The sequence below is a fragment of the Erpetoichthys calabaricus genome, chromosome 4, assembly GCF_900747795.2.
Source record: "Erpetoichthys calabaricus chromosome 4, fErpCal1.3, whole genome shotgun sequence".
NCBI classification, from domain to species: Eukaryota; Metazoa; Chordata; class Cladistia; order Polypteriformes; family Polypteridae; genus Erpetoichthys; species Erpetoichthys calabaricus.
Window position 1 is genome coordinate 90949781 of NC_041397.2, and position 288358 is coordinate 91238138.

Sequence of the window (288358 nt, forward strand, 5' to 3'; positions counted from 1 at the left end):
TTTATTGTCCTAAGATATGATATGTTGCTATGATAGCATGAATACATTATAAGCCACTGCTGATTGATAGACTACTGTGGCCATTTAAGGAGTGATATAATCATGATTCATAAATATGTGACAACTTTTTCAAGTAAGGGCATTTTAGTTTTGAGGAAAGTTAGTTGAAAGAATGACATTTTCTCATTGATGTTTTGAGAATAGCTGTGCTAAATAGCAAGAGAATCACAAAATGCCTGTGGAATAGGGCAAAGTGAGAAGAACAATTTACAAGAGGGTTTAGGGAATAAGTTGGTGGCATGGGACAGCTTTTAAAGGTTTTTATTTAAAAATAGTATTTGCTGTACTGCTGGGCTTCAGGCAGTTTCTTTTCTGGCTCACATTTTCTCCATCTTTGGAAAATACTCTCTCACAAGGGATAGAGGTACTGAATGGTAACCTGAAACTGGTGGGGAAAAACTGCCTTGTGGGTCGGTATTGAATGCCAACAGGCACCTGGATAAGACGTGATAGGGATTGTTATAGTGTATGACATCACAGGTATCAATTTGAATGAAACTAGTTGGTGTTTTCATTCACTGTTCGAGTTAATCTGTGTAAGGACAATTTTCCACTTTACTTTTACTGCTTTGAATACAAAACCAAATAAATAAACGTGAAAAAATAATCTAGCAGCTGCTAAAATACTTCTTGCCTCTAGATGTTAAAGTCCTGAACTAATAACGTCAAATAACTGGCTATCTAAATTGTACAATGATTCTTCTCAGACAGTCTGCATCACAAATTACTGGAGCATCCAGCAACTCCATTCACAGCCAGAATTCTCCTACTTAAAAGTCAAGTCTTTTATGAGCAGAGATTTATGATGCAGTCACTCCATTGGTCAAGTATAGTGGTGTGGTTGCTGATGCAGTTCCTGGTGATATGGTATAAGCTCTGGGATGTGGTGGGGGTTTGTTTCACATATTGATTGTTTCTTTTTGTGGAACATTAATTTCTTATTGACTCTGTTATATAAAAAAAATGATTACAATAAAGAACAAAAATATCTGATATTTTGGTTCACATGAATTATTCCAGCTGCTTTTTTAATTTGCTGTTTTCTTATGTTGGTATGTACAGCCAAAAAGAAGGCTGTTCCATTTGGTATTTGGACAAAATAATGTTCTTGATTGGTTGATCTCTGCTCCTTTTGGTTTTCATTCATATTACAGACACTTTGATTCCAGCCTTAGCATCATGCAGTGATAGAAACACCTTGGAACCTCCGGAGTTTGTGTGTAGCAGTCTAAGTGGCCTGGGGATGTGTATATAAATTGTATATTTGTACATAGCTTACTTTAGATCCCTGTGGGACTTTTATACCTGGATTATTGGGAACAATGATCTGTGTCTAGTAGTTTTGTTGACTTAGGGAGTTGGTGGACAGGAAGTTTGTAAGCAAACCCTCCCTTATTTTCCTGCACCTCCCCTGTACCTTTGTTTCTATTGCAAAGGATAATTTATGTGTGTTTGTGTGTTGATCCCAATACATTTTCAACCCTAACGTTCTTCTGATTGGTGTCTTGCTTTTCAGTGTCTACACACCTTGGCATTTGGGAAGTTTTGTTTACTGACTCCCAGTCCAGTGCTGGTTTTGAGTGTGAAACAGGCTTTTGGAATACTTTTCATTATACAGCAGGTTTAAAAAAAATAATGCTATTTATTGACCTAACTGAACTATAACATCCTCTTTAATAAAATCCCTGTGTGCCTCCATGTGTCCATGTGTGTGTGTCTTCTGGTGAAGTGCGCATGCGCGGGGCACAGTGCGATGCTTCAAAGGCCACCTGACGCGTCACACAAGACAGAGAGGGCAGGACCTATAAAGTATCGCGCGGCTGATCCAATCGGATTTCGGTAAATGAGATAAGACCTAAAACATAACGCACGAAAAATCCAATCGGGTACTGAGACGCGGAGACCAGCTTCCCCAAAGAGGTGGGATTAGTGTTTGTTGTTCACTCTGAGGATGTCAGATTTGTGATTAACAAACTTGGCCCGGTAAAGTGTAAAGTGTTTTCCTAAACATACAAATTTTCATGATATTACAATAGGATGACTTTTAAAAGTAGATTTATTTTCGCGCAACATAAAATCTGTTGCTGGGGAGACGCCATACATACAGTAATCAGCTCCACGCCAGCACAGATTAAAATACTTGCTGGAGAGATGTATTACTGTGAGAGAAAATTAAAGGCACACAGTACAGTAATGCCACATACAAGCCAGTATTACTGTAACAGAAAATAGACGGTCCTTTGCCATTTGATATAGACTGTTCCTACTAATGTTTATGCAATACTGTTCTAGTGCCCGTTATTGTAACAGGCTTAATGTCTAATTTTTTAATAATAATTTTACAATCTCTAAATTAATATTTTATTTCTTATTTAGCAGGGCTAAGGTGTCTTAAAAATTAGACTTACTTAAAAAATTAAAGTATAAAATATAATATTTCTAAACCAAACCACAGAAGAAGGGTTCAAATTGGTGAACAAAGAAACAAGCAGGTCCAATCATTAAACATCACATTTTTGTTTGCTTCACAATAAGTTTGTTTCGGTTTACTTTCAATTCCATGCAGTATATTGTTCCGGAACTCTCTAAAGAGTAGACTGTGTTTATTTTCTTAACATATTTGTAATTTTCCAAAAGAAAAAAAAAATCTTCATTTCCAGTTAAATACTAGGTGTTTTCTTCAGTTTTCTTTCTATTTTTAACCCTGCATTTTTCTTATCATTTTTTTTCTTATCATTTTTCTTGCCTTGCTGTCACTGAGTAAACCTCAAATAGGTAATCTGTGCTTATCTCATGTTAACATATAAAATCGAGCCTGTGACACACACACAGAGCACAGTAACATTGCTGTCTGAACTGGTCCCCATGCCATCAACAAATCACATTTAGATAAGAATAAGAGTTAAACCACAAAACAGGACAAAAGGCCCCTAAATCTTGAAATGTGCTTTTTCTTTTTAAATACTTTATTCAAACATCTTACTTGTGAGGAACTGTCAGATACTTTACTTCTAGAAACTGCTTTTTTCACCTCTGTTATCCTGAAGTTACTTAAGATTTAAAAAAAAAACAAAAAAACTTAACCTAAATGGTATCAAGTGTTCTGCCCTTAAGGGTACAGTGACCACAAACTTTTGATCCAAGCAAGGGTTTAATTAGAATTCAGTTATTTTGATTTATGAAACCTGATGTTTAATTATATATTTTGCTTCTTGTATCTGTAATCATTCTGCTTTGTTGGTATTTCTCCCATCCTTTATTTTATCTTTCCTGTGAAAAATCAATAAACTAAACTTGGGAGGATAAGAACCTCTCAATCCCTCAACTTTTTAATAAAATATTTTTGAAAAGCAGCTACTTAATGGTAAAAACATATACAGGTGGCAACGATTTAGGTGAATAGCAGTCATGTCCCTTGTTGTTTGCAACTCATGGTTACTTGCCTTCAGGCTAATACAAACAAGCAATAAAGAACTTGCAATTTTTGACAGGAAAATGAATTGAGATAAGGCATGTGAGGTAGTTTCTGTGAACTAAATTCTTGGCAACAGTAAAGTAAGGTTTTTCTTAATTTCAAAAAGAAATAAATTTACATTATTATTCATTTTCGAGACATCAGACAGAAAGCTTACATTAAATAATGAATTCAAGACCGCTATTAAAAATTTGCTGGACAAAAAAAAAAAGTTCAGGATCAGTACTGCTATCCTCAGCAATAGGTTGGAAATGTGCAACAAGCATGGCCAGCACAAAGAAATGTTTCATTTTTGTGAGACATGTGCTTCAACTATTAGCATGCAATCTGTGTGGTGCCATGCTTCAAGAACTGTCATTCAAATACAGACTTTTAGTCGTGTTGTTGGTGAAAATGAAATAACAGTTTCTTTACATTTTTCATTGGATTAATTTATATATTCAGAGTTTTGACAGAGTTACTGTTGATAAGAAAACCATTGCTATCTAATACAGTTCTTCATGAGTTTTGATAGAGTTCATGATTTATCATATATGCATAGACCTATACTGCAGCATCCTGGTAATAAAGGTTCCTGCAGTTAATGTTAATAACCCAAAGCAAGTTTGGAAAGGTTTGAAAATGATCACACATTAGATTTTAATGGCATGTCAGGGCGACTGCTGAAATCCTGTTTCAAGCACTTCTATACAGTTTTTTAATTAGATTTTTTTTTATTAATTTTATTGTAATCATTCCATACAAATAGATCAATTTATACAAAAAAGAATTGAAGATAAATCAAACCCCACCCTTGAGAAGGACAGCATAGCCAAAGGAGAATTGCACAGGGATTTTTAATAGGGCAAAAATAAACAAAAGAAAGGAAAATATATATATAGGTAAATAAAAAAAAAATGGAGATTTTGTTTAGGAATGATGGTGATTAATGCTTGACGAAAAGTTTGAGGTAGAATTTGATTGTTTCTAGCTTCTGTAAGTGTTGCCAATAAGAGAGGAGCTAGCTGAGTGGAGAATTTCTTATAGAATTCTACAGGGTAGCCATCAGGGCCTGCTGCTTTCCCGCTCTGAAGTGACTTTATGGCATCTAGTAATTCTGATAGCACCAGAGGTTTATCCAGTTCCTCTATTTGTGCTATCTGTAATGTGTTCAGAAATGCATTAGATTGTGTGTTGTCTTCTTTAGATTTTTACTTTGCCCCTGAGAAGTGCTATTGTACCCCAGGTTCCAAGAAGTTTCTGGAGATGTTTCTAAGTGAAAATAGGCCAGTTGCAATCACGCACAACAATCCTATAACCAACCCTCAGAAAGAGAAAGACTTTCACAAAAATTGTTTGAAAGTTTTGTAGAGTATTTCAGTGATTTTCGATGATAAGCCTAGTGCGACATCAACTTCTATAGCTTTGCACTACTAATGTCATGTGTGGCCTAGCAACCAGGACCCATGACTTAGCATCACCTTACCCAATTAGCAAAACCTATAGAAGAAGGAAAATGACGGCATGTAATATACATATAATAGTGAATAAAAACATAAAGTAAGACTTAAAAAATTATTAGCAAAAAACAAAAGTGAAACCATTTTCAAAATATTGCACACATATTAGAAATAATTAATAGTAGACCATAGAGAATGTATTTATTGAGAAAAAAAATAATAATAATAGGTGTGCTTCATATGTCAGAGAACTATTACTGGATTTTTCTTCAGATTCAATACCATTTGGTGCAAAAACTGATAAAGAAATTGAAAATTATGAATGGGCGGCACGGTGGCGCAGTGGTAGCACTGCTGCCTCGCAGTTAGGAGACCTGGGTTCACTTACCGGGTCCCCCCTGCGTGGAGTTTGCAAGTTCTCCCCGTGTCTGTGTGTCTGTGTTTCCTCCGGGTGCTCCGGTTTCCTCCCACAGTCCAAAGACATGCAGGTTAGGTGGATTGGCGATTCAAAATTGGCCCTAGTGTGTGCTTGATGTGTGGGTGTGTTTGTGTGTGTCCTGCGGTGGGTTGGCACCCTGCCCGGGATTGCTTCCTGCCTTGTGCCCTGTATTGGCTGGGATTGGCTCCAGCAGACCTCCGTGACCCTGTGTTCAGATTCAGTGGGTTGGAAAATGGATGGATGAAAATTATGAATGTTAGCCCATTGATTTCATTATAGGTTCAGGACTTTCATTTAAATTGCTCACAGGTAGGCAAATTACATGAACGTTTTTCTTTAAAATACAGATGGCTTGTCAAGGTTGTGGTCTGTCTCCTTTACTACCTACGCTCTTTACCAGTGACTCCAGACAGATCAGTGTCTACTGTTATATTTTCAAGAATGCTGATGACACTATGATGGTATCAGGGGATGATGAAAACCTTCAATCAAGTGGACGTTTTACTCAACAATGCAATAAGAACTATCTTTCATGAATGTCATTCTAAAAAATGTTAATTGATTTTCAGAGGCAGAAACCTTAATCCTTCAATTTTATTCAGGAGTAGAGAGAAATAGTGACTTTATATAAATACGTAAGAACGCATCTAAAGAATAATCTATACTGCTCAAAAAATTAAAGGAACACTCAATTATCACAGTTAAACACCAAGTCAGTTAAACTCTTGAGACTGTGCTGGTAGATACAGCAAACCTTCTTGTGAAGGTACATATAGATGTGCCATCCTGGTGGAGCTGGACTATCTGTGCACTCTGAATTCTCTGCAGGTACCACCTCATGCTATCAGTAGTAACAAGGATGCAAAACTAGCGAAGAATCAGGCAGGAAGGATAAGGAGAGAGCAGTTGGCTGTGGCCACCATCTGCAAAACCATTCCATTTTAGGGGGTTGTCTTGATGTTGCCTCTCCAGTGCACCTGATTTCACTTTCACTTGCACCAAAGCAGGTGAAGTTGATTCACAATCGCTTAAACTTCCTAACTGGAGAGATTGATATCCCTTTAGCTTAATTGACTTGGTGTTAGACTCGGATGATTAAATGTTCCCTTAATTATTTTCAGTAGTGTATATTGGAATATTAATGCAAAAAGGTCTATTCTAAATGCAACAAGTCCATGCTTTTCTTCTGTAAAGTCTGATTATTTAAACATAGACATCATTTTCCCATCAGTTTTAGTTTCTTTGCCCGATTTAGTGGTCTGCAAATGAAAAATGTAAAATGTTCCAGCAGGATACCAAACATGCTGCCAAAGATTTTGGAGTTGAAGTGGATGACTTGCTGTGGTGCCAGAAACCCATGTGGAAGAAACCATCTCAGCATATGACCAATGCCCATTACATGCAGAATGAACCTGTAAATCAGGGAGGAGAGTCGCCTTAAAGACCCACTCAAATGCCCCAGAAATGTCTTCCTCCTCAATATAACAAGCTTTTTAATAAAGAATATTATTGGTGATCAAAGCTTTAGCAGTGTAGAGATTTTCATATGTATCATTTAGTTGTTAAGATAAAAACTGTCAGACTCTTAGAAGTAGTTTACAGAATATTTGTTTTCAAATGACATTAATATTTCAAAAAATTTTATGTATCTTTTAATCATGTCTTCTTGTGTAAATATGACTGAAAAGAAACTTGAGCCTTTTACCTAGCATTATTTCATTGCCTAACAGAATACCCAAGATATATCTTATCTGCCTACCATTTAATGCATTATTTAAAAATGCAAAAGTGACTCTTCTAAAAATAGGAAATTTGTTTGTTGTAAACATGGATCATCTATTATATAAAATGTATAAAAGCTTGAACTTTAAATATCTCCATCAATTTGCATTTGACACATTTAAACTGTACCTTCAAAATTTCTGAGAATTCACTTATTTCTAATGTAAGATGGAAACACCCTGCTGTGATAGAAAACTGTCTTCAAGTGTTGACTTTAGTACTTAAAATTGAGTAGTGTTAATTGCCTTAAAACCATGCTTCTGGAGAGATGTTTATTATTCCTCTTAAACTTATTTTCTCTGTCTAGTTATAGTTTCCTAGAATAAATCAAACTTAATATATAGCATCTAAACATTGTAGGAGATTGTCTTAGGACTACACCATTCCAATAATACCTCAGTGAAGGATCCGAAAAATGCCTAAATCAGTACTAACACAGACTGATATTACAGGTTCTTTTACCACTAATAAATGGAGACAGCCTAAAATAATAAAAAATAATAAAAAAAAATCAGGAGTGGTCTCCCCTAGACTTTCTCGTATACTCGTATATGGGAATGGATATTTGAGGAGTAAACCACGAGACAATGAATATATTTTTATATTTTGTACATTAAAGAACCATCAACAACAAATCAAATCAAATTAATAATATAATGAACAATTATTATAAAAGTAAAGTTGAATAAATCGGACTCTGCAGATGCATGAATAAAAGGTAAAGTACCACTTCCAGTTAACAGAAAAATAGCCCAAAAGTTGATAGAAATCTACAGTTTGTACCTAATACTTGTATGCAAAATATGGTTAACCTAAGTGAAAGCGTACTCAAGTTATTGTGTTTACATACACTCACACACAGACATAATTCCAAAAATGGTATTTTTGGACTCCTGGAGGTCTAAAAACATCAAGATTCATTAAAATCTTGAAATGGGATTTTTAGCCGATTGCAATACTTTCCCCATACGAGAAAGTAAAAATACCAAAAACTTGAACCTTAATCTGATCACAGAACAACCATGGGCACATTTGCAAAGAATACAATCAACATAGGTCACACATGAACACCCTGACTTAAACACTCTGCAGGCTCTTCCAAGAAATCCTTAAAAAGAAAGTGGTACCCATTCAAAACTCTAAATGTCACTCCCACCCGATCAGCAGAAGGGAGTGTACCCTTGTTTAAAAGCAAATAAATAATTAAAACCTAAGAAAATGTTGGCAAATGATATTCACTTCCAAAAAAATACTTCATCATATGACGATAGTCACTATGTCGATAAATTTAAATGTTGTTCACCCAAAAGACAACTACACCAGCTTTAAATCCCGATCAGTAAAATGCCTCTCCTAAAACAAAGAATAATACCAAGATTATATAGTCCTCCTAAAATATTAGGCCACAACCAACTGAAATGTTTTCCTCGCTCACCTGTCTCACTCAGTGCACACAGGGTCTTTAGCACAGCATGGTAATCAGCTCCAAAAAAAGAACACTGCTTCTTACACAAAATACTGCTGTTTTAAAAAAGAGCGTCATGCACCACACTAGAGCTCAATTTAGATGCATGCCCACCTGCGAGCACACTACTTTATTAAACAGCAGATTAGCAGGACTCACTCACTACTACATAGGGCTACAAACAAAAAAAAAATGTCTGTTTCCTTTTGCCACTGGATATCTAGAGAGAGCTTCAGCCTTACAATCTAAAATTTTTTATATGAATCTACTTAATGTTCCTGATCAAAAAGAAAGATTTCTTCAGTCCAAGCAAAAGTCCCCATTAAAGCAGAATGTACATTTGCCAAAATACAAATAATGACAACTGGAATCAAGATAAGAAAAGTAAATTTACCTTACACAGCTAATACATTTAAACCAAATATCTAATAGTCTTAATGGTTGTTTTTGTGCAAATATCAATAGGAGTTCTACATATAGTTTGTCAGGAAGTTAGTGATTCTGATATTAAAAAGAATTATTTCATGTCACTCCTTCCACCCTGGAAGCATTCTTTTAAAGTTGTCTTCTTTGACGTCTGTCAGTACATTGGTTTACAGCCGGTTTTGATGCTTTCAATCAGTCTTATTAATTGGATGAGAAATTTCAAATGTCTTTAATAAATACAGCGTATATTTATGTAGGTATACATACATTTTCTCTTTTGTATGAAAGCTTTTTTGGTAGAACTTTCTTTTAACAGTGACTAACTTTAATTCTTTTTAATACTTGTTTTGCACAGTTTTGTAGAGCTCTATACTGCCTAAGAACATAAGACCTTTGACAAATGTGTGGAGACCATTCAGCCCATCAGGCTCACTTATTTAGCTAAAAGCTAAGCTGTTCTAATATCTTATTCAGGGGCTTCATAAAGTTTGTCAAGGTTTCTGCTTCAACTACATCTCTCGATAGATTGTTCCAGATTCTGACAACACTTTGAGTAAAGAAGTGTTTCTTGGTTTTAATCCTAAATGCACATCCCCTTAATTTTCTCTGGTGTGCTTGAGGATGTGATTTACTGTTTAGTTCAAATAATTCTGCTGCATCTATTTTACCAGTGCTTCTAAGAATGTTGAAAATGTGGATCAGGTAGCCATGCAGTCTCCTCAAGTTTAAACAGGCTTAATTCTCTGAGCCAGTAAGAGTACAACACATTATTAAGTCCTGAGATGCACCTTGTTCATCTCCTCTGTACAGCTTCAAGAACTGCTATGTCTTTTTTGTAGTGTGGTGACCAGAATTGCACACAGTATGGCAGAAGTGGTCTCACTAAAGCATTCTATCATCTGATCATAATGTTCCTTGATTTATATTCAACAGTTTTCATAACCTAAGATTTTATTTGCCTTTTCAATAGTTTCTGCGCATTGCTTGGATGATAAAAATATTGTGTCAACATAAAGTCCTTTTCAGACATTGCTTCCTTTAGAATGGTGGCTCCCACCCTGTATTTATAATCAACATTGCTTTTGCCCACATGTGGCACTTTGCACTTTTCTACGTTAAGCTGCATTTTCTAAGTGTTCGTTCAAACAAAATTTGTCCTCGTCTTCTTGAATTGTTTTTGTTGTTTCCTCAGTGTCTGCCATTCCTTCAATTGTAGTACCAGCTGCGGAATTTGCAAGTTTTACCAACTGTACCAAAATCAAAGTAACTAATAACAATCAGGAAAAGTAACAGGCCAAGAACAGACTCCTGAGTGACTTCACTGATGACTTCACTCTATGTGGAGCATTCTGTTATTTGTACTCTTTGTCTCCTCCTGGTTAACTAACTTGTGATCCAGATTTGCTGGCTACCTCTGATGCATACAGCTTCTAGTTTCAAAATTATTCTTCGGTGTTTGACCATATCAAAGGCTTTTTAAAAGATTAAGTAAATTATGTTGAATGCTTTGCTTTTGTCAAGTATTGTAGTTGTCTGTTCAAAAACATCTAAAAGATTGGTTTGGCAACAACTCATACTGGCTGTTACAGTATTTAGTGCATTATTTTCATATAGGTATCTTTATAATTTATTTCTTACTAGCCAACCCGTGGCGTAGCTTACGCCGCATAATTATTTATTGATGGGTGAACACTTCCTGAACGACTCAGTTGTCCAAATGGGGTGGGTTTGAGGATACGACTGAGAGTGAATGAAAGGATGGAACTCTGGAGAGAGCAACATACAACTGTCCGTGACTGAACACTGGTTTTGGCAGATACAGGCATATCGTTTTGAAAGTTTGTCCCTGTGCCTTATTAATTGTCATTGCAAAGGCCAATCTAACAGGAAATTGTCTGCGTGTAAAAGTAAAAGGCAAATTTGAATCTGATGGGTTCAGGGATATCCGGGGAATAAGGACAGTTTGTGAGGTAGGAGCTGCGAAAGTTTTACACTCCAGTACATTGCGGTGAATGCTGGTAACAGTAAGTCTAGTGCCATCACGGAGACTTTTTGCTGGCATGAGGTTTCTGAGAAGCATGACGACTGAACCAATTCTAATTTTGAGTTTATGCGGAGGCATACCAGTGGGAGTAAGACTGCTAAGAAATTCTTCAGGGAATGAAACTTGATCTGCGGGATCGTCTGTGATGATGGAGTCAACTCTGATGAAAGTTACTTCATCGGTAGGGATACGTTTCAGTACTTGCTCATTAAGGTGTAGCGAGTCTTCGTTGGTGACGCTTAATATAGCTTGCGTACTGAGTTGTTCCGGAGTCACAGTTGAGAAGTCGATGTCGCCATATAGTTGTTGAACGGGATCAGAAATAAAAGGAAAACAACATGAAGGTAATGGACGCAGGAGGAGCAAGGGTGGATGCAGGTGGAGGGTTAGAGTTGGCGGGCAGGGCTCTGTCTTGCGTGCGTGCGTATCCCATGGTCGGGCGACTTGGTGGATTATATATAGAAAAGCAGCCGGAACTGACATTAAGGTGTAGCGCAGCCGGAACCGAAAATAACAATGAAAAGTCAACGTGGCTCAAAGGTGCATGTGGACTGTAGCATAGACGAAAGCGACTGAGGTGGTGTTTGGTGAGGTTTTGCGTGCTGGCACATGAGCAGGCAGTGTGCATGCCTCGAGAGCGAGGTTGGACGCGGAAGGAGGGTTAGAGTAGGCGGGCGGGGCTCTGTCGTGCGTATCCCATGACGCAAGAGAGGAGGGTTAGAGTTGGCAGGCGGGGCTCTGTCGTGCGTATCCCATGACGCAAGAGAGGAGGGTTAGAGTTAGCAGGCGGGGCTCTGTCGTGCGTATGGTCGGCTGCTTAGTGAATTGTTGGTGGGCGGGGCTCTGTGAGTTGGCGGGCATGGCTCTCTCTTGCGTCCTGCCTGCCATGGTCAGCTGCCTTAGTGAATTATGGGCGTGGCTCTGTCTTGCGTCTTGCCTGCCATGGTCGGCTGCCTTAGTGAATTATATATATAGATTATAGTTTCCATAATTTTGCATGGTACAGAGTAAGACTTACTGGTTTGTAATAAACAGGATCCATTTTGTCTCCCTTCTTGAAGACTAGAGTCACATTTGCAACTTTCTAGTCTTCTAGTAATTTTCCTAAACAATTACAAAACTGTAAAAGGAACAACTAAAACTCAAACTATGAATATACTAACCAAAAAAATAAATAAATATGTACAGATTATGCCTTTAGAAGGGACAATAAACAGCAGATGGAAATAGGCCACTATGCTTTCAATTCATATTTGTAAACATGGCACCCACTGACTCATTGATAATTCCGATAACCTTGCCTACTACACCATAGAAACATATTAACCATGTTCTACTGGATTAAGACATGAAAACACAAAGAAAATGGGAAAAACATACATAATAATATAACAGGAAATCATCAATACGCAAGATTAAAAAAAAAGAAAACTTTCTAAAATGGGGAAGTTTGTTACCATGGTGTAAATTTTTAAAAACAAATTTTACAAAAGTGGACCTCAAAACTAGTATGAAGCCTTTGATTGTGGCCAGTCCATGATAATAGTTTGGGGACAAATGAGTCCAAGGATTATTTATCATAAGCCAGAGATGGAGAACAGCCAGTGGCAACAATGTCTACCTTGGCTTTGCTGCAGAACATAAGACTCCACATCCACATTCATAGTGTGTCAATAGAATACACCACTAGTAAAAAATAATGACCCAAAACAAAGCACATTCTTTCATGATGTCTCTAAAAATACTGCAGTCCTGTGAGGGCTGTTACACTTATTGTGCTTCACCTTCCAGAGATAGCATTCTCCGGATCATCCAAAAAAGATACAGAGAACCAGAGGTCATTTAATACAGTCTCGTCTATGCCAAAAAATCTACCTTCAGGGAAAATGCAATGCAGATCAGGCTTATTTTCCTTGTCTTCATATTGCACAAACAATGCGAGATATATATATCACTAGCAAAATACCCGCGCTTCGCAGCGGAGAAGTAGTGTGTTAAAGAGGTTATGAAAAAAAAAGGAAACATTTTAAAAATAACGTAACATGATTGTCAATGTAATTGTGTTGTCATTGTTATGAGTGTTGCTGTGTTTTATATATATAAAATACACACACACACATATAAACATATATATACATATACATATACACATATATATACATATCTACATATATATATATATACATATACACATCCACATATCAACATATATATATACACATATATACACACACACACGGTTTATGGGTGATGATTGTTTTACTCTTTTTATGTTTATTTTATTTTATTGTAGAATCAACTCCTATCTGCGCACAGCAGGGCAGCCGTGGGCGGATGCGTATGGTGTATTCACTCCATGTTATCGTGCATTGCGCTGTCAGTGGTATTTTGATAAAAGAATTTGAACAACATATAAGAAGCGTATAAATTATTAAACAGTAAAACATTAAAATTTAAGAAGTAAAGTTACATTAAGTAGTACTGCAGTGCCTTCGGGTATACCTCATTTTTTGTTTGCCCATTACATGCTTAAATGTATAAATTTTTTGGTGCACCTACCCGAGAACACGCGACATATAACAGAGCGTGGGAGAAGCATGGATTTTAAACACGCGTTGAGTTCATCTGCTGGTCTCCCTCGTGGAATAACTGGTAATGTTTGACTAAAATCTACAGCGAGTAAAACGACATTACCTCCTATTTTTTTTTTTACGATCTGTGAGATCTTGCTTTTTTCGGTTCAAGGCTTCATAAGCTCTTTTATGTTGTATGGTGTACTTATCCCAAACCATCATCTTTGAATGTTGCAAGACTTTCGCCTTGTATGTAGATCGGGGTAATTACATTCATTGCATTCCTAGTTTGAATCACAATGTGATTGTATGGGTGGTTACCTGGCACTGTAGGGTTGCCACCCGTCCTTTAAAATACGGAATCGTGCCGCGTTTGAGAATGAAATTGCTTGTCCCGTTTTGAATCAATACTGGACGGGATTTATCCCGTATTTTTTTTATCATTTTTTTTTTAAAGCAGCGTCTCATGCAAATCATCCCACACGCATTTTATGAAGATGCCTCCTTTCCTAGTTTTGATTGGGTAATACTTGATGTCATCGTTAGTTTGATTGGTGTTTTTAACTGTCCAGTGAGGAGGGCGTGTCTTTTAAGTACAGTCTGCAAAGTGTTGGCACTGAGATATGGCGTCAGCGCCATAGTTGAAGCCCCTAACGTTGCGGTGAGCAAGTCGGCTAACATCCGCCATGTGCCGTCTTTCAGTTGCGAGAAGCAGATCATAGAATGGTTGAAACTGTTGCCCCTAACGTTGCGCCACGGCGTGTGGTTCGTTTATACCTCGTGTCTTCTCATTAAACTTTTATCTCGCGAATATGTTATTGCAATCCGCAGCAGGAGCGTTTCTATAAACTTAATTTAAACTTACGTTTTACACCGTGCTTTGTTGCAATCTGCAGCAGGAGCGTTTCTATAAACTTAATTTAAACTTACGTTTTACACCGTGCTTTGTTTCCCTTATGAACATGCTTGTATGCTTAACTCGCTCCGTTCTCAATTGTTTAATAAATTTTTTGCTCTTCGCTGTTTGCGGCTGTTCCTCCATTTCCCCCTACTTCGTTGTTTTATCTCGCGAATATGTTATTGCAATCCTTAACGGGAGCGTTTCAATAAACTGATTGAAAATAGTTTTGCATTTACCTTTTTAGTAAAAGGCGAGCTTTTAAGCCTGAGAAATCACCGCGTAAATGCACACGTTTAATTGGACATGTGTTAATATGTATGGTTACACAGTATTAAAAGACAGTGAACAACGTCAGTTACCTTTGTTCCCGCGTTTGATAAAAGGTGAGCTTTTAAGCCTGAGAAATCACCCCGTAAATGCACACGTTTAATTGCACATGTGTTAATATGTATGCTTACACAGTATTAAAAGACAGTCAAAAATTAACGTCATTTACCTTCGTTCCCGCGTGTGACTCATGCTGTAAATCTCTTCCTTGTTTTTAGTTCACGTGATTACGTAGGAGGCGTGATGACGCGATACGTGACTCCGCCTCCTCCATTACAGTGTATGGACAAAAAATATGTTCCAGTTATGACCATTACGCTTTGAATTTCGAAATGAAACCTGCCTAACTTTTGTAAGTAAGCTGTAAGGAATGAGCCTGCCAAATTTCAGCCTTCCACCTACACGGGAAGTTGGAGAATTAGTGATGAGTCAGTGAGGACTTTGCCTTTTATTATTATAGATGATATTCAGAGTTCTGTGCTCCATTTTGCATAGTTAATAACATTTATTGTTGTTTATTACTTTGATTTTGTTTTACTAACAATGTCAGGTGATGACAGCGTTATCATTTAGACTATCTATTTACTAAGAAAATAAATTTTTAGCCTAGAAAATTAACTTAATCAAATAAACTATACAATTTTTATGCTCCATCACATGGCCAACCCTGAACACACTGAAAGTTGTTGTGGAAAAGAGGGTGGTGGCAAAAGTAGGTGCCATCATGAAAAATCCCCTCCATTCCCTCCAGGAGGTGCTCTCTTGCAGCACCTTTAGCCATAGGCTTCTGCTCTCTGTGATTAGGCAAGCAAATGCTTACTCCCGACATCCCAAACTAAATGCTGATATTCTAAGTTAATTTCTGCAATATCCTCTTTAATAAAATCCCTTTGTGCGTCCAGGTGTCCGTGTGTGTATGTCTTCTGGTGAAGTGCGCATGCACGGAGCTTCCAGTGAAGTGCGCATGCGCGGGGCACGATGCGATGCGTGATATTACTGTCAGAGAAAGTTAGAGGCGTTTTACCGAAATACAAACCAGTATTACTGCGAGAGGAAATTAAAGGTACACAATACAGTGACTCATATTACAGCCACTTACAAGCCAGTATTACTGACAGAGGAGATTAAAGGTATATTACTGACGCGCACGCCTGTATTACCGCCAGAGAAAATTAAAGGTATATTACGGACGTACAAGCCAGCGGACGTACAAGACAGTATTACTGTCACAGAAAATTAAAGACACACAATACACTTCGGCAGCCCACGGAGAACGGTCAGCTCAGCAAGTAAACATCAACAAAAGAAAGGCTGAAAGAAAGAAAAATACGACCAACAAAAAGAATGAGGTCAAAGTCCCTTGCCATTTAATATAGACTGTTCCTACTAATGTTTATGCACTACTGTTCTAGCACCCGTTATTGTAACGGGCTTAATGACTAGTATAAATATATTCATTAATTGAATGATTGAATTACTTCCCCTGTGAGTCTGTATCTTTGTATTTATGTTTCTATTGCTGTATGCATCTAAATTTCCTTTTAGGAGTACAGTAATCCCTCGCTACTTCGCGGTTCACCTTTCACGATTCACGACTTCGCGGATTTTTAAATACAAGTGATTGCCCGCCTATCGCGGAAGTTATGTTCCAGACCCATCAGCAACAGGAGAAAATCCGCGATATAGAAAGACCATATAAATAAACATTTTTATAGTTTAAGCCTTAAAATACACATCCCACATGCTTTAAACACATGTAAACTTATAAAACACACTTTGTTAACACATATGATATGTGGATGTCGGGCTAAGGATATGAGTAACATCTCACTATTATAAAACATTTTAACTTCACGCAAGACAAGACAGTGAGACAGGAAAATTGGTGATGTACAGGCTTTTAAATTATTGACACGCAGAGCGACAAGCAGCACAAAGCCAGCACAAAGTCCACTTCTCCTTAGCGTTCATTCAGCTCCCCACCCCCTTGACAATGCGAAGTGGCAGGAGCGTACTGCGCTTCCGGGGAGGGGTGGTTTGAGCGAAGGTGCGTTCAGCTCTCACACACCCACACACACACACACACACTCCTCGGGAAGAGCGACAAGCAGGCATTTTGGCAGAAGCAGCACAAAGTCCATTTCTGCTCAGCGTGAGTTCAGCTGCCCCCCTTCACAAAGCGAGTGCAGACACATTGACGTCTGATCGCTGCGTGCAGTGTGCAGTGTTGGTCTGAGGTGTTTAAGAATGTAGAAAGTGTTTAAGAGCATAGGAAGTGTTTATAAGAGCGTGGGAAAAGTTAACAAGAGAGTGAGAAAGGTTTATAAGAGTGTGGGAAGGGTTTATAAAGCCTTAAAATATGTATAAATAATAAAATAAATATAGGTCGCTACTTCGCGGATTTTCACCTATCGCGGGGGGCTCTGGAACGTAACCCCCGCGATAGGTGAGGGATTACTGTAATAAAGTTTAACTATTCTAATTTAATCAAATCAAATGTAGATATTTATTTAACCATTTCTGACATTTTTATGAGACATTTTATGTAGGGAGATGGGGAGAAAAGCATTGGGGGGCCACAGATTGGGAGTTAGTTATCTTAATATAACACTTTTGTTTAGGTTTCTGTCCAGCAGCTGTTTTGCCTGACCAGATTGACTATCTGAATATTTTCAGTAAATTCATATGTAAAACCAGCAAGTGTTTGCCATTCTTCATTGAAGCAATCTAGAAATGTGACCTCATTGTGCTACCTTTATCAGCGCTGGTAGTTTTAGGGTGACTCCTCCAGCAGAGGGAGTTACATTCTTTGTATTATCATTTCTGATTTATGCTCTTCCTTTCCAAGAATTCTGGTTATTCCTTTTATAGATGATTTACAGCATTTGAAACGATGTATTGTTAATTTTTATTCCTTATAATTTTATATAGTTCTAGGTGTTTAACCTCTGCCACTCAAAGTCAGACTGCTGATCTAGGAAGCAAGGAGATTTTTTTTTTTTTTACTTTTTTATTTAGCTAGAGTATGTTACAAATGTCTTTTGACCTTCAATGTCCTCAAATCATACAGGAGGGAATTTCCACAAGGATTTCAAAATGATTACTACAGTTCATAGAGATTCAGTCATTTCTGTTTGTCATACTCTGTATTGATATACTGTAAATCGAGTGAGGAAGGAGTCCTTTGTCTTGACTATCATTCTGAGTTTTTCCACTGTCCTTCTATTGGGGATTTTAACTGTCAATGTTTAGAAAGCTGAAATCACTCAAGAGCTCCAACCATTTTATACTAAATTTATCGAATTGAGCTGTTTAGTTAAAATTAGCCAATCCTTAACAGATAATAGAACTACCCATACCATAATGCAAAATGTACTAATTATCATTTTAAATCCTTTACATAATGTAGAATCCCAGCATTTACACTTACATTTGCTGTTTTTCTTTATTTTAAGTAAAAAAAACAACTATAACAGATATAATTCCTATTATGATTAACTTTTTGTTAACACAATAGAGCATATTGGAGCTACACACTGCTCATATTAGAGTGCACATATCATTCATTATCACACACACCCAGAACAGAGTACAATGCTTCTTTCCTAGTGGAACCTTTAATTTTGTATTACTATTTATGCTGACAATATACTACAGGACCAAATGAGACAAATGTCATAATTTTTTTTCCCATTGTTTTACCATTTTTTTTCTTTGTTGGAATTAAGTATGTTTATGTTGACTGTTAATTTTGCGTAATCTCGGTATGACTGAATATACCTTGCAATTACTTGGCCTCTGGCATTGTATCTGAAGGTACTGGACAAGTCATAAGAGCCCCTGAAAGTCTGTACTGGCATAAGCTGTCTCAAAAAATGAATGGATAAAAGGACCGAGTCAAATATTGTTAAACAAAAAGGCTTTTCACTTCTCACATTTTTTTCCTTATTTTAATATTACTTTGTAATTTGTTGTAATATAGAACTGTAACTAAACTACAGACAAGTAAAAACTCTTGCCATCTAACACTCTACCAATAATAGTAGATCTGAATGGACTCATTAAAAGAAAATCATGTAGTAACAGAAGGGTTAAGTGAGTGTATTTATTTTTTAAAGTAATAAATTATGTACGATAATTTATTGAAGAAATCAATCATAAGCAGGAACACAATGAAATGTCTCCCTTTGCCTTTACTATGACCTATTTGAAAACATTACATTAAACTTATTTCAGTATTGCTTTTTTCATATAGCAGGTAATTGTTAAATCTAATGTACCTTGTGAAGGTTTTAAATAAGTGAACAGCACAAGTTACATAATTCTATGTATTTTTTAAGAGTTTATTTTAGCAAAGAGGTTTTATTTGTTCTTTTATTTAAAGGTAAATGTTACCATTAAAGAACACGTCTACAGTAGTAGTTAGCATTATATTAATTAAGGAAGAAACATCTCTCTTATATTATGTAAATTGAAGCTGATAGGCTACAAACAAATTAAATAATAGAAGAATAGGCATAATTCGTATAGGCTGTAGTGAGGACATTTGCCACTTTTGTCAGTGGGAGCTGATTGCAAATACCAAAAATGTCTAGAATCCAGTATCTTAATGCAAACAACATATTGTTTTGTATAATTTTATCCTCTTCAAATTTAAATCCTTGAATAAAGGCTAACGTAAAGTCTAGACATATAATTAATCAAATTGTATATAGCATATAGTACATTCATATTATAGGAAAAAACCCTTTCAGAGCACAAATCTAATTTAAGTATTTTCAGTGCACTACTGCCTTACAAAGAATGCCTTTCCTAATGGAATGATAATAATATTTTTTATCATAGTGAGAGATAATGAATGTGGAACAGTTTGATAAATTAATTTCATTATACTAATCAAATTTGCTATATTAACACCATAAAATGTTCTCTATTACTTAATTAATGATGTCAAGTCTGAAGAAATCTTCCGTCATGAAATTATCTTGGAGAGGTACAGACTGCTCTTCTTTTTTTATACTTACATGTTTTAAGGTATGTTGAGACATTATGTATAGTTTGGTCAGTTTGTGAAATATTAATTATTTTGAAAAGGGAAAAGATTTTATAATTATTTTAATCATAAGAACAGAGGACATGGAAGGAGATTTGCGTTGGGAAATATGACTTTGAAGCTAGTAATAGCAACCAAATTTAACATTAGTTTCATTTTAATATAATATGGTGACACTGTGTCTTTTTTTAACCTCTGTGCAATCATTTTTACATTTTAACATCTCAGGTTATTTTTATTTAATGGAGTATATTCATTGGTGCACTTTCTGTGGAGGTGAAACTGTCATCCAGGTTCATTACTTAAAAACTATTACAAAAATGCTGTAAACCACCAGTATATTTAATATTAATATTTAATTGCATTTCCATGACTATTTGGTAGCATTAAAAACATATAGGCTTTTTAAAAATTAATTCATGCTAGATGGAGCCTTAGAGTCATAATAAGATACTGCAGAATCCCCATCCATAGAGTATCCAGAAATACAGTGTACAATATATACAATAAAATATACACAGAAATGTACAATGTACTTTGATCATTATTTATTCTTATAGGTATTCTTATGTGACTATTATACTAGTCCAAGATTAATACAAAATAAGTAACTATGGTTCAGTGAACCATGGTTACTTAACAAATGTAGTTTGCCTTAGATTCTCACTAATGCAAAAGTTGATCATTTTGTCATAGTGTTATTTTAATTGAAAAAATGAATTGCAAAGTTAATTCTACACAGGAACTGAAGCAAAGTAATAAAACTTTCTGATTTACAATCCCAGTACAACAGATTAGATTAAATTAGATTAGAGATTAAACATCTTTATTGTCACATACACTGTAAGAGAGTATTGCAATTCTTCTGCCACAGCTGTGGTGATGTATAAATAAGTGCCATCAATAAATTAAAGTAGCAGAAGATAAATAAAAAAATAAATATAAGAGCATAAATAAATACAGTAAATAAAAGTGGAAAAAAAAGTGTGGTACGATTACACATAACCAGCCGATGGGTACATTACGCAGTGCAGATCAGGTTGCTTGGTGTTTCTTTGACTTTATGGTCTGGGGGAAGAAGTTTTCCCTGAAGTGGATGGAGCAAGTGGTGAGGCTCTGTTAGTGCTTTCCAGAAGGAAGAAGTGAAAATGGGATGAGCTGGGTAGCTGTCATTAGAGATGACAATCAGACTAATATTAGAGATTCAAATCTATGCCAGTAAGCCTGTTATATTGATCACAGTGATGTAAATTAAACTGTTTCTTACTAATGTAGCTCTACAATATATTGGCAGGGTCAGCACCAGAATACATTTAGCATGGGAGTGGTTATGTGTAATTACAATACAAAAACCGTCACTATTTTCAATTTACCTGAGAGCAAGATTATTTCAAGCAGAGATTAAATTTACATAACACAACACTACAGATTCCCAGTCTTGCTCACTAAGCCCAGAGCCAAGCAGAATTAATTAAGCATGTATAAGGTGGCACCCATAAATGCACAGGTCACATATACTGGTCACTGCAACATAAAAAGTAACAAAATCTAAAAAGTAAAAACAGGCATAAAATTACATGCAGCTAATAAGGCTACTAAAATAATACTGTTAATGCACTGTTTGGTTTAATATTCAGAGTTAGGCATGAGACAAAATTTTGTTGTATCCAATTTCGTGATACAAAGTACTGCCAATACAAAATGTGGCCTTGTATCATGTATTGTATGACTCTACCATATTCCTGAGCACAAAGTGACAAACAAAAATACCTTTTCTTGAAAGCAAAGAATTAAGAAAATCTGAATTAAAAACTACAACTAAAAGTATAACAACCCAAGCTGATGGAACTTTGACAGAACAGTTACTCTCCTTCTGTATAATTATGTGATGTTGTACGTTAAGTGGGTTGGGACCTCAGGTTAAATGCTTCACACACACACTTTTTTTAATAACTTGCATTCTTAAATGAGTACAGAGAAATACAACACTGTTTCATAGATGCATAAAAGAATCCATAGGCTTGTTTTGAAATTGATTGGGTCAACCTAAGCACAAACTTATTGTTTTGGGACAGTTCTTATGATATACTTAATCACTACTGGGAGCAGTAAGCTGTAGTTACTGCAGAGCTCATGAGCTGCAGTTGTGATAATAAATATTCAAGACATTGATGCACTTTATGTTTTATTGTTTGAATTATAATTCTTGGTAATTGTATGTTATTTTTATTGATTTTGTTTATTATTGGATAATTATGTACTGTCTCTTTAAGCTCCTTGTGCTTTGTGGGTGGCTCTCCATGGGGTGGGCCACCCTAATGTCACAGTTGCTGGGTCTACCTTCAAGCTTCATGTTCGAGCCAGAAGCAAGATTCTACATTGAAGCATTTTGTTATCTTTGGATTTGTGAGTATTGTTATTTCTTGTTGTATTTTCTAAATTTCTGATGCTCTTGCTCCATCTTAATAATTGTTTTTTAGATTTTGTATTTTAAATTGACTTTTAGGCAACTCCTTTTTGCCTCTTTTACTCATTTGAACATCTTCTTTTATTTTTCTGTTTTAAAACCCTTTCTAGAAAGATCATTTGATGCCCTTTTATTCACAAGCCGAATTTTAGGGTTGCTCTTCTACTTCTGGGGTGTTTTCATATTTTTTGGGACTTTTAAGTTTTTTTGGAAGGCTTAACTCTCTTTTGGACCTGTGAAGTCTGAGGCAGGCCAGTGGAGCTGAGATTAAGTGCCAGCAAAGGAGGCTTGGCCAGGCCAGTAAAGCCTTTATTAAAGTCTTCTGAAGGCCTCATTCATGATATTTGTTTCTCCAAATTACAGAAGAATTATACAACAGTGGATCATCCTTTGCTCCCACCAGCAATCCTCTACCACGATGGAGTGAGAAAGCAGCCAAATCCCCAGTGCTTGCTTTTCTAGTCAAATTATACTTCTCTTCCTGCTGCATCTGTACTCAATTTGAACTGCCTTTCCCAAGGTTTCTTCCATTTTTTCCCTACAAGGTTTTTTTTTTTGGGGGGAGTTTTTCCTTGTCTTCTTAGAGAGTCAAGGCTGGGGGGCTGTCAGGAGGCAGGGCCTGTTAAAGCCCATTGCGGCACTTCTTGTGTGATTTTGGGCTATACAAAAAAATTAATTGTATAATCAGAGGGTGTTTTCAACTGCAAGGCTTACTGTTACAGCAGTGACATCTCAACTTTGTGCAGAGTATGGACATTCTAATTTTTCTTAAAAGTAAGTATAAAGTTCTTCATAGATCCAGTCAGGTCCTACAGCAAATGGGTCAATAAGGCATTCAAGTGGGAATTAAAAGGGAAAACACTGTTCAAGTAAAATCTGCTAACTGAGAAAACAAAAAGTTAAATTTAAATATGATTGACTTTGCACTGCATCAGCTTTATAATATTGACTACTGTCGTATTTATAGAATACAGTGAGATTCTTACTTTCATATGCTAATTAACAAGCAACATAACTTGTTACTGAAGTGCAAATATTTTATGTTGATCTTAAATTTAAAAACATTGCATACTATGACGCATTAGCTATTAGCTAAACAAACAGTCTTGATAGTCTGAATGGTCTCCTCTTGTTTGTCTGATTTCTAATGTTTTTATGTTCTATATTTGGACAATGACTTGAATTAATTTTGCAGTGTTTTTGATTTGTCAGTGTCTAATAATAAATCATACTAAAGATACAGTACTTTTTTTTTTTACAAACATTTGGGAATATAATGGAAATATTATATCACAAAACCTGAATTGCACAATTAATTATAACTCAGAGAGAGAGAGGCATGTTTGTTGTACCACGTGAACGTCACTGACAGAATAAAACTGAGTAGCCAAAATTTACACCGGGTGTTACAGACTCAAGTCAAAAGTATGTTTTCATTATATTATAGTAATAATAATAGCAGCTCACTACTCAAAATACAGAATTCCCAGACTCAAACCTCGAACCATTCGGTTATAAGGCAGCAGTTCTTACCTCTACACCATTCAAGAATACATATCAACTTTCTGTCGACTGATATTTGAACTTGTGTTTTTTATCTCATTGACAGCAATATGTAAATTGAATGATTTATTTTTCTTTGGTTATATTTTTTAATAAAACCAGATGTGTTTATTTGATATTTGGACTAAAGTCTTCACACATTATACACTTCACTTCATTATTAGTATAACATGGAAAAAGTTTTTGTTTAAGTATGTGTTCAGTATTTCTTGTCTCACATTTCCTGTCATGCAGATCATTGTTGACACGGAACTCACATGAAATGTATGTATTCCCTATACAACTCCAGGCATCTCACACCCAGATAAACACACTTGAGTTCTGAGAATTTTGCAACTGACTTCAGCTCCGTCGTTGGGTAGCAGGCTGTTTGCTGTTTGTGCTGATTGACACATTTGCAAAACAGAAGACACTGATAAGGAGAGGTGCGAAGGAATTTAAGGTGGCCTGGGATTACAAGTTTTTTCATAGGCTTTAGGGGTTCTAGTGTTAAGCCACTGAGCATACCATTAGAAGAGTTGAATCCTACTATGCATCTCTCCAGCACTCATGAATGAAATCTCAATGAACTGCTACCCAGGAAAACTGATACATGTAACTTTTTTAAACAATTAGTCAATTCTAATTATGTAAATTTTTCATTCATTAAAAAATATGCATTGAAACATATACAGTACATGCATAAAACTATGTAAAATTACATGCATGATTTTTGGACTTGTGTCCTGTAGACCCCCCCCCCCCCCCCTATTTTAAACTGTAACAAAAATGGTATTTTAAAATTCTGCAAAAATATTGTACTTATAGAGAGACCTTACCAAGAGTAATCAATGTATTTCTTGATTTTAAAGATGCTGCAATTGAAGGGGTAGCAAATATTACAGGAAAGCTAATTTAGAAAGAAAGGGATGGTCTTCAAATTTGGGTAAATGCATTGCAATATTGTTTCACAAAGGGAAAGAGAAAATTAACTATAGATATATGATGGTTAACACTCTACTACAGGAAGCCACAATATTATTATTATTATTATTATACTCAATAATGAATTAATGAGAATGCATCTAAAGAACTGTGTAATTCTGATCATCTTGTTACAAAAAGAAATGCCAAATCCAGAAGCTATGCAAAAAAGGTTACTAAGTGATTAAACCTATTTTTTCTTGAGGACAAAATATTATATGGGAATGTAGAAAATCAAGTTTCTCAAATGAATTGATAAAGTATAGATTGAAAGTATAGAATTAGATATTCAAACAAAATATGTTTTTGACTGACTGAAAACTCTGTACCCACTATCAGAATGATCAAAAGAATTTAACCATTTCAAATTATTGTAAAGTACACCACTTTCACAGTAGTAATATTGCTATCCAAGTTAAAACTTATGTGTTACATACAATTTTGCTCACATTAATATTTACAAATAAAGATGGTAATTCATTTTTAGAAGTGCATTATATGGAAATATTTAGTAGGCTGAAACAATAATTAATGTTTGCCTTACAATTCCGGGACAGTAATTTTGAATTCTTGCCTGGATCACTATCTAGATTTTGCATGCATTAGCTATGTGTATGAGGCTTTTCCTCTGGGAGCTCCAGAAGTCCTCTGCAAGATGTACATGGGTTCTACCTTTTATACTGACTTTTGTCTACACCTGCCTTGAAAGGCAAGTGTTGACAAAATTTGGGTAAAATGCTAAACATCGAAAAAAGTTACTTAGAATGTGTTATGTATAGATATTTACTAGATGCCAGAAAAGACTGCAAGATAAACTGAGTTTTGCGCACTTGCAGCATGGCATCAAATAGTAGAATTTGAGAGGTTTGAGATATTTTGTGTGTGGTTGATGACTTGGACTCTACACTGTCAAATTAATATTTTGAGCTTTCAGAAGAAAGTAACAATATGAGTGGTGTTGAAAAACAGCTTCAACATTGTGACATTTTTTGCAAATGATGAGCCTTAGCCATTCATGCAACTGGTTGCTGAAATCCAACCCCATTCAAGCTTAAACTGGATTAGGCAAATTTGAAAGAAGTTAGGTAATGGATAAATGTTCATTTTATGAGTAGTTCACTTTTACATAGAATATGGCGAACTTTTAAACTTTATTAAATGTTTATATCAATCTCCTATGAAATTATGGTAAATACTTCTTATACATGCTCACTAACTAAATATAGTAAATGCCACAATTTTGGTTATCTTTTCTGTTTCTTTCAGTGTGCATAAATAATACAGCATGCTAAAAAAAAAGTAAAATACAGTGGAACCTCGGTTCACGAACATCTCAGTACATGTACAAATCGGTTTACGAACAAAAAGTTCGCCAAACTTTTGCCTCGGTTCACGACCACACACTTGGTATACAAACAAGCCAGTTTCCCTTTCGGTTTGTACATGTTCAGTCTCTCCCTGTGCATTTCCTGTGCAGCGAGCAAGAGAGCGAGAGAGCGCGACACACACACACACACACAGGCAGCGTGAGAGAGAGACAGACGCACACACACAGGCAGCGTAAGAGAGAGAGAGCTGGACGCATAAGGTAGGAAGGCAGTTAAAGAATGCACTGTCCTTGATTTTGTTTTCACTTCTGTTTACAGCGATTGGTTCGTAGCCTGCATTGTTGCAATGTTACTTTTCTTGGTGGTTTATTAAATTACGGATTTTTTCAAATATTCATTTTTTTTCCCTGTGCTTAAAACTCATTAAAAAAAAGTGTTTTTAGCCAGCGTTTGGTAGCGCTATAACGCAAACTATTGCAGTGTTAGTTTTCTCTGTTGTTCAAGGTTTTCTCAGTGTTATTCAATGTTTTTACATTTAGTTTACTATTACGCTGTGCATTCTATGGTTTAATTAACTATATTTGTGCTTAAAAACTTAAAAAAAATATATATTTAAATACAGTTCGTATGGTCTGGAACGGATTAATTGTATTTACATACAATCCTATGGGAGAAATTGCTTCGGTTCACGACCAAATCGGTTTACGACCAGAGTTTTGGAACGAATTATGATCGTGAACTGAGGTTCCACTGTACCTTGTTTTTCATAATTAAGTACTGATTATTTTTCAGGTTCAAAAACTTCAAATAAAAACACAAACTTCTTTAAGGATAGGAAAGATGAAATTGAACATCTTGATAAACAGTGGCATGACACAGAATTCATGCTGAAAAATGTTGAAAGACATTTTTCCATATTCACAATTCCATGTTTAAATTTAAATTTATGAAAATCAAGACACTATAGATTCCAGTTGGATTATGAAGATGAAAATAAAAACAAACACTGTCATTTAAAAGTTAAATAGTTTCAGAATGTGATTTTTTCCTTAAAGTTGTTTTAATAAAGACGTAGATGTGCAACTGAAGAAAAACTAATAATCAAAAGCATGTACTATAAACGCACCTCAGTTACTTAAAAGGCTGCTCTGAAGAAGCAACACATTTGCTTGTCTTTATTAAAATGTTGATTATTTCTGGTTGCATCCTTACATTTTATTTTGCCTGCTTTCCTGTTTAAATTAATCAATGTATTACACAGTGCATTGCAATAGTATTACTTGGAAAGTACTATTTAAACTAAACACCAATTTATTACTAAAAATTGGCAATAACACAAATTTTATGTATCATGTAAAATCAAGTCTATATAGGGAGAATTTTTCAGGTTAATATGATGTTAAATACTACTTTGTTGCTTAATTTTTTAGTTTTTAGTCTACTGTTAATGTTTAGTCTACTAGAACTAGGACAAAAAAGATATTTAGCTACTGCATAGACACTCCAATTACTTGGTAATTTGATTAGATAATTTCTGGTATAAGGATGAGTCTGAACGCCTAGTCTTAGAAGTGTTTTCATTACAACCTATAATTTTATATGAGGCCTTATTATGTACTTTGCTTGCATCAAATATAAGTAAAATTTTATTTGCATGCTCGGCAAATAAAAGGTATAACCGGGAAAATATTACAGGGCTAATTGTTACTTTTGCTTTGTCTTTTTTATTCTTGCTGTAGTTTACTTTTCTCTGCTTTTTGATTTGCCTGTATATTGGGCTTTGTTAATACATGCATGCCTGTGGGCCAGTATATTTTTTACTTTAGATTTCAAAATTTAATAATGCAGTGAATTATTACAAGCAATACAAAAAAAAAATAAAGATTCACATGCAGGCTTGTCATGTGCTTAATGACAAATGCTGTAGCCAAACATTGACGCTTATATCTCCATAGATTTTTCAAGGTTCATACTGTATATAAAACAGGAATGGAGCATACAGAGAAATTTCACAGCTAGTTTCAGGGAGAAAAAAAATTAGATTGGTTGCTAGCGAAAAGCAGCGTTATTGTCTGTAATACAAGGAACATTGTAGACATATAATATGATTATTTATTAATGCGATGATGCAAATGCATTGCAAATGCAAATAAATGCTAAAATGCAATAAAAATAAGATTATAATTTATTTAAATAAAGCTGGGGCGGCACGGTGGCACAGTGGTAGCATAGCTGCCTTGCAGAAAGGAGACCTGGGTTCACTTCCCGGGTCCTCCCTGTGTGGAGTTTGCATGTTCTCCCTGTGTCTGTGTGGGTTTCCTCCGGGTACTCTGGGAGCCTCCCACAGTCCAAACACATGCAGGTTAGGTGCCTTGCCGATTCTAAATTGTCCCTAGTGTGTGCTTGGTGTGTGTGTGTGTGTGTGTGTGTGTGTGTGTGTGTGCCCTGCTGTGGGCTGGCGCCCTGCCTGGGGTTTCTTTCCTGCCTTGCGCCCTGTGTTGGCTGACCCCCGTGACCCTGTGTTAGGATATAGTGGGTTGAATAATGGATGCATGGATCAAATAAAGCTGAAGAAATAATACTTGTTTGTTCTTGGGTGCCACTACTCATGTCTAACTGCTATGATCTATGCATGTATAAACTGTCTGGTTCATCTATAACTGACTGGTTTGGTGCTGCCTCAGTTCTGGCTAAGGCCAATCTGCAACACATCACCAAAGCCTGTGAAAGAATCATAGGCTGTAACTTGCCACACATTGAAATCCTGTATGTGTTCAGGGTAAGGAAGAATGCCATAAAGATCACTGCTAATCCGACTCACCTAAGGCATCACCTATTCCGAAGACTTCCCTCCAACAAATGTCTTTGTGTAGTGAAAGCTAAAACAACTCATCACCTAAACACTTGTAGTTTTAAATTGTGCTTTTACAGATATATGACCCAGTTGCAAGCAGTGGATTGAAAGATTTGTCAAAGTTATTTAAAAATAGATGCTAGAAATGCTTCTTTCTTTGTTGTGGAATCCTTAGTTTAAAAAAGTCACACTTACGTGAAGCAGCACAATGGTATGCACTGGGCAAACAAGAACATTGTGGCTAGGGGCAAGCATTGTCAAATATCCTGCCTATACTAAATTGAATGAAGCTTTGTTCAGTTCTCTGTTACTTATGAGCATATGATTATATTAAATGCCTTACTATCAAACGATAAAGCTCTTTTTGTGTCCAAAACAAAGATCATAGCAGCATATAAAAAAATGGTTATTTCAAAAGTCAAGTAGTCTAGTTGGAGAGTAAAACTATCATTATAGTCAAACACAATGATAAAACAAGTCGATCAATGACTTGCCAATCAGAGCAGCACCTGATTCAGACTCACAGCCTCCAGCAGTTGTCCATGTTAAAAAAAATGTAAATTCACTTGTGACCAGCTTGATCAAAACAAATACAGAGGTGGAAAAAAACAAACGGTAAAGATCAAATGCTTTACTCTTACTTCACAAAAGTGCATGCAGGTCTGGTGTTTTAATGCTTATACTAACTTTTACATACTGTATATAGTAAGCATTTCAAAATAAACATTACTGCCAAGTATTCACAAGAGTTTAGATAGTAGTCATGTGATTTGAGATAATTTTTAAGTAAAAATGAGTTTACTCCCATAAAACTGAAACACAGCAGAGCTTGCCTTTGTGGTAATTAATGTTTCCTGTTATGATATTTTAACAGTTGTGAAGTTGGAATTATATAACTCTTAAAGTAATGCACTATGTAATGTAAAGTTGTTTTCAAGTAACCTGGGGCATCTGAGACAGGATGCAAGCAGACTAATACTAATTTGACAGTGTAGAGCCTGAGACATCAACCACACACAAAATATCTCAAACCTCTCAAATTCTACTATTTGATAACATGTGCAAAACTCGGTTTATCTTGCAGCCTTTGCTGACATTTAGTAAATATCAATACATAACACATTCTCTGTAACTTTTCTTGATGTTTAGCCTTTTGCCCAAATTTTGTCAACACTTGTCAGCAGGAAACTATGTTTTATTTACTGAATGAGAACAGAAGCTGAAAATGACAAAGGAGCTGAAAATAACAAAGCTCACATGCAACTATGGAAATTAATGATCTGTCTATGCAACAGATCATTGTTTTTGCTGACCATACTTACTTATAATTTAGTAAGACTTGTTTTGCCCTGTGCCCAGATAGCATCTGGAAGCAGCCAATGATGATAAGAAACTTTGTAGGATGTAAGTGATCTAATGTTTTAACTTTTACTTGTGTATGAAAAGCGGTGTGCATCTAGTTACAGGGCCCTGTAAATAGGAGTACTCCCTCTTCGAAGAGAATTAATGGTTTATGATTCAAACTACCTCCTGTGTGTTTTCTCTTAGAGGTTTCGGGTAACCCAGGGGGTGACGATCATTACTACCACACCTTCTGTTGTACACTTGGTTATTTTAAACATTCTCTTCTGAAAAAATTAGAAGAACATAATTTTCAAGCCTTATGTGTAATATTGATGGAAACTGCAGCATGTAAATACAACTGTTGCTGATCCTACATGATATTTTTCCTGGGGAAAATGTTTCTTCTGCCCCTTGAATGAAGGTGACAACATGCACACATGGTGTTTATTGGTATGTTGAGTTCATCTAAAAGCTTACAGTGCGAAACACAACTGAACTAACTGGAAATTAAAACAAAGTAACGAATCACACTCTGATTTGGAACAAAGCAAATGGACTTGGAGTGTAAAAACACAGAGGAGATTGTAGACCAAAAGAATTATCAGTAATTGGTGCTTGAAAGTAGTGCCAAAACATGCTCAAGAACGTACCTAAACTATCCAAAGCAGTAATGTCATAGTGTATCAGAACACAACTTCATTGCAAAATGTCTATGATGTGTCACATATACAGTAATCTATGTAGGAACTGAAACTGAGTGAATTGGTGATTGAGGTTTCTATAGCATAATGATACATTCTTGAAAAATGTGTCCTAATAGTATGATTGGTTGTGTGAGTCTGCTTTCAGGACATACTGTATAATCATTACTGTGGCACTTTCAATTCACTACAGTAATTTGTTATAAAGATAAAAAGATGTGAAACCGGCCTTTGCAAATTGGTAAAGGGGAAAGTAAAGAATTGAAGTAAAGGATTGATGGCTAGAGTATATTTAGAAATGGCACTATGAACACAGATGACAGCTCTAAGGTATAAAAAGAAAAAAAAGGAAGAGTAGGGACTATTATATAAAGTGTAGATTTTCTATAACATGCACTACCCCTACTAGTCAGTGACCATGAAGGAAACCTGCAGATCTACATTGTTAAATAGTGCAATGAGGAAATTCCAGTATTAAGCCAGCTTTCTTTCAACTTTGCTCCACATCAGAATCAGAATCAGAACTCACTTTACTGGTCAGGTGCATTAATGTGTTCTAGGAATTTGTCTTAATAGCACTGGTGCAACACAGAATGCAAAAAACAAATATAAGAAGATAAAATACAAAATGATTAAAATATGATGCAACATACAAGGGCAATACAAAAAAAATAGATAGGTGGATTAAAATGTCCAGGCAGTCTAGTGTGCAGGTGTATATAAATAATGAGTAGAAGCTTAGAACTGATTAGTAAGAATAACTGCACATGGAAAAAAACTCTTTAATTAATGTGTTGCTTTAGCTTTTCACTGCACAAAGACATTTGCTGGAGGGAAGTTTTACGAGTAGGTGATGCTCTGGGTGAGTCAGATCAGCAATGATCTTTCTGGCCTGCTTCCTTACCCTGGACTAATATAGGACTTGAATAGGAGGGAAGTAACAGCCTACAATCTTTTCACAGGCTCTGATGATGTGCTGCAGATTGGCCTTAGCCTGAACAGAGGCAGCACCAAAGCAGACATTTACAGATGAAAATGGAATGGACTTGATAACAGAGTTTACAACTGGACCAATATTGCTTGAAGGAGATGGAATTTCCTCAGCTAGTGTAAAAAGAACATTCTCTCATGGGCTTTTTCTTAATAATTTCTTAATAATCATCTCTGGTAGGGCATTTTATTTGCTATTGATATTTAGAAAGGACCTGGTTAAAACTGACATGATTAAAATCACCCAATATAATGATTTATGAGTCCGGGTTGTCTTTTTCAAACTCAGTGACTATATCAGCCAGTTGCCACTGCACGTCATGAGCATCAGCTCAAAGGCAAATATAAACACTGGCCAGAATCACTGAGGAGAACCTGCATGGTAAATAAAGTGACTTACAGTTTATAATAAGCAATTTTAGGTTGGCAGAGCATGATTTAAAAAGAACGTTTAACAAGATAATACTGGCATCTGGAAAATGTAATGGAGGATAGAAGCAAAGAAATATTGTTACCAGGATATAGATCTGAACTATGTGGTTGGTTGTGTTTGCTGAAAATAAGAATGGGTTTGCTCCAGGCTTGTATTAAATATACAGGAATAAATCAGATAAAAAAAATATTAATAGCTACCCTCTACCTCTGGTTTCACTTCCTTCTCAAGCAGGTATGTGAATCAGCTGTAAAAACTAAACTGGATCTTTATAATACAGTATATGGAATTTCAATTGATTCTGAAAGAGGATACATTTAAAATTACTACAGGAAAGTTTAAAATATACTATTTAACTTTTTTTAATTTGTGAGGAATATTATCTTTGATTTCCTCAGTGTCCAGGTCATGGCAATTGTCTCCTGATCATAAGCTTCATGTCTGAAAAATCCTGTGGAAACTTTTGAGGGGAAAATCTGTTTTCTAAACTACAGGTGACTTGGGTTGCTGAAGTAGTTTGCCTATACAATAGTGAAATAGGGGATTAATAAAGTATCTATCTATCTATCTATCTATCTATCTATCTATCTATCTATCTATCTATCTATCTATCTATCTATCTATCTATCTATCTATCTATCTATCTATCTATCTATCTATCTAGAAGTTTATTTGGTGCTGTTTCCTCAAGGATTCAATGGATTTAGTATTCTTGAAAACCTGGTTACTATTACTCCCCATCCTTAGACATACAGAGTCTACACCTCTCTTTGCTGGGCAGAAGCATGTATTTCCTTTCCCTAGCATTATAATAGACTGAAGACAAGGAGATATTGATTAAGTTAGAAATAACTTTAGGCCTTTAGGCAGAGAAATCTGTCCAAAATGTTAATTTATTTATAGGTCCATGCTCTCCATTTAATACAGAAGGCAGCTGAGAAGCTGTTTTGGGGATCCAGGTTAATAAGGGTAATGAATCATTTACAGATGCAAAGACAAGTCACAGGAACAAACATGATCACTCTTGAGCTCAGAAGTGATTCTGAGGAATGGGTAGAAAAAATTCTAGGATGAAATTCTGAGGTGTTCTGAGGCCAGAGTCCATAGTCAGAAAAAGTATTTGGAACATTTGAGGTGAGCTAAATGGATTAGCCTACTTATAGACAGATTTTTGTTTTGTTCTGTATTTATTACTACAATGAGTTTTTGCTTTGATCATCCATTCAACGTGATAGCTTCATTAATAATATAATTATTTTTATTGTTTCCTCTTTTCAGTTATTGTGAAAACCTGCCAAAGGTGCCCTCTTTCTGTCATCAACTGATCTATTATATCCAACGGTACATGTGACAACAGGGTCATAAAAGGCCAGCACCTAAGTCATTAGCATTATACACAAGACAGGGATGAGCTCTCGATGAGTCACCAGTGCACAGCAAACTTCCTGACAAATTATTGTAACATCTCCATTTAACCTAAACACTACATCTTTTAGATATGTAAATAAATCCTGAGGTCCCAAGAGAAAAGCCTATGTAAACTCTACAAATAGACAATAAACAGGCCAGGATTCAGATCCACTGAAAGCAGTAACACTCACTACAACATCACCATGTTCCAACTTTCAGTCATTTTTCACCTTGTATATTTGTTGATATATATAGCAGATTGTGCAAGTGTACAAAACAAATACTTAAAAGATATGGCATAATTAATTTTGACATTATTAATTGTACTTTAAATCAAGCTGTACACAGCTCATGGAGGACTTCTTATTGAATTTTTCAGTTGAAAGTAGACTACTTTAAAGCCTTCAAAAGCAACTACTTAAAATATTTCTTTATGTGAGCTAAAATTGCTCATTGGAGTATACAGTAGATAATTCCACAACTAAATAAATGCCAGTTACACTATATAAATAAAATGTTTTATTAATACTTATTGTAACTTTCTGTCTCATTAGGGTAGATTACATATTTTTGAACATAATTAAGAAGTTCACTTTAAATATAATACTGTTGTGTAAAGCTAACCTACTCTTGCCCACACTTCTTGTGTTTTTAATGAACTACAGAATCTAATGAGCATCAGAACACAAAAAATATCATTTTTTTCTTGTGAAATACAAAAATATATGCAGCAATGTTTTACTTTTTTCTTTTTTCCTTTTCCACTCTGTAAACATGAAATGACGAAGCATGAATTGATATTAATTTAAATCCTATTCAGAGCCTTGTTTACAATAAAACATTAATTAATAAAACTGAGTTATCCTAATGGCTTTTTTACATGAGCAACACATACAGCTGATGTACAATATTACTTAATTCATATATTCATTAATGAGAATCATTATTTAAATCTTCATCTAAAACACAAAAAATGCTTACAATTGTTTAATTTCATATTTCAGTTATCATCTAGCATAAATTAAGAGCGAAGAGCATATCATTTGTTGAAAACAATAAGAATAATAAAAAACAGCTTTATATTTTCTATTTTAATGCCCATTAAAAAGGATGTGCACTAATGGAAACCCATTAAATGGCTAATGGCAAAGCGAATTGATTTTGCAGAGTCCCACTTCTAAACAAATATGTCTAAAACCTCTAAACTATAATTAAACTGTACTGCTTAAAATTATAGACTTTTATTTACATGGCAAGAGTCTGCTGGAAAATATGAATATTGTTCTGAATGTGCTTCTGTCTGAAGAATAAACAGGAAAAATAAATATTACTGGTATTGGGGCAAAAGAGAGAGCTTGATTTGAGCAGTCAGAATAATGATATAGCTTAAGGAAAATATTGCGGCCAGTAGATAAGGCAAAGACTCTGAATAATTACAGGTTTACGTTAACTTGTTCCACCACACTTCCTATTGAAATACAGCCTTTCAAAAGATCTATGCCCCTCTCTTTTAAAGTCTTAGTTACATAATTGATCTGACTTGCTTTAACAGGTATAATTTAATTTAATTTAATTATGCATTGTTGCATTGTTGTCACAAATCTTAGAAGAAAGTTAAGAATATTAAAGAAGAAGCAGCTTGGAGCAGATAACAAATCTTCATAGAGCCAAATGTGTGCTGCGTCTTACCCAGATGAATTTGTGGTTGTGAATCCCTTTGTAGTGGGAATTGGCACCATGCTACACTTTGGGCTCTTGTAGATCATGAACTAAATGTATTGATCGTGAGAGCAGAAAAACTGAGACACAAATTTATAAAAGTGAAGAAAATACGTGTTTTTTATTTACAAATGCTTCAAACATAAAGGTGCAAAAAGAAAATCCCCAAATCAAACTAATGTGGCTGTCATTAAATAAAACGTAGTTGTATTGATCATACGCACACTGCAAAAATAATAAAAATATCAAACATTAAATATTTACAAAAATATAGTCCATTCCCGTCCTCCTGTGCCAATCAAAATCAGGAAAGGAAAAGAAAAAGAAGCTATTTACACAAAGAGAAATAAATCTTCTCTCTCCTTCCCAAAAGCAATAATCAAGGAGAAATGAAAAAAAGAAACTATATACATAAACACATCTTCCTTCTTCCCCATTTTTAAATGATCAGGAAAAAGAAATCAAAAACCTTTTTACATTACAGAAAAAACACTGTTAATGTATCCTATCAATATTCAAGGGCTTTAACACTTGCTCACCACTCCCATCTTCACTCTGCTCGTTATTCTGAAGGTTAGTCAGACACCCAACCCAGTCAAAAGACGACCTCTACTGTCAACTCTCCAGTTTTTTTATGTTGAAGGGGTACTGTGGTGCCCAATCCCCACTGATGTACTCTTGTCCTCCACTCAGGGAGCATACAGTGACGTTTCACACACTACTCTTCCTCCTCCTCCTTTTGTAATACTCCGTTTTACCAAGGCATTATTCAGTGTGCGATCCCTAAGGAACTGCCTCTCTCTCTTCTTTCTCTCATGCAGTTGCACCCTCTCCGGTATGTACTACTTGCTTTTCAACTTTTTGCCTGGGACTTTGCAACGCTCATATGGCTTCTCTTTAGCTAGGCAGTACAGCACTTGTATTGCCTTTTTTCCTTTTTCAAAAGCGGAAGGGGATGACAGGCAGTGGACCTTGCCTGTCTGGCTATCTGTCTGAATCCCTTAAGACTGCATGAATCAGGCACATGTGCCACGGGCACACAAAACCAGAGCCACCAAGAAGCCACATGTCCTCTGGAGATTTGACATACCTCCTCCTCCCTCAGGGTAAGTGTGTCCATTTACTCGAGAATCATTTAAAAATACAGGTAAGGGTATAAATAGTTATACTGTGATTATCCCTTTACATCGATTATGCACATGTGTTAGATAAATACTTAAGTGACACGTGAGGCCTTACCTTACTGGACAACAAATTCACCTCTGTCTAAGACAAACTTTCTTACATACACAACACTAATAAACAACACTTGCAAATTGCAAACACATGTTATTGTTTGGCCTTATCAAAAGCACGACTGCCATAAATGTGGTTAATTGGCATATACATATAACTGCATTAGCATATAAATGTTTATATTCTGAGGGATCATTATCACTGGGGGACTTTATCAATGCAGATCTAAGGAGGTTTTCCCAAGGTATCATAGGCATATTACCTGCCCTTCCAGATGTACAAACAATAATAATAATAATATTGTAATAATAATAATAAAAATAATATATTTTATTTATATAGCACCTTTTTCATGCTCAAGGTGCTTCCTTGAGTCTCAAAAAGAACAGCAGAGTATACATAATATTGGATACAAATATTTTCTGCCTAGAACACTAAAATTGATAAATACAGGATATATGAGGCACTGAACAGAATTAATCACAATAAACCAGAGTAAAATACTCAATTCTATACTAAAAGAAAAGCCTGAACAAATAATATAATTTATACAATACAATACAATACAGTTTATTTTTGTATAGCCCAAAATCACACAGGAAGTGCCGCAATGGGCTTTAACAGGCCCTGCCTCTTGACAGCCCCCCAGCCTTGACTCTCTAAGAAGACAAGGAAAAACTCCCAAAAAAAACCTAGTAGGGAAAAATGGAAGAAACCTTGGGAAAGGCAGTTCAAAGAGAGACCCCTTTCCAGGTAGATTGGGCGTGCAGTGGGTGTCAAAAGAAGGGGGTCAATACAATACAGTACAGTACACAGAACAGAACAATTTCTTAATATAGTAAGAAAATAAAAAATATAAATTTTAGAAGTACAGAGCAGAATTTAACAGTAGATGATATATCCCATAATAAGATTTGGATTTGTATAGAGTCCTGGAGACCTCATCCTTCAAGCTGCCTCCCCCATTTGGCCATTCCACAGCTGAACAGTGCTGGGCCAGCCAATCCGATGAAAGGACCCCTCTCTCCCACGATTCCTGCAATCCTCCATCTGGGATGACTTTTCCTTAGGCAAAACAACTTGGCAGGTGGGCCATGGCACCAAGTGCCACATTTGAGTACCGAGAAGAAAAACAGAATAAGTGAGGGTTAGTATATAATTATAACTGTCATGTTACTTATGTTTAAGTGCTAATGACTAACAACAGAGATGCAGTCTGTACAGTTAATCAGCAGCTCTAGTCAGGATATGCTAAACTGAAGTAGTGAGTCTTCAGCCGGGATTTAAAAGCTGAGACCGAAGGGGCATCTCTTATAGTAGCAGGCAGACCATTCCACAGTTTAGGGGCCCTGTAACTAAAAGCTCGACCTCCCACTGTTATTTTATTAATCCTTGGAATCATAAGCAGACCGGCATCTTGAGATCTTAATGTGCGCTCTGGTTTGTAAGTCATGATAAGTTCAGACAAGTAAGCCGGACCTCGACCATTTAATGCTTTATATGTTAAAAGAAGGATTTTGAAATCTGCCCTAAACTTAACCGGGAGCCAGTGTAAGGATTTAAGAACTGGAGTTATGTGTTCGTATTTTCTTGTTCTTGTAATAATTCTCGCAGCCGCATTTTGGATTAACTGGAGGCTGTATAAAGAACAGTTTGAACATCCAGTGAACACCGCATTGCAGTAGTCAATCCTACTAGAGATAAATGCATGAATTAGTTTCTCAGAGTCCTGTTTATTTAAAAAGCGCCTTAATTTCCTAACATTTTTAAGATGGAAGAAACATGTTTTGGACAACTTTGTAATATGCGCTTTAAATGACATGCTAGAGTCAAAGATAACTCCTAGATTGCGGGCTGATTCAGTAAAATTGACTGGGATTCCCACTGAGTTAAATGATGACAAAATATTGTTGTGATCAGCATCATTCCCTCCAACAATTAACATCTCTGTTTTATCTGTATTTAAAGACAAGTAGTTCTTATTCATCCACTCCTTTAATTCACTAACACAACTAATTAAAGACAACATTGGAGAAACTTCATTTGATTTAAATGAAAGGTATAACTGGGTGTCATCTGCATACGAGTGAAAATTAACATTATGTTTCCTAATGAGAGATCCCAGTGGAAGCATGTACAGTGAAAACAGTAAAGGTCCCAGTACTGAGCCCTGCGGGACACCATATTGAACTTCTGTGTATAATGATGGAGTACTGTCAGCACATTTCTGTACAAATTGGAATCGATTTGATAAGTAAGAACTAAACCAAGCGAGCACGGTGCCTGTAAGCCCAACATCATTTTCTAGCCTGTGCAGTAAAATAGAATGGTCGATGGTGTCAAATGCTGCACTTAAGTCCAACAACATAATTACAGTGGAGTTTCCTTCATCAGAGGATATCAGAATGTCATTTACAACCCGTGTTAGTGCCGTTTCTGTACTATGACCAGTGCGAAAACCAGACTGGAATTTCTCAAATAAATTGTAATGCATAAGGTGTGTCTGAAGCTGACTGGCGACTACTTTTTCTAGTATTTTAGAGAGAAACTGTAAATTTGAAATAGGCCTATAATTATTTAGTATATGTGGGTCAAGGTCTGACTTTTTAAGTAATGGTTTAATGACTGACACTTTTAGTGTATCAGGTACTGTGCCATGCAATAATGAACTATTGATAATGTTTAGGATAGGCGCTGCAAGAACATCCATTGTTATATTTGTGATATAACAGACACATAAATTATCCTGAACATCTGGACAGAGATGTAAACACTCTGGATCACTATTACATCTAGAAAAAAACTGCTTACAGACTGCTACCACACCCTCATCTTTGAAAGTCTAACAACCTCTCAGTACTCCTGCATCTACATACAAACAGAGACTTATGCATGCAAGTCTAGTAACAGATGTGGCTAAAAATAATGGACTGAAGTCTTAATGATGTTTCTGAACTTACTACCAAACAGTCAAGATAAAAAAGGCAAATCAAAAAAAGCCAAAGATGCCAAAGTAAAGAATACTAAAGAAATCTTGGTAAATAACTGCATATTTTACTGAGAAATGTGAAGAGGAGCCAACAACAAAGATAACAATCTCAGTACTCCTGTTATTAGCCTGAGGCTTTCAGGACACTAAATTAGGGCCTCAAGTGACACCTCCATTATCCACACATCTGCAAAAGTGTGGTAGGCACGCCCCCCCCCCTTGGGCCCAACATGAAAAGGCGAGGGGAACAGTCAAAATAAAGCACATTTAAAAAACGAAAACCTACAAAATTATTAGAACTTAATAAACATATTTGAGTAGCAGAAGAAAGTAATTAAGATAAATACATTAACTTGAACTTTATTGTTAGGATATAGTTGCTGGTAATTTCTTTTGGTGTTACATCATACACATACCAACATTATATACCGTAGTAGTGTAAAATATATTATTCTGCTCCAGCAGCACCAAAATGGCGTGAACCTTTTAAAAAAGCAAAAGATTTTCAAAATTACTCAAAATAACAAGCATTAGGGAGAGGAAACCAGCAAACCTTGACTAGTTACAAAAGGACAAACCAAGAAACTTTATAAATAAGAATGTTTATTTCACAAAAATTCTGTTCTTTACAAAAGGAGTGTAAAAAAGTACAGAAGAAGTTGCTTGATATAAGCAATCCAGTGTCAAACAAGTTCCAATACAAAATCTGCAAGAATGGTCAAAAACAGAGCAGCAAAGTAAAAAAAAAATCCAATTAATCCACAAAACCAGTAATCATAAGAATTCACCAAAACCCCAAAAGAGTGCAATAAATTGTAATTGATTGCTTGTTTCCTCAGCCATTTATATTGTTGAGGGCAGGTGGCCCTACCTCTTGGGAAACCACCTACAAAATACATGGAACATAGTAGAAAATACAGAGAAACATAGAAACTAAAAGATCAACTGTACTGACAAAGAATGCAACATTATACATATAATAAAATGCATCAAAAAGAATAAAAATGAATAAAAAGTTCACAGTAATTGAACCTGTCAATCATAACATATATTACACAAAACACACATATATAAGACAAAATAGTAAGGTAGAATTGCACTACGTCCCAGTAATATATCAAGCAAGATCTTATGAAATAAATAAACACAAATAATGAAATATGAAATAAACCCAAAATAAACTCAATTTAGATTTCCTGGAGGAGTTTAAAAATCAGAAAAAGGCAGATAGATCTGAGAATGTGTATAATGATAATAACTGTAGTAGGAAAGAAACTATATCTCTGTTGAGTAATTCTTGTCTTTAGATACCAGTTAATGTTTCCTTGATGGTAATAACTGAAAGAGACAGTTTCCTGAATAAGTGTAGTCTTTGAATAATTTTGGCACATTTCCTGTCCTGTGATGTATTAAAGACCTCAATGGAGTCCATTTTCAAGGCTACAGTTTTTTTCTGCAGCTTAAAACACATTCTTTAGTTTATGTTTTGTGTAAGAAGATTGCATTTCCATACCAGACTTTTATGGAGAAAGTGAGTATATTTTCAATAAAAAATGAACCAGCACTGTTTGGGACAAATTAAACTTTTAAGGTAGATGAAGGAAAAGGATATGCTGCTGAGCTTTTTTAATAAGAACAGTTGTTTTCATTTCATTTCAGATTGTGAGTGAATGTTGTCAAAATATGTTTAAATTATTCCACAGTGGCATAATTTATAACTAGGGATGTAGGAGGTGAGGAGGGTCTTTTCAAATCCACAATCATTTCTTCTGTGTTCAAGTAGTGAGAAGTCAAGCAAAATGACACCTTTATTGGCAAACTAAAAAGATGACAATATGCAAGCTTTCAAGGCAACTCAGGCCCCTTCTTCAGGCAAGATGTAATCAAGGAATTCAAGTTAAGAGTGTTGAGTGTGCACCAACTGGCCTGCCGATCCACCTCCCTCCAATATGGCACTTCATTCCTATTTGTGATCAGACCGATCAGGGAGGTGTTACCACCAAACTTCAGTAGTTTAACAGATGGGTTGCTGGAAGTTAAAAAAATTACAAAACAATTGACAAAGTAAAAGAAAACAAACAAACAGAATAAGCATTTATATCAGGGGAAAGAATATTCTCACTTCTTTGTTGTTTTTAAAGATTTGCTCTTGCAGTTGGCTCTCCAATCTCTCTGTTTCGGGCGGGGGTTGAATTCAGGTTTATTAAGTTTGAATTGATTGTATGTAATGTTATTTTCTTTGTTGTTAAAGTATGTCTTGATTGTATGAAATATTATTTTCTTCAAATAAAATTTATAAAAAAATGTTATAAAGAAAAAGGAAAAGAAGACAACAGGAGAAATTGTTCACTAATTAAGAAAGTGGCAGGAAGGAAAACCTGCAATCATTGTAGCCCCCAGGATTGGAGTGTTTGGGGGTGACCCAGTGTTATTGTCTCTACACCTACTAGTTTACTGCTGTTTCTGCAGTATGCCTGCTTCATCATTATCCTACTTAGTATACAAAGATTTCTATAATGTTCTTGTTATGCGTGTTCGCTTGAGGGAGTTATAACTGAATCTGATGATTGACTTTCACAAATTTGCATGAGAAGCACAAGGTGGGTGTGAGTTTTTTGTTGTTTAGTTAGTGAGAAGGAGACAATCGTTGAGATCATGTTATTTTCGTGTAACAATTTGAAAAGCAAACCATTTTTATCTCTCATGAATAGTGTCAGTCTTCATTCTAATTACAAACATTAAGATTATTTCCTAGTATGTTAAGAAAGTAGATTCTAATAAGGGCCTTCATCCTCGGCTCCCACTGGCATAAGAGCATAGATGTTGCCTTCTTGCATAATTTTAAGCTTCTATCCAGAGTTGATGACAGCATCATATGGTTGCTTCTGTGTCCTTTAACTGTAAAAAAGGGTATAGTGCTAATACTAATATAGCACTCTCCCCATCTCAAAAATATGAATCTGAGGCAGCTTGAAGGCTATATTACACTGTGGTAGAGTTAAGGCATGAGAAAGTTATTTTCTGCTTTGTTTATAGTCCATCTCCTTACAAATCTATTTTCTTCCTGCATTACTAATTGTATGTTGGAAAGGCTAAACATTAATAACTTGTATGGATGCAAGTGAACCACTGTAATTTCAATTTTGAATGTGACTTCTTCATTTTAGTTGCAAGATCTATAGTATAGTAATAGTAATACATAATGTAATATAGTATACAGTAGTAATACATAATGAGTGCCTGACCTAAAACAAATTAATCAAAGTCAGCTCTGCTTTCTTTATCATCTTTATATATCAAACGTACCTTCCCTCCCTTTATTCCAACAACCAGGTTCTCTAATAAATTTCTTGGGAAAAAATATTCTCCTTGCTCCACAAGACTGCATTGCACATCAATTGTAAAAAACAACAATTCATAAAATAATGTCTTCTTTCCTGGTCATCTCTCCCTCCATCCCTTACCCTCCCCTAGGTCATGCACTGGTTCATTATTAGGTCTGTAATTTCCCGTGGAAAAATAAAAGACCCCCCCCCCCATTCAACACACTATTCTAGTCTATTATGGACAAAGGATTCTTTGCCTGGCTTCAAGCTACATGATTGGGCTTTCACTTTACACCTGTTCAGCATTAGTTATATCTCTCGGTGACCCACCCCTTGACCCCCCACTAAGATCTAGAGCATCCAATTTCAACTAACTCATTGGTTATGTCCTGAAAATTTGGAAACATACATACACACACACATACAGTGTAAATACTGTACATTCACTAATCCCTACAGTTTTATTTTATATTTTATTTCTTTCTTGAACTCTCTGCATGTTGCTTAAACAAAATACAGCAATCTGATTTTTTTCCAGTACATTTTAGAAAATGTACTTTTCTGATTTAAGAATTTTGATTCTTAAGGTCTAAAGAGCTTAGATTGCATTTTTTTATTTTGAATTTTACCATCTCTTTATATTATTAGTATTAATCTTCCTGTCTCCAGCTTTCCACCTTGAATAAAAATCCTAATTAAAACTCTCCTAGTACAGTAGCTCCACTAGAGCTGCAATGCTTCCCAACATATGAGGTATGATCAAAAAATACGGTGAATGTTTTAAAAAAGAAACGTTTATTGCAGTAAAAGATTTACAACTACTAGTCGCCCTCAAAATATTCTCTTCCACTTCCAATGCACTTTTCCCAACGTTCCTACCACTTTGTGAAGCAGTTCTGGAAGTTTTCTTTCTGGAGTGTCTTTAGTTGGGCTGTCGTGGCTGCCTGGATGTCCTCAGTGGATTGAAATTGTTTGCCTTTCGTGGTCATTTTCAATTTAGGGAACAGCCAGAAGTTGCACGGTGCCAGATCCGGTAAATAAGATGGATGCGGACACAGCGTAATGTTTTTATTCTACAGAAATTGTCAAACTAGAAGGGATGTGTGACAAGGAGCATTGTCATAATGAAGAATGAAACCGTTTCAACATTTTCCTCGGTTACTGATGTTGAAGGACGTCCTTATCTTTTCTTGTCTTCAACCGAGTCAGATCCATTACAGAATCGATCAATCCACTTGTAAACAGTCTTAATTGTCGGTGCAGTGTCACCGTAAACCAATTTTAACATCTGATGGGTTTCCTGAGCTTTTTGCAATTTGAAACAAAGTTTCATGTTAATGCGTTGCTCAATATCCATTATTAACGACAAACTTGAGAAACACATTTGAGCTCAACAGTGGCTCACAAATGACTGACAGTATCAAACAAGTTGAAACTTGTCACAAACAAGGCTCTAGGATGGACATGTCAGAACCTGCATTGAATTGTTTTGCGTTGCTCTTGAATGGTGCTCTGTATCAACATTCACCGTACTTTTTGATCACACCTTGTACCTGTACAGGCGTCCTTTTATTTGATCTGCTCCACACACCAGAACCCAATTTCTACTACCATATTTTCAACTAATACTTAATGTTACTGATCTTTCTGTGGCTATTCTGTGAATATTCAGTGGATATTATCTTCCTCAGTGTGTTTTCTGATCAGACTTCCCATGAAGAAGAACAACATTGCTTTTTGGTTGCCAAAACCAATAAATATTATATCCTCCCTAATTTTAGCTTAACCATTCACATGAACACAAGTAGACACAACATAACATGCTGCCCTAGATCTCATATCCTGAATAAACAACATGGTCTAAATTGCTAACAAATGAATTCCTTACTGCCATTAACTTCTTTCCCTTGCTCAGCTTCAGACCCACAGCCTCTTTGTGTATTGCTTTCAGTATCTCTATACTGTAACATTACCATGCTTGTTATATTTCAAATGATTGGAGGCCATAATTCTGACACCCCAGAAGTTGGACTTCCAGATAAGGCTTATTAATACTACACACAATTGAAACCCCCTGAGTACCCAAACAGGTGACCTCCATTGAAGTACTGGAAATAGCTGTGCCAGTGGTGATTTACAGTAGGTGTACATATTAAAGGGGGTGAATAATTATGCGATTCATTATTTTGTGTTATATATTTGTAATGAATTCAGTCCACTTTGCAAAGATCTGTTTTTACTTTGACATTAAAAATTGTTGTCTGTTGATTAATGTCAGAAAAGCCAAATAGAATTCATTGTAATTCAATGTTGTAAAACAATAAAATGATAAAACTTCCAAGGGGGTGAAAACTTTTTCAGGCGTTGTACATTGTAAATATCCTCTGTACAGTTGTACTCCATTGATAATCCGAAAAATATTATTTGTAGAAAACGTGCCAAACGAGGTCCTACTTCCCCAGCATTCCTTTTAATAGTGTTCTTTTTTTGTAAATCAACAACAAAACCCTAGAGGAAGGTGACATGTTTTTTCTTAAATGGCTAATAACACAGACAAGATTTATTTTAGCAGACACTCAAGAAACTTTTGCACTATGTTTTGTTCATTATAAATTATTGGCCAATTACCCCTCTAAACTGTTAGAGGAAAAAGAGTGCTAAAACTATTATTTGGGCTACTTTAATTAAAAGTGTCAATCTTTGCACATGTCCAGTCTGTGCTGATACTTTTGCCACTGCTCTATCAAGTCACTATGCGATACATTTTGGGCACTTAGCCTTAAAGAATGAAGAGCATTTACTGACTTCAAGAAAGGCCTGCAATAAAATACAGAACCAGAGAACTTAAACAAGAAAAAAAATACTGCGTGTCCCCAAGAGATGCCACAGAGTGGCAGAGTTTGTAGGAAATCAAAAACTGCTTTCAGTAAGGTAAAGTCAATTAATTGAATTTTTTCTTTGTTCGTCTCCAGTAACAGGACTACACTCATAATTGGGGAATTTGTTTTCACAGTGGTAGACAATTAGTTGTTCATGAGTGACAGGTACAGTCCTCCAGGTGCCCGAGTAGGTGTTATCTTTGTACAAATGGGCAAGCCCTTTACTAGAGGTGAACTTGATCTAGTCATTATGGTCCCTATTGGGACTGATGTTATTGTTAAGAATGACATGAAATGATCTTGAAGTGGTTAGGAATTCAAAGGATCGTGGCAGGCTGATAGTTTCGACTGTTTCAATTCTACAGATTTCACTTTCAGGAGATAAAGATAGGCACATAATTATTTGATACATTCTATGTATCATTTATGTACTGTAAATGACCTGCTTGGTGAACTATAAAGTAGTTTGTAATAAAGCTTACTTTGAAAGGCACCATATGAAATAATCATTTATATACATGACACTATACAGTATGCTGAGCCATGTGAACTGTAAATAGAGAATGTTACATTTTTAGACTGTGTGTACTATATGTGCAATTTCATGCTTTATTCTTTATACCCATTCCCAATTCCTTAGTCTTTACATTTCTTTTATTTAAATGCAGGAAATGTTTATGATGTGGTACTAAAATGCATATTATTAGCCTAAGGTCACCCTTCCTCTCTCATGTAACAAGTTTTTCAAATTTTTTTTTGTGTTACAAAAAAAGTGACAGGAATTAAACTGCACCCAAATTTTTTATTCCCTTCATAGGTTTTAAACACTTCTGTTATGAATCATTTTCTTGCTTTATTATTTTCTAAAATAACACAGTCTTGAAATCAGTCAAATAACTGTCTTAAATCCTATTATGCTGTTCTTGTAATATGGAGACCAAAACTCTTAACAAATTTTAGATGCGACATCAGACAAACAAAATTTATCTTATAAGGTTCTCTTCTAATATTATGGCATCCCAAAGTAGTTCACAACATACAGATATACTGAGCAGCATTTTATATTTATTTTTTGTGGTGTATTGAACAGTGTATATTTATATCCAAAATTGGATGTCTTCACATTTTTTAACTGTGGTTCAGTATTTCTCATTAGCCTCGACTAGATCTTCATATCATATTGGTGAAAATCTAGTACAGTAGAAAAGACAAGAGTCACTTTTGGAAGAAATCATGCCAACATTGAAATGACTCAATGCCAAGTATCCAAATTAGTATTACTATTTTTAATATAATACTCATTTAAGGCACTCCCATATATCAACATACACGTATTCTAATCCTTTGAAAAAATACCAATGATTCTTTACATTTATATAGCCTTTTTCTCAAAACTCAAAGCACTTGACATAGTGAGTGGGGATCCACTTCAACTACACTAATGTGCAGCATCTACCTGAATGATGCGACGGCAGCCATTTTTGCACCAGTATGCTCACCACACATTAGCTGGTGAAGGGATGAGAGAAAGTTAGGGGATTATAAGGAGGCCAGAATGACCAGGCCATTGTGAACAATTTAGCCTGGACATCAGGATACACCCTCATCTTTACAAATGATTCCCAGGGATCTTTTATTACCAGAGAGAGGCAGAACCTTGGTTTTACATCTTATCTGAAGGACAGCACCATTTTTACTGCACAACAGCCAAAAGAAGAAGAAGAATGTCCCTGTCACTGTACTGGGGTACTGAGATTCACATTTAGACCACAGTGTAAGTGCCCCATGCTGGCCCTACCGACACCTCTTCCAGAAGCAACCCAAGCTTTTCCTGGTTGGTCTACCATCCAAGTACAGGCTGGACTTGGGCAGGCTTAGCTTCAGGTAAATTACTTGATTACATTATAACATTCTCAAGCCCAGGGCATAAATATGCATAAATAGCTCATAATATCAGGTGCTGTTTCTGTGTATTTTGTGCCCATCCATACACTATTTGCTGTACTTATCTATTTGTTTTTCCTCTTTGGGTAACTCCTAAGCCTTGATATTACATATTAATTTTACTGTGGTCGTCTCAGAACAGCTATATGTGGCCCTAACATTAAATCAAATCCAGAACCATCTTCCACCTAGGTTCGCTCCACATATATGAAAAACAATATCTTATGAATTCCATCCACCCATTTCTAGTACCAGCTTTGTTAAATAAACAAAAAACACAAAGCAAAAAAGGACTTTAAAAAAGCCTTTTTGTAATCAGCAACACATAGACAAATTTGCACTGTTACTATTTTTAGTGAAATACTTAGGCATATGTTCTTATATAAATAAGGATATATTAATAAATGTAATATTTTATATGTAGATATTAAACAGAAAAGAAGCTTGATTAAAGAATGAGATTTAGACTGGTGGTGCAACTGTCAAAACCGTGTATCATAACAACATATAAATGTTAAGAAATTATGGGATAATCTGCTATCTATTCATCCATCCATCCATTCCTTTTCTACTGCTTATCAGGGTCTGGGTCACGAGGTTGTCTGCCACCTCCTCCAACTACTCTGCGGGAGATACAGAGGCATTCCCAAGCCAACTTTGAAATATAATCTCTCCAGTATGTTCTGGGTCTGCCCCAAGGTCTATTACCAGTTGCACATACCTGCAACACCCAGGGAAGCATCCAGGAGGCATCCTAATTAAATTCCCTAACCACCTCACTTGGCTCCTTTTATTGTGGAGGAACAGTGGCTATACTTTGAGCTCCTCCCTATTGTCTGCACACACCCTATGTATAAGGATGAGCTCAGATGCCACGTGAAGGAAGTTCATTTCAGTCCCTTGCGCATGCAATGTACTTCTTTCAGTCAGTACCCAAAGCTTGTGACAATAGGTGAGGGTAAGAACGTAGATCAACTGGTAAAATGATAGCTTTGCCTTTTGGCTCATCTCTTTTTTCACTACAACTGACCAGTACAACGTCCATATGACTGTGAACACTGCTCATTTTTCTGTTGATTTCCCTTCTTCCCTCACTCGTAAACAAGACTCTGAGATACTTAAAACTCCTCCACTTGAGGCAGCACCTCACCCCATATCTGGTGAAGGCAGTCAGCCCTTTTCTGACTGAAAACCATGACCTCATACCTCAGGATGTTCTGCAAAATGCCAAAACAGGGAATCAAAGATATATATAGTTCTACCATGAAAAGTTTCAACTATGTCCTCATGTTGTTGAAGAATTAATTCAAAAGGCTGGGGTCTACTTTACTAATTCCCCTCATAGTTTTAAATATGTATTAGTAGTTTACTTGCATTTAGTTTTCGATACCATGCTCAGTTTTGCTTAGATAATGCTGTGTTAAAATACATAAAGAGAAGATGAAACAGGATGAAGGTGCCTTCAAAATGACATTGTTTGAATTTTAGACTGTGTTTCATGTACTGTTCGCATTTGAGATATATTTAAACAGAATACTTTTGAAAATTAACTTGAACTTGATACAAAGATGTCCAAAAAAGAAAGATAAGCAAATTGTTACATAGTATTTTATTTAGCTAAAATGTACATTGAAATAAATATTCTTGGGAAACATACATTTTTCCGAAATTGCATATAAGAACCATACGCTATTTTTGGTCAGATTTATACTTCTTGATTATAGTTTGTGCTACTTTAAAAGAGTGGTGAATTAGTTGCTCCTCATTTTTCTTAAAACAATTAGACTTTTTCAGTACTTTTGTAATTGAAGACCATGCATTACTGTCAAGCATGCAGTAATTAGTTTTCTGTGTAGCAAATTTATCATTGCTTTGTTTCGAACATTAAATAGAATTACGTGTTTTTAAATCAAAAGCACAGTGAAGTGGCCAAAACAAAAGTTTACCAATATTAGACAGGTGTTGTTCCGTAACTTTAGTTTCCTAAAGATTAATGCATATCTATAAAGAAATACCACTTTTTTCTTTGTTAGAATTTGTGAAGCAGCCTATTTATTTATTTTTTTAATTAAAGCTTACTTTTACAGTTGCTCCTACTCATTGGGGAAACATAAGCATTGACATTCAAAAGAAAATTAGTCACATAGGACCAAAACTAAGGTTCTATTACTGAATAAATAAATACATAAATACCTTACCACATGATATTTAAAGATTATTCTTTTTGTTTTTCTACACATCCTTTTAAGGGATCATGGATTTTATCACTTCATTTTTTGGATATAACAAAGTTTGCTGCTTTTATAAATGATATATATATATATATATATATATATATATATATATATATATATATATATATATATATATATATATATATACAGTATATATATATACTTTAAATATGTATTTTTAATGTTGTTTTCAGTGTCTCATGGCAATACATAGGCAACATTTTTATAGCTGCAAGGAAGAAAAAAACAAGATCCTTAAAAATGAATATATGAATTAAGCTTTGCTTTATTATGTACAACCAACATTATTTCAATGATAATATCAAATCCTCAGAAAGCAGAGAGTGTTTAATTATTTGAATTATTCTTAATCACTAATGAAACAAGTCATGTTAATATTACTAAGCAGTAATGTAATTAATGAACAAAATCATGCCATTTAAGGGCAGCCAAAGGGTCAGGGATTTAGACATGAAAAGCTGCTAGAATGTGTTCTACCAGAGTGCCCAGGGGGCAAATGTAGGACCCACTCCTCACAATAGAATTGATTTTAGAGCTTGGTCAAAAGGATGGAGTTTAAAGCTATCTTATGTCCAGAGAACAATTCAGTCTGGTCTCGAATGGAGAGTTGACTCTGAGGTTCCTTTACATATGTAGAAAAAAAAAGAAAAACTAAAAGACCATTCTTTGCTGTATTTATATATAAAAGAAGTCATTTTAATTTGAAAGCTTCTCTTTCTGATTTTTTTTGGTTTATATTTGTAGTTTGTTGTCTACACTATGAACCAACAGCGTTTAAATACACTTGTACTGCCACAAGCTTGACCAGACCTGACACAAACCTAGCAAAGATGATTAATAGCTTAGAAATTACCTAGATTCAATGGAATTTTTAGTTAATATATAATAATCTATCTAAACAATCTATAATCTATTACAAGTATATATATATATATATATATATATATATATATATATATATATATACTGTAACAGAATTAATTATTAAATATTAGGAAAAGGATTGAAAGTGTTAACTAAATGCAACTTAAAACTTAAGGAAGTCTCTACCTTATCTTAGAGAAGCTACCAATGTAAATTTCCAAGGTCAGAATGAGTTAAACAAAAGTGGGAATAACTGATGGGAAAGTCCAAACACCCCCTCTATGAAGCAATGGTAAGATCAATGGGAAAATCTGCTAAACATCCTTATTAATGGTATGGTGTTCAGAATTATGGCAGAATCAACAAGAGCCAGATTACTGGTTGATTTAGTTGATTGAAGCAGATGATAAAGTTCTGCATTTTAAGAGTCAGATGATGTGATGTATTATATAAGGTGATGTAATTAGAAAAAAAGTATAAAAGAAAACGAATTTTTTAATTGAGTGCTCACTACATGGACAGAGACATTTGTGCATAATTCTGTGCAAATAAAGAAATGTTCTGCATTCTCATATGGACTCTGCAACTGCCTTCTTTGAAGATAGAGTAAGGTTTTTTCCACAACAATCCCCATTTGTTTTTTGGTCTTTTTTAAGATGCAAAGAAACTACCTAGTTACACTCCTGAGGTCATAATGATACTATTGTCTGGAATTATATCTCTTTGGAAATGATGTCATCAGGTATCAAAAATTTTCTGGGAGCTCCGTTTTTGGATGGCAATATAAAGTAGGTGAAGTCAGGGCAGTATTTTACAACTCAGGTATCAAATCTTACTGATTTTTTCTTTTTGGGGTAGAGAAGAGAGTATGTCAGAATGCTTGCAATCTTCCTTGATATTATTCTACACACAAAATGAATAATGATCACAGTTTGAGAACTCACTTACAAATAATATTACTAAAATATTACAGATACAGGGAATATACACCCATGCTCCCAAATGTCTTCTCTCAAGTAAGTGAAAAACGTGGCACCTTGATTTCAATTCAGTGTGTGTCCAACCAAGGAAAGGGATGCTACCTATTAACCAGATATTAGGGTGTTGCAAGAGGTTAAAAATGAGCACTGCTTAAGCTAAGAGAGTCAGGAGATGTCAGAAAAGGTTTTTCATCAAATTATGCATCTACAAAATCTAGAGCTGCTTTTTTCTCCTAAAGTTGATAACAAAAGAGTTATTGATTATATAGTAAGTGTGCTCTATAGACTAGAACTCAATTAAAAGTGACCAATAAACTTAGGATGTGTTAAGGTCTGGAAGCTGAAGACAAAGACCTTGTTGAATTTTGCTGTAATATATATCTTAAAATGGTTATTTTCTTTTTGGGTTCTAAAGAAACCTACACGTGATTTGTACAGTACCAATAATATTCACAATATTAAACATTTAATCATTTTATTTTTAAAACATCTATGGTTTTTTGTTTGGAAAAAGTGATGTAGTTTGGTTTTCCAACAAGGAAATAGATTTTATAATGAATTTCCTTGTATACCAGAACCTTTGCTTTGTTTTTGTTGACTTACGATTCTGTGCTCAACCTTTGTACATTATTGATCAGGCAGAATCGGGTGGGAAGCTGCCTGATGCTTATAAAAGTTTAATGGCTATAGTTACAAGATCATAGCAAATAGTTCCTGGGCATAGGAAGGATAATCTACAGTTAGAAGAAGGGCTTTTAATATTTTCAGATGACCAAAACTATATATTACTTAAGGGCAATTGTCTTGTGGAATTCTAATTACTTTAGAAAAAAATTAAACAAGCAGTATTAAATGACTGTTGAATTAATGATTATTATAGACATAGAAAAATATACTGTATATAAATTAAAATATTTTTATGGCGGTCCTATTTTCTGATGTTTTGTTTGACACTATTGACAGCCATGTTTCTCAAGCACATTGACATCTCACTCTGCTTGCCAAAAGCTATAGCCTGGTCAGTGGAAATGGTGACATTTAAAGTCAGTTTTGTCAGGCTGATATTGACATTTCTTTTAAACATTTTTGTTGAACATCAACAACTTTTGTTTATCTATATTGTAGTCCCATTAGATTTGAAATGAGTTTCAAAAATCAGTACTATACTGTACTGTACAAATCTTTGAAATAGCCTTGTATTGAGCAAGTGTACTGACCATAATAAGTTACCTACTTATACAAACATGTCAGACTTGGAAAACTGATTAAAATTTAATATTAAATTATTTACCATTGTACTTTTATTGCTGGAAGATTATGATAAATGCACCCACAATACAATTAGTGACCTTTATATATTTTTCATGTATCTTGTTTGCATGGTAATGTATACACGGGTAAGTGTTTGCTGATTTCAGTCATTGACTATTATTAAAATCAAACTTTCTAGTACTGTGGTAGGCCTTATTATACAGATTTACCTTATGTTGTTTTCTTCATTAAAAACTAAGTATACTTTCATTGGCATTATTTTGATCATGAGGCGAATTTACAGAAATAAAGATCTTTCTAATGTTTAAATATTCATACAGACTATAAAACTGAAATATATTGTAATTCCTCTTCTTTTCAATCTCATTTTACAGTAAGCACTATAGTCCTCTACATTGCCCTTGTAGAATATTAGAAGATAAATGTTTGAGTCTTGTGTGTTTTACAAGAAGTTCCTAATTTAAAGCCTGCATTACTGGACAATTAACTGGAAGGTGAAATAATACATTTATGAGGTTTACAGGAATTCAGACACTTGACAATATCATCCCTGGCGGTAGCCTAAGAGACACATCATTCTGCTTTCAATCGTTAAATATTGTGTTATGCATGAAATCAGGCATTTAAACTCACTTTACATAGGTGGCTCATTATTAATTGAGTTATGCTATTTGAAAATTTATTTTAAACAAAGAAAATATTGAAGAATTGTTTCCGTTAGTGATAAAAATATCCCCAGATGAAATCAGTGAAAACATTGCCTGACCTCTAGACTAGTTTGAAACAATCATTATAGTATCGAATCACACATGCAAAAAGTAAAAATGTTTGTTCTTTATGGCTACATGTTAGTAATAATCTGAGTGTCTTTTGGAAAGAATTACTATTAGTAGTAATTTACTTAATAAGTAATTAAACTAAATTTATAAGAAAATGTTATCTTGACATCCTTCTGGAATGATATGACTTTCCTAAAGTAGGCCTTAATTTGTGGTTTATATTTTCTGACTGCTGTCTGTTTTCTTGGTCAAAGAGATGCATTAAAAATACTAAAATTTACTAAAATTTTAGGTCACCCAATCCATTCTGTCACTCAGCTAGTTCTGTCTCAAGCCCTGTTGCTGAATTTCTCTTTCCTTGCCTACCACTACCTTTCCTTTCTTAACAAAGCAAGCATTATTTATCACCCACCTATTTTATTCCTATCTCTTTGCAAGTTGTTTCACAAGAAACTGATTATCTCCCAATTTCTATAATCCAGAATTTGTTTTCTGTTGGAGATACATTATTTCATTCACTATAATGAAAAGTTTGGGATTTTTCAATCAATTTGTATAATTAAAAAAAAACTACCTAGCATGCTGTTTTGCTTTAAAATGGAGGTGAAGGGCTTCAGGCCCAATGTGAAAACAAAAGCCTTATAACTGACAGAACACATCTATTCTTCAAGCCCTAAGTGTTATAAAGTATTGACCAACATCTTAAGATTTCATGTTGTTTTAGAAAGGAAAAAAAAAAAAAAGCTAAATATTTTTGTGATATTCTACGATTGTATAATAGCTCTCAGAAGGAATTTCTTATCAGACTGAGCCAAAGAAGACTTCTCAACCTTGTTGCCAGCAGATGTGTTCACAAATCCCCCAAGCCATTTCAGAGTGCAGACTTTTATATTCTGTAACTGGTGAAAACTAAATGTTGCATGATTTGCTTTTAAAAATGCAAAATTAATTGTTCTCATTAATCAATGGATGTTTATTCATATTAATGCTGTGAATTATATGAATTAATTGTAGCAATCAAAGCTGTTGTTGATGCCTTAAAAGTGTTACCATTCATAACACCATAAATAAACCAAATAAGCCTCTTAGCAGGATGATTATATGAAAAGTTCTATCTGTATAAGACTGACAAGAACTAATACTGACCTGAACTCCATACAAGATCACTTTCACCTCAAATTAAAAATGGCTACATATCGGAGGCAGAGTTTCATTTCTTCTCTAAACTGGGTATGTCATTTACATGTACGGGCACATTTTAATAGTCTTTTCATTATTTTTGCTCAGTAACTTAATGCTGCCTAATAAAGTAAAAGCAATGTGAGAGATCAGTGCATCTCAGAAGCAACTGTGGCATGCTGGTGTTTAAAACAGCGATCAATCAGTGAGTAAATATAAATGTATTACTGTATTAGATTTTTTTATTATTATTATTATGTCTGTGCTGCTCTGGATTTAACATTGGCCCCAAATAGGTTATATGCTGGATAATATTCCATAAAATGAACAATTTATATGAAGGTAATGATATCAAAACCTTTTTTTGCTTAACTTATGAATGTAATGTAAATGTATTATGTGACACTACTACTATTTTCAAATGATCTGTGTATAACATAATGAGTTCTGTTAGGCTGCTACCAAGATATGCTGTATATGTACTGTTAATTTAGTAGTGTGTACTGTTGGGCAGTCCAGTAAATAAGAGAGGCCTACATTGCATTATGTACTTTTCTGAAACATTGATATTGTAGTACCATTATCTATACTAATAAAAGGCAAAGCCCTCACTCACTCACTCACTCACTCACTCACTCACTCACTCACTCACTCACTCACTCACTCACTCACTCACTCACTCACTCACTCACTCACTCACTCACTCATCACTAATTCTCCAACTTCCCGTGTAGGTGGAAGGCTGAAATTTGGCAGGCTTATTCCTTACAGCTTACTTACAAAAGTTAGACAGGTTTCATTTCGAAATTCAAAGCGTAACGGTCATAACTGGAACCTACTTTCTTATACTATATACGGCCATAGCGGGCAGCTCGGTCGGCGTGTGAGGCGGTTGCGTCTTGCATCATCACGCCTCCCACGTGATTGAGTGCTTGCCCATATAAGGTAAATATTCGCGGGTGAAGGACTGTGCTTAGCATATTCATAAGCAAATCCACAAGTTCATAGGGACGCTGTGGCTAAATACTCGCAAGCACATCCACAAGTTCATAGGGACGCTGTCGCTAAATACTCGCAAGCACATCCACAAGTTAATAGGGACGCTGTCGCTAAATACTCGCAAGCACATCCACAAGTTAATAGGGACGCTGTCACTAAATACTCGCAAGCACATCCACAAGTTAATAGGGACGCTGTCGCTAAATACTCGCAAGCGAATCCACAAGTTCATAGGGACGCTGTCGCTAAATACACAGAGGCAAATCCACAAGTTAATAGAGCTTCTGTTTCTAGATACGATCCCAATAATGAAAAGCGGATCATATGAAAACAACAGGTTTGGCTCAAAAAAGCCAATTGTGGATTTCTGTTGTAGCAGTTAAGGCTTTTGTCCACCTCTTGAACCCTCAGGTACCACTCTGATGACCAGGTGAAAGTATAATAAATCTTCTTTTTATTATTACACTGTGCACAAAGCACCCCACACACCACACTACTCATATAACTACAATTCTCAATAAACCAACAATCCTCCTCACCCAGACACGTCGCCACCCTACCTCCCAGCTCAGCTCAAACGTCTGGGCTTACCCAGAGTCCTTTTATAGCCCCTGACCCGGAAGTGGTTCCTGGCCAAACCCCCAAGTCCTTATCCCTTCCGGGTCAGGGTAAACAGTCTTTTCAGCCCGGGAGCACGTTGTTTCTTTCAGTCACGTGGTGATGACGCACTCCCGGGTTATAGGGCACGTAAGGGCCCACTAGCCCCCCTACAGCGACTCCTGGCGGCCCCCAAGGTATCCAGCAGGGCTGTGTCACAACACTACAAAGTCCATGAGGCCCTGCTGGAACTCGGGGCACGAATATGCTGTCTGGAGGGCTCCTCCTAGCGGCCTGGGGGTGAGGGCCGGACTGGGAAGCCGGCAATCCTCCACACTGTACGACCCGAACATACATTATGAGTCTGACAAAACAGTACACATTGGATCCATGGATGTTCACTGTGACTTACGTAAGCTTCCTGACCTAATTACGTTCACTTAAAAGATGCTATTGACAAAAACGACACTGATTTAATAGAACTTGGTCAAGCTGTGATATTACCATCTTCCTTCACTGGAGGACCTCGCTATATGCACGAGCGTACACAAGACACAATGACATACGTACGTCATTATGGCTGCCCTGACTTATTCATCACATTTACTTGCAATCCTAAATGGCCTGACATCACTGAAATTCTCCTTCCACGTCAAAAACCTCACGATCGCCACGACCTTATCAGTCGTGTATTTCATCTCAAGATTCGCAAAATGATAGACTTGCTCACGAAGAGTAACATTTTCGGCTGTACAAATTGCTACATGTACACCATAGAGTGGCAAAAGCGAGGTTTTCCCTATGCACACATTCTATTGTGGCTAAAGGATAGGATTAAACCAGCTCTCATTGATCAAGTCATCCATGCGGAAATTCCTGATCCACAGACTGACCCTGCCCTACACAAAATAGTAAAATCCACCATGATATTCGTTTGTTCAAAACCTTAAATCTCCGAAAGTTCTTCACCGATTGCTTTGAAATTTTGACACAACGTTGCATTCGAATACGCGCGTGTTTTTATATACATATTATATAGATGTCACACCTGTGACAGGTAAAAACATGCTTTTTTTTTAAAAAAACACAGCGCCATCTGTTGGACGTAAAGGCAACACACGCCATACTAAAAATTTTACAATTCTATTTCAATGTTTCGATCAAATACATTTGTAAGTACGTGAATAAAGGCAGCGACATAGCAGTTTTTTTGGCGTGCAACCAGAAAGAAATGATAGGAATGCGGTCATACATATCGATGAAATCGCACAGTATTAGGCTGGAAGGTACATAAGCAGCAATGAAGCTGTATGGCGAATTCTTTCATTTCCCATACATGAACGAAGTTCAGATGTTGTTCACTTAGCAGTACATCTAGAAAATGGACAACGCGTTTATTTCACAGCTGCAAATGTGCAACAAATAGCCCTGAATCCACCGGCTACAACGTTAACTGCTTACTTTACATTATGTCAAAATGACGCGTTTGCAAAAACACTGCTGTATTTGGAAGTGCCTACGTATTACACATGGAATGCGAGTAGAAAATCATTTGAACAACGCAAACGAGGAGAGCGAGTCAACGGACAACCTGGCATTTTCAAAGAAACTACGATAGGCAGACTGTACACCGTGCATCCCAATCAAGATGAATGCTTCTTTGTTCACATGCTGTTGGTAAATGTGCCCGGTCCAACGTCTTTCCAGCAATTGAGAATTGTCAACGGCGTTACACATGCCACTTTCCGAAGTACATGTCAAGCTCTGAATTTATTGGAGAATGACCGATACTGGGATGTATACATTAATGACGCGTGCAACACGTCACATCCAAATCAAATTCGTGCATTGTTTGCAATCATATTGACCGCCTGCTCTCCTTCATCTCCAACACAGTTATTGGAGAAATATAAATCGCACATGGCTGAAGATATTTTCCGTCGAATACGCAAGTAAAATTCAAATATAAACATGGATGTCACAGCAGACATCTACAACTAAGCGTTGATAATGATTGAAGATTTGTGCTTAGAAATCGCGAACAAAGTTCTCAATCAATTGGGAATGCCATCACCGGATCGATCTGCTGCTGCTTCGTTCGATGTAGAATTGCGTCGTGAACAAAATTACAACACGGGTGATCTTTTGTCGTATGTGCAATCAAATATTCCTAAGCTAACGCTTCAGCAAAAAGGCATTTACAATCAAATAATGCAAACTGTCAATAACGGGGTTGGAGAAATCTGGAAATTGGGAACGGAAAGGTGCCGGTTGATCTGACCTCAGGACGAATTTCATTGCCTCATAACTTCTGCAATTTAGTGACGTCAAAAGAAGAATTGGTTGAAAAAGTATTTCCCAATATTCAAACCAATTATAAGAATCACGATTGGCTGAGTGAACGAGCTATTCTTGCGGCCAAAAACAAAGACGTCTACGAACTTAACAATATTATTCAGTCTAACATTCTGCACAGACAATGGAACAACAAAAAATATTGTATACCCACAACCATTGTGAAATTAAGCATATTAGAAACGTGCGCTTTCTCTTTTCTTTCTTTTCCATTTAACCAGACTGAGGCAACTATTTTTACTGGTGGTGGCTCAGGGGAGAGAGTTTTTATTCCTCACATCCCCGTTATACCCTCTGATCTCCCATTTCAATTCAAACGCCTCCAATTTCCAGTAAGGCTCTGCTTCGCAATGACAATTAATAAGTCTCAGGGACAGACCCTACAATAAGTTGGCATTGATTTGAGGCAAGATTGCTTTTCACATGGCCAACTATACGTTGCATGCTCAAGAGTAAGCTCAGCGCACAGCTTGGTCATATTACAACCGGAGGGCCGAACTGACAATGTGGTATACAAAGAGATCCTTAACAAATAATTATTGGTACATTTTCCCTCAGTTTATTATTTAAAATTATAAAGCAGTACTTCACCGCTGCGAAACGCGGGTATTTTACTATTCTCCTTATAAATGTTATGGTATCTAGGAAGTTCTTTAACAATATGTTTTGAGCTTGATGTCATTACAAATTATCAAACCGCACAGAAATTGTACACAAAATTGTACACACCTGTTGATTTGTCAGTTTTTACCAAGATCAGACATTTAAAAACAAGATCATGACCGCCTTATTCTACGTTTTTAATTGTTCTTTTCTGTGGTGGGAGGGAATGTGTTCCATGGTGAAACCACAGTGGAACTAAAAGAAGTTTCTGTGCAGCAGTAAGACTCAAATAAAAGGATGGAGTCTAAATTGCAAGAAGGGAAATTTCTATAAGTATATTCATTGAAAGTGAATAAAAGTAGATAGTGGCTAACTTTGGGGTTGGGGAAGAGCCAGATGATGTACCCTTTATTCATTTCTTAAAAAATGTTTTCCATAGCCCTATCACCATAAGTTTAGATAGAACAGCAACAACCACCTGGTTACAATAAAGCAATAAAAATGACAGAAAGAAAGTAAGCTACATTGAATATCATTTATTGTTTCATCGTTTTGGGTGCTTATAACAGTATTATGTCAATTAAGAGCACTCTTTGCAAAGAATATATGATACAATAGTAATGAAAATGACCAGAAGATTATACATGATATTGAACATTAAGGGTAATTATTCTTATTTGTATATGTCTTACACCTGTGTGTACTGATTATATGCTGTCATATGTTGTATCTTGGCTTACTTTGCTGTACCTGTATAACAGTGTAATTTTTTTTTACTTTCCTGCTGTAAACAAATTTCCCTTTAGGATAATAATTTCTAAACAACCTAATCTAACGTAATTATAGAAAGCCCACAGAGTAGAAAAATTTTTTTTTTGGATTGAGAAGAGCTTGCTGACATGAATTGGGAATGTAGTGAGTATGCCCTCTGAGAGAAGTCTTGGAGCAGACAGAACACATACTGGAAGGATTATGTTTTTCAGATGGCCTGGGAATTCCTAAATTGTTTTTTGGGAATAAAGTATCCTGGTCTGTCCAATTCAGTGTGATTTAATCATGATTGCTCACCAAGACTAATGACTGAGTGACTATGTATGAAATTAAACTTTATCAGAGAAAATGTCTTTTTGTTCATATGTGCCAAACACATTAAGGAATTTTTCAAATCAGTTTGAAGTTTTGATATACAATTCAGATTGATCCAAATCATATTATGTGATATCATCTACTGTTAAATTCTACTCCGTACTACTAAAATTTTTATTTTTATACTGTATTGAGGATTTGTTCTGTTCTGTGTACTGTATTGTATTGTATTGACCTCTTTCTTTTTGACACCCACTGCACGCCCAACCTACCTGGAAAGGTGACTCTCTTTGAATTGCATTTCCCAAGGTTTCTTCCATTTTTTCCCTACAAGGTTTTTTTTGGGAGTTTTTTCTTGTCTTCTTAGAGAGTCAAGGCTGGGGAGCTGTCAAGAGGCAGGGCCTGTTAAAGCCCATTGCAGCACTTCTTGTGTGATTTTGGGCTATGCAAAAAATAAATTGTATTGTATTGTGGTAAAGAAACAATCAATATACTGTATCTTGGTTTTAGATGATGTCCTTCAGAGAGCACACCTTTGTACGTATAATTTATCAATAAAATAAGAGTACAATTCAAACTGACATGATATTATGAAAGAGCATTCTTAATCTACTCCTTTGATTTATACGCTCAGTGTTTTCTTGAAAATGAAGCAAGCTTTTTCAGTTTTGGCACTGCCTTACCTTTGCATTTAGATCAGTATTTAATTCTAGTAGCTTTCAGAAAGTTAAAATTTATTTTTACAGCACTGACATTTTTTACACTTTCTTGTAAGACTGCTAATATGTAATAGCATTTTAAGGGGTCCTGTGATGGACTGGGCTCCTGTCCAGTGCTGTTTCCTGTTGCTTGGGAAAGCTCCAGCCCTCCTTGCCTTCAAAATTGATCAAGCAGGTTTGGGAATGTTTATGTTACCTTATGCTATTTTGTGTGGTTATCTTTTGAAGAAATGTATGCAATTTGTTAATATATATTTTCATATAAGACTTACAGAATTAAAAATGTTGAAAATTTCTGCAATATCTTATGAAATTTCCAACAGTGTTCAAAGTAGCTACATATACAGTGGCTGCTGTGTATTCTTCAGACGAATCAAAAACTAATTAGCAAAAAAAGAAAAGATAATAAAGAATACCATCTTTCTCAAGGTGTTGCTTGCTTGAAGTGTATTATATTTACTTGTCATGCTACCATAGCCTTGACATTCCCTTTTCATAACAATCCCATTTATATGTAATTTGAAGAATTTCTGATGCCAACTCATTTCAGTATTTTGAAGATATGAACAGATTCTATAACATTTCCCTTCATCCAAAACATTCCATCTGCAACATGGCACATCCAAATATTTGAATCATTTGTTCATTATTGGAAACAATTGAATAAAGGATGTAAATACTTTATTTTCTTACTTTTGCCTGCAGTGTGTTGGCTTTTCTCTACAAATTTATAGAAGCAGTTGTATGCTTTAAAATCAAGCCCTTCATTGTTACATTATGGTTACCAAAGAAATTCATAGCAAAACTTTAATAAATGAATCTTCAACTTCAACATTAAAACTCCCAGTTCTAAATTTGGGATATAAATTTAATTTTAGGAAATTCTGCTACATGTCTCCTTAGGATTTAATTGACTGTGTAATAACTTTATCAATAATGTGTCATTCTTTATTTTTACAATATGTTATGTTTATTATTATAATATATATATATATATAAAATGAAATGTATATTCCCATTAAAAGTACATATTTAATTGCCATATATGGAATAATACGTTAAACGTTAATCATCAAAGACATTTATGCAATTGGCAAATGGGCCAAAATTGTGTTAGCATTTCATGAGGTATAGCAGAAGTGTGAAATCAGGAAAAGAGATTGATACATTTTAGGTTGGCAAGTTAATATATAAGACACAGACACAAATAAGAAAACCTCTTTATGTTAAGTATTTCAAGTTGTTTAAAGATAAAGATCCATTTATGACAGGGCCAAAGAAAACTGGATCATATCCAGAAACTGTGGACTCTAGACAGGTACTAACTCTTGATGGAAGACTAGTCCAACACAAGGTGCACTTGGCAACATATCTTCACTCAATAATCTTGCCTTCCCTAAGATAAAAGAGGGAATCTAGACGACTGAAAGAAAAACCATGCAGATATGCAGATGGATATCCATAAGGAAATGACATTGGAGAAAATGGGCCATGCCAAGGTAGACTTGTTAATGTGAAATACATTTATTTTGGGTAGGAATTAAACTCTTTTTGCCACATTATTTTACCATTATATTAGGTAAATAAAAAATAGTATATTGTAATTCATACTATTGTTTCAATAATAATTTTCTAGTATTGTACATTGAAAGAAGTCAGCAACTGGACATGCTTTGGCAACCTCTCTTGCAGAGATAAGAACTAGATACTGATGAAGTTGGGAAACTTGAGAAAAAAAATCATGAGCCTTACTGTGCAAAAAAATATTTAAAAAAGTAATGTTCAGAACATGTTCTGAACTGACATGGAACAGATAAACAGTCCGCTCTTAATTAACCTGGGTAATGGAAGAAGAAAAGTCATGAAAAACAAATATAAGGTTAAATCCAACCTTTTAAAGAAGTAATAATGGATTTGGGTGCTGAGGTCTTCAAGTAGAGTACTGTGTCAAAAACAATGCAGAATCACTAATTGAGACATTTTTAAATCTTTTTACTCCGTTAGTGAAAGACATTACTTCATTTGTGTGTGTTCCGTTATTGTAATAAGTAGTAAGGAGTGGTTATATGAACAAATTACAGAGACGTGACTTACTGAGTATTATTTATAGTTGTTAATTTCCAGGATGCAATATTTTGCAGAGAAGGCTGCAGATAAACTAGTGATGTCTGTTCATTGGCAATAACCTCATTCTATTCCTCAGAGAAAAAATAATAATATTCCATGCAGTTTCCTTTGAATGTATGCACTCCATTCCAATATTGGTGTAAGAGAAGAGGTTATGTTATAGACATTTGATCATTCCCCAAACTAACTCTTGCAATCGATCACAGTTTATGTTTGAAATGTACTGTACATATTGGGAATGTGTGAACAGACTGAAATGCTATTTGAAAGATGTTTATTCATTTTATTGAAAAAAGTTCAAAAAGCAGGCATCAATAGTTTTTTTTTATCTTGTGATGTTTACATTTGAATATTTTTGGTGGAGTTTTCTGTGATGTCAGAGCTGAAAAAGAAGGCATCCCAGTAAAGCACTCTAATTTGAACATTCCTCCCTCCTCTGAGAGTTGTTGGTCCCTCAATGCACAACATGGCCTAATAATAAATGCTGTTGTGCCTAGAACTAGTCTGTCAGCTTTGCACAACTGGGATGTGTGCTACACAACAAGCTAACATGAATGCTCTACATGTATTGGTTTTCAAGGTTGTGCTTCCATTCAGCAATTTAAGTTGTTTTTACTCAGATACAGTAGCAGTTTAAGGAAAGTCACATTTCTCTTGCACATTTAAAGTAGCACTGTTCAAATCTTGGAGCCCAATTAATTCACGCAAGGAAGTTGTTATGTAGACATCAGTAGCTTAAACACGGGACTAAAGGAACATCAGTTACTAATACATTTATTAATCATGGTGCAATAATAAGTTGTTCACTGGGTAGATGATGGAGAAGATTGTGGACTGCTCTAACCCATAAAACACATGTCCAGCCTTTATTAACATGTTAAGTCTTAGCAATAGAAATATTTCAGTTTAGTATCATTCAACATGCTGATTTGAGTGCACAATTTCATATAAAGAGTCAACAGTTGCTTTGCTCCTCATCATAGTAGGCCCTGAACTGGATAAAACATGTTTAGTCAATAGATAAATAACTATGTAAAATTATGAAATAATTGTTAGGTTGTTTATTTTATGTTACTCATGTTTTGTTTTTGACATATATATGACTGAGAAACAGAAGGTGTTCACCTACAAAAAATCATAAAGAAACAGAAATGATACGACTTAAAATAGAGTGGTCTATAAAATACTGTAAATATGTTCATTATACACCTGCAATGTGCAACTAGAAGCTTTGTTAACACTAGAACTACCAAAGCCTACGCAAAAACTTGCAATCCTGGGGAACCTAAAATTCCTTTGCACCTCTCCGTCAGCGTCTTTCGTCTTGTAAATGTGTCGATCAGCACAAGCAGCTAGCAGCCTACTATCCCAACCCCCTCTTGATGGAGCTGAGTCAGTCGCAAAATTCTAAGAGTGCAGATGTGAGGTGCCTGGAGTTTTACAGGGTTAATAATATATTGTTATTTGGAATATATACATTTCATGTGTGTTCCATGTTGACAACAATCTGTGTAAGTGTAGGATGAAAGGAAATGTGAGGCAAGAAATGCTGAACACATACTGTACCTAAAAGAGAAACTTTTTCCATGTTATACTAATAATGACCTGAAGTGTATAATAAAGACTTTAGTCTAAATATCAAATAAACACGTGCACTTTTATTCAAGAATATAACAAAGGTAAAAAAAAAAAAATCATTCAATTTACATGCTGTTGTCAATTGGTTAAAAACCCAAGCTCAAATGTCAGTCGACAGAAAGTTGATACGTATTTTTGGATGGTGCAGAGGTAAGAGCAGCTGCCTTATAGCCAAAAGTTTCCGGGTTTGAGTCTGGACGTTCTGTGTTTTGAGTACTGAGTTGCTATTATTTTACCATCCATCCAGCCATCCATTATCCAACCTGCTATATCCTAACTACAGGGTCACGGGAGTCTGCTGGAGCCAATCCCAGCCAACACAGGGCGCAAAGTTGGAAACAAACCCTGGGCAGGGCGCCAGCCCACCGCAGTTATTTTATTATAATATAATAAAATATACATTTGATTTGAGTCTGTAACACACGGTGTAAATTTTGGCTACTTGTAGAAGTTAGCGCTCTTTTTTATTATTCAGTTTTATTCTGTCAGTGACGTTCATGTAGTACAACGAATTTGCCTCTCCCTCTCTGAGTTGATACCATTTATCTCCATTCTATTCACAAGACCAGCGATGACCACAGTTGGTGCTGTGATTGATGCCTGCTTAGAACTACTTGTTGTACCGGCAATCAAAGATATGATGTCCTGTGACCGCTATCAGACTATCATGAGGCATTTGCACTTTGACAACAAAGATACCCATGCAGAACGTGTGAAAAATGACAGATTTGCTGCGATTTCTGACATCTGCAAACGTTTTGTTGAGAACAGTGTTTTGAGTTATAACCCAGGTCATAAAGCTTATGGAGCCATTTCTGGACAATGGCAGAACTGTAACAACAGACAGCTTTTCACAGAGGTTTCACTGGCTAATAGACTGCTGCACTGCAACATGACTCTGCTTGGCACCATAAATAAAATGTGAACTTCCACCTGCAGCTAAAGTCACTTTAGTACACGAGCAATTCACCATGCTCGTGTTTAGATCTGGCAGTGCCATGCTGATGGTACAGTATCTGAGCCTTACTCGAAAACACTTAATTGCACTTTTGTTCAAGACACATGTTGACAATGAAAAGTTCAGGTCACTTTCTACTGGGCTACTACATATTCACATGGAGCTTTTGCTGTTGTTTACTGTAAATCTCTATCAACTTAAAACTACAGTCCACACTTCTCTAAGACTGGTTATTATGTTTCACAGTACTGTATATGCTTTGCAAAGTTCAGCAGCAGATACTCTGTTATTTGGAGGTGACCAATAGCGTTGAAAAACAATACCAGAGATGATGTACCTGCACTCTGCACATTTTGCTTATGCTTGTTTTTAGTAGCATATCATTAATAGAGCCCTTGACTTTGCTGCTAATATCCACACCAGATTGTCAAAGTGTGAATAATGCATGGGCTTCATCTTTCCTACTCTTCAAAATATGAGCATTTTCTGGAACCACTTTAAAGTTGAAGAGTTTTTGTGTGAATTGTGTGAAGAGAATTTCTGTGCATTGCAACTATGGGAGCATCTATACAGTATGATTTTGTTAAAGAAATACAAAATATTTTTTTAAAAGGAGCATAAGTCAATAATATTCAAAATAATAACATAGATGGTAAGAAGACGGACAAACAGAATTTGTGCTGGATGGAGGGCAGCATACTGAAAAACCAGACTGTCTGACCTAAAATCAGACATCTACTTACCCTAGAAGATGTACTGCATGCAGAAACACTGAGTGTGGTATAGTGGTTCTGTGTCTCAGAAAAAGATGGCCTATTTTTAAATAAATAATTAAATGGCTGGCTCAATCTTAGTGAGTGTGTGAGGTTAAACGGAGAGAAGACAGAGACACAAAGTGAGACAGCAAAAGAGCCTGTGCTGCAGGGAGTGAGAGGCAGGTGGTTGGGAGTGAGCTTCTTGGCTGCAGAAGCCTGAAGTTGAAGAAAGGGTGCTCCTATTGAGCAATTGCTGGGGAGTAGGAATGGCCTGACTGATGGCATCACCTACAAAAGCCAAGTGTGAGCAGTATGTGTGGTTCGGCAGATTGCCCTGCACATGCCGATGGAAGGGAATGGAGCCAGGATATGAAGTTTGACTGCACCTGTCAATCTGCATTTCATCCTCCTGCAAGGTCCGAATAGGATAAAGGGGCTGAGGCATCAGGTTTAAAAGGGCAGTATTTGGGGCTCAAAGTTTTGTGGACAGCATCTGGCTTTAAACCTCAACACTTTTAATGGATTTATTTATTGGAACTGTTTTACCCTCCACCATCATTCGTTTTTATGGATTATTTATTTATTGAACATTTTTGACCACTGCACTTTTGAACACTATTTGGTTTTTGGCTGTTTTTAATAAAAGCAATTAAGCACTTTCATGCACCTCCCCCTTGCTTTGTGTGAGATTTTCATCAACTGGCTCATCCATTGAGTACGTTATCCGCAGTAGCGGGTTCAAGTGGCTCACCGGAAGGACCTGGTTGCATGAGGCCATCCTGCACTGTCACACAGAATAGATAAATTACAGGTGTAGACTGCTTGTAAACTGATTGTTTATTGCCATTATTATTATTTATAATACCAATAAAACTTTTTCAGCTGTTTAAATCATTTTCTAATGATAAGATCTGCTTTTTTTCACACTTGTCACCTTATTTAAGTCATTTGTATTGAATAAAAATATGTATCAAAAGAATCTAATAAATTTCCAAGTTCCAGTTTTCTTCTCTTTGATAAATCCACAAATTGTCAAATCCTAAAAAATATCTCGGCAATTCAAACCTTTACCCATTCTAGTGGGAGGACTACTTTTAGACCTTGTTCAGTAAAAATAAATAATAATAAAAAAATCAACACAAGCTTAATTTGGAATTCTACAAGAACCATGTTTATTTATGTTTATTTTTTTTTTACTTTTTTAAGTACCATTGACTTCTTTCTCTCTCAGTAAAGGTAACATAGCTTAAAGCTACAAACATCATTTAATACACAATGTACAACTTTCAACAACAAAACAGTGTCAGTATATATCAAGGGATCACAGAGTTCACACATTGTGAGCTGTGGTTAAACACTACATTTTACGTACAAAAAAAATCATTGTCAAGACCTTAAAAATGATACAGGAATCATACCATAAAGAAATCATTTTCCAGATGTTAATTAAATGCTCACTTTAAAGAATCAAGTTCTTTTTTTCTAGGTGCTCTTATCCAGAGCACATTAAAAACTTCTTTGTAACTAAAGAATATTACAGATATGAAGAATGCATCTTAGTTTCAATATATAATTTCTTGTTTTCTTCTCTCAACTACCCCCCCAGCCTGCACAATGCGCAAGCCACTTCACGTCTGCTGCTCATGTATGTGGATTTCACTTTCACCAAACAACAAATCTTTTAATTCTTGTGGATACGCCTCTTCATTGGGAAGAAACACTACATTTCCCTGACAGCAACACGAATTAGATGATCTACAAGTCTCCGACTTAAAGTTTAAATCTGAACAATATATTCGATCTCTTTTCACTGTTACATTATTTCACAGAGTAATAATTTCCGTTTGTTCGCACTTAATACGATCTTTGCTATCATTTTTTGAGACTTTCGAATTTTTGTACTCTTATTATATCTAACCTGCTCTGCATGTGTATTGCGCCAATGTTTTGGAACATATTTATGACATTCTACTTTGTCATCATTTATTTCCAGCCCCGGGTGTGGTTAAATCACTTGGCACAAACTCTCATGTCACAGGACTTGAAAATATCTCTCTGAAAAAGTCACGTCTTGTCCCAAGCTAAAAAGTCTCATCTTGTCCCAGGATTTTTTTATATATTAGAGAGTGATTATATGTAATGAGGCATAGGGGTGACACAGTGGAAGCGCTGGTGCTTTGCAGTAAGGAGACCTGGGTTTGTGTCCTGGGTTCTCAATGTGTGGAGTCTGCATGTTTTCTCTGTGTCCTTGGGTTTCCTCCAGGTGCTCTGGTTTCCTTTCATTGTCCAAAGACATACAGGATAAGTGAATTGGCAACACCAAATTGGTCCTAGTGTGTGTTTGGTGTGTGTGTGTGTGTGTGTGTGTTTGCCCTGCAATGGACTGGCACTCTGTCCAGGCTTGTTAACAGGTTTAAAAAAATGACATGACATGACACGATGCAGGAGCTGTGGCATTAGCATATAAATTATAAGGATTATGGTCATGTGAGAAATGATAACTCCACCGAATAAATGTTGGGGTGCCAACAAAAAAGAAATGAAAGAAAAAACAAATTCAACATAATAGCCTGTGTGGGGGTTGTAGTAATAAGGTTTTTCTCTGTGTCTAAATTTATTTAGGGACCTCCATCTATTAGTCACTCTGTCAGCTAAAAGATGCCTCCTTCCAGCTGGCTCAGAATTTATTTGCCAGAGACTGGAAAGGAGTGGAATCAGTTGCCCTCACTGGGCGTGTCCTTGGTGCTGTGGAGAGAAAAGAAGAGCACATGATTAGTACCAGCACCCCCTCTCATTCCAGAGGGGTAGTACACACCACAGACAAGCCATGAAGGTCACTGACACTCATGTGTGATAGGCTGCTGGTTCAAAGTATCCAAATCACTGACTCTAAGATTTACTCTAATTAAATCAATTAATCTGTTAGAATAAAACTTGTTTTTAACAAATGTGATTTTAACTTTTATGAGAAGTCTTGGATAAGATGACAAATAAATAATCATGCATTTGAGTATCAAAGATAAGCAATGGATTTTGCGAATTACATATCACCGTTTTTTTTTTTTTGCTAATATTATAATGTATTTATTTTAACACACCATTTTTAGTACATTCTCATTATTATGAATGACATGTTCAACCAGTATTACGATATACCTGCTCACACCATAGCTGCTTTTAACACAAGAACATAAAATATAAGAATTTTACAAACAAGAGCAGACCATTCATTCCATTTTTCATTTTTTTAAAGTATGTTCTTTCTGACCTTGAAGGCAAATTCATGGCCATAGATCGACTAGGATGTCTTATGAATATCGCTTAGTAAAGTTCTTTGTTCATTAGATGAAATTAGTTGGCAAAGCTTTTGTCATTGTGGTACCTTACACTGAATAGAATCCAATTCCGATCTTAATCATGTCTTGTTTCACATGGCAATTCATATTCTCAATTGACTCTTTTGAATTTGATATTCTTCAAACTCTGTAGAGAGATTTAGATTAAAGATTTGTACAGAAGCACTCATATAAACATATTTTAAAAAATTGTATAGAGATTTGTGGACAGCTCATACAAAAATGCCAGCCAAGCAAGGAACACATTTTTTAATCAGCTTTAATGAAATTAATTTTCAGTTAGTGGTTGGAAAGGCAATGCATGAGAATATATTCATAATGCTCAACTTACAGCTTTGTCATGGTGCTTACTTCTTTACTGCTGTGACACCCTATAAAGATGCCTTTTCAATTTTTTTTTTTTTAAATCTAGGGATGAAGCAGTGTGGCATGTAGAACCCAGTTTGAGAAATTGCTTCAGGTTTGTTGCAGATAACATTATTATTGTGTAATTGATGCTTTTAACTGTAGCGGTCTTTTTTGATGTACAATTAATTTTGATTCACATGTCTATAATTTGGTGCCAGCCTTAAAATCTTAACATGCTTCTCTGGCTGCTTGGGTTTTTGATTAAAAAATCCCTTTATTGTAAGAAATGTTCAGATAAAAAGGAAAAGAAAGCTCCATTAGCCATGGCTTTTTTTTAAAGATCGGGCCATTCAGCTGCATGGAAAGTTGAATTTCACTTTCTTCGGAAAAATGAATTTTAGTGTTAAAACAGAAGAGACACAAATACACAATTACTAGATAATTTTAAAGTAATTTGATAGGCTTGTCTCAGAACAGAAAAATGATTTCTCACATTTTTTCCAATATTTATTGTTAACAATTTTCTGTTTCATTAAATTTAGATCAGTACTATTTATGGTAAGTTGACTTCAAAGATTGTCAAACGCAAGGCAGCACTTCTGTATGAACAAATGTAGAAAAATAAAACACAAGATATGTTAAGCATACATTTTATATACAGTATTATGATCAGTGTCTACAGTCATTACAAGACCCCTTACATCCATGTAGGCAGAAGATCATAGAGAGGGGATACACACTACAGGTAATCACAGGTTAACATTTAGTAAATCCTAACTCTTTAGCTATAAATGCACCAAACACACTTGTGTTTCAGCATTCAGTGTTGGTATTTGATACTGATGATGAGATATCTTTTAACACTGTCCTTTGACAGTTGTATTGTTTATTTATATTGTATGTTGACAGATTGTGTGCGATTTTGTTTAAATATGGTTCTGCTTTGGCTAATATTTTATTATCACTAGTGCTAGCTGCCTAAAACATGGCTAAAAACAGTGCCTTTCCCTCATTCCATCATATGAGGTTTATTGGAGACTGTCAAAATATGACAAACCAGAGCAGTCTCACTAGGTGTGGACCTCAGAAACAGAACTTATCCTAGGCAGCCTGACCCCAAACTTTGACAAGCAGGCTTTCCAACCTGACCAGACACAAAATCAGGCTCATGATTTTAAATATCAAAATTGTCCTGTGTTGGCTGGGATTGGCTCCACCGTACCCCCGTGACCCTGTGTTAGGATTCAGCGGATTGGAAAATGGATGGATGGATGGATGAAATGCGGAGCTCAGTGTCCCTCTGTGGTATTTTGCTGTCAATCTCCTATTTAGTCCTGTTTATCTTCAGGTTAATTTGCTGGCTACTACACTAGTTTGCATCCATGACCAGTGACCACCTGCGCGTTAATACTGTGATATCACGATTCACATATTTATGCCCAACCACTTTTGAGGTAATGAGGTAATGAGATTTATGTGCTTTCTGATTTGCATGAATGCACCTTGCTTTACATTACCTCACATGAAGTCATGGGGAAAAGTAAAATCTGTGTATTACCTCATGCATTGTAAGGGCATTTAAATTTGGTGTAACAATTCAAGAAATGGATGGTTGTGACATGCCCAGGTCATTGCTATTGCAAAGCTGTATTTTACATGTAATGTTACTAACACTTTCATTTCAGCTGACAACGCATGGCTTCTCCGCATAGATTGAGTGATCACATCACATACAAGATTTGTTATAAATGTCCCAGAATGTACATGCTGATCTCTACTTGAATGCCATCTTCTTGTAACTCCTAGAGATTTGAAATTAGAAGTAGTTTCCTAATTTAGGAAAACTGATAAAATGCTTTGACTTGGAGTCGACCCAAACTCTGAGATTTTTGATTAGGACCAATTTCCTATTCAGAGTCACTTATTAAATATGGGAACTGCTCCTACTGCTTTCCTTGCCTTCATTGCTCCCATCTTTATTTCATCTACAGTAATATCTGGCTGGTCTAAAAACTGGTCCACAAATTGATTTTCTTCATTCAACAATTTTCCAGAATACGATTGTCTCTTCATTTTCACATCATCTGCCATCACATGCCAGTTTATTTTCTCTTTATTTATAAAAGCTGATGTTATTCTATCCTGTTTTGCAGTGTGTCAGTGCCTTGTAATCTTGTACACATTCTTTTGTCCCATCCTTACATCTTTCTTTCTGTCAACCTTGTGATATAGCCTTTTAATGCCTCCTTTCTCCTTTGACTACTTTTTGCCTTTCTTTAAGCTGCTTTATATTCCTCCTGATTGTTTATTAGCCCATTCAGATCCCAAAAATTACCATTTTTATTCTGTTTCCTACCCTAGTTATAGCTGAGACAAATTGTAAATCTCATTTTTTTTACAGATAATGAAATTTAAAAAGTTATTGACAGAGTAGGCATTATTGGGAACCAATGCTGAACAAACTCACTTCTCACCCTCATTCATTGATAGTCTTTCCCAGCGATAGCTCACTAATAGGCTACCATCAGCTTCATGTGATATCAGTGTTGTGTAGTGTGGTCTGAGATGCTGAGAGGTGTATTGGAGACTAAAAGTTAAAGAAAAGTGAGCAAAAACATTATCAGGTGGAAAATATCACATTTTGGCTGTCTGAGATGCTCCATCAAACAGAAGATCAAATCACCACTGCAGTTTAACAAAACATCTAATGAAAACCTAGAAGTACTAAATTTGAGGGTCAACAACCAATACATGAGGAGAGAAGCAAATCTTCAATTCAAAAATCATTTCTGTTTTAATGCTCTCCCATTGTGTACAGCATTAAAGAAGTGGTTTATCTACAGTAACAATATTTTAGCCAAAATTCAACAGTTTGAAGCATACAATTGTATACCTGATAGTTAAATTATGTGTTATGAATGATTTGAATTTTTTTTTTATTAGACTTTTTGATATTGATGTAGTTCAGCTTTAGTCCCCATTGACTTCTATTGTTTCAGTAATTTTATTACCTTCACTCTCCGTTCAAACGTGAGATTAACAATTATTCTTGACTTTAACTACAAAGAACACTGTAAAGTAACAGATGAACAGTTGGAGTATTACTTTAAGCATTTGAAGCTATAGCAAAAGTTACAAATATTTCTAAATGTCGCATAAATGTATACTTCATATTATTAAGGTTTTTTTGTAATGCAGAACAAGATAAGTTAGAAAATGTCTACATGGTGTAGCATTCAGATGAATTTGATGATCTATTATCTCTTTTGAAAGTTTGAGCATTTTACATTTTTATTTACTTAATCAAAGAGTCACTTATCACATTTATTTGAATATTTTTTTGAGTCATGTTAAAAAAAACAATAAACAAAAGAATGAAATTGCTTGCGTTAGTACAATACATTAAGTACTTGCTTTCTAACAGCACTTTACAATGTTACTTAGATAAAAACGGAACCCAAATAGGCTTGTGTGGCTCAGTAGCTTTCATAGACAGCAGAGTCCTAAACAAGTGATGTTAAAAACGGCATCCATTGATGTACTATTGGGCATCTGAGTGGCTGTCACAGAAGTAAAAGAGGAAAATGTAGAAAATATGCAAGTTGATGTAACTGCTCTCAAGTTAAAATTGAAATAGTAAATTAATTTGTAACACAAACTTGCCAATGGTTTTCTTTGAAGGGTATTTTGAAATTTTAAAACTTTGTAAAGTAAACTGTATTTGAGCTATTTCAATAAAAATTAAACTGATTCAAAAAAATTCTTGAACGAGTAAATGTGCCAGATATTAACAAAATTGAACCCTGAGGGAGCCGAGTTATTTCATTTGGACAGACAGACATGGTTATCACAGAAGGTGCTTCTTGCATTAAATGGAAACACACCTGAAAATGGCAGGTTATTAGTAAGAACCTGGTTTCTTGGCAATACCATTTCAATATGAATGGGCTTAAAAGAATCCTTTCAAATGGAAAGAAACACTTTGCAAAGATTGAATGGAAAATTGCAACTGTAAGAAAAGAAGCAAACACAAAAAAAAGGTTTGGGGCATGTCCATGACCCCTGTATGATGAGAATAAATAAAAACAAAGTGATCTTTGATGAAAATTACATCTTTTCAGACACAAGTCTAATACAGAATGGATTCAAAATGGCAAAATTTCAGGTAAATAGGTTCCAGGCAGGAAGCGGCAGTTTCATGAGGGCTGGCAATGGAAGTGACGTCAGTGATGGAATGGACATCAGTCTTATATTCTGCAGTGAGAAGAAGAGAGAAGGTTTTAGCACACTGTGCCAACCTCTGGTTTGGGAGGTAATTACCATCAACATAACCTTTAAGCTCAGTCCCAAGCGTGTGTGTGTGACATACTATAATGAGAAATTACATTTTATTAGGATGCAATGACAATAACAGGTACAGATAGTGTATATTCTTTTGTTTTTCAGCTCACTTATTCCAATATGTATTCCATTTAATGGTCCATCTTGTCCTTGAAAAGATAGTTTTTAAAGCCATAACCTGCCACAATTTGTCTGCCCATCCAAAGGAGGGCATATTACCACATACAGTACATTCAAACAGGATGTATTTTCAGAGTTAAATCACTCTACTTGTATCGCTCAAGGATAGAGGGTAATCCCCTAAAACAAAGAGGTAAATATGGATATCGGGCAGTGTTTTTTTTCTATTAATTTTGGTTTAATCATAACCAAAATGAAGCCTTGATGTTTTTAAAAGAAAACTGAAAAGTAATAAATATTGACTTCTGAACTTTATGACTAAATGTCTGTTTAAGGGAGTAATAAGTTGAATTCAAATACCTGATGTATTAGACATATACTGCTATAGTAGATCAAGCAATAATTAATCCCAGCATTCTTTTTGTATAAAGGAAGGACACACATTCTATAAGAAGCCAATGGTATTTTTAAGTTTTGACAATTAAAGTCGTTTGATGTAGATGTTTTATATTTGTGAATTCCAATATCCTGTCAATAATATACAACTTTTTACTAAGATTTGTTATTGTTGTTAAAGGAAATATAAACGACAGTCATCCATTCAATTTTAAACTTACTTAATCCAACTATAGGGGACCCTAACAAAATACTGGCTGCATCATGTGCAAGAGAGGAACAAGCACTGAACTGAGTCTCAGTCTAATGAAAGGTTTCAAAAACACCAAATTGTATGTTTACAACATCTGTTCATGGTGGACACCGTTTCAAAGCAGTTTATAAAGAACAGTTATTTTCAGTTTTTCTATATTTGGGGCACAAATCATTTAGTGAATTACTCAAAGCTACAAAATGAATGATTGGAAGGGACTGAACCATCAGCTTTATGAAATGCCACCAAATATCTTAGCCACTGGGCGAGAGTAGTTCTAAAAGTGGGCACCTCTGAGTAAATTACATGTTATAATACAATCACGAGCTTAGCAGATTTCCAGCTTGACAGATCTTTTCAGTGATACCAACTACTATGAAAGCTTTTTGTCGATGATAGGATAAAGAAGGCATTATGTTCATGCAAAATAAAAAAGGCTTAGAAAGAAAGTGAACAGAAGATACTTACATAGGCAGCCATATGTGAGCCTTGATAGACTGAATGGTGGTGCAGTGCCCATCTTAACTGCTGCTTCTATACTTACATCTTTGTTTAACAGCAAAGTGGAAAAAGTTAAATAGATTCCCATTTTATTCAATATATCAGAAGGTTATAGGCATACAAATAATTGGGTGAAAATTCAGTGCAATATGAGATGAATGCAGCCTGAGAAAATAGTTAATTGAGGACAAAATGCTGACAGGAGTGCTGATGGCATGCTGTCCATTCTGAGAATTTTACCTTTTTATTAACACTTATAGTTCAAATTCCAAATCCATAGTTAGAGGCACATCTAAATTCAAAGAATCCATAAGAAATTGCATATTTAAAAAAAAAACCTTTTACTGGCAGAACTGGTAAGGGTAAGCTATGAATGAAATAAAAGAAACTGCATCATCATTGGGCCAGTGGAGGACTGGCATTTAACCAAGGCAGATTTTATAAACCATAAAGTAGTGTTCATTTTTTTCTTTAAACTGCATAATAAACATCAAAAATTCAATGTACTTGAAATTCTGCCTGCTATCTGAACAAGGAGTTTAATTCTGTAACTGGAAATGTTAACTTCATTATTATTATATACAGGAGGGTTTAGTTGCCAGCGATATCTCAGTTTAATTACATTACTTCAAATAAAGCAAATCAGACTGCATTTTCTTTTAAAAAGAACCTTTGCTTGTCGGCAGAACAATTGCTGGATTCTGATGCTAATTTTTAAGTCAAATTTATTCTTTTGAGTTATGCTTTCTCATTGCAGTTTTTAATTTGACTGTGTGCCATTTACATTGAATAAAAAGATCTGGTGATTCCATGGCCAATTCCAAAAAACCTACACGGTTGTTCAAATGTCTGTCATCTACAGATGTTTTTCCATTTCATTGCCATTTTTGAAAAGCAACCAATTAAGGAAGCATGCTGGGCAACGATTAGCATGTCTGCAGGGTACTGCTCCCTCTCCTCCATGTTGCTTTGAAACTAATTGAAACATAGCAATATTTCTGAATTTTAATCTTTTTAGTCATTTCAAGGCATCTTATTATAAGTTCCTATTTAGATATATAGGCAGGTGGCCTTTAAAAGTGGCTGTCCGGTATATTATTATGCAGCAGGGTCTAATTATTTTTGAAACCAATCATTATCATAGTTACAATGAAGACAAAGGCAAAGCTTTTAAAAGAAAAAAAGATTTCAATGTGCATTTTTTTTCCTTAATACTGCTGATATTTTAATTCAGTTATAGTTAAATTCTTTAGAAGCTTGTATGCTATTAGAAAACTGTCGAATCATACAAACAAATCTGATGCATTAAATTTTAATGTGGCTATAATATAGTAAATAACATTATATTAAATTATTTCCATTAACTACATGTTATTTTAAATACAGTACTCATAGGCTTCACTTTCCAAAAATGTCCATTTGCTTTTATTTGATGAGTGCTATTTAAAAATGAAGCGATCAACTTCAGAGATGAAAAATTTCAAAGGTTTTTAATAAAAATAATTACCAAAAAAGAACAGCACAGCAGCATGATGCTTAATGTTCAGCTCTAATTTCATGTTTATGGAGTTTGCATGTTCCCCCCATATCTGTTTTTTGTTTGCATGCACCCAATAATTACATGCATATTTTTAAATGGGCTCTATGCGAGTGAGCGTCAGTGTACCCCGATATGAACTGGTACCCCATCTAAAGTGGGCTTCTGCTTGGTGCTGCTGAGATATGCTGATGAACAGAACTTATCGCTTGATTTGGCAAAGAATTTCTGAGAATGGCACCACAAAATGAAAAGAAGCAGGCTTTAATATGCAGGTTTTGGATTGACAGCAAATTATAGGCAAACTTGCCCAGAAAGGTGATAACATTTATTTTTTTATGCAACTCATTTAGACCAGGGGTCTCCAATTCCAGTCCTGGGGCCTCATGTATAAACGGTGCGTATGCACATAAAATGTTGCGTAGGCCTGTTTCCACGCTCAAATCGCGATATATAAAACCTAAACTTGGCATAAAGCCACATACATTTTCACGCTAGCTAAAACCCTGGCATACACAAGTTCTCCGCTCGGTTTTGCAACTTGGAGGCACCCAGTGTCAAAGCAGTTCTTTTGCTCCAGTGTGGTTTCCCTTTCTTTTTTAGATGCACATCCCTGACGCTGCTTTATAAATACACTGAAATTAACCACATATTGCTTATTAGTTTAAGGCATCTGATTGTAATTAACCTGTAACAATATAATGGTCCATAGAATGGCCAAACTATTCAAAATACCATAGCTGCTTTAGCGTTGTTACTCTCACTGTACCTTCTTCTTCTTCTTCTTTCAGCTGCTCCCGTTAAGGGTTGCCATAGCAGATCATCTTTTTCCATATTACTCTCACTGCACCACTCGGAGTATTTATATCCCTGTATCTGAGTGTGGAATCACAGCACTACAGCAGCTGATTGGAAAGAGAATTATCAGTATTCAGCATCAAGCACATGCTGCCCCAGCCATGCTATCTATTGACCTGCTCTCATACAGAAAACGCTTCAGAGCCCTTTCTCTCGGTTCAGAAAAAGTTTCATCCCAAGAACTATAAACACAGTCAATCAGTCCATCAAGTGCTTCTTGTAGAATGCTTTGTACTTATAAGTACAATTACCTCACTGTAAACTTGCGATATAGTTATAATATTGCACAACCTGAGCCACTTTATAAAGCACATATTTACATTTGATGACGATATTTTTAAGATGAAATGAAGCAAAATATGTTTATTATATTATAAAGATAAAACTTTAACTTCACTTAAATAATCTACAGTATATTGTTAATAATTAAACATGTGAGAACACAGTGCCACAGCACTAGCAAGGAGCTGGCGCTCTGTTCACGGATTGTTCCTGCCTCGCGCTGTATTCTTACTGGGGCTGTCGCGACACTGGAAGGATACATGGATAGAATAATTAAACATGTACTACAAAGATATTTCAATGTTCCTTAAAAGTTTTGAAGAATCGGCATTCTAAGCTTACAGATGGCTTAACATCTATTACAGAGCTGATTGTGTGGCGATTGGGTATTTAGAGAAAGAAAAGTAAGGGCAGGAATTGGGGGTTAGTACACTTGAAAGAGACAGTACTGCTGCAATAAAGTATTTAGTCGAAGGTCGTGCACGGCGTGAGGCATGAACAATCACTGCACCACCTTGTTCCCAAGTTTAACAACATGCTTTAACTCCTATCATCATGAAAATTACATCAAGTATACATCTCAGTATTTTAATTATACAGAGAGCTGTAATATCACGAATGTAATGGATTCTGTGTTCTGTCGGAGGAAGAGAAAGCCCATTTAAGAAGCATGTAGTGATTCACACACATAGAGCACATAGAAGATCAAACACAAAACAAAGCATTTAATGTGCTACTTTAGTTACGATGGGATTTGAAAAACTAGTAAATTAAGCGATTTTATTATGAAGTTTATGATGTTCTACTTTAATGACAAAATAAACTACGTGATTAAAGTGGAAATTTTGAGATTAAAGTTGACATTTTGTGCTTTTTTCCCACTGTGTGCCTATTTTTTTTTTCTGTACCCTAATAAGCTTTCATATGACACTCAGACAGTGGGCTACGACTCTCCCTTTCACAGCAACTTTGATATCTGACAACTTCTTTTTTATTTTGGGCACTTTGCGACTTTGTGAACTTGAGCTTCTCCGACATTCTATGTCACTCGATCAACTTCCTTTGTTGTTTATACCACTGTTTAAACCAACAAATAGTTCGTTTTTCCTTGCCTCCACTTGATATTCGCTGAAATTCTTTTATTTCCCCTGTGTTTTTGCCATTGCCTTTTCACAGAACACTGAGCTTAAGGGATATTTATATTGATTTGCACATTCAAAGTGGCGTAATTCCGGTAGGAGTTTCGGGAGTGTGAGCAGGCGCGTGCACGTGCGTTACATTTCACGCTGACTGGGATTTATAGAGTGGAAGAACAGGAAGTTGGCAAATCACTTTTATTATTAACGTTTTACTAAACTCTAACGTGGTGCAAATATTGTAATTATATTGTATATTTTGTTTTATGAATGTAAACGAAAAACTGTTTTAAATTAACACAGATCTTGTTGATTTTAATTTTGTCGACATGTTAAATGATTTCCATAGACCCGAACACAACGTAGATGTTAATAGTGTATGTATTTTACAGAAACAATTGTATTGTTTAGTTTGATGTGTGACACAACATGATGGCAGAAACCCTCTGAACTTCACAATGATGCATATTATTTGGTTTGATGTACAGTTTTCCTTCTCATTTTTATCGCTCAATTTCTGAACGCGTCCTTGACCCGACGTTACTTTGCGGGCTTTGCCGAGACCTGCCGAAATTTTCCAAAATTAATTTTACAAAGTCAGCCCTGAAACGACAGAGACGTCACTTCCGGGTCCTTAACTGCGGGTCTACAACTGTGGTGACGTATGGTGCTGTGGCTCTGCAAGTGGATATTATTGAGATATTTGCAGAACATGTGCAAGAACATTTATTTTTATTTACAACAGTCAGTCAGTCATTATCCAGCCCGCTATATCCTAACACAGGGTCACGGGGGTCTGCTGGAGCCAATCCCAGTCAACAAATGGCGCAAGGTAGGAACAAATCCCTGGGCAGGGCGCCACACACACACCCACACCCACACACGAAGCACACACTAGGGACAATTTAGGATAAACAATGCACCTAACCTGCATGTCTTTGGACCGTGGGAGGAAACCGGAGCACCCGGAGGAAACACAGACACACAGAGAACTTGCAAACTCCACGCAGGGGGGACCCGGTAAGTGAACCCAGGTCTCCTAACTGCGAGGCAGCAGTGCTACCACTGCGCCACCGTGCTGCCCTTATTTACAACAGCATTTATTTATTATTGTTTTATTTATTTATAAGAATACCTAAAACATTATCTAATGTATCACTTTCCCAATACAAGATGTATTACAGTTAAAATATGCCACAGTGGTTTTAATAATGTCAGGGGAACTGTTAAATAAATACTGAAGTTCTGATGCATTGCTTTTTGTTTTCTAAATACATCATTCATGTTCTGTGGCTGAAAGCTTTGTACTTCGTGAGCTTTCTGGAACTATTTGTTACTTTACTGCACTCCAGTGCTCTTGGATTGTTTTTACTTTATCTATTACTATAGTAAAGTCACAATTTAGGATTATACAAAACTTTCTTGTACTGCCCCTTAAAATACTTTTGTAAAGGCAAAGCCAGTTAATATTATTAGTTTAAAATAATAAAAAAATGTCTCTTTATGGGAAAGAAGTAAAATAATGAAATATGCAGCTAAATAATGAAAAGTGCATAACTACAAAAGGAGCTTTAGCATGTTAAGACTACATATTTTTGTGGCAGTATAGTTGTACATATGGTATTTTGAAAAAGTTTAATAGAGTTGGTTTAAAAGTTGTGTTTTGGTCTCTTCAAAATGTGTCTTATATTCTTTTGTTACAAACAATAATATTCTATGCTGCCATGACCAATGGCATTCACTTCCGAATGAATGAAGCACTTCAAATATTTCCTAAGAACTCGCATCAATTTCCTACAACCTAGGTCAACTCCAGTTTACCTTTTAAATTAAAAGATCAGTTGATAAAACGATTTATCTGGTCCAATTCAGCATATTACTTTATAAACATATATTTTATTAATAACAACTGAAGCATGAATATATTGCAAATATAACAGAACCACCATACAGTATTATCTCCTTTAAAGGGATTTTGGCACAGAGACACCAGAGACTCCTTTTTATTTAAAATGCATGTAAGATGTTTTGACAGTCATTTGTATCCAAATGTTGACAAGGTAAATTGTTAAAAAATGTGTGTGTTAAAATGGGCAGAGAGTTGCGCATGTTTTTGAGAATCTCTGCCGAGAGTCGATATCTAAAGGTTCAGAAACACTATTATCAAAAACCAGAGAACTAAAGAGTACACAAAGTCTAAACAAGAAGTTGTTCCCAAACAAAAAATTATCACCAGAGTTAAAACACTAAAAAAGGGAACTACGAGTCCATCCATCCATCCATCCATCCATTGTCTCCCGCTTATCCGAGGTCGGGTCGCGGGGGCAGCAGCTTGAGCAGAGATGCCCAGACTTCCCTCTCCCCGGCCACTTCTTCTAGCTCTTCCGGGAGAATCCCAAGGCGTTCCCAGGCCAGTCGAGAGACATAGTCCCTCCAGCGTGTCCTGGGTCTTCCCCGGGGCCTCCTCCCGGTTGGACGTGCCTGGAACACCTCACCAGGGAGGCGTCCAGGAGGCATCCTGATCAGATGCCCGAGCCACCTCATCTGACTCCTCTCGATGCGGAGGAGCAGCGGCTCTACTCTGAGCCCCTCCCGGATGACTGAGCTTCTCACCCTATCTTTAAGGGAAAGCCCAGACACCCTGCGGAGGAAACTCATTTCAGCCGCTTGTATTCGCGATCTCGTTCTTTCGGTCACTACCCATAGCTCATGACCATAGGTGAGGGTAGGAACATAGATCGACTGGTAAATTGAGAGCTTCGCCTTGCGGCTCAGCTCCTTTTTCACCACGACAGACCGATGCAACGCCCGCATTACTGCGGATGCCGCACCAATCCGCCTGTCGATCTCACGCTCCATTCTTCCCTCACTCGTGAACAAGACCCCGAGATACTTGAACTCCTCCACTTGGGGCAGGATCTCGCTACCAACCCTGAGAGGGCACTCCACCCTTTTCCGGTTGAGGACCATGGTCTCGGATTTGGAGGTGCTGATTCTCATCCCTGCCGCTTCACACTCGGCTGCGAACCGATCCAGAGAGAGCTGAAGATCACGGCCTGATGAAGCAAACAGGACAACATCATCTGCAAAAAGCAGTGACCCAATCCTGAGCCCACCAAACCGGACCCCCTCAACACCCTGGAACTACGAGTCATTAACCAGAAAACCATACCTTAAAAGCTCAAGACTAAGGTTCTTCAAGATTTCAAACTGTGATCTCAGACAAACAGCTTGAGTGCTGCACTGGATTTTATAGCAAAGTTTTGGTGATATGGCACATGCTGCCTCCTAGGAGGTAGCCCTTAATAACAATGCAGCACATTCTATCAACTTATTAACAAAATGATGAAGATACAAAATGAAAGCATGAGAAATAATTTTTTCCTTAAGTGAATTTTTTTATAATGAACACATATATGGGTTTTGAGGCCTAAATTTTTAAAATATCTTACAGATAAACAGAAAACATTTAAATGGAGTGACAAAATATCCTAACAAACTATCCCAGTTCTTAACAGAAGGGTAAAGTTTGGGTTTATACTCAGTCCTAGTCTTTTTGTTCTCTGTAATCTTAGCTTTGAACTCACTGCAGTAAAAGCCAGTCCCAATGGGTCTAAAGACATGTCCCCTATGACTTCAGCCTCCAAAGAAGCATACACTCAAACTTGACCTATGAACGGTGACAGCATTACTTCCTTCACCCCAATCCTGACCAAGCCCCAAGTGCTGACTTTTTGGTCCCATCTGCTCCATGGCCACACTAACCGCAGTTCCTTCTTCAGTGAAACCTCATCTCCACTGCTGTAAAACCACAACCCTGATGTCTTATACACAGAACTTGGCCACACCTTCTCCTCCAACTCTGCAACCGATATGCAGTTTGCATGGAGTCCTCTCTGCTACCTTCACTCAGTACCCATAGAGATTAGTCCAGTTCCACCATCTTACCTACCTCCACGCTCCATTTTTTAATGTCACCAGGTGTAGAACATCTCAGTGATGATCAAGAGAATGGGCTGCACCTGAGTCAAAATGTCAAGTGGCATGGCAAAGGGTCTGAAAAGTTGTGTTAATGTGATATTTGACTGCTTTTTTTATTAACTTATTAGACTGATGCCTTCATCCAAGTTGACTTATAACATTTGAGATACAATTTGTTACATTTCTTTTGTTTTTCCAATTGGAGCACAGGCAGGTGAACCCATAACTTTAGGGTTTGAGGTCCAAAGCCTTAATCACTGTGCCACATTGGCTGACTAAAATGTAATAAATTAGCATAATTTTTAAAAATCCTGTCAAAGTGGGGAAAAATGAATTTATATGATTTTAGCAGTAAAGTGAAAAATAACAAAATGTGATAAAAAAAATGTTCTGAAATCACTGTATTTGCTAGCAGAGTAACGATTGTTGGAAAAAGTCAAACATTTCTAAAAGTGTGAAGCATATTGCTTGGCTTTTAATTTTACAGGCTTTGACAAAATAAAAGAATGGTCAAAGAGGCTGATATTTTCTGGAGTAAAGGATGTGGTTTTGTAAAATGATGGTGGTTCTCTATTCAGTTCACATCCTCAAGTCTTTGGAGCTCAGTGCTTCCATTCTCTCCCTCCTCAATGCTGTTTAATACACAGGGCTTACAGACAGTTATCCATGTACCTCTGCGACTATCCTGACTGACAGCTGCCCCACCAGTATTCCTTTTGCATAGTCTTATTTTTATGAGAGAACTTACAGCGATTTTCCCAACTGAGTAGAAGACAGTATATTAATTTCCATCCTTTATTCTCTGTAGCATTTGTATCTACATATATGCTAAGGTGCAGAAGCACAGAGTTGGCTTTTAAGTACTCAATGAGAAGTCTTTCAAAGAGTCCTTTAATTTTAGTGAAGCTGGTGGTAAATTTAAACTTGCCCTATCATTCTTTGTTACACACTCTATTACCCTATTAGATTAAACTTTCAGATCTTTGCTGCCTCCCTCTTATCTCAATTCATCATCTGCGGGGATAACATTAATAATTTACAAGTGTTGTTTTCTGCATTGTTGCAGTGATACTGAGCAGGAAAGAAAGACTAAAACTAAATACACAATTAGTCTAGTGATGAAACATTTTATTTTCTTTTTTATTTGTTGACTTATGTTTTCTTACTCTGATTCAAAGTCATCTTTAAACTTTATCATTATAAAAATATGCCACTTTTATATACTACTGCAGGCTACATATAGTTTTATACACATCTTCTCTGTATTTCCCAAATAGTTATGAAGATTGCTTTACTGAGTGATCTCTTTTGCTTGCTCTCCATCATATTTTCTCAACTTTCAGGTAAGTTGTATAAACAAGAACACCTACACAAATGTAGTTAAATACAAAAACATTCCCAGTGCTGATACTCACTTAGGTCTGTTTGGGGCTGTGCTACGGAACACCTTGTGTTAAAAGATGTATGCTGTGGGCCTGGCGTTGGGTCAGCTTTAGTGCCTGTTCCATTTTGAGCACAGCATGAATGTTCAAATGGGATACACCAGGGTCCTGATGGCTATAGAACTTTGTTTTTAGGTTAAATATTGTTGCTGACCAAACCAGATTTTTCTTTGTTTAATTTACTGGCAAAAATATTTAAAGCTAAAGATACATAATGTAATGAATCAAACAGAAGACAAGGTTGTTACCAACCATTTGATTAATATAACAGCACATTACCTGTGAAGTAACTGGATCAGTTGCAAACTTTATTTTCAGGCATTTTAGCATGACTTTGTAGAAGATATGCAGAGTGTTAGTTTACCCGTGGGGAAAAGTGTGTAACAGAGACAAGGAAAACAAGAAATTCATTTAACTAAAATAATTCATTTCTTTTATCTTGTAGGTATCCTTAAATGTATGCCACTATTTGTTCAATTAATAGTGGCAATAGACTGTACAGTAAATGCTGACCCTCTTTTAAAGGAGATGCCAGTGTTACTGTAACAATTCTCTGAGGCAACCTTAATTTCCTGTAAATTTGTCAAAGTATATGAGTGAAAGTGGAAATGTTGTTGGTATAGTTGTGGCAGTTGATTAATGCTTTATGACATTTGCAGTGAATGCTAGCACAATGTGAACTATTTTTTGTATACTGTCTAATGCTTTCTGATCTGGATATAAGTCATCCGAGTACAGATCTAGATTCTGTCAATCAACTGAGAGCACCTGAACTAGGCTATCTCAGTCTTGCTATAGTTTATTTAATTTAATTCAGGTTATTGCCATTATACCTTATGGTAAAATGAAATGATGCAGAAACATCAAAAATACATCAATAATACAGAGGTATTGATAAAAAAACAGTACAAACAGATATAGATAACTATGAAGATCAATGGCAATAAACAATAGCAAATAAAAAATCAATAAAACAGTCAAATTAAAAATATATTCCTGTATATATTAGATACAACATCAGGTAACCTGAGGTAAATTGATTTGTGTTTGCTGTTCAATAAAATGCAAATTATCATGGCACCAGAGAGTGACAACCCGTTTCAACTTTGTCGAACATGCAAGTAGTAATGTCACAGTTTGTCACAGTGCATCTGCCATATCAGACTTTGTATTCTCTCCATTATGTATCTGTGCAAGTCAGTAATGATCAAGTTAAGACAGGCTGGCTTTACTTAGCTGTAATGTATGTGAAAGGGCTGTTGAGGCAGGTTAGTGTTGACTGTGGCTAAGGATCTACACTGGTATCTGGAAGGTTGCCGACTCAACTCCTGTTACTGCCAGAAGGGATCCTACTCCATTGGGCCCTTGAGTAAGACCCTTAACCTGAAAATTCCTCCAAGGGCACTGCATGAGGGTTGACCCTGTGCTTTGACCCCCAAAGGCCATGTAAAAAGACAATTACTTCCTTGGGGATTAATATAGCATATTAAAAAAAATAAGTGAGAGCTAATTAATATTATGGACCCATAGAATAGTTGTTCTAATGTTCAGTCCTGGAGGTCCACTACAGTGCAAAATAAATTTTGCTTTTAATTGGATTCCTACCTTCATTAAGTAAGCTGTTATTTCTCAATATACATGTTTTTATGTCAGAAATTATGAAACTGGTTTGTCAAAGTTTTTTGGGAATCTAGAAAGCATTAAGGCATGTTACTTGGGATAATTTTGTGTTTTTTTATCTTTGCTTTGAATATCTGTATCACAGTCGTCTTTTTTTCAGTCCACTTCTCCAGGTGTTCCAGTTATTTGCTAATGAGCAACCTAGTGGCATTTCAGCATTCAGCATTCAGTGTCGCGTGTCTTGGTGTCTAATCTGCTAGTTGTTAACTGTCATTATTAGGATACAATTAAGGGAGCAAATTACACAGAAAAGGGTAAATTAATTAGAAAAGGATAAAACAGAGTTAACCATTTCAAGTTTTGACAAAAATACCAATGTTTCTTAATTTGTTATAAGTGTATATCTCTTTCCACTGTGCATTTTTTACAGAATAAGAATAAAAAGAGTGGCTAATTAAAAAATATATATGTCAGTTGGAGGCAAAATGACTATCTAATTGAAAGAAATCCCTGTGGGCTGTCAGGACTGAAAAAAACTGAAGCCCAACTGTGAACCCTCAGGACTGAACATGAGAATCACAACCATGAAGTTTAAAGGTACCCGCTCTTTCCACAGCAGTCTCATTAATGTCAGTGTCTGAGTGACCCCCACAAATCCTTCTGAAATGCAAAATTATATCCTTTGATTTGCTAACAGGGAGGGACCCATTGTTGTCATCGCACCAGTCAGTAAGGCTGTGATATCACTGTTGAAAATCAGACCCATTACTGCTGTGTCATTAGTAATTGTGATGACAGAGTTTACTTCATGCAATGCATATTATGCAAACAAGGCAAATAGTAATGTGCTGTGCACGGAACCCTGGGGTCCTCTACTTTTGATGTCACACTGTTAGATGTGCAGTTCCCAAGCCAGAGTGACTGTTGTCTATCAGTCAGTAAGTCCTAGATCTGTCTCACGGTGTTGTATTTAAACCAAGGACTCTTTGGTACTTTGCTACTAGTGTCAGTGGGATGATGATGTTGAATGTTGAACATCACATGAGTGATGTCAAGATGGGTTATTACTCTGTGGATGGCTCTGAAAATGTCACCTTCCCTGGATGCTTTTTCCAAACATTTGATGTCACAATAAAACAAGGCCAGAATAATAATAAGAAAAATAAGAAAATTTTGAAATTACTGATTTTAATGATTTGCCTGCTTGTTTGTATGTAAGACACTTTTTTTTATCAGTATCTCATTTTTATTGCATAGCCGTAGAAGTATTTTGAAACTCTTTCGCTCTTATATGGGATACAATCAGGTCTTGTGTATATTTAAAACCAATGATCTAACCTTGATAGGTAATCCATTTTATGCAATATTTTGCAAATGTGGGTTGAGTCTCTTTATTAAGCAATAAAAAGTTATGCTACATTATTTCCCAGTCTTCATGAATTAACTGACTATAATGAATTTTGTCCTTGAGACACTGAATTGGGTCAGGCATATTTGTGAACATTATGGTATGGTATGTTACTTCTTATACAATGAATATGGTTTGAGTGTAGTCAATAAATTATTATAGATTTCCATCCAATTAATTGCTAGAAGTAACCATTTGACTCAGTGGATTTTAGTTATTTTCTTTCTCATGCCACATAGCTTTGTATGTCACATCATCTTTTAATCATTTTTTAAATCTCCACTCTTGTTGCTTTACAGGGAGTACTCACACAGAAAACTATACTCAGTCCAACTTTGGCCGACCTTTTTCCACACTGAATAGGCTATTTGGTGGAGCCGAAAAAAGGCGATACAAGAGTTAAACGGGTTTTGTTGCCTTATATTTCTGTACAAATCCTTTACCAACTTTAATTTGGTTTAAATTGAAACTAATTTTAAATAAGAATTTCCCAGTGCCATGCTAATTATCTGTAGACCATTTGATAGCAAGTGAAAAATATCTACAAGATGGCACATGTATTTTTTAGAAAGTGCTTGCATAAATTACTTTGACATCTAAATATGTTGCACTGTAAAATGGGTGAAGCAATAACAATCTATCTAACAGACATTAAAATGTCACAGATGCCTTCTAAATCCAAAGTAGGAAAACACAACGCAGCCTATTTCTTTAGGGATGCTAAAGGCCATCCATCCATCCATTTTTAAGCCTGTTTTTTTCCACTACAAGGTTTTAAGGAACCAGGCTCTTTTGCAGGATCATAAAATGCAGAGATGGAAGCAACACTGGTTAACTATCTAAGCAAACATATAAACAGTCTGTATTGTCCAGGGACAAAATTGAATCTTCTGAACTTCATCCTTATTAAGAGATTCTCTCTTCAGACACCTTGTACTTCAGAACTGTAAATGATGTACAGTACTTGTTTAAGTTTTACTTTAATCTAAAATTGAACCTTTTCAATGACTGGTAAACAGAATGTTTACAAGAGAAGGTGTTTCAATGCAGTCAATCTTCTGTTTATATTTTTCTCATCATTGAAATATTTAGAAAGTCCAATTTTGTAAATTAAAACAGTTCACAACCCTTGGGAGAATGTGTTTGAAGTTGTCCGAGTGAAACACGTAAACCATATCCACAGGTTATATGTTGCAATTTTTGCATTTAGTTTCCTCAGTGAAATCTTTTTCCAGTTAGTGAATAGCATAAGCCAAACAAACTTTTACTATGCATGTGCAGATCTGTCTATGAATACAGTAATCCCTCGCTACTTCGCGGTTCACTTTTCGCGGATTCACGACTTCACGGGTTTTTAAATACAAGTGATTGCCCGCCTATCACGGAAGTTATGTTCCAGACCCATCAGCAACAGGAGAAAATCCGCGATATAGAAAGACCATATAAATAAACATTTTTATAGTTTATGCCTTAAAATACCCATCCCACATGCTTTAAACACATGTAAACTTATAAAACACACTTTGTTAACACATATGATATGTGGATGTCGGGCTAAGGATATGAGTAACATCTCACTATTATAAAACATTTTAACTTCACGCAAGACAAGACAGTGAGACAGGAAAATAGGTGATGTACAGGCTTTTAAATTATTGACACGCAGAGCGACAAGCAGCACAAAGCCAGCACAAAGTCCACTTCTCCTTAGCGTTCATTCAGCTCCCCACCCCCTTGACAATGCGAAGTGGCAGGAGCGTACTGCGCCTCCGGGGAGGGGGGTTTGAGCGAATGTGCGTTCAGCCCTCACACACCCCCACTCCTCCTCCTCCTTCCGAACGCGCAGAGCGACAAGCAGGCATTTTGGCAGAAGCAGCACAAAGTCCATTTCTGCTCTGCTCAGAGTTCAGTTGTCCCTCTTCACAAAGCGAGTGCAGGCACATTGACGTCTGATCGCTGCGTGCAGTGTGCAGTGTTGGTCTGCGGTGTTTAAGAATGCAGAAAGTGTTTAAGAGCATAGGAAGTGTTTATAAGAGTGTGGGAAAGGTTAACAAGAGAGTGAGAAAGGTTTATAAGAGTGTGGGAAGGGTTTATAAAGCCTTAAAATATGTATAAATAATAAAATAAATATAGGTCGCTACTTCACGGATTTTCACCTATCGCGGGGGGCTCTGGAACGTAACCCCCGCGATAGGTGAGGGATTACTGTATTTCTGAAAAGAACAGAAACAGTTTTGCTCCTCTCAAGATGGATTCCAAGAAAGTTGTACACGTTCTAATTGTATTGCTATTTTCATGCCTAACCTAACTATGATATATTTCATTTTCCATCATACAAAAATGATACATTGTCACTCGTCTCTCCATGTACTGTATCTGCACAATCTCTCTATTATAAAAAAAAATCCTGGAAAGCAAAAGCAAGGCTACGAATACGTAATCTTCTCGGAAGTTCTCGGAAGACATTTAAAAGACCCGCGAGACAAAAGAGACTGGTCACGGAGTGGCTCGCGGGGACCGTAAACATGAGACTTGGTGCCAAGAGATTATCCCAGGGACGTCTCGCGGGGACGTGGAACATGAGATTCTTGCAAGACACGCCCTTCTTACAAAAGATATCATATACAGTAACAGCACACCCATCAAAAAACACTCAGTGGTGTAAAAGCACGTAGTACACACTGATCATATGCTGTCAGCACATATAAACCGTATAAGGACAATACGAAGAATAGAGACCCAAATGCGTTGGAGAGAAAAAAAGGCAGATAAGAGATTATGAAAGCAGTGGAATTCGAAAGGCTCAAACAAACGATGGTGCGATACACATGCAGAGAAAGGTACAGAATATGAAAGCAGTAAAATTCGAAAGTATTGTAGCGTCCCAGACAGGTTGTGGGCTTTTTGGTTTTAAGTGACTGTTAGGTCCGATTGAGGGAGGGTGGAGTACAGCACGGAAGACTGATGGCGGGGTATTGATTGATGCGGTAAGGGGGGGAGTTGGAGAGGGTGCTATAAAGTTGTGTTTGGGGTTAGGAAGTCGCCGATTGTTCAAGTAAAACTTTTGTGACACTTCATCATGTCAGTCACTACAGTATCAAAGAAAAGATAGAAAAGATCGCATTACTGCAAACAAAAGGTGATTAATCATCAGAACCAGGTGTAACTGAAAAAATAGCAGGACAAATCGAGGTCAGAAATAAAAGGCAAAGAGTAGACAACAAAGTCTTTTTGCATTTGCATCATTCAATGCACAAAACTTGGATTTACACAATAATGGACCATGAGAATCTGTGGTCCCGGAACAGTTAAAGGAACAACAAGTTAAATTTAAAAGAATACACAATTCGGTCAGGTGTATATTGATAATCACAGAGAAGCGGTGCAATTTTTAACAGGCAAAAAGAAAGGTAATGTATATATTCCGCGAATAACATTACACACCAAAGGAGATTGTGATATGCCATTCGTATTAAAATGTTTACAGTTTACCGTGAGAATAGCTTTTGCTACGACAATCAATAAATCACAGGGACAAACATTAGAAAAAGTCGGATTATTAATTAGAGAAACAGAAACAATATTCACTCAAGGGCAGTTATATGTTGTGTTGTCACAATGTGACTCCAAAAAATATTGTTTTTAATAAAGCTTTAAAGTAAAAGTGCAAATAATGAAATTGAAACAATTCCAAAGAAAAAAAAATTTTAATTGTATATGCGATTAACCAAATACAGGGGTTGGCGAGCGAAGCCCCCTAGTTTATTAAAATAGTATGTTTACGTGCATCATTATTATGCTGGTCTGCTCAGAAGATCAAAGTCACTGAATACCAACTGTAAACAGATGTCTTTTTAATTTAATGTGAATTAATCTTTAAATAGTGGATTTATTAGAAATTAACTTAGGACAGTAAGCCACAAGGGAAGCATTGTTCCAACTAAGAGTAGCATGTGAAAGTAACCTGGATTTGAGAAGGAAGGCCTAGTTTTGTTTTATTGGCCATTGAAAGGCTTCTGGCAAAGTAAACCATGGTATATTGATGAATGTAATGACTAGTATTCCAGAGGTAGAAAAGATATTGGCATGAAACACATACTGGTGTGAGGATGTGTGTGTTAGAGCTAAAGAATATAAGGAATCATAGACACATTCAATTAATTAACAAGTAGAGTGGTAGAGAGTAAGTCTCTAGAGACCTTCAAATCTCAACTCCATGTTATTTTGTAGAAAGAAGGTGAAAAGGATTGGAGAGTTTGTTGAGCCTAATGGTTTGTTCTTTTCCCAGTTGTTCAAATACATAGTGAATATTTGATAACTGAATGCTTTGAAGAAATTAATGGCCTGAAAATTGGGGACTACAACATAAACAGCATTATTTAAGCTAATGTTAAAGCTTTTTTGACAGAAATGAACGTGATCTTCACAAAATGATAAAGACTAAAGTGCAAATTGTAGAACAAAATAGAAAAGAACTAAGTGTTTAAAAGACAAAGACTGTGGTAGTTACTAGACAAAAATCATAAGTCTCTGATTGAATAACACTGGAACAAGTAGAAGGCTGAAGCTGGATTACAAAAGATGGAAGAAGCCAGAAAGAAATAAAAACAAAAACTGGCTTGGCAAAAGAAGCCTTGTGGCAGCAAAAATAACTTATTTAAGGAGCTTTAAATATGAAAATGAAGAAATGACTACTATGACATCATTTAATCTCAACCTTCAGCTATGGTAGAGAGTCATGGATTCCTAACAAATAACCAATCAAAAGCCTGAAGCATTTTGAGCTATGGTTGTACAGATAAATGCTCAGGATCACCTGGTAGCAAAAAGTCAATAATGAAGCCGTTCTGGGGAGAACAGGTACTGAGGAGACTTCGTGCCAGCAAAGCAGCGGGTCCAGATGGAGTATCGCCATGACTGCTGAAGGTCTGTGCATTGGAGCACAATGTCCTCTATCTTCAACCTGAGCCTGGAACAGGGGAGAGTCCCGAGGCTTTGGAAAACATCTTGCATCACCCAAGTCCCAAAGGTATCACGTCCTAGTGAGCTGAATGACTTCCGGCCTGTTGCTCTGACATCACATGTGATGAAGACCATGGAGAGGCTGCTGCTTCACCACCTTAGGCCACAGATTCAACATGCCCTTGACCCTCTGTAGTTTGCATTTCAGGAGAAGGTGAGAGCAGAGGATGCCATCATCTATATTCTACACCAATCCCTCTCCCACTTGGACAGAGGCAGTGGTGCTGTAAGAATTATGTTTCTAGACTTCTCTAGCGCCTTCAACACAATCCAACCTCTGCTCCTTAGGGACAAGCTGACAGAAATGGGAGTTGATTCATACCTGGTGGCATGGATTGCGGACTGTCTTAAAGACAGACCTCAGTATGTGCGTCTTGGGAACTGCACGTCTGACATTGTGGTCAGCAACACAGGAGCGCCACAGGGGACTGTACTTTCTCCGGTCCTGTTCAGCCTATATACATCGGACTTCCAATACAACTCGGAGTCCTGCCACGTGCAAAAGTTCGCTGATGACACTGCTATCGTGGTCTGCATCAGGAGTGGGCTGGAGGAGGAGTATAGGGACCTAATCAATGACTTTGTTAAATGGTGCGACTCAAACCACCTACAACTGAACACCAGCAAAACCAAGGACCTGGTGGTGGATTTTAGGAGGCCCAGACCCCTCATGGACCCCGTGATCATCAAAGGTGACTGTGTGCAGATGGTGCAGACCTATAAATATCTGGGAGTGCAGCTGGATGATAAATTAGAATGGACTGCCAATACTGATGCTCTGTGCAAGAAAGGACAGAGCCAACTATACTTCCTTAGAAGGCTGGCGTCCTTCAACATCTGCAATAAGATGCTGCAGATGTTCTATCTGACGGTTGTGGTGAGCACCCTCTTCTACGCGGTGGTGTGCTGGGGAGGCAGCATTAAGAAGAAAGACGCCTCACACCTGGACAAACTGGTGAGGAAGGCAGGCTCTATTGTTGGCATGGAACTGGACAGTTTAACATCTGTGGCAGAGCGACGGGCGCTCAGCAGGCTCCTATCAATTATGGAGAATCCACTGCATCCACTAAATAGTATCATCTCCAGACAGAAGAGCAGCTTCAGCGACAGACTGCTGTCACTGTCCTGCTCCACTGACAGATTGAGGAGATCGTTCCTCCCCCAAACTATGCGACTCTTCAATTCCACCCGGGGGGTAAATGTTAACATTTAACATTATACAAAGTTATTGTCTGTTTTTTACCTGCATTATTATCAATCTTTTATTTAATATTGTTTATTGTATCAGTATGCTGCTGCTGGAGAATGTGAATTTGCCCTTGGGATTAATAAAGAATCTATCTATCTATCTATCTATCTATCTATCTATCTATCTATCTATCTATCTATCTATCTATCTGAAAAGCATTTTCAAAAGTTATTTAGCAACTAGAAAATGCCCATTGCAGGTCATGACATAGGTTGGTCAGGAGAATATATGATAATAAATATTTTGGAAGGAAGAATTACTGGCGAATGGGTAAAAAAGAAGGCTGAGACAAAGGTGTTTTTGACAGCCTTGAAAAATATTGGAATATGAATAACTATGGATACTTTAAGAGACTGGCAGAATACAGACAAAAGTACAGAAGCATGGAGAATGACATGACCTGATGACTATGGTGATTAGCACTTATGTAACTGCAGAGCTTAACAATTGAGTGTTATTAAAAAATATTGGATCATTTGCATAATATGATACTCATCTGAATTGAAAGAGTTATGATTGGTGTAATAGTGGCGTAATAGTTATCACTGTCAATTCTCAGTTCCGAGACTGGGGTTTCATTTAAGGGCATGGCTGTTTCTGTGTTGAGCATACACATTTCTCATGTGTTCACCTGGGATTTATTTTAGGTTTTACAGCTTTAGGTTAACTGGCACCTCTACATGTATGTTTTTGTTAGCACATCTAAATATGGTTAATTTCTGTGTTGTAATCAATGTGGTAGCGACAGATACCATCTCCCCACAACCCGGTAATGGAATAAACCAGATGATAAAGTCAGTCCAGAAGTACAGTCACCACTTCATTTGATTAATGGCCATAATCTGCACTGAGCGATTGTGGGACTGAAGTTTGGGAAAATACTGGTCTTTGACATTTCAAAGGTGATATCTCCTACAGAACAAGGAGACGGTCCAAAAAAAAAAACTCAGAAATGTAGCATCTAGTCGGGGAATACCTAATTGAATGTGCAAAGCCTGCAGATGTACCCACATAATCTAATTTCCTAAATTTAGAGTACCACTTCAGCCATGATTATGCCAAAAGAAGGATCCTTCTTTGCACACCACATTTCTTAACTTGTCTTTGTTAGCCCTACTTTCCTGACTGATGGTGTAGATCTTATGTGTAAGATCTCACTTTGCAGCACTATCATCTCTGACTCATGATGGAATACAGTAGATTGATTGTAATTCGACCTGCTCCTGTTTAAAAGCCACTGGTTCAGCTTGTTTTTGGTAAAGCTGAGGATTTCTCATCAACTTCCAAAATGAGTCCAAGCAGTTACTGGATTCCGATGAAGGATTTTAGACCTTCTTTGGAGGGTTAAAATCTCTTGAGTTGCAAAGTAGCACCTTTTGAGTAAAGTGTTCATTGGAGTGTGTCAGAGTGTCAAAAACTTTTTATGGTTGGAGATCATAGATTTTGTAACATCAGACAAGGCTGTGTCACAGTAAAACTAAATGGCTTATTTATGTATTGAATGTTGAGCAAATTTACTCTCACTTGAGAGTTGTAAATAGCCTTGCCTTGCAATGAAGCTAACTTCTTTCTTAAACCATCTATCATTTTTAACTGTATTTTCGTGTTTAGTTTTCTAAGCTTGTCCATTTTAGCTGAATAAAATAGGGCTGCAAATACATTGAGAGAAATTAAAAAAGATGCAATTTAAGGAAAATATAATCAAATAAACATGAAAAATAGTTTACATGTGACACTGCTGAAATAGTAATTGGTAAACAGTAGTTCTTAATTTAGGTATTAGCAGAACGATTTTACTATCAAGTGAAGTGGTAAGCATGTAAAGAAATAATAAAATAATTGACAAATGGTTTACTGTGGTACTAGTATAGACGACAAAAGTGATTTAAGTCACCAACTCAATAATCTATAAAATGTTTTTATTGCAATTTCTACACATAATTAAATTAAGTGCTTATGAATAATTTAAAAAATGTTTAAATACCAAAAATCCATCTTTTGTGGATTTTTCCTTTCAAATGCAAACAGGCTCCATATAAACATATTTCATTATGTATTCATTGCCAGTTGTGCTCCACATGTTACTTTTACAGTCAAATGGTTTATTCATTTTTTGTGAATTGTGATAAAAGAGTACTTTTGGCACATCTGGTATGGCTTCCTTTCCTAAAATAAGTAGCTGACATTATTTCTTTTCATTACATTTCTAATTTTTTGCACTTTGAACTGATATTGTGTGCCTTCAAGAAAAGTAAACTAACCCATAAGCTGAACTCAAAATAAATTATTCAGTGAAATAAAAGAAAAAAGACTTTCAAAGACTTTCTTATATTTGTTCTGTTAGGTAATACATACAATGGAGCATGAACTATCTTCCTGTCAAGATTCATCAGAAGTAGATGTGAGTTATTCATTTCTGTTGGTATATTATTGATTGTCTTCTTAACCAAATGAGACAGACTGTCATTCAGGTTAATAGTCTTTTGTACATTTGGTATTATTTGAGGAAATTGTTCTCATTCTATTTGTTTTTATGTTTTATAGAAAATAGTAAAAGTGATTGACTGGTCAAGAGCTAGAGATGTAGAGTAAACATAAATACAATTGTATATACAGTTTTTATATACATATATCTCAAATTGAATTTAATATACATAGACAGTATATATAATGTCAGACAAGGACTGTTACGTAGACCCAAACTTAAGACATTCTCTAGTAGTAAATAACCCTGAAAAGAGTGTAATCTTAACTCAGTAACTTAATGTATAACCCATGGAAGTGGATATTTCGGTTTTTCAGTAGTTGTGACCTGCACATTTTACACATATTTCACAAAAGCAATGTTTAAGGGCTTTTATACATGTTAAAATTATTTCACCTAAAGCTACTTACTTCATGTTTTTAAAAAACTAGTATTCTTTAAAACTGATCTTGCAATAATACAGCACATTCTGAACTAATGAGCTTATAATACAGATATCTTAAAAAAAAAGTCTGCAAACCACCATGAATAGAGATTAAGTCTTCAGAGATCCCCTTGAGCCTTGTAGGCTTCTCTCCATCTGTTTATCTCACCTAACTTCCAAGACACTATTTAAAAAGAGGCAAATTGTAGTCTTAATTAGATCTCACTTTTTTAAGGTGCATTCAGATATAATACAAAAAGCAACTACTATGATGGCCAAATATCTGTCTGTCCATCTCCCAGTAGACTACTTTTGTTGAAATTTGGCACACTTAATAATCTACAAGGAACTTTGTCATAGCTGCTCCTTTTTTATTGAGATATCTTGAAAAGAGTGTGCTTTGCTCAATTTTGAAATATCACCATCTCCTTTCGAAATGCATAGGTGAATCTTCAAACGTGTCTTATCTTCAGAGAAACATTCTGTGCAGCTTCAATTATGGATTGGTTTACTGTTTTAAATTGACCTTAAGAGAGCTTACTTCATCTTATATGTTTTGTATATTTTCCTTTTTTACTAGTCCGACAGTTGCTTAAATGTCCAAAACTCTGGGTGAGGCACCTCTCCTGCTGCTTGAGGTAAACTAAATGTAAATGTTAAAAAAAAGTCTCTTACCTGAAAATGAATGAAATAGGAAAGGAATTTTAGAAAAGTATCTTATCAGGAAATTAATGAAAGAGGAAAGAAAATATGTAAGGGTCACTCTATAAGCACTCTGTAAGAACAAATATGTACTTAGCATTTACATTACACTAAAAACAACCTCATGGCTGCATTATTTGAACAGTACTATTGTAAAGAGCTAATATTATCAAACTGCAGCTGAAAGATGTTTGAATTAATTTATTACACGGGAAAGCTGCAGCTCCCTTAATTGATATAAATACATTTTGGGTTTAGAAAGGAAACTGCAGTTCGTCTATGGGCAGACATTTTCAGCCACTGGGCATGCAACAAGGACTGTGTTGTGGTGTTCAGTTTCTACGGTGCACAAAGAGGCTGATTGAGTGGTAAGTAGCAAGGATGGACCAAGACTACAGCTTCTATCATGCTGAAAGAACTGATTAGCAGTAAAATGCTTGACTGTAAAACCAATTTAAGGTTATGGTTTATCTGTACCCGAAGAGCCAATTTTGTTTCTGTGTATCTTGAGACTAAAATTAAAATCTTAGTGCCACCTTTGATATTTCTATTATACACTATACATGATACAATAATCAGTTTCTTTGCAAGTCCCTTTATTATTTTGGTCATTTGTGACAGGTGTCTTGTTACACTCACAGGAAATCTAACTTAGACACCATTAAAATATCCGACTATGCCACCCAGTTTTATTAAGAGACTGGGAACTCTTGAGATTTACAGAAAATAGCACACAGTGTTCTTTAAATTGGGCGGGGAGTAAACACACAATGAAAGACACAACAGTAATTTCAGGAAAAGCAACAGTAACTTCTATTACACAAGACAATATAAAGTACATTAAAAAGATAAACGAACATAACAAAAAAAAATCTAACAATATCAGGTACGAAATTCCTTTTTTTTTTTAAAAAGGAAAGCACACACTCCACACTCTAAAAGTCCATTAAAAACAAGAATTGGAGGATACAACCTTTAGTGGTGCAGTCCAGTTTGTACACTGTGTTACCCCAACACTTAATCGTTCAACTGTCCACGGATGCACTCTGTTCATTGGACACTCGTTTCCCAACAGAAGTTTTGTCAAATCGTTGAATGCTTGTCATTGTCTTGTCGTCATTCCTTTTTTTCCACTCTGGGCTCCTTGTGTTGCTGTGACCTAGGCACGCCTCATTTCTCGTCTGCCAGCTTTGCTTGGTCCTTTCATGCGGCTTCCCTCTCTCACTGGACCCAAAACCGGCGTCTCCTTATGGAGCTGTTTCTTCCTCCCTGGAAGTAAGTGTTGCCGTCCTTGTGCCTCACGTCGTGCCAGTCAGGTACCCTCGTCTGCCTACAAGCCCTGTGCTCTGTCCGAGTGTCTTGACAGCATTTTTGGTGGACCGTCCCTCTCTGCCTTCTGCTGCCCAGGAGTTTAAATCTCCTTCAGTCCCTGCCGTTGTCAGTCCTGTACAATCAGCTTAATCAATGGCACATCAAAATTTCCTGGGTTTAACAATTAATGAAAACACAAGTTAACAAAATGTATTGTTACCAACCATTAATGAGTACAGATCTGCTGATTAGAAATCAATATTGTCAAACATGTTAATTTCAGGTAAATACAGGCATCCTCCAAGGAAGGAGCAGTTCTGTTATCACAACTTGGTATTGTTTGTAATCTCAAACAGACAAAGTGACTCCTTTGCAATACAGCAAATACTTACATCCTGCAGACAGACTTTTAACTTCTCACCCCCAGTCCCAACAATGGGTGTCTAATGGAACCACCCAGTGCACAAAAAATGTCCCCCTCTGACACATTTTAATGAATTATTGTGGTTTTAATAGCTAAACAATGAACTTAGTTGCTTTTCTCCTTTCAAAGAGTAGCATTGTGATTTTACAACAGTATTGGTCATTTTGTATTTTATAATGTTATTTCTTTTGTTAATTTCACTTAGTGTACTGCCATTTAGTAGGTAACTGAGTGTTGCGGTATTGTTACTACAGTTTAGAAAGTGGGGATTGAATTTACTGCACTAAATACTTGTTGTAGTGGTTATTGGATATTTTATATTTTGGGTATCCCTTTGTTATTTAAAACGTTATAAATAAAACCTTACATTACATAATACTTCATTAATTCTCTGACACAATTTATCAGCAAAGACCCAGACCTGGTATCTATCTTGGTCTGAAGCAGCCAGCAATTTTAACTTGAGACTTCAGCAGTGATTTTAACTCTTGTAAAAGGATACACAACAATCTAAAATTGAAGGTTTAAAAATTACACAAAAAGTTGTGGAAATGTCTTTCCTGACACAAGTAAAAAATAGAACTGAACAAGATGGCCGACGTCCGTGTTATAAAGTCGTTTGGCAGGAAGAGTGGTTCCAGAAGGGTGACTTCAGCATTGGAGTGGCTGTCAGTCTTCTGTTCTGCAAAGGGAAGAAGAGAGAGAAGGCATTAGACCACAGTGCCAACCCCTGCCCTTAAGCTGTCTCCCATGTGCACACTCTATCAGGTTTTAAAATGTTGAGCTTAAACATTTGTGATTAACAACAGTTAATCACAGACCCCAATGACAGCTGACATTAGCACATCACCTGATGCCATTTTTACATCACTTGAATTGGACTCTGTGAAACTTATTGAGCGACTATGAGCATATTTGGGCTACATTTTTAAGTACATATTATTACAAAGTGTCGTTAAAAAGCATGTATTTATTGTGGTCTACTAATTTAATTGCATATGTGAATAGTGCTACAAAAATATTTAATAAGCAAAAATGTGATACTACATTTTTGATGAAGTACTAAAAAAATGTAAAATGCACCAACTTTCAAATCAGTTATGCCACGTGTACATTTCCCAGCTTGTTAAGTATTTATTTTGGGATCCCAGTTGGCAACCCCCTAGGCAGACATGCGATTCAGTCCCACCCCCTGGAAATGACCATCTATGGGCCGCAGCCAGGTGTTATGTGGGCGTCCCCTTGACCTGGTTCATCCACTCAGGTCTTCAACAATGAGGATTCTGTGAGCCAGATCGCCCTTATGGAATCGCACCACATGGCCATAAGTGCCATAACTGATGCTCCTTCACAATGCAGGTAATGCTCCTTATTTGGGACTCTATGAGCAACCACTCATTCGACACAAACTCAAACCAACTGTACCCAAGGATTCTCCAAAGAGACACAGTACCGAAGCAGTCCAGTCTTCGTCTCAGATCACTGGATAGCATCCATGTCTTGTAACCATATAGTGAAATACGAAGCACAAGGACTCTAAAGTCCTTTTGCAAAGATATCAGGAGCGCCATACACCCCTTTCTAGTGACATCATCAGCAAAGTCAAGATCAATGAATCTTTCTTCACCAACAGAAGCCCCACATCTGCTGGACCCCAAAAGTCTGCCCAACACCCAGTCCATGCAAGCATTGAACAGAGTAGGAGCAAGAACACACCCCTAACAAACCCCAGGATCAAGTGGGAAAAATGAAGAGGTTCTGCCTCCACTCTGCACAGCACTCACAGTACCAGTGTACAGGCCGGCCATGATATCCATCAACTATGAGTGGATCCTGCACAGTCTCAGGATGTCCCACAGGGCAGTTCAATCAGCTGAGTTGAATGCTTCACAAAAATCGACAAAGGCTGCAAAGAAACTTTGCCGATATTTGTGTTTGTCCTATATGAGAACTCTCAGTGCCAGAATGAGGACAATGGTAGACTTCTTAGGCGTAAAACTAGACGGCTCCAGTCACTGGTAGGTGAGCAAATGATCATGGATTATATTGAGGATGACCCTAGCAAGGACCTTACCCAGCACCGAGAGCAGTGTTATCCCTCTGTAGTTGTCGCAATCCAGGCAATCACCCTTCCATTTCCAGATAGGGATGATAGATCCTATTTTCTAGTCAGTTGGGATGACACCCATTTATCCAATGGAAGCAAGGATTGCTTCCAATGCAAGGAGGACAGCCTTCCCACCAGCCTGGAGAAGTTCACCCTGGATACCACAGATTCCTGCAGCCTTAGTGTCATGTCTTGTTCAAATAATCAATAAAACACTTTATTTTATATGTTATTTTCTCATAAAACATCATGGCAAAGTGCTTTGTTAAGCTTAAAAATTCAGTTTGCTCTTAGTCCTTAAAACTGTTCTTGCTAATCCACACTAGCTAGATAACTCATATAAATCCCCTCTCTCTAACTGATGACTAACAGGAGACTTTCGGCATCATTTAGAGCATCCCTTTCATCTACTGAGATTCTCTTCAACTGCTGCACTTTTCTTTTAAAACATTCACATGTCTGTCTCAGCACACTATGTGATCCTGTTTAACTCTTAGAGTAAAGAAGTCTTCAAAATTTGTGCCAAGGGTTTAGATATGTACTCACTAACTTCCTTAAGCATTTATGAGTAAATGTTATCTGGTCCTGGTGATTTGTTTGATTTCAGCCTTTTAATCTAAGCAGTACCTCTCCCAGGACTATTTGCAAATCCAATTACCTACTTAGTAATCCTTATTTACCCCTATCTTTTCTTTTTTAAATGAAGATAACAAAGGCACAAAAGGTAAGTACAATTCAATGAAAGACATCAATAATGAAATGCAAATATTGTATTCGAAAAAAAAAATGTTTCCTTTATACCCAAACTAGGGGGCTTACTTGTGTCGTGAAGAGGGGGGCTGAACACACCCCAAGGAGACATGGTCGCTCCTCCGAAACCCCCTCTTAAATAGTAATACAATGGGAAACAAATAGTTTTTTTTTACCTCCTCTTTGCTCGATCAGATTCTGGCTTGCTGCTGCTGCCGTGCCGCACGATCAACATCTCGTGTGGCACTTGGAACATTTAAAAGCCTGTACAGCATCTGTCTTTGTTAGCTACTCTTTGCCTTTTATTTTCGGTGTAGTTAACTGTTGGCACAAAGTCTCATCTCGCAGGACATGAGTTCTTGATATTTTAGCTTATAATTTAAAAACGGAATAAGAATCTGAAAACTAGCAACATCACATTAAAGTTCGATAAATTCTGAAAAGAATGATATCAAAGAAATATATGTAGATTTTAAAATAAGCCAGATTTAAAGCGTGACAAAAAAACGTGACATAAAAGGTCACACAAAATCGTTGCACAACATATATAGGATTTTATATATATATATATATATATATATATATATATATATATATATATATATATATATATATATACACTGTATACACATACACATACAGAGAGAGAGAGTAGATATAAGGGAAAAGTCCAGTTTGAAGTGGATTCTCATATGTTTTAAAACAGCCAAAAATCTTTGGTGGCACAATCTGGTACGTTTGTTTTAGAATGCAATTCTTGCTAGAAAGCTAAAAAGTTCTTGAAGTGAATATAATATACTGTATAAGACAATACTTTCCCAGAAAGCTGTGATAGGGGATACAGAATTCTTCAAGCTAAGCAAAATCAGTCTTTGTGAAAGCAATGTAGTTTTGGATGCCACACTAAATTTCTCAATGTGCAATATTATTCCATCTGAAGTTACTTAAAGTATTGCTGTTAGAGGACTGGACAGGACGTTAGATCCATAGCTGAGTCATATGTAAAATTTTAACCCAAAATAGTCTAAATTCAGAACATTCCCAAAATATACGGTACAAACTAACCAGGTAAGTATTTCATATCATTTTTCACAACTTACATCTTGTCCTGATATATTTTAGACAGCTTTAAAAAAGGTTGTATGTGAGTGATGTATGGTTTAAGCTGAATTACAGCACCCACTGAAGAACGATATATTTTACATTTGCTGAATTTAATTCCTTATTCTATTAAAAATATATCTTGCCCTTTACCCCTTAAGATCATATAGGGGGGAAACTCTTTGAAATGTGTTGTTAGAACCAAGAAATAGTAACCCTATCTTCATCAAAACTGCCCAAGTGAAGATGAGGGAGGTTAGGCAAGTTACTTTTAGTGAAAATTTTAGCATGTTCATACAAAAAATAGAGTGTTATTGGACGATTATATTTAAGATGTAGTAATTCAATGCATACATACTCCTGATCTCTAATGGTCTGGTCACCTAGTGACTTCCATAAATATAGTATTGCATAGGTTAAACAACACTCCTTCCATCATCAAGAATCACATACTAAACAGTAGAGATTCTAGTGGCATCAGTTTCATAGGTGGGCTTTACCTAAATTAAACGGGAAGGGCAGATCTTAATTGTAGCTTTTCTATCACATATTGATTCCACTAGAATCTCTGGTTATTCTGAAATGTGATTTTCAGTGATAGTGGATAATTTCCCTGTAGCTGAAGGACACTCACTTCAGTATGATCTCTAAGCACTCAGTATGAATTTTGAACTGGTGCATGTATGCAAGGCAATAAAAAATAAGGATGCGGTACAATTATTAATAACAGCAACAACGACATTTATTTATATAGCACATTTTCATACAAATAATGTAGCTCAAAGTGTTTTACATGATGAAGAAAGAGAAAAAAAGACAAAATAAGAATTAAAATAAGAGAACACTAATTAACATAGAATAAAAGTAAGGTCCGATGGCAAGGGAGGACAAAAAAAACAAAAAAAAAAATCCAGACCGCTGGAGAAAAAATAAAATCTTCCGATAAACACTAGGGGGCATTAATAGACACTAGGGGGCGCTGCCCCCTGCTCGCTTCACTTGCCAACCCCAACCCCACCTCCGCTATGCGCCGTTGTGAAGAGGGGGGCTGAACACACCCCAAGGAGACGTGGTCACTCCTCTGAAACCCCCTCTGAAATGGTGATACAATGAGATACAAATACAGTATTTATTTTTACCTCCTCTTTGCTTGTTTGCGGAGAGACTGTCGACCTTGTCGAGAGGTTTACTTACCTTGGCAGTGACATTCATGTCTCTTCCTATGAAGTCAGTAGACGGATTGGGAGAGCATAGGGGGTCATGAGGTCGCTATACCACACTACCTGCCTGGTCTATTGTTTAGGGTTGCTCAGCTTTTCCTCTACAGGATGTTCACATGAATTGAGAAAGATCTCATTTTTATACCAACTAGCCAGTAAACAGGCTCTTTACTTGCAGTCAATTATCAGCACCACTTCATTAGGAGCTTTAATTCTATAAGAATTTTAGCAGCTATATTCTTTTGATTGTTGCTATGTAAGACACCATAGTTTTCCCACATGCCAGCTTCTGGTTGGCTACACAACTGGAACTCCAAATAGAAACAAAAACATTAAATCTTTAAATAATTACTGTATTTTACTATGTAGTTTTTATTGTTTTCTCTTTCTCTAAATAGTTCTCTTTTCTAATGTTGTTTTCTTTTCAAGGCTAAAAACATGTTTTTCTTTAATTACTGTCCAGTAAACAGTACATCATTTCTTACAGATCTTGTTAGTGTTTTGAGGGAGCATTTTGCTACTCATCTCATTAACGGCTATCAGAATGGAAATTATTAAAATCTTATATACAATTTGCTGTGTCACTAACTCTCACTCCCTCTTTTTTCTATTATTCTTTTCTCTCTGCATCTTCCTCTGAGACATAGTTTACAAACAAAACATGGATAACAGGGAAATTAGAAAATGAATAATAACTAAGGTAGTTTGTTTGAATCTACTTTAATTAATATAGAGCCATGATGGGCTGCTGACTCATCTGTGTGTGGTTCTTGCCTTGCAAGTGATGCTGCCAGAATGTTTTATTTCATGTTTTATTTACAACATTGGGTAGTAGTCACCCCAACCTAATTTTGGCCAATGAACTGATAAGTTTTATTTGACATGAAGGTGAGCTAGACAAGGTACAAATAAAAATGAATTTTATTCCAAAATTGCAAGGAATTTAAACATGGAGAAATATAAAAGAACAAACCCATTGCAAATAATAAAGGCTCACCTGCAGCATCTATGTGGTAGTTTCTAACTACCACCTCCTGTGGCTGATCCACTTCCCACAAGTGCAAATGACTTCATGCTTAACGCTAGAATTACCAGAGCCTACGAGAAAACTCGTAAATCCGGCCCACCTTAAATCCGTTTGCACCTCTCCGTCAGCGTCTTTTGTCCTGTAAATGTGCCGATTAAGACAAGCAGCAAGCAGCCGGCTATTCCATCCCCCCACCGTCGCAGAAAGTTCACAATGTTCTTCCAGCTCATGCATTGTTTGATTATCTGAGAGTGAACTGCTGGAATTTTAGAGTGGAAATAATAGATTGTTATTTGGAACACATGCATTTCATGTGTGTTTCGTTTCTACAGTAATCTGTGTAAACACATTGTTAAAACAGAAACTTTTTCATATTTTAGTAATAAATGTTACAAAATATAGGCATAAACTATACAATGTGTGAAGCCTGAAGTCCAAATATCAAATAAACACTTTCACAAAAGGTTCAAGGATGATACAATTAGCTTCCGTGGCGTAGCGGTAAGATTTGCCGACTTATAATCAAGAGTCCCCGGTTTGATCCTGACTGTCTCCTGTATTTACTGTTTTCAGTAGTGAGCTGCTCTTATTGTTAATATTATACAGTACACACATACATTTGGTTTGCATCTGTAACAGACGGTGTGCATTTGTAGGACTTGTGAAAGTGAAATTTTTTTTCACTTTTATTCTCTGAGTCACGATCATGATACATACTAAGGGGAGCTGACACTGTTCGTTTTTATTTGAAACTGGGAGTAACTGTAGATGTGAGTGGTGTTTGAGGCAATGGAACTAGACATTCTCTGATCTGGAGGGATAAAAGCTGACACACAAATGCTGGTGAATCTGCCTTCTTCGTATCTCATCGTCACTTGATATTTTTTTTATTCAGTTTTATTGAGTGATCCTGCTGCACTGAATAAGCTCACGCCTTCTGGTACACGATGTCGACGCAACACGGAGAAATAAAAGAAAGACAAATATATGGGACATTGGGTATAAATTTATGGTACTTGTAAAAGTTAGCTTTTTTCAGTTTTATTCTCTCAATCACGATCAAGCTCTAACACCCCCCCCCCCCCCCCCCCGCCTCTCCTGATCTTTACAACCGTGAGACTGAAATCAAATGTATGCTTTTATTCTAAAATCAGTCTGTAACAGCCGGTGTAAATGTGTGATACTTGTAAAGGTTAGCTTTGTTTTTTTTTTCTTTATTCAGTTTTATTCTCTCAGTCACGTTCACGATACTACCCTACCCACCCACCCCCCATCTGACACTTCTGTTTTCACATAAAGACGCGCTATAGCTCTGCAGTCTACTTTATGCTATAGGAAGTAAGTAAATTAACCAAGGTAAATAAGTAAATAACATTCGATCTGGCTTTTATATACAAAGTACAGCAATGGCAGCTTCAACCTGCAGCTATAGACTTCAGTTCATAAGCGACTCTCCACGCTGGTGTTTACATCTGGACAGTGTATGTGCCCTAAAAAGAAGTCTGGCTGCATTCTCGTACCAATGCTTGTGAACTGAAGTGTCTGCGTGCACTTTGTGGCATTACACGTGCATTTTTTGAACATGAATTTACGCTGGCACTGCTACTTAGAGTCAGATCAGGAGAGGTGGGGGGAGGGTGTTTGAGCGTGATTGTGATTGAGAGAATAAAACAGAAAAAAGCTAACTTTTACAAGTACCATAAATTTATACCCAATGTCCCATATATTTGTCTTTCTTTTTTTTCTCCGTGCTGCGTCGACATCGTGCACCAGAAGGCGTGAGCTTATTCAGTGCATCAGGAACACTCAGTAAAACTGAATAAAAAAAAAAATCAAGTGACAGTGAGATACGAAGAAGGCAGATTCACCAGTGTTTGTGTGTCAGCTTTTATCCCTCCAGATCAGAGAATGTCCAGTTCCATTGCCTCAAAACACCACTCATATCTACAGTTACTCCCAGTTTCAAATAAAAACCAACAGCGTCAGCTCCCCTTAGTATGTATCATGATTCGTGACTGAGAGAATAAAATTGAAAAAAAATGTAACTTTCACAAGTCCTACAAATGCACACCGTCTGTTACAGACGCAAACCAAATGTATGTGTGTACTGTATAATATTAACAATAAGAGGAGCTCACTACTGAAAACAGTAAATACAGGAGACAGTCAGGATCGAACCAGGGACTCTTGATTATAAGTCGGCAAATCTTACCGCTACGCCACAGAAGCTGTTGTATTGTCCTTGAACCTTTTGTGAAAGTGTTTATTTGATCTTTGGACTTCAGGCTTCACACAGTCTATAGTTTATGCCTACATTTTGTAACATTTATTACTAAAATATGAAAAAGTTTCTGTTTTAACAATGTGTTTACACAGATTACTGTAGAAGCGGAACACACATGAAATGCATGTGTTCCAAATAATGATCTATTATTTCCACTCTAAAACTCCAGCAGTTCACTCCCAGATAATCAAACAAGGCATGAGCTGGGAGAACATTGTGAACTTGCTGCGACGGAGGGGGGATGGAATAGCCGGCTGCTTGCTGCTTGTCTTAATCGGCACATTTACAGGACAAAAGATGCTGATGGAGAGGTGCGAACGGATTTAAGGTGGGCCGGATTTACGAGTTTTCTCGTAGGCTCTGGTAATTCTAGTGTTAAGCACCTCCTAAGCACAATACTCTTCTGCTATGCAGTGGCATTTCTTCCTCCTTCCATTTAAGCTCTTGCCTGTAGCTTATCTCTTTATTCCAAGCTCATTGGACATTTGACCCAAAGAGGCTTTTAAACCCCAACACGTTCGAACAGTTAACTAAATCTTCAAAAACACCCAAATGTTATGCTATGCAGACATTTTCTAACTTGTTTGCTTCTGCATTCAAACAGGAGAATAAAAAAAGACATCTTTATGGTCTATTTTATTGCCATTTTGTTATTTTCTATTGTATCCATTTGCTCTTCAATGGATTTTGTGGATTTACTTACTTTATCTAAATCATTCATACCGATTATCAACAGTCCTTGCACAGATCCACTGAAGAATCCTTTTCTTTCTTGCAACTTCAGTGTATATTTTTCCAGAAAGAAAGCACATTTCATATATGAAGTATTGATGGGTTATCCTGTACCTCAGACTTCATCTCCCTGTTCCATACAGTTAATGGATTTCACATTTTTTCAAGTTCCGTTAATTGACATCTGTCAGTTTGTACACTTATACTGCGCTGAAAGACTGGCAGGAAAGATGTTTGAAGTGATTTTTGTTTTACAATTTAAATAATTACACAGATAAAAAAACAACAATTAATAGACACAATAAAGCAAGTAGAGTGATATTCCCCTCATAATAACAGTCTCTTCTTCTACCAAATAGCAACAGACAAAGCTAAGTAAGCCCTGCAAAGAAAACTGAGGTTCCTTCCTCCTTATTTAATTTATCAGTCCAATTTTGACATGCCCAACAATAATCTACATGGACTATTGATGTTAACAATTGAATAAAAAACACTACAACCAAGTGTGACACACGTGCGAATGGGAGACAGCTAATGGGCCTGAATAGTGATAATGACACTGCAGACCAGGGGGTGGCGAGGTGCACTGACTTTCTCTCTCAATCCTCTGCACACCATTCATGGGAAACCCACAGCGTCCCGGCACTCATAATGACGTCACTTCCGGTCCTGGCACCCATGATGATGTAACTTCCCTTTAAAACCACCATCTTTGCACCTATGAATCATTTCTGTGTTGGACTTTGTACTGAACACTACTCAACGAAAATTACCCATTTGCAGCCATTGCATATTATACTGGTGGTGGCCCAAAATCTTTGGTGTCTCCTGTGTATTCTGATCATACAAGGAATGTAGCAACTTTCAGATTTCTTTCATTTATCTGGTAGACATGATGCTTTGATTAAGGTTTTGCTTCAACAACACAGAAAATAAAGCTACTTTCCTTCAATATTCATTATTCCTCCGGAACATTAATTTTCTAATATCTCATGCTATATAACCTATTCTGAAATATTACCTTTATCCAACATGTAATCTTCTATTCTTCATAGTGATCCTTGATGAGGCCCTCTGTATGTAAATTTCTCATAAGGAAGAACTTTCCTTATAATCTTAGAACTTTCTCTGTCTCAGCATGAATGGGGAACATGGAGCAACAAAATAAAGAAAAACTTGAAACAGTTGGTGATGATAAACTGCTTGTCAAGGTTTTCAGATTTAAAGGCCAACACTCTCATATACCAGTTTATGTTGTCTTGTTTGCACTCCTTGATCTCACTTTCACTGTTTATCTTTTCCTAGATAGATAGTTAGCCATCTGCTAGGTTGCCTGACCTCTATACCTCTGGCACCCTGGATGAACCATGGCCTACATAGTCTTAATCTCTTGAATTCCCACACTGACATGCCAGAGTGCTCTTTTACTGTTTACTGCTCTTTTACTGTTAGTATGGTATCCTCTGTCTCTTCCCTGGTGTCTAGTGCAGGACATCAGTCTGGCATATGTCTTTTTAGTGATTTCTCTCTCTGTGACACCTCTTGCTAGCCAGGCATTCCTTCACAATATGTAAACCTGGTTAATCATCTATTAATTAAAATCAAGCAAATAGCATATTTAAAAAGGTAGCCACAGCTTGTCGACTAGTCTGTTTTAATTCTGAAAGACTCAACACTACTTTTGCTAATGTATATTTTTCATTTATAAATTGTGATATAAATCACAGGATTTTATTCGTCTTTTTTCATGCTTAGTCAATCTAGTTAATGTATTTTCATTGATGGGCAGTTTATAGGAGTAGTGCTGTCATATGTAGTGCTTCTATGCATGCTATTATGTATACAAAATTAAAATTATGGTATACATGGCATACTTATTTTCAGTAAATCAAACTTTTAAACATACACCATTTTCTTACATTGAAATATATTCACAGATTAACATTAGAATTACCAGAGCCTACGAAAAAACTCGTAGATCCGGCCCACCTTAAATCCGTTCACACCTCTCCCGCAGCGTCTTTTGTCCTCTAAATGTGCTGATAAAGACAAGCTGCCAGCAGCCAGCTATTCCATCCCCCCTCCGACTTAGAACGTGCATGAAGTTCTCCCAGCTCATGCCTTGATTAATTATTTGGGAGTGAAGTGGAGTTTTAGAGTGGAAATAATAGATTGTTATTTGGAACACATGCATTTCATGTGTGTTCCGTTTCTACAGTAATCTGTGTGAACACATTGTTAAAACAGAAACTTTTTAATATTTTAGTAATAAATGTTACAAAATGTAGGCATAAACTATAGAATGTGTAAAGCCTGAGTTCCAAAGATCAAATAAACACTTTCACAAAAGGTTCAAGGCCAATACAACAGTTTCCGTGGTATAGTGTTATAAGATTTGCTTCTCAGAGTGCAGCAGCTTTCCTGTGCCTCACAGACCTGAGTTCAATTCCCCGCTGGGGATAAAGTGTTACTTTTTTTTTCTTTTTAACCTCAAACGGACATAAAATTTATAAATTGGTATGCACTGTCAGTTAATGAGATCGTTATATTTTCATGTGGGATGCTCCTTTTAAAATATTTTTTTAACAATTGAGACTGCAATTAACATGAACAACTGTTCTTATAACTGTTATTTTTAAGATCCATAACACACAGACAGACAGAGCACTGCGTAATAGAGAGACAGACCGGCAGATAAGTCACTAGATATATAAATAAACAGGGAAGGCACATGTACTGAAAGAAAAAAAGATCAACATGTGCGTTGTTCCTGCAGCACTGAATAAGCTCACGTGCTCTAACATCACCCCTCCCCCCGATCTGACTCTCTAAGTAACAGCACAAGTACAGACGCAAACCAAGTACATGTGTGTACTGTATAATATTAACAAAAAGAGCAGCTTACTACTGAAAACGGCAAATATAGGAGTGAGTGGGGATCGAACCGGGGACTCTTGATTACACTTGGTTTGCATCTGTACTTGTGCTGTTACTTAGAGAGTCAGATCAGGGGGAGGGGTGATGTTAGAGCGTAACAGCAATTTGTAACACTTTATCCCCAGCGTGGAATTGAACTCAGGTCTGTGAGGCACGGCAAAGCTGCTGCACTCTGAGAAGCAAATCTTAGCACACTACGCCACGGAAACTGTTGTATTGTCTGTGAACCTTTTGTGAAAGTGTTTATTTGATCTTTGGAACTCAGGCTTTACACATTCTATAGTTTATGCCTACATTTTGTAACATTTATTACTAAAATATGAAAAAGTTTCTGTTTTAACAATGTGTTCATACAGATTACTGTAGAAACGGAACACACATGAAATGCGGGTGTTCTAAATAACGATCTATTATTTCCACTCTAAAACTCCACTTCCCTCCCAGATAATCAATCAAGGCATGAGCTGGGAGAAGTTCGTGCACGTTCTAAGTCGGTGGCGGGATGGAATAGCCGGCTGCTGGCAGCTTGTCTTTATCAGCACATTTAGAGTACAAAAGACACTGCCAGAGAGGTGTGAACGGATTTAAGGTGGGGCAGATCTACGAGTTTTTTCGTAGGCTCTCGTAATTCTAGTGTTAATGATGATTTTCTAAAGGATGATAATGACAACACAATGATTCAAATGTTAAAATATATACTGTATACAAGTCACTCGGAAAGTATATAGACAATGTAATTTAAAATTGATGAATGTGATATTTTTTCCTAACAATCTACAGTCAACAACACACAGAACATTTTTATAAAAAGGTCTGCAAATTTATTAAAAATCGAAAACTGAATTCTGTAATTTATATAAGTATTCATACCCTTTGCTGTGGCACTCCAAATGGTGCTCTGGTGCATCCTGTTTGCTTTACTTATCTTAGATATGTGTCTAGAACTTGAATGGAGTCCATGCGTGGCAAACTGAAGTGAATGGACATTGTTAAGAAAGGCACACACCTTAGGATATAAGGTCCCACAATTCACACTGCATATTAGAACAAAAGCCAGGAAGTCCAAGGACCACCAAGACCACCAAAATCAAATCGTGGTGAAGCATTGATCAGTGCAAGGGTATAAAACTATTTCTAAAGCTTTGAAGATTCCCAGAGGCACAGTGGCCTCAATTATGATGAAACAGAGGACATTTGGAACCACCAGGACTCTTAGTAGAGTTTAGCCAAACTGAATAACCAGGAAAGATGGGCTATGTTCAAGGATATTTTTTCAAGAAACCAATGTTCACTCTAACAGAGCTTCAGAAATTGTTGTCTGAGATGAGAGGACCTGTTGATAGGATGACCCTCTCAGCATTACATCCTCAACTAGGCATTTTTGGTAGCTAATTTATGCTTGGAGTTTGTCAAGCACCATTTAAAGGACTCTGAGAGCATGAGGAAAAAGATTCTGTGGTGTGATGACACAAAAAATGAACTCTCAGAGTAGAACTTCAAGCACTATGTTTGGCAAAGACCAGGCACTGCTCATCATCTGCCTAATACCATCTCTACAGTGAAGCATGGTGGTGGCAGCACCATGCTATGGGGGAGCTTTTCAGTAGCATGGACAGAAAGACTTGTCAGAATTTAGGGAAGAAAGAATGCAGCCAAACAGAGAGGTCCTTGAGGAAAACCTGGTCCAGACTACCATGTGACCATGGTGTGGGTTCACCTTTCAGCATGGTAATGACCTGAAGCATACAGCCAAAAAAATGCTGGAGTGGTTTCAGGCAAGTCTCTGACTGTCCTTGAGTGCTGTAGTCAAAACCCACACACAAACCCCATAGAACATCTGTGGTGAGACCCGAAGATGGCACTTTACAGGCACTTCCCATCCAATCTAATGGAGCTGCCAGGAAAAATGGGATAAACTGCCCATATCAAGGTGTACAAAGATTGATGAGATTTAACCAAGAGATTCAAAGCTGAAATTACAGGCAAAAGGACTTCTTCAAAGTACTAAATTAAGGGTCTGAATACTTACTTGAATGAGAGGTTTCAGTTTTTGATTTTAAATTAAATTTGTAACCATTCTGAAAACATGTTTTCACTTTGTCATTATGGGTTATTGAGTGTAGACTGATGGGCAAAAATCAATATACAACCCAATAACATTTGAAGAAAGTGAAGGTGTCTGAATACCTTCTGAATCCACTGTATATTACTGCACATCCCTATGAAATCTATATGTACAGATTTAGGATTATCCATTTCATCTAGTACTTACTGCTCTACCTTTACTCCATAAATATGGAATGCTTTCTTATTTTGGTTATAAATATCCTTTGAAATTTTGAGAAATCAACAAAACACAAGAATCATTCCATGTTCTCCGGGTTTTCTACACACTGAGGGCTGCTCTGTTTTAGTAGACTTGGCTTTATCTGCTGTCAGTGATTGCTGTTTGAATTTCTTTGCAGACCATATGTGCACAAATTTTAATAACTTCATTCTGACTCGAGGGGCTGGTGCAACTGCAGCAACTGGCCTACACTACTTTGAAATCTGTCATAAATCAATAAAATCAATAAAAATAATAAAAAAAATCGCACATTTTGAGAAAATCCCTTTTATTTTCACATTTCTTGCCCTCATTATGTCTACAAAATTGCAACCCAATCTCTAAGAGAAGTTTGACAGTTTTGTAAACTTTTTCAAAACAGTCCTTATTTCCTTCTGCTTTTGTTTTCTTGATAGCTTAGATACAACATCACCTTTGTCTTGGCCTTGCTTGAATTGATGGCACATTTCCAGAAATTCTACTAGGCTGCCTGTATTTTCAATCATTATAATCAGTTTAAAAAAGGCTTCAAATACATGGCTTCTGTTGGCAATGGTTACATGAAGAACAGAACACTGCATCTTCTTTAGTCCCAGGTATTTAATGCATTATATTTCAATAGATATCAAAGGCACTATTGCACCACTACACTAATTATGGAGAGTTTGTCTGTACTTAGCCAAAAAATGGTACCTTTAACTTCCACAGGGCTGTAGCCACATTTTTAGAGTTTTTTTTTTTCCAGAATGTGGTTGTGTGCATTACAAAACGGAGGTGCGGTCTTGTGTTTTGTGTAAAAAATGCTCAAAAGAGGCCAAAATGTAGATGTATGTTGTTGTGTCATTTGTTGAATGTGCAGTTTGAATGCATGACTTTGATCTGAAGCCGATTCAGCTTATACCCTAAAACACTTGGGCCCCAAGAGTTTGTTCTGCCAAGTTTTACAAATTTAGTTTCTTACATTGAATTGAAAAAAAAATCCAGGGACATCTATAGAAGATAACAGGTTACACCCATGTAAGCAACTAAACTCTAATACAAAGTTTTATTTTTCAACTTTTAATTTAATTATTTTAATATAAAAGTCATAACAATAAGTAGAGGCAGGTCCTCTACTTCTTAGGTGCATTTTACAGGATATGTTCACATTCTGCTGTATGTTTACAGCCATATGATAATGAGTGTGGATTAATGTAATTGATGACAGTCTTTTGGTTCAGAGATGGACTAGGATCAAAAATTGGCCCTGGACATTCCTCTGGAATGTCCCACCACACATTATTTGGAAACTTGCCATCATTATATGTATATATACAATTCCCCGTTGATTAGTAAGTAAAATATTGTAATTCAGTGGTTCTCAAATTCATTTCTTAGGTCTGCCTTTGGTTGATAGTTTTCTCTCCAAACAATTTTTTTCTTTTAACCTCTTTGACATTACCCCCGAGTGTGACTCAAGTACAGAATTCAATGTAAGTATGTTATTGCAGAGTCAAACTTGTGATAATGTATAATGATCTGCTTTACAGTGTTAAGCTCAAATAACTTTTGGGACAGTATTCTGTTGCCATCTAGCAGGATAAAATAATATTATGATGCAAAAATCATGAATATTTCTATGTATTTTGCAGTCTAAGGAAACTCATCAATATTCAATGAATGGGGTGAAGTGTTCAACCAAAACACAATGATGTGTAAATGAGAATCTGTAAAGCAGTTTTAGAACAAACTGAAACTGAACCATTATCTGAATCAAGCGATAGTGATAACAATTGTGAATTGGCCATGAGGCGTCAACACAGACGGTGAAACTGAGGGATATGCCATTGTTTGACCAAACCGGGCAAAATGCAAAATAATACCGATCAAGTAAAAAGATGAGAAATACATTAGACCCTTAGGCACTCTTCACAATGTAGCAACTGTTGTTCATATCTGGGAAAATGTGTAAGTCACTACCTCTTGAGATGTAGTAGCCTATAATAGCACATGGGGTTCATCGGCCATGCGGATCAGGCACTGACATTTTACCCTCTCAAGCACAAGCAACAGAGCACAAGCACAAGCACAAGCAACTTTCCTACTGCATATATTTTGACGTTTTGATATTTACTTGTTTCTGTTATACATACAACCCTTTTCTGTTGTTGAAGAAAACTCAGCAATTTTGGTTCATTTTTCTGGAGGTAAACATAATGTTAAGGAGGCTAACTGAACTCCTACAATACAATACAGTTTATTTTTGTATAGCCCAAAATCACACAGGAAGTGCCGCAATGGGCTTTAACAGGCCCTGCCTCTTGACAGCCCCCCAGCCTTGACTCTCTAAGAAGACAAGGGAAAACTCCCAAAAAAAACCTAGTAGGAAAAAAATGGAAGAAACCTTGGGAAAGGCAGTTCAAAGAGAGACCCCTTTCCAGGTAGGTTGGGCGTGCAGTGGGTGTTCTACCTTACTAAGCACATTGTTATTTCAAAGTTGTTTTTTTGTATCAGTCCAGACATCACAAACTAGTTATATTAAATTTTTACTCAATGAAGCAAGAATATTTAATGTGTTAGATGAGAATTAATTGTTTTTGTTTTTAATATTTAATTCTTTTCAACATGCTGCTTACTTAAATTATTATTTACTAACAAGCACACAAGAGAGCAAGATACTGAAATAGTTGCTGTCCTTTAGCATGTCATGACATTTGGCTTTCTGTGCTTGTCATTAATTATCAGTATTCACATAAAATTAAGACAGAAAACTCCACAGAAGAAGTGAATTAAAAAGATGACAGAGTTAAACATATAATGATGTAGTAAAAAATACTAATATTTCTTAATTTCTTATAAACCTTGCACTAATGCACGTTTTTGAATTCAAAATATGACAAGGAAAAAAAGGTAATTAATAAGATCAATTAAAGGTAAAATGATTCACTGATTGTGAAACTGGTTGGAATAAAAACCTGTAGCCACATGGGGACCCTAGGACTTGAGAAACTGATGAACATAAAAGCACAGGCTGTGCAGATGCTGCACTCTAACTCTGACTCTCTGCTACTCCTGCAGCTGTTCGTGTTTTTTGGCTTTTATTCTGTCTCTTACCAGCTGCTCTGCTGCTTTTAAAATGCTGCATTTGAATGAACCTTTACAAAAAATAAATAATATGTGAAGGTCTAACAAATGTATTAAGATATGTTTTTGCACTAATTAAACTTCTATGCACTGTTTGCTACCTAATGTTACCTTACTCTTCATGTTCTTGAAAGTCAGTGAATATGTAAAGTAAAGCATGAACCAGTTTAGATCATTTGTTACATTAAACTAAATGGAACAAATTATAAGTGAATTCTTCCAATTGTGATGTTGTCTTTTTATCAGTGAACATTAAAACCATTGTCCTAAACCTTCAACTTACCCTTCACCACTGAGGTTGCTGTATAATACATCATTAAAGCTTAGCTCCTCACCATTATAAGTGGTCATAATAAATAGGCTGCTGACCCTGCTGCAGTCCCTTGCTCTGAGAGGTTGGAGACATGCTGAAAAAGTCCTTAAAAGCTTGCTAATGCTTATACTGTATTTGGCTAATTTTTCTAGTTCAACTTATTGCATATTTTAAGGCTTTTTTCCATTTTGTCCTCTCATCTGTGTCTCAGGCATTCTTTTATTTTGCTTCTGTTAGCTTGCAGTGGTGGGAGGCTACCAAGGGATTCATAGGTTTTTGTGACAGGAGAAGATTGCTATGCATTGTGGGCCCCTCACTTCATCCCTCTATCTCTCTCCCATTCACATTCATGCTCCGTGGCTATGTCTCACATTTTATGACCTGGCAATATATCCAAAAGAGACAGTAGAATATTGAGAATTGTTCCGGTAGTCGTGATGACCAATCCCATTTTTGTTGTGGGTTCATGCAGATTAATGCACTGTTGCTTGCATTAACTGCTATAGCAGTTATAGCACAAAGTCTAAAGATGCATGTTTCGCTTTTCTGGAATGGAGATTTATCAAGGTTTTGTGTAATCTTTTTAAACGTTTCTCGGGGCAACACAAAGCTAAAGTAAGAGGCAATTATTCTTCTAATCCCCTATATAGCACTGCAAAATTAAGTACGAGAAGGAACGAAAAGTTCTGGCAAAGGTGAAAAGGCACAGTAGTGTAAGCAGCAGAGATTTTAGAGGTTTTTGTATAAAATGCATAACAGGGCAAAAGAATAGTAAAATATGGTCAATAAAAAAGTTTGGGAACCCCTCTTAATTCTTTGGATTTTTATTCATTGTATCATTGGCTGAGCTTTCAAAGTAGCGACTTCCTTTTAATATATGACATGCTTTATGGAAACAGTAGTATTTCAGCATTGACATTAAGTTTATTGGATTAACAGAAAATATTCAATATGCATCATAACAAAATTAGACATGCATAAATTTGGGCACTCCAACAGAGATATTATATCAATACTTAGTTGAGCCTCCTTTTGCAAATATAATAGCCTCTAGACACCTCCTATAGCCTTTGATGTGTGTCTGGATTCTGGATGGAGGTATTTTTGACCATTCTTCCATACAAAATCTCTCCAGTTCAGTTAAATTTGATGGCTGCCAAGCATGGACAGCCTGCTTCAAATCATCTCATAGATTTTCGATGATATTCAAGTCAGGGGACTGCGATGGTCATTCCAGAACATTGTACTTCTCCCTCTGCATGAATGCCTTTGTAGGTTTCGAACTGTGTTTTGGGTAATTGCCTTGTTAGAATGTCCAACCCCTGTGTAACTTCAACTTTGGGACTGATGCTTGAACATTTTCCTGAAGAATTTGTTGATATTGGGTTGAATTCATCCGACCCTCGACTTTAACAAGGGCCCCAGTCCCTGAACTAGCCACACAGCCCCACAGCATGATGGAACCTCCACCAAATTTGACAGTAGGTAGCAGGTGTTTTTCTTTGAATGCGGTGTTCTTCTTTCACCTTGCAAAGCGCTTTTTGTTATGACCAAATTACTCAATTTTTGTCTCATCAGTCCAAAGCACTTGGTTCCAAAATGAATCTGGCTTGTCTAAATGAGCATTTGCATACAACAAGAGACTCTGTGGCGTGAGTGCAGAAAGGGCTTCTTTCTCATCACCCTGCCATACAGATGTACTTTGTGCAAATTGCACTGAATTGTAGAACGATTTACAGATACACCATCTGCAGCAAGATGTTCTCGCTGGTCTTTGGAGGTGATCTGTGGGTTGTCTGTAACCATTCTTACAATCCTGTGCATATGCCGCTCCTGTATTTTTCTTGGCCTGCCAGACCTGGGTTTAACAGCAACTGTGCCGCAACTGTGCCCGTGGCCTTCCATTTCCTGATTACATTCCTTACAGTTGAAACTGACAGTTTAAAACTCTTGAGATAGCTTTTTGTAGCCTTCCCCTAAACCAGTGGTTCTCAAACTGTGGGGCGGGCCCCCCTAGGGGGGCGTGAAGTAACAAAAAGAGGGAGCGAAGATGTGAAGAAAACAAGAATCAAAAATATGAAAAATACATCTATTGAAACCAAAACAAATGAACTTAAACTAAATTCTGATACTAGAAAAATAAATATAGAGTTAGATAAATGTTGATAAAAGTTAAGTAGGTATAATAAAATATGCATCTATGATATATCATTAATTAAAAAAGAACAAATTGGTATTAGTGGGCCCCTTTCAAAAAAACCTTAGGGGGGCGTGATTAAAACTGTTATGAAAACTCGGGTCGCAAATACTTAAAGGTTGAGAAATGCTGCCCTAAACCATGATACTGAATAATCTTTGTTTTCAGATTTTGAGAGATGCTTTGAGGATCCCATGCTGTCACTCTTCAGGGGAGAGTCAAAGGGAAGCACAACTTGCAATTGACCACCTTAAATACTTTTTCTCATGATTGGACACACCTGTCTATGAAGTTCAAGGGTTAACAAGCTAATCCAATCAATTTGGTATTGCAAGTAATCAGGATTGAGCAGTTACATGCATTCAAATTAGCAAAATGACAAGGGTACCCATATTTTTGCACAGCCAGTTTTTCATATTTGATTTAATTTCATACAACTAAATACTGCTTCACTAAAAACACTAAAACACCCCAAATATGCAGATGTTCCTAGAAAATGAAAGACATACCACTGCTATCTTTTTTGTTGAAAGTAGACTACATTATTATGCAAGCTGAGAGGGGTTCCCAAACTTTTTCATATGATTGTATGTAGCAGTATACAATACACAGAAGTCCTTTTATCTTTCAACATATTAACAGAACAAAATCAACTCAAAGTCAAAACACTGAAACACATTCTAACACCAGAATTTATTTTCCTTAGAGATTATTTTTGTGCTTGAGCACTACTACAGTACCAATACTGCATATAGTTCACATTACAGTGTCCAAAAATACATGATGTCCTACATCACAAAATGGAAGTGCCCAAAAAGAAGAAAAGTCAGAAATAACAAGCAATAAATATTAAAGCCACACCAGAATTAAATGAAAAATTTTAAATTCAGATACTAGTGTATTCTTGACAATAATATAACAACGAGAAACATCCACAGAAATTAAATTATCCATTCAGCCATGTAGTCTTTAACACCAATTCAGAAACTTCTGTTTGAGTCTAGTAACACTGGCATGATTTTTGTAGAGTTTAACCTTTCAGTCTATACATTAATACATGTTGAAATTTCAGTAAGTGTATGAATGCTTTTTATATTCATATTTCTCACACCGCAAGGGCCTCCTTTTATAGTTGCATGTCAATTTCAAATTTTTGTTTTATCTTTTTTATGCATATTGTTATCTTATGATGTGCACTATCATGAAAAAATCCTTCTTACATTCTGAAATCACACAGCCCCCCCTGAAAAATCCAAAAACGTAATAGGTTTTAATATCCACCCTAATAAAAGGATATGCATTTGGGTATCTATGTGTCTGTCCCCTTGCTATGTCTCTGTAATTCCAACAGATGACACGTCACAAACACCTGCGGTAATAAAATGCACTGCATTTGTAATTCCAACAGGTGTGATTCACAAACATTAACACTGCTTTTATAAATCCCATTCAAAATGGTATGTAAGAAAGACATATGCATTGCAATGAAGTAGTAATGTAGTAATGAAATGCATGTAGTAATGTATTTTTTTTACTACAAATGTTTCTGATGCACCATTTGTTGGAATGACAAATACATGCATTACCAAGTATATTCCAACAGATGGTCCACTGCAAATGTTAATGAAGAAGTCTAAGTTAATTACATAGATTTCAACCCATCTTAAACAGGAAGTACAAATAATGGTTTTTTTTTTTAATTTTATTAATTTTATTTTAATCATTCCATACAAATAGATACATTTTTACAAAAGATAGGATTGAAAACAAGTCACCCCCACCCCTGAGAGAGAGAGCATGGCCAACAGGGTAAAACTTAAGGCTTGTAAACATACCTAAATTGATGTTTAATAGGGCAATAGAGGTAAATGGAGAAGAAAAAGAAATGTGGAGATAATTGCTGCCCCGGTGCATTACGAGCTTATTCTAAGATATTAGTGATTAGATCCTGCCAGGTTTTGAAAAAATTCTGTACAGATTCTCTAACTGAATATTTGATTTTTTCCAATTTCAAATAGTATAAAACATCGGTTTCCCAATGACTTAAAAGAATGGAGTTAGGATTCTTCCAGTTTAGCAAAATAATACTACGTGCCAAAAGTGTAGTGAATGCAATCACAGTTTGCTTGTCCTTCTCCACTTTAAACCCATCTGGAAGAACACCAAACACAGCTGTTAATGGGTTAGGAGGAATTGTGACACCAAGGCTGTCTGAAAGGCACTTAAAAATTTTGGTCCAAAATGATGTTAATTTGGTGTAGGCCCAAAACATATGACCCAGTGAGGCTGGGACTTGATTGCAGCGTTCACAGGTTGGATCTTGCCCTGGAAACATTTTGGACAGTTTTAGACAAGACAGATGTGCTCGATATATAATTTTGAGTTGAATAATTGTATGCTTTGCACATATGGAGCTCGAGTGAAGTCTCTGCTATTTTCCACTCCTTTTCTGATATATTGATTAAGAGATCTTTTTCCCATTATCCTCTTGGATCTTTAAAAGGGAGGGACTGCAAGATAATTTTATATATTGCAGAGATGGTGTCTAAGTCCTTGAAATTAAGCAATATTTTTTCCGACATGGAGGTGGGTGTAAGATGAGATAAATTGGGCAGGTTCTGTTTAACAAAGTTCCTAATTTGAAGATAGTGAAAGAAATGTGTGGCTGGAAAGTTAAATTTGGAATGTAATTGTTCATAGGATGCAAAGATGTTGTCTATATAAAGATCTCTAAGCAATTTAACCCCAAATCTTTTCCAGATATTAAAAACTGCATATGTTTGTGATGGTTGAAAGAGGTGGTTCTCTTGCAGAGGTGCTACAGATAAAAGATTCTCCATCCTAAAATGCTTTCTACATTGGTTCCATATTCTGAGTGAGTGAAGCACAATTGGGTTATTAGTATATTGCCGATAACTTGCATTTATTGGGGCACAAAGCAGGGAATATAAAGAAGTACTGCAGGATTTTACTTTTATTGCGGACCAAGCCTGTGTATGTTCATCTATTTGTGTCCAGGTTGTTATACAGTAGCTTGTATGTTTGCTGCCCAGCAATAAAACTGAAAGTTGGGTAGAGCCATGCCATCTTCTGCCTTAGGTCTTTGTAGGGTTGCTCTTTGGATACGTGGATGTTTTGAGTTCCAAATAAATAAGGTTATTGTTGAATCTAATTGCTTAAAAAAATATTTATTAATGTATGTTGGAATGTTTTGAAATAATAAAACTTAGGAAGAATATTCATCTTAACAAGGTTAATTCTTCCAGCTAGAGTGAGATGAAGGGTTGACCATCTATGCAAGTCTTGCTTAATTTTTTCCATACAGACAGCAAAATTTTGTTGATAAAGAGCTTTATGTTTACTTGTGATGTTTACCCCTAGGTATTTAAACTGATCTGTGATGATAAAAGGGAAGGTGTCCAATCTAATATTGTGTGCTTGAGAATTCACTGGAAAGAGCACACTTTTATTCAAATTAATTCTGAGACCAGAGATCTTTTGAAATTCTGTAAGTGCTGTTAAGACTGCAGACTGATATATACAGTACCATATCATCTGCATATAGAGAAATTTTCTGTTCCAGTCCTTCTCTGAAAATCCTCTTTATCTGATAAGAATTCTGACAGTGGACCACTAGTGGTTCAATGGCGACTGCAAATAGCATTGCTGACAAGGAGCAACCTTGTCTGGTACCATGTTCTAGTTTAAAGTAGTCTGAACAAATGTTGTTAATACAAACTGAAGCTTCTGGATTGATATACAGTAGTTTCATCCATGCACAAATGTTCGGGCCAAAGCCAAATTTCTCTAATGTAGTGAAAAGGTATTTCTATTCAATCATGTCGAATGCTTTTTCTGCATCCAATGATAATAACATTTCTGGGGTGTTTGACTTTGTTAGTGAGTATATTACATTAAACAGGCGTCGAAGATTAGAAGATAACTGTCGACCCTTGATAAATCCAGTTTGATCTTGTGATATTACCGAAGGTAGCACTTTCTCCATCCTTCTATGATTTTTGAGAGTATCTTAACATCATTATTCAGAAGTGAAATTGGTCTATATGATGCACATTGTGATAAGTCCTTATTTTGTTTAGGAAAGACGGTGATTAATGCTTGGCGAAAAGTCTGAGGTAGAATTTGATTGTCTCTAGCTTCTGTAAATGTTGCTAATAGGAGTGGAGTATTTATTATAAAATTCCGCAGGGTAGCCATCAGGGCCTGCTGCTTTCCCGCCTTGAAGTGACTTTATAGCATCTAGTAATTCTAGCTCCTCCGCACTAAAAGTACCTATTTGTGGCATCTGTAATGTATCCAGAAATGCATTAGATTGTGTGCTGTCTTCTTTAAACTCAGTAGAGTATAAGGATTCATAGTAGTCTCTAAATGTGTGCATAATATTTTAATGGTCAATGATTTTATCTCCGTTCGTGTTGGTGATTACTGGGATTGCATTGTGAACTTCTTGCTTGTGGATTTGTTAAGCTAAAAGCTTATTAGCTTTCTCTCTGTGCTCATAGTAATGATGCCTGGATTTATAAATTAGTTGTTCAGTTTCTTTAGTTGTCAAGAGGTTGAGTTCTGAATGCAGAACCTGCCTTTTCCTATGTAGAGCCTTGCTTGGAAGCCTGGCATGTTCTTCATCTACTCTAGTAATTTCATTTTTTAGTTCTGATACTTTCTTGGTTTCTAATTTATTCCTGTGAAAAAGATATGAAATAATCTGTCCTCTTAAGAAGGCCTTTAAAGTTGCCCAGAGTATTCCTGCAGAAACCTCTGAAGATGTATTTGTCTCTAGGAAGAAACTGATTTGTTTGGATATAAATTCAGTAAAGTTCTCGTCTGCTAATAGAAGCGGGTTAAGACGCCATCTGCGAGGTGAGTGTGTGGGGCATAGTGACTCCAAGATCAAAGGTGCATGGTCGGAAATAACAATAGCATCATACTTGGAAGATTTAATAGTAAGCAAGAAATTATTATCTATAAAGAAATAATCAATTCTTGAGTAGCAATGATGTACTGGTGAGTAGAAAGAATGTGTTCTTGAGTTTGGGTTTAGAAACCTCCAGGGGTCTGATAAGTTGTGGTCAGTTACAAACTGCGTAATTGTCTTTGCAGTGTTAGATGTCATCCCCCCCGTTACAGGAGTCCTATATAAGAGTGGATTTAAAACACAATTAAAGTCCCCAACCATTATAATGTTATAAGTGTTCATATTGGGAATGGATGCAAATACATTTTGCATGAATTTCTTATCATCGACACTTGGTGAATAAACATTTATCAAAATTATTTTACAGTTAAATAAGTTGCCCATGACCATCACATATCTCCCTTCAGGATCAGATACTACATCTGATGCTACAAATGAGACTGTTCTATGTATGAGGATTCCCACACCTCTAGTTTTCTTTGTGAAGCTAGAATGGAACATTTGGCTAGTCCAGTCCTTTTGCAGCCGGAACTGATCCTTGCTTAATAAGTGGGTCTCCTGTAAAAATACTATTTTAGTGTTTAAACCTGTTAGGTGAGAGAATACTTTCTTTCTCTTTAATTCGTGATTCACACCTTTAACATTCCAGCTCACAAAGTTAACTGTCCCATCATGGAGACATTGATTCTGCATTTTTGATGTCATTTTATAGTCTTAACTGGAAGTGAGACAGCTTTGACCTTAATTAATAATGTTTTTATAGAATGGTTGGGTGTTTAAGTTGGTTAGCAAAATAATAATTATTAGATCAAAGAAATCATGGCTATTGCCTTATCTGTTAAATAACACCAAAGTATTTATTTTGCTCGTAATGTCTGGATATTAGGCATTTGACCTATTTTTGTTTTATTTTTATACATAATGTTAAAGATTTTTACATTATGATGAATTTCTCCATATGCAGCTTGTAGATCAAATTTTTCAGATTTGTAAATTAAAGATATTAATTTTTTTTAATCAGGCATTTTGTACTAAAGCAACTGAGCTACATACTGAAATATGAAGGGTAATTCTTAAGACAACTCAGAATATTCATACAGTTCTAAATCTATTCATGAAAGCAAACAATAATGCCTTCAGCCTGATTAAGCACATACACAGTAAAGAGTGTGTTAAAATCACTGGTATAGTTTGTTTTGACACTATTTAGATCTAGTTCCACTGCTGTTAAAGCATCCATTGTGTAAATGCTATTTTTCAGAATTAAAATGAGGGGTGTAACGCTAACTCAGAACTGTGTAAACCTGCTTCTACACCCTGATTGTCAATAACCAGCACCTAAAGATTCCAGTTAGGCGGTTGTTATTTTTGCAGTTTTATATATAATTATGAAAAACTTTGTGTATATGTATAACTTTTACAGTTTTAAACTAGCCAAGTATAAAAATATTAATTTGTTTTACTTTGTATAGACTGGCACAGCAACATTAAAAAACAAGACTTTATAATTTTGTTGTATTTTAGTTCTTAAGTACTGCAGGGGCAGAAGTCATTCATGTGAAAACAAATAATGAGTGAACTTGTACAACAGACTTAAATACAATTTTTATGTTAGATAATTGAAAAAACTGACTTATTTAAATATTTAACAAAACATGTCAAGTATTAAAAATGTCTAACAGTGCTTTCAGTTTTAAAATGCAGAAAACACTTAAAACTATCCGGTACTTTCATTCTTAAGTTTACACTAAATATGCTTTCTTTTAACAAACTGCTTTAGTCTCCATTTTATTTAAGCTCAGCCTCAGTAATAGTCAACTCAAAGGTAATGTTTTTATGCATTTGGATTTGGTGAGTCATTTAGTGTGAAGAATTGATGTTGCTTCTGCCTCACAGATAGAAAAGATCTCCAGAGATAAATCAAATCATTTTGGGTATTAGAATAACACAGTCTAATGTGTACAATATGTACTGTGTGATTGTCTGCAAACTATACTGCTGTATTTTCACACAATTGTTTTTTTTTCCATAGATGTTTTGCATGATGACATAGAAGTGTCATTAAAAATAAAACTTATTTTGAAGTATATATAGGAACATTTTACCAGCTGTCAAAAAATTAATGATAAAATATATTATTTTGATAATGAATACCTAGAAAGGAGGAATGGTTTTAAATTACTAGAACGGGATAATGGATTCAAGGATTTGGGTCTTAATGCTACACAGACCTGATGTATTTTGTTGAATATGCCTACTTTTTGCTGATCAAATAGAAGGAATTGATCGATACTGTTATCCTGTTGATACAGACTATAGATGCCGTTTTTGCTCCCGATTTGATTAAAGGTTTAACAGTCTTTTATAAACATATGGTAGTTGACCAAATCACTGATTGAATTTGCTTTCTCATAAGAATCTGCTACCTAAAAGCCATTTTATGATTCACTAGCCCTGCTGCATGAAAAAGAATGCTCCAGTTATGTACTTTATGTAGTCTATCCATTTGTAATATCAATATGAAGTGCATGCATTTTGAAGCTAAGCAAAAGTTTTCAAAAAAAAAGAACAGAAATGTTTCAAGAATATCAAATTAACCTTAGCCAAAAAAACCCCACCAATATTACATGGCAACTGGTAGCTGTAAACAGTCAACTGGGAAAATTGCAGAAAAACACAAGCTACTGTTTGGTCCATGGAATGTAAACTGCCTGCTGGTAAAGATCTCATAAATTGAATGTTTTATCAAGGGAGTAAATATCAAACTAATTTGTTTATTTGTACTGACAAACTAAAAGTTATTATAGTGATAGATGAGGAAGTGTTCCTTGTTGTTACAGCCTTAGAGATTATTTTGATGACCATCTGCATACATATTATATTGAAAATACCCAAAACAGATCTTTATTCCATAGTGTTGAACTACTTCTATTCTATAGACTCTTTAATTTGCAAATGAGACATATAAGGAGGACAGGAAATGAGTTCATGGTGTGATGCTGAATTAAGTCTAAAATTTTAACACTGGTGCAGAGTCCAGGTTACACTAGTTATGTTTTCTGAGGTAGAGTTGAAAAGGAGCTAAAATAATTTATTTTTTAATTGTATACAGGCAGTGTATTGAATGATAAATATCTATCCATCCATCCATTATCCAACCCGCTATATCCTAACTACAGGGTCACAGGGGTCTGCTGGAGCCAATCCCAGCCAACACAGGGCGCAAGACAGGAAACAAACCCTGGGCAGGGCGCCAGCCCACCACAGAATTATCTATCTTGTCTGAAAGATTTTCTGATAATCTTGGTGTGGTGAGGTCCACTAGTTTTGTTTTCCTGTTTTCTTGTAATAGTTATACCTAAAATATGGATATTATGTTATGAGCTAGGTAAGAAATGATTTAATATAACCTATGGTACTTCTATTTCTATCTGTTAGACTCAATTTTACTAGTCAGTTTTGGTATTCTCGTCATTTAAACACCCTCCACCTCGTTTTAAAAGATCATAGACATAACAATAATTAAAGAATGTTTTATATTGTCATAACATTTTTTGACCTATAACCTTCATAGTCAATCAATTAAAACCAATCAGCTACTAAAATCAAAAATATTACCTTTTTTGTACTTTTCACACAAAAATGACACAAAGAAATATACTTAATATACCTATATATGGTTATAAAAAGTTTACAAAGATAAATGACCACCTGTTCATGTTATCATAGTAAGCAATTAGATACTACCAGTAGTCACATTAGCTAGAAGGTCTTTTTACATAAAAACAGCCAAAACACTTCCTTATTATGAAGCAATTCGTTGTCCATTGTAGCAGTTGAGGTCTTTGTCCACCTCTTGAACCCTCAGGTATCACTCTAGACACCAGGTAAAAGTCCAAGACTCTTTATTATAATAATAACATGCACAAAGCACTCTCCACACCACACTACTCATATACTCAATAAATTCTTTTACAAATACCAATCCTCCTCGCCCAGACACTTCACCCTCCTACCTCCCAGCTCAGCTCAGTGTCTCGGCTTTCCCACAGTCCTTTTATACACCCTGACCCGGAGGTGCCTCTGTTCCATTACCCACAAGTCCGTATTCCTTCCGGGTCAGGGTAAACAGTTCTTTTCTTCACCCCGGGAGCACGTTGTTCCTTCCTGTCACGTGACCGTGACGTACTCCCGGGTTATAGGGCACATAAGAGCCCACGAGCCCCCCTACAGGGACTCCCGGTGGCCCCCAAGGTATCCAGCAGGGCTGTGAATAAACACTACATAGTCCATGAGGCCCTGCTGGAACTTGGGGCACGATCATGCTGTCTGGAGGGCTCCTCCTGGCGGCCTGGGGGTGAGGGCCGGAATATGTAGCCGGCCATCCATCACACCATCTTATTTAAACTTATTTAAAATGATATAACCGTGGCAATTAGGCAGGATGGCTGTAAAAAGATATAAAATTTCCCGAAATATTATTTAATTGAAAAACTACACAGAATTCAACAGTTTATTGTTTTATGCTGCTTAATAAGAAAATGATATACATATTTTCTGCTACCTAACTATATATATATATATATATATATATATATATATATATATATATACTAGGGGGTTCACCCCCAGCTTGCGCACTGTGTTGGCTGGGATTGACTCCTGCAGACCCCCGTGACCCTGTAGTTAGGATATAGCAGGTTGGATAATGGACGGATGGATGTATTATTTTGGAATATCCCTATCATATATTCAATTGTAAATGTTATACTAACATTTACAGAATATCCTGGTCTCTTGTCTTAGCTACTTTAGAAATGCATACATGGGATATCGTAGGGTCTTCTGTTGTTTCTACAACATTTAATCAGTATTACTTTTTAAGCTTTCATTTGAACATCACAATGAACTGGGAGGCATTAATATACACTGATGATGACCTGAAATATTTTTCCTTGTCGATATTTTTAATCTTAATACTGTGCATAGGGTCCCAATTTATTTTTTGCTCCAGTTGTTCAAACAAACTCTTTGAATTTACGTTTTGTATTCATTTGATTGACAATATGCTATATTTTTGATGATCATTTGCACCATTCTCATGATTTATCATTCTGCTATACATAGTATCATGTTTGTCAGCAAATTTGCAATATACATAGTCTTCAAAAACAATTATGAATACATCATGACCTGCTGGAACATAACCAAATAATTCTCTTTCAACAGTGGTTGTCTTAACACATCATTAAGGCCTAAATTAATTTCTATATATAAATGTAAGCAATTTATGCCCATTTTACACTTCCTTTTTAGAAAACATAATGTAGTTTGTATGAGAGATGTGACATTTCCATAAAATGTTTAATTTGAACATCAGTTATTAGCCAAGTGTTATTGCTAAAAGAGGACTACAAACAGCAATATTGTCTGATCCCATGTGGTGAATTCCCAACAAACCATTACATTTTAAATGAGTTATTTAAAAATATATACATAAATAACACAAGATTTTCTTTTTTCCACAGAACAGTAGTTCCAGCATGAGCAGAAAACAATTCCAAACAATTTAGCATTTAGAAACAACATACTAGTACTTTTGTATTATCATTAGCACATTATTAGCTTGTATTTTACATATAAAAAACACAAAATCACATCTTCAGTTGCAAATCTTCACAAATGTAAAACAAACTAGCAGTTCTAATAGTAGATACCATAAAGAAACCGCTTGTCATTAGAATGTTGCAACTTTCCAGGATAATTTGAAGTTTGTTTTTTTGTGTTTTCTTTTTTTTTTTGTTTTCTGTCTAAGATTGTTCCTGCTTGTAAATGGATTAACTTAGTTCAAATATAACAGTACTAAGTGGAGATTAGCTTTACCAAAACAATTCCTATTAGAACAAAAATAGATTTTTGAGGAAAAAGTTTCAGTTAATATTTAAGAGCATAACATGGTGTACATATGTCTCTGTCTAATTACTGCTAAATGGTACCAAAGAGCCTTATGCTTCCATTGCATAGTCTTCATTATATACGTAATTCACAAAAAATAAAGCACTGAACTTTCTGTTGTAGTTACATTACAGCATGAAGGCACTTTGTTAAGTGCTATTGATTAAATCTGCAGTTTTCATTATTGTTGTTAGACTCCCCCAAGCCTTGCTCATACCGTACCAAATTATTGCCAACAGCGCAAACATAAACTATATTCTAACAGAAGTAATTTTGCTGGTAAAATATTAATCCTGTTGAAGTTCCTCACTGTTATTATATCTTTAACTGAACACATTTTAAATTACAAATGGTACAATTATTTATTTATCAGTTGTAATATTGTGGTTATGGAAGACATCATTCAAGTACAGCTTCAGTATCACAGTTGTTAGGCTGTTTGTTTTACATGTTTATTGCAGTCGTTTTAATTTATTTTTAAATATGGCATGGTAATATTTTATATTGGCTGGTGGTGAAATTAATGTAATGATTAGTTTTAAAATTGAAATGTGTAGCACTGGTCCTTTGTTCTTTACAGTGGAAGCAGAATTATCTATGGCACATTTTCAAATCTCATCTGGTAAATGTTGATTTTACTGTGGAATTTTGCTATTGTTTTGTTTTCTGCACACAAAAGCACAGCAGTATCACCTTTATGCTAACCCTAAGCTGTACACATTTATGCCAAGGGTTTGAATAGAGTAACTTTGTTGTGGCAATGTAATTTTTCTGTTTTTACCTACATGACCTGCTTTCTGTAGTCTCATTGTGGATCAATCCTTTCTCTTCCCACCAGGAGCCTCAGGTATAAAACCTTGCAGTGTATGCACAACAAAAGTAGATTTATAAAACTCTATGTACACCCCATGCCACACCAAGTTCCTTTATAAAACTCAGATCAGATTAAAACTATGCGTTTGTGCATGTGCTTTTAGCCTCCCAATGTCACTACCTGTCAGTAAGAATATGTGACTTAAAACTACCTTTTCTGAATATTCACAGTCTAATCACCATATAACTTTGGCCATGTTCCTGAGAGATCTCTTTACTATAAACCATGGAAGTACTAAAGAAAAAAGGCAGAAAAGGAAACTTAAGTGAATGTGAACTTGAGGTAATGCTGAATGAAGTGGAGAATCGAAAAAACATTCTTTTTGCTGGTCTCTCTGCTGGAGTCACAAATAAAAGAAAAATCGAGAATGCAAGAGCTCAGTGGAGACAGCAATAGAATGTGCCATCATGCAGTGCACAAAAAACCGCCATTACACAATGTGAATTGTTGCAGGCTTTATGCAAAGAACTGCAAGATATTAAGAACATACTTATTGAACTTATAAAAAAATAAAATAATTTTGTCAAGTAAATGTCAATGTTGCAATATTAGTCTCTTTACATTGAATATACATTGTCTAAATGTCTTTAAGTTGCCATTGTGTTGACGTCCTGAGGCCATCCATGTTTCTGCGCTATGCTCTGTGCAGTAGTACACAAGCCTTGACATGGCAGCAAACCATGTGCTGTTTAGCAGCACACCACCCACTGAGTAAAAACAACACCATCAACCTTATAATTAATCAGTGGTCCATTCTATCAACAGTATACCTTCTCTCTAGTTGTGTACCCACTATCATCTGAAAGGAAGATTATCCATGTTATCTGTAATATATTATACTTAGTTGCAATCCTATCAATTAAAGTTCCTTACCAAGAAGACAACCATCATAAAGTCTGCTATAAAGTCTACACCATGTGACAATGTTAGCCAGACATATTTGACCATCACATATTAGTTGTTTATTAATTGAATGAGAGTGCCTCCTATCTCCCCTCCTTTAACCGCCACCTTATCGTGGTGGAGGGGTTTGCGTGTCCCAATGATCCTAGGAGCTCTGTTGTCCGGGGCTTTATGCCCCTGGTAGGGCCACCCAAGGCAAACTGGTCCTAGGTGAGGGATGAGACAAAGAGCGTTTAAACAAAACCTCCTATGATGGAAAACAATTTTGGACGGCGTTTTCCCTTGCCGGACGCGGGTCACCGGGGCCCCACTCTGGAGCCAACCTGGAGGTGGGGCTCGATGGCGAGCACCTGGTGGCCAGGCCTGCACCCATGGGACTCGGCCGGGCAGAGCCCGAAGAGGCAACGTGGGTCCCCCTTCCCATGGGCTCACCACCTATGGGAGGGTCCAAGGAGGTCGGGTGCAGTGTGAGTTGGGTGGTGGCCGAAGGCGGGGACCTTGGCGGTCCGCTCCTCGGCTACAGAAGCTGGCTCTTGGGACGTGGAATGTCACCTCTCTGAAGGGTAAGGAGCCTGAGCTAGTGCGCGAAGTTGAGAGGTTCCGGCTAGATATAGTCGGACTCACCTCGACGCACAGCTTGGACTCTGGAACCAATCTCCTTGAGAGGGGCTGGACTCTCTACCACTCTGGAGTTGCCCCCGGTGAGAGGCGCCGAGCGGGTGTGGGTATACTTATTGCCCCCCGACTTGGAGCCTGTACATTGGGGTTTACCCCGGTGGACGAGAGGGTAGCCTCCCTTCGCCTTCGGGTGGGGGGACGGGTCCTAACTGTTGTTTGTGCGTATGCACCGAACAACAGTTCAGAGTACCCACCCTTTTTGGAGTCCCTGGATGGGGTGCTAGAGGGCATACCTTCTGGGGACTCCCTCGTTCTGCTGGGAGACTTCAATGCTCACGTGGGCAATGACAGTGAGACCTGGAAGGGCGTGATTGGGAGGAATGGCCCCCCCGATCTGAACCCGAGCAGTGTTTTGTTATTGGACTTCTGTGCTCGTCACGGATTGTCCGTAACAAACACCATGTTCAAGCATAGGGGTGTTCATATGTGCACTTGGCACCAGGACACCCTAGGCCTCAGTTCGATGATCGACTTTGTGGTCGTGTCGTCGGACTTGCGGCCACATGTCTTGGACACTCGGGTGAAGAGAGGGGCAGAGCTGTCAACTGATCACCACCTGGTGGTGAGTTGGCTTCGATGGTGGGGGAGGATGCTGGTCAGGCGTGGTAGGCCCAAACGTGTTGTGAGGGTCTGCTGGGAACATCTGGCAGAGCCCCCTGTCAGAAGTAGCTTCAACTCCCACCTCTGGCAGAACTTCGACCACATCCCGAGGGAGGTGGGGGACATTGAGTCCGAATGGACCATGTTCCGTGCCTCTATTGTTGAGGCAGCTGACCGGAGCTGTGGCCGTAAGGTGGTCGGTGCCTGTTGTGGCGGCAATCCCCGAACCCGTTGGTGGACACCGGCGGTGAAGGATGCCGTCAAGCTGAAGAAGGAGTCCTACAGGACCCTTTTGTCCTGTGGGACCCTGGAGGCAGCTGATAGGTACCGGCAGGCCAAGCGGAATGCGGCTTTGGTGGTTGCTGAGGCAAAAACTCGGGCGTGGGAGGAGTTTGGGGAGGCCATGGAGAACGACTTTCGGACGGCTTCGAAGAGATTCTGGTCCACCATCCGGCGTCTCAGGAAGGGGAAGCAGTGCAGTGTCAACACTGTATATGGTGGGGATGGTGCGCTGCTGACCTCGACTCGGGACGTTGTGGGTCGGTGGGGGGAGTACTTCGAAGACCTCCTCAATCCCATTAACATGCCTTCCAATGAGGAAGCAGAGCCTGGGGACTCAGAGGTGGGCTCCCCCATCTCTGGGGCTGAGGTCACCGAGGTGGTCAAAAAACTCCTTGGTGGCAGGGCCCCGGGGGTGGATGAGATACGCCCGGAGTTCCTCAAGGCTCTGGATGTTATAGGACTGTCTTGGTTGACACGCCTCTGCAACATCGCATGGACATCAGGGACAGTGCCTCTGGATTGGCAGACCGGGGTGGTAGTCCCCCTCTTTAAGAAGGGGGATCGGAGGGTGTGTTCCAACTACAGAGGGATCACACTCCTCAGCCTCCCTGGAAAAGTCTATTCAGGGGTCCTGGAGAGGAGGGTCCGTCGGATAGTCGAGCCTCGGATTCAGGAGGAACAGTGTGGTTTTCGTCCTGGTCGCGGAACAGTGGACCAGCTCTATACCCTTAGCAGGGTCCTGGAGGGTGCATGGGAGTTTGCCCAACCAGTCTACATGTGTTTTGTGGACTTGGAAAAGGTATTCGACCGTGTCCCTCGGGGAATCCTGTGGGGGGTACTCCGAGAATATGGGGTACCGGCCCCCCTGATAAGGGCTGTTCGGTCCCTGTACGATCTGTGCCAGAGCCTGGTCCGCATTGCCGGCAGTAAGTCGAACCCGTTTCCAGTGAGAGTTGGACTCCGCCAGGGCTGCCCTTTGTCACCGATTCTCTTCATAACTTTTATGGACAGAATTTCTAGGCGCAGCCAGGGCGTTGAGGGGGTCCGGTTTGGTGGGCTCAGGATTGGGTCACTGCTTTTTGCAGATGATGTTGTCCTGTTTGCTTCATCAGGCCGTGATCTTCAGCTCTCTCTGGATCGGTTCGCAGCCGAGTGTGAAGCGGCTGGGATGAGAATCAGCACCTCCAAATCCGAGACCATGGTCCTCAGCTGGAAAAGGGTGGAGTGCCCTCTCAGGGTTGGTAGCGAGATCCTGCCCCAAGTGGAGGAGTTCAAGTATCTCGGGGTCTTGTTCACGAGTGAGGGAAGAATGGAGTGTGAGATCGACAGGCGGATCGGTGCGGCATCCGCAGCTCTGCATCGGTCTGTCGTGGTGAAAATTTACCAGTCGATCTATGTTCCTACCCTCACCTATGGTCATGAACTATGGGTAGTGACCGAAAGAACGAGATCGCGAATACAAGTGGCTGAAATGAGTTTCCTCCGCAGGGTGTCTGGGCTTTCCCTTAAAAATAGGGTGAGAAGCTCAGTCATCCGGGAGGGGCTCAGAGTAGAGCCGCTGCTCCTCCGCATCGAGAGGAGTCAGATGAGGTGGCTCGGGCATCTGATCAGGATGCCTCCTGGACGCCTCCCTGGTGAGGTGTTCCGGGCACGTCTAACCGGGAGGAGGCCCCCGGGAAGACCCAGGACACGTTGGAGGGACTATGTCTCTCGACTGGCCTGGGAACGCCTTGGGATTCTCCTGGAAGAGCTAGAAGAAGTGGCCGGGGAGAGGGAAGTCTGGGCATCTCTGCTCAAGCTGCTGCCCCCGCGACCCGACCTCGGATAAGCGGGAGACAATGGATGGATGGATGGATGCCTCCTATCTGCTAATGCAAATGCATTCTGTGTTGGTGACTTTATTATAAAATTTGTGCAGTAAATTGCGTCGACTACATTACATAAATCAGCAATAGCTGCATATTGCCTTTTGACCTTGTGTTGCTCACCCTGACAGTAAGGATATTGTATGTATCTGGGTAGCATCTTAAGTATACCATCCCATGCAGATGGCATGACGTGGCTCATGGATGACTGTGAGATTCCTGCCAGGTCAGCCTGTTCACACTGAAAAGTGCCTCCTCGCCAAATACCATGCTGTTGTTAAAACCTGTAAATAGGAATTGCACGATTTCTGCATGATGGTCACAGTATTGTAGTTTCAGCATTTAACTATAAGAGGACTGCTTTAGGAAGTCTATATTGGCTTATAAGTCAGTCTTCACCATGAACCAAAAAATCATTGTGGTCCCCAAGTACCCTGTCATTGGCATTATCTTCCAAAACAGCTAATGTTGCCGTTGCCAGTTATGTTGTAAAATGCACAGCACACCCTTTTTTACAGAAAGAATAGACCGGCTGCACAGTAAAAGCAATTGACATTAAGCACATGCATTAGGCATTACTACCAACACTGAAGACAGTTGTATTGATAGAACATGTCAATTATATGTGATAAATTTAGTTCAAGAACATCGGAATGTGACTGACATGTTATTGAAATGTGCAATAAAAACAAGATTTTGCCAACACCAAAAAATCTGTATGGGACTTATGGATGGTCAAAACTTTTTGTGACTGTAAGGCTTTATGCCAAGTTCATGTTTTCGAAATCCCAACTATTGCATATGAAATGGCTTATGCACGTTTCGGTTTTATACATAAGGCATCAGATGTTTACTGTGTTGTATGAATGCTGAAAATGTTTTTATACGTTTATTCCAGCCATGGTTTATCTGGGGTTCTAACCCTAGATTTTTGTTTTGTTTCTTATCATTTGTTTATTCTGCTATCTTTTCTATATTACTTTGTGTATTTTGTTAATGAACCCGTGTTTGTTAATTACCACATTTTATTTATGCTATTTTCTGATTCCTGTTTATCATTTTGTAAACTATTCTTTTCAGTTTGTAAGTGTCCTTTATCTTGTTTTTCTATTTTTGCCTTTCAGATTGAGCCCAGGGGGTAGCACCTCCGGTGATGAAGGACGGCTGGCCGTGTAAGGCCGAGAAGGCAGCAGGAGTCGGGAGGCTTGGGTGAGTGGGGTGAGCAAGGCAAGATCCCTCCTGAGGGATCTGAGAAGCGACTATGTGAACGCGAAAGAAGAAGGGAGCATGGAGAGAACTCGCATCATCACACATTTGGTGGCATTGGTGGGATGAACTGGCAGTGGGGACTGAAGAGGAGACAGAGCAGCAAGTGGGATTGGTGCCAGATATTTTTACAAGAACCCACGGACCCAAGCTGGAGGAGGACATTTTTAATTTTTAATATCAAATAAACACTTTCACAACAGGTGCACGTATAACAAAACAAGGGTGCTTTTATTCAAGAATATAACTGAAGAAGAACAAATTGGGTTAGGGTATGATGCTGACGCGACCACTTGGGTGGTGTAGTGGTAAGAACTGCTGGCTCATAATCAAGAGGTTGCAGGATTGATTCTGGGAGCTTCCCAGAATTACCATTTTGAGTAGTGAGCTGCTCTTATTGTTACTGTTGTACAATGAAAACCTACATTTGATCTAAGTCTGTAACAGCTGGTGTAAATTTATGATACTTGTAAAAGTTAGCATTTTTTTTATTATTATTCAGTTTTTATTCTCTTCACCTTCAAGCTCCCCCTGATCTGACACTGCTGTTTTCAAGTAAAGACGTGCTATAGCAGAGGTGAACTCAGATGAGGATAAGGGTTCTAGATTGGAGAAAGCGAACAGAAGCCATCCCTGCAAGAAATATCCACTCACAGATAAGAACAATGCAGCTGCACCAGGCATAAAGGCGAAAGATGGCACCGTTTGGATGCAGCAAGAGATCGGGCATCATCCTGCCAGTCAGTCTGCCCCACACATGTCCTTCAATGAAACAGCAGGGCTTACAGAGCTCACCAAGGTATCGTGCAAAGTTATGTTTGTGATTATGTCTTTATACATGTACATGTTTTGTCTTTATATGAAAAACATGTATATGTTTACCTATATTTATTTACTTATCTTCCTACAGTGTAAAGTCAAAACTAGACTGCAGAGCTTCCTGTGTTTGATCGACATGGGCATGCTGACATGTACATATGCAATGCTACTTCAGTAAGCGAAATACTTTAGCTGCAGGTGGAAGCTCCTGTTGTACTTTACGCAACTGTTGTTACAGTTCTACCTTTGTCCAGTATTGGCTCCATAAGCCTTTTGACCTTAGTCTTGGAAAGTCTTTCTCCCGTGGGATGACTGAAATCTTTCCCTGAATAAGGCGTGGAACTGCACATGTACTTTGTCAGTATGCCCATGCAAAAATGCAAAAATTACATAAAAAATTAAACCATCCATAAGAAAACTTTATTGAATGAGAAAAAAATATTGTAAACAACTGCAGATGAATTCCAGATTCATGACAACTATGGTTTGTTAAGGAGAGCTAATTATTTTGGTCATTCATTCCTTTTCCAGCTTTTTTATCACAGCTTATTCAATTACCAAAAATTGGAATTCCACATCCTTTCCCAGCAACTGTTTGTACAATGTTGTTGCACACTGTGCACATTTTTATTATAAGGAGGAAAAGCAGGGTATCAGCATAAAACACCACAAATGCAAGGCGAATGCACAACTCCAGAAAGGACAAAATTTGAATCTTAGAATCTGAAACAGTAAGATAGTAATTCTAATAACAAATTAATTGCTCATTACAATAAAAAATGTAACTTTTGCTGATAATCAATGCAGTGTCATTTTATGTGTGTGTAAATTTGTCTATCAGTAATAAAAACAATTTGTAAATGTACAGGTGTTAAAACTAACATATCTGATAATATTTCAGATTTCTAAAAACAGAATTTTGATATTATTACATTAAAACTGATGGGAATGGCTGTCTTAAAACCTATTGGTAAATCCTAAACCATAAATAACTGCAGCGCTTTTTTTCCTTTTTTTTAAGTCAGGCAGACAATTTATAAAGTGGTTACATTTGAATAAGCACACCTGACATCTGCTGCCTGCTAGAAGAAGCTCTCCAGAAACATATGGGTCTGTGTGATTCTTGGCCTGTGAAAATATCAGGTGTGCACATTGTAAAGATCTCCATTCTTTGAACTTTGAATTAATCTGTGATCCAAATAATATCAAAAGATCTGGCTTCTTTCTAGAATTGTGACTGTATGGCTGAGAAAGTTAAAATACAAAAATTTGAGTATGTGTGAAATTTAAATAACTGTATTTCTGTCTTTAATATGAGCAAATTTTAAGCATTCTATTCTACTTAAAATAAATCATTACTTCATTAAAATCATCAACAACCTATATATGTATCAACAACATATATATATATATATACATATATATATATATATATATATATATATATATATATATATATATATATATATATATATATAAATCTAAATATATATAGATATATGTATGTATATATATATATATATATATATATATATATATATATTGTGATGGACGGCCGGCAGCTCATCCCGGCCAACACACCCAGGACGCTAGATGGCATCTTCCCTGCAGCCTGGAGGTGCCCCAGATTCACGCAGGGCATCATGGAAGATGGAGTTTGGCGTCACAGCCCTGCTGGGTGCCGTGGGGGCCACCGTGTGACGCTGCAGGTAGACGAGGGGATTTTTGTTTCCCATATAGCCCGGAAGTACTCCCAAGTCACGGGGATGGAAGGACAGAAGTACTTCCGGGCTGAAGAAAAATACAAGTCTTTATCTGACCCAGAAGTGCTATTAAATCACATAGACAGAAGGACAGGAGCACTTCCGGGTCAAGTGTCCACTCATTGACAATATATAATATACGTAAGGGATGTTCAGAAAGTTTCTGCACTTTTTTTTAACTCTATTTATTAAGAATTTTGGAGGAAGTTTTGAGTAGGGATTCAGGACACAATAAGCAGGAGTGTGTGCGATATAGAGAAAAAAGAATATAAGTGGCAGGAGATAAACTGATTGGTAGGGAAAGCTTTCTTTTATTGTTTTGGAGGTGTGCTCTGTAACCCAAATAATGCCATATAAGACAGCACCATTTGTTATGAAATAAAGACTCCAAGTAAAGCACAGAAAATTCCTTTGCCTCTGATTTGTATTTTCTTATTACACTGGTTGTTAAAATATTATATTAATTAATTTTGATAAAGCTATATTATATTTTGTTAATATAGTTTTGTTTTGTAAATACAAGTTATTGTCAAACATTACATATTGAGGGGTACTACAGTCACGAGTGCAAGTTACTGTGACTTGCTGAAGACAAATGTGAAGCCTATTCGATCCAAGATACGGGGACTGCTGTCTCAAGGAATCCTTTTGCTGCAAGACAATGCCTGCCCACACTCTGCTAAGAACACCAAGTCTTGTCTGGAGAACTGAAGTTTGAGGTATTGCCTCATCCTCCTTATTCACCAGTTTTGGCACTGTGTGATTTCTACCTTTTTGGACCACCGAAAAAACATCTGGGTGGCTGTTTATTCAAGACAAATGACAACATGAAGAAAGCAGTGCACAAGTGGTTGCAAGGACAAGACAAAACCTTTTATTCTTCTGGAATCCAGGCAGGTGGTGCAAGTGCTTTGAGAATGATGGTGACTACATTGAGAAATGATATTATCGGTTTTGATAAGGTTCGTTTCATTTTCTGATAAATCCCATTTTATAACTTTATCTTGACTTCCCCTCATAAATACGACTATTCACTAAACTAATCTACTGTATATCATTTTAAAGTAGCTGTTCTGTTATCTGTCTTTTCTCTTATCCGTCACAGCCTCAGTCCCGACCCCTGATGGATAATCAAGGTTTTACTGTATACTGCTTAAAATAATTAAAGGAACACTTTTTAATCAAGAGTATAGTATCAAGTCAATAAAACGTCTGGGATATTGATCTGGTCAGTTAAGTAGCAGAGGGGGTTGTTAATCAGTTTCAGTTGCTTTGGTGTTAATGAAATTAACAGCAGGTGCACTAGAGGGGCAACAATGAGACAACACCCAAAGCACTAATGGTATTTAACAGGTGGAGGCCACTGACATTTTTTCCTCCTCATCTTTTCTGACTGTTTTTTCACTAATTTTACAGTCAGTGTCACTACTGGTAGCATAAGGTGATACCTAGACCCTACAGAGGTTGCACATGTAGTCCTTCTCCAGGATGGCATATCAATATGTGCCATTGCCAGAAGGTTTGCTGTGTCTCTCAGCACAGTCTCAAAGGCATGGAGGAGATTCCAGGAGACAGGCAGTTACTCTAGGAGAGCTGGACAGGGCTGTAGAAGGTCCTTAACCCATCTGCTCCTTTGGGCAAGGAGGAACAGGATGAGCACTGCCAGAGCCCTACAAAATGACCTCTAACAGGCCACTGGTGTGAATGTCTCTGACCAAACAATCAGAAACTTACTTCATGAAGGTGTCTTGAGGGCCCAACATCCTCTTGTGGGCGCTATGCTCATTGCCCGGCACAATGGAGCTCGATTGGCATTTGCCATAGAATACCAGAATTAACAGGTCCACCATTGGCACCCTGTGCCTTTCACAGATGAGAGCAGGTTCACCCTGAGCACATGTGACAGATGTGAAAGGGTGTGGAGAAGCCATGGAAAACATCATGCGGCATGTCTGTAACATCGTTCAGTGTTGTGATGTGAAATTTTGCATACAAGTTGATAAATATTTTGTATGTTTTTATTTGCAATTTAGGCAAAGCAATGTAATATTAGTGTTACATTAGTGAGAAGCATTCATGTTTACTCCCCCCTTTTAGGAATGAGTGTTTTTGAATTTTACGACAGAGTTGGGGAGAAGTGCCTCAAACCAGTTTGGCAAGTGTTTCTCTGCTAAAGTCTCTTTCTCATCCCCCACACAAAGCCAGGCTGCCTAACTGCCAAGCTTACCTTAAAATATGGTTTGGGGGGCAGGTGTGAAGATGTTCTATCCCCCCATTGGTCTGAAGTATGGCTGTTTGGAACTGGTTTGTATCAGAAGCCTTTAAGTACTATGACACCCTATTAGCTCTAGGGGTTGGATAAAAAATCTATAAATTTGCTCACTCCCTCACTCTCTCTTCCTCTCCAAACTGCTGAATGACCATCTCACACCATGAACTGAAAAGGACAACACAATGAAGAACACAGCTCGGCAGCCATATTGAGACAGGCATGTGGCCTGTTCTGAAGAAAGCTGACCACAAATGAAGCCATAACTAGAGACATTTTAAATAACTAACAAGTCTGTGTGCCGCCTGAAACTACATATCAACATTTATCAGGTTGTATGGTTGCCAATATTCAAATGTGCTTTGCATATTGTTATTATTTATGAATATTATCAATAATACATTGTTTAAATTGTAACTTAACTCCTACTTGTCTTTTACTACACCTAATTGCCTGAAGTTATAAATGTTGAAGGGAAGGTGGGGAGAAGTTATATACTATAATGCCTCATAAACAGTGGTAAGTCTGTGTGATTTGAGGCATTCTGACAAAGGCTACATATTAATAATACAAAAGGGGAAAGTAGAGTAATATATTTCTCTACCAAGACAAAACATTCAGCATGACCGGCTTAGTAGTGGGTGAGTGATGCTCTGGGGAAGCATATTGATGGAGGGAAGCACAGACCTCTGCAGGCTAGACAACAGAACCTTGACTGCCATTAGGTATTGGGATGAAATCCTTGGACCCATTGTCAAACCCTATGCTGGTGCAGTGGGTCCTGGGTTCCTCCTGGTACACGACAATGCCTGGCCTCATGTGGTGAGAAAATGCAGGCAGTTCCTGGAGAAGAAGGAATTGATACCATTGACTGGCCCCATGCTCACCTGACCAAAATCCAATAGAACACCTCTGGGACATTTGGTTTTAGTCTGTCCGACACCGCCAGGTTGCACCTCAGACTGTCCAGGAGCTCATTGATCATTTTTTCACTTTTATTTTTGGGATGTCTTTGAATTCAGCCCTCTGAACACTGTTCCCTGCATTTAACACTAGAATTACCAGAGTCTACGAAAAAACTCGTAGATCCGGCCCACCTTAAAACCGTTCTCACCTCTCTTTTGTCTTCTAAATGTGCCGATTAAGAGGAGCAGCGAGCAGCCGGCTATTCCATCCCCTACCATCGCAGAACGTTCACTAAGTTTTCCCAGCTCATGGCTTGTTTGATTATCTGGGAGTGACTGAACTGCTGGAGTTTTAGAATAGAAATAATAGATCGCTATTTGGAATACTTGCATTTCATGCGTGTTCCGTTTCTACAGTAATCTGTGTAAACACATTGCTAAAACAGAAACTTTTTCATATTTTAGTAATAAATGTTACAAAATGTAGAATGTGTAAAGCCCGAGTTCCTAAGATCAAATAAACACTTCCACAAAAGCTTCACACACCATATAACAGTTTCTGTGGCGTAGCGCGCTAAGATTTGCTTCTCAAACCAAGTAGCTTTTCTTTGTCTCACAAACATGAGTTCAATTCCCCGCTGGGGATAAAGTGTTACTTCTTTTTTTTGTTTTTAACCTCAAACGGACATAAAATTTGTAAATTGGTATGCACTGTCAGTTAATGAGATCGTTATATTTTCATGTGGGATGCTCCTTTTAAAATATTTTTTTTAACAATTGAGACTGCAATTAACATGAACAACTGTCCTTATAACTTATTTTTTTCAAGATCCATAACACACAGACAGACAGAGCACTGCGTAATACAGAGACAGACAGGCAGAGATATACAAACAAACAGGGAAGGCACACGTACTGAAAGAAAAAGCACTGAATAAGCTCACCCGCTCTAACATCACCCCTCCCCCCAATCTGGCTCTCTAAGTAACAGCGCAAGTACAGACGCAAACCAAGTGTGATCAAGAGTACTGGTTCGATCCCCACTCACTCCTATATTTGCCGTTTTCAGTAGTAAGCTGCTCTTTTTGTTAATATTATACAGTACACACATGCACTTGATTTGTGTCTGTACTTGCGCTGTTACTTAGAGAGTCAGATCAGGGGGAGGGGTGATGTTAGAGCGGGTGTGCTTATTCAGTGCTTTTTCTTTCAGTACATGTGCCTTCCCTGTTTGTTTGTATATCTCTGCCTGTCTGTCTCTGTATTACGCAGTGCTCTGTCTGTCTGTGTGTTATGGATCTTGAAAAAAATAAGTTATAAGGACGGTTTGCTGACTTGGAGCACCACTGCCTTACTGTGCCACAGAGACGCGAGTTCGATTCCCAGCTTTGAAGAAAGTGTTTTTTTTTTCCTCAAACGGACATTGAATTTATAAATTGGTATGCACTGTAAATCGTTAACTTTAAAATGTCAATTGCGGTTATTTCTGTTGATTAATTCATGCTTTTTTACTTAGAGTCAGAACAGGAGCTTTTTCAGCGTATTCAGTTTCTGATCTGACTCAAACAGCGCCAGTATAACTTCACACCCAACCTGACGCTGTTCGTTTTCAAATAATATTGCATTACTTCGACGATGTTTTCTGATTGGTACTATTCGCGTCATAAAATGATTTCTTCAAAACGTCACATATATTTGTCTCTTTCTTTTTTTAAAATGTGCGTTGTAGCACTCAGCAACTGGCCACCTGCATGTTCTTGCGCACACTAAACAAGACAGCGCTATATGCAATCATCAGATTCAAATGTTAAGTTATATAGCACAGAATGGAAATCAGCAGTTCTTAGCATTCCACCATGCAAGCTGTCATATCAACCGCCTACTGTAACTTGCTTTCTTTTTTCTTCGGTTATAGTCTTGAATAAAAGTGCACTTGTTTTGTTATACTTTTACATCAACATATGTTCCTGTGTTTGAGCTACATGGGCATGCTCAAAAAATACACGTATAATGCCACGAAAAGTGCATGCAGACACTTCAGTTCGCAAGCATTGGTACGACAATGCAGTCACAAGTACACTGCAGGGCTTTAGCGCGTCTTTATGTGGAAACAGTAGTATCAGATGGGGAGTGTCTGATGATTGCATATAGCGCTGAAGTTACTGCTCTTTACTATGCTTTCCTCTTCATGTCCTGGAGTACAAAAGAAACAGCATACAGCAACATGTGGGGACTGGCAATATTGGGGGAAAAAAACACGTGGTCGTATGTATCGTGATACACTGCAGAACTATAGCGCGTCTTTATGTAAAAACAGCAGTGTCAGGTGGGGGGTGGTAGGGATGGATCCTGAACGCGACTGAGACAATGAAAAGTGAATTTTAAAAAAATAAAGCTAACCTTTACAAATATCATAAATAACACCAGCTGTTACAGACTGAAATCAAATGTATCTTTTTATTCTAAAATAGTGAAAATAAGAACACTTCTCAAATGGGAGTTGTGTAGGATCGAACTCATGACCTTCTGATTCCCACTCAGCGACTGATACTGTTACGCCACGGAAGCAGCGATAGGTAATTCATATCAATGTCTCACACTAAGGCAGGTTTTTTTGGCGGTGGCTTTTTTTTGTACCTTTTGTGAAAGTGTTTCTTTGATATTTGGACTTCAGGCTTCATACATTATATAGTTTATGCCTACATTTTGTCAATTGCTACTAGAATATATAACACGTTTCTGTTTTAACAATGTGTTTACACAGATTACTGTAGAGATGCAACACATATGAAATGCGTGTGTTTCAAATAACAATCTTATTATTTCTACTCTAAAACTCCACTTCACTCCCAGATAATCAATCAAGGCAAGAGCTGGGAAAAGCTTGTTTACGTTCTAAATCGTTGGGGGGATGGAATAGCCAGCTGCTGGCAGCATGTCTTTATCAGTACATTTAGATTACAAAAGACGCTGGCGGAGAGGTGAGAAAGGTCTTAAGAAGCGATTTATGGTGAGCCGGATATACAAGTTTTTTCGTAGGCTCTGGTAATTCTAGTGTTAAAAATGATCCTTACATCACCCATCGACGACAATGCACTTATAGTGCAGACATGGCCAGCTCGGATTTGCTTTTGCTGCAATTCGGTACCTCGCTGGAAGCCTGCAGTTGTCTCAGCAACTGATAGGCTATCTTCCACAGATGCATCGGGACGCTCTTCATTGTGTCGTCCCATTGGGGGGAGTCCCAAAAGAGTTTAAAAACCTTACAATATATACTGTGTATTGGAAAATGGAAAAGGGGATAAGGTTTCCAAGGTACAAAATCTTTATCACTGAACTGGCAGGTACAGACACAAGGTTATTATCATCAGCATATAAGCACACAGGTTGCAACTGCCAAACATGGTGGTGCAGCTACACTCTCCATGTCAAAAGAATACAAAGTCTTCTTCATCAAGCAGGTTCAGCAGTTCGGAAGTGGCGATTGGGACAGACACAGTCTGAGGGTGACAGGACAGGAGAGTGAGCTGGTTTGGTTGGCCGGGGCTCAGTCTTTTAAATGTTCTAAATTCTATAATATATATATATTATATGAGAGAAAGAAAATTAGCATCTACCCATTTTCTGTAGTTACCATATTCGTTATGAAGTTGTGAGGAGCTTGAGTCTCTCCTAGCAGAACTAGATCTAAGGTATGAACATTCTTAGATAAGCTCACAGCCATCCTACCATTCACTCATGCCCAACGAATCTGGAATGATCATTTAACCTGACAGTATTATCATTACATTATGAAAGGAAACCATTACCCTTTGTGGGAACATCCTCCTACATATAGAAAACACCCCCAAGGGTACTTCATCCAGGAAAAAAAATGGAACATTGTTATGAGGCAGAAATGTTATGTTTGCTTATTTACACTGCAGCATTTCCTATCAAACTATTTTTAAAATTATCTGATAGCAGTTCCTGCAAAATGCTTCACTGTTATGTTTTGTCCAACCATACAACTCTATGGGGAATTCATTTGACAAATATGCCTTTTATTTAGGCATCCTAAATCTTAAAAATTCACATATCCTAGAGGATAGTTTCAATTTTTTAAGTATGAATTTGTTGTTTTTGGGTGCGACATACCATAGTTTTTACAAATTGTAGGGTGCATTCCCAAGAGAATCTCAACAGCAAAAATGACAATGATAAAAAATTAATGTTAGCTACAGGCATAAGGAGTGCCAAGTAGAAAATGCACATGAAGGCAAAGAAATGTGAGCACCTTCCAATTACAGAAAGTGAGAAAGAAAATGTATTAGAATAAGGAAGTACTGAAAACTTTCTTCTATTGACAGTACAGATCTGGAGGATATAGAATCACTCTTACTGAGTTTACGGAAGGCAAACTATTTTGTGTATCTTCTACAACTGCTAGTTTCTGAAAAGCTACTGCTGTATTTTAATAACATTTAGATTATTGTACAGTGTACATGGAAAATCTAGTATATGTATATTCTAAAATTTATAATGATAAATAAATAGGCATCTGTAACAAAGCACATAGAGTACCTACACAACAACACATGAACACTTAAAAAAGATATCAGTTCAGTTTGACTTAGATGTTAACTTTTACTTCTAATTAGAAACTTCAGCAGCTGGCAGCTTATGTTAAACCATTTATTGTTTTAATGACAATAATCTAATAATGTTTTTATGTTTCCAGTGGGTTCAAAAGTTGTAAGGCATGCAGAGAAGTAGATAAAAGCTAACTGAAAATCCTGAACTGTACTATTTAAGGTAATATGTAATGATATTTGTCAGCCTTAAAAAAGTCATGGGACAAAACGTGAAATTATATTTGATTTCTTCAAGAAATATTACAGCTTGTAAATGATATTCCTGTGAATGAAGAAAAAAAGGGCATAGTGGCACATTTGAAAGTAAATGCTGCTACTTGTTCTTTTAGAACAAACTGTCTAACAGAAAATGTACAAATTTACATTATTAATTTAAATAAATTATTCTGCTTCACACACAGGACCGAAACACAATTTTCAAAAGAACAAAAGAGGTAACATTTATTTAAATTACAGTATTACATGCATATTACTGTATTTTACTCTAAATTGATTAAAAGAGCTAATGAATCAAGTTATTAAATTGTGTTTTTAATTTATTCCCTTTATTTATTATGCATATCTATACCTGATTTTTATAAATAAAAAAATGTTCAGGACTTGATTCCTTTTAAATGTTACCGTTTCTGTTTATTGAATACAAAGTATTAGTTATGCATAAGAACTAAAACAAAAAGGCTACTTAGGGCAGAAAGCCTTGCATGTATTAAAAATATATACTATATGTTATATGTATAAAAATACTAGAAAATTAATTATAGCTCATCACCTATTTTATGCCTGATTTTTTAGGAGACCCGGGTTCGCTTCCCTGGTCCTCACTGCATGGAGTTTGCATGTTCCCCCTGTGTCTGCGTGGGTTTCCTCCAGTTTCCTCCCACAGTCCAAAGGCATGCAGGTTAGGTGCATTGGTGATCCTAAATTGTCCCTAGTGTGTGTGTGTGTGTGTGTGTGTGTGTGTGTGTGTCCTGCAGTGGGCTGGCACCCTGCCCAGGATTTGTTCCTGCCTTGCACCCTGTGTTGGCTGGGATTGGCTTCAGCAGACCCCCATGACCCTGTGTTAGGATATAGCAGGTTGGGTAATGACTGACTGACTGACTATTCTTCAGAAATTGATGAAATTGTAAAGGCATATTGCTTCAAAGAGTTACTGTAGTTGCTTAAACAATTTACTGCTTTCAAAATTAATTATATATTTAAAATAAAATTAAGTTATACAAACATTTAGTGAAATCATCAAGGTTTTAGTACAAAGCTGGTCACTTGGCTGGATGTCTCAGTGGAAGCAAAGGTGCCAACAATGAAAGTTACAACCAAATGTTCAACAGATGGTAAAATGAATAATTACATCTGGAACCATATGAATATGCAATGAACTATAAAGTAGAAATAAATAAAGAAATGTTAAAAGATATTAAAGTAGCATCTGGGAAAAGAACATGTCATTCATTTTAAATTTAAAGCATAAAATGTAATATTTTCAAAGATATTATACAAAGCCATTGGGACATGTTCATTTTAATAATTAATTTAAACTAATGTTGGGATATGTTCATTTTAAATATTAATTTAAACTAATGGGCCACAAAGATGTTGTGTTATCTTAACATTATAATAAAGTGTAGTATAATTTGTGTTTGATTCTTGGATATACTGTAAATAAAATAAGCAAACGTGTACAATTAAGATGTTTAAAGAAAGCAAAGGAAATGTTGTGCCACACATGAGATCTACCCACATTAATTGGAACATGTCTATTTGTCAAATGCTTACATTTTTCATGTACTACCACTAGTCCTACTGTCGTAAGTTCTGGAATTCCAGCCTGGCCATTGTTGCTGTGAAGAGCATTGTGTATTAGATTTTCACTGGGCACCCTAGTTTCCCTCTCACATCCCAAAGGCATGCCTTTTAAATGAATCACTAGATGAAATTCATCCACGGTGACTGAGAGAAGGTGCGCAAATTAATTTGCCCTACAATGGACTGGTGCCCCTTGCACGGTATGTTCCATTAGCCTGTGAACCAAAAATAAGATTAAACTAGGCAGCTGTCCCAACTTAACATGAAAACAGTGCTCATATTAGAAGCTTTTCCAATGAAGTAAAATTAACTTAGGCAGCACAACACCTAAGATTATAGAGATGGATAATGAAATGCTTATATAGGACTCTAGCAAAATGTGCTGGAAGAAAGTTTGCAACAAACAAGTACTTCAAGATATAATTCCCGTCCTGTTTTCATTGTGCTTCAACTATTTTCATTTGCAGACAGCATTTGGGTACTTAAATGGCAAGAATATGCCCAATTAAAATTATAGAATTTTGGAAAGATGTGGAATATGCATTATTGCACAGATAACGCTACATACAGTTTCATTTAAGGATTGATTCTGAAGTAGTGACATGCAGTAATTAATTTAAAAATGTCTTTTTAAAATAGAATTACAGTCTACAGTATTATTCAGTGCCCAATATACTGTATCTTCACAGCATATATAAGCATTTAAATACTGTGGAATGTCAGTAATTTAGGTGACCAAATTATAGCATTTTTATACTTAGAGCCTAATAGTCTCCAAATAATCAGTCAGATGACACAATCTACTGTATAATAAAACACTAAGGTCTGTGGGTCCAGTCCTCCATAGCAATCTGCTTGGTCAGTTTGGCTTTGGTAATGCGACAAAAGATGAACTACGAGTGTGAAATTCGCAAGTAAAAGCATATGAGGTATGCTGAGAGAGTCATCTTCAAGTATAAAACTGGACAGGAAGTGAGAAAGGTGCCTCGACAGTGTGATGGACGGCCGGCAGCTCATCCCGGCCGACACAACCAAGGCACTAGATGGAGTCTTCCCTGCAGCGTGGAGGTGCCCCAGATTCCCGCAGTGCACCATGGGAGATGGAGTTCAACTTCACAGCCCTGCTGGGTGCCGTGGGTGCCATCGTGTGATGCTGCAGGGAGACCCGGGTATTTTTATTTTCCCTAGAGCCCAGAAGTACTCCCAAGTCACAGGGATGGAAGGACAGAAGTACTTCCAGGCTGAAGAAAAATGCAAGTCTTCATCTGACCCGGAAGTGCTATTGAATCACATGGACAGGAGGACAGGAGCACTTCCAGGTCAAGGACTATATAAAAGACTATGGGAGACCCAGCAAGCTGAGCCAGAGTTGGGAGGTAGAGTGACGGAGTTGCTGGGAGAGTAGGATTGATTTATTTATTGTATTGTATTATTGATTTATTGTTTATTGGGATGATTGTGGTGTCTACTGTTGCCCAATATCAAAAAGAAAAAAAAAATTTAAAAGATTATTGGTGCTTTTACTTGGTGTCCTGGACGGTTGTCTGTGGGGTTTGAGGAGCGACAGTGCCCTCTAGTGTCACAACAGTAATGACAGAGTCTGAGAAGCAGGTTTTACGGGAACGTGCTCGAGAGAGATAACACCGGTCAAGAGATGTTCATGCACACAAATACGGAGGAAAGGCGCCTTAGGTACACAGTGCAAGAGATTGTAAATTATTTATTCTGTTACCTGTCTTTGACAGGTACGGTGGCTAGTTTGGGATAAAAAATAATGATCAGTACCAGGAATCCAGACTAATTATAATGAGAAATACATTTTAATTAGAACGAAAATAATTGTTTCATCTGTTCACTCATTATTCAATATTAAGGTTGTACAATTGGCATAAGGCATTCACCAAATCTGGATTAGAAACCAGGACACACACACTTCCACACAAAGCCAATAGAGAGTTACCATTTACCCTAACATGCACATTCTTGGCATGGAAGGGAAAAAAACATGCATATACATACTGTATATAGTATCCAGAATGATGTGTTTCCATTCTTTTAAGCATGGTGTGTTTTTATCTCTCTATTATATTAATAAAAGTTTTCAGTCGTGTCTGTGTTATGCAGCCTTGACCACTGCCCTGCACACCGCTCATCCAATCATCAGTTCTACTGCGCACATCCCCTCTCCCTACCTCCCCGTGACACTATCAGTGGAGTTCTAACTCGCCCTTCAATGCAGTCGGATATAATAGCAAGGCAGAAAAGCAAATTATCTATTCAAGAATGTCAAATTTTACATTGTGATAGAAAAGAGCAGCAAGAGCTGATAATGAACATCAAGAAAAAGAAAACGAATAACATAGAGCTGCATATAATAAATATCAAGAACAAAGAGAATTGTCCAATAATGAAAAAGAGAAAAATATCCCAAATAATATGCAACATTTATAGAAAGTAAGTTTGAGGATAAAGTAATTCATAATATTGTTTTTGATGAGGCGTTAATGTAATTTAAATTTTTATTTACTTTATATTACATTTTACTTTTTTACTTTCTTTTTTACTTTTACTTTTTACTGTGTTTTATTATTTGTTGGTATTTAAAATAGACAGTTGTAGAGAAATACTCAATTAACGTACTTTCTATCTATAATAACTAAGGACCAAACCATCTTTCTCCCACGCCACGCATACTCTTCTGTATACCGTCTCTTTAAATACAATCGCTTCCTTTAACTGAGAAGCGTGTGACGCCCTTCGTGCAACTCAGACGTGAGATAGTGGGCACCCAGCAGCCACCCCTAGGGGTTAGCAAGTGAAGCGAGCAGTTTTATTAATTATTCCTGTTTGTTTTGCATCTGAGCATACAAATAGAAAGTCTGCTATAAAAAATATATACTAAATTAATTTAAATTTTAGTTGCTGCTTCTAACACAAGTAATATACAAGTGACAACTGCATAGAACATAGTGGAATTGCTTACCTACCATGTACTCTATATCTGCAGTTGTAGAATTGGAAAATTGTGAGAATTCCTCATGTTTGCACAATTAGTTAATGGAACTGGCAGTTTTGTTGGTTACATCACAGTGCCATTCCTACATGTCCACCCTGCTTGTCTAATCTATACAGTATGTATTTCTGACTGTTAACAGTCTTTATCTAATAGTGTTAAAGTTAGGTCCTACAATACAATACTATGAGGGTTAAGGTTGAATTATTCATTATCATTTTTTCTGCAAAAATTATTTTAGTTTATCCCTTGTGAACCACCACGGGGCGCTCAGCCGCCCCAATTCCAACACAGACAGACGCTAGGCACAAATGCAGCACACCACCTGTTTTATTTACAAGTGAGGTAAATTAATACTGTTTTGCTTTTCCCTTGCTCCCAAGTACAGTATAAAGTGCCAACTTAGAGTTCCAAAGCACTTTCTTTCCTTCTCTTTCTCTTCCTTGATCCGGCCCCACTCCTCCACAGACAAGCTTAACCCCTCTTCCCCTGACTCTGACTCTTGAATGGAGTGAGGCGGCTCCTTTTATTTTACACCTGGGAGTGCTCCAGGTGGCTCATCAGGGTTAACTGGATTACTGCAAGTTGTAATGGAAACCCAATATGGCAGGGCTCTGCCGTCTCAGCAGCTCCCCCTCACAACCCCCAAGGACCCCAAAAGGGCTGCATTAAACTCCAACTCCCAGCGTGCCCTGTGGGAATTTGTGGTGCCACAGTCACCCAGGGGGGCTGCCCCCTAGCATCCTGGGGAAGGTAATGTCTCATGGATGCTTTCTCCCCCAGTACTTTCATCCAGCTGGCATCCTAGCCAGGTAATGGCCGTGGCCATCCGTCACACCCTTTACATAACATTTACGAATTTTTTATGATGTTAACACTAGAATCCCTGAAGCCTACAAAAAAACTTGTAATCCCGGGCCACCTTAAATTACTTCGCACCTCTCCGTCAGCATCTTTTGTTTTGCAAATATGTAGATCAGAACAAGCAGCAAACAGCCAGCTATCCCATGGGGAATAGCAGGCTTCCTGCTGCTGGTGCTGATTGACACATTTGCAAAACAAAAGATGCTGATGGAGATGTGGGAAGGAATTTAAGGTGTCCTGGTATTATGAATTTTTTCGTAGGCTTCAGGGATTCTAGTGTTAAATGGCAGGATGGTGTCATTAATGGGGTTTGTGACATTGGGCATTTTAAAAATAAATAAAGAAAGACTCAAGCTTTGGGTGGAGGGTGCAGGTGCATGTGGTACCATGACACAGAGTTGATGACACAATAGACTGATTGTGCACTCATGTGTGGTTCTGTCATTTGCTCATTAGCACTTTCATCCCTAATATTATAAAAAGGAGCCTGAGCAGGAAATGGGGAGATTGAACAACAAGGAAGAGAAAGAAAGAAAGGACAGGATCATGGTAGAGTTGATGCTTTGGATGGAGGTAGGTGGTTGGGTTTGGCCCCAAGAAGAATATGTGGTCAACACTTGAGGGGCAGGGTTACTCCTGCTGAGCAATCATAGAGCAGAAGTGACCTACTGCACCAAGTGGGCTTCCAACTTAAGACCATGTGATGGCAGTGGAGTGCAGACAGAGTAGGGCAATTGCGGACCTGCTGGAGCTGAGGGAAGGCACCATGGGACATGAGTTGGGCTTGAGGCATCCCAGTGGTGACCGAATGAGGTGACTGTGGTGTAACCTATGAGATGTTTGACTGCGCCTGCCGATGGATGTCTCCTTATGCTGAGGAGACCTGAAAGAGTGAACTAAGAAAGCATCATGTGGAAGGAACACAGAGGCAAACTTCAGTTTTTAAGAAAAATGATCCTGTGTGTTTTAACCTTGTGTTTAAGGATTATTTATGGACTATTTATTGATATCCTTTAATCTCCACATATCACCTATTTTTATGGAGTATTTATTGACTTTCTTTATTTAATACACTGCACTTCTGCAATTTGGGGATCTGAACCATGGTTTGAATTTTGAAAATAAACTCACTTGAAATGATTTGCATCAACCTTTTGCTTGTTTGTGTCCTCATTGTACAGGCTCAGCTCAGTTATGTTATCAACAGTTCTGAGTGGTGTCAACTGGATCCAACCCAGGCCATCACAGATGGATATAACATTAGACCATTTCTGCCAGTTCTGCTTTCGCAATATTTAAAGATTTGAATGGATAATGAAGTTGTTGACAGAAAAAGTATATAAATTACTAGATTATTACTTGGATCTCCTCAGTACTGAGTATTGAATCTGGCAAATTAAGCAAAGGTTAAGCCCAAAGTGGCCACATTAGTATTCAGTCACAAGTATTTTTATTAAGAAACATACTATGGTAAATAATATTTTCAATTTGACCATTGCTTCTGTATTTTAACTTCATAGTGAAGTCTGAGTTTTATGCTTGTTATGTTGTTTTAAATGATAAGCATATACATGTGAATGTAAGACTGAGGCATTTATTTCACTGTTCTCTGAGAGAATCCTTCATTTGTAACAAGCTTAATGAATGGATCTGTTTCAGTTTTAACATGTAAGCAATCATCAGACGAAGGCACTAAACATTTTTGCCAAAATTCAATATTTCATTTTCCAAGTCTGGTTACTATCAATGAACACTGCTTTTGGTCATATACAGTATGATAATCTTAATACATAATTCGCCTGCCTCCTCACTCACGTCCATCCGAAGCTGAATGCGCAGTTGCCTTCTGCGCACGTCCGAAGCCTGCCCGAAAAACCTTACGAGACCGACATCCAACCCCAACATCGCGGCAGGCGGCGGATTTACGGCTGCAAAAATTCAAAGAGAAAGGCGACTTCGATTAAAGCTCTAGAGGCCTGAAAGGCGATTTCAACTACAGCTCGAGGCCTAATTACGCATTCTGATTCAATTACGCATTCATTCAATGCATCTATATCAGGTTTGTGCCGCTTATACTTATTACTATTCCATATTGTATTGGAACATTCATCATTCAATATTATACTATAGGCCTGGAAAATTCATCAATTAACAGTACAAGCCTGTACAGTAATGAGTAAAGCGGACTACAATCATTACAAAACAACTTCTTCGTTACTTATCATTTGTTCTTCATACACTGCTGACACAAACTCGTGCCCGTTTCATCTTATGTTGTCGAAACAGGCTCTTTGTCTTTTTAATAGATATTTAAAACCTGTATGTTGCTATGCATAATTTTGTAAGGTGAAAAAGGTCAAAGGTTATTTAAACACAACGTTTCGCCAAAATTTTTGCCTTCATCTTGCACACCTGAGGAAGGCTATACAGCTGAAATGTTTTGTTTTTAACTTTCTTTCCTACTCATTGTGGAAATAAACCTTTAATCTCTTTATTTTCTTGTAGATGCACACTAACGCAATAGTATTTTTGTTTTTGTTTAAAAAGTGAAAGATCTGATTTATCTGATAATTATTAGCATGTGAAAATAAGAACCACCACATTAATATGTGATTCCAATTAACATTTAGACAGTCCACCATGAAATATAAATGGTAGTGCCTGCAATGAACTCCTGAAAGTATTCCTTCCACCTCTTGATGATACTGCCCCTATTACTATTAATAAAGTCTATTATGATGCCCATTTTCCCAACTTTCTTCTAGATGTGGGGAAAACTCCACCAAATGTACATATTAGGTCATCTGGAAATGCAATGGTTTTACTATTAATACTGTCATCCCGCTTTATCAAGGCAGCTCTCACACATTTTGAGACAGCTCAATATTATTCAGTGCAGCTCAACGGTGGTGCATCAGCACTAGGGACCATTAACTGCAACTGGAAGCAAAATATGGTAGGGCTTAAGGAAAAAAGCTATTTAGCATGGACACGATGCTAAGCATTTCATTGTGGTTCAACAGTTCTTGGGAAGTGCAACACTAAAGAGCTGAAAAAGAAAAGATATCAAAACATAATGTTAGAATTGTAAAAATGGTGTATTGGGACTCAATATGCAGACACTAACCTTCTTCAAAAAGGCCAAGCAGACTCATAATTACACAATCCAAAGAAAAAGCACCATAGAAGCAAAATGGATTATACAGTACATAGAATACAAGTATATCTGAGTACATAATTAGTGTGAAAAGCATAAATGATTTAAACAATAAACTAAATTATCATTCTTTCAACAATGAGGATCATGCCACTTGGATTGATGCATTAAGAGTAAAGAATGTTAAAAGAAAACTGTACTTAAATTAAAATATCTTTGTTTCTGTATTTGCTTTGATAAATATATTCATATCTACATATTACACTATGTGTGTAATATAATCCCTAACATCATTACCGTAAGCCCCCCCCCCATTTCTGTAATTATTAACTCTGGCAGTAAAATAATTTGTACTAACAATGTTTCTAAAAGCAACAAGTGACACATTATCTTTGCATCCTCTAAAACTCTAACTTCACAGAAGAGGAAAAGATAATCTCAGAACAGCATCACCATATAAACCTGATAGAGAGCTGTGATCTTCAGATGCTGGCCATCTTACAGTTCCAAATCCCCTTTACACCACACTTGGCAAACTCACTTTCTGCTCTGTGTCTCCTACTCTCTGAAACTCTCTTTCCAGGCCTGCTTGTGAGAATCCATCTGTCTTAACTTTCAAATCCAGACTGAAGACCCACCTGTTCTCTTTGGCATTTTAATTGCTGTCTCCTTATTTATTAGTTTCAGTAATCCCCTCTAGTCATCGAGACAGTACTGCTTAATTTCACAAAGTACAAATATTAATTTGAACTGCTAGCTTTTGAAATATGTACTGTATCTTGCCCCACAATTGTATCTCTTTTTTGCTCTTTACCCTTGTTTGAAGTTTCATACAGTACGTTTAACCTGCACTGTTCTTTTCAGTGTGCAAAGTTTATTGTTAAATTTTATGAGGCATAATTCCTAACTCCTTCTATTATGTGTTTGTACAGCTTTTCTATTTTAATTTGAATGTTATTTTTAATATTTACCGCATTGCTTATTGCCTGTATTAGAAGCAGTTGTGTAATGAGGGTGCTTTCTGTTTGTGTATGCTGTGAATGACACTTAAAATAATGAATAATTTAATTAATTGAGTGAGGAAAGGGAAATTAATCTGCGGTGGGTTGGCACCCTGCCTGGGATTGGTTCCTGCCTTGTGCCCTGTGTTGGCTGGGATTGGCTCCAGCAGACCCCCGTGACCCTGTGTTCGGATTCAGCGGGTTGGAAAATGGATGGATGAAGGGAAATTAATGGATGTCCTGTTAGGTACATGTTTAGCTGCAGTCCTTAAAGTAAGTTTATTGGAAGATCAGACATTGGAGTGTGGGTTCAAGAATTAGAGCGGTAGTTAGAAGGTATGTGGGAGAAATATGTTTATTTATACACAAGAGTCCAGACTATGCAACGTTTTGTCCAGTCATGAAGACTGAAGGGATTAGTAACCTTACAAAAACAGAAATACATTTTTAAAACAGCAAGTTATGTAGTGCCAAGTTTCATCACTTTATGGCTTTTATGAAGTGAATTGAGACTTTTAGCATCATTCCACCTGCAGCTTTTGATCTCGAATTTCATACATTTGAATAACATGTTTTTCTAGTAAAAATTTAGAAAAGCATATTCCTGTAAGTGGAATTATCAATCTGTATCAATCCACACCATTGTGATTTTAATGGTGTAAAAATACAAATTGATCTGAATGTCAATTGTACTGCACTCCTCTTTTGAAATTGTTCATATGTATGCTGTCTGTGATTATACTGTTGGCAATACAAGGAAGCAAGTTTTAAGTGAAACACAAAGTAAAACACACAAGTAAGCAGAACACAGTTTTTGAAAGGATACTATATCTGATGCACTTTCACAAAAATCAGATTATCTGTAACTGCATTACAATTAAGAGAACAATTGAAACAAAGCAGTCAAACTCTACCAACAGGACATAGTGCCACAGTATTTTAATTAAACAAAATTCAGTATTTAGAATTCTGGGCACAATTTTATTCATTATGTTAGTGGTGCTCTTCTGGTGCATATTTAATGAGTGGAATCTCTATCAGTTATACTTAGTTAAAAGAAAAGTGTGCTCATCCTACATTTGCCACTGGAACAGCAAAGAATTCTTCAGAGCAAACGAAAAGGAGTTTAAAGTGTAGCACAGGGATGCTAGCTAATGTCACTTCTTCCCCTTGTCAAGAAAGGAACCTGAACACTTAAATCAGTCAAGTCAATTTTGAGTAATGATCCAAATAACGTTGAGCAAATGATCTAGTTTAGTTTAAGACCCACAGAATTATTTATATATTAATTTAATTTTTTATTGTTTCCAGCATCTGTTACAGAACATAGGAGGAGTCTACTAAGGCGGACAAATTATTAACAGAGTAATGAAAACTTAAAAGGTGTTGATTGACAGTGAGCAAACTAGCACATTTGTCAGGTGCCTGAGTATGCCTCAGTTAACAGATTCTATGAAGTAACCAACTACGCCTTTCTTTGCCTCTATAACCCTATAAAGCTAGAACAAGCCGTAACACTGACTGGCTCCTAATTGGAAAGTAACAAAACTATCAAAATAAGAAGATATTAACAAAAACGGATCGCTAAGTCACGAAAAATTTAAAAAAAAAGATGTCATTAAGCAGTTTTAGAAAGATCAGAAAAGCTAAAGCCAAAGCATTCCCTCTTCATTATTCCAAAATTATTCAAAATATACTGTATCATACCATTGTCTAAACTTGCTTAATCCTGAACAAATTTTTGTCCTGTCTTTTTCAAAGAAATAAAAGTGCCTTTAGACTTCTTGATTAACTCCTCTTTAACCCTTTGTGTGTAAATCCTACGATAAATCATCCATCGTCAGTGGCATGCATTACAACATGTCTTGGTTTATTTGGAATAGCATTTGTGGGAACAGGGAAAGCTGAATGCGGACTGTTGGAATATAAAGAAAATTCATTTGTGTAAGTCAGTCAGTCATTTTCCAACCCACTATATCCTAACACAGGGTCACGGGAACCAATCCCAGTCAACACAGGGCGCAAGGCAGGAAACAAACCCCTGGGCAGAGCACCAGCCCACCGCAGGGGCACAGACACCCACACACCAAGCACATACTAGGGACAATTTAGGATCGCCAATGAACCTAACCTGCATGTCTTTGGACTGTGGAAGGAAACCGGAGCACCCAGAGGAAACACACACAGACCCGGGGAGAACATTCAAACTCCACGCAGGGAGGACCCGGGAAGCGAACCCAGGTCTCCTTACTGCGAAGCAGCAGCGCTACTAATGCGCCACTGTGCCGCCCCCATTTGCATAATTATCATATAAAAGTAGTGACTGTTTTTTAGAAATGAACAGTATCAGCATAATAAATTTTAGTGATAGTGAAACATACAGTACAAAGGTGGTGATTTTAGTCAAACATTTGAATGTATGTTTCACTGGGCAACTTTCAAAGGTATCATCCACTGGATGTCTCTTACAGAATTTTGATCTGTTTATAAGTGAGAATATGCTAGATGAAAATCTGAAAGATGTTCACCGAAACTAATCCAGCACCGCATACTGAAACCCAGCTTCAGTCCATACATGTGGTCTGATGTCAGTATTGATGGCTACTGGCTTTCTTTTCACTTATTCCTTATTATATTGTCATACATGTGCGCTTTGGAATTAACCAAAGGGACCAGAAAACAGTAATTCCACACCAGGCCAGGGGGCGGTGAGTTGTGTTGAACCTCTCTTTTTTCTTTCCGCAGACCAAATACGAGAAATCCTGCCTGTATCTGATTACACTCTGAAGATGTCACTTCCTGTCCCGACCCCGAGAACATCACTTCCTGTCAACCGCCTATAAAAACCCCTCATCCTCCATACTTGATCAGTTCTGTTTTGGACTCTAACCTGTACACATTGTACGCAAACTAAAGCCTTTTGCAGCCAGGTAAATTATACAGGTGGCTGCCCCAAACCTTTGTTGTGTGTCTGGCTGGTCATTTCACAATATCTAAGCGTAATTCAAAACCCTGAACTTAAAATGTACTGTACTGGACAAACTTCACTTGAAACATTGTGTGCTTGGCAAATCAAGAGTGAAAAACATTTCACCTTGTTTCTCGACTTAACTATGACTTCTCACAGTAATGAAAAATCCTTTTTGAAAACAAAACCGTACTTAGACACACTGGTAAATATTCACTAGAGTCTAAATACCTGAAATGAATGTTGTTGTCAATAAAAGCTATTCTTTGGCAAGGTAATCTGCAAATAAAGTAATATGTACCTTGTACAAATTCGTAGTTGGCAGTACATCAACTAATCAACAAATGGTAGCTTGACAAAAGTGCCTAGAATCTGGAAACTAATGAACTAATGCTGACTGCTGATGTGTCTTATTTTTATTTTATTTTTTAAACATCCATCCATCCGTTATCCAACCCACTATATCCTAACACAGGGTCGCAGGGGGTCTACTGGAGCCAATCCCAGCCAACACAGGACGCTAGGCAGGAACAAACCCAGGACAGGGTGCCAGCCCACCGCAGGGCACACACACACACACCAAGGACAATTTAGGATCGCCAATTCACCTAATCTGCATGTCTTTGGACTGTGGAAGGAAACCGGAGCACCCGGAGGAAATCCACACAGACACAGGGAGAACATGCAGACTTTACGCAGGGAGGACCCGGGAGGCGAACCCAAGTTTCCTTACTGCGAGGCAGCAGCGCTACCATTGCGCCACCCATTCTTGTACTTTTACAACTGAAATTACCTGATACCAAGAAAATAATTCTGTTCCAAAATAATATTTTTCTGTCCCTCTCTCCTCTCCCTTTACTCTTTATCAAAATACATAGTTTTTTTAACAGTTAGAATCGGAATACTCTCACTGTTAAGGGATGACATTCTGTTCTTGTGTTGTAGTCAGGTGGCTATCAAGTATAATTTTAAGGTCTGACATTGCATACTTTCACCTTCTGTGTATGTTTTGTGTAGGGGCTATTCAAGTATTGGCTACCACTATGGTTTCACATTAAATGAAAGTTTGTTTTGTAGGTCCCTCAATACAGCTAGTAGGAATCTGAACAATAGTTCAAACCTTGGGGCGCCTTCCCAGCCCACTCATCCATTCAGTTATGATATAATTTTATCCATATTTTGTTAATTGGGCTGGAGCCTATAACAATATAATAGAATGCATGGAGGGGCCAAGTCTATGAATGTATGTACAGTATTGGTTTATTTATTGTTTTCAGCATTGCTGACATTTGATGTCTCATTTGAATAATTTGATCTTCAACATTTCATTTAATATATTACTTAAAATGCCACGACACAGGAGGTGTAATATATATTTTGCTACACTATATAAACCATTCAGGCTGATTAGCCAATATTTCAAGATGTTTATAAAAGGTCACAGATAACAGACTGGATAAGATAATTTGTTCATTTCTGAATCTATCTGACTTAGGATTAGTGACTGAAAAGGAATTTACCCTAATTATGTTTACTATTCACTAATTTATTTTCTGAAACTGTTTATACCACCAGCAAGTTGACAGGAGCTGGATTCTAATCCAACAGCATCCAGAAAAAACTTGAAGTACCTTGGATGAGTGGTTCAGGGGTAATTATCAAAACCTGGTTTAGGTTTTCCAATATGTGATAATAATAAAAGTAGTAGTAGTAGTATAAGCTATAGTAGCAGTAGTAATAGTATTATCAAATGTACAAAGTTAAATAAAATTATTAGACAAAAATCTATAAATGGTCTCAAAACATGACACAATTTCTTTGCAAAAAACAACAATGGCAAGTAGTGATAGGAAAGGAAGCAACACTTCATAATAAAGGGCTTAAAACAACTTCTATACAACGTGGCCAAAAATTAGGAAGGGTTTCTTCAAAGGTTTGTAGAAGCACCCCAGGGACTTCTGCAGGCACCAGAATTGCTTCCACTTGGCCAGAGCATGCTCTGCTACAGTGTGTGGTGTCATACCTCTCCTTAGGTATGGTTTGGGGGTTTAACATTGGAGTTACCAGGTATTCACGAAAAAGTATACCCACTGTCTCCCAGTAAGCAGCCACCAGCAAATGCACCATCTTTTGCCAACTGCCAGACTCCAGATTTGGATCAGATATAAGCATCATGTGTACTTCCAGGTCACCTGACTGCAATGTTTGTAAAAAGCCCCTGATGAACTGGACATTTAGTGCTAAGAACCCTTTTTCACAGGTATGGATAGCATTCAAGAAGCTGGAAGGGTGAATAAGGATGAGGGTTCCACATGCTCCACGTACAATGCCAGGTAAGCCTGCAATGGCATGAAAAGCAATTTTAGTGTCAGGCAAGGCATTATATTATTATTATTACTATTAATTAATTTATGTACTAATTTGTTTGATGCTTTTATCCAAGGCAACTTGCAGCATTTCATATGCAATTGATTGCATTTTTTTTGGGTTTCCAATTTGAGGACATGCAGGTGATGTGACTTGCTCGTAGCCACACAATGTCAGTAGCGGGATTTGAACTCACAACCTCAGGGTTTATTGCGTGCATGGCGCTATAGTAACCTGGTCACTGAATGCACAGATTTAGGCAAAACAGCCTTGTTGATGTCATGTGCATCATAGACGGTCTACAGGAACCCACGTAGTGTAGAAATAGTGGGCTGTCAGCAGCTCATTGTTAGACTAAGTGCAAAATTGCAATGTTTTCCTCCTTTGAAGATGTCATGCAGCCTGGATTCCTCAATTAGTTGTTAATTAATGAGATGGATAAAAGGGTTTATGTCTGCCAACAAAAGGGCATTTAGACTGGCGACTTGGCTTCTTGGATGGTGATGTCTTAAGCAGCATCTGCATTGTTGATGCTGGTTCTAAGGAGTGAGAACTTTCTGACTTTAAAGGGTGTGACTGATTAGTTAACTCATTTTGTACTGAAATTGTTTACAAGTGTTAAAGCTACAAACAGATCCTTTTACGCTAATCTACTATCTACATTATAATTTTATATTTATATTGCAACATCAACCAATTATTATTAGAATTATTATTATTATCATTAGTATTGCTGTTGTTGCTATTATTGTGCCCAAATAAGAGTATCAGTGTTTTTATTGTTTTATCTACTTAAGGTGACCGTTGTTTCTCTGTGACAAAATCGCAGGTAAAAATCCAAATAAAGAGCGTTAAAAATAACAGAGTGGTTCACTAGTTAATTTAAAAATAACATTATGTACTACTTTAGTTACACAGTGTTTCAGGAAATACTACCTAATTAACAAAAGAGTTTAAGTATGAGATGACAAAGTACTTAGTGATACTAAGCTTTCAGGAAGCACACCCCTATTCCTAATTTTTGGTGGTGTCAATCCCAAGGTTAAAAGCATTTCTCCCCAGCTATACTAGTTTAATGGACTGATTTCAGGAAATGGCTGTTATGTCCTGTGTGTACAAACAGTTTCTTACACTCACTATGGTGTAGAAGATGTCTACTCTTCACTGAGGTGTGGTTATGGGGCTTGTTGTATATTTCTCTTGACTAAATTACTGCTACATTTTTTCTTTTTTTGGTGAAATCAGTAAAATAGTTGTCTTTAATGGGCACTGCAAAATGATAACAGGGCACTGAAATGTGTACAGAATAATTTGCATAGCACCATAGGCTTGACGATATTTACAGTTTACAACATTTTAATTATTTTATTATTTGTTTCTACAGAGTGGAAAAATTAAGTGTAAAATGAGATCAGAATGAGAGTAGTAGGCTGTTCGTACAGGGAATCATTGTAGCTGAATGAATGCTGTAATACATTAAAAACATTGAACTTACATTGAAGTTACTTTTATTGTATTAGGATTCCTTAAAATTTATCCCTTTTGAATCGATCATTTTCTGTAATTAATAACTTGCCCTGCACATGGGTTTATTAATGTTCATCAACAGCTGTTTCAGTAAGAGGTTTGTTACTGTTGTGCTCTTCCTATTCGGAGAACAGTGCTCTGCGGGTGGGCTTACTGAGTTCTATAAAACTACATATTAGCTTGCTTTGTAATTATTGTGCTGGAAGGTGAGATAATTAGTTTGCATTGAGGATTTGCTGATTGTTATTCATTTTGGCCTGTATTTCTAGTCATTATTTTAGTGTTATAAAAAAATAAAATGAAAATGTGATCACAAAAACCATGAATTCTCCGTATTTTGACAAATGGGCTAGCATTTCTATTTCACAAGGTCATCTTTAAACTTTTATTCACGGCACAAATACCACATCTAGTAAAAATGGATAATTAATGCTGACAGAAAGTTAATACTTCACATATCATTAATTACCTTGGTTTTGCAATCTGTCCAGGACCCTTTGTTTTTACCAGCAGTTATTTTTTTATTTCTTACTAAAACCTTTGACGTTCAGACATTTAGACAAGTGACTGCAACTGTTCATTTCACACTTCACCACACTCTGACTGGTCACATATATGCTTTTTAGTACAGTAATTAGCTGAAGACGGGTATAGTATTTTTTTGCCATTGTAAATTAGGAAACATTGATTCACCCTTGCTGTTATTTCTAGTGAAAAAGATGTCAACAATATTCCCTACTCTCTTCAGAATTCATTCTCCCATCCTCAAAGTAGGAAACAGGAACAATATTTATATTTAGAAAAAAGCATATTTATAAATTGCTATTTTGTTTACAATTTACTTGAAATATATGTAATAACTTTTAACTTAGAGTCTGACATTTACTTTTAAGTAATAGCATCTTTTGTAATGTTAAATGCCATTTTTAACAATGATTTCTACTTAGATTTAATTACTGTGTGTTTTAGTGTTTAGTCAAGTACAAAAATACATTTGCTCAAAGTATCCTTTGAATATGAGTACTTCTCATGCAGAAGTCTAAAATATAAAGATGGTATATATTGTATGATTTCTTTATAATAAAGGATGCATCAGGTTGGAAAGACAACCTGATCCCCTGACACGCAGTATCACTTAATGAAGCTCTCCATTTCCACAGATTACATCTGACAAATTGCATTCCATCCATGTGATACTCAGCTGTATTGATTCGTTTTCTAGTCCATGTCTTTAACTTTGCTATACATTATTTATTGTTCATTGAAATATGGATGTCACCTGATAAAGCCAGAGTCTTTGTAAATCAAGAATTTGCATGTCTTTGGTGTTTTTAGATTTTTTTAATGAAATTCAGAAGGCTGGGCTTAGTTCCCATGACTTGTGTGTAAACCTTTTCTACTAAATCACACTATTTAATATATTTTAGTGATGGATATAGTGAATATAAAAGTAAATCTTTTGATTTTTGTAAGACATACAAACTTGACAGTGGTATACTAAAGTAAGCAGTATTGCAGATTGTACTGTGCGACACTGATTTTAATGCCAGGAGGTACAGAACAATCAAATGTGTTTAAATGACCTGATCTTTCTTCAGTACAAAGGGGTTATGCCATTAAAAGTTGTAGCATTTATTTACTAATTTCAAATCATTGTGTGTTACAAAGAAAAATAAGTTAAGAACATTTAAATGAGTAAAATTGCTGTGGAATAACAGATTATTTGTAATAATTCATTCATTTATACAAGGCCAGGCTATGATTTAAAGGTTTTCTTCTTAATTTATGAGACAACAGAATTGACAAATACATCACAATGCCATCAAAATCTTAATGTTATGAAGTTGCTTTTTTAAAAGATTTTTTTTGCTATTAAACCAAACAGAGCAACAGCAGGTCATACAGGACGGAACACACCCATAAAGGTAAAACAATCCATCCCACAGTAATGGATCCATTTTTTTAGTTCTGCTACTTTTCTTTTGAATGTGGTTAAATACAGTATGTGTTGTTTAGGTATTGTCCTCAAGTTTTCCTGGTAGTACCTAAGGACTACAGTATATTAAGCACCTTTAACAACTAACTAAATGCAGTAGCACTAAACTTTGTGTTTTGTTTTTCTGCCCCCTTTTGCTTGCCTCTTTTTAAATTTTTATCCTGTGGTCTTCTGATCTTTTACCTTTAGATTTAGTTTTTTTTTTATATTTCCTCTCATGATTTTTGGATTTTGGCTTATTTATTATTAGCTTGTTCACTTCAGTTATATAAATGTAAAGTTTTTATTCTTTTTTCCATTTCTTTGTGTGTTATTTTTGGATTTTTTTTTTGAGTAAGCATTATTTCTTTTGGTTTACCTGAATAAATTAATTTAATAATTAAGTATTTAGTTTTGTGGTCAGGGTTTTTTTTCTCTGTACTTCTTCACGAGTAGCAATAGTATTATTATAACATTAAGATGTCGCACACAGAGAAATCTAAGAGCACAAAGATTTGAGGTAAATGAGAAATATTTAAAGAACAAAGTGAAAAGATAGAGTGACATACACAGAGGCAAAATGAAAATATAGCAAGGTTTGCCAGTACATGTAGTATTTCGTTTTTTTTAGAGCAATCTGTAATACTGGAGAATACCGCATTTCAGTAGGGAGGAGAAGAGACAGGTGAACCAAAGTAAATCTGGAAAGAGGTTTGTAAGATAGCCTATAAAATAATGAATATAAAGCAGGGAAAGTTTTACAGTTTGAGAATGCAGCAATTAAGTAAATGGAGGAACAAGTAGGTGTCCTGTCTAGAAGAACCAGGAGGCAGGTGGAAATGTTTTGGGAATAGAAAATTAAACTTTTCAATGATTTGATATTTTAAACAGTAATTTAGTTAATCCAGTATAAAAGGTAATTCATATGTACAAAGTCAACAGAGAAAAACCTGTTCATACAGATGTTCTTTTATCAATATATTATTATTTATCAACCTGTACTTTTCAGTAAAAAGTAAAATTGCTAAAATTGTTCATGCCTGTATTATAATTTAACTCCTCCTTAAAATCTCAATGGTAATTTGTGATTTACTTTTACTTTGGATAGCTGCATACATTGCATTTTCACCTTTATAAAAAATATACACTGTTCCCAACCACACTTATGAATCTTTTTGGGTACTTAAAATTTAAAATTATTTTTGCACAATGTAATATATTTGTTGAATTAGGGAAATGGGTGAGTTATTATGACTTGGAGGAAAAACTTTTCAGAAGAACGCAAATCTTAATTTTGCAAAGAATATTTTTATACCACATATTTCCTTGGAATGTCTCATAATGCCAAAACACATAAAACAAAATATTTTAAATATTAAAATTAATTATTTAAATACTAAGGCTGATTTATAGTAAAACAAAAGATGGATTTAAAAGTTTACATTCTGTTCATTTTAGTTTAATCCATGTTTGATTCTTGAGACAGGAATTGCAAATAGACAAAACATTACTATTAGAGCAGGATTAATACTAAATCATTGTTTTCCATATGTGATTAATATTTGTTAACTATTTTTAAATACCTCACTTACATACACAGTTTTTTTACAATAGAATTAATCAGGACTATTATTTTAACAGGAGGTCAAGCTCTCACACAGCAATTGGCAATGCATAATACATTCTTTTCATGTTACACATTTTTTATCTGTTGTATCCTTATTGCAGATGCATTTATGTATTGCATTTCTGCTATTTTATTGTTACAGTTTTTGCTAGTTTTCCCTGCTGATTCTATGCCCTACATTCTGTAACATTTGTGAAATTGTAGCTTCAATAGGCAGAGATATAATCAATTCTGCTTATTCTGCATTTAAAAATTTCAATACCACAAAATCTAGAAGGTATCCTTGATCTTTAATTTTTTTTTTAGTGGAAGCAACACCAGGAGATTTTTGTTGGCATCCAAAATCAGATAAGGTACTCTTGTGTGGGTGTTTTCTTTTCTCGGATTAAAATATTATCATTCTTGATTGAATGCATAATAAACCCTGCAAATATTTTTAAAAGATTCACAAATTTTAGATAACCAAGTATACATCATTTTTCTGAGATATACAAATGGGAAGATGTTAGTGGGCTCCATTTGAAAGCACTTGAAAAACAAAAGTGTTTTTTTTTTAAGTTAAATATGTTACGTGAATTATTGAATACAGACTTCTGTGAAGTGCAAAAAACACTGAAAGATTACTTAAACCCGATTTCTGGCAGCCATAAAAGGACTCATATTATGAGTTAATGATAATTTAAAGTCACAATAAGATAACAAATAATTGTTAAATTACCAGTTGGGGATATTGCAATTTAAATACTTCACAGTTGTATCAGTTTTACAGTTCTTTAATGATTAATTGTAACAGAATTGTGCTGTTGTGCTAGTAAAATAGCAGATTATTTAAAAATCAGTTCATCATCTCAAACACCTTTTCCTGGTAAATGTCACAGCCACAGTAGGACAAGCAGGTTAGCCTAGACTTTGTTGTCCCCAGCTACAGATTCCAGATCTACTTGGGGAATTTTCAGGAATATAATTCCACCAGTGTGTCTTGTGTTAGTCGTATGTTCCCTGCTAAGTGGGATGAGCCTGGAGTAGAACATAATTTTCTTAAGACTTTCCTGAATTGTTGAGGTTCTCACCTTATCAGAGAATGTCAGTTCCATGGTAATAGTAAGAAACCTAATTTCTGCTGTTTGCACTTGTGATCTCATTCTTTCTATCATTACCCACAGCTCATGAGCATAGATTGAGGACAGGGACGTAGACTGACCAATAAACTGACAGGCCATCTTTAGACTCAGCTCTCTCTTCACCATCATGGACAGCTCTTGCAGAACAGCTGCCATTGCAGTCCTGAAGAGATTATGGTTAGATACTCCAATTGGGTTCACACTAGTATTTCCACTAAACCTGTGTGCCACTCCAACCTGGAACTGAAAAGACAAAAACAAACAACCTGGAACTGAAAAGACGAAAACAAGTGTTTTATCAAAAACAATTAACTTATGAGGCTAAGTAAGTTCAGCATAAAATAATAAAACATAACACACTTATACCCGCTTAGTCCAATTTAATCTCATAGGGGGCTGGAGCAGAATATACAATGTCTGCTATGAGTGGGATTTCCAGGTACCCCAGAATACAATATTATGCCAATCCTTGGATCATAATATAATAGTAGTAAGGGGTTTGCCTCCTGCTCGCTTTGCTCGCCAACGCCCCCTTCCCCGGCTTGTGCTATGCGGCAGCCACTTAATGTATCTGCCGCTCACGTCATAAAGAGGGGGGCTCTATGCACCCCAAGGAGACGCGGTTGCTCCTCCGAAACCCCCTCTTAAACAGTGATACAATGGGAAACAAATACAGTTTTTTTTTTTTTTTACCTCCTCTTCGCTTGATCAGCTGCTGGCTTGCTGCTGCTGCTGCCGCCGTGCCGCATGATCTGCATCTCGCGTAGCACTTTGAACATTTAAGCCTGTACAGCAGCTGTCCTACTTTTTGTCTTTTATTTCCGGCCCCAGGCATGGTTAAATCTTTTGGCACAAAGTCTCGTCTCTCGGGACATAAGTTGTTAATATTTTTTTGTTTAGAATTTAAAAATGGGATAAGAATCTGAAAATCTAACAACACCACAATAAAGTTCAATAAATTCTGAAAAGAGTGATACCAAACATATATACAGTATGTAGGTTTTAAATCGTGACAAAAAATGTGACATAAAATGTCACATAAAATCGTTGCACAAAATCGTTGCATTTTCAGCCTTAAGATTTTATATATAGAGAGTAGATAGAGACTCTATGTTTTTAATACAAAGTATATTAAAGATTGCAATTGAATTGTGTTATATATTGCAATGTATTTTTTTCCTTTTTTTCCAAGTTAATGTTGAAATCATACCACTACATGCAAAAATGTCATTCTCCACAAACTCTACAATAAAGCATTTTATATTTGGTTACAGTGTGTAACGCACACATTGATGGATAATCTGATTTGTTGAGTTTTTCTAGATGTACTGTTATAATTGAGGTTATAGTGCAGCTGTGCGCAACCTGCGGCCGTACGGCCGCATGCGGCCGTGGGCAAGGACTTTGGCGGCCGTGGACGTGTATATTAAAGTGTACGTAATGGCGGCCGTGCAGGTGTAGGGTCTCTGGACTCCAGCGAGTAAGGGGTCTCAACGCCGCGGAATCTTTGTCGGCCGGGTCGGTATGGTGACGCCGAAAGCCGACGTTCGTTGGTTGTCTCAGGGAGAAACTTCTCGCCGTGTTCTGCTGTTGCGCAAGGAAATAGTGGAATTTTATTCGATGAAAAACAAGGACTGCCCCTTGCTAAACAATGACTTTCTAACATCTCTGGCGTTTCTGGTTGACTTACTAACGAATGTTAACTATCTCAATCAAAACCTGCAAGGCAAAGCAACAACAGTTTGCCTCATGCACAGAAAAATAAAAGACTTCTGTGACAAATGTCGTCTCCTGAAAAGCCATCTGCAGCAGGGTAATTTCTACCACTTTCCACAACTGACGGCTCTGATTGACAGCAAAGAAGTAAAGCCTGACCAAATTCCTACCGTCCGTTTTTCGGGCACTTTAGACGGGCTGTTGCAGGAATTCGCTAACCGTTTTCAAGATTTCGAAAAGATTTCAGCAGCAATAAGACTCGTTGCTTCTCCTCATCTGGTGGAGACAGAGAGTGCACCGTTACATCTACAAATGGAGCTAGTAGAGTTGAAGAACAATGAGCAGCTTGTGAAAAAGTTTACGGAAGAAAGCGACCTGCTGGATACGTGGAAATCAGCAGTAGAATACCCACAACTATGAGAACTGGCCAGGAACATTCTCGTTCTTTTCGGAAGCACTTATTTGTGCGAAGCAGCGTTTTCCAGAATGAAATATATGAAAAACAAGTACCGAACCCGATTGGTAGACAGCAATCTAGAGTCTGGAATACGGCTAATGGTCTCCAGCGAGTTCCCTGACTTTGCAAGTCTGTCTGCAAACATGCAAGAGCAAGGAAGCCATTAATGGCGATGTTTTCCAAACTTCCTGAAACAATTGCTGTAAAGGTTTTTTGTCCTATATGACGTTTCGTAGACATTTTTTTACATATGTAGACCAGTAAATTGAATATTGTCAGATATATCATACTCTGTTTTAATGTGTAATCTGTAAATTTTTACATAAATCATAAAACATTATTAAGTTTACTTGGACTTACTGGCGGCCGTTATTAAAGTAAAAAGTCTGTAGTGCGGCCGTTATTAAAGTAAAAAGTCTGTAGTGCGGCCGTCAATAGCGGAAAGGTTGCGCATGCCTGTTATAGTGTTTCATATTTAAAACACTATTTGAAAATATTCTTGGGTAAAGTATGTATTCTATATGTAGACATTGATGTATTAGTCTTTCAATTGATTATTAAACTTTAATATACAAAACACATTAAATACTATTTATTTCTGAAGTTCTGGAATGCTGAGAAAAGCTACAGGTTAATCTTTTTTTTTTTTTTTTTTTTTTTTTTTACTTTAAGGACATTAGTTTTTTTTTTCTTTTGCTCAAATAGCTTCATTGCAGCTCAGGCAGTGATACTCTTTGACCAGTCAAGATAGGGCATTGAACTCCAGAGACAAAAATTCTTAAATGTGACAGAGAAAAGATGGGAGTGAAGTTGTGACTGAAACATTATAATCAGGAGAAACTATTTCAAAGTGTGTGGCTTGTGTTTGTAAGTATGTGTGATGGTATTCATCAGTATGTTTCCATCACACCATTCATTTTTTAGTTTTTGTCAACATATTCAAGCTGCAAACCTCATCCCAAAAGAACTCCACTTGACTGAGATCATGAGGCAGGCAAATGGAATAAAGTGAAGCAATAGCACAGAGAAGGAATAAGTTTCTTGCTTATGGAACCAGCCTGAGATAATGGATACTATGAGAAGTGGTGCATTATTATACTGGAATCCATTTTAAATGCAATAGATGTGGCTATAAAGAGATGCACATGATGTGTGCCAAAAAGATCTTCCCAATATTACAGTACCATCACCAACAGTTGACACAAGGCAGAATGGTTCAATGGATTTATTTCCTAAATAATTAACCTACTATCTTCAAATTACAGCACAGATCAAGATTTGTCAGACCTCAGTTGTTTAATGTTGATGATTATTTCATCTGACTACTTTTAACTGATAAGAACAGACCTCAGACCTTCTGCTGCTGGAGCCCATTTCCAACATATTTTGCTTTTAGATATGCACTTCTGGTGAGTAGATGTTTGTTTAGGGTATCATTCTCTGTAAAGAGATACTGTAGAGAGTATCTGTTTCTAGGATGCTAGATCAACCACTGAACAACAAATAAACCTTGAGGAAAGCCTTTGTGATATGTACTGTATGTGCTGCAGCCAAATAGACTGTTTGAAGGAGCAGGATATTGGTGTTAACAAGATAAGTGCACCTAATTAAACTTAAACTTGTATGTCCCCTTTTTAACTTTTATTTTAATTTTGACACAAGAATGTACACCTTGGATATTTATATTTGTATCTTGGAAAATTTATTTTGACAGAAAAACATAGCATAGCATTGTCATACTGATAATCTTATGTATTGGTATTCAACCGTCAGGACTGTGTTTTATTTGTTTTAAGATATTAAGACCACAGTAGAAGTCCACACTTACTAACATGTGAAATGAAACTATAGCTTATATTGTAGAAAAGGAACAAAAACAGAAAAGAAGATTTGGTGTTCCACCCTGTATATAGTAACAAGGCAAAAATAGTAAAGGACTGAGTCAAAGTGTGACTAAATTGGAGAGTGGAGTGGTTAGGCCTTATAGGTGCTGGGCAGGAAGTGGCCATAAGTGAGGTCTGTAGGAGGGAGTGGGCGGGCATTGAAAGTGGGTGGAGCTCTAGCTGGGCTTCCCTTCTAGTTGTCTGTGGAAGAGGGAGAAAAGGCATTAGTGCAGTTCATCAACCCTGAGTCTGCTTCTTACCCTCAGTTAAGCCCTTAGACTGCAACCCATGCGCGTGTGTGACAATTGTTAAATTGGGTGCCTCTAGAGATTTTTGACTTCATGAAAGGATATGATATTGATTGCAGAGAACAAACCTGTACAATGGTTTTATACCCAATACAGTAAAGGAGCCATAAAAATCACGCACAGGCACACTCTCTACAAGAGAAGCATTTGTATTGCTGTCTTGTTATTCTGTCTAGAACTAACTGCTGGGTGAGCAACAACTTCTTAGGATAGCAAGGCATAAAATCAGACATCTACACTATTTTAACTTTTTTTACTTGTGGAATGTGTGTAAAACATAAAGCACTTAAGACAATGTTGTTCTGATACAGGAGCATACAAATATAAGGGACGCATGAAGACACCTTTCTCGGTGTATATTAAATGATGTGATCAAAAAAAAAAAATACAGCATGCACATTACTGCCTTTAATTCACATGTGAATCCCAGATGAAATCATCCATGATTGTTTAAACAAAGTAAAGGCAGTCATTATTTTATTTCTCCCAAGCTATGTAGCTTTGTACTGCTTGAGGCCAGAACATAATCTCTTTTATACAAATTGAGGCACTGTAAATCATTCGAGTAAGATAATGCCTATGTTTGTGTTTCATAAATAAAGTAACTGAATATACTAAATGCTCTGTTTTAATGATCTGCAAATGTTTAGTATAATATAATATTTATTTAGCATTCATTTTTATATCAACTTAAACTGTGTAAAATGAGTGTGAGTGTTTACAAGGAAAGTAAAATGTTAACTAACAATATAGAGGAAAATTTTAAAGAAAATCACAAGAAGTATAGGTTGTGGTTAGCTAAAAAAATGCATTGATGGATTGTGTGGATCCCATCTTGGTATGTTTTTAGCACAGAATGGCAGTTGAGTGTGGCAAGTGAGGAAATCAGCCGTAAATAACAGCTGGTACTGAACTAAATGGGGTCTTTGTACTCATTTACAGATGCAACAAAATTGTAATGAAGGTGACCTGAATACTTTTAAGTACAACTCATAGCTTTAGGCATTATGTGTCAAGCTAGCAGCCAAACAAGATGCCTGTTGGTTGAGGTAAATAAAATATCCAGTACGGTACAGAAGAGAATTTTTAAAGTGGGCATTTTAAAGATTTATAATAATAAAAATAAAATCTGAATTATGACAGCTATTTTCCATTTGCATTATTGAGACCATCTTAGAATAAAAAAAAGCAAGCAAGATCAAATGTTGAATGAAACTTTAGGGCAGTGGTCCCCAACCTTTTTGACAGCAAGGACCACTTTATTAGATGCAAATTTTTCCACGGACCGGTCGGGGCGTGTGTGTGTGTTGGGAGGGGGGGCAATTTTATACACAATTTACATAACATTTCTTTTATTATTAAGTTATTAAGCAGTTTGCATACATTTGCAACCCGAGATTTTTCTTCTTTTTTTGCATATAACAAAGACATATGCTTTGCATTTGCCATTCCAACAGATTGCACATCACAAACATTAACACTGTTATCGTTTTTTTCGTGTCTGCCGTTTCTATAGGAGGGTGACAATGAGTTAAATTCCAATGGATGTTTTTCAAATGTTGACAAGCAATAAGCAAAAGGTATCACTGAAAACCACAGAAAACAAAAACAGCAAAAAAAAAAAAAACAGTACGAGGAAAGTTCGAAGAAAGAATTTTTTTTACAATGTTTCTGTTTGGGGATCGTTGTGCAAACGTGCACATCTGAGCTGCGACCACAGATCTAACTGCTCTGTGGATGATTCATTCAGGCATTTCAAGGTCACTTTGTTGTAATGAAAGCATCTAGTAACGCGATTTCTATAGACTTGTGTCATATGGGGAAACTGTCGGGACCGTAACAATACTTTGTTGTAATACTCTCTCAGCTCGGTCTCTCTCCTTTCTCTGCGCCGCTGCAAAGCCCCGCCCGCCAAGCGTTCTGAAAAGTCTGAGTGAGTCTCTGTTGCTGGCAGTTCTTTCGCGGCCCGGCTGTCAGACGGCTGCGGCCCGGTAGTGGGTCGCGGACCGGTGGTTGGGGACCCCTGCTTTAGGGTACCAGAGAAGTATTTAGAAGAAATGCTCTGAGTACACTGGCAGATCAAAACGTGAGTGAGCGCAGAAGTGATGTGCAAAACTAGATCTGCAAAATACTTTTGGTTGTTGAATTATATTAAATGATACTGTAAACTGGTCTGTTTGCAGCACATATGGAGAATCGACTAATGTAAAACAAAAACTGACCTTACTTTGAGAAAAATTGGGTGACCAATTGTCACCCTCTCATTTCTCGTTTGAGATTTTCTTAACTTTCTTTACTAGAACCCAGAATTGGTTTTAACATTTCAATTAAGCCAAACAAAAATGTATCTAACATTGAATAGCATGTGTGTGCTTTACTGCTCTATGACTGAAGTTTGAGAACTGGGCTAAATGATCTATAATAATAAAAGGCAAAGCCCTCACTGACTGACTGACTGACTCACTGACTCACTCATCACTAATTCTCCAACTTCCCGTGTAGGTGGAAGGCTGAAATTTGGCAGGCTCATTCCTTACAGCTTACTTACAAAAGTTAGGCAGGTTTCATTTCGAAATTCAAAGCGTAATGGTCATAACTGGAACATATTTTTTGTCCATACACTGTAATGGAGGAGGCGGAGTCACGTATCGCGTCATCACGCCTCCTACGTAATCACGTGAACTAAAAACAAGGAAGAGATTTACAGCACGAGTCACACGCGGGAACGAAGGTAAATGACGTTAATTTTTGACTGTCTTTTAATACTGTGTAAGCATACATATTAACACATGTGCAATTAAACGTGTGCATTTACGGGGTGATTTCTCAGGCTTAAAAGCTCACCTTTTATCAAACGCGGGAACAAAGGTAACTGACGTTGTTCACTGTCTTTTAATACTGTGTAACCATACATATTAACACATGTGCAATTAAACGTGTGCATTTACGGGCTGATTTCTCAGGCTTAAAAGCTCGCCTTTTACTAAAAAGGTAAATGCAAAACTATTTTCAATCAGTTTATTGAAACGCTCCCGTTAAGGATTGCAATAACATATTCGCGAGATAAAAGAACGAAGTAGGGGGAAATGGAGGAAGAGCCGCGAACAGCTAAGAGCAAAAAATTAATTAAACAATTGAGAACGGAGCGAGTTAAGCATACAAGCATGTTCATAAGGGAAAGAAAGCACGGTGTAAAACGTAAGTTTAAATTAAGTTTATAGAAACGCTCCCGCTGCGGATTGCAATAACATATTCGCGAGATAAAAGTTTAATGAGAACACACGAGGTATAAACGAACCACACGCCGTGGCGCAACGTTAGGGGCAACAGTTTCAACCATTCTATGATCTGCTTCTCGCAACTGAAAGACGGCACATGGCGGATGTTAGCCGACTTGCTGACCGCAACGTTAGGGGCTTCAAGTATGGCGCTGACGCCACATCTCAGTGCCAACACTTTGCAGACTGTACTTAAAAGACACGCCCTCCTCACTGGACAGTTAAAAACACCAATCAAACTAACGATGACATCAAGTATTACCCAATCAAAAGTAGGAAAGGAGGCATCTTCATAAAATGCGTGTGGGATGATTTGCATGAGACGCTGCTTTAAAAAAAAAATGATAAAAAAAATACGGGATAAATCACGTCCAGTATTGATTCAAAACGGGACACGCAATTTCATTCTCAAACGCGGCACGATTCCGTATTTTAAAGGACGGGTGGCAACCCTACAGTGCCAGGTAACCACCCATACAATCACATTGTGATTCAGACTAGGAATGCAATGAATGTAATTACCCCGATCTACATACAAGGCGAAAGTCTTGCAACATTCAAAGATGATGGTTTGGGATAAGTACACCATACAACATAAAAGAGCTTATGAAGCCTTGAACCGAAAAAAGCAAGATCTCAGAGATCGTAAAAAAAAAAATAGGAGGTAATGTCGTTTTACTCGCTGTAGATTTTAGTCAAACATTACCAGTTATTCCATGAGGGAGACCAGCAGATGAACTCAACGCGTGTTTAAAATCCAGGCGTCTCCCACGCTCGGTTATATGTCGCGTGTTCTCGGGTAGGTGCACCAAAAAATGTATACATTTAAGCATGTAATGGGCAAACAAAAAATGAGGTATACCCGAAGGCACTGCAGTAGTACTTAATGTAACTTTACTTCTTAAATGTTAATGTTTTACTGTTTAATAATTTATACGCTTCTTATATGTTCTTCAAATTCTTTTATCAAAATACCACTGACAGCGCAATGCACGATAACATGGAGTGAATACACCATACGCATCTGCCCACGGCCGCCCTGGTGTGCGCAGATAGGAGTTGATTCTAAAATAAAATAAACATAAAAAGAGTAATACAATCATCACCCATAAAGCGGATAGTAGACGTGACGTACTATATGTGTACCACATTTCAAGTGTATAGGTGAAACGGTTTGCGAGCTACAGGTCATTTAAAATCCTGGACAGACACACAAATTGCCACGGTAGCAAATTACAGAAGAAGATTTTACTGTTTAATAATTTATATTTATATGAAATGTGCTTCTTATATATTACTTCACATTCTCATATGATAATGATGTTAATGTTTATATTGATTTCTGTGTTATTAAAACTGCATGTATGTGTGTATATGTATATATATATATATATATATATATACTAGCAAAATACCCGCGCTTCGCAGCGGAGAAGTAGTGTGTTAAAGAGGTTATGAAAAAAAAAGGAAACATTTTAAAAATAACGTAACATGATTGTCAATGAAAGCCCGTTTCACTCAGTAAGTCTTATGTGTGTGTTTATGTATGTGTGTATATATATTTAGATGTGTATATGTAGATATGTATATATATGTATATGTATATAAATGTTTATGTCTGTGTGTATATTATATATATAATATATATATATATAAAAGACAGCAACAGTTATAACAATGACAACACAATTACATTGACAATCATGTTACGTTATTTTTAAAATGTTTCCTTTTTTTTTCATAACCTCTTTAACACACTACTTCTCCGCTGCGAAGCGCGGGTATGTTGCTAGTTCTGGATAAAAGAGATGAGGGAAATACCATATACAGATGGCCTGGATTGCTACTTTTGGCAATAAGCATTAGTTTTTAAATCATAAATAAATTATTCTTTTAAACATAATTTCAAGTACTTGTTAATAAAAACTTCTAAAATTATTTTGCAATATTTTTGAGGCTCCCTGTCAGTCAGAGGCTCTTGGAATCACCTTAATGCCATTGCAGCACCCTGATCATTAATATCATTCTTACAGGAACAACATCTTCAGATGAAATCCTTTATAGTTAACCAACACAAAAACACATCAGTAATTTAGTCCTATGTAAATTTAATGCTAATACTGTAAGTGTTACCCAGCATGCTTATAATAGTTTTGGAAGAAATTTAAACTAGATGCAGTTGGTTAATTACTTCTTGCAGAGCTATTATTCTGGAGAAATTTCTTTGATCCAGTCAGAGGCGGCCTTAGTGGTGTGCAGGGCCTAGGGCTGACCAACTCCACGCGGGGCCAGTTACCAGTATGTGTGGACTGTATAAACTTGCGCGCAAATTTAATAAAAATAATGTTAACATACACCGGGTTTTCTCATTACCGTAGTCAGCTAAATTTTTGTAAAATAACGCGTGGACTTTATCAAAATATAATGATATAATCTATTAAAAAAGTGCAGTTCATAATTCATGACAATACCACGACAGTGCAAAATGCAATGCGGTGTCATGTGGAAATTATCATGAAAGTACCCATGTGTCCTCACAGGTGGCGCAGTGGTAGTGCTGCTGCTTTGCAGTAAGGAGATTGTGGGTTCGCTTCCCGGTTCCTCCCTGTGTGGATAGCGCTTTGAGTACTGAGAAAAGCGCTATATAAATGTAATGAATTATTATTATTATTTTTATTACCCAAATTGCAAGTATACTACGAGTCTCAATATGCAGGATGTTATCATTAGCGATACATGTTTTTGTGCATTAATATTAAGACATGTTGATTGTCTACAAATAAAATATGAGTTTCAGGGTTTCGATATGAAGTGTGAAATTAACATAGAGGTATCATCATGAAATCCCTTACCAGTCTCTAGATACAGAGACGAAAATCCACTTTTCTTGCCTTCCAATTGGAAAAGTCATTGAAGACATCTTCGTAGTCTAATCTGGATGCTATGAGACCTCAAAAGCGGGGCCCCCTTAGGTGCGGGGCCTAGGGTGTTTGCCCCACTTGCCTTCTCCAAACACCGCTCCTGGATCCAGTTCTCCACCAACCCTGAACAAGGCAGCTAAAATGTTTATGTTCAAACTGCAGGTTGGAGTGCACTAGCTCTGATTGTAAAATGTATTTTTGTGAAAATATAACTGCACTTAAGGTGGTGCAATCCATGAAAACCACTATGTGTAGTAGTTATTTTTATTAGAGGCTGATATTACAGATGACAGTGACAAAATGAATTACAATATTTTCATAGAAAAAGGCATTTATTTTGAAGACTCTACAATAAGTCAGTCAGTCATTTTCTTAGCCCACTTGGTCCTGAGTAAGGTCTCTGGCGGTGCTGCAGCTTATCCTAGCTAGCACAGAGCACAAGGAGCAAAGACTGGACACATTGCCAGTCTATCGCAGAGTGAACAATACAAACACACCCCATTCACACATTAGGGCCAATCTTGTATCGCAAGTCCACCTAACCCGCATGTCTTTGGACTGTGGGAGGAAACCAGAATACCAGGAAAAAACCCACACAGACACAGGGAGAATATGCAAACTCTGCGTAGGGAGGACCTGGGATGTACCACTGCATCATCATCAAGCCCTCTAGAATAAGTAACTTTCCAAAATCATGCACACTGAAAATTTGAAAAAACAAAATTAACCGTGTGAAAAGCAGCAGTTTATTAAAGCTACCATTTACTGCTTAGTCAATTCAAAGTTTACCTTTCTTAAGGTATTTAAACAAAAAAGAATTAATTATACTGCCAAATGTAATACACATAATTCCCACTTTTGAATCAGTATACTGAAATTGACCTCCATAAGCAAAATAAAATGCATGTGTATTTAAAAGAATGTCATTAACAGCAGTAACTTTCAACTGGCCTGTCTTTATAGTTTACTATAATAGTTTCCTGAATATCTGCTTGGGAATGATTTCAAAACAGATGCAGAAATACAGCAAAGGGGAAATCTAAGCACACTCCAGGCACTGTATACACTCAAAAAGACAGACCTTAAATTATTCTCCATTTTATGCAGGCCTGGGATGCATATACTGTATACAGGAAGCCACAAATGAGGAACTTGTTAAGGAATCCCTTGCCTAAATTAAAGTTTTAGTTAACAAGTCATCAATGTTGAATGTTCTTCTTACTTTTTTGAAATACTTTCAACCATTGGAAATATTTGCAGAATTTGCTTTAGTTATGGACTACCACAAATATTGCAAAAAAGTACCATCACTTAATAAAACAAATTACAGAGAATTAGACATATGACAAAAGTTGTTGTATACCCGGCATTGCATTTTCAGGTTATATTTTTGTAATGAATATAGGATCAAATTCTGTACATGACAAAAGTTGTGAAATATCTAGCATTATATTTCCAGGACTACACATGCATGACTTGTATGATCTGCTTCAAAACAAAACTTTATAAGCTGTTTCCTGAAAGGCCAAAGTTCTTTAAAATTGTTTACTATTTTTTCTGTGCAAAGACACTGCTGTTAAAAGCACTGCTGATCCTGAGTTCACATTCACCAGGCATCTTTATAGTTTGTCATTGGATTTGTTTCCACAACTTAAGACATGCCCATTAAGTTATTCAAAATTGGTCCCATATTAGTGAGTTTAGGTGTTTGTCAGTGTGAGCTGGATCTTGCCCAGGGCTAGTTCCTTAATTGTGCCCAGTGTTTCTGCCAGTATACACCCTTCTTCTTCTGGTGATCCTGAAAAGAAATACCAGAGTAAAAAATGGATGAATGGATGTGAATTTTTTTTTTCTATAAAGACAAGATTTACTTGAATATTACAGCTTATGGTAAACCAGTTATTTCTTCACCATAACATTGCTCAGCCACAGATGACTTGCTCCTTGATTTCCTTTTCAGGATTCTTTAAATCTTTTCTTATTTTTAAGACTACAGATTTTTTTGCACTTTAGTTAGGTAAAGTGACACAAAGAAATGATTCAAAGACCTTTTTGCTAACAGTCTGCATATGAATGATTTTAGTCCCAGGCCTGTTAGCCCTTACCCTTGGATTCATGTCACTGCACCATGCACAGTTTTGACCCATGCCACCTCACTCCTGAAGAGCTTTGAACCTAGTCATGGCAGTAATCCCAGAGCATAATACTGAAACAGTTTTCCACTTGCAATCTTTTTACAGAGGAGTGACAGAGCCACCCTGTCAGATAACATCAATTACTGCTGGCAGGGTTAAGTAAATTCTTCTTTTGTAGTTCAGCTAGTTAAGCTACTTGTGCATCCCATGGGTTGTGGAACTGTGAGTGATAACCAAACTTCAACTCTATTAAGGGAGACTTTAATGTTATTTTGAATACACCTTTTTTCATGGTACCAAATATGACTCAGAAAATATTTATATTTGCATTAAATATTAGATAAAATCTGAAACAATCATTAGCCTCCTGAGAAATTCTAATAAACCACCATGTTTGAATACTGTTACTCACCTACTGTATCAAGGTGTATGTAACATTGTGCAATCATGTGTCTGCCCCAAAATTGGACCCAAAAATTGAAATCTTAACTTTATAGATCACAAATGTTGAAGTCGGTTGTGACAACTATTCACTTTGCATCTGATGTTTTGATTGTTTATTGTAAAGTTAGCCTACCTGTGCTGGGGAGCTTGCATTCTTGCGCTGTGAATATAAAGGTTTTTTCAGGCCCTTTCCAAGTCCAAAGATATACTGTATATAGTGTCTATTAGATGTACAATAGTGTTTGCTGTGATTTACTGAAGCTCACCTTAGGCTGGCTCTAGTCTCATGCCTGTTGCTCCAACCTGACCAATAAAATACTGGGTCTAGAAAATCGATGGATGGACATTCTAACATCCTGACTTAGTCAAGATATCAACATTCATTCATTTATTCACAGAACCAGCTTAGTCTAATTTAAGATATAACTCTCCTTGCCCACCAATAACCCCCATTGTTTTGCAAGTGTGTCAATTAGAGGCACTTAACTCAGTTCTCAGCCATCCCCCAGCCAGAATTTTCACTTTCATCTCTAGTATGTGTTGAATATTTTATTTAGCAACGAGTTGTAAGGTATTATATATGTAATGATATATCATTATTTGAAGTACGTACATTTTATGTGTGTCTACAATGATATGTGTAAATGTGGGATGACATAAGAAATGTGAGGCAAGAAATGTTGTACACATAGCTAAAACTATTTTTTATATGGTATAGTAATAATGACATATTGTTGGCAAGAAGTGTAGAATATGTAAAGACTAAAGTCCATATAACAAATAAACACTTTCACAAAAGGTATAACAAAACAAGTGTGCCTTTATTCAAGAAATAAACAGAATAAAAAGAAATTGCTGTGAATATGTAAAGACTGAGGTCAAAATATCAGTCAGTATGATATAAAGACATTTGCATGTGTTTGTATATCTATAGCAGTGACGCAGTGTAAAGAATTATTATTATATAATAAAAACATACTTTTGATTTGAGTCTGTAACACTCTGTGTAAAATGCCACAGACCACTTTGCCTATAAACACCTCATGTGCTATTTATGAAAAAGATTCCACCATTATGATTACGCAAAAGATGGAATAACTTGGGACGTGGGTGCAAGTGGTGTATACAAAGGATCATTTTAGAGGTGGCTGGTTGCTATATTCTACAACATGCTTGATCAAGCAGCAAAGAACGTATAGTACATGTCATGCATGGGATCCACTGCGAAAAGAACAGTGTTCTTGGTTTGTCTTGCAGAAGTTCATCATCAATTCTTACAAGAAATGGTGATGGAAAAAGAAAAGAGGATGCAGCTTCAACGACAAGCTCCTGTTCTAAGACTTCTGCCTCCCCCTGGAAAGAACACTCATGCCAGGTGCTCCTTTGCTGTATAGGACCCATAGTACAGAACAGTGTGTACAGGTATGCCTATAGTAAATGTAAGAGGGAGACTTCTTCGGTGTGTAGAAACTGTTAACATCTGAATATGACAATTGAATATATTGTGGTACTAAATAAAAAGAGATTGATCAGACGTTATGTTGCTGTGAATGTGTAAAGACAGTGAAGTCCAAATATCGTTTTCATGCATGTATGTGGTTCACAGTCAAGCAGTTATATTTGATATAATAAATACATTTCTTTTGAGTAACTGTCTGTGTAAATTTGTTAGTTGTAAAAGGTAATGCTAAATGACAAATTATACCTGTGTGCCGTTGTAGTTACCTTGTCGGCATATAAGCAGTTATATTTGATATAATAAACACATACATTTGATTTCTGTCTATAAGACCTAACATTTATTATTTCATCTTACATTTACACATATCATTATAGACATGGAACACACATATATATGAAAATATATGTACAGTATTTCAAATCAAGGTATATCGTTACCTATATATATATAATACCTATATATATATAATTCCATAGAACTCATTGCTAGATAAAATCTTCATCACAGACTTGAGCTGAAACTGAAATGGGAATGACATATGGCTGGGGGAATGGCTGAGTACAGGTTGAGTGCTAATAATTGATACATTTGCAAAACAAAGGCGGTTATCAGCGGGCAATTGGTGCGGTGATAAGGATATTGGAAGTTCCTTGCGTATGTAAGGAATAGTAGGGTTTTCAGGGAGAACGCCATTTTGACAAGGAAACTAGTATTAATCAACCAGTTGTATAATCTAGTAAATCTGGTTTTGTTGAAAGAGTAAATAAAGTTTCCAAAGTTTCACAAGTCATGAAAGACACAAAGCACTTAAACAGTAACACTTTGAATAACAATTTACTAACTTCATTAACACTAGAATTCCCAAAGCCTAAGAAAAAACTTGTAATCCCGCCCCACTGTAAATTCCTTCGCACCTCTCCATCAGCATCTTTTGTGTTGTAAATGTGTTGATAAGCACAAGCAGCAAGCAGCCTGCCATTCCATCCTCCCACCCACCGCCGCAGCTCAATTCGCAAAGAAGGTTCTCAGTGCACAGTGTTTATATTGGAGAGAAGTTCCTGAACTTGTAGAGGGTAAATAATATATCACCATTTGGAATACATGCATTTCATGTATGTTCTGTGACTACGACAATCCATGTAAACACATCGTTAAAACAAGCTTTTCATGTATTAGTAATAATTGACAAAATGTAGACATGAAGTGTATAATGTGTGAAGCCTGAAGTCCAAATATCAAATAAACACTTTCACAAAAGGTAAAAGTATAACAAAACAAGTGCGCTTTTATTCAAGAATATAACCGAAGAAAAAGAAAGCAGGTTAGGCTAGGCTATTGATATGACAGCTTGCGTGATTCAGCGTTAAGAACTGCTGGATCCTAATCAAGAGGTTGCAGGTTCGATACCAGCTGCCTCCCAAATTTAGCGTTTTGAGTAGTGAGCAGCTCTTATTGTTAATATTATACAATGAAAACATACATTTGATGTGCGTCTATAATAGCCGATGTAAATTTATAGTACTTGTAAAAGTTAGCATTTATTTTTCAGTTTTATTCTCTCGGTCACGTTCACGCTGCCACAACCCCTTCTCCCAAACCTCCGATCTGACGCTGTTTTCAGATAAAGATGTAGTATAACAAACTTGTTTTGCGTGAACAAGACTGGGTCTGGGAATACTGTGGACGTGGGTGAGTGGTGTGCATGACTGAGAATGATTGTGGATGTGAATTTTTTTTAATTCAGTTTTATTCTTGAGTGTTCCTGCTCACACTTACTATGCACCTTCTGGTCCATCATGTCAAAGCCACGCTGACAAAAAAGAGAGACACAGGTATTGTGAATTTCCCATTGGGATTAATAAAGTATCTATCTATCTATCTATCTATCTATCTATCTATCTATCTATCTATCTATCTATCTATCTATCTATCTATCTATCTATCTATATGACATTTGGAATAATTCATTTTATGACCTGCACAGTATAGTACATTTTGAAAAACACTGTTGCACAAACTTAATGCAGTTGTAGTCATTGGCCACATTTGTTCCTGGCTCACCTTGCAGAGGAGGCTAACTCCTTCCCTCAAACAATTTTATGCACCAAATACTACTGTCCTTTGTCAATCACTATCAAATCGTTTTTGGCCTTCTTTTGGAAATCCCTAGAATATCTATCTCTTCACACTTGGTAGACATCTCTTCTCAACCAAAACTTATTAGAGATCTAAGCAGCTAGGATCAAAAGGGTGTCCAGGGGCCAGTACTGCAAGGAGGCAACATCTGGTGTTGATGGTACAGCAATGGACAGCTTGCTATGCTTGTTGGTGACTGGACATACTGTAAATATCAAAATACTAGGGTAATTGTGGTGGTGGTAGTGGTTATGGTTGGTTCTTTTCACTTACCAATTTTAAAAAAACTTATACCTTAAAAAATTGCACGTACTTATACAAAGTACAGCAGGTGACAATGATTTTACCAAGAACATAATGTGCAAGTATTCTGTATTCTCTACCTTTACCTGAATATGGAGAAAGGATGCTTTGACATGTCTCTTTGAGATGTATTTCAAATGTGCGTGTAACATGATCATTAGCACTAATGCACAGTGCTTTACTTTTGATTGACAAAACAATTGCCTGATTAGTGTTTCCACTCCCAGAATGCTTTAAACTGATTTAAAGGAATCTCAAATTGAGGGCTTTTGTAAGAGGAGAGAAAGAGAGAGAGAATGAGCCAAGGAAAAGTAGCAATAGTTTCATTTGCTCCACATTTTCACATATGCAGAGTACAGCTAAATACTGAACAGACAGCTGTATAAAAACTCAAATGAAATGAACCTGCAACAGAGAAGACATACTCTCATAGCCTGAAGTCGAATTGATCAAAGGAGAATTTAATGACTAAGATGGTTGTTGTTTTGCAAATGTAGACCTGCATTGTGCAAGCTCAGGTTGGGGCAACCTGTACAAGGAACACATTTATAAATCAGTTTGACAAATACAATGGAAGGTTCACTCAAGGAACATCATTCTCTAGTGGGAAATTATTTCCATTCAGAATTCTAATCAAAATTAGGATATGTTATTTGTGAGAGCCAACTGGTGTATTACAATAATACATTAATGTATGCATTTTGCACCAGCATGAGTTAAGCTGCCAGGTCTTATGAAACAGCATTAAATATCTCTAATAAATGAATGCAATAAACACCTCCACTCATCTCACCAAGCATTCAAATAAACCAGTGGTTATATTTGATGTTACATAGTACAAAAGTTTGAACAGTACCAATCCAAGTACAAAACTAGAGAAGAATGGAGTGTTTTACACCAACACAAAAAACTGACATCATGCAGCAAAGACAGTCAGGTAACATCCAGGATTTGAAGGCTTCTATCTATTCTTTCCAGAGGATGTTGTAGTGAACAGACTCAAAAGCAGCACTGCGATCTTAAATGCATTATTAGTACATTTCGCATATTAGACAGAGAAATTTTACTTTCATGCACAGAAAAAAATTTCTGATGGTTTCAGCTTTATTTCAACATTGTGTTAAAGGATCAACAGTGTGAATCTTGTATATTTACCTACTGGTAATTCCTTATATATCTGCAATTCAGAATATCCTGGCTAAACAGAATATACTGATCTGCTATTATTTGCATATGTCATGCCCCAGTACTGAAATAAAGAAGATTACATAGTTTTATTATCTTTACCTATTAATTTAAGTATCTATCTATCTATCTATCTATCTATCTATCTATCTATCTATCTATCTATCTATCTATCTATCTATCTATCTATCTATCTATCTATCTAATTTCTCTTTTCATTCACTGCTGCTTTGGTTTTACTGCAAGCATTATACAAATCCACTATGACCATTGTGGCCGCTAGGGAGCGATGTTGCCCCATGAAACCTAAAAGACAGAAGTTCAGGACACACGTATAAAAGCACCAAGTATAATTTTTTATTATTTTCTTGAATAAAGTGCACAAAGCACTACAATCACCACAATTCACAATTCACTAATCAATAATCCTCCACTCCCAGCAGCTCTGTCACACACCCTCCCAACAGCTTGCTGGGTCTCGAACAGTCCTTTATATATTCCTTGACCCGGAAGTGCTCCTTCTCTTCTTCTGGGTCAAACACCACATCATCAGTCCTCAAGCATCCCGGAAGTACTGTGGGCTTCCGTCCTCATGACTCCAAAGTACTTCCGGGTTGTAGGAAAAGTAGGAGTCCCCAGGTCCTTTATGAGCTTCCCCTGGCGGCACCCACAGCACCCAACGTGGCTGAGAAAATGGACTCCATGTCCCATGATGCCCTGAGGGAATCTGGGGTACAGTTACCGTCCAGGGGAGCTGCCACCTCGTGTCCTGGGGGAGTCAGTGTCCTGGAAAGGCTCCCCTTCTCCATTCTTCCCATTTTGGGTTGTCCCGGCCGAATTGAGCTGCCGGCCGTCTCTCACTCCATATATACCTTGTAGCAGTTGAGGTTCTGATCCACCTCTTGAACCCTCAGGTACCACTCCACACACCAGGTAAAAGTCCAAGACTCTTTTATTTTGCAATCACGTGCATAAAGCACCCTCCACTCCACACTACTCATATAAACCAATAATAAAGCACAATAATAATCACTCCTCCTCTCCCAGACACTTCGCCACCCTACCTCCCAGCTCAGCTCAATGTCTAGACTTTCCCAGAGTCCTTTATACCCCCTGACCCGGAGGTGTTTCTGTTCCATTACCCACAAGTCCTTATTCCTTCCTGGTCAGGGTAAACAGTCCTTATCATCAACCCCGGAGCACGTCGTTTCTTCCTGTCGTGGGACTATGACACACTTCCGGGTTATAGAGCATATAAGAGTCCAAGAGCCCCCCTACAGCGACTCCCAGTGATCCCCAAGGTATCCAGCAGGGCTGTGCATAAAAACTACATAGTCCATGAGGCCCTGCTGGAATTCGGGGCCCGTCCATGCTGTTGGGAGAGCTCCTCCTGGCGGCCTGGGGGTGAGGGCCGGAATATGAAGCCGGCCATCCACCACAACCTGCAGAGTGCAGTGGGTTTTTGATTTGATTTTTGATGCTGTAATACAGATTACTAAGCTTTTAATTTAATTAGGATAAGATACTAGATAAGACATCTCAGATAAATTCTGTGCCATTTAAGGATCAAAACCATCTCTGTTCAATAATTGTACAGATAAAAGAAACTTGGAATGATTTAAGTTTTTCAGTAACATATAATATAAAATAATACATTAAAATGTTCTTGTCTTAGAGATCAAGGACTGGACACTCTCTTAAAATTTATTTAAAGAAATATTTGGTGTTACATAAGTGAAACATTATATGTGATTCTAAATTTTTATGAGCCACATAACTTAAAAACTTATGGTGCTGAAAGGACATTTTTTCATAGTTTAATCTCTTGACACTTGGTACTAAACTGGGGTTTTCCTTTTTGATGATCAATCATAAAGGAAAGATTACTCCTGCCCCAGCTGCTATGAACCGATCATCCCAAAAAGTCCCAGGTGGAATGTCTGCATCTATCCTAAGTGCTTCTGAGTCGTGCTGTCTCAGCAGATGGTCCTGTCATTGTGCAGTGACTCATGAAATTTCCACTGTATGCTCCTACAGCAGCACCTTTGCTGCAGATTGGAAAGAGCTGGGTTGGAAATGCCAGTAAATCACAAGCAGCAGCTACACGCTAGAGATTAAACTAGTGATTGGCTCCAATCAATTTTGCCTCTCAGAATAGGTTTGTTATCCATCATCTCACTGGAATGATTTTTTTTTTTTTCTATTTCCAAGTCGGATCTGCTTTACATTTAGTTGAAAATTCTGAAAATAATGTAACTATTAGGAAAAAGTAATAATTTCTAGACTTGAACTGTAGATATATGCAAAGCAAACAAATAGTACTCAAATTTAATACTTAGGAAAAAAATGAAATGTATATAGTTGATGTGGAATGTATTCACAGCTATCCCTGAAAGTTAAAACTCATTCAAATTAGATTTTTTATATGGCTAGCAAACCAAGCTTAACATTTGATATATTAACATTTTATATGCACTGTATGTTTCATATGTATAAGTGACACAGTGACATCTCCAGCACAGCTCCACAGGCATGGTTTTCAATTCTGCCTCTGGTTCCAGGCCTAGTTAAAGACTAGATGTATTGTATGTGGAGGAATATTTAATGCATAAATACAAAGAGAAATAACTGCATTGTAAAATATGACAATGAGTAAATAAAAGCATAGTAATATGTCTGCATAAATAATTAAATATGTCATGAAATATGACTTGAAATTAATTTTCATTCATCAGTTAAGGAGGACGGGCTCTAGTGAGTACTGTGTTTTGATTGGTGAATTGTCAGTCCAGAGGGTACTGCACAAAGTTGCAAATTGGCACAAGCTTATGAGCCACATGATTCCCAAGGCAAGCAAAGTGAATGCATAGAGTTGTGACTGTGCATATCCATGGCAGAAACGGGGGCAACAAAAAGATGACTAGAATTACTGCACAAGGAAAGATTTATGCACACTTTACTGATGCTTCACCAATCAAAATTCAGTACTTGCTAGAGCCCACCCTTTCGAATCTGATGGGTGAAAATGAAAGTGTTCTGTTTCATAGTGTGTGCAGTGTCACTGATCTAAATAAACAAAGAAATCGATACATACAAATATAAGCAATTAAAACATAGTCTGTGACACATTTCATTATCTCTGAGCACATATTGTTTTTTATTTATTTATTGTCACATTTTACAATACATTTATTCATTTGTGTATTTACTTTTTATATTTTATTGGAAGAAAATAACATTCCATGCAATCAAGTCAAACTTAACAAACCAGAATTCAACCCCCACCGTGAGAAAGAGAGGAGAGCTAACAGCATGAGACAAAATGTAAAAACAACAAAGAAGAGAGAGTGTCCTTTTTCCCGATACTAACGCTTATTGTAAAACTTTATTAATTCAGACCTTGCCATATTTTAAAAAAGTTTTGAACAGATCCTCTAAGTGAGATTTATATTTTTTCCAATTTTAAATAGTATAGAACATCAGTTACTCACTGACTTATAAAAGGTGAACAAGATAAGTCTGTATGCTAGTAGTGTGGTAAAGGTAATTATAGTTTGTCTGTCCTTCTCCACTTTAAACCCATATGGGAGGACACCAAACACAGCTGTTAATGGGTCGGAAGTGATTGTGACACCAAGGCCGTCTGATACGCATTCAGAGATTTTATCCAAAAGTATGTTCATTTGGTAAAAAAACATGTAGCTCAGTGAGGCTGGAAATAAATTGCAATGTGCACAGGTTAAATCTTGGCCTGGATACATTTTGGACAATTCTAAAGAAGATAAATATGACAGGTGAAGGATTTTAAGTTGAATGATTGAATGCTTTGTGAATATATGAGCTATACATATGAGCTAGACTGTATTTTATGCTTGGCTGCCTTTCACTCCTTTGCTGTGATATTAAGTGAAAGATCCTTTCCTCACCATATCCCTAGGATCTTTGAAAGCAACAGACTTTAAAATGTTTTTATATATTGTTGAGATGCTGTCTGAGTGTAAGTAAAAGTAGGCCAATGTTTCATAAATTTGCTTTAACCTTGATTTCATATTATTGCCTGATATAATGGCTAAGGAGCTTATTGTTATGTTAGCACTTACAGTTGTGGATGTAAAAAGGATAAATATGAAGTAACTTGCTCTCTTTCTTTTCTACCAAACAATTTTGCCTCGCCCTGTTTATTTTATTTTGTCTGAAATATTCTTCCATATGCATATGTTACCAGGACACTGAAAAATGACCTTTTTCTTAAAAATAACAATTTTTAAACTAAATATATTTTTAGCGGCAAGACTTTACTATAGGTGAAGGAGAAATCTCATATGATTTCTCCGATTTTGTCAATGTTAAATACTTTTGTTGCAATTTTGCCTAAAGGCAATGAGAAACGGGGAGAGAAACAATTAAATCCTGGCCCAAACGAACAATATATTTATTTAATTAATTTTCAATAAAGTAAAGCCAAAAATACAAAATTCACAAACTTCCAAAAATAAACAATTCAAGTTCAAAATTAAAATTACATTCAAAATAATAAAAAAAAACTTAAAATTATTAATACCATAAGTCAAAAAAGAAAAAATGGAAAGAAATGGAAAATCAAAATGATTATATTGAAAGGTGCAACAGAGGAATATTCAAGAAAAATAAGAATCAATATGAAAAGTGGTCAAGAGTCTCAAAGAGAAAACATGGTGGATAACCAATGCAAATACAAATACTGAGCTAAAAGGCTGGTACTGCAAAAACGAGTAATTGTACCACTTAAGATTGATAATCAATTAGGGGCCTTGTTCTACCCAATTCAAAAACATTTAAACACTAATTTAGGTAACTAGCGTAAGTCAGGACAGAAATAGTTAAGCTAATGAAAGAGTTTAACAAAAGATGATTAACTAATATAAAACCATTAAAAAAGGACACAAGTTTTAAAGAAGATGGCAACAACATACAAAAGATCTACAAAGAAAATTTATGTGACCTAGTTATAAACATAACATTTTTGAAGATCACCACATAAACATTCTAGTCTGGCAAAATAGTCATGGCGTCTCAAAAGGGCTACAGTCTAAGGCATCAAAGCAGAGAGAGAGAAAGAAAGAATAACAGCAGCGAATAATGTGAAGAAATTCTTCCAAGATGCTAAAATGAAGATGGCCAATCAGGAGACAGGAATTCCTGACACCAACTCATCAGAGGATACAAAGATAAACCACAGAGGGTTGGCAAATGATCACAAGGCCTCTGAGAAGACCGGTGAGAGTTGACAGCTTTGGGTTAGTAATTATGGAAGAAGGTAGCACACTTTAGGGGATAGTAGAGATAAAATTAGTACTGCTATGGCAAGGAAGGGCAACATCTGTTTATCACTTTAGTGGCTAGAAGGAGTACTAGCTTGGCTACTAGCCTGGCATTGCTCAGTAACTTCATCAACCCAATTGTGAATCCTCAAATAACTAGATAAAACATTGTGTATTTTCTCATGAATATTGAGTCATGGTTTGCTTGGTCTTTTCAGGTATTGACAGAGTGCAAGTTTTGGATTATCAAAAAACAGGTGAACTACCTTGCACATGATGGTAAGTACCTTACAATTCAGTATTATTCCAAGAGCGATTTTCATGGATGGGCGGCACGGTAGCTCAGTGGGCAGCGCTGGTGCCTTGCAGTAAGGAGACCCAGGTTCGCTTCCCGGGTCCTCCCTGCGTGGAGTTTGCATGTTTTCCCCGTGTCTGCGTGGGTTTCCTCCAGGTGCTCTGGTTTCCTCCCGTAGTCCAAAGACATGCAGGTTAGGTGCATTGCCAATTCTAAATTGTCCCTAGTGTGTGCTTGGTGTGTGTGTGTGCACGCCCTGCAGTGGGCTGGCACCCTGCCCAGGGTTTGTTTCCTGCCTTGCGCCCTGTGTTGGCTGGGATTGGCTCCAGCAGACCCCCGTGACCCTGTAGTTAGGATATAGCGGGTTGGATGATGGATGGATGGGTTTTCATGGATTCAAACCATGAGCTAGTGTGAAAAGCACAGGTTCTCATAATGTTTCTTGGTAACAGCTTGTTCAAGTTAAAGTGCATTGCCATGTGTACAGAGTCCAGTAAAATATTTATCTGCATGTCTGTGAGTTTAAAAACTCATCATATGTTTATTCACATAATTTGTTCATGCTTCTCATACTTATGTACTGTAGCTTGGGAAAAAAATTAAAAGAGAATTATCAAACCAGGCAGAATTTTCAAATGTAACTGGCAATATACAGTAGATTATATCTGTGTTGTAATATGGGCATTTCCTGTAAATGAAATGTAATTTTTAATAAGATAAACTAAACCTCTATGAACTGCTAAATCATCTGTTTCCCAGGAGCCACTCACAATGCATTAAACATACAGAACAACAGTGTAATAATCAACTGAATATGTAATTTTGCATTAACCTAATCATGTCCTTGGTGAGAACTACTAATTATTGTAAATGTAACTTTTACCCTCTAAATAATCCCAAGACAGTTCTGAAAACCAAGCCCAAAGACTCTCATTATTAAAGTGTACATCCCTCAGAAAGGACAACAACATCCAATTCTATCAACCTGAATCTGGATATGACAGCAGACCATGTACATGGCTTTTAGTGGCTGAAGAAAATAATGCTTTTAACTCTGATGTTTATCTGAAAAAACAGCCTTCAAAATCTCACAGTATCCTGTCCACCATTGGTTCTTTGTACAATTTACTTGGGTTTCTGACTTCATATCACTTTAATTGGAAAGTGAACCCTAAAAGAACTTTGCCATAGTAGCATTGGATGGGACGATCCGCTTTCTGAAGACTTACATCCATACTGGGAGAAATGGAAGAATTTCCAAGGTATAAGGGAAGTCACAATACCAAGATGCTACCACCTATGAAACTTAAGTGACATTTTAGAACAGAACTACATCACTTTGACACCACTTTGAGTGCTATGCTGAAGTCTGAACTGGAAGTGAGAATCAGTGAAGAATTCTTTCTGAGAGACCCTCAGGTAGCGCTGGCATACATCAACAATGAAGCATTTACATTTCGTGTATTCACTCCTAATCATGTTTAACTGGTAAAGGAAACAAAAGTTATCAGCCAGTGGTATTACGTTGAAACAACAGAAAGCCCTCCTGACCATGCCTGCAGTAGTCTTCTTGCATCAGACAGTTCTGGCTGCTGATGGTTAAGTTGTATAACCAGTTTTATCTGGGTGAAATATTATTCACCCACATAGTTTCATATATCCCACATATTTGAAATATTTCGAGCTATGCTCAGTGGCAGCAGGTGAAGAAAAAATTGGGAAGGGGCACAGTATTTGCGGGGACAAACTGAAGCAGCACTTCATTTCTCAGGAGAAAAGGAAAGAAAAACCAAATACGTAAACTTTAATGTTGCCTACACACAGAGCATTTTGAGTTGTGAGAAAAGCACTATGTAAATGTAAATAACTACTAGTAGCAATAATAGTAAATTACTATTAGTAGCATATTTTTTATTTAAAAATAAAATTCTTTTATTTTTTGGCTATTATAAGAAACTAAAAATTAAAAGTATGGCCTTACAATAATGTAAAAAACAAAACAAACAAAAAGAAAAAAACATTTAACTGGCAAGACTGCACCCAAACTATAGACACCAATAAGAGCCTATGGTGAACAACACTGTCAAATGAATGTGTTTCTCTCTCTCAAGCTCTCACTCAGTTCAACCTTCTTAACCTGCGTGACCTTAATAAACAGTAGGGCTATTACTAAAGCACACTAAGGCAATAAAACACATGATGTAAAAAGGAAAAGACAGAGTCTTTGCATGTTTTGTAATTATACAAGATGGTGTTTAGTACTACAGTACACTATGAATTATGTAAATATGTAAAGATACTATATCATCAGTTCAGCTATAAATATAATAACATCAGTATTGTGATATACTGGAAATAATTCTCAGAAGACTTCAGAAATTCCCTTTATTGTCAAAATTAAGACAAACAAGACACATTATTTTGGACGTCTGTAACATTGCTGAAGGCCAGTGTCATCATTATTTTTCCTTCTTAACATTCAACCAGTTGCTAAGGCACACAACTTTGTTCACATTTTCAGATACCATAGTAGATCTCTTTTTGTGCACAATATGAAAAAGAGAAAAAGGCAGTTGCACAATGCAGCATGGAACAAGAGCATCAAAGACTGATTTTGAAATGTTTGCAAGAATAACAAACCACCTGAATCACAACATCCCAAGTCTATTGTCAGGTTGTATACAAATAATTTTGTTTGTTTGTATTCATAATATTTAATATTTAGTTTCTATTTTATGAAATAAATAGCATTATGTAGCACATCATTGAATTGCTTCTGCAATTACTCGTAGTGGGTATTTTGGATGCTTATAGTTGCAGGAGCTGGAGAATGCCTAGTAAAAGAATGGCCTTTGTTATCAAGGCAACTGTTGTAACATTACATATTTAGGCACCACAGCATTCTCAACCTTTTTAATGCATGGTTTGGAGAAGTGATTACTTTGGGATTATCGGAACTCTTGCTCTCATCATTGCAAAGCTACTTCAAAAGCTCCAAAAAAATTTCACACAGTCTATTATTCTAGATAGGATCTATTTTTGGCCACCTCTTTATTGTGCATTCTAATGTTAATCCTGTAGCATTTGTCTAGCTGTTCAGCAATACTAACCCTACCAAAAAAATTTAGACTCATGCTATTGTCAAGATGACTGCGGCTACTTTCATGCCGCTTGCATTTTTCAGAAAGATATTTTAGGTCTAGTACCCCCATTATTGTCCACAATGCTTCGGCATCAACACTTTGAAACAGCAAACAGAGAAAGCAAAATAGCCATTAATTACTTACACCACACCCAGTTAGCCAACTCCATTTGTCATAACAAAAGTTGGAAAAAGTATGTGTATAAGCTTGTCGTTTATCTCCTTTTTTTCTTCAAGTGAATGATTTATGAAGGGATGTTTCATTAATGAAATATCTGAATTTTATTTGATTGCTGAAGTTCTGCTTTAAGTTGCCATCTCCTTAAAGTCTTTCTCACTCATTTGTATTTACAGTATGTAACGTTAAAAGCCATTGAATGTGAATCATTGATATTAACATGACATTTTAAATTAAGTAGAGTTTTTAAAATATTTGGGGGGTTGCGCTCCAGCACCCCTAATTACAAACCGTCACTGGTATCAGACCTCTCTTTATCAATGCAGTAGGCAGTAGGAGGAGGAGGTTGGGAGCATGTGCTGATAGTGCGTTGCCACACCCACCACACAACAAACCACCTGGACTGGGACCCAAGTGCAGCGAGTGACACCTCAGCACCACACTGGAACAAAGTGAGTTTTTTTACGGTGGCTGGAGTGCCAGCCCTGACATCAACCCACAAGTTTCCCTGTAAGTTGGAGGAACTGCTTGCAGGGCTGGATACATAAATTAACCTTGTACCCAGGATGAAGCAATTGGGCCTTGCTCAAGGGCCAAACAGAGTAGAGTCACTTCAGGCATTTGCTGGCACAGATCCCTAGCCTCAGAGACACCAGTCAATGCAGTAGTCAGGACCCAAATTTCTGCATGAGCAAAAAGTGCATCCTACGCCTGACCCTCAGCTGAGCTGCTTGTTGGTGATACTTAAGTCAGTGACTTGATGACTGTGTGGATATAAATGGTAATTCAAGTTGGTTCTCTTCTTGGACAATGCTTCTTAAGGTGAATACAAGAATTAAGACACTGAAGTCTAAGCAAGAAAATCATAGTGACCTCATTACAGTTGAGGAACATGAAAGTTCTGCTGAAGTTGTGATAAGGCTCATCCAGCAGCAAGCATTCTCTAATGAGATGAAAACCCGCCAAAGAGTAAAATAATCTTCCAACTTCAAGGATTTCTTTTGTCTCAACCAAATTTTGGTCAAAAGACTACATTGTATTTGTGGAAGACTGAAGAGCTTCTCTCTTAGCCAGGAACTAAAACAGCCAGCCATTCTTCCAAAGAACAATCATATTATCAAGCTTATCCTGTCCCACTATCATAACAAGATTTGTCATCAGGTCTGAATTCAAATTCTAATGCAGCGGTTCTCAAACTTTAACAAAAAAGGGGGCGCAAATGTTGCCATATGTGGCGTAATTTCACTATTCGTAGGAAAATTTTAAACTTGTAGCGGTGTATCGGCAGCAAAAAATATAGGAATACATTTTATTAGGGTTTCAAAAAAACGTTAGTGGGGTGCGAATAAAACTGTTATGAAAACTCAGGTTGCAAATACTTAAAGGTTGAGAAATGCTGTTCTAGTGGATCTTAGAGCCAATTGATTTTGGGTCATTAGTAGGAGCAAATTAATTACCAAGCTGATACACACCTGTGTGTAGAGCTGGAAACTCTAATGACCAGTAGAAGAGCAACAAACAACTAACTATCCTTATGAGCTTATAAATGTTTTAGCTATTTTTGCATACTGTGGCATAGACTGTTTTGGCTCCTTCCTCATTAAGGGATCCTGAAAAGAATGCAAACAGTATAGCCTGGTCTTCACATGCTTTCTTGTCAAGTTGTTACGACTGAGGATCTGTAAACAAAAATGTTTATCAATGCCATCAGGTGCTTTATCAGTGTCAAAAGAGCTGTTTCACAACACCCTTGTGAAAATGGAATAATCGTTGTGGGTGCCAAGAACAACTTTAAAGAGGTACTCAAGAGCTTTTGTAGGTGTAAACAATGTGCAATTATCTTCAATGCACCTTCAGAAAATCATGTCTCTCAAGAGCTTTTGTACCTGAAAAACAATGTGAATTTACCTTCATTGCACCTTCAGAAAGCCATGATGGTGCTGTTTGGCAATAGCAAACTCAAGATGTTAGAAATGTGCTGAATACAGCACAACAAGCAGACGTTATGATGCCTCCCAGAGAACTCTGTCCAACAAGACATTGCCTATTATTAACAGCCATTTCTTAATTGTAGATGAAATTAATGAACCCAAGTCACTGGAACTGTTTGCATACTTGATGAAGTCTAAGGTCGTTCTTCCAATTCCCAAAAAAAATTATAACGAAACATGTACAGAAGATAAAAAGATGGCACTGAGCCCAATACCTTATTAAACAGTTCTGGTGTGACAGGAAGAACAAAATACCTTATGAACCTTTCATTACACCAGAAGTGGCACGTTCCCAAACATAACCTCAAACTGAATGACATAGTCATCACTAAGGAAGACACCTGCCAAGAAATCAATGGAAACTGAATGCATGCAACTGAAGATAGTGATAGCTTAGTTCAACGAGTCACAGTGCAAGCAGTAATATTGGAAACCAACATGGACACAAGATTATCCAACCAAACCTTGGTTCAATAAACAACCAATCTGGAAGGAAGTACTTATTCTCATTAGTAAGTGTTCTTCTTTTAGCAGTGGTTCTCTTAACTTAAACATGTTATTTCCCATTATGTTAGTGTTTTGAGGTTCCCATTATGTTAGTGTTTTCAGACTTACTAAATATGAAAAACATTGTTTGTAGGTTAATGCAGTGGTTAGCACTGTTGCCTCAATGAGCCAGCAACTTGTATTAAAGTCCCATGCATAGTCATTCTTTATGTGGAGTCTGTTTGTACAACCTGATGTTTTCCTATGGTTTTCTTCTTACATCCAAAATATTAGTGTATAGGTAATACTTTAACATTTTCACCTGAGGGATGTCAGGGTACAGGCATTAGCCTGTGTTTGTGTGTATTCTGGGAAAGCTGAAAGGTGAAGCAGGATCCAGAGTGTCTTGCACAGTTACTGCAGATAGTGCAGATTTTGATTTCCTGGGGAACCCATCTTGGGACTAAGTGATAATGTTATTGTAACATTTTCTGTATTTCTTTCAATGTGTTTTAAGAAATTGAAAACTATCAGCACATCTTGTTAGCGGGGCTGAAATTACTATGCCAGGTGTTCCATGTATATACTCAGTTGGGCATTATCTATAACTAAAGAAAAGTCATCTGTGAATGTTCATCAGTGCCTTGTTGATGCTAATGGGACAGCATGAAGACAAAACCTAATGAGGTTATATAATTCCATGTGTCATTTTATATTTACTGGTATTGGTTTGATGCAAATAAATATTAGTTTTGAGTTAATCCTTAAAAGCCAGGGTCTCTGTCTGACAGCTACAAGTGGGCTAAGAGGTTGGATTGGTCAATTCTTTGTCTAACTGCAATTCTTTATGTGTTCAAGGGGACACCTTTGTAGTAAAAAGAGAAAGTAAAGACAATCCCAGTTAGTGAAATAGCCTGCCATAAAAGTCCCTAGGGTAAACCACATGAGATGTAGTGCAGATAGTGAGACAGGTAAGAAGTCACGTGTAACAACTACATATCAGGTTTTGACATTTCTTCTTATCGTCCATCAAGAAAAGAAACTAGAAGGATAGTTAGTACCTTTTTTGTTAGATGATATGACAACACGATAATGTAATTGGTGTTGCAATAGATTACTTGATGGTTTAAAACTGGCCTGGCGTGACTGGGAGTACATATGTGTGAATCCATGACAGGTCCTCCTGTAGAATGGCATACTTTTAGGATTGGCTCTTGCATTGTACTTGAAGTTGTTGAGATGGATTTCAGCCATCCACTACCTTAAATTATATTAAGTGGGTTGAGGAATTTTATGTTGTGACATTATATTGTCTAGAATATGAAGAACCTTACATTCAAATTGGATTTTTAATAAGCTGTCAAAACACACCACACTTTTTAGTATAATAAGATTTCACTGTTGTTGTATCCAAGTTTCTGTTGTCTCAGCCCCTAGGTTTATAATAAATCAGGTAAGTGTTCAAGTTCTTCTTTTCTGTGTCAGTGAGTTGTCATTCCATTTTTCTTATTTGTCACAAAATACGTTAAAGAAGTGCAATAATATCCTAAAATAGAACTCAGCCGTGAGCTTTTTCACTTCGCCCATTTTCTTTGCTGGCATTTTGCAGACAGTCTCTTTTTGTGAGTTTTTGACTGCATGGAGTTGTGACTAACAGAAATGTATGAAATAAGAGCCAGAGAAAGAAAGACTCTCCAAGTATCATCCCCAAGGTACAAAGCAAACAGACTGTGCTGTGCATGACAATTTCAGTTGGCAAACATAATTTAAGTTTGTTTGATTTTCAGTATTTAAGCAAGATGGTTCAAAAAATATTACCCTACAAATGTACAATGATCCTCTGATTTTGTTTTTTAGGTTTAAACATGAAAGAAACTTTTGACGATGCAAAATATTGTTTTTATCCTGCTGAACTATGGCTTCCCCAAGACCACCAGTACTGAAATAAATTGGTTCACAAAATTAATAAAATCTATAAATTGATGTTACATTAATTTCCAAAAGTATACTTTTAATTGAAATGCACATGTCTGTTGTTTTCAAGTCAGTGCCTGTCAATGAGTTTACATCCCTTTGCTTTTCTGATTTTTATACTATAACATATTGTATTTCACTATATACAACATACAACATTTACAGATGCCACATTACAGAATGTAGGGTCCTTGGGAGACAGAAAATATGTCCCGGCAAACATGCAACAAAGGCAAATATGAAAGATTATTTGGCACCTCTACATTGACTTAGTGTGGCTAACCCTAACGTGCCTCATGATACACTGGTATCCATCTAAGATAGGTTCCTCCTTTGTGTCTGTATGACGTTGTTTAGAATGGACTCCAACCCCCTGTGACCTAGCACATGAATTACATGCATTCAGAATATGCATGGACAGTTTCTGTATCACCTTTTATCTGTTTACTGTATTATCCCAGTTGGTGTTATAAGCTGAGTTCTCAGACAATTGTAGAGTTTTCTATAGCTATTTATAGTTTATCATGTTCCAATAAATAGTTATAGGTAAGGTAAAAGTTGCTTAAAGTTACTTATCTGTTGTGTTAGCACTCTGGGGACAGTGAAGGTAGTGGTGAGACAGAAGTCACACCGGCTTTCAGTGTCTCCTCATGAGTCACTCCACTGATTGGAAGGGCTACAAGTCAGGGGTTATCTCCATGCTTGAACTGAGATAACACTGAGGCATGTGTCTGAGCGAGCTTTTAAATTGAAGCTGCCTAACAGCAAAGCGCAAATCTGAAGCTGCTGTGGGAAGAAAAGAACTGAGTGCTGAATTTAAGAGGTTGGTGTCAGAACACGAGCATTTAGAAAAAGGTAGAGTGAATGTAGGTGAAAGTTCACAGTGTGCCTTACCTACGATTTGAACAAAAGCCAATGTGATGTAGTTGTAAACACGCACCTAGAGAAGTGTTTAATATAGCAAAACTGCACCTGACCAGAGGAGGACATAGCGTGTGTGACTCAATGTCACTTGTTATTGGGGGACCATAGAAGATGTGAGTGAGGATTGGATAGACAAGAGGGCTAGCTATATAAAACTATAATGCAGACTGCCTGTGGTTGCCTTCTGACTGGTCTTCAAGGTAGAGAGAACTTCTTTGCTACCAAGTTAGTGGAGCAGAGAGAAGAATGTATAAGTTTGTATATTAGTGAGAAAGGTTTACTTCTGATTTGTATATATTTTTGGATGGAAGCAATTGTTGGCGATGGGTTCTCATTTTTTCATTATTGTCTTTGTGCATAACTTTTCATTTTTTTTGTTTTTGATTATTTTTCTGTCTGCTTTTTATAAACTGTCTGTGGCAAAAGGAGGAAGAAAAGGCTTTTTGTTTATCTCGTCACTTTTTGCTTTGAAAGTGACTTTAATAATTGTATGTAGCAATTTTTTTGTTTTTGTCAATGTTCTAATGTTCTTGCATTGAGCTGTGTACATTAATGTAAATAGTTATTGGCACCTCTGAAATAAACCAGAATTCTGTTTTTTTTTTTTTTACCATATTCATTTTCTGTGTCTCAATTCTCCCATCCCCTGGTATTTTTGTTTTGGCTACATGTGTCTGGAGTCTTAAAACTGTGCAACGATGCCATTGCACGGGACACCACAGTTGGCACATTATAGTCGGCCCTGGTTTCTTTGGGTAACTATTAAGATTACTGCAGAGAGCAATTTAACTCTGATTGCAAGACACAAATGTATAATTACAGCTCATAATATACTGTACATTCATTTAGCATATATGCAGGTGATACCTGTAGCAGGTAGCCTGTGTCATTCAGCAACTTTTTCTGATTTTTACCATTGCACGTGAAGGATATTAGTTAAGCAGATGTTTTTGCTATATTCCCTTTTTGCTTCTCTTTGGCATTATCACTCAGCAAGAACAAGCTAATCTTATTCTGTCCATAATATAAGATGTAATTTTAAATTATAGTTTGCAATATGGTACCAGATAAATGGCGCACTGTCACATTGATGAACGCTGCTGCCTCACAGCTTTAGGGTTCACTGGTATTTAGTCAAAGTGTATGGATGTACACATTGGGGATGCTCAGGTTCAAGGGGTTTTCTCTGAGTACAGTAATATTTTCACATACCACTAAAATGTACAGGTCAGGTTGAACAGCAGTTCTAAACTGGCTATTAATGAGTCAGAATCAGTTTATGAAAATGTAAATGTGCCCTGCAGTAATTCAATTCTGGGTTGGTTCCTACCTTGAGTTTGATACTGCTCATAACCTCGTAATGGAGAAAGCTGTTAAATCAGTTTACGTTAGTTCAGAATGCAATATTTAGTATAGCTTTTACCAGTGTTGCTATTGTGCAGATAAATAGCTACAATATACACTCATCAGTCACAAAACTCCCACTTGTAATATTTGACAATGGATAACTTCATTAATGGAATGATAACAGAGTCTAGCAGATCCTTTTAATTTAATACCAAATTGGGATTAAATAAATATAATTTGAAATCTATATTACTGTCTATGTAAAATGAGTCTTATAAGAAATACATTATATTGGAAAAAAATCAGAACATGTTATCTTTTTATAAGAAATGAAACATATGCATTATTTTATAGCACATCATGATGCATATCATGGTTTAAATCATGGTATTGGTTAAGATTATCATCTGATATATATTATGTTGTTTAAATTAAAAAGTCTGACAAAGATAGACAATCTTTAACTAACTTTATAGCTGATACAATATAAGTATATCACTTCTGATTAGTTATTGAAAGTTTTATAAGAAACACAGCACATACTGCAGACCAATCGCATATTTAACAATTTCAGCATTCTGGTCTGTGTTATTAACAGCATGTCTCAGGTGGTGAAAAGCAGAAATAAATGTAGCAGAGACATGATCAAAGAAGTCCAGCTGAACTCCCACACTTCTCGCCGTTGAGGAAGGTCATGCGAGATAACAGCTAATAGAAAGTGTGAAGGAGGAGAGTGATTAATACTAATTCTTTGAACCCACAAGTTCAGTGTACATTTCATTATCTTGAAAGAAATTTTAAATATCCAAACAAGATTCAGTTGAACAGAAAAAGGTCAAAATATGATATGTTCTTTTTAAAGTACAATGAAAGCTTTTTATAAAGCAGCACATAAATCTGAATATAATTTGCAGCATTACATTAAAAAAATGTGCCATATTTTATATTTCTCCACCAGCATAATTATAGTAGAAAATTAATAATGTTAATTATTTATTTAGGCATGTGATATTTTCATTCAATAAATAACAAACTCCATTTCTTATAAGACATAGAAGTTGTATTTACAATTTGCCCATATTTAAGAAAAATGACTGGATCAATTTTAAAGTACAAATCAATATTTCTCAGTTTACAGAGCACTTTAACTGCCAATTTAAGACATACTTAGACATGCTTAGAATCGTAATACTTTTTTTCCAACTCTATACTAGTTCAGCAATTTAGGAGTTTATGTAATTAACTTTGTTTACTTTTGCCAAGGTGTTAATCTTAAAAGCAAACTGTCATAGTTTAATGTTTAAATGCAGGTAAGACAACTGTATAATCTATTGCCAAATTATTATATTTTCTTTAAATCCTTACCCACCCTTTCATAAGTGATTGGCTATGTGCAGTATATATTGACTCATGGAAAACCTTTAGATCACACTAAAATCAACAGCAGTTTACACTACAGACAACTATGAGCTAAAGAAACTAAGTAAGAAATTATACAGACAATATAATGTACGGCTTTTATTTTACAACTTTGTATAATTATGAAGTAATAACTATCATACAATTTTTATTAATTTAAATTAATAAATGTTGTTATTAGGGCAATTTTGAAGGTAATACATGAAAGGTAAGGTGTACATTGCTACTCTGAGACTCTCTCAGGTTGATGCGGTCTTACAAAGTATTTGTATCAGTTGGCAGTTGAAACATTAGGCTTAGGCTTAAATAGTTGCTTTTCCTTGAACATTAAAACTGCTGTTGTCTGAAGAAAGCAGTCCATTCACCTGCTCTTCAACATAGTGACTTGAAATTGTTTATTTATTGAGTGTAGAAGCTTTCCCAAATCTTTTATATCGAGAAGCATATAAAATTTGAAAGCACAAAAGATCTGCCAGTTTCTGTAATATGACATTTTTTATTTTAGCATACGCTTGCCTTTCTGAAATCAATACGTTGATTTTATTTGAAAATAATAATGATCCATTAATTGTCCTCCTTTCATGACTGTAATTCTGTGGTGATTTTCATAATATAACTTTGTTGTGAAATTTACACAAACTTCAACGTAAAACCTAAAACTTCCCAAGTTTCAGGTCAGTCATTCTGAATGCTCACAAATACTTTAGGTGAACTTTGTATATTTACTTATTTTTGATAATTAGCATTCTGGTAATTTGGGGAATTTGTTGAGTGAGCAATAAATTTCATTTAGTTATGCTATGACAATCCTATGTGGCTTTCATTATGTTCTGATGTGGCTCACAAAAGCACCACCCTATATTTCTATTCAGGCCACATATGCTTTTTTGTTGACTGTATTTTGTTTGTAAGATGTTTTATTGCATCCTATGAAAGAAGATGATAGTGGTGAGAGAAACAGACTATTGTTTTTTTCACACAGAGTTTTGTAGAGTGGATGCCAAAAACTGTTTTGCATGTGATTTTGCAGTTGTGCAACATGAAATTCGCTAAACACAGTTTATTGAGTTTTTTAAAGGTTTTTGATATGGAAACTGGGATTATTATTATGATTATTATTATTATATAAGTCTCAATTGCACTTCTGTATTTACCTGTGTTCTTTCTGCAGCTGAAGAAGAGAAGAGAAATACTACACACTAAACTGGAAGCCACTGTCCTTTCCTGTATTTTGGTTTCTTGATTTTTACAGATGAAGCTCAGGATAAGAATGCTCCAAGTGGCATTTGTGAAAAAAAATCTAGGAAGCCAAATAAGGACAATCACTTGTCCTTGAAAATCTGCCTGCCAGCTGTCCTTTGTTTGCTTCTCTTATCCCTCTGGTAATGTTTTACCTACTCCTAAACATAATCTGTTCTTGTCTTTTTATAAATGTTATTCTTGTCTTTTTATAAATGTTATTTTTCTCACAATTTATGCAGCTCCTAAAATGTACTTCGATTCAGGATTTGAGCATTTGCATTCATAACTGTATGGACCCAAGCCTCTCCAGCCAGAATCTGGTACAAGCCACACATCCACATTCAGCACTTCGTACAAGGCAAAATTAACCTTACTTACTGATGCTTAGATGTAGAGGTACTGAAATATAGTATGTTATACTGTTTTTGTTACATTGCTTAACATTTATCTTTGTCTTTTTCTGTGCCTTGCTTTTGCACACAAATGACATCCTCAGGACAAATGCAAACAGTTGTTTGCTATCTGCATTTCAACTATGCACACATTGGTCAATACCATCAAGTTTAATTTTGCGGCACTGACAGATTCCTCGCCAGAACTTTGAAAATCAAAATAACATGATGCAACTAATTTTAAATGGGATAAAAGAAAAAAAATATTACTAGGATCAGGGCATATTAAAAACAATCTCTGCCATCAAGGGTATAAAGAGAACAAAGAAAAAAGTATTTTAAAAAAGGAAGGGAAGAATGTATAATTTTAAAAAAGGAAAAAAGCAAGAAACCATTGAAGAGGAAATTGCTAGTTGGAATGAAAGAGAGAAAGTTTGGCAGGGATATTTTGATTGTGACTTTCATCTTTCTTCTAACTGCAGAATTTGATCATCTTTTTTGGTTAGACACTTTAGCTTTGGGCATTTGACCTTGAGTCTAGCATATAAAAAACTTAACATCTAACTGTCAGGAATTAATTATCTTAACTGTCATTTATTGTTTATTTATTTACGTTTTCTAGTTGCCTATATAATGAAAATCATCTTACTGGTTTTAAGTTTAACAAGTAACTGTAAGATAAAAATCAAAATCTTGCAAAAACAAAAATACATCAACAAAGCAAGTGTGTGTTCATACAATACCCAGGACCCTTAAGAAAATTCTAGGTTCATATCCTCAATATAAAATTTCAAAAAACATTTTACACTGCAAGAAAATGCAATATTTACAGTGACGGTTTCCATTAGGGATCTTTCAAAATGCTGTATGTATCTACAATGAGAAAGTCCTCTTTTAAGGAAACATGATGTTTTCAGCATGCAACAATTCCTAGATAGGCTCAATTCACAGTCTTCTTTTGCCAGAAATAAATGAATGAAGACATTTTCTTTGTGTCATACAAGCTAGTAATGTATTACATAACATGTAATTGCTAAACATAGGTAAGCAAATCTAAATTAGTTTTCAATTATTTATCTGTTCTTCTATTTTATCATTTCCTGTTTTTTTCTTTTTACAGTAGGTTCCTTTAATTCACAGCTCAATCATTTAATCACCTACTTTTATGGTGAGTTCACATATACTGTAATGTGAGAAGCACCTGTGAATGTCAGGTTTGTCTATCGACATGAAACAACTTGGCACTCAATTTTACTTAAATTTGGCACACTTACTCTTTAATGAAATCTGTTAGGAAAGTTTAATTTCTTTGAAATACCTTAAATAGACTGAACTGCAGACATTTTTGAAATTTCAGAAGCTTCCATTGGAAACCATTGGTGATATTTCAATCTTCAATATTCAAACCAAGAAACAGATTAGATTACTATTTCGAATTTACAATGAGAGACATTACTTCAATGTCTATATTTTGTAGATTTTCATTTTTTACTCATTCGATGGCTGCTATGACAGACAACAAAAGAGGAAATCAACGGCAGAGATGTGTACCGTGCTAAAAACATCAAGGCTGCATTATCTGCAAATCATTGTGATTAAATTTTTTTCTGATGGTATAAAAGCAAAGCATGTAGCTAACAATTTTACATTGGGAGTGCAAAAGAGATTTTAAATCTCCATCTGGTATTTCTTTCAGAAATGTTATGCTTAAAAAATACTAACTCCAATTAGTCATACATCCTTTACACACAACAACTAGCAATACCAGATTAGGTGATGCCCTGCCGTCTATGAAAGCTATTTCAGCCCCAACAAGTCTATTTGGGCCTCCATTTGCAACTCTATAATGTATTTGATGTGCACATTAAATTACATTCTACTATCTCTGGTGTTTGCAGATATAACTTATTTTATAAGCAAAACATGCTAACTGTTTGATGAAGCCACTAGAAAATTAAAAAATAATCTGACTTTCAAAACAATTAACTCAGTCTCTGAATGAACCTGAATATTACAACATATATACATTTACAACTAAAGCCCTCATCCTAATAAATATGTATAAAGCCTATCCCTATCTTAACACCCATAAACGTCAAGCAGCAATAACTGTTTTGGTTCATTAGAGCCCTGTTAGACGAATACAAATATTGTCAAACAAAAATATACTGCAATGGCATCTTTCAGTTAATTATTGTGATTCTGTCCAAAGCTGTAAAGAACCCCAATTACAGCAGTAGGTTTGGCCAATCCACTGAAACTATCTTCTGTCACATCTCTGTAAGTATCATAATTTTTTTGATGTCCAGGTTTATCTTTGTAACAAGTCGACTTTATTGCAGATTTCTTCCTGAAGTTCCTTTGAACAAGTTCCTCCTTTGTTCTTGCAGACATTTTGTAACTGTTTTCTGTTGCAAAGGAATAGCCTAGATTTGAAACTAACTCTTGATTGACGATGTTGTACAGCAGCTAACTTGCTGTTGAATATTGTTTTTCCTACATGTTCTACAGTCCTGAGGTATGATGGAAAGTATTTGTAAATAGCACACATTAAGACATATAAAACACGTTGTTCCATGAATAAATTATCTAGAGCTTTGAGGCAGTAGTTCTAATCAATACACCACTGTGCCACAATATTGGCAATGCCTTACTGCAAGAAATTGTCCTGTGTATACCAACAACAGAAAAAAATAATCTGCTACCAGGATTAAACATGGGATGCTCCTTTTTAACACAAGAATCCCAGAAGTCTGCTATCCTATTCCACACTGACGCAGCTGAAGTTCTGCCAGCTAAAGTCTGTTTATCTGAGTACATAGATAGATAGATAGATACATAGATAGATAGATAGATAGATAGATAGATAGATAGATAGATAGATAGATAGATAGATAGATAGATAGATAGATAGATAGATAGATAGATAGATAGATAGATAGATAGATAGATAGATAGATAGATACTTTATTAATCCCAAGGGGAAATTCACATACTCCAGCAGGAGCATACTGATAAAAACAATATTAAATTAAAGAGTGATAAAAATCCTGGTATAACAGACAGTAACTTTGTATGTTAACGTTTACCCCCACCGAGTGGAATTGAAGAGTCGCATAGTGTGGGGGAGGAACGATCTCCTCAGTCTGTCAGTGGAGCAGGACAGTGACAGCAGTCTATCGCTGAAGCTGCTCCTCTGTCTGGAGAAGATACTGTTCAGTGGATGCAGTGGATGCTCCATGATTGACAGGAGCCTGCTCAGCGCCCGTCGCTCTGCCACGGATGTCAAACTGTCCAGCTTTGTACCTTGTGCCTTCCTCACCAGTTTGTCCAAGTGTGAGGTACTCCTCTTCTTAATGCATCCTCCCCAGCACACCACCTCATAGAAGAGGACGCTCGCCACAACCGTCTGAAAGAACATCTGCAGCATCTTATTGCAGATGTTGAAGGACGCCAGCCTTCTAAGGAAGTATAGCTGGCTCTGTCCTTTCTTACACAGAGCATCAATATTGGCAGTCCAGTCCAATTTATCATCCAGCTGCACTCCCAGGTATGTATAGGTCTGCACCCTCTGCACAACAGTCACCTCTGATGATCACGGGGTCCATGAGGGGTCTGGGTCTGAGGTACCTTGAGTTGTATAAGGTAAATAGGGTAAATAATATATCGTTATTTCAAGAACATAACCAAAGAAAAATAAATTATTCAACTTACATGTTGATGTCAATATGTATAAAACAAAGCCCATTTATCAATTGCTGCTTCTAAATAAAGAGGTTGCAGGTTCGATCCTGGGTCTTCACTGCATTTAACATTATGATTAGTGAGCTGCTGTTATTATTACTATTATAAAAACATACATTTGATTTGAGGCTGTAACAGCTGGTGTAAAGTTTTGCTATTTGTAAAAGATATCCATCCATCCATCCATCCATTTTCCAACCCGCTGAATCCGAACACAGGGTCACGGGGGTCTGCTGGAGCCAATCCCAGCCAACACAGGGCACAAGGCAGGGAACCAATCCTGGGCAGGGTGCCAACCCACCGCAGGACGTAAAAGATATCGCTGAAGCGATATAAGCAAACACACAAACACTGGTGAATCATGTCTTCTTGGTATCTTGTTGTTACTTGAATTTTTTTTTTATTCAGTTTTGTTCTTGAAAAAATGCACACCTGTTTCATAATACCTTTGCAAAAGTGTTTATTTTATATTCCAGTAACTCCTTGAATGATATCAAATCTATCTCAGCCTCTCTCATGCAGTGTGGCCCTCCACAGTGTGACACCCATGCTCTAAAGGAACATCATGGTTGATTAATTTAAAGATAAGACCTAAGATTCTACTATACTGTTCAGTTGTGTTCCACCATATACATTCAAACACATTTATTTTTGTAAATGAATACATAAAGACTTTATTCAGTTTGTACAAATAAAAGAATAACTCCATTAACTTAATTTACATAGTTGAAATATTTTACATAACATGATCTGCAATCTAAGCTGATGTTACTGCTTATATTATTGAGTTCAATATGTGCTTTAAAAACCTCAAGTCTTATATGAAATTTATTCAAAATACCATGTATTTTATCTTTTAGTCAATATCACACAATACAGTTACCAGTGCAAGTAATTAGCACATATTTTCTACTTAAATGTTAGATCAAATATTCCAGTTATTAATAGATCAAGCAATGTATGTTCTTTTTTATTTATGATGAAATATTAGTAAATGGAATGGGTGTCTTTTAAAAAAAAATCAGACTTTTTTAATATTCAGTGTCTTATATAATAAAATCTATTTGATCTAAGCCACTTCTTTAATCAGAGCTTGTTCTACTCATTTCTCTTAAGAGTTTCAGTTCAACCTTTTTCTCCTTACTGATTTTATTTCTGTTGACATAGCATTACTGAGCCCTTGTGTCTTTTCTGGGCTAATTGGCCCAGGTGGACTAATTTAGCATCTAATTACAGTACTATTATTCATACTGCTGTGAGTTTTTCAGGGTCATACCAAGTGATTTGCCTTCAGACAACTTTCTCCCAAGGCTAGTTGTTTCTTTATAAACTGATGAATCACAAAGATAGATATTCACTCTGAAACAATGATCTGAATGGATTTGGGGGAAGTATTCAAAAAAATATCCTAGGTATGGCTGTTTTGTACATCCTTTCTTTTCTGATCAGGGAAAACACTTCTTGTATATTTTGTAGGTTTGAGTTTCAAAAGGAAATACAGAGGAGATGTTTAAGTTCTATTTGAAAGTATATTGTAATTACTTAAAAATGTATGTTGGCTGTCACTCACAATTATGTGTCATGGTATTAGTTAATTATAGCTATCCTAGAAGACACAAATGTAAGCTTTTTCTATTACTATTTTAACGAAATAATAAATGATGTAATAAAATAGGTAACAAACAGTTTTAAAGGTTAAACCTGCAAATAATCAACAAAAAACCTTTAGTTACCCATATCAATGCAAAGTCATAAACTTTTAACACCTTTATAGCATCATGCCATATATGGGTTGCCAAGCCTTTTCTTCAGATTATGTACAGGAGAAATTCAGCCTGAGAAGAACTGTTAGCAGATAGTCTTTAGACAAGACAGAAACACAGAAAAGGTGCCTCTAAAAATTTAACTCTTTATTGATTTTTACCAGGGATATACCAGTGATAAAGCTGTGTTTTCGGTTACAACTCATAAAGCAGCACATCACACAGTCGAAAACAATGAAATAACAACCTCAGTCATTTACTTATTACTCATCACAATTTTATGTATGGATAGTTGTAAGGTTCTATTAATATATTGTTTGTTTATTAGTTCATATTGTTTAGAATGGCATGCTAACTTTGCTTCAGGGTCTGTTTTGTGACTTCCACCATTATGAAATGCTTTGAGCGGCTGGTTATGCAGAGCATTAAGTCCATTCTTTCCCCCTCCCATGACCCATTTCAGTTTGCATACAGGTCAAACAGGTCCATAGAGGATGCAATTTCTGTTGTTCTCCATCCAGCCCTCACCCACCTGCACTCAAAGAACTCCTATGTGTGAATGTTGTTCTTAGATTTTAGTTCAGCATTCAACACAATCATTCCCCAGCAGCTAATACAAAAACTTCAGCCATTTGGGACTCAAGACCTCTCTCTGCAACTGGGTGTTGGACTTTCTTACAGGGAGGCCATAAAATGCACGGGTCGGCAATAACACCTCTAAGACCATCACGTTGAGCACAGGGGCCCCACAAGGGTGTGTGCTCAGCCCGTTGGTCTTTACCCTGCAGACCCACGACTGTGTACCAATCTACAGTTCCAATCACATTGTCAAGTTTGCGGACAATACAACCGTGGTCGGCCTCATCACCAACAATGACGAAGCCAAAAACAGGAACGAGGTGAGCAAACTGGTCAGGTGGTGTAAAGACAACAAGGAAAAGGTTAGGACAACAATTAGGAAAAGCTGCTTAAAAATATAAGACATTGACTGGTATTATGACAGAAACAATACTGATATGAGAAAAGTTAGGCATAACCATTTACTGCATATGTTAGCTTGTATAGAACATGTACATTCCCATCTTATGCAATAATGTAAGTTACAGTAAATCATTTCATTTGCTAATAAATAGCTAATATGCACAGAGCTTTATGACAGGTCTGTATATTCTTCTTTAATGCTGTAAATTACTGAGACAAATAAGAGTTATATTCACTACTGTGCAGTCTTGATAATAAATTTATAATAATCGTAAGTTTTATTAATATAGTACACAGCATAAACAATGTCATCTAAAGGTACTTTGCATTAATATAGAAGAAATAAAATCAATAACCATTATAAATCATTTAAAGACCATTGAAAGAGACCGGTCTTCAATCTCCAGTTAAAACAGCTAGTGAGGCCAAAACAGACAGTGGCAGTTGGCCGTGGGCAAATGGATCAAAAGGCTTGTCTTCTCTTTTGTAGTCTGCAGGTCAACCAGAAAATTAGAGAACCTGAGGAAAATAGCAGAAATGTATAGTAAGGCACAAGATACAGTATATGGGTGCAGTTGCACTTGCATATGAGTAGCAGAATCTAATATTTGACCCAGTTCTTAAAAGGCAGCCAATATAAAGAAAAAAGCGTAGGGGTTATATGGGAATACCTTTGTGTGTTGATAAATATTCGGCAATCTTTTGGAAGTACTGTAATTTCTGGATGATCATTTGGGAAAGACTAATTAACAGAGAGTTGCAGTAATCCAAGCCAAGCAATATGAAAGCAATATGAATATACTAGCCAACCCGCGGCGTAACATACGCTGCATAATTATGTATTGATGGGTGAACACTTGCTGAACGACACAGTTGTCCAAATGGGGTGGGTTTGTGGATACCAGTGTGAGTGAATGAAAAGATGGAACTCTGGAGAGAGCAACATACAATTGTACGTGACTGAAAGCGGGATTGTCTGTGACGATGGAGGCCACGCTGGTGAAAGTTACTTCGTCGGTAGGGATAAGTTTCAGCACTTGATCATTAAGGTGTAGCGAGTGTTCATTGTTGACGCTTAATATAGCTTGCGTACTGAGTTGTTCTGGAGTCACAGTTGAGAAACAGTTTTTTAATGTCTTTTAAGCACAGGGAAAAAAATTAACATGTGAAACATCCGTAATGTAATAAGCCACCAAGAAAAGTAACATTGCAACAATGCACGCTACGATCCGATCGCTGTAAACAGAAGTGAAAACAAAATCGAGGCCGGTGCATTCTTTAACTGCCTTGTAGCTTAGTGGTAGTGTTGCTGTTTTGCAGTAAGGAGACTGTGGAAGATTTTGGGTTCGCTTCCCGGTTTCTCTATTTGTGGATAGCGCTTTGAATACTGAAAACACCGGTATATGAATGTAATGAAGTATTATTATTCTTATGTGTCCAGCGCTCTGTCTCTCGCGCGCCTGTATGCGTGTGTGTGTCGCTCGCTCTCTCTTGCTCGCTGCATGTGTTCCTGCAGGCATACCAGTAAGTGAATGAAAAGATGGAACTCTGGAGAGAGCATCATACAACTGTCCGTGACTGAAAACTGGTTTTGGCAGATACATGCACATCTTTTTGAAAGTTTGGCCCTGTGCCTTATCAATTGTCATCGCAAAGGCAAATCTAACAGGAAATTGTCTTCGTGTTAAAGTAAAAGGCAAATTATCTGCGACAAACAGTTTTATACGCTGCATACCAACCCGTGGCATAGTATACGCCGCATAATCACGCCGCTTTTTTAATGTTTTTTAAGCAGAGGGAAAAAATGAACATTTGCAAAATCCGTAACGCCGCTTTCAGTAAGTACAATGCACACGTGTTTAATTTGTCAGCCACTTTTTGCCAGCCGTCTTTTCTGGTTTGGGCTTGTGTTACCGCTTGTGCATATTAAATCTTGAAGTCCTTCGAGTAACTAATTAACTAACTAACACCCACCCACCCAGCTTGTGAGAAAAAAATGTGCCCATTCTTTCATCATTGTGTTGCAGCCTATCAAAGACTTGCTGATCATGTTTTCTAGAGTCAATATACAGTGGAACCTCGGTTCACGACCATAATTCGTTCCAAACCTCTGGTCGTAAACCGATTTTGTCGTGAACCAAAGCAATTTCCCCCATAGGATTGTATGTAAATACAATCAATCCATTCCAGACCGTACAAACTGTATGTAAATATATTTTTTTAAAGATTTTTAAGCACAAATAGAGTTAATTACACCACAGAATGCACAGTTTAATAGTAAAAACATTGAATAACACTGACACAAACACCCGGGCTCCCTGCTCAGCTGCATGGGCAGGCTCTCTCTCTCTCAGCAGCAGCTTCCCCAGCCCCACCCCCCCCCCCCCCCCTCTCTCTCTCTCAGCAGCACGCGAGCCCCCTCCCCCTCTGTCTCTCAGAAGCACACGAGCCCTCTCTCTGTCAGTAACATTGCAGCAGTTGTATAAACACTTTTTTTTTAAATGAGTTTTAAGCACAGGAGGAAAAAAAGGAACATTTGAACAAATCCGAACTTTATTTAAAAGCCAACCAAGATAGTAACATTGCAGGAGTTCACCATTTTTAATCAGGCAACTGACAGTAGTGGAGTCAGGCACAGAGAAGGTCAGCTGCTGAGAAAGCGTCTCGAGTGTTGTAGGGCCTACATCGGTGAAGCAGGTGCGACGCTAATGAAAAAGAGGCACAGGGCTTATTGGTTTTTAAAGACTGCTTCCTTCATTGTGTTTTAACCTCAGTTTTAAAGGATTGCGCTGCTCTCTCTGTAGCACTGCCTGTGTGTGCGCGGCTCTCTGTCTGGGGCTGCCTGTGTGTGCCTCTGTCTCTCTTTCGCGCTGCGTGTGTGTGCCTTTGTCTCTCTCTGGCGCTGCCTCGTGGCTCTGAGGTGCATGTGGATCGTAGCAGGGAGGAACTCGACTAACGTGGTGATTGGTGAGTTTTTGTGTCCGGGTTGGTGGTCGTGGCTCTAGCCAACTCACGGCGTATCTTACGCCACATAATTATGTATTGATGGGTGAACACTTTCTGAACGACACAGTTGTCCAAACAGAAGTGAAAGTAAAATAGAGCGTGGTGCGTTCTTTAACTGCATTCTCTGTCTTGTAGCGCAGTGGTAGTGTTGCTGCTTTACAGTAAGGAGACTGTGGAAGATTTTGGGTTTGTTTGGGCTGCATTTGCAGTGTTACCGCCTGTGCATATTAAATCTTGAAATCCTTCGAGTAACAAATTAACTAACTAACACCCACCCACACACACACAGCTTGTGTGAAAAAATGCGCCCGTACTTTCATCATTTTGTTGCAGCCTATCAAAGATTTGCTGCCCCCAACTCAATGTGGCTGAGAGGTCCATGTGTAGCATACAACAGATGAACATAAATGATGCCGTTTTTTCTGAGGCGTCGCGTCCCAGTTAGTGGGCGTAGCTCTGCGAGTTGTCGTCGTATCCAATGGTCATAGAGTTGGTGGGCGTGGCTCCTTCCTACTTGTCGGCGGCTTAGTGAATCCACGCCCCTTCCTGCGTGCTTTCATGGGTGTCTTGTTTTGGTGTGCGTGCTTTCATGGGTGTCTTCCCCCTCTGGCGTCGACTTTGTGAATTATATATATAGATATATAGAACAGCTCCTCAGCATCTTGCATTTAGGAGATGATCTAAGTTTGGATGTATTCCTTGGTGATAGAAGACCTACCTAAAATACAGCTAGATTTGTATCTAAGGAGGATAAAGGAATCTTCTGCAAGCATAACAGGATTTTTTTTTAATCTGGCATGGAGTATCCACAATGACTTCTGTGTTGTAAATGTTTAGCTGCAAATAATTTTCTCTGTTCCACCACTGGATATTAAACAAGCATGTGGTGGTCTATGATAATCCTAACTTTCATATTGGAAAGCTGCAAAATACCCATCATCTCAAGCACCGTAGACACAAAAGTGACGATAGACATTAGGTAGTAATTGTATAGTATAGCATAATCAAGATTAGATTTTTAAGTATTGGTTTTACAACACCAAGCATACTTAAAAGCAACAGGTACTCTGCCGGACAACAAAAACATGTTAAAAATATCAGTACGAAACAGATAAACTGATACAAGACAAGCTTTTAGCATGAAGTAGGAATAGAGTCCAGGAGAACAATATGAATTGGGTTTGTTTAAAAGACCTCCAAAAAGCTGGTAATGACAGGAGCTGAATGAGTGACAACAACTTAAATTATTATTTAAGCTTTAATTGTTACCTAATATTTAAAATTGTTGCTTTAAGTCTTGTCACTTTACAGTGTGTAATTTTTAAAAAATTATTTGAAAAGCACTGGCCACAAAATACAACATTTCTCTAATATTTCTTCTTTTGATGATCTGTCAGGCCATAAAAATGGAGATAATTATAAACGGTTATAAGCCAAGACAGTTACAATATGATTGTTAAAGTCCTTCTATGTTTATACATTTTGAACTAACATTTCCCAGTTCAAGATTTAAAAAACAGTTCTTTTAATTTCTAAACATTTAAAATATTCAGTGTAATGCTGATTATCCTTTATTTTTGGATATTTGTTAATGGGCCAGGTTTGGTTAAGGGGGCTTATTAATGGTAATTTTCGCAAATGACGTACTTGGAGAGGTTTCTGGAAAAATCTATCTATCTATCTGTTAATCCACATAGTATCAGATTAACACGTGTGTTCTCAAATTCATGTGTTTTTAAACAAGATTCTGTTTATTCTGCCCTAATTCACATACAGTAGGTTTATGCTATTCATTTTTCTTTTTAAGAATTTTAATGGATTTCTTTGTACTTGTCCTTTGTAGCTAGTGTGTATAAGCAAGCACTTGCATCTGACCACATAGGTCCAGACCATTGTTTCAGCTCATTTGTTATTGTTAGGTCCTGAGAGAACCTAACCCTATTTCTTGACTCGTGTCTCTGAAACTATTTGAATGACCTAGACGGCATGATTTTGTGCTTTCTAATTTGTATATGCTTGCCCAGCCATAACAAGTGGAAATATAACAAAATTAAGAATTAGAAGTCAACTGAGAGGGAACATGATCTTTTTGTAAACTTTGGATAAAATGCTTGAAGAGGCTACAATCTTCTTCTTCTTCTTTCAGCTGCTCCCATTAGGGGTTGCCACAGCAGATCATCTTTTTCCATATCTTCCATCCTCTATATCTTGCTCTGTGACACCCAGCACCTGCATGTCCTCTCTCACCACATCCATAAACCTTCCTCTTTTCCTCTTGCCTGGCAGCTCTATCCTTAATATCCTTCTCCCAATATACTCAGCATCTTTCCTCTGCACATGTCCAAACCAACACAATCTCGCCTCTCTGACTTTGTCTCCCAACAGTCCTACTTGAGCTGACCCTCTAATGTACTCATTCCTAATCCTATCCATCCTTGTCACACCGAACGCAAATCTTAGCATCTTTAACTCTGCTACCTCCAGCTCTGTCTCCTACTTTCTGGTCAGTGCCACTGTTTCCAACCCATATAACATAGCTGGTCTCACTACCGTCCTGTAGATCTTCCCTTTCACTCTTGCTGATAACTGTCTGTCACAAACTACTCCTGACACTCTTCTCCTCCCATTCCACCCTACCTGCACTCTCTTTTTCACCTCTCTTCCACAATCCCCATTACTCTGTTGATCCCAAGTACTTAAACTCATCCACCTTTGCCAACTCTACTCCTTGCATCCTCACCATTCAACTGACCTCCTTCTCATTTACACACATGTATTCTGTCTTGTTCCTACTGACCTTCATTCCTCTCCTCTCCAGAGCATATCTCCACCTCTCCAGGGTCTCCTCAACCTGCCCCCTACTATCGCTACAGATCACAATGTCATCAGCAAATATCATAGTCCACAGGGACTCCTGTCTAATCTCGGCTGTCAACCTGTCCATCACCATTGCAAATAAGAAAGGGCTCAGAGCTGATCCCTGATGTAATCCCACCTCCAGCTTGAATGCATTCGTCACTCTTACCGCAGACCTCACCACTGTCACACTTCCCTCGTACATATCCTGTACAACTCTTACGTTCTTCTCTGCCACTTCCGACTTCCTCATACAATACCACAGCTCCTCTTGAGGCATCCTTTCATATGCTTTCTCCAGGTCCACAAAGACACAATGCAACTCCTTCTGGCCTTCTCTAAACGTCTCCATCAACATCCTCAGAGCAAACATTGCATCTGTAGTGCTCTTTCTTGGCATGAAACCATACTGCTGCTCACTAATCATCACCTCACTTCTTTAACCTAGCTTCTACTACTCTTTCCCATAACTTCATGCTGTGGCTCATCAATTTTATTCCCCTGTAGTTACTGCAGTCCTGCACATCCCCCTTATTCTTATATATCGGCACCAGTACACTTCTTCTCCACTCCTCAGTCATCCTCTCACTTTCCAAGATTCCATTAAACAATCTGGTTAAAATCTCTACTGCTATCTCTCCTAAACACCTCCATGCTTCCATAGGTATGTCATCTGGACCAACGGCCTTTCCATTTTTCATCCTCTTCATAGCTGTCCTTACTTCCTCCTTTCTAATCCATTGCAGTACCTGATTCACTAGCTCCACATCATCCCACCTCTTCTCTCTCTCGTTCTCTTCATTCATCAGCCTCTCAAAGTACTCTTTCCATCTGCTCAACACACTCTCCTCACTTGTGAGTACATTTTCAGCTTTATCCTTTATCCACCTAACCTGCTGCACATCTTTCCCAGCTCAGTCCCTCTGTCTAGCCAATTGGTACAGGTCCTTTTCTCCCTCCTTAGAGTCCAACCTCTCATACAACTCATTCCTCTGTATACTCTCCTGTATTTCCTCATTCCACCACCAGGTTTCCTTTTCCTCCTTCCTCTTTCCAGATGTCATGCCAAGCACCCTTCTTGCTGTCACCCTTACTACATCTGCTGTAGTTGCCCAACCTGTCTGGTAACTCTTCACTGCCACCCAGTGCCTGTCTCACCTTCTCCCTAAACTCATCCTTGCAGTCTTCATTTTTCAACTTCCACCATTTGATCCTTGGCTCTGCCCTCACTCTCTTCCTCTTCTTGATCTCCAACATCATTCTACAGACCACCATCCTATGCTGCTCAACTACAGTTTCCCCTGCCACCACTTTGCAGTCTTCAATCTCCTTCTGATTGACTCTTCTGCATAGGATGTAATCTACCTGTGTGCATCTTCCTCCACTCTTGTATGTCACCCTATGTTCCTCCCTCTTCTTAAAATATGTTTTCACTAGAGCCATGTCCATCCTTTTGACAAAATCCACTTTAATCTGAATTTCTTCATTCCTCTCCTTGACACCATACCTACCTATCACCTTCTTGTCTCCTCTGTCCCTTTCACCAACATGTCTATTGAAATCCGCTCCAATCACCACTTTCTGTCCTTTGGGTACACAGTTCATCACCTCATCCAACTCACTCCAAAAATTTTTTTCTTATCCATCACACAACCAACTTGCGGAGCATATGCACTAACAAACTTCATCATCACACCTCCAATTTCCAGCTTCATAATCATTACTCTGTCTAACACCCTTTTCACCTCCAAAACACTCTTGACATACTGTTCCTTCAGAATAACCCCTACCCCATTTCTTCTCCCATCCACACCATCATGGAACAGTTTGAATCCACCTCCGATCCACCTGGCCTTACTCCCCTTCCAATTAGTCTCTTGCACGCACAATATATCAACCTTCATTCTCTCCATCATATCTGTTAACTCTCTCCCCTTACCAGTCATATGGCCAACATTCAAAGTTCCTACCCTCAGTTCCACTCTCTTTACCGTGCTTCCTTTCCTCCTGCCTCCGGACACATCTCTCCCTGCTTCTTCTCCTTCTTCGGCCAACAGTAGCCCAATTTCCGCCAGCACCCTGTTGGCTAAAAGTACTGGTGTCAGTCATTGTTAACCCGGGGCTTGACCGATCCAGTATGAAAATTTGTATTGTTGTCCGCATATTGATTTGGCAAAATTTTACACTGGATGTCCTTCCTGAAGTAACCCTCTCCATTTATCCGGGCTTGGGACTGGCACAAAGAAAAACACTGGTTTGTGCATCCCCTGTGGCTGTGTTCTTGAAGAGGCTACTTAATAAAGAGGAATGGGATTTTAACTGCAAGATTAACCCAGCACTACAGACAAATGCACCAGCCACCCATTCAAATAAATTAATTATAGTAATCCCTCACCTATCGCGGGGGTTAAGTTCCAGAGCCCCCCGCGATAGGTGAAAATCCGCGAAGTAGCGACCTATATTTATTTTATTATTTATACATATTTTAAGGCTTTATAAACCCTTCCCACACTCTTATAAACCTTTCTCACTCTCTTGTTAACCTTTCCCACGCTCTTATAAACACTTCCTATGCTCTTAAACACTTTCTACATTCTTAAACACCTCAGACCAACACTGCACGCAGCGATCAGACGTCAGACGTCTGCACTCGCTTTGTGAAGGGGGGCAGCTGAACTCACTCTGAGCAGAAATGGACTTTGTGCTGCTTCTGCCAAAATGCCTGCTTGTCGCTCTGCGCGTTCGGAAGGAGGAGTGTGTGTGTGTGTGTGTGGGTGTGTGAGAGCTGAACGCACCTTCGCTCAAACTCCCCTCCTCGGAAGCGCAGTACGCTCCTGCCACTTCGCATTGTCAAGGGCGTGGGGAGCTGAATGAACGCTAAGGAGAAGTGGACTTTGTGCTGGCTTTGTGCTGCTTGTCGCTCTGCATGTCAATAATTTTAAGCCTGTACATCACCAATTTTCCTGTCTCACTGTCTTGTCTTGCGTGAAGTTAAAATGTTTTATAATAGTGAGATGTTACTCATATCCTTAGCCCAACATCCACATATCATATGTGTTAACAAAGTGTGTTTTATAAGTTTACATGTGTTTAAAGCATGTGGGATGGGTATTTTAAGGCTTAAACTATAAAAATGTTTATTTATATGGTCTTTCTATATCGCGGATTTTCTCCTGTTGCTGATGGGTCTGGAACATAACTTCCGCGATAGGCGGGCAATCACTTGTATTTAAAAACCCGCAAAGTGGTGAATCCGCGAAAAGTGAACCGCGAAGTAGCGAGGGATTACTGTACAACAGAAAAATCAATGAATCCAGATTATGTTTATTTAAATGACAAAATACATACAATGTTTACAATAACAGAAAATAAACACAGAAGCAAAGAAACATAAACATCAAAACAATATTTACACACACAAAAAAAAACAACAAAAAAAACCCATCAAGAAGTGCCAATAATTCAGTGTTATGCAATCAGTAAAGCGCAGTTCAAATACTATGGCACAATTAAAGAAAGCAATAATCAAAATCATATGAATATGGCTCCATAAATAAATAGTGATGAAAAATTAAAAATGATCTTCTTCCTCCTTCAGTGGGATAAAATCAGGAGAGAGCTTCCATCTGGGAATCAAAAAGATAAACAGCTAAACAAAAATCAAAAAGTGAAAAACAGGCACAAAAATAATATATACGCTATCCAAAATCTGGAAACCTCCACGAACATTGGATTAATTAGTGGTTCTATTTACTCTGTGCATGTTCCCAACCCCCCTCCTTTAACCGTCACCTTATCGTGGTGGAGGGGTTTGCGTGTCCCAATGATCCTAGGAGCTCTGTTGTCCGGGGCTTTATGCCCCTGGTAGGGCCACCCAAGGCAAACTGGTCCTAGGTGAGGGATGAGACAAAGAGCGGTTAAACAAACCTCCTATGAAGAAAAACAATTTTGGACGGCGTTTTCCCTTGCCCGGACGCGGGTCACCGGGGCCCCACTCTGGAGCCAGGCCTGGAGGTGGGGCTCGATGGCGAGCGCCTGGTGGCCGGGCCTGCACCCATGGGGCTCGGCCGGGCACAGCCCGAAGAGGCAACGTGGGTCCCCCTTCCCATGGGCTCACCACCTATGGGAGGGGCCAAGGAGGTCGGGTGCAGTGTGAGTTGGGTGGTGGCCGAAGGCGGGGACCTTGGCGGTCCGATCCTCGGCTACAGAAACTGGCTCTTGGGATGTGGAATGTCACCTCTCTGAAGGGTAAGGAGCCTGAGCTAGTGCGCGAAGTTGAGAGGTTCCGGCTAGATATAGTCGGACTCACCTCGACGCACAGCTTGGACTCTGGAACCAATCTCCTTGAGAGGGGCTGGACTCTCTACCACTCTGGAGTTGCCCCCGGTGAGAGGCGCCGAGCAGGTGTGGGTATACTTATTGCCCCCCAACTTGGAGCCTGTACATTGGGGTTTACCCCGGTGGACGAGAGGGTAGCCTCCCTTCGCCTTCGGGTGGGAGGACGGGTCCTAACTGTTGTTTGTGCGTATGCACCGAACAGCAGTTCGGAGTACCCACCCTTTTTGGAGTCCCTGGAGGGGGTGCTAGAGGGCATACCTTCTGGGGACTCCCTCGTTCTGCTGGGAGACTTCAATGCTCACGTGGGCAATGACAGTGAGACCTGGAAGGGCGTGATTGGGAGGAATGGCCCCCCTGATCTGAACCCGAGCGGTGTTTTGTTATTGGACTTCTGTGCTCGTCATGGATTGTCCATAACGAACACCATGTTCAAGCACAGGGGTGTTCATATGTGCACTTGGCACCAGGACACCCTAGGCCTCAGTTCGATGATCGACTTTGTGGTCGTGTCGTCGGACTTGCGGCCACATGTCTTGGACACTCGGGTGAAGAGAGGGGCGGAGCTGTCAACTGATCACCACCTGGTGGTGAGTTGGCTTCGATGGTGGGGGAGGATGCTGGTCAGGCGTGGTAGGCCCAAACGTGTTGTGAGGGTCTGCTGGGAACGTCTGGCAGAGCCCCCTGTCAGAAGTAGCTTCAACTCCCACCTCCGGCAGAACTTCGACCACATCCCGAGGGAGGTGGGGGACATTGAGTCCGAATGGGCCATGTTCCGTGCCTCTATTGTTGAGGCAGCTGACCGGAGCTGTGGCCGTAAGGTGGTCGGTGCCTGTCGTGGCGGCAATCCCCGAACCCGTTGGTGGACACCAGCGGTGAAGGATGCCGTCAAGCTGAAGAAGGAGTCCTACAGGACCCTTTTGTCCTGTGGGACCCCGGAGGCAGCTGATAGGTACCGGCAGGCCAAGCGGAATGCGGCTTTGATGGTTGCTGAGGCAAAAACTCGGGCGTGGGAGGAGTTTGGGGAGGCCATGGCCACTTTCGGACGGCTTCGAGGAGATTCTGGTCCACCATCCGGCGTCTCAGGAAGGGGAAGCAGTGCAGTGTCAACACTGTATATGGTGGGGATGGTGCGCTGCTGACCTCGACTCGGGACGTTGTGGGTCGGTGGGGGGAATACTTCGAAGACCTCCTCAATCCCATTAACATGCCTTCCAATGAGGAAGCAGAGCCTGGGGACTCAGAGGTGGGCTCCCCCATCTCTGGGACTGAGGTCACCGAGGTGGTCAAAAAACTCCTTGGTGGCAGGGCCCCGGGGGTGGATGAGATACGCCCGGAGTTCCTCAAGGCTCTGGATGTTGTAGGACTGTCTTGGCTGACACGCCTCTGCAACATCGCATGGACATCAGGGACAGTGCCTCTGGATTGGCAGACCGGGGTGGTGGTCCCCCTCTTTAAGAAGGGGGATCAGAGGGTGTGTTCCAACTACAGAGGGATCACACTCCTCAGCCTCCCTGGAAAAGTCTATTCAGGGGTCCTGGAGAGGAGGGTCCGTCGGATAGTCGAGCCTCGGATTCAGGAGGAACAGTGTGGTTTTCGTCCTGGTCGCGGAACAGTGGACCAGCTCTATACCCTTAGCAGGGTCCTGGAGGGTGCATGGGAGTTTGCCCAACCAGTCTACATGTGTTTTGTGGACTTAGAAAAGGCATTCGACTGTGTCCCTCGGGGAATCCTGTGGGGGGTACTCCGAGAGTATGGGGTACCGGCCCCCCTGATAAGGGCTGTTCAGTCCCTGTACGATCGGTGCCAGAGCTTGGTCCGCATTGCCGGCAGTAAGTCGAACCCGTTTCCAGTGAGAGTTGGACTCCGCCAGGGCTGCCCTTTGTCACCGATTCTGTTCATAACTTTTATGGACAGAATTTCTAGGCGCAGCCAGGGTGTTGAGGGGGTCCGGTTTGGTGGGCTCAGGATTGGGTCACTGCTTTTTGCAGATGATGTTGTCCTGTTTGCTTCATCAGGCCGTGATCTTCAGCTCTCTCTGGATCGGTTCGCAGCTGAATGTGAAGCGGCTGGGATGAGAATCAGCACCTCCAAATCCGAGACCATGGTCCTCAGCCGGAAAAGGGTGGAGTGCCCTCTCAGGGTTGGTAGCGAGATCCTGCCCCAAGTGGAGGAGTTCAAGTATCTCGGGGTCTTGTTCACGAGTGAGGGAAGAATGGAGCGTGAGATCGACAGGCGGATCGGTGCGGCATCCGCAGTAATGCGGGCATTGCATCGGTCTGTCGTGGTGAAAAAGGAGCTGAGCCGCAAGGCGAAGCTCTCAATTTACCAGTCGATCTATGTTCCTACCCTCACCTATGGTCATGAGCTATGGGTAGTGACCGAAAGAACGAGATCGCGAATACAAGCGGCTGAAATGAGTTTCCTCCGCAGGGTGTCTGGGCTTTCCCTTAAAGATAGGGTGAGAAGCTCAGTCATCTGGGAGGGGCTCAGAGTAGAGCCGCTGTTCCTCCGCATCGAGAGGAGTCAGATGAGGTGGCTCGGGCATCTGATCAGGATGCCTCCTGGACGCCTCCCTGGTGAGGTGTTCCGGGCACGTCCAACCAGGAGGAGGCCCCGGGGAAGACCCAGGACACGCTGGAGGGACTATGTCTCTCGACTGGCCTGGGAACGCCTTGGGATTCTCCCGGAAGAGCTAGAAGAAGTGGCCGAGGAGAGGGAAGTCTGGGCATCTCTGCTCAAGCTGCTGCCCCCGCGACCCGACCTCGGATAAGCGGGAGACAATGGATGGATGGATGGATGGATGTTCCCAACCTCTCTCTTTCGCTCTATTTACAAAGAAAGCATAATATTCCTTATTTTTACCTCAGTCACTCCGCAGCGCCAGCCCTTAATGCCAGACAGTCAGAAGACAACATCTGATGGCTGCTCTTATGTTTTATGCACAGAGAAAGTTTACCCGGGCAATCACAGCACATGTCTGCTAGCCTCAGCCAAGATGACAAGATGCTGTCCTCACCTTTCGCTCTAAGTAGGTGGATGCGTATGCATGAGCAAATGACTCCTACTCTATGGGAAATATTCCTGAACTTTTCCTAGGCCCTTAACTTACTTACAGCTAATTTTACCAAGGTAAGCACCTCATAACTATTTATAAAAGGGAGGCAAGGCCATAAACAGTCATTACAACAAAAAGCAAACTAACTCTGTGACACGGCCTGTCACAAAACACCTCTTCCAGGAGAAGATCAATGATGAAGAGTAAAAGCAACAATAAATTCACGCCATTGTTCCTCTTCGATCATGTTAGAACTGATTCTTTGGCAAAGACCTAATGTTTTCCCAATTGCAAGTCTTCTTTTCTATTTTTAGTCATTCAGGTTGGAAGTTAGAAAGCTTACCCCAGCAGTCATCCCCATGGGTTTCTGCAGCAAACAAAATACAATACCCATAAAGCCCCCCTCCACATACCACAATTCCCTGCTTAAAGACATTGACCTCAACTTTCTCGGACATCTACTTTTGATTGTTTAACAGTAAAACAAACCTATAGACAGGATATATTGAACATGACATAACTTTTAATTGAGGCACCACTACAATGTAGCTTAAGTTAGTTGTTTCATATAAAACACTTTACAATTTGGTACAAACTGTTTTTATAGATCTCCATTTATTGCCTTTTTAATTTTTAATCTAAACTGTTAGATCAATTTGATTAGGAAATGTGGTATTTCTCTTAGTTTGTTTGAACAATAAGTTACCTTTACTGTAGGTGAGTTTAAACAGATGGTGTAGCATTCTACTGATAATTAGTTTCTTCTCTACCCTCAGCCTCCCACTGCACCCTGGCACTATTTCCTATTATCTGCTGTTTCTTGACACTCAGGGGAGATGTCTGCATAAGTTATGAATCTGAGTTTAGAGCATTGAAGAAACTGCAGAAAACTGGATCCTGGAGCCCTTATATCTTAGGAGAGTTGTTCTTTTATGTGATTAAGACATTAATGTTTTTGTATTTAACAGCTCATACATTTTTTTCACATTGGCAGTTCTTGGTTATGGTAATCATCGCAAACCATTTAAAATGAAGCACATAAAAATGAAACCAAGCACCTGAAAATTTTTAAAACTAGTTAATATTATTTTATTTTAAAGAAATGTATCATTTCATCCATTTCCTGAACCTTTTTTAGGCCAATGCATTGTTGCCAATAGACAGTACCCAAGGCTGGCATCATAAAGCACAAAGCATGAACCAAACCTGTAAAGAACCTTAAGCCAATTTGGAGTGATTCACATTTTTAGATGAAGAAGGAAAACTATATAAGTTTGAGAAAACCTATCTAAGCATCTGAAAAATGTGTACATTCCACACCAACTGTGACCACATAAAGATTTTCAAGAGCTGTGAGACAATGGGTCACCATGCTGCCCTCAAGAGATTATATTACATAATTTTACACTTATAACATGGTACTCTATATGAAACTAGAAATAGAACAGAAGGTATTGTAAAATTATTATTCTAATTAAATGAATAGGTCTCCTTATTTCTTTGATTGCCCTGAAAGTGCCTAAAAGATCAAAATTTATTGATGTCAATGCAGATAGGAGAGAGAGAGAAACTCTACATATGCAGCAAGTTCAAAAGCACAGAGGAGATACAGCAAAAAGGAGAATGTTCAAAAAGGACAAGCGTAGGAAAAGAAACCTTCCAAAAATTTGTAGAAGATGGATGAACAGATTTGCAGTGAAGGGGTAGAACTATACCTTGTGAAAGGCAACCCCCATCAATGTGAAGTAGCAAACTTGTTTAATTATTTCTCATTTTTTTAAACAAAGCTGAAAATATTCTTGAACCCAGTGGCCTTACTTTATTAAAATTAACACTCTTGAAAGCACTATCCAACACGTTTTTCAGACCAGGTAGCATGCACTTTGTAGCGAGAGCATATCTATGTACGCTACAGTGGGTCCAAGTTGCATTAGCAGCAACTGATTGAATACAAGTCACTACACCACTGTAGCTTACAGTCATTGATTTTGCACTGTTAGTACGAATGCCAACACATTTGGCCCAGGTAAGTCCATGCACATTGACAAAAGTGTCAAACTTACCAAAAATATCTTCTCCTGTTTTTCAATTGAAACATGGCTATGCGATGTGCTAACAGCGCTATAACATCATCTGCCATGGCATCAACACATTGCAAAACTGTATAGTTTGATAATGCCACCATTGGTATCGTTCTTTTTGTATTTTCTCCAACCATTATATTAGCATTGTCTTCAGCAGCTGGAATTATGAATTCTTCAGCTGTGTTGAGAGATTTGCCTTATTAGTCTCTCCCTAACTAGACATATAATGCTTTGAGGGCCTTTTGGTTAATGTCTGCTAGAGTATGAAGTATTTATTTCCTCAATGAAAGCTGAAATAACATTTTTTTTCAAAAGAATATTGTAATGAACTGAACATTCCAGCTAGAGCTTTTCCTGACACCACTTTGCTTTTCTTCCGTTTAAACAATAACCGGTGAGTGTAATGAAGTTGTTATGTTAAAAATTCCATTTAGTATTAATGTACTTAATAACTTTTACTCAAACAAATAACATTAGTGATTCAGTAGATTAAGAAAATGTTAAGTTTATGGTCCGTTTTTATTCTCCCTTCAGGATCAAACTAAAGTGCCATATAAAATTGTTACTTATAAAGAAATGCTGTATTAATAACTGAAACATATATATTTTATAAAAAATAGTCTGAATTAGCATAAACTGCCCTAATTCAGGGAGTTCATAAGATATTTAATGATTTACTTCATGAGGTAAATGTAAACAATAAACAAGAATAGTTGTGTCATATATTTGAAATATTAAAATACATGCATAATGTACAGTCAATGTTTGAAATCTAAATATTATCAATTTTAATAGACATTTGTCATTTTTCAACCTCTGAGAGGGGTCCATATTGGGCTATCCCTCTAGTAAAGGACAAAAACACAAAAATAACATCATATTTATAATCACTAACCTTGAAAAACTAAAGATATCCCACATGCTCATGCTTGAAAGTTAACGTTTTTGACCTTCTGGGAATGGCTTTTAGAGGGCTAGGACCACCAGGTAACAATCTAATATCAAATGTAGTATTATATTCATGATCCTTGAAATAACATAAAATGACACTCCACCTGAATATATTACCGATCCCCTATTTTATTTTAAAGTTTTGTAAAAAGGAGTAACTTTCACTCCTTGCATCCCATTAGGGAGTAAACCCATCCATCCATCCATTTTCCAACCCGCTAAATCCGAACACAGGGTCACGGGGGTCTGCTGGAGCCAATCCCAGCCAACACAGGGCACAAGGCAGGAACCAATCCCGGGCAGGGTGCCAACCCACCGCAGGACACACACAAACACATCCACACACCAAGCACACACTAGGGCCAATTTAGAATCGCCAATCCACCTAACCCCTGGAGTCAATTTGCTGTGGCATGCACAACCTCAAGGCCTAATGATAACTTCTACTGAAGATACCTATTGATTTCCTCTTTATCATAAAAGTGTAATTTCCTACAAAAAATATGCTCTAAATGGCCTAAAAATGGTCTAGAGGGCCAAAAGTAGGAGGGGGAACAACAAAAAGCTTGACATCTTGCATAACTAGACATAAAGATAAGTTGAACAGTGTATCATATGTAGGGTATTTTTGTACCAGTGAGTTGAGAGGTGCTGGAAAAAAAAACTGAAGTGATTTCAAAATGTTCACAAGTTATACTTATGAAAACAACACTCAGAAAGCTGACTATCTGACTATGCTTCCAGATCTGATTTTGTAGTGTCTATAAAAAATGGCAGCCATTAACAGAACTCACCAAGTCATATTACTATGCCTGTGATATCACAATGTCTTGATCCCTTGTTATACTGTTATACTGTACAAATTACTTTTAGTGAAAAATAATACACTCTCTTCCAGCACAGAATTTTCATCATGTTTGCCTTTCTGTTCCTTCTCTCTCTGTTAGGTTCCATTTCTTTCTCCTTCTTTATTGTTCCATTTTCAATAATCAAACAAATGCACCAGTAAAACCCAACATTATGGCACTCCACAGAGGATCCTTATTACTAACTGCCATTCTACCCTCTATTCACCTAGGAGCTTACCTGCTAGTCTCCCTCATCCCATGCTGCCAACTTTTAAATCTTTTAAATATATTACCTCACAAGTTCCCTTTAGCTGTTCATGTCCTTCTCACGTGACACTTGCAGACAGTAAGTCTGCAAAAACCCTCTTGTGCAACATGATCTTCAGCTCTGCTACTGCATGAATTTATTGTTGGATTTATTGTGGTTTTTAAAAGTTCTTTTTCTTCTTATGTCCTGATAATTAAAGGGGGGGGGGGTAGTTTATTTTAATGTGGTGTTTTTAGTGCTTTTATGTGCGGCTTGAGGGGGGAGGAAATATGGTGATGCACATTAGGGGTGCATGGCAGTGTGCATGTTTTTAGTAAAAATAGTGCATTCAGACTTGTGGTGGGGCATAGGTGCATGTGATAGCAAAGCTGAGCAGCCCCAAAGTGTTGATGAGGAAACTGGCTAATCACCCATTTATATGCAGATACGGTTAGCCTAGATGGTTTCCTCATTAGTGCTCTGGGGTTCATAATCAATACATGTACAATCACATTTATATAAAACAGCCCAAGGAAGATAGACAGGAAAACAAAAAAGTGTGAATGAGAAAGTAACTGGAAGTTAAATGGAAAAGAAAAGAAAAGATGAAAAGACAGGATTGTGGCTGAGCCGGTGCTTCATTGGGGAGAAGGCTGGAGGTTAGATATATAGCTCCAAGCTACTTAGTGGTGCTCTGGTGTAGGGTCACTCCTGCTGAGCATTCAGAGAAGTAGGAGCACTCAACCATTCTGAATGATTCACGCAGATGCTAAGGGATGGCAGCAGAAAAAGATGGAAGCAGTTGCTGATGGATTTCGTCAGGGACATGCACCGAATGAAAGAGATGACTGTGCCTGTCAGAAGATGTCTCCTCTCTCTGAGGAGACTGTAATAGGTGAGCAGAGAAGACTCTGGTTTTAGAAGGAAGCACAGCAGCTTGTGCGGGATCTTAGAGAATACAATCCTGACACTGTTTTTAATCTTCAATTTTAACCTGTTTGGGCTTATTTTATTTATGTAGCACTGCCATATCACCCAAGAAGATCTTAACATATTATTTGCTCCAACGTGGACAGTGACAGCTAGAACCACCACACCACTCTAGAGTCAGGAACTCATTCATCCTTCCAGGGAGGTATTTCCCCTTTGCACTTGGAAGGCATCATGCAGTACAAGACTCTGTACCCTGCAGCAAACCTTAGTTTCATCCTCTACTATAACTACTTGTTTATTCCTGGTTTTTGAAATGACTCATTGAAGTTTCTCTTCCTTCACCTATCACTTCAGAGTTCTCATAGTGACATCATTTCCCAATAATGGTTGGATACCAAGTAGATGCCCTGAACAGTATGCAATTCTTGCCTTGCATTTATTTATGTTGCAAGAACAACCAACAGAAGGAGAATTTGCACATTCTTACTATGTACAGTCATATGAAAAAGTTTGGGAACCCCTCTTAATTCTTTGCATTTTTGTTTATCATTGGCTGAGCTCTCAAAGTAGCGACTTCCTTTTAATATATGACATGCCTTATGGAAGCAGTAGTATTTCAGCAGTGACATTAGGTTTATTGGATTAACAGAATATATGCAATATGTATCATAACAAAATTAGACAGGTGCATAAATTTGGGCACCCCAACAGAGATATTACATCAATACTCAGTTGAGCCTCCTTTTGCAAATATAACAGCCTCTAGACGCCTCCTATAGCCTTTGATGAGTGTCTGGATTCTGGAGGGAGGTATTTTTGACCATTCTTCCATACAAAATCTCTCCATTTCAGTTCAATTTCATGGCTGCCAAGCATGGACAGCCTGCTTCAAATCATCCCATAGATTTTTGATGATATTCAAGTCAGGGAACTGTGACGGCCATTCCAGAACATTGTACTTCTCCCTCTGCATGAACGCCTTTGTAGATTTCGAACTGTGTTTTGGGTCATTGTCTTGTTGGAATATCCAACCCCAGCGTAACTTCAACTTTGTGACCGATGCTTGAACATTATACTGAAGAATTTGTTGATATTGGGTTGAATTCATCCGACCCTTGACTTTAACAAGGGCCCCAGTCCCTGAACTAGCCACACAGCCCCACAGCATGATGGAACCTCCACCAAATCTGACAGTAGGTAGCAGGTGTCTTTCTTGAAATGCGGTGTTCTTCTTCAGCCATGCAAAGCGCTTGTTATTATGACCAAATAACTCAATTTTTGTCTCATCAGCCCAAAGCACTTTGTTCCAAAATGAATCTGGCTTGTCTAAATGAGCATTTGCATACAACAAGCGACTCTGTTTGTGGCGTGAGTGCAGAAAGGGCTTCTTGCTTATCACCCTGCCATACAGATGTTCTTTATGTAAATTGTGCTGAATTGTAGAACGATGTACAGATACACCATCTGCAGCAAAATGTTCTTGCAGGTCTTTGGAGGTGATCTGTGGGTTGTCTGTAACCATTATCACAATCCTGCGCATATGCCGCTCCTTTTTCTTGGCCTGCCAGACCTGGGTTTAACAGCAACTGTGCCTGTGGCTTTCCATTTCCTGATTACATTCCTTACAGTTGAAACTGACAGTTTAAACCTCTGAGATAGCTTTTTGAGAGTTGCTTTGAGGATCCCATTCTGTCACTCTTCAGAGGAGAGTCAATGGGAAGCACAACTTGCAATTGATCACCTTAAATACCATGTTCTCATGATTGGACACACTTGTCTAGGAAGTTCAAGGCTTAACAAGCTAATCTAACCAATTTGGTGTTGCAAGTAATCAGTATTGAGCAGTTACATGCATTCAAAACAGCAAAATTACAAGGGGACCCACATTTCTGCACAGCCAGTTTTTCACATTTGATTTAATTTCATACAACTAAATACTGCTTCAGTAAAAATCTTTGTTCGGAAAACACCCCAGTACTCAGATGTTCCTAGGAAATGAAAGACATACCACTGTTTTCTTTTTTGTTGAAAGTAGAGTAAATTATTATGCAGGCTGAGAGAGGTTCCCAAACTTTTTTATATGACTGTAATATCTTACAACTGTCATGATCATGTTTTTAGAAACATTATTGTACCGTTGCATTATTTTTTATTACTTTGTTTTGTTTATATTACTTTTTTTTATTATTTTCATTAATCATCAAATTATTTTTCTTACCACAATGATATTTTGAGTAATATTTTTTATGAAGCTGCTACAAATTTATAACAGTATTTTTATGGCTGTAACCATATTCTTGAAGAGAACAGTGTTGTTGCCAAGTATGTGACTCAATGCTTGTGATGTTACTGTACAAAAAAATGACCAATATGGTGGTGCACATCAACTACCAAACTTTTTGATTAATGAAATATCAAATAAAAATGTTGATTTGTTTTTTGATCTTATTTTTGTAAAAATGGATTTATTTGTATGTAATGTTGTGTGATTTTAATAAAATCAATAAAATAAATTAAAAAAAAATAAAAATAATTTTTGCAAAAAATATTATAATTAGGGATAGGATTATTTACTTATAAACAGACCTCCTGTGCTAAGTTATTTTGACTTCAGTTTTCGTCTCTTGTTTCTAATTTTATCACACATTTTTATTTAAAGTATCTCCAGGTTTTTACCACTTCTGGACTCCTCATTTCCATTTCTGTGCTCCCTGATGGCTTGGATTTCATTACTTGGTCAGCCATTTAAATTATTAAAGTCAAGTCATTTTAAAAGGTTATGTTCCTCATGTGATGAAGGCTTATTTCTGCAACTGAAAAATAAAAACTGCAATTGCATTATTTCACAAATGTATTATATTATTTTACACATATATTACTTCCTTACAACTGGAAACTTTGCCTTTGTGTGTGCTTTTGTTTCCTAGGGACAAATAGAAAGAGATTCCAAAATGATTTTGTGGTCAATACAGAAACAGAAATCATTACATATAGTTTTACAGATATGACTTTGACATGGGCCACATTTAATGTCCAGTTTGGTCACAGTGTTTGCGCTTTTGTTTTATGAGTGAGTGTTGTGTGTGAGTGCACCTTATACATCTTCCCCGTGTGATTCCTGTCCTGGGCCTCATGTCTTAGACATGTGCTCGGCATATTTTCTTGTGGCATTAGATGCACATGTACATCTACAGAGCTGTAAATTACACATACTTCAGAACATCTGTATTGAAGAGGTGCTGCCAGCAGAAAATACATTTGTAAAGCAATTACATATTAATACATTTATAACATATTTTGCAGAACTATACTTAGGCAATGTCTACATTATATATGAACTAAACTGTGCACATACAAATTATGTACATTTATAACAGGAAACCATTCATCTTTTGTACCTACTTTGTCCAGGTCAGGAGCCTACACAGATAATGAAAAAAATCCAACTCCCATGAAAGTACAAGGGACTTTAATTTTCACAGTCTCTGCATTTTTCATTACATTCAAGAGACTCCTGAAAAGCACATCCCAGCAAAACAAAGTGGTATCACCATTTTTCAATACATGGTGTCAGAGAAGTACACCTGGGCCAGGAAACAATATTCTGAAGAATTTTGAAGCAAGAACTAATTAGATTAAGATAATCTACTGCAGTCAGTTTTCCAGTTAACTCCATCAACTTCAAAAAATAGTAGACCAGGTAACACACATGTTTTTTTTAAACAAAGCAGAATATGATAATATTCATCACAATAAGATAATATTACCAATTCATGGCCATGAGGAGCAGAGCCTATCCCAGTACTATGAAGCAGAAGGCAGAAATCAAACCTGGATAGGTTGCAAGTCCATTGCCAAGAAACAGTGAAATGTAAACTTCAAATGTATAGTCATCTGTGACACTGTTAACAGTATGCCAGCTGTTGAAGGGTCATCTCAACACACTGCACCCAAAAAAAAAAGAGACACAGCTATATGCTCACTGGATGGTTTTAAAGTGTATGTGTTGCAATTTGCTCATGATTACTTTAGCTGGTAGGGTGAATTGAAAAAATAACACATTGTTTACTGAAAACAGTGGACCGCTCCACTATCTACTGCATTTTGAGGATTTGTTCAAATCACATACTAAGATTTACATGCCCATGTAAAAGACAAATTGTCAGTTGTGTATGTGTGCGTTTTTAAAATAATTCTCAACTATCTTTCATATACAGTTAGTTTAAATACAATTTCTAAATTAAGTGTATGCAAGCATTGTGTGATGGAGTGATGGTCTGGTTTGCTATAAATTCTAAATGGTACCACTGATTAAAGAATCTTTGTGCCTTTGGTATCAGAGAAAAGTCATTTTGTCTCAATTAATATCCATATTCAAAGAAGTGTCACCTCTATGCCTTTTATTCCAAGAAATTATATCTCCTAGAACAAAATTTCAGTGTGGGTTAATCAAAAACTTTGATAAAATTAACATTAGAGAAGTGGCACCATTGGACAGGCCAGGTGGGTATTGTTTTTAGCAGATTTGATTTTTTTTTATAAATATTTAAGCTTGGAGAGAACAACATAAAGACAAATAACCTCAGACAACATAATGCTTCCTAAAAAATTTTTAGTAGCAGCCATCAAACAGTATCCTAATAATGTAGTTGTTAAATGTTTAGCAGCTGACAGGACTCAAGATACCCTAATGAATACACTTTGTTGCCCCAAATTTACAAGTTAAAAGTTTACAAGGTCTTGGCTTAGGCTCCCTCTTCCCTTATGTCTGGCAATAACACAGACTGAAGAACATATAAAAGATATTTCTGGTACAGAACTATGCACCAACAAATCAAGGTATTGTTTTTGCGTGTGAGATTTTGTTGTGTAGCAAAACCTTCTCAGGGTTATCCTCAGTTTCTGCTGCAACCAATTAATTTCATAACAGATTTCCCTTTTATCACACAACTATACCAAGATTTTTTTAGTAGTAGGTTGACGTTCACACCCTGTTTCCAATTGCAACATCTCCACCTTTGTCAACTGACAAATTCCAATGGGTACATTTGCAGTTCAAAAATTAAAAGGAGGGCTTTGTTATGATTGTGATATATAGTTTGATCACTCCCTGCCTATATAAGATGGTGGAATACTATTAGTAGCCATTTAAAAATTTCCCTGAGTAGCTAGGAATTTTTCCATCTGTTTCTTAATGTCATTTTTAAAAAATGATCTTTTGACTTTTCCAGATTTGACCTCTGTTTGCTCTTGATATACAAATTATTTTGTCCTTTTTTATGACCTTTGTGGCCTCCCATTTTCCACCTTTTTTGGCAGAAGAGAGACAACAGTGTCATTCTAATTAGTTCCAGATTTCAAATTCTTAAAATCAAAAACAATATACTGTAGTTGCCCAACAAGTAACTACTTGGTCTCCATCTCAAACAAAGACCTGTCACAATGGCTTTTCTTTTGAGGGCATCAAAAACAGGATGAAATTCACAGAAGAATTTAGAACAGAATTCAGTGTAGGTGTGACAGCCATCACGAACCACTGTTGCCTATATCAGTGGTTTACCTATCAAAAAAACTGTATTGCATGCTTTATCAGTAAGAGCTGAGGTGTGATGTAGATTAAAAACCAATCGACACTTTGTCAAAAAGCACTAGAAGATATCAGGGTCACCAACATAAACAGAATGACAGAACATTTGGGTTAGGCTTTGTTTTAGTACCAGCTATTTAACAATGAACTGAATCATTTATAACCTTTTACAGTGTTCCAAAATGGCAATCTAGACCAGATAGCCACAGCCAATGATCAGATGTCCCCCAATGCAGTCATGCCAAATCACAGCATTAGTCCTAATCAGCTATCTTGGATCCTTAGAAACAGTGAGAGAGTTCCAGCAAACAAAACCAGAGATGTAATAGAAATACACGAAATGGTGCAGCAAAAGGCTGAAGATCCTGACACTTTGCAATATAATATGCATATATAATAACTTCTTGTCTTCTGCAAGTACCTTTGAGGATTTGAACATTATTTTCTACAGTTTCCAAATAAGTACCTAATTATGAAAGTAGTTGGTTCTAAACAAGGGAAATATAAAAAGACAGGAAAACACTAAGAAATAAGCAAAAGCAAAGTAAATATTCAGTATCCAAAACTAAAAGTCATAAAGGGAAAGCTAAACTTCAAAAGCAAGTCAAAACAGGTGATAAATAACACTAAATCTTAAGCAAAGGGTACATAGCAGCTTTCACAATCTGATACCACAGCAAATGGATGAGGCAGTTGAGGGGCTTATATAGTCACCTTAGACAACTGTGGCCCCAATAAACACAATAACCACAGCAGTTGAAAGTCCTAATAGCAGATTAGTCATTTAGCATTTTGTGTAAATTTATAAACATTAAACAAACCAAAAACAGGACAAAGAAAGGAAGTGGGGGAAATATAAAAAAAACAAACAAACTAAAACTGCTATAATCCTCAAAAGTATGTGCACATGACTGAAGCAGAACTCATAAGAGGTCATAGGTACAATTTCTAAAAATATCTGTGGTATTCTTTCCATTCTTTTGGTATTTTTTAATTTAGTAAATGCGGCAGAAGAAATGGCTGTTCCAAAAACTGAAAGAAGATAATTGTTCCAAGGAAAAGTACATTTTCTTTCAAGAATGATTTTGAGCAGAAACCTGTCTACCTACAGTATTAGAAGCCACTAGTTAATAGTAAGAAAACTAAATCTCTTTAATACAAAAGTTAAGTCTATTAGATCATTTGATTCGGAATGAACAAGTATCATAATTTTTATGTCAAGAAAGTCAGTGACTGAATATGGAATAATCAAACAGCTCAATCGACACAGCAGCTACCACCTCAAATAATAACAAGCAATTCATAATGCTACTATTTAATGACATGGATAACATTAACATATCTGTACCAAAGGTAAGGAAAGCAATGAAAAGGAATAAAACAAAACACCAAAACAAATAGGACAGTAAAAATATACAAGGGATGTTCAAAAAGTTTCCACACATTTATATTTTCGTTGGAAACAGTGAAGACGGGAGGAGCAGTAATTGGGCATTAAAAAGTTGGTATGACGCTGGGAAAATTGCATCGCAAATGAAGGTAACTATGTAGATAAGTGATGTAATTGGTTTTTGAAATTCTTAATAATTAGAGTTAAAAAAAAGTGAAGAAACTTTTTGAACGTCCCTTGTATATCTATATATATAAAAGTCAATGTGTGTATGTATGTATGTTCCAGCATCACTTCCGAACGGCTGGAGCGATTTTCAGGAAACTTGGTACACGTTTCTCAATGGTTGACTAAAAATACTGTAGGGTAAAATCATCTCTAACCCACCACCTTCTGGGTAGGGTGGGGGGTGATCTTGCGGTCTTGTATGCATGTTATCATCCAGTTGACACTTGGAATGACCACTAGAGGGCAAACTGGAGGTGACTGCCAGCATTCATGTTTGAGCACCACTACGCCCCTGTTGCTTTTGAAATTAAATAGAGTTCTACACGTGCAAGTGTGTGTGTCTTTGTCTGGCTCGGAAATGAGACATAGATTCGGGGTGAGGGCTCCAGCTCCGAGAATACACAAACCTGGCCAGCACACTGGCAAAAGGAAACCTCCTAAGAAAGACAGTCACTTACCTGCTAATGCACAAATGATGCGAGCACGTCGGCAACACGAATTCTCCTAGCAGAGAGATGTCCAGAGTAGTTCTGACGATTTCAGTACTTTCTAGGATCCCGTGCTGGCTTACACAGTTAGTATATAGCAAGTGACTGCCTGCATTCTTTATGTTTGAGCACCACCGCGCCCCTGTTGCTTTTCAAATTAAATAGTTGGCCGGTTCCGAGCGTCAACTGGATGATAACATACATACAAAACTGTAAAACAAGCACATTAGTAGAGTCTTTATTGTTTGTTAATGTAAGAGCCAATTTTAGAAAGTTAAAGTTTTTAGTTAAACTCATGTTAATGTTTGCTTAATTTGAATAGAATATAATTTCTTCCATAGTCATAGACAATGGTATGGTCTTTTCCCACTATGTTAGTAAAGATAGAACCTTCTTGCTATAACTGACAAACGGTGTGATAATAGATCTAGTTGTGTTTAGAACAGGTCCCAGTAAACAGGGACTTGAAAGACCCATTTTAACTTAGAAATGGGATAAGCATACAGTTTTCTGACTGCATTGAAATGGTTCAGAAACATTTTGAAATGGTTTAGAAATGATAAGTAAATAGTAATGATTTAAGATGTAACAAGATTAAGCTTAGAACTGAACTTTTCTTAATATGACTTTTTTCCCTTTTTTTGCTATTTTAATTTTGTTTTTTGTGTGAACTGTTTTACTTTGAAACTTAACTAAACTTTTAAAAATGAAGATATTTTGTCTGTGGAATCATTTCTGCGCGTCAGGCTTTTGTTGAATCCCATTTTTTAAGTTAGAGCTGCTGAACTTTGGTAACTTTGGGAAAACGCAGCTATAGTTAATTTATTTTTAAAGTTGTGTTTTTTTAATTATGTTTTTCTCAAACAATTAAAAAAATATCCAAGTCAGTGCTTCTGCCCATTTTCCACTCACATGTCAGGAACTTGATTTTCATTTACTCTCTTAACGACATTGTTATCAAAATTTCTATGCAAATGAAACCGAGAGAGAGTTTGCTCAAGAAAGGACTGCAGCCCAGTCTGGGTTTATAATTGCCCGGCAACCCATGCTGCCACTATGAGCTTGTCCTTCATCAAATGAAACTTTCGTTTAGTGGGTTAGGGTTACAAAATATTTAGAAGGATGAACTTAAGATTATGTTGTTGGAGTAGTCACTGAGACAGATATGGGAATAATGTGGTCACAAACCAATCTTAAGTGGTGAAGTAATTGTAAGTAGTGGACTAAATACTGAGTGAAACAATCCTTTTAATGTTCAGATAAGTTCTTCCCTGCCCTACTCTGTATTCAGGAACCATTTTAACAAAGATCAGGCAAGGACTGGAGTTCCTTTTAAGTGCCTTCTGTTACCAAACAAGGATTTCAAGGTGACAGGGGTGTATCTGAATTGAAACAAGTGTGTACACATGAAGAACGCAAGGGGATAGCTTTAAGGAACGCTGTATTTGTTAATTAATATTTATATAATAAAACATTTACTTAAAATACAGTTAATGTAATCGATTATACTAGAAAAATAATTTAAGATCTATACAAACATAATAATGCCTACACTTACAGAAAATCTGATACGTTGCACTTTTATTTATTCACGGTGTTATATTTAGCACAAGCAAATTAAAATGCTTGAGTTCAGTTTAGTTTGATAACTTTGGATCATTGTCTTAAAAAGCATATTGTTTCTGAATTATGTCTTATATTTCATACAAACATGGAAAACCTGTGTGAAATCACTAATATCTGACCCCAAGGAAAATTGACTGATGTGATCAAAAAAGAAGAGCTATTACTTATTTATTTATTTGCTGTTCTATTATGCACTTTTTAAAAAAAGTTTGCAGAAGCTGACCTCCTTCATGTTTTGATTATAGATTTGTTAGGTAAAATACTTACAAGTGATTCCATGAGAGTGATCAACAGCATATATTTTCAGTTTTTGTTCTTGAAGTTAAGTAATAGTTGAAAGCCTTTTTGTTTTTATTTTCATAAGTAACATCCAATTGACCCACATAAAAAATCTAATTTCACCAATGCCATTGACAAGCCTTTAAAATGATTTAAGAAAATTTCTTAGAACAAAGTCTATTGCCATCAGTTTATGTGTGATTCCTGTACACCTGCAGTCAGATGTAGTAAGGTCGCATGACGTGAGGCTTTACTTTCATGTTGTTAACGCTCATTTTGTCACTGTCACATGCTTTGTATTTTTTTGTTCTGAAGCTCACAGTGTAATGTGAAATTGCTATTTTACTGTTTGACTCTTTTTAGACACATAAGGAATAATAGTATCATTCATTTATTCAGTAAGAATATCTTTATTCAGCAGCCCCAGTTAATGTTATTTTGATATTTAAATCTCAGATGTTTATATTGCTGTTTTGAGAAAATGATTATATACCTGTATATTGCTAATTAATATGATCATGGCTTTAATTTGGGCATAACAAATACAATCACATAAAAAATGACTGAATATGCTTATAATTTTCTTAAACCATGCATTGTATATGAAAAAAAAAGATTTTTAATAAGTCATTTTAATAATATGCACATAAATTCACAATTTCATATGTTTTATTTATTCAATCTGCAAATACAATACTGGTGCTATCTAAACCTCATCAAATTACAACGTTTAAGCATTCTTTCTATGCCAGGAAAGGGAAAGAGAAAGAAACACAAAATGAAAAATGCTAATGAGAAGAACTGCTGTAGACAGATAGCTTTTGTGCCCAATAATAGATTCTTCCAGAAAAGAGAATTAGCAATGCAGTCTTTCACGCATTGTTTTGTACAATCAGATCCTCAGAGGATTTTTCTAATAATGAAGTATATCAGATGTGAACTTTATGATAATTTGTAGTCATGATAAGTATTATACAGTAATTAATATCTGTGTTTTGCCTATTTGTTTTATCCACTTTTACAGTTCATATTGGTGAATAAGTAGAGACAGGATCATCTCATTTAGAACTTATTGTCCATTCAGGTTTGCCTCATATTTTAGAAACATGATTGCTTTCAAATGCAAGTAGACAGATTTAAGAGAGAACTACATACTTCATTGTTGTTAAAACAATAAGAGGAACAAAAGGGTGCTCAAGGGCATCCCATGGAGTTATAATTTATGTGAAATTGTATTACAATTACAAAATTAATTCATTTTATGAACATTATTATTGCCTGACTAAGGTGGCAATACATAGCCAGAATAATGTAAGATTAATTTACTTTACACAATAAAACAGTTTAAATGAACTAGACAATTAATAATAAACCAAAAAAACAGTAGCAGATATGTGAATAGCAGTTAATGTATGTATTGTAGAAATTCATTTAATATCTAAAAATGACTTTGTAAATACAGACATCAAACTTAAACAGCTTGTTAATTTTTCATAATTAACAGAGCACTGTAACAAGTTTACAGGTAAAATACAATTACAGACTTTGCAGCTTACATAATGCACACTTCCAAAAGTTCAGATTAAACACACAATTAAACAAAACAATTTCAACCGATTGATTGAAAGTGTTCTAACAAAATACAGTATGTCTATAATAATAATATAATTACTACTGATGCATTCATTCTTCATATTTAATCCCTAGGAATTTAGAGACAATTTTCTCAAATGCAAACATCAGCTAATTTACAGTTTTATTTACACTAACTAAACTAAAACTTTTGCTACTTCCGTTTCCTCTGGCTCTCCATTCTTGTGAAGCTAAAGGAAAGTTCAAGTAAATTCATACTGTATATCTTGCTGTGCTTTAAGAAGTGGAATACTTCCTCATTACAGATGCCATGCACCAGTCTTTGCTAGCTTGGCTTAACTTCTTAATGGATAAATGAGGCTTCCTATTTTGGAAAACAGCTGTCTTTAATTTAGTAAAAAAGCGGTTCAAATTTGATTTCCAATAGCTGTGACATTTTTAGAATGAATTAATTTTACTTGGTAACGCTCTTTGTATGCACCTTAATAATTGGATATGTGTCTATGTTTCTGTTTGTTTGTCCATCTGGCTGCTATGTCTCTTTCATTCCAACAGATGGCACATAATAAACATTTGTAATAATAAAATGCATTGCATTTATCATTTCGACAGATGGTACGTCACAAACGTTTAACACTGCTTTTAGGAACCTCATACCAAATGGTATATAACAGAGACATATGCATTTCGTGGTGCACTGCACATTTTAACACTGAGGTCTATGTTGATTACTTGGATTTCAACCCATCTTAGACAGGTAAAACAGCTAGTAGCTCATACAGTAAATGATAAAATGGCAGCATTTTACATTAAGTATCTCTTTTTTCAGTGTATGCTGTTAACTGCATACCTAACTTCAATGTAATTAGATATTATTATGATAAATTCACAATAATGATGCCATATTAGACTGTACTTCACCAGGCAATTACTGTGTGATTATAGTGTAATAGGAGGCAATGTAGTGTTGTAGATAAAATTTCCAAATATACTTTATAGGTATCTTTTTACTATAGCAGCAGTAATTTTCACAGATTAAAAAATAAAGCTTTCTATGCTATGAAACGGATCATCTTGAAGAAGAAAAAAAAAACCTGGCAAGATAAGAAACTGAAGTGACTTAAGTTAAGAGGCTTCCTAATCTGTTCATTGTCCAAGCAATGGGAAGTATATTAGAAACCATAAAGGGCTCAGAAGATGATATAAAGGAAAAAATTGAAAATGTTCAAGATAATTACTTCCAAAATATAATAATAATGGATAATTCAAAGGCTTTAAACTATAAAAACATTTACACAGAGACGAACATTATAATGTGTCTAACCTCTAAAGCAAAATGTGTTCAAATGCTCCATTGAAAATATTTTAGCATTTCTCAGTTAATGTGACATTTGTCTCTAATGATTTACACCTCATTTCCCTTACTTTGTTTCCCTTCCTATCCCTAATCCCTCTCATCTCTGTAACTTTTACAAAGCTCTCTGATGAGGGATGAGCAGGTAAACCATTTCTAAGTTACTTGCAAACCTTTTGAGTGGAATTTGCCTTTTTCAGTATGAAAAACTTTTTTTCTGGGTTTTAAAATAGGTCATTTATGATTTGTTACAAACCACACTTGCTTTTCTTAATATATCAAAAATAAAAAGAATGATTTGAGGTATGTTAACTAACATTTAAGAAGAAAACTCATGAAGAAGAGAAAAATGCCGAAGGACACTTTTCAATGAGTTAACATTTACATCATAACTGTTTTTTTATTCATTTATTGTAACATTTTACTGTTTTCTCAGGAAGGTGCAGTGATTCTACTATAGTGCTCTTCTTTGAGACAGAGTGCCCATACATGCAAATAGAGCAACAAAAGGGATGTAATAATACAACATTTACAAACATAAGCACACATATACATCTTACCCAAAGGAAAACATACACAGGTCAGTGAAGGCCTGAAAACTAATAATAATAATAATTCATTACATTTATATAGCGCTTTTCTCAGTACTCAAAGCGCTATCCACACAGGGAGGAACCGGGAAGTGAACCCACAATCTTCCCCAGTCTCCTTACTGCAAAACAGCAGCACTACCACTGCGCCACCTGTGAGGACAATATAGAGAGTTCTCCAGAAACAGTACACCTGAAGGAGCCAAAAAAGGGAATAATTGTCACAAAAAAGAGAACAATATTAATTCACAACACTACAGAACAGGCTAGCAACATTTTGCCAGGTACAGTATATCTGACCCTCTATGTACAGTACAAAGATACAACCTGGAAAGCTTATAGGAGGCCAATATAAATCCAATAGACCAGGAGGAGGCAGCACAGAGTTCTTTAATGGCAAAGGTAATGGTAAAGGTAAATTTCAGACACTTGCTCAATGCCATCTGATATATTATGGCTACCATGGCCTGTACTACACATGTGTAGCAACCATACAGCTTAATAGCAACCAGAAACATTGCCACACAAAATATCAGTGCTCAAAGAAAAAGAAAAAAACACATTGCAAAATGGTGATGTCACCTTAATAACTAAAATATTAACAAAATAAAACTAAAATTAATAACATGCAAACATTCATCAATGTGTATTTGTATGGTATGTGTTTTTGGAAAAGTAAAGATCTGAAGGTCAAAAAAATGCTACTTTCTGATATCTATCTATCTATCTATCTCTATCTATAATTAGTAACATACATTAAATGTTGCCTATGGTTCTCAGCATCAAACATTCCAGCATTTGTATGAAATTGCTGTAAACAGCTTTGATCTGTGCCTTTGTGTTTTACTTAAAGAAGTTATTTTAAGAATAAGCTGCCATCCACCTAAAACTTACTTTACACGTAAACCAGTTGCTGTATGTCATACCGATATACTGGATTAGGTCTGAACTTTATGTAGCAATGTAAAACATATTTATTATACTACAGAGACTGAAACAGTACATTGTGCATTGTATAATTTAAGAATAGCCCCACTTCATTTGTACTCAAAAGAGCATGCTATGTAACCCAACATACTTGTGTTTTAACATTCTTAATTACTGTTGTACAAAATCTAAATGTGCACAGTGAAGTGTCCACAAATAGTCTTCAGTTCTTCATTCATATTTTAGACCCATATAATGTACATATATAATATTTTTATTATACATTTTTACAATTTCTACCTTAAATGTTTGAATTTAGTCCAGGCCCAGCTATTACGATTTTGTTGACTCTAGGTTATCCACCATTTCACCTAATTTAGTTTCATATGGAAACTTAGATAGCTTATTAGTTACTTTGTTATATACAGTAACCATTCTTTTTACTTTTTATGGTATCGTTGTTCATTTGTATTTATTCTAATATTATAAAATGTTTCCATAAGCAAATAAAAACTCACTGTCTAGACAACTAATTTTAAAAATTATTTTCTTGGGTGGCCTATAACTTTTGCACATTATTTCTGTAAGTGATCATACTTGTAAGAAAAATTAAAAAGAGTCTGAGCAAGTTATCAAATACTTTTTACTCAAGAGTGTCTTCCAGCTAGCCCTTGATGGATGGAGTGCTGCTGAGATGGTCGTCCTTCCAAATGGTTCTTCTATCAACCATCTACCAAAGATCTGCTGAAGTGATCATTGGGTGCTTGGTTACTTCCATAACCAAGGCCCTTCTCGCCTGGTTACTCAGTTTGGCTGGACAGCCAACTCTAGGAAGAGTCCTGGTGGTTCCAAAATGTTTCTACTTCACAATTATTGAGTTCACTGTGGTTTTGAGAACACTCTTATATCCTTGCCCTAATCTGTGACTCACCACAATTTTATCACAGCAGTCTACAGAGAGTTCTTTGGACTTAAAGGTTTGGTTTTTGTCCCAACATGCAATGTGTGAATTTTGGGACCTTATATACACAGGTGTGTGGCTTTCTAAACTATGTCCAATCAAGTATATCCAAATCAGGTTTTAGGCACATATAAAGATTAATTAAAGCAAACTGGATGCACCTGACCACAATGTGGAGTGCAGCAGCAAAGGATCTGAATATTTCTATAATTGAGAGATGTCCATTTTAGATTTTTAATATATTTGCAAACCTTTCTAAAAAACATGTTTTATTGGTTACTAAGTGTAGATTGATGGGCAAAAATGGGAAATTTATCAATTTGTAAAAACCTACAACACTGTACAGAATGTGAAGGGTATTAATATGATCTGAATCCACTGTATAGATTTTTTTGTTGTAAATTTAATTGTTTTTAGTTTTAAATAACATGGAACATTATTTTTCTATTGGTCTATAATAGATAGGTTATGGTCCTATCACTAATTAAATTAATAAGAGCAGTGCAATTAGTGTAGTCTCTCATTATCATGACATTTCGATCATAAAGCTGTGCTCTTTCATCACTCAAAAAGAGATATTAAACCAGAAAGCTTTATTATGATCTCACAGGTTTCTTGTGTTTTGAACACTTTGAGAGAATTTGTGTATGGAGGGAAAAAGGAAAGAGGGAAAAAAGCAAGAGATATGCTGAAGGCTTGGGTCAGAAAAAGGACAGTACATTAAAGCCAGAAACACAAAATCAAAAGTCAAAAAATGGGATACAATAGCAAAATCTCATAACAAAATCTTCTCATAAGTGATTTTTAACTTTGTAAAGAGAAGTGGATCCAAAAGCTTGTACTTAATATAGTGGGCCTCAAGCTTGCACAGCCATAATTTGCACAATACTTTATGTGACCTCTGTGATATTTGATCAGCACAGTGCATAGCAACCATAAGTAACATGTCAAAGGCAATTTAATAAGTTTAGTATTTTCAAGGCCTGAATGTATCCTGGCAATATAATATGCAAGCTAATTATCACAGAGCACATCCTTGCACACAAACTCATCCTGGGCCATTTTTAACTTACACTTCTGGAGAGGAGAGGAAACAGTTCTAACCACTGTGCCTCCAATCCTGTCCAGGAAAGTTTCACCACATAATTCTTTCTCGGTGAAAAAGAAAATCCTGAACAGGTCTTCCAATTTCTGTTTTAACATTATTATGTAATTTATGTGTTTGAATAAATATAAAATACGACCTTACAAAAAGGTGCTTCAGATTTTATCACAGAAATGATTAGCACTAATATAGACCTCTTGCATTTTCTTGCATTTTATTAAAACAAAAAATAGAAAGGCAAAACATGGGCAAAAAGTTCAAAACAAACTATAGGAACCCAAAAAATCTCTTTCACATAATTGAGCTTACCAAGCCATGCATTTGTCTACATTCTCTTCCAATTTTCACTTCCTAGGTTTTATGGTTGAATTATGCAATTTTGACTATGGATGTCACAACAAACAATAGCTAACCAGGCTTTACTGTCCATGAATTTGTCTTTCAAAACTTAGACTTGTATTTCATGAAGCTCCTTCCTAAATCCCTTTTGCCAATCCATAACCCTATCAAACATTAAATAGTTTTACTAATCAGGTAAGACCATCAACAGCTGCTGCTGCCTACTGAAATCCAATAATCACAGCACAAGCAAGGGAACACAGAACAAGTGTATTATATTATGACCAAACAATTGGGCCAGATTCATGGATACTCATTCAAAAAAAAAAACATGTAATTTCACATATTACGTGGGTTGAATATTAAACCAACGATCAAAGAACAAGGTGATATTTTACATTCAAAACGTATGTATTTTCATTCTCTTTGCAAATACTATCACATTTCAGTTATGCAGGACTATAATTTTTTCAGTTATTTCAGCAGATTTGTCATACATTAAATTTATTTTAATAAGCTGGAACAATAAAATAGCACATTTTGTACTGAATATACTAAATTCAACAAAAAGATGTAACATAATTTGCCACTTATGAAATTTAAACTCATCTATAAATTAATATTTAAAAGTTATTCATGTATCTAAATATAATCAGTAATTTATAGCAGTAGACCGTAACAGACATAAAGTGACTTCTTTAAATCAAAGCTTAAAATTTAGTGAAAACTATTGATTAAGTTGGATATACTCTACTCGCTAACAATACAAAGGAATATAAGAAAGGAATGCCTAAAGTAAGAAATAACGGATAAAAATTTTACTACAACAATAAAAGGCATTCTCCTTGCTTTGACTTTTTCACATGGCACCCTGATAAAATTTTCTAAATATTCAGCCATTGTGCTTGAAAGTCACATAATGATTTCTATAGTTTATAAGAGCTCCTGACAAAACCGCATTTATGTTAAATCTGGCACAATATTAATGAAATACAATGTTAATATAACATTAGTGTATAATATAATAATTAATGCACAGCACAGAGGGAGGGCATAATAAAAATTCAAAGGCACAGAAATTCCTGTAAAATATGATAAATAAATAGATAGCTAAAGTTGGAAAATCGGGGAAACATTTTGTACACCTTTTATACAAGGTTTTCTCAAATATGGAGCACCCAGAACATTTCTCAAAGTAGCCTCCAAGAAGAATGTAGAAACTAAATGTGGCAAGCAAAACAAGAACCTGTGCGTGGTAATTAGGGCAATTGTTTCATGGGAGATTGACTGAATGACAGCCACTTTTGATATTGTTTCCATCTTTCTAGAAAGTATATGGAAAGTTCTGAGATCTCTTATAAGTAAATACCATGTTCAAATAAGACAAATAGATATTTCTGAGTATAATGCTAATGGTCAAATCATCATTAATAAATCGTACCAACAGTGACATACACTTCTGGCAGCATCGTGTCAGGTAAAGGTTTTTCTGCACCTTAACTGAAATATCTTTCAAGATGGAAGACAAAATGGACAGAGCAAAGTACACATAAATACACTAAGAAAAGCTAGAAAATGAAAAATATCCCAGGAAGAATCCAAAAGGCAAAAAAGTACCTCAAAGAAGAGTGGTCATGTCAAATCAGCATTCACTTTTGTGAAACTGGAGATTGTTCATTAAAGATTTTAGGCATTAAAGATGCCTCCTGGAAAAATTGTCTTAAGGGTGGTGAATATTTTTGCAAATGTTTAATTTTAGAGTGTTGAATGAATTTTATTTACAATGCAATGTTCAACATATTTTTGTCTTTATCAGTCATGAAATATCTTATTTCAACAAGAGTGACATATTTGTTACACTAAAAAATGTGAAAAGATGGAACAGAGTAGAGTACTGGTTAGCTCTGAAGTCTAATCCCGAGTAAATTCTGACTGTATCTTTGCGGGTTTTTCTTCATCCACTGACATTAATTGACAATCCTAGATGACCCTACAAGTGGAAGTAGGTGTATGCATGTGTGTGCCTGGCTTACTGGCCTGCATCCAATGTTATCAGGATCAGCTCCAGCTCCCCACTGCCCTGAACTGGATAAACAGGTTAGGAAATGATGGGATGTAAGAATGAAATGTGAAAATGTCAGGGTGAGCATTATATGATTAACAGCAAGGGTGTGTTGCTGAGTATTGTATTTTTGTTTTTTGTTTTTTTTTTTTTTTTTTTAAGTAGAGTTAAAACAGAGATAGAACCGTCTTGCTATAACTGAGAAACAGTGTGATAATAAGCTCTAGTTGTGTTTAGAACAGGTCCCAGTAAACAGGGACTTGAAAGACCCATTTTCTACTCAGAGATGGGATAAGCATACAGTTTTCTGACCGTCTAGAAATGGTTCAGAAACGCTTTGAAATGGTTCAGAAACGTTTTGAAATGGTTCGGAAATGATAAGTGAATAGTAACGATTTAAGATATAACAAGATTAAGCTTAGAACTAAATTTTTCTTATACAATTTTTCCATTTTTTGCTATTTTAATTTTCTTTTTTGTGTAAACTGTTTTACTTTGAAACTTAACTAAACTTTTAAAAACGAAGATATTTTGTCTGTGGAATCATTTCTGCGCGTCGGGCTTTTGTTTAATCCCATTTTTTAATTTAAAGCTGCTGAACTTTCGTAACTTTGGGAAAACGCAGCTACATTTTCGTCAGAAAACTTGCCATCTGAAGGCCTCAAACTGAAACTGGAATCTACCATCTGAGGACAGAGGACACTTCTGCTCCAGAACTCGTCAATGAAAGAAAAAGAACTGAGTCATTCCGAGGTACTGTGCTCTTATCTTCTACCTCTGCATTATCCTAAATGAAAGCAAGGTCGCTGTACCTGAACTTGAGAAGATTTTAAGAGACTGTGATATTATAAAAGACATTGTGGATGATCACTTTTGCTTTTGCCTGAGTCATTGAAGCCTAGCTTTAAGGAAGTCGTTTGTTGTCAGTGTTTGACTGTGACATTTGTTGCTGTCAGGAAACATGCTGCCAGTCTTTCGAACTGCTGTCATGGCAGCGTCTAAGCATAGTTCAAGTGAAATCGGGAGTGATTTGAGTACAGATTCAAAGCCAGAGAATGTACTTAGAGATCTTAAAGATCATATAAGTAGAAGGAAAAATCAGCTTTCTGTGCTTATGACTGACATCGACAGCCTTAAAGATTCTAAAGAAAATTTTATAGAGGTAGCACAAAAGCTTGGAATCTTTCGTGATACGCACAGTCAAATTGAGGCGCTGAATAAAAGATTACTATCAGCGTTAAGGAAATAAGGCGCGATTAAGAAACAGAAAATGACATTCGCAGAAAGCTCTAAGAAATGGAACGAATTTATTGACATTACAGCAGTATGGCTGAAAGATACAAATAGCCTGTTAACCCATTCATCTGATGAACAGATAGTTAATCAATTCGAAGAGATGCAATTGCAAGAACGGAATCGTACAAAGTCAAAGGTACGACAAACTTCGCCTCAGTTAAAACATGCTCTCAAAAAGAAATGCGACTTATTAGAACAGCAAACCGCTACAGCATCAACATCTTATACAGCAGTGTTGGTTGAACAATTGACACTTGATAGAATCCTACAAAGGTTAGATGAACTCGAGTCCGAAAGGCAGGTACGGCCAGTAACTGCCTCAAGACAGCCATTAATATACGGACACGATCTTATCGATATGTTATTTCAGAATCAAGCCGAATATCAAAAAAATCAATCTGAATGTCAGAAAGTAATCACTGAATTGGCTAAATCGCTAAATGATCAAAAAATAACACCTGCTCCAACACCTCCTGCGCAGTGTGGTGAAGTACCTCACAGACAGGTCCCTTTATTTTCAGGTGACCCACTGGTTTATGCAGACTTTATCAGAGCCTTTGATCACGCTGTAGGTGATGAATTAGCAGACCCACAAGATAAATTAGATTACTTGATTCAATATACAAGAGGCCCAGCTCGATAAATGATTAATGGTTGTGCACGATTGCCATCAGATGAAGGATATAAAAAAGCTAGAAAACAGCTTGAAAGTTACTATGGCAACCAAGTGTTTGTAATAGATGCCTACATAAGTAAGGCATTGAAATGGCCTCAAATAAAACCAGATGATGGAGATGCCTTGAGAGACTATGCAAACTTTCTTGATAACTGTATGGACTCTATGACTAAAGCAAGACATCGAGCTGCATTTAATAGCAATGAAAATTTCCGTACTATACTCTCAAAGCTCCCACGTATGCTACAAAATATGTGGAGTAACGTAGCTTATGAAATTGAAATAGAAGAAGATAGAGAGATAGAAATTCACGATTTAACTATCTTTTTACATAAACAGGCTAAGATATTTATGCATCCTATTTATGGCAGGAAAGAGAAAAAGGGAAAGACTGACAAATTTGGGTCTCCTCAGAAGTTCGGACAGAGATCGGGAGGTATTTGTACCACAAATATTTCCAGTGCTGATGAAAAGGAGACAAGATAAACCTCGGTTAAAAAGACTATTAATGATACATGTGCATTTAAGAAGCTTTGTGTATTCTGCAATGACCAACATATTCTTGCTGAATGTAGTAAAATCAAAGAACTGACACATAAAGAAAGAATTGACTTTCTAAAATCTAAAGGTTTATGTTTTCGCTGTCTCAAACAGGGGCACCTTGGTAAGAACTATAAAGAAAGAATGAAATGTCAGACATGTTCTTTTCAGCACCCAGACATCCTGCACATCAAAAAAGAGAGTGAAGCTACATCCAAAGCTATAGCTAGTGTGGCAACACCTACTGAAAAGGAAACAGAGACTGGAACTTGTAACTTTACTGGGGCTGGAGAAGAATGTGCACTGCAAGTAGTTCCTGTTAAGGTAAAATCTAAGAAGAGTGAAAGGTATATAGAAACATACGCCTTTCTAGACCTCTGCAGTACAGTAACAATTTGCACCGAAAGGCTCCAGAGACAATTAAGCCTTCAAGGGAGAAGAAGAACACAAGTATTCCTTAAAATTATGAGTAACTATGATGATGATTCAAAAGTGCTAACCCAATGTTCTGTCTTATCAGATTTACAAGTCTGTGGTCTCAATGATGTTGAATATATTGATTTGCCAAAGGTCTTCACACAGGTCTCCATTCCAGTGAATAGAGAAAATATTCCACTACAAGAAGATATCGATAAGTGGGCATATCTTAAAGAGGTACGTCTAACTCATATTGATTCTGAAGTTGATCTTTTAATAGGAATCAACTACCCAGAAATCTTAAAGCAGTTACCAACCATATCTAGCCAAGGAGGTGGACCTCATGCTATGAAGACAGCACTTGGATGGGTGGTTGGTGGACCATACAAAGAGACAGATGATCGCACAAAACAAAGTGGTAAGATGCCCAAACATTCAATCAATCGTGTGTCAATAACAGAGATTGAGGATATGTTCCTGAAACAGTATAACACAGATTTTCCAGAGCGCAGCTGTGAAGAAAAAGAGGAGATGTCACAGGAGGACATCAAGTTCATGCGCTTAGCCTCAGAATCTGCGAGACTGGTAGTTGGCCACTATTGTTTAAATTTGCCTTTGAAGGATGAAACACTGAAAATGCCAAACAATTGCTGTATTGCTGAACATCGTGCTATTGAACTCAAAAGAAAACTGAGCAAAAATTCAGGTTTCCACGGAGACTATAAAGCCTTCATGAAAGACATTATAGACAAGGGTTACACTGTCAAGGTACCCAAAGAAAGCCTAAATTGCAATGAAGGCAGAGTGTGGTACATTCCACATCACGGTGTGTATCATCCAAAGAAAAATAAAATTCGAGTGGTCTTTGATTGCACTGCCACCTACCAGGGGATTTCACTTAATGAACAATTATTAAAAGGCCCTGACCTAACTAACACACTCATTGGCGTCCTTACAAGATTCAGAAAGGAGCCTGTAGCCTTAATGGCAGACATTAAGTCAATGTTCTACCAAGTTAAAGTACCAGATAAAGACACTAATCTTTTACGTTTCTTATGGTGGCCTGAAGGTAATCTAAGTAAAGACCTTGAAAAATACAAAATGACAGTACATCTTTTTGGTGCTACTTCTTCACCCAGTTGTGCTTCTTATGCTTTGCGTAGAACAGCCGAAGATGCCAGAGATACATTTCCTGAGGAAGCAGTTAACACCGTTCTCAATATCTTCCATGTGGATGACTATTTAAGGTCAGTAACAACAGAAGAACAAGCAAAGGACCTCCAAGCTCTATGCCTAAAAGGGGATTTCATTTGACTAAGTGGGTGAGTAACAACAGAGAAGTTTTATTATCCATACCTGAAGAAGACAGAGCTCATGAACAAAAGGACTTAGATTTGAGCCACAGTCTTCTTCCCACAGAGCGTGCCCTGGGTGTCCAGTGGTGAACAGAAACGGACAGTTTCAAATTTCAAATTAAGTTACAAAACAAGCCCACTACAAGGCGTGGTATTCTGTCTGTTGTTAGCTCAGTTTATGATCCAGTTGGTTTTTTAGCACCCGCCTTACTGCCAGCAAAGCTTATTCTAAGAGACTTATGCAAAGAGAAATTTGGGTGGGATGAAGGAGTAGAAGTCAAACACATTCGGAAATGGAAAAAATGGATGGATGATTTGCAGTTGCTTACAGATTATAAAGTGAACAGATGCTTCAAACATACCGGGTTTGGAACCATAAAGACAGCACAAATGCATCATTTTGCAGATGCCAGTGAAGATGGATATGGCACTGTAACTTACCTCATCTTAACTAACAAAAAGGGCAAAAAGCATTGTTCATTCCTGATGGGCAAGTCAAGAGTTGCACCATTGAAACAGGTCACAATTCCAAGACTGGAGCTGACAGCAGCCATTGTGGCAATTAAAATGGACCAAATGCTTAAAGGTGAGATTCAAATGCCCTTAGAAGAATCTACATTTTGGACTGACAGCACCATGGTGCTAAAATTCATTTCAAATGAAATCACTCGATTCAAGACCTTTGTTGCCAACAGAATCTCCGTGATCAAAGATCATTCACAGCCTTCAGGTATGTCACATCTGCCCTTAACCCGGCTGATCAAGCATCCAGAGGGCTAAGCATAGAAAACTTTCTCAAAAGTACCACATGGTCAAAAGGTCCAAGTTTCTTATTGAAGCACGAACGAGAGTGGCCAAAAAGACCAGATCAACTGAACAATTCACTCTTTGAAGATGATCCAGAAGTTAAAACTTGTGCAGTTAACATGACAAAAATAGAGGAAGCAACCGAGCCCATCAACAAACTAATAACCTACTTTTCAGATTGGCATTGCTTAAGTTTAAAGACTTAATGATGAACTTAAGAAATGAAAGAAAAACATTCCAACTAGAAGTCAATCAATCTAAACGTAATCCAGAAGAACAAAAATCACTCATCACAAAGCATATGAAAAGGTATAAACTGACTTATAAACCAAAATCATACCCAAGAAGATGCTGGAAACAAATTCAATACATGGCTGATTTGTTTTGGAAAAGATGGACTAAAGAGTATTTGCCAATACTTCAAGAACGTCAAAAATGGCTTGCACCAAGAAGAAATTTTGAACCAGGGGACGTTGTTTTAATTGTAGATAAAGCTACACTTCACAATTCCTGGGTAATGGGTCGAGTCATCAAGACAATGTCAGATGCCAAAGGTGCAATCAGAAGAGTTTGTGTGCAGAGCAAAACCAGCACACTGGACAGACCCGTGAACAAACTGTGCCTGCTTCAAGAAACAGCCAATGTTTGAAATAAGAATTTTTTAAAATGTTTGTTTGCAGTGTTATTGCTAGTGATTTGAAAACAATAGTTAATATAAAGTTAATTGTCTCATATTGAAGTATAGTAATTGTCTCCGCTCCTGCATAAGCAATTAGGGGCCGGAAATGTAACAGCCAATCTTAGAAAGTTAAAGTTTTGAGTTAAACTCATATTAAACTTTGCTTAATTTGAATAGAATATAATCTCTTCCATAGTCATAGACAATGGTATAGTCTTTCCCCCTATAAGTTAATAAGATATAGAACCTTCTTGCTGTAACTGAGAAACAGTGTGATAATAAGCTCTAGTTGTGTTTAAAACAGGTCCCAGTAAACAGGGACTTGAAAGACCCATTTTCTGCTCAGAGATGGGATAAGCATACAGTTTTCTGACTGTCTAGAAATGGTTCAGAAACGCTTTGAAATGTTTCAGAAATGATAAGTGAATAGTAACGATTTAAGATGTAACAAGATTAAGCTTAGAACTGAATTTTTCTTATTATACATTTTTTCCATTAATTTTCTTTTTTGTGTGAACTGTTTTACTTTGAAACTTAACTAAACTTTTAAAAACGAAGATATTTTGTCTGTGGAATCATTTCCACGCGTCAGGCTTTTATTGAATCCCATTTTTTAAGTTAAAGCTGCTGAACTTTGGTAACTTTGGGAAAACGCAGCTACAAACATAATCAAGGATAAGTAACATGCCCCCCATAAGTAAAATTGTCATGAATACTGTTCAATATACATAAACATAAAGTCAGTAATTATAGTGGTGTTATGACAACAGTTCCATCTGCCATCTTGGAACCTAAAAGACAAGTGGGAACTGTCAGTAGCAAAACTACAAGAAAAAAAATAAAATAAGTGCCAAAGAAAATATTAAAAAAGAAAGTGAAGAGATACAGTAAACATTTTTGTCAGCTTAAATTTTATTGTTATAACTCATTTTTAGCAAAAACTACTAATACACTAATTCTGGTTTTCTTTTGACAGAGAGGCCATTCTGCCATTCTGGCATTTGCTTCTGTTTTCTATCTAATGCTCCTGGATTGTGCTCCATGGAACATAATAATGAATAAGCGAGCCCAGAAAATGGATGGGATACACATTCTGCTCCCTGCATGTAGGAACAGTGGCAGCTTTTATCTATGTAGTGAATTTTGATGTGGTTAATAATTCATTGTACTTTAAAGAAATAATTTCCATTATTCAATTTTCATTTAAAGAAAGGCAACAACAGAAAGAGTCATGTTGCAATTTGCATTCATTTAAAAGTAATATTTTTTGACAACTGAACTTAACTTTAGATATTATCAGATTAAAAATTACTACTGAACAGCCAAGATGGGACAATTGAGTTGAAGTAAAAAAAGGAAACATTAAGTAAAAAAAGAGAATGCAAAATTCTAAAAGAGTCTCATAAAAAGCAGCCTAAGAACTCAAAAGGACAGAAGTTAATTTTTTTTTTAAATAACAGGCCATTAGACCTTTATTGAGGAAAATGCTAGATTTTCACTGTGTTAAATAGTCTTGATTTTAATGTTTCTTTTTTGATTAAAATAAGTATGCAAGAAAGTTTAATATTTTTCAGATAAAATGACTATATTCATGAACTGAATGAACTAAAAAGTAGGAGGAACTGTGAAAGTCCTTTTTACTTCTACTAACTTTCAATATTACCAAACATTACAAAAAAAATGATTACTTCAGTCATTGAGGGATTTCAGGTGTAAATCTGTACACAGTAGAAATCTGCTTATTTATTATTATCTTCTGATAGCAGCTGGAACTGACAAAATACAACTATATTAAATCGAAGTCTCAATGGGAATTTACAGAGCAGTAACTTTCAACATTAGACATTTAAGAAGGCCTATCTTATTTGTAAAATAAAAAATAATGGAGGAAAATTTATTAATAATGTACATTTCTTGATAAAACTTAAAGTAACTGTGTTACCTTGAATAATTTTGTTTAAATATTTAGCAGTGATGATAAAGTTAACTTCTGCACCAAAGTGAAATCCACTGATTTTAATAATCAATAATCATCACTATGAGTAACTTAGATAATGAAAAAAATATGTCAGTAAAAATATAACAGAAATGAAAGAGTTCTTAAACAGAGCACCAAGATTTCATTTGAGGGCAGAATGGATATACAAAAACATAAAACAGGCACAGGTGTAGTGCAATATCTGTGGGCCTCAATCGATAATAGAAGTGAGGGCTCCCTCCCTGATAAAAGGCATGTTTTGATTCCATAGTTTTTGCTAATTACACTTCTCCAAAAACAGCAGGTCTGTGTCACATATGAGTGAAAAAATGAAGCTGCAGTATGAATCCAGAATTTGTTGGTTTCAGATATCAAATGCAAGGTTGTAAGTGTTTTTTTAAAAAGAGCGCAGTAACTATGAGACAGTAAGATTGACAATAATAACTCCACAAATTAAAAAAAAAATCAGGGCAATTTAGACTTAATCATAACTATTAATCATAACAGAAAATAAAGTGTAAATGAAAAAATTGGTCTCGTCCATTAATTGAAAATGGATGTGTAGGAGGTAGCTCTGTTAGCAGCAGTGCTATTTCAATCTTTTTTTATATATATAATTTCGAGATATCCTGTATTTAGTCATCCTCAAGGGATTTAATAATACTACATGCAAGTATATAAATAAGCATGAGTAGCAAACAAAGGGCTCAGAAGGAAAAGGATACGACACAAACGCCCTATCAAAGTCTAAACTGTCCTTAAGTTTACGATATGGCCTCCCAGAGACTGACCTGGAACAGACTGGCGAAGGTACAAACCTGCCTGTACCTGACACAGCAGCATCTGCTCCAGCTAAGAGCATCAGTGGGAGCTAAACTGTGAGTGAGGCAGGCAAGGAGCATTCATCGACTCTAGGAGGATCAGGATGATCATTGGAACTTAGCATGGCCTTTTCATTCCCACTGTCAACTTCAGCTAATTCCCCCATGAGTCTGTGACATCTCCTGCTGAACTTGTAAATTTGCCTACGGAGATCGAGGAAGATTGAAACGCACTCTCCAAGCTGAGGGTAATGATCTCCGTGCTCAGGGGGAACATAAATGATATATAGGGCGAAATGCAAAGAAGAACAATAGAAAAATAAAGAATGAAATCTAGAATGAAACTGCATCAGGATATAAAAGACCTGGGGCCTCATGTATAACGCCGTGTGTAGAACTCACACTATAACATGGCGTAAGCACAAAAGCGGGAATGTGCGTATGCACAGAAAAATCCAGATGCAGGAATCTGTATGTACGCAAACTTCCACGTTCTTCCTCTACATAAATCCCGATCAGCGTGAAAAGTAACGCACGTGCACGCGCCTTCTGTCCCGCCCCAACTCCTCCCAGAATTACACCTCTTTGAATATGCAAATCAATATAAATAGCCTTCTGTGAAAAGATAATGGGAAAAGCACGGGGGAAAATATAAGAATTTCAGCGAATACCAAGTGGAGGCAAAGGAAAAACATACTCTTTGTTGGTTTAAACAGTGGTATAATCAACAAAAGGAAGTTGATCGAGTGACAGAGTGTCGGAGAAACTCGAAAGCTCAAGTTCACAAAGTCGCACAGTGCCCGAAATAAAAAAGAAGTCACATATCAAAGTCACCGTGAAAAGGCGAGTCGTAGCCCACAGTCTGAGAGTCATATGAAAGCTTATTAGGGTACAGACAAAAAAAATAGGCACACAGTGGGAAAAAAGCACGAAATGTCAACTTTAATCTCGAAATTTCCACTTTAATCACGTAGTTTATTTTGCCATTAAAGTAGAACATCATAAACTTCATCTTAAAATCGTTTAATTTACTAGTTTCTCAAATCTCATCGTAACTAAAGTAGCATGTTAAATGCGTTGTTCTGTATTTGATCTTCTATGTGCTCTATGTGTGTGAATCACTACGTGCTTCCGTTCTTTCTCTTTCTCCGACAGGACACATAATCCATTACATTCGTGATATTACAGCTCTCTGAATAATTAAAATACTGAGATGTATACGTGATATCTTTTTCATGATGATAGGAATGAAAGCATGTTATTAAACATGGGAACACGGTGGCGCAGTGCTTGTTCATATCTCACGCAAGAGGCTTGCTGCGCCATGTGCAACCTTGGATGAAATAATTTATTATAGAAGTACTGTCTCTTTCAAACGTACTAACCTCCAATTCCTGTCTTTACTTTTCTTTCTCCAAATACCCAATCGCCACACAATCAGCTCTGTAATAGACGTGAAGCCATTTGTAAGCTTAGAACACAGATTCTTCAAAACTTTTAAGGAACATTGAAATATCTTCATAGTACATGTTTAATTATTCTATCCATCTATCCTTCCAGTGTCGCGTCAGCACCAGCAAAAATACAATGCAATGCAGGAACAATCCCTGAACTAGCCAGCGCTGCGGCACTGTGCTCTCACATGTTTAATTATTAACAATTCAGATTATTTAAATGAAGTTAAAGTTTTATCTGTATAATATAATCAACATATTTTGCTGCATTTCATCTTAAAAATTATATCGTCATCATATGTAAATACGCGCTTTATAAAGTGGCGCAGGTTGTGCAATATTATAACTGTAGTGCAAGTTTACAGTGAGGTAATTGTACTTATAAGTACAAACAGTTCTACAAGGAGCACTTGATGGACTGATTGAGTGTGTTTGTAGTTCTTGGGATGAAACTTTTTCTAAACCGTGAAGTCCGTACAGGAAAGTCTCTGAAGCGTTTTGCCGTGGCTGAGGCAGCGTCTGCTTCATGCTGTATACCGATAATTCTCTTTCCAATCAGCTGCTGCTGTGATTCCCCACTCAGATACAGTGATATAAATACCCCGAGTGGTGCAGTGAGAGTAATATGGAAAAAGATGATCTGCTGTGGCAACCATTAACGGGAGCAGCTGATAGAGGAAGAAGATGCAGTGAGAGTAACAACGCTAAAGGAGTTATGGTGTTTGGAATACTATGGCTATTCCCTGGACCATTATATTGTTGCAGGTTAATTACAATCAGATGCATTACACTAATAAACAATATGCAGTTAGTTTCAGTGTATTTATAAAGCCGTGTCATGAATGTGGATCTAAGAAAGAAAGAGTGACCACACAGGAACAGTAGCACTGCTTTGACGCTGGGTGCTGCCAGTCTGCAAAACCGAGCGGAGAAATTGCATACACCAGGGTATGAGGTACCATGGAAATGTGCGTGGCTTTACGCCAAGTTTAGGTTTTATACATCACGATTTGACCGTGGAAATGTTCGTACGCAACATTTCTGTGCGTATGCACCGTTTATACATGAGACCCCTGGAGCAACATTTAAGTGCTAAGTTTATAACAACCTTTACAGAAATGCTATGAAAAATTATTGAAAAAATACAGGAAAATGTAACTAATTCAGAGAGTAAAATTAAAGTACTTGCTGCCTAGCATGAAGATGTTAAGCAAACATTCACAAACCCAAATTGAAATAGTTGAACAATCGCAGATGATAAAGCAAAAGCTGCAAAATCAGAATGCAAAGTGCTTGCGGACAAACTGGCAGCACTGGAAGGTAGATATAGAAGGAACAACATTAGAATTGAAGGTCTTCCTGAAAATCAGGAAAGTCTAAACCCATTCAAATTCATAGCTGAATTATTCTCTATAATAACTGGAGTGGACTTTAAGATCTCTGCAGCCTACCATATACGTGGATTGAATGCCTCCAAACCAAAAAGCCTATATGTTTATTTTGAGAAACTACAGGCTAAACAAAATCTCATGTCCCTTCTCAGACAGAAAGACAAAATTATTTTTGAAAATACCTGCATTCGTATTTTCCCAGATTTCTCACCTGCAAAAGCTGCTAAATGCTATGCATTTTACAGCATTAAACAGCGCCTACGTAGAGCTGAAATCAGATACAGCCTTTTGTACCCTGCCAAACTGAAAGTGGTTATTGAAGATCAGTTTTACATTTTTAGTTCTCTGGACAAAGCAGATAAAGAGCTGAGAAGACTGATTCCTACTTTCTTCTGAAACACACCGTGTCCTGGCAAGGCAAAGAAGGTTCTACTTGAAGATTGCATTTTGGACTGTCCGTAAAGAGAAATGTAACATAACTGTATATTATATACATTTATATATATATATATATATATATATATATATATATATATATATATATATATATATATATATATATATATATATATATATATATTGTGATACGCAGCCCGGACACAGACAGACGGACACCGTATTCAAGTCCACCACACGTTTATTATTCACCATATTTACAATAAAGTGCCCAACCCAGTGCACAAAGCACCAATCACCCCTTAAAGTCTTGGCCACATAACAATGCCTTTCACAGTCTCTTTGGTCCGCCTCCACTCCTCTCCAACACACTTCGTCTTCTTCCTCCCGACTCTCGCTCCTCACTGGAGGGAGGCGGCCCATTTTATGTGCCCTGGATGGGCTCCAGGTGCATCCTCAGGACTTCCGTAGCCACACCCCTGTGTGGCGGAAGCTCCCAAGGAGAAGCCGGAAGTCCACCGGGTGCCCTCAAGTCTCTTCCCCCCAGCACTTCCCGGTGTGGCGGAAGTACTGAGGGCCAATGTTCCCAAGGCATCGGGGCGCCCCCTGGCGGTGACCACGGGCCCCTACAGGGTTGAGCTTCTAAGCTCCATACCCGTGGTCCCCAAAGCCACCAGGGAGGACGCCCCCTCATGTCCTGGAGGAGGCACAAGCCCTCCTCCACTCCTCCTAGGCGTCCAGGCCGGGCATGGACACCCGCCGGGCACCACAGTGCCCCATCGCCAGCGAAGACCCGTTGGTCCGAGCGACACACCCCGTTAGGGCGGCTCAACCCCGAAGAGGGTCCAACTCTCCGTCCAGGGTCCAATCCAGCACCCTGGAACTCTCTTCTTCGGCACCCCCTCCGAGATCTCCTCGCCCCTCTGCTCAGTGCCGCTCGTGCCTTCGCAGCCTCCGCTGGTTGAGAGGCTGCCCCATCGCCAGTGAAGTGTCGTCCGGCCAGACGGTCCATCTGATGAGGGACGGCTTCCCACGAAGCAGGTCCTACTGCTTGTCCCGGGCCCCATCCTGCAACAGATAGAAACACAGGGGCAGAGCCGCTGCCTGGACACCCTTCTCTGTTGTCCCTTTGTGCCACGTACTGGCAGCGCTCCCCCCTTTTACAAGGACCCCGGAACTTGCCTGTTCGGAACCTTTTCCGCGGGTTGCATGTCCCTCTAGCTGATGGGACCGCCTGCTTTTCTCTCCCTTCCACTGGCTCTGGAGAGTGGCCCTTAACTGGACGTGCGCACCCAGCAGCACATCCTTTCCTGTTGGAGGAATCGGCACTCAGCCCTCGATCCCTCCTTTCCCTCTTGGACGCCCTGACGGTTTGAGTCTGCGCATGACAAACGTGCAGCCCCATTCCCGTCTGCGTCCATGCAGAGCGACGGGAGACTGCCGCGGGCTCGGGGCGTCGGGCGCTAGGACCCAGAGCACTTGCCAGCCCCTGTCCGCCCTGTTCTCTCACTGTTACTCCCCTCACCATGCGCGCAGCCTGCCCCGCAGCATCCACTGTCGGAGACCTACCGACATGGTCCCGATCACTGAAATCACGGTCCCCATCGGTAGGATCTCCCTTTTTATGTACGGGGGCAGTCTGGCTTACCGTTCCCGCAGCGTCCCTCCGGCTGAAGCCTCCAGAGCCGCGCCGATCCGTCCATTGTCGCAGCGACGTCAGGGTCGCGGCCACCTTCATCTCCAGCTCCTGCAATCGCCCTCGGAGGACGCGTAACACCTGAAATAATGACGCTGCGGGCTGGAGGCATTCCTCCAACTCACACAGCGCCGCGAGCAAAGACAGATTGCCAGTCTGTGGTTGCCTTACCTTTTTTTCAGGCAAATCCGCCGGCTGCTCTCTGGGGGTCCTTCCAACCGGCCCCGTCGGGTCCTCTCAGCCCGGGATTGACATTCCTTGTGCCCGCCTCCATCCAATCAGCGGCGGACACGTCAGACACACCGCCCAATCCCGAGCCAGTCTCTGGGAGCGGCTTCCGGTCCGCGGCCATTTTGGCTCTGTTTCCTCGTCTCTTGATGTGGCAACGTGCCTTCCTGGTTTCCAGCAGCGGCTGCTGCTTATCGAGCTGCAGCGGCTCCTCTCTCGTGGCACTGCTTACTGCCACCTCGGCGCCGTCGACAGCCTGAGGCACGGCTTCCCGTTGCCACTGAGGCATTTCCAGGTAGTCCCTGCCTGCAGCACAAAAGGTAAACTTGCCCCCACGGGGCCTATCGCCATTGGGCAGGGTACTCACCTCCTGGGACTCGCCTTCCTGTCTCGCCGTCCTCACCGCGCTGCCGAACCGGCCGTCGTCGGCAACAGTGTGCCTGCTGGAGCCCGCTGCACTCCGGCAACGTCCTTGTTCTTCTCCCCGCACCAGGAGAACATGGCCATTTAAGGAACCCGTAGCAAACCCTGAGGTGAATCGCTCACGCGGGGTTGTGCCTGCGTCGCTCCCGCGGCACGTGTGGGGGTGCCGCTGCTGCGCCGGGCTGCTCACAGAATGTTTGTTAAATACAGGTCCGCACCTTGTGCCAGGTGCAGCATCCTGTCGACTACGCCACTGTGATACGCAGCCCGGACATAGACAGACGGACACCGTATTTACAATAAAGTGCCCAACCCAGTGCACAAAGCACCAATCACCCCTTAAAGTCTTGGCCACACAACAATGCCTTTCACAGTCTCTTTGGTCCGCCTCCACTCCTCTCCAACACACTTCGTCTTCTTCCTCCCGACTCTCGCTCCTCACTGGAGGGAGGCGGCCCCTTTTATGTGCCCCGGATGGGCTCCAGGTGCATCCTCAGGACTTCCGTAGCCACACCCCTGTGTGGCGGAAGCTCCCAAGGAGAAGCCGGAAGTCCACCGGGTGCCCTCAAGTCTCTTCCCCCCAGCACTTCCCGGTGTGGCGGAAGTACTGAGGGCCAATGTTCCCAAGGCATCGGGGCACCCCCTGGCGGTGACCACGGGCCCCTACAGGGTTGAGCTTCTAAGCTCCATACCCGTGGTCCCCAAAGCCACCAGGGAGGACACCCCCTCATGTCCTGGAGGAGGCACAAGCCGGGCATGGACACCCACCGGGCACCACAATATATATATTTTTACTTTATTTTATATTTTACTTCTTTTTTGCCATCCCTTTCCCCCTTTTTTTAATTAAGCTGCAATTATTATATTGATGTTTCATTCATTAATTATATGGCACATTTATACCACTTATGGCTACATCTTGGAGAATTGGTTACCAAAAAACAGCTATTGTTTAGGCTTTTATTATTATATTGAAATTTCTTTCATTAATTCTACGCACACTTTGGCTCCCACAAACTAACAAGCTATTGTCTTTTTGTTAAACTTTATTTAAGTTACCAGCCATTTACAGTGTTTTTTACAGTTTTTTTTCTTTATCATCACACCCTTAATCTTTTATATTTGGACTGTTTAAGATTATATCATTAGTCTATTGTATTTGGACTGCATCTACACAAGATATCTCAGTTTTAACCTTCTTCACACAGCCGCTGTCCTTGCTAATTAAAATCAATAAAATTAAAAAAAAAAACCTTAAACACAGCAAACCCAGAAATCATTGACAATTTCCTGCATTTGAACACTTTTTTTGGTCAGCATTTCCTAGAAAAATGCTACAAGTTTGTAATGACATACAGTATGTCCAACTTGCCTGTATCTCTGCTTAAATCAGTAACTGTTCAAACAAATATTTTCTCAGATATCAACTTAAAGTATACCTGTGCTCTGCATGGCCGGTCTGTTGCAATTTAGAGGAAAACTACTATGGAGTTAATGTATGAAACCCCACCAAACTCCAACTTAATTATTTACTTATTTCTAATAAATACTGCATATTGTTATAGCTATCTGAGTATGGGGCTGTGAGATTGCTTTGATATCTTTATTAATAGGCTCATGTTCATCTTTAATGGGAAGAGGTGGACAAGGAGAAGAAGCCTCTTCTGATGATCTTGCCACAATGTTTGATTCGCCTGATATACATTAATCTTACAGTTGCGACACTCAAGGGTTACATTTGGCTAATTCCTTCTTCCACTGATGATTTAAGCATCTTAGATATAGTTTGGCAATGGCTTGATGAGCCAATTGCTTGCTTTGAGTGCTTAGTTATTTTATTTTTCTTATCATGATGCAATTCTTCATTGTTTACTTGCTAATGTTTCAAGTATTCATTTTTTCAATTTAGAATGATTAGTTTTCTGAGGTAAGTCTAAGGAATAATTCCTAACCAATCATGTAGCCATAATGCTCAAATTACTTCTGAAGGCAACAGGGCAAGGATGAATTTTATAAATATATAATTAAATTTCTACTTAAAAAGATAAGACCAATAGAATTTCATTCCTTAGACAAGGAAACTTCATCAATGAATTTAGAAAGTCATACACTATATGGACAAAAGTATTGGAATGCCTGACCATTACACGAACAGGGAGTTTAATGACATTGCATTCAAATACATAGACTTATACTAATATGGTATTGGTCCCCACTTTGCTGCTATAACATCTTCCATTCTTGGAAGGCTTTCCACAGGATTGGGGAATGTTTCTTTGGGAATTTGTGCCCATTCAGTTCTGTATCAAGCATTTATGAGGTCAGGCACTGATGTTGGATGAGAAGGCCTGGCTCACAATCTCCATTCCAGTTCATCCCAAAGGTGTTCAATAGGGTTGAGGTAAGGACTCTGTGCGGGGCAGTCAAGTTCTTCCAAACCAAAGTCTTCCAACAATATCTTTATGGACCTTGCTTTTTGCACTGGGGCACAGTCATGCTGGAATAGAAAAGGGCCTTCCCCAAAATGTTTCCACAAAGTTGGAAGCATAGTGTTGTCTAAAATGTCTTGGTATATTTAAGCATTAAGACTGCCCTTCCCTGGAAGTATGAGACCTAGCCAAAAACGAACTGAAAAATAGCCCCACTCCATTGCCCCTCCTCCACCAAACTTCACAGTTGGTTCTCCTGGTATTTGGCAAACCCAGACTCCCCCATAGAACACATTTCCACTGCTTCACAGTCCAGTGGTGGTGTGCTTTACACCAATTCATCTGACACGGCATTGGACTTGGTGATGTGGGCCTTGCATGCAGCTGGTTGGAAATGGAAACCCATTCCATGAAGTTCCCGCTGCACAGTTTTTGTGCTTACATTAATGCCAGTGGAAGTTTGGAACTCTTCAGCTATGGAATCAGCAGAGCATTGGTGACTTTTGCGAACCATGCACCTTAGCAGTTGTTGATCTCACTCTGTGACTTTACATGCTTCGTGGCTGAGTTGCTGTTGTTCCTAAACACTTTCATTTTCCAATAATACCACTTACAGTTGACTGTGGAATATCAAACAGGGGGCGGCACGGTGGCGCAGTGGTAGCGCTGCTGCCTCGCAGTTAGGAGACCCGGGTTCGCTTCCCGGGTCCACCCTGCGTGGAGTTTGCATGTTCTCCCCGTGTCTGCGTGGGTTTCCTCCGGGCGCTCCGGTTTCCTCCCACAGTCCAAAGACATGCAGGTTAGGTGGATTGGCGATTCTAAATTGGCCCTAGTGTGTGCTTGGTGTGTGGGTGTGTTTGTGTGTGTCCTGCGGTGGGTTGGCACCCTGCCCAGGATTGGTTCCCTGCCTTGTGCCCTGTGTTGGCTGAGATTGGCTCCAGCAGACCCCCGTGACCCTGTGTTCGGATTCAGCGGGTTGGAAAATGGATGGATGGATATCAAACAGGGATTACATTTCACAAACTGTATTATTGCAAAGGTGGCATCCTACCACAGTAGCACACTTGAAGTCACTGAGCTCCTCAGAACGACCCATTTTGTTTCACAAATGTTTGTAATTGGAGATGGCATTGCTAGGTGCTTGATTTTATACACCTGTGGCAATGGGTCTGATTGAAACACCTGAATTCAATAATTAAGAGGTGTGTCACAATGCTTTTGTCCATATAGTGTATTTCTGTCTATGTTTTATCTATAAATACTGTCTAAAAGGTATGAAGATCAGTCTTGGGAAACTGACTTACTTTACCCTATGCAGGATTTCAGCTGGAAAATATGCACTGCAGCTACTGTTATTTATCATGTAGTAATTAGGTTTTAACATATGCTCCTCTACTACAACAATTGTTCTTCTTGGAAAATGTTTTTAGGAAAACAAAGATAGACATTTGCTATTAGTTGTTAGGATATCCTCCCTATCTCTTTATGTGTCATGAATCCAAGGTTCTTACCCTCTAAAATGAATTGTATTTATTTTTTGATGATATGACATGCTTTTCTAGTAATTATTAATGTTGTTAGTTTTATAATGTCACTTTAGGTAACATTATTGTGTATTTATTTTTCTTGGTTTTTGACATTTAGTTTATGGTAACAATTCACTTTGCCAGTCACAATCCAGTGGGGTGTCATGTCATTGCAATACCACTGTATAAGATAGCGACACACAATACTCCAAATCCAGGCTTTGGATTAAATATAAACCTCATCTTTATTTCTTTCAAAAAATTATTGTAGATAGAGCTAAGGATTTCTAGTTACAGTTAGGATCTTTTGCAGTTTTCTTTAACTTATAGATCTGTCTTCTGTTTTGATGTTTTAATGATTATTCTTTTTTATGTCCCACTGTTGATTTTTCTCGCTGATTTCCATAGACAACGAGCCTTTTTCAAGGTATCAAGAACATTCCGTCTAATAAGTCTGAGTCAACTTAGCACCAAATGTTTTAGTTTCTTTGGTATAAGGCACATTTACAAGCAAACGTGTCCTTTAACATTAAGCATATTGCTTTGCTTTGAGCAATCCATAACTAACAGAGAAATAAAAAATATATTTATTACTACACAAATTCAAATTAAGTAAACATCTCCTCTAATTAACATGTTATGATTATTAAGATTAGAAGTTTTCCTTCCTACAGCCTAAACATGAATAAACATGACCCTTATCTACCATCACTGATGGCAACTTCACAGCATCCAGATGTAAGCTTCTGATTTTCCCAAGAATTCACTGGAACTTCACCCATGATGAAACGCCATAGGTGATGGACCAAACCTAGTAAGGAAGTCGAGTTCCACATCCAATAATATGCGTAGAGATGGATCTGACTTTATACACCCACGTCCTTTTCAGTTCTCAAAACAAGCTTTGGCTCACTCCCCACAAGTGGAGGAATACTGTATTCACAATCTCAGTGCCTGGTTTCTATTGCCAAGATCAAATCAATATAGATCTATTTAATCTTCCAAGCTTGGCTACAGATATTGGCACTGGTGTTACAGTCAATGATTATTTATTAGTTACAAATGTAAAAAAAGTAGATGGTTAGAAATACATGGAGAAAATGTGTTAAACTCAAAAAGAATATTAATGAAAATAAACAAAACAAACACAAAAGTAACACTATAAACAGGACAAAAATAAAAAAAAGTATACAGGTTAGGTCAGGTTGGGGAACATTCCCCACCACATGACAAAACAGCTTGGGATCCTGGTTGGCAACCCCCAATGAAGACATACGGTTCAGTCCCAACCTTCAGAAATGACCATCTATCAGCCAGGAGTTTTGTGGCCGTCTCCTTGGCCTGTTCCAGCCACTTGGGTCCTCAACAGTGAGGATCCTGCAAACTGGATCAGCTTCAGGGAATTGTGCCACATGGCCTTAGTGCCGTAACTGACACTCCCTCAACATGCAGGTAGTGTGCCTCATTCGGGACTCTGTGAGCAACCACTCGTTCAACACAAACTCAAACCAGTGGTACCCAAGGATTCTCTGAAGAGACACAGTACTGAAGGAGTTCAGTCTCCATCTCAGGTCACTGGATACCGTCCATGTCTCAAAACCATATAGCAAAACAGGAAGCACCAGCACTCTAAAGACTTGGACATTCGTTCTTCTGCAAAGAAATCATGCCAAAAAAAGTGCCACACATCCCTTTGCAGCAACCTCATGACTCCCCCATGCTCTTACAATCCACCTACTGACTTCATAGGAAGAGTCACCAGAGACATAAATGTCACTGCTGAGGTAGGTAATCCTCCTGACGAGGTCAACAGGCAGACACACTGTTGATGACTGTGCCTAAGAGGTCATTAAAGACCTGGATCTTGGTTTTTATCCAGGACACTTGCAAGCCCAAGCATTATGACTCCTTGCTCAGTCTCTCAAGAACCCCGATCTGAGCCTCCAATTACTGCGCAAAGATCACTGCATCGTTGGCAAAGTTAAGATCAGTGAATCTTTCTTCACCAACAGATGCCCCATGGCTGCTGGACCCCATGGCCCTGCCCAGCACCCAGTCCATGCAAGTTTTGAATAGAGTAGGCGCAAGAATACACCTCTAATCAACCCCAGAATCAACTGGGAAAAACACAGAGGTTCTGCCTCCACTCTGCACAGATCTCAAAATACAAGTGTAAAGGCCAGCCGTGATATCCAGCAACTTCGGAGGGATCCCGTAAAGTCTCAGAATGTGACACAGGGCACCTCAATCAACTGAGTTGAATGCTTTACAAAAATCAACGAAGGTTGCAAAAAAAACTCTGCCAATATTCTCATTTGCACTTGATGAGCACCCTTAGTGCCAGGATGCAGTCAATGGTAGACTTCTTAGGGGTTAAACCAGACTGCTCAATAGATAGTATTGAGGATGATGCTAGCAAGGACCTTACCTGGCACCAAGAACAGTGTTGTCCCCCTGTATCCTCCCTTTCCATACAGGGACGACAAGTCCCATTTTCCAGTCATTTGGGATGATGCCCGTCTCCTAAATGGAAGCAAAGTTTGCTTGCAATGCCAGGAGGACAGCCTTTTCAACAGCCTGGAGAATTTCATCCCAGATACCACAGATGCCTGCAGCCTTCCCTACCCTCAGCTGGTTCACCACCTGCGCCATCTCATTGAGATTGGGTGGTTCATAGCTAATTGGATCAGCCTCAAGAACCATGGACCCAGAGATGTTCAACATCCTAGCTGGGGGATTAGCTTTAAACAACTGCTCAAAGTAGCCAGACCAACAGGTCACAACTGCAGTGTCATCAGCATTATATGACCATTCCATCACCCACCCTGACTACGTCTCTTTGAGGATCACATTCAAATATGCATAATGCTTCAATTCCTCTGTAAGCAGGATGTGGGTCCCTAGATCATAGATGGCATGTGACTTGCTTATTGATTCCTCTATCAAACGCCTCCTTATCTGCTCTCAGAGTTGTCACAGCCAGACTTCTCAGTTCCCGGTACATACCGAAGATGCCATCAAACATTGTTCTGTGGCTCCTCTAGATGAACACCCATCAACCACCGAGCGAAGCTGCAAATAGAATATCTCCTTCACTGTGACATCACTCACAGCGGTCGGAGCATACATTGAGACAACAGACAAGGCACCCAGAGATTTCCTTAATCTGAGTCTCATAATACGCTCAATGAAAGGAATGACTTCGGACATGATCTTAAGGAAGTCATACGTCATAGCAATAGCTACTACCTGAGTATGACAGCCATCAGAGAGACCAGACCAATAAAAGGTGTACCCATCTACAGAGATCTGGCCAGTCCCAGGTCTGCACACTTCAGAGAGTGCTGCCACTGAAATGGGAGTTTACGAAATTCCTCCGACAGAAGAGGAAGTTGATCATCATACTGGAGAGACAAGAGACTCCATGTGCCTACCTGGATGGTTGCCTCAAATTGAGACCCAAGTGCTACTGTGCAGCTGGCAATACCTCAGCACCACACCAGTGCCAGTCCCCAACAGGCCTTAACCCTAATGGCTCTCTGGCGATTTCAACTCTTCTTTTCCCGACGGCGTCTCCCCATCCCCATCATAATGAGAGCAGCCTTCCTGTGGGTGGCTGTAGCAGAGCTACTCCCATGAAGAGCAGAAAGAAGTCCTGTCTACTGTTTCGGAACTGCATAAAGTTTACCCTGCAACTTGGAGGACCACTTGCAGGGCTGGATGCATTTACTATCATACCCAGAATGTGAAAAAATATAACCATCCTCAAAATATATTATGAAACTAAATAACAGAAATAGTTAAAATCGGAAAATATAAATACATATAAACATTAATACCCCAAAACAATAACAATAAAAATACAATAAAACCTGGTTTTTTTGTTTTTATGGATGAAATGACTGACCATGACTGGTATTAATGGTGGCACTAACAGTAATTTGTTCAAAAATAACTCTCAAGTTCATAAGTTATTCATAAGTGTGTGATAATGTGTGTTTAGGGTCCATGGCAGTGGGCAGGTAAGTTTATAAACAGTGCACTCAGCTGTGCAGATGCATGCGGTAACAAGGGGAAGTGGCCCTGGGGTGTTGAAGAGCAAGTTGGCAAAGCCTGTGTTCATGTGTAGATGTGATCAGTTTGGATGATTTCCTCGTGATTAGGCACCTGCACTTACTGAACTATAAAAAGAGCCTGAGTATGACTGAAAGGGATAGATACAGAGAGAGAAAAAGATCAGAAAAAGAATGAAAGGCTAGAAGGGTACAAAAAAGGAAGGAAGGAAATCAGGATCATGGCTGAGTGGGTGCTTCTACAGAGAGAAAGCTAGCTGTAAGGAATGTGGTCCTGAGTGGGCTGTGATGCTCCAGAGAGGGGTCGCTCCTGATTAGCTTGCGGAGTAGCAAATGCAACCAACCTGTATGAGTTGGCTCCCACTTAAGACCAAGGGATGGTGGCAGGAGAAAGGAGCAGCGCTTTTGGTATGGTATTTCATACTGAAGGCCAGGTTATGTTGGCGGGGATACAAACTGAATTTAAAGGATTGACTGCGCCTATAGGAGGACTTGCTGTAAATACTGTACTGGGTAAGCACGTCGGTTTGAGAAGGAAGCGCAGTGGCTTAGCTTTGTGCACTGCTGCATTCTCATTAATGCTGACATGTTTTTGTGAGACCCTGTGTATTGGGAATTGGCACAATCCTACACTTTGGGCTCTTGTAGTTCATGTAACAGACATATTGATGGTGAGAACAGAGAGACACAGCCCCAAATTTACAAAAGTGCTGCAACCAAAAATAGTGAAAAAATTAAATTCCAGATGAAAATGATGTGGTGTCATTAAATAAAATCCCAGTCCTAACGACACAAGCACAGCAAAAATGAAAAAAAAAATCAATAAAAAGTAAATATTTACATAACATCTTTCCTTTCCTCCTATGCCACTCAAAATCAGGAAAGGAAATTAAAAACAAAAAGAATTATGAACTCCAAAAATACTGATCTTCTTCCTCCAAAGTAATAATCAAGAAGAAAGGAAAACAAAAAAAACTATAAAAAAAAACAAATGTCCTTACTTCTTCTCTTGTAAAAGATCAGAAAAAAATAAATCATAAACTATTTATATTTAAGAAAAAGGAAGGCAAGTTGGTCACCTAACCCAGTCAAAACACGACCTCTACTGTCCATTCCTCCATTATATATCTTGAAGGGGATTGTGGTGTCCACTACCCACTTGTCAGAGGGGGACACTTTTATATTTTTTTTGTGCACTGGGTGGTTCCATTAGGCACCCACTGTTGGGACTGGGGGGTGAGAAGTTAAAAGGCTATCTGTACTTATTAATGGTATTTGCTGTCCTGCAAGGGAATCACTGCTTTGAAGTTTGGCCTTAGAGAATGTCTGTATTTACCTGGCTTGGAAATATTGGTTTCTAATCAGCATATCTGTACTTATTAGTGATATTTGCTGTCTTGCCAGGGAGTCACTGCTTTGAAGTCTGGCCTTGGTAGAATGTCTGTATTTACCTGGCTTGGAAATATTGGTTCCTAATCAGCATATCTGTACTTATTAATGTTTGGTAACCATACATTTTGTTAACTTGTGTTTTTATTAATTGTTAAACCCAGGCAATTTAGATGTGCCATTGATTAAACTGTTTGTCCAGGACTGACAACAGAGGGGTGAAGTAAATATAAACTGCTGGCCAGCAGAAGGCAAGGGGGAGAGTCCACAGGAAATGCTGCCAAGACACTCGGACAGGGCACAGGGGCTCGCAGGCAGACAAGGGTACCTGGCTGGCACAACGTGAGGCACAAGGACGGCAACACTTCCAGGGAGGAAGAGACAGCTCCACAAAGAGACGCCGGATGTAGGTTCAGCGAGAGAGGGAATCTGCATGAAAGGACCCAGTAAAGCTGACAGACGAGGAATGAGGCGTGCCTAGGTCCCAGCAACACAAGGAGCCCAGAGTGGAAGAAAAAGGGACAATGAAGAGACGCTGACAGGGAGTCAAAAATTTGACACAGCTTCTGCCGGGGAACAGAGTGCATCCATGAACAATTAAGTGTTGGGGTAACACAGTGCCCAAACTGGACTCTGCACCACTAAAGGTTGTATCCTACAATTATTGTTTTTACGCACTTTTAGAGTGTGGACTGTGTATTTTCCTTTTACACAAAAGGAAATTAATTCCTGATATGTTTAGGTTCTGTTATGTTCGTTTATCTTTTTAATGTACCTTATATTGTCTTGTACAATAGAACTTACTGTTGCCTTTTTCTGAAATTACTGTTGTGTCTTTCATTGTGTGTTTACTCACCGCCCAATTTAAAGAAACCTCTGTGCTATTATTGGTAAATTTCAGGAGTTCCCAGTCTCTTCATAAAACTGGGTGGCGTAGTCAGATATTTGAATGGTGTCTAAGTTAGATTACCTATAAGTGTGACCAGACACCTGTGACACACTGATGCACTCTCGTTCCCCAATCAGGGAGAACGTAGTGACGCTGCTCACGCTGTGCTGCCCCCCTCCTCCCAGAACTCTCCTATTTGCGTGGCATGCTCTCTAAGTAACTGCCTCTCACTTTTTGTGCTTTGCATGCCATTGCACTTTCTCTGGTAATTACTACTGGCCCTTTTTAAACTTTTGCTCGAGACTTTACTAGACTTAGACAGCTTCTTTTTAACCATCATTTTAACCTCTTTTCCCATTTCCAATAGCAGCAGAGCAAAACAGGTAGCAGATATCACCCGAACCAATGTTTGTCCAGTTCTCACAACGCTATATGAATCAGGCACACATGCCCCAAACCTCCCTCCTCCTCCCTCAAATTAAGTGTGCCCAATTTCTTGATAACTATTAAAATAAAAATACGGGTAAGGCTATAAATAGCTATACTGCTCTAGTGTGACAAGTGTTTTTTCACTTTCAGTGGTGTGTTGCACCACAGTTTCAAGTCAATGATCTGCTTCAGTGCAGTTGTGCAGCTTTGGTCTCCATGAGTTATCACCAAAGATTGAGAGAACTGAAACATTTGAATAGTAGCAAGAACAGAAGAATAAGTGACATAATCAATTATTTTTTAAATTTGAAGGTAGAAGTAATCTGCTCTTTCAAATCCTTTATTTCACAGAAAAATTTTACTCAAATGTTAGGAAAATTTTCTTTACAGAGCAGGCTGTAGATTTAAAAATCAATTTACTAAATTGATTTGGTTAAAAGTAATTTACTTGTGACCTTACAGTCTCAGATGGATAATATTTAGAAAACAATGGTTAAATATGAATAGATGGGTTATGATGGGCTGAATGGTCTGTTCTTAGAAACAGCAGTTCAGGTTAATTTAAAAATAACATAACACATGCACTTCAAAAACAAAAACAAGACTAACACAGGGAAACAATAAAATACATGAATACATCCTTGGGAAACTTGAATGAAAAAGTAAAAAAAATAATTTTACTGATATGCTCATTGGAATAGAAGCCATCAAAGCACTAGGTGACAGAACAGCTATAGATTTAATTGAGATTTAATGTTATATAGATTTACTGTTAAATTCAATAATAAAACATTTAAATTTAAACTAAATTTAGCAGTATAATTAGGTGTATGTAAAAAATGTATTGTGAAAAATATATGCATTAATAGTTTAATTTCATCGTAGCACTAATTTAAAAATTACCAAAAGCAGAAGTCTTGTTTTCTTTTTTTAGAACATAAAAAATTCATTCTAGTGCCACTCAATATGTCCTTACTGCTCATTAGTCACAAAATACTGATTGTCACTTAGTTTTAACTAATAGATTAGGGAATAAGATTACAATTAAGAAATAGTCATTTTTTAAACCCAGACAATAAGAGGATTTTGTCTTCGATCAGTTAATCCCTTTAACTTTCAAATGCTAGTTACTAAGTCCGCTGACGGCTATAAATCAGTCAAATGTAAAGAATCATTATTTTGGACCTCATTTCAAAAGCTTACAAACACTTTTAAAAAGTCTACTGCATAATTAAAGAATGGCTTAACAACAGTGACATTGACTATATGTGATCAAAAAAGGTTTAGTGTTAGTGCTTGAATGAACTTCAGCAACCACTTTTATCAAAAATGCAGTAAAAAAAAGGTAGGACTATAAAACTAAAAGGCCATCATTAAAATCAAGAAGGACTTAAATCATTCAATTCCATTATATGACATTTTCTTTTACAATTTTAAATATGTTTGCATAACATATATGAGTTTATCTTCATATTAAATTTAAAGCATTATAAAGTATGCAAGGTAGGTTTAATGAGAGAACAGACAGCTATGCCATCTCACAGCTTTTAGATGCTGACTGATGAATATTTTCTGAAAATGTCATAATCCTGAAACCTTCTGCTTAATATCACCAATAAAATGACCTGGTATTATGCATAAAATGGAGTGATGCAGCCCCTTTTATATTGTTCCCAGATGCGCTCCAGGTACTCCCCAATGATCTTCCTGCAGCACTTCCTGGTGTGGTGGAAGTGCTGCATGGGCACCCGAAAGCACTCCAGGGGCGCCCGGATTCTCTTCCGGCAACACTTCCTGGTGTTGTGGAAGTGCTGCTGTCTATGGCTCTGGAATAGTCCAGGTGCCCTCTTGTGTCTCAGGGGAGGTATTGCTTCTCTCCCAGTCTTCTCATCCTCCAAGCATCCTGGCTGGGCAAGAGTCGCAGTCATCCGCCACAGCATCTCTTGACATCTGTGCCACTTACCAAAACAGGTGCACGCTTTCTGTCGAAGGTGTCCCTTTTCAGCTGCATGGCAATCGCTTACACTAGGTTATTTAAGCACTATATATTGTTCTATCCAAACAATATGTACTCACCATCACAATAAAGCAAATTTAATAAAACACAGTAAAAACAGCAGTAGCAAAACGTAGGAAAAGTTTTATTTACGGACACTTTCTTTAAAAATACAGTTGACAAGAATGCCTTCAAGCTTGGGTGTATAAACTGCTTAAATGTTTCCTCCTTCCACAGGGGTTTTATATCTAACCAATTTCAATGGGAATACAGACGTCCTGTCTGAGTGATGGTGATGACCTTGTCTCTATTTGTGCAGCATACACTCCACAAAAGTATAAAGTTAGGATGTGGATTTAGGAATAATTACATAAATAACTGATCTATTACGAAATCCTGTTCTTTTCCCAGACTGAGGCCCACACTAATCTTAATTACCACAGGCAAATAAATACTTTTTTTTTTTTTTGCAAATTCCCAAGAATTTAGGTTAAAGATAAAGATTCAGATCAATAAAGATTCAATCAATTTAAAGATTTCAACACAAGGTAAAATTGTAGCTTATTTGAGGGCTTATCACAGTTCAGTAGGTTTATTTGAGCAACATCAGTATTGCTTTTCCTGATTGCAGATAATTAGTTCACAGTTTAAATCTGGCTTTTTTTAACTTTTCCGATCTTCAATATGGGCAGTTTTTATCACTATACAATGACTACTTACCATTATACATCTTAATAATCATGAACTTGTGTTAAAATATGAGAAATATGCAGTGGGCTTGCCTTAAGAGCTGGTATATTGACTATTATTATTATAATAATGAATCATAAATTAGCTAAAAATTCAGTATAAACATAAATAACTTCATCTGAAGTTGTCCAAAATGTTTGATGCAGCTATGTTTTTCTGAGACTATTAATCTGACTTTACTTATTATCTGAGCTTTAAGTAGTAAGACTTTTGCATAAATAACCTTAGGGACAGGAAAGTACTCTTTGTAGTTTTGTGTGAAACTTGGCTCAAGAGCAATGTTGTTGCAATGTTAACTGATGGAGACCATACAAATTAGAATTTTATTCACTCTGTTTATCAAGAAAAGACAGGCAGCAGTTTGGCAAGTACCAATGGTACCTGATGGTACCTTTGCATATTTTGAGTATCTTGCTGTAGTTATTTAAGAAGCGCCACTTTCTCTGTGTTACTGACTATTAATTGTCCTCCAAAAGACAACATCTTTTATCTGCGAAGATCTATTTTCTATAATGATAACTAAATATGATAATTTCCTAAAAGTATGTGATTTCAAGTTTCACGGAAATAACTAGTGTGACGCAGTCAGCATGTGACCTAGCTGACACATAAGGGTCAACACATGCTGGATGAAGATATTTCAAAAGGACTTAAAATTAAGGTAGGAAAATCTGTGATGACAACTAAGGAGCAGCATTTTGTTACAAAATGTTATTTTAATAACACAGCTTTTTCTAGGTTTGCTAATATTCCAAGTAGTCAGTGTGAATTTAGTGCGTATCCTAATACAGCCACTGATTATAAATAGTAAGGTCGAACATTTTAATGCAAAGCTGAGGGCTGCAGCCAACATAGTAGCCCCTGTAAAAATTGTGAAGAAATGTTACACTATTAAAATACCATGGAAAACTCAAGCACTTTGTAATCTTGAAAAGAGACTGTTGGAAGGTGAGCAAAAATAGAGGAAAACTAAAATTACCAGTCCATTTTGAGATATTGAAGGTTTATAAAACTACATACAACACAGATGGTCAACTTCACAGACAGTCCTATTTTTCTAAATTACTAAATGAAAATGCAGGAAATTTAAGAGTATTATTATTGATCATCTATTAAACCCAGTCCATCGATGGAATGGATTTTGAAAAATTTTGCAGATGAAAGGAAGGATTGCAGCATTTGTAATGATAACGTAAGCAACATTAGATACAGTACACTATAGACAAATATTTTAAATATCTTTGAACTCAAAACATGGAGTTAAACTCCTTTACTAAAGCAGGTTTACCTAACCTTTGTAGAATAATCACTCAGCTAAAACCATCAACTTGTGTCCTTAATCCAGTCCCAACAGACCCAAAAGACTGCAGTAGTTAAACTTATGAGAAATATTCTTAACCCCTCTGACTTTGATAATTTTAGTCATACCTCTTACTTGCCTTTTTAAGTAAATTCTAGAAAATGTAGTCTTTATACAGTGAAGTGATTACCTGTATAACAGCCACATTCTAGATATGTTTCAGTCTTGTTTGAGGCCAAATCATAGTACAGAAACTGCAATGGCCAAAGAAGTTAATGACTAGTGGACTACTGCTGAAGCAAACAATACCTTCTTCTCTTAGATTTAAATACAGCATTTAACAACATAGACCGCAGAATTCTCATTAATTGCTCTAGGTATTGGATAGGTCTCTCTGGTGGTGTCAGAAACTGGTTTCAGTCTAATATTACACATAGTAAATTCTTTGTAAATTATGGTGATTATATGTCAGAGATCCAAGATAATGGACACAGTGTACTGCAAGGATCAATTATGGGCTCACGGTTGATCTCAATCTACATGCACCTGTTAGGCCAGATTATTTCAAAATACCAGTTAAACTACCATAGCCATGCAGATGACAAGCATTTTACTTATCAATAGCACCAGATGAGTTTGAGGCTCTGTGCCCCATTTCCAGTGTCTTACTGCCATTGCAGAATTGATAAGAAGTAATTTCCTGAAGCTAAACAAGGTCCTTCTTATATTTTGTTCCATTACATTCCCAGTTGTAATCTTAGCTCCTCTAACTCCAGCTTGATTATTTTATTGGTGAGATGGTCATTTGTTGTTATGAACCAAAAATCTGGAATGCTGGACCAATAGGGATAAACCAGGCTAATGTGACTGAACAATTTAAAAAACAACTTTAAACTCACTTTTTTAATTTGTCATTTTCAAAATTTCTTTTTTTACACCGGTTCTAATAGATTCTAATATGAACTGCAATATCGTATACTAAAAAGATTTACACTCTTTACTAACCTCTACTATTTTACTTTCTTTTCCAGTCTTCTGTGCTGGTGTTTTGTGCCACTAACATCTGATCTACCACCTGCAATGCTGGATGGGATGGGGACACTCAAACTGTTGATGAGAACCTACAGCATTTAATCTTCTAGGACAGTGCATCATTACAATAACAAACTACTTGAGCATATTTATATGTAGAATTCCCAGTGTGGCCTAGGTGGTCTTTTGACCTTGGAACATCTGCAGATTTATATCTCACTTGCTGGAGATTTCATTTACCTGTCCTCTGTGGCCATCTGACAATAGCATCAGATGTCCATTATAACCATTAGAGACTTAAAATAACTTTTGCAAATTAGATCCACTCCTCCATTACTCTTATTTATCTGTAATGTGTAAATTTGTATTTATTCTTTACTTTTATTTATTTATTTTTCTTTGTACTTGAAATTTTTTAACTTCTTATAATACACTTTGAGATACAAATTTTGCATGAAACTATGCTATATAAATAAATGTTGTATGCCTAATTTCTTCAGTTTCTTTTATGACTGCAATTTTTGTGCTATGTCTGGGCTGAAAACTAGATTGACATTTACTCAGAAATCCAATTTAATTGAAATATTTTAAGGGGCAAAGAAACAAGTGATTTTAATACATTGATAACACAGATGCATTTCAAACAGGCCTATGGTTTGCACTCTGGTTGCAACGTTGGAGCCATGTCATTTAAAACTGTCCAGCCTTATTAAAAATAATAATTTAAAGCTGTGAGTATTGATTTCTTTCTCTGTACTAGTATTATTATTTAATTTCTCTTTATATTGATTAGATTTTTCAATTTTCCGCTACTTTGTGTTATCACTAAAATTTGGAGAAGTTGCAGTTAAATAACTTTGGCCTTTATATTTTTATATTTTTTCTGGAATAAAATGGTTGTAAGGCATTTCATTTTCTGAGCTAGGACCACTTTCTAATGCCTATGTTATGTTCAACTGTGAACCATGAGTTGCACATTTTTTCATTTTTTTTAATATACAGTGACTTAAAAAGACATATGGCTGTTTATAACAGTTAAAACCAGTAGCTGAAAATATTTATGAGCATCTTCCACAGAAGCAACATCATACTGTGTAAGCCCCAAAGCATTCAATCCCTACAGTTGCAGCCCTATTGCCAAGTCGATCATTTAATTTTATTTCAAGGCATCCATGTCTTATGTACTACACCAGTTTGAAAATGATCATTGTTGATGTTATTTTTACTGTAGATTTTTTATCTATGATGTAGCCTATAATTTTCCTGTCTCCCCAATTTTTAGGATGAGCCAATGTCCATGGCAGGAAAAGTGCATCAGAAGGCATACTTACAGTTTACTTACCAATGTAAGGAGGAGGAGGGTTATTGTGTAGGACGATTTTCACTATAACTAATGGAATCACTGCTATCTGTTGGCTCACTCAGCCAATGTAGAATTTACTTTCTTTTCCACTCTTTATCATTTGATGGGTGGGTGAGCATAGGTGGGCACAGATTGGGAAGTACCTGAAAAAAGACAGTCCAGATTCCATAGAGAGAATTCAAACCCTTTCCTCTAGAGCTACAAGGCAGAAGTGTTAATATAAAATTAAATCATAGCAAATTAGAGTATTTATCAAAATTGTAATAGAGATTTTTAATAAATAAAATTCGAATATTATTTATGACCTGTTAAATAAAGTGAAACATAAAAAATTCTGATTGAACAAAAATATTGAGGGTCAATTTGGCAGTTGTCCAAAAATGTGTAGTCAATTATTCCAGTTGATCATGCTGATGTTACAGAAGTAATTGCCATGTAATATCCACTGAAATGATAATAAAGAAGCAATTTCATACTATGGTGATTTACCACCTGGCCTCTTCTAAAAGTAATTGGTGAAACAGCTATCTGCTATAGTATAGGGTGAACAGTCCTGTTATTGTGGCTTACAATATTGCACAAGTAACATCATCATCTGTATAAAGGTTTGCAAAAACAATATAATTGTCAGGAATTGCAATTTTAAGTGAGGATAAGACTGTAATTGTGATAAATGTTCATGAACACAATTTGCAATTAATACAATTAAAACAACTAAACTGAAGTCACAAGCACCACTGTTCCCAAAGTACACTAAAGGCGTTAACTTTTTTTAAAAGATAAATCTCTGCCTCTTTCCTTTTCTTTTATTCACTCAGAAAAAAATGCTCAGATATGTACAGTAAAGGCTCTAACCTATACATTTATATAATTTGGTTTGTACCAAATATAATTTAAAGCAAAATTATAACTATTAAATTTAACATCCTGCCACCACTCTACATAAATAAAATTAATCTTACTGCACCTCAGACATCCCCTGGCTAAAGTACACAATCATATTATATTTACTGTGCTTGTAAGCCTACTGGTTTCTTGTTGACAAATTAAGAAAGCCAAATCATACAACTTGACATGCAGTTCTGTAATAGATTACAGTTGGTTTGGAATATTAGGGAATGAGTTTGATGTGATGTGGTGTACTGCTTGGGTGGGAAAAAATAATCTTCTGTCTCAAACTACAGATGAGTTTTCCCAGCAGTAAAGGCAGAGATTACATGACAGCAGAGGTGCTATCATGGATCTGATCTATAGCACGGTTTACTGCAGCATTTGTCTGTTTCTTCATTCATGTCAGCAGTTGATCCATTTTTTATTGGCTCAATCACTGTGTTTTCTGGTATAAATATTCCTAAGAAAATACAATAAATTACAGAGTACAAATTATAATTTTAACTTTAATTTTTTTTACTTCTATCTGCAAATTTAAAGTAGCGAATACATATCAAAGCAGTAAAAAATAATGAAAGAGAAATTTCCTTGTGCTGTCACCCCTGTATCTTCTAAAACTACTTCCACAGAGTGTTTCCCTTCTGAATGCTAAGTTTTAAACTAAAGAGAAAAAGAGTATTAAAATACACTTAACACACTTGGGTGTGTGTTATGGATATTGGCATACTGTTAACAAAAAAATCACCTTTAAATGTTAATATCTGGTTCCATTGTCGGTTCTGTTGTATTGGAATTGTGCTATTTCTATGATTTTATCTCATATTATAAGTACATTTACAGTAGAACCAACTACAAATTGAACATCTGTGGTGATCTAAAGGTAGTGGCACTCCTACTAATGCAGCTCAGACATACCAAGTGCTATTGTTTCATTTGTGAGTGGTACAGCCATGCTAAAGAGTCTAATTACATTAACAACAAACATTTGGTTCCAGGGCAGAAAACTGTGGCACCTAAATCACTTCATGAACAGGCAAACATATTTTTGCCTCCTATCCATATAAAAATTATTGTGAAAGCAATGAACAAGGAAAGTGAAGGACTTTGTATATGAGACAGCTGCCTTCACAAATACCTGACAAAAAGATCAAGGAAGACATTTTTATTAGTCGACAAATAAGATGTCTTCAACGACTAGCAGAAATTGCATGCAAGGCATATAAGGATGTTGATGAAAATTTTCTTGGCAACTACACAGTACCAAACTTACATCCAGCTAATCGACAACATGCTTCAAGCATTCTAAACAATGAAGTGCAACATGTCACAGTGGCAATGTGCACCCTCAGACATTACTGTTTGCAAATATACAGTATGTAGCATAGTTTAGCTATTGTAAAATTAGTTAGGGCATAGGATCTTATGTTTTTAACTTGTTTATAGTGTATAGAAGTGCAGTGAACACCTGTGAAGCAACTGAAGGCCTTCTGCAAACTCCCACGTCATTCAGCTACCTGCATCAGCATCCTTGTAGACAAGCATTGCCGGCAGAAAGAGGAGTTGAATGCCTAGAAATGTAAAAGTCAGCTTTGACTTATTTTAATTAAGTGAAGAGGATCTTATGAATAGTGAATGGTTAATGGTGGAATACTAATCTGTAGTCATTAGTAAGAATACAGCTTTAACTTATCATTGAGAAGGCGCTGACATGCTTGAACTCTGCAGGGTTGGTCAGCACACATGAACAAGGGCATGGTAAATAACGTAGAACGATTGCCCATGGTGTGTCATGGCACAAAGTGTGACTGTGACTCAGTTCACCTTGAGTTGTATGGGGTAGACAAGATCATGGATTGGCAGGCTATTCTTGAAGTCCATATTACAGGAGTTCTTGTCCAACAGGGGTCATTAGTTGACCAATTGAATGAGGTTCTGTGAGCTTACTGCTGAATATTTGTGGGAGCAGTGGATATGTGGTTTGCATATACCACTCTACACTCCTCTTTACTACCCTACAATCCTCATTTTCTCTTCCTCTTCCTTTCATCAAAATAAAAGACGCCTGCAACTAATGCACAAAGCAAAATATTAAAAAAGCTGCAGACCTGGGGCCTCATGTATAACGCCGTGCGTAGAACTCACACTATAACATGGCGTAAGCACAAAAGCGGGATTGTGCGTACGCACAGAAAAATCCAGATGCAGGAATCTGTGCGCACGCATACTTTCACGTTCTTCTACTACATAAATCCCGATTTGCGTGAAAAGTAACGCACGTGCACGCGCCTTCTGTCCCGCCCCAACTCCTCCCAGAATTACGCCTCTTTGAATATGCAAATCAATATAAATAGCCTTCTGTGAAAAGACAATGGGAAAAGCACGGGAGAAATATAAGAATTTCAGCGAATACCAAGTGGAGGCAAATGAAAAACGTACTATTTGTTGGTTTAAACAGTGGTATAATCAACAAAAGGAAGCTGATCGAGTGACAGAGTGTCGGAGAAACTTGAAGGCTCAACTTCACAAAGTCGCACAGTGCCCGAAATAAAAAAGAAATCACATATCAAAGTCGCCGTGAAAAAGCAAGTCGTAGCCCACCGTCTGAGTGTCATATGAAAGCTTATTAGGGTACAGACAAAAAAAAGGCACACAGTGGGAAAAAAGCACGAAATGTCAACTTTAATCTCGAAATTTCCACTTTAATCACGTAGTTTATTTTGCCATTAAAGTAGAACATCATAAACTTCATCTTAAAATCGTTTAATTTACTAGTTTCTCAAATCCTATTGTAACTAAAGTGGCATGTTAAATGCTTTGTTCTGTATTTGATCTTCTATGTGCTCTGTGTGTATGAATCACTACCTGCTTTTTAAACGGGCTTTCTCTTTCTCCGACAGGACACATACTTCATTACATTCTTGATATTACAGCTCTCTGAATAATTAAAATACTGAGATGTATACGTGATATCTTTTTCATGATGATAGGAATGAAAGCATGTTATTAAACATGGGAACACGGTGGCGCAGTGCTTGTTCATGTCTCACGCAAGAGGCTTGCTGCGCCATGCGCAACCTTCAATTAAATAATTTATCACAGCAGTACTGTCTCTTTCAAACGTACTAACCTCCAATTCCTGTCCTTACTTTTCTTTCTCCAAAAACTCAATCGCCACACAATAAGCTATGTAATAGACGTGAAGCCATCTGTAAGCTTAGAACTTCGATTCTTCAAAACTTTTAAGGAACATTGAAATATCTTAGTAGTACGTGTTTAATTATTATATCCGTCTATCTTTCCAGTGTCGCGTCAGTACCAGCAATAATACAGCGCAAGGCAGGAACAATTACTGAACTAGCTAGCGCTGCGGCACCGTGTCCTCACATGTTTAATTATTAACAATACAGATTATTTAAATGAAGTTAAAGTTTTATCTGTATAATATAATCAACATGTTTTGCTGCATTTCGTCTTAGAAATGAATACCGTCATCACATGTAAATACACGCTTTATAAAGTGGCGCAGGTTGTGCAATATTATAACTGTAGTGCAAGTTTACAGTGGGGTAATTGTACTTATAAGTCCAAATATTTCTACAAGGAGCACTTGATTGACTGATTTAGTGTGTTTAGAGTTCTTGGGATGAAACTGTTTCTAAACCGCGAAGTCCGTACAGGGACTAAAGCGTTTGCTGTGGCTCAGGCAGCATCTGCTTCATGCTGTGTACCGATAATTCTCTTTCCAATCAGCTGCTGCTGTGATTTCCCACTCAGATACAGTGATATAAATACTCCGAGTGGTGCAGTGAGAGTAATGTGGGAAAAGATGATCTGCTGTGGCAACCCTTAACGGGATCAGCTGAAAGAAGATGCAGTGAGAGTTACAACGCTAAAGCAGTTATGGTATTTGGAATACTATGGCTATTCCCTGGACCATTATATTGCTACAGGTTAATTACAATCAGATGCATTACACTAATAAACAATATGCAGTTAATTTCAGTGTATTTATAAAGCCGCGCCAGGAATGTGGATTTAAGAAAGAAAGAGTGATCACACAGGAACAGTAGCACTGCTTTGACACTGGGTGCCGCCAGTCTGCAAAACCGGGCGGATAAATTGCGTACGCCAAGGAATGAGTTACCGTGGAAATGTGCGTGGCTTTACGCCAAGTTTAGGTTTTATACATCGCGATTTGAGCGTGGAAAGGTTCGTACGCAACATTTCTGTGCGTACGCACCGTTTATACATGAGGCCCCTGGACCTTATTTCCTCTTCCACACTCAGACACTGTGCAGATCAGTTATCTACAGTATTTGCAAACATCTTCAACAAATCTCTTGATCTGTGCATTGTTCCTGCCAGGTTCAAGACCTCCGCCATCAATCCAGTAGAAAAAAAAAATCAAAGGTCACAAGCTTAAATGACAGACCAGCAGCTTGAACGTCTGTGGTAATGAAGACCATTGAAAGCCTTATTCTGAATTACCTCAAGAATGCTACAAAAGACTTCCTGAACCCATTTAAGTCTGCGTACAGAGCCAACTGGTCTGTAGATGGTGCAGTGAATTTATGTCTGTACTTTATTTACCAATGCCTTGATAAGCCTATCAAGGGGCATATGTGAGGACCTTTTGTGTGGACGTTAGCTCTGCTTTTAATACAATCATTCCAGAACTCCAAGATGAGAAATTTGCCCAGTTCAAAATGACTGTACCTCTGGTAATTTGTCTGTCAAAATTCTTCAATCTGAAGTTAATATAACACTAATAGGCCTCATTTCAAAAATTCAGGAGATGATCACAGATTTCAGGAAACACTCACCTGCTCACCCATCACTTGCTATAAATGGCTAAGCTGTTGGGATAACAGAATCATTTAAGTTTCTGGGCACTGTTCTGTCACAAAACCTAAATGGGACAACGACACATGCATTATTAAGAAAACCCATCAGAGAACGTTGTTTTGTGTTAGCTGAGAAAATTCAATCTCCCTCAAGCAATATTAGTCCAGTTCTACACAGCCATCATCGAGTCCATTTTGACCTCATCTATAATTGTCTGATTTGGTGCTTGTGAAATAATCATAAGCTGTAACATACCTCATGTTCAAGTCCAATATGAGTCCAAGGTAAGGAAGTGGACCACAAGATCATTGTTTTCGACTCAGGGCAAGACTTCCTTTTTTGTATTCTGTGTTGCCCTTGTATGTTGCACACATACTATCAAGACAAATTCCTAGTACACATTAGTTTACCTGGCCAATCAAGTGAATTCTGATTCTGATACATAACTAACAGTGTTTATTTATTGGTGGAGGTATATATATCGGATAGTTTTCTTTTGGTGTTGATACAATTGTTTGATTTTTGTATAAACAAACACTTTATATTTTCTGTATATTTTCAAATTGCTTACTGATCTGAAGGAGAAATATTGCCTTTGTGTTTGTGTGTGTACATTTTTTTCATTATAGTTTATTTTTTGAGTGCACTGTAAATGCTGAATGGAATAAATTGCACCTTTGTTTTTACCCACGTTTTTGTCTGGTGTCTCAGATCTCCTCAGATCCTGGTTAGTTCAGGAACTACAAAAATCCAAAAAGGTAGTCTGGCACCACATTCCCAACACATGGGATATCACAGTCAACAAAGATTACTTTTCTGAATTCATACTTGTGCTTCTTCCCTGATAAACTTGATGCAGTCAGTGATAAACATGGTGAAAGGTTTCACCGGTTCATTGTAATGGCAGTAAAGTGGTATCACACCAAGTGGAATCCATCAGTTCTGTCAGATTTTTTTTTTGGATAGGTCAATGAGAAGCATCAGATGCAGAGCACAAACGAAAATCAACAACAAAATATATTTAGCTCAACTGAACTAATGCAATTTGTCGGCATCATTAGGCGGACAAACATTATATATGTTTAATTTAACAAAAGTTAATTTAATATTTTTCCAAATTCCTATGTGATAGAATGAATGGAAAATTATATTCAATTTCAACTTAAAGCTGTCTATCATAATCAGCAAAAAATTTCTGAAAGCAAATTTTTAATTATATAGGGTGGTCCAGATCTAACTATGCAACTTTTAATGC